The following is a 248,003-nucleotide window of genomic DNA, read 5'->3' on the forward strand; positions in this document are numbered from 1 at the left end:
CTGGGCATTGAGGTGCCTGGGTGGCTCAGTGGTTGAGCCTTGGACTCAGGTCGTGATCCCGGGGTCCTGAGATCAAGTCCCACATCAGGCTCCCTGCAGGGAACTTGTTTCTCTCTGTGCCTATGTCTCTGCCTCTCTCTCAATGTCCCGCACAAATAAGTAAGTAAATAAATAAATAAGATCGATCAATAGAGCATCTTATTCTTTCTTGCCGTCTTTTTAGTATCTTATACTGGTTAAATCATCAGCATTCCATAAATTATACTTTCATCTTTCAGGACATCCATCCATGTCTTGCCTGACCCCATACCTCTGGTGATGGAATTCTAGTGAAGGATCAAGACAGAGGTTTGACAATTGATTGTACTTACTGTCTTGGGTACCATTGAGAAATGTGTGAAAAATATTAAATTTCTAAGAAAGGATTTTTAACAAACAGCCCAACAAGTCCTTAAATTATTCAAAAGTAAATTAAAGAGGAACGAATTCCACACACAAGAATAAAAATAATCCCATAGGCAAGGGATGGTGCAAATGTTTAAAACACCTCTTCAGTGGGCAGCCCAGGTGGCTCAGTGGTTTAGCACCACCTTCAGCCCAGGGTGTGATCCTGGAGACCCAAGATCAAGTCCCACGTTGGGCTCCCTGCATGGGGCCTGCTTCTCCCACTGCTTGTGTCTCTACCTCTTTCTGTGTGTCTCTCATGAATAAATAAATAATATCTATAAAAATAAATAAATAAATAAATAAATAAATAAATAAATAAATAAATAAATAAACTCTTCAAAATACAGAATTATCAGAAGGACCCTTAGACAGTTAGACAACAAATAGCACGTCAAAAGATGATGAAATGTAAAAGATGATGATAATTGAATAGACAGAAAACACCTAAAGGCAGAAGGGTGAATTATCTGGGAACTGGTTATTGGACGTATCAATAATTAGGCAAAGTGGTTTTCAGAGATTTGGTCTGTTACCGTTTCAACCTAGTTGCAATCTGAATATTCATTTCATGTTCTATTTCCTCCTCATTTCACATTATAACTAAAGCATTTTCTTCTTTGTCGCCACCCTTTACAAAATTAATTGCTATTTCAATGACTTTTTTTTTCTGATTATAAAGGTAATATGTGCTCATTATAGAAAAGTCAAAAAATACATAAAAGCATAACGGAGAAACCAAAAATTAACTATAATCCCATCATCAGGAAATAACCATTGCCTTGTTTTAACGAGCATCATCCTGGTCTTCAGGGTGTTGGGGAGGGCGCTATACGAACGCAATCACTATTTTTAACGTCAATTTGTGATTCTGTCGATTGTTCTGTAATTCTATCAGCTACTTCTATCAGCTGATTTTTTTCACTTCTGCCTCTCACCTCTGTAGATAACCCTGTGCTGAACAGTTTTAGACATATATCTTTCTGCGTTGAATTTCTCCCCCCCTTGGGGGCCAGGGGAAGGAATACCGCTAAGTGCTGGATTATCGGATCAAAGGTTCCTATTAGGGATCCCTGGGTGGCGCAGCGGTTTAGCGCCTGCCTTTGGCCCAGGGCGCAATCCTGGAGACCCGGGATCGAATCCCACGTCGGGCTCCCGGTGCATGGGGCCTGCTTCTCCCTCTGCCTGTGTCTCTGCCTCTCTCTCTCTCTCTATCATAAATAAATAAATAAAAATTTTAAAAAAAGGTTCCTATTATATAAAACTTCAACAACCCCCCCGCCCCCAGCCCCCTTTGCTCAAAAGAGATTGAGGCCCAAAGAGGAGTTGGGATTTGTCTAAAGTTATCTAATCTTCGAGTCGCCCAGGACCCAGGTCCTCCAACCCCTGTGGTTTTGAACCACTCCAGCATTTAGAATGGCAAGACATTCCAGATATGGAGACTCCATTGTTGTTGGAGGCCATTCCGTTTGTTATTCTTCTCCCATTAAACTAAAGAGACTATAAAAGTTTTCTAATAACCAAATCCTTCAAAATGAGCTGTTTGAAGGCTCTGAAGTCTCGCCCTGGGGCAAGACATTTACTAGACTAAAATAAATCTCTGCAAAGCCTTTATAGGAGCCTTAAAACCCGAATCTAAAACAAAATGCTTGTTTTTATTATAAATTGAGTTTTTATTATCAGCACGAACGCAAACAGTGCCGCTGACATGGTAAACATACAGCATCTGAGCAGTCATAAATATCCACACACCTTCGGCAGAAGCGGTTGTTACCTGGAGCAACGGCCCTGGCCAGATTCTGACGGGCACTCGTGGAGAAAGGGAGGACTGGAAATGTGAGGCAGGCCCCCCTTCTCTCCCTCCACCCCCACACTCTGCAGGTAAGGGCAGGGGGGAGAAAGAAGGGGTGGCGAGACCCCGGAAGGCCTGAGTGGCTGCTCTGTGGGAAACTCGAAAGGCCGGGACAGAGGAGCCCCATCTCCACAGGGTGCACAGGTGAGGTACAGGATGAGAAGCCGGGCGGCCAGATCCACCTCACTTCTCTTTTGTTTTGATTGTAATAATAAAATTCATGGTTTTAAAGGGTATCGATCAATAACATGTATACATTCACCATGTGGTGCAACCATCACCTCGGTCTACTCCCAAAACATCTTCATCCTCCAGAGGGAAACCCTGTAGTCACTAAGCAGTCACCCCCTATGCCCCCACCCCTCCTCACTCTGCCCTTGGCACCCACTAATCTGCCTTCCATCTCTACCTTGGAAGAGATGGAATGTCTACAATGTCTACAATGTCTACAATGTCTACAATGTCTACAATGTCCACAATGTCTTCCAATGCTCAACATTTCGTGTTCACGGAATCGCGCTCTACGTGACCTTTGGTGTCTGGCTTCATTCACTTGGCATAACGGCTTCAAGGTTCATCCACGCTGCAGCAGGTGTCAGAACTTCACTCGTCTTTATGGCTGAGTGACATCCCGCCACGTGGCTTTACCGCTTCTTGTTCTCCCACGCGCCAGTTGGTAGACATCTGCGTTGATTCTACGTCTCGGCCACTGTGCATAGTGGTGCAGTGAGTGAACCTCGGTACACGTTTTCTTTCACTACGTTTGCCAATTCCTTTGGATATGTTCCCGGGAGGGGACTTGCTGGGTCATGCGGAGGTCTGTGTTCCACTTTTTGAGGCACTGCTCAGCGATTTTCCGCAGAGGTTGCACCATCTTACATTTCAACCGGCCGTGTAACAAGGGTTTCAATTTCTCTACGTGCCCACCAACGCTTGCCATGTCCCATTATTATTATGATTCTCATTCGGTCCCAGTGCAAAGTCGTCTCTCCTCGTGGTTTTGCATTTCCTTACTAATGATGTTGAGCATTTTTCATGTGCTTGTTGGCCACCCGTAGACCTTCTATGGAGAATCATCTCTTCAAGTCCTGTGTCCATTTTTCAATCGGGTCGCTTTGTGGTTGGGTTTTAAGAGTTCCTGATATATTCTAGATACACTTCCCGTATCAGATACATCATTTGTAAATATTTTCTCCCATTCCTCTTGTTGTTTTCTATCTTCTTGATAACATTCTCTGATGCACAAAAGCTTTTAATCTTGACAAAGGTCCATCTTATCTATTTTTTGTTTGTTTCTTCTGCTTTTGATGTCATAGCTAAGATTCATCACCAAATCCAAAGTCATGAAGATTTATACCTATGTTTTCTCCTAAAAGCAGTATAGTTTTAGCTTTTACATTGAGGTTTTTGATTTAGTTCAATTTTTGTATATTGCACAGAAAAGGGGGTCTAACTGGATTCTTTTTTACATTTTGCAACTAATTGTCCCACAACCTTTTGTTGAAGAGACTCTTTTTTTCCTTCTTTACATGGTCTTGCACTTGTGTCAAAATCAACTGACCAGAGATGTGATGGTTTATTTCTGGATTCTCAATTCTATTGCATTGATTTATACATGCATCTGTTTGGCAGCAACACACTGTTTAGGTTCCTGGAGCTTTAAAATAAACTTTGAAATTGGGAAATAGGAGTTCTCTGATTTTTTTTTTTAAAGATTTTGTTTATTTATTCATGAGACACATAGAGAAAGAGACAGAGACATATGCAGAAGGAGCCTGCTGCAGGACTCGATCCTAGGACCCCACCCAAAGGCAGACACTCAACCACTGAGCCACCTAGGTGCCCCATGATTTTGTTCTTTTTCAAAACTATTTCAGAGGGCGGCCCCAGTGGTGCAGCGGTTTGGCGCCGCCTGCAGCCTGGGGTGTGATCCTGGGGACCTGGGATAGAGTCCCACATCAGGCTCCCTGCATGGAGCCTGCCTCTCCCTCTGCCTCTCTCTCTGTCTCAATAAATAAATAAAATCTTTAAAAAAAAAAACTATTTCAGCTATTCAGGATCCCTTGCTATGATATGTAAATTTGAGAATGAGTGTTTCCATTTTTGGAGAAAAAAAAAGGGGGGGGGCCAGTGGGAATTTGACAGGGATTGCACGGAATCAGTAGATTATTTTAAGAAGTGTTGACATCTTAACACTACTAAATCTTCCAATCCGTGAATAAAGGATGCCTTTCCATTTATTTGGATCTTTTACATTTTCTCTCAGCCATGTTTTATAGTCTCCAGGGTACAAGTTCTGCACCTCTTTGGTTAAATTTACTTCTAAATATTTTATTCCTCTTGGGCAGCCCCATTGGCTCAGTGGTTTAACACTGCCTTTGGCCCGGGGTGTGATCCTAGAGACCTGGGGTCAAGTCCCATGTCAGGTTCCCTGCATGGAGCCTGCTTCTCCCTCTGCTTGTGTCTCTGTCTCTGCCTGTCTCTCTCTCTCTGTCATGAATAATATAAAATATTTTTTAAAAATAAATATTTTATTCCTCTTGATGACATTTTACATGGAATTTTTTTTTTTTAAGATTTTATTTATTTATTCATGAGAGACAGAGAGAGAGAGAGGCAGAGACACAGGCGGAGGGAGAAGCAGGCTCCATGCAGGGAGCCCGACGTGGGACTCAATCCCAGGTCTCCAGGATCACACCCTGGGCTGAAGGTGGCACTAAACCACTGGGCCACCAGGGCTGCCCTGGAATTGTTTTCTTAATTTTCTCTTTTTAGGTTATTCACTGCTAGCATGTAGAAGTGAAACTGGTTTTTGGCAGGTTAATCTTTTATCCTATCATGTTGCCGAATTCATTTATTAGCGCTAATAATTTTTTGTGGATTCTTTAAAATTTTAACACCATGTCATCTGTGGATAGAAATAATTGTATTCCTTCCTTTCTAATCTGGATGAGTCTTAATTCATTTAAGAAAGTGCCCCGGTGGCCCTCGCCACAAACTGTTGAATGGAAGTGGCAAGTGTGGGCAGTCTTCTCCTTGTTCCTGATCATCAAAGGCTTTCTGTCCTTTCCCCTCAAGTGTGATGTTAGTCGTGGGTTTTCCACAAATGCTCTTTATCATGTTGAGGACATTCCCTTCTTTCCCCAGCTTGTTGCATGTTTTTATCATGAATGCCCTAGTTCTTATTCATTCATTTCACAGCACCTACTACCTGCTGAGGTGTCCTGCACTTTGCATTGGGAAGGGACAGCCATGGCACCTCTTCTTTCCCGGCTCACACATAGACAATTATAATACGAGTGGTTGACACCTGATTAGTAGAAACATGGAAAGACATCTGTCCCTGTGTGAGTGAGAGCAGGGATGTCTCAGTCTGGGTCCCTTGAAAGCAGAGCCTGAAGCAAGGATTTGGGAGCAGGGAGTTTATTTTGGTGGTGATCCCAGGACACAGGAGTAAGGGCATAGGGTTAATAAACAAGAAAAGAAGGAAAGCCACTGAGGGTGTGGAATTGGGGGTGGGTACATTTGGGGGATAACCAGGGCTCCATTCAAGGGGACTCTCCAAGAAACTGTTCAGAGAATGACTCAGAGCTGTCCTTCCAAAGGATGGGAGAGTGGGGCCAAAAAGGGAGCACCCGCAGGCCCTCGAGGTGGAAGCCTGGCCTGGCGGTGGGGGCAGTGTCCTCAGGAAGTGCCCACCCGGGTCATGCTGCAGGTGGAGGCAGGGCAGTGAGGTGACACCAAGGCCTTTCCTATAAGGAGCCAGAGGAGCTTTCCAGAAGGGTCGTTATGACGGCATCGAGAAAATGGAGAGAATTAGCTGGACAGAGTCGGCAGGGGAGATGGTGCGGGGCTTCGGACGCTTTGCTCTGAGGGCAGTGGGGGAACCACCGGTGAAGGATTTTGAGCCTGGAAGGGCCACGATCAGCTTGAAGCTTTTGGCCGTTGTCTCGGTCGAGGCTCGAGGCGCAGAGAAAGGACGGAAGGGAGGCCGGTGAAAGGCGAGGTGCCGGTTCGGAGGCTGCTGCAGGGCCCAGGCCAGAGGTAAGGGGCCCCCGCGGGGACTGGGGCAGAGAAATCCAGCGGATTTGGCAGCTGTTCCGAGGGGCAGCTCCGCAGGAGGGGCGGGTGGACCACACGTCGTGGGCAGGGAGGGAGAGGAAGTCGCAGCCATCACCCCGGGTGTCCTTAAGGACAGAGCGTCCAGGAGAAGACACACGCCAGGACGTGGGTTTCGGACAAGCAGGAGTGGAGCCGCTGGGGAACATCCGAGGGGGCGGCAGGTGCCCCCCCCGCCGGGGCAGCTCCAGCCTCACTGGGCAGCTGTGGGCCCAGCAGGTGCGCATCGTCCTTGGGAAGGGCTGGCCTCAGGGGGACGCAGGAAACGTTTGCCAACTGAATAAACGAGCTGCGACCCCGGGCCCCCGGAGACACCCACTCCCTTTGTGCTGCTCCTGTCTGCGTTCTCCCCACCCCGTCCCACAAGAGCCACCACCTCTGTGGCCCGTCCGCAGGCTGCCCGGGGACCCCAAGGAGCCCCAAGGGCGTGGGTAGGGCGGGTGACACACGCGTGGCCGCTTCCCCCCAGGCGGCTGTCGGAGCCCGAAGAGCTGGGCCCGGCTGGGCTGCAGGGAAGCCTGGACAGAAAAAGCCAGGCTGGCGGGGACACGGAGCCCTCCTGCTGGGATGGCAGGCACGACGCCAACGGACCCTGCCCAGGTGGCTGGCGTGGAGCACAGTTGCCTGGGACGTGGGTCAGAGACGCAGAAGAGATGCAGGAGGGAGCCAAGAACAAACCAGACGACCGGCTCTCTGGGCTCTGAAGGTGCCGCCCCCAGGGAGGGGGTGCCGACGCCCCCCAGGCTCCCAGGACTAACCTGGGGCCAGTGGGCTCCCTTTCCACTGCAGTATCCAGGGCCCTTGCGCTAAAGTGCCACATCCCTGCCTCCGCTTCTGCAGAGCTGTCATCGTGCTGAGCTGCCTGGTTCTCTCTGCCCACCCCAGCCCCCTCCACACTCATTGCTCAGCGGGTGGCTGCCTTTGATTGGGGGCCACTTCCCCCCAGGAGCCCTCCTTGCCTCTCCCAGACTCCCCTCCTGTGGGCCCCTGCAGTCCTTCATCTCAGACAGCTGGTAATGAACGGACCGGAAGGCCAGACTCTGGGCTCAGACCCTAGCTCCAGCCCTTCAGAGCAGGGAGCCACTGAGCCAATGACGCCCCTCTCTGTGCCTCGGCTTTCTCCCCCGTTAGCTGCCGTGTTAATAGCTTCTACCCCGTGGAGCTGTTGGGGTGTGAGTGGGCCAGGCCTGGGAAGCCTGAGCACAGTGCCTGGCAACTGGAAGGCTTAGCAGCCACTGTTACTTGGAAAGTCCACATCCCCTGGACTTTTCTTTGGGGTGTGTGTGTGTGTATGTGTAGCAGCTTCTCTCTCCAACAGCGGGTTCCTCGAGAAAATGCAAACACTCCAAGCTTCCAATGCAGTTTATGAACAAAATCATCCTGCGTGTTGCCTTCTATGAAGGTCAAGTGACAGCAATCAGCTGAGAACTGGACGAACTGGACGTCTGAGAGGGGCTCGCTCTCCATCTGGCCTGAGGGAGAGCTGGGCTTGTGCACCACCTCGAGGCCCACCCCATCATCGCCCCCTGCCCCCAAGCCAGGAATCTCGGACACATTTCCCAGCTCGTCCTTAGGGTGCTCTTGTCCCTTTGCTTCACTTACTCAATCAGCATGCAACATGAAGCTCCCGAAGGGCAGGGACTGGGTCCCACACATCCCTGCACCCCCGCCCCTGCAGGGACAGGAAGGAGGCCTGCATGGGTTAAGCACTTGCCATGTCCCAGGGGCCATCCTAAGCATCTTTTGCACGTGCTCTCTAATGCTCACAGGGGTCTCTTGAGATAATATTCCCTCCACTTGAACAATCTGAGGCTTGTGAAGTTAAACAACCCGATTAAAAATCATCATGGCACCAGGGGTGGCAGGATGGAGTCCCCAGCCCAAAGCTGTGGGACCTGAAAGCCACAGGGGCAGCGCTGGGCACACAGTAGGTGCTTGTATGTACTTGCCAGGTGAGGGGTGGGCTCTGATATTTCAAGCCAGCGCCTTCTTCAACCGGTCCATTGCCCCATCCCGTGAAACTTAAACACCCTTTGAAAGAGTCTTTAGAAGCTCTCCTTTGGCAGCAGAGCTTGGGCCTGCAGAGGCATTCCTGGAGAGCACCAGCTGGCCCCGAGGGAAAGGACTCACTGCAGATATCTTACATGGGGACCCCGTGGGACAGAGCTGCTGCTGCACCAGGCACCCCAGCCAGCTATTCAGTGCAGAGAGATGAACCTCTCCCCACCTGGGACAGAGAGAAGAAAGGCAAAAAGTGTTGAAATGAGGCTCTAGGGACTGTCCCCTCATTTCCAGTCCCCTATTGGTTTCCTCTTTCTTAGAAGCTGTTTATGTCCCTTAACCCTTCACCACCACCCCCAATCCAACCAGTTACAGTGTATAAAGCCCCCCCACCCCACCCAACGTGATAATCTATGTTAGAAACTCACAGGGCCAAGTGATGAAGACCTTGGACTAATTGAGAGCCTGTCGGGCTTGGATTTTAATCTACCTGCCAGCCCTGTGAGCTTTAGTAAGTTATCCCACTGGCCCAAGCCTCAGTTTCTTCATCTGTAAACTGGGGATACTGGAGCCCACTTTACAGGGTTCCGTGAGGGATGAAAAGAGATCCGGTCTCCCTCCACTTCGGAGTGGAAGTTGTGATGCTTCGCCCAACCTCCTCCTTCCAGTTGGGGGCACTCGTGTCCTCGGGTGCAAGGAGAATTGCTGGCTGAGGGTTCTCGACTCAGATTCTCTCTGGGAACAGGTCCCTCCCCAGGGCAGGTGGTTGGCCTGCGCAGGGTGAAGGCGCAGCGCCCTTGCCTTGACTCAGTTGGAACAAGAATCATCCCAGCGTCAGAGCTGCCAGCAGGAGGGGCTGAGCTTCCGTTGCCCTGACACTCAGCTTCTCTGTCTGCCTCTGCTGTGTTCCTCACCACCCCCCCCCCCCAGGCTGTGTTTCCGAGAACACACCCCAGAGACCACCTGCACGTGCCTCTCCTGCTCAGTCTGTTTGAGCACACTCTGCTCATGACATGACGTGAATCTTTCATGTCAACGTGGCCACGGCGCCCAGGTAGTTGGTCAAACACTAGTCTGGATATATTCATGAGGGTATTTTTGGATGAGATTGAGATCTACCTTGATAGACTTTGAGTAAAGCAGATTACCCTCCATAATGTGGGTGGGCCTCATAAAATCAGTTGAAAGCCTTAAGAGAAAAAAGACTGGGAATCCAGGAAAAAATGGTATTTCGCCCCTAGACTTCAGGCTTGAGCTATAGCATTACCTTCTCCTTGGGGCTGTAGACTGTGACCTGTCCTGCGGATTTTAGGCATGCCAGCCTCCATAGCCTGGCGAGCTAATTCCTTAAAATAAATCTGTCTATATCTATCTCCATCTCTCTCTCTCTCTCTCTCTCACACACACACACACACACACACACCCTACTGGTTGTTTCCCTGGAGAATCCTAGCTGATACCACTGTGAGACTTACAAAATGCCTGTGGGAAGCACTCCCCAGACGGTCATTTATATTAAATCACCGAGGAGTTGAGGGGGTCTCTGTAGTTCTGTCCTCTCATCTGTAAGTGGGGACTCTATCTTCACAGTCTCTATCAGCTCCCACACCCTGTGGATCTATGTGGATGCTCCCGGCAAGGCTGAAACGGGATGCTTGAATAAGACCCAAGATCCTTAACTCAGGCTCCCTGTAATGATACGAACTTTGGGGGAAGACTTTATATATATATATGGAGACTCTAACTCATGTTTTCCCTTTGACTTCCTCTCTGATACTGTATTTTTTTTTTAAGATTTTATTTATTTATTCACAAGACACACACAGAGAGACACAGGCAGAGGGAGAAGCAGGCTCCATGCAGAGAGCCCGACGTGGGACTCGATCCCAGAACTCCAGGATCACGCCCTGGGCCAAAGGCAGGCACTAAACCGCTGAGCCACCCAGGGATCCCCTCTGATACTGTATTTTGACATAAGTCTGTGTCAAATAAAAGTGGTTTCTGACAAATTAAAATTTCTCTCCCAGCAAGTACAGTGTGGCGAGCAGCAGCAGCCTCGCCACTTGGGTAACATCTGATCACCATCACTGGGTTTTGGTGTCTACAATAGTTTCCTATAAATAGACGTTAAGAAAGACATACCCTAAGTCTTACTCGGCAGTTATGATTATGAACATCTGCTCATGTTTACAGAGGACCCAGATTAAGTTAGAAAATGTCAGCGCAAAGAATGTACAAGAAAACACCCACACCCTTCAGGGTTTTTTCTGCTCTCATCCACAAAACGTGTTGGGACACTCAGCGCACAGCGCTCCTCGTGGGGTGAGTTCACCATCACGAAAGCACGAAACCCACGCGCCAAATGCAGGGTCTTTGCAGGAGGAGGCGGCGGCTCACTTGTTTGAAAGGCTGGAACTTCACCTGGACGCACCACCCTGGCCCAGGAGCACGCTCCAAGCCCCAACGTCTTCGCCTCCCCAAGCCCAAGAGGCCGGGCCTGAGTCCAGAGGCCCCGGGGCCCCAGGACTGGCCGAGCTGGCCTGCGGCTTGCAAGCAAATCATTGCCTCTGTCAAATGAGGTCATCTCGTCCCGCAAACTCTGACGCATTTGAAGAATGTGTTGAGGCTCACCTTGACATGCTTGGTCAGCTTCTGGCAAAAGTTTCCCTTCCTATTGATTCATTTAATTTTTATTTTGTCAAGAGGCCGGGAAAGCGGATCCTCTCCCTGAAAGTTGGTTTTGCCTGGGCTTTCCTGGTGGCTGCTGGGCATCCCCGGAGCGAGGTACGTCGTCTCTGGAGGCCCGAGGTAGGGAGTGTTTGCATTTGTCGAAAATGAGCCATTTTCATTAAGATGCTTCTATTGTACGACCTTGAAACCTTGCGGGGTTTCCTTACCTGTGTTAATCTCTTTTATCTGATCGGTTACGCCCCTTTCTCATTTTGTTTGCGTCCTTTCTTCCTTTGATTAGATTTGCCAGAGTTTGTATACTTTATAATTCTTTCTAAAGAGCTAGCTCTCGGCTTTGTTTATCAATTCCCAAGGTTTTTTTTTTTTTTTTTTTTTTTTTTTTTTTTTTTTTTGGTTCTCTCATTTATTTAGCTCTGATCTTTATTGTTCTCCTATTCTTAGTATTTTCCTTTGGGTTGTTTTGGTTCCTTTTCTAGTGAGGCAGGTTGGCTGCTTTTCTCTTTTTGATACTAACATTGTTTAAAGTTGTAGGGCAGCCTGGGTGGCTCAGTGGTTTTAGTGCCGCCTTTGGCCCAGAGCATGATCCTGGAGACCCAGGATCGAGTCCCACATCAGGTTCCCTGCATGGAGCCTGCTTCTCCCTCTGCCTGCATCTCTGCCTCTCTCTGTGTGTCTCTCATGAATAAGTGAATAAAATCTTTCAATAAATGAAAAAATAAAGTTGTGAATTTCCCTATAAATACTGCTGTGTCTGCATCTTGCAAAATCCTCTATTATTTTGATTGGTCTAGATATGTTTTTATAGACATATGAGCTTTTTACAGAAAAAATCATGGGGCACCTGGGTGACTCAGTGGTTGAGCATCTGCCTTTGGCTCAGGTCATGAGCCCGGGGTCCTGGGATCAAGTCCCACATCAGGCTCCCTATAGGGAGCCTACTTCTCCCTCTTGGCTGTGTCTCTGCTTCTCTGTCTCTCATGAATAAATAAATAAAATCTTTTTTAAAAAAAAAAGAAAGAAAAAATATATAAGCAACGAAACAATCAAACAAAAAGGAAAAATCTGAAATCACCAGCAATCTCATTTCCAGACAGATACATTAGTATTTTAGTACACATTCTCTAGATTTTTTTCCTTTGCGAATTTTTACATATCGATTTTAAAATCTTTACAAAATGGCATCACACTTAACACCACATTGGTTGCAGTCTGCTTTATTTATCTCAGTAATAAAATTAGAACATCTTTCTTTGTTATTATACTAGATTTACACTATCGATTTTAAGAGCAGTCAAGGATTTATTCCATGGTGCAGATATTTCATGTTTCACATTACCAATGGCCTATTATTAGACATATAGAGTGTTTTCACTTATTTTATCATCATAAAACACCCATACGCTGCACTGCATATTCTTGTTGGGAATATTTGCAGACCTCCATTATTATTTCCTCCGGATAAAGGAGTAGTGATAGAATCACTAGTTAAAGGGGCAAGTGTGGCTTAAACTTTTTGATGCTTCATCTTTCATGTTTTCCCCCCAGAACAGCTGTTAAATTTCATTTTGGGCTGTTGGTTGGGGAAGAAATGGTCATTTTAATCTGAATTTATCTTATTGTTAGCAAAGATGACTATTTTTATACATTTATTGGCCACTTGTCTTTTTTTTTTTACGCTGCCCTTTCATATCCCTGACCCTTTCTTCTTTATTCTGATTCATCTGCAAAGGCTTTTTGCTCTTCGTTATATTTATTACAAATATCTTGACTACTGTATCGTTACCCATTCAAACGTATTCAGATATTCCTGCCCTATGGAATTTTAAAAGTTCTACTCAGTTAAATATATCAACCTTTTCGCTTTCACGGTTTTCATCTTTGCACCTGTTTAGAAAGATCTTCCACAGTCAGACCACATTGTTTCTCATTTGTTATGAGTTACTGGTTTACATTTAAATGTCATAGGCATGTGGGATTTATTTCAGCATGCAATAGGGAAAACGATTTTGTTTTTTACCCCAGTCGCCAGTCAATCCTAGCCCTGCTCCATCCTTTCCCCTGTGGAAATGCCGTTATCACATAAAAAAAAAAAAATCTATACAGAGATGCACAAAACCACGCCCTTGCATCTGTTCCTGGCTTTCAATTTTTGCAGCATTGCCCCTCAATGCACGGAACCAGCTGCAGTTCACTGTACAGGCAGAAAGGGCCAGCTCAGGGCCTGTTTTGCTAACCGTTGAGCCTGGCCCCGTCACAAACTCACGGGCTCAGCTTTCCTCAAAGGTGGTTGTGAGGATTAAGGAGGAGGATGTCCCCAGAGTTCCTGCCTCAAGAGCTGGCACCTTGCAGGATTCGATCACGTGGCTGTGACTGCTGCTGACACAGACACACCAGTGGAACCCAGATGTCACCTTGTACCCCCGCAGGGTTAACTTGGCTTCGATCCCCAGAGCGGATGGGAGGAGTGAGCCTCGCAAACCCAGAACCCACTCAAGATTCCAGCCCATTCCGAGGCGTCCCTGCTGATCTTCCCCACTGACCCTCATTGTGAAAGTCTGTCCCTGTTGAGAGTTCCAGCCTCACCCCATGAGATCCCAGCCCCCCTCATTCCCATGGCACTGATGACCACGGTAGACTTTCAGAAGCCCAGGAAGTGGAGGCACAGAGGAGGGCCCTATCAAGATGGGCCTATAAAGTGGAGCAGGAGGTCCTCCCACTGGGACTGCTGGTCAGGCTCCCAGGGTGGGAGCCCCTCACCTTCCTTCACTGCCCTCTCTCGCTCTTCCCCCTCCCAACCCCCAGAATCAGAACCACAAATGCCTCTTATGCCTGCAACGGAGCAGCATGTCTGACACCCTGGCTCCAGCCGGGTCTACACCACGGGCTCTCCGCCCTGCTAAGTGGACCTCACGGGGCATGCACCCAGGCAAGACAGCACCCTCCCTAACAGGGGTTCGGTGCCAGCTGCTAAAGATGCTGGGGTAGCCTTCACCTTCTGATACCACTTCTATCACCTAATAACGACAGCATCGCCATTGTCAACGCTTACTGTAAGCCAAGCACATCCCCGTCTTAGGTCTGTCAAGCTTCACGACAAGTCTACAAGGCAGCCGTTGGGTGGGAACGTCATGGGAGGAATGGGATTTGAGCTCAGAGAGCCCACAGGACTTGAGGGAGCCACGGGCAAGCATCGGTGGGGGCTCTGAGTAGAGGTGCCTGACTCCCAAACCTGGGCTCTTACTTAGATCCTGTGCATCTGCCTTTTTAAGGCTCTTGATAAATATTTCTAACCTGCCCATCTGGAAGCTTCTACCAGCCTGCTGGTGTCAGGCAGGGGAACAACAGGATCCAGTGCGCACGACAGAAAGATCCTTCTGGGTAAAGAGGATAGACGGATCGCCTTGCCCACCATTATGCCAGGCCCGGGACTCTGTGCACGGCCTGGATTCAGGCAGCACATGTTCAACAGCACTGTTTATCTCCTGCCTTGAGTTTACATCTCTGTAAAATGGGGACTGGGGTCTCTGCTTTCATGCCACAACCCCTGCTGGAAAATAGAGCTGAGTGCTCCTTTGTGCAGGGCCACCTCTGATCGGTCCAGAGAGGCACTTGGCCTACAGAAGGCCCACTCAGAGTTCACCCACCTATGACGCGGTGGACCTTGCTGCTCCATGCACACACCAGTGCATGCACGCATTCTCCCATTTTTCCTGTACCCATTACAACTACCCCTCCTCCAGGAAGTCCCCATGACCCCCCCCCCCCCTACAGACAGTTCTCTCTCCTTCATCCCATAGCTCCCTCCCCTACCCGGGGTGGTGGGTCCTCTCTGTGACTGGCTCCCTAGCAACAACAGGACAGGACCTGGACGATATTCATGTCTGAGAACCCAGCTCCTGGAGCTTCGCAGTTTACAGACTACCATCAAGTCCCTTCTCTCTGGGTCTGTAACACTGCCCAAGAACAAGCAGAGCAGAGACACCGTCTCATTTCACAAATGAAGGAAGTGAGCCTGCAAGAGGGGTCATGCAAGCCAGGCCCAGGCCACTCTGGCCTTATTTAAAAAGTCCTGTTTCCTGGACTTGGCTTTGCAATGCAGATTTCATGCAAACGCTGGGCAGTGACTCCAAATAAATATTTACAGGTTTCTCAAGTGCTGCAGCAAGCCCACAGATCCCTGCATAAAGAGACCTCATGAACGCCAATGAAGTCACACCTCCCACACCCAGAGTCTCTGCCTGCCAGCATCATTGCCATCCCTCCCAGGGTGAGTTCCCGCTGAATATATTCCCATGCAGCAGGCCAGGTGCCATCCGCGCATGATCCTAGGCAAGGACAAGTTGGAGCCCCCCTCACCCATGTGACCCCTAAGCCAGCAGGAAGAGGGGTGACGGATGTTCCTAGGCCTTGGTAAGCTTGGGGAGACATGGAACTGGGGTTCTGAGCAGGTTGCGATTGGACCCCTCCCATAGTCTTCTGCTATGAATTAGTTAGGATGCAGTAACAATCCCCAAATATCTGTCCCTTAACACTACAAACGTTTACCTCTTGCTCATGAAAATCCACCATGGCCCCAGTGAAGGGACTCTGCGTGCAATACAGGCTGCTTCGGTCTGTGGCTCCTCATCAGCGTGAGGTCCCCTCCCTGATGGCTGTGGCAGAGGAGGACAGAAGCCAGGGAACCACATTAGGAGTTTGGTGGCCTGAAACTGCCTTGTGGCACTTGCCCCTGCTGCGTAAACCAGAAATAGTCACATGGTCCTGACAACTGCCAGAGAGCTGGGGAATTCTCAGTATGCTAAGGGAAGAGGGCATCTGGACATTAGTAATGTCCGTTATTCTCTTTCCAGGGACCCAAACACTGTGGTTCTTTCCATTTCCCCTCCATTCTTAAAGATATTTATTGGGGAAGCATCTGGGTGGCTCAGTTAGTTAAGCATCTGCCTTTGGCTCAGGTCCTGATCTTAGGGTCCTGGGATCGAGCCCCGTGTTGGGCTCCCCTGCTCAGTGGGGAGTCTGCTTCTCCCTCTTTCTCCCTCTCCTCAGCCCATGCGCTTGCATGTGTGCACGCGCTCTCTCTTTCAAATAAATAAATAAAATCTTAAAAAAAAAATACTCATTTGGGGACAGATACTAGTCAGCACCTGCTGAGCTATGTGCTATGTGCTAATGCTGCGTAACAAACCATTCCAAACCCAGTGGTTTATAACAATAAGCATTTACTTCTCTTATTCACAAGTCAGCAGAATAACTGCCATGGCTGTGCCCCAGGTTCCAGGCTGTCGTGCCTTGGCTGCAGCCACTGAGTTGGATTCAATCTGTCCCTTGGAGCAGCAGCTGTTCGGGGTGTATTCTTATCTTGGTGGATCAGAGGAACACAAGAGGCCAAACCATGCGGCACATTTAAGGCCTCTGCACCCATCACATCTGCTAAGAGTCTATTGGCCAAACCAAGTCATATGGCCAAACCCAAAGTCAGGGCTGGGGAGGTGCCCACCATGAAACCATGGCTGGCAGGAGGATGTATAATTCTCCGAAGGCGGAAAAAAAAAAAGATTTGGGAACAAGGATTCAATCACCATGAGAGCTCTTTGGGAAAACCATGGTGGTTTGAATCCCAGCTCTACCCTGACCAAGGCTCTCTACCCTTCTCACTTCAGCAGCCACTTCTATAAATGGGGCCAATACCTTTCCTTCAGATTTCCTGGGCAATAATCACAAATAACAGCTGAGTTCTCACCACATGTCAAGCACCAGGGGAAATGTTCTGTATGTACCATTAGCTCTTCAGCCCTTGAGGGCACCTTTCCCCCCCATCACTCACACATTTGTGTGGATTAGTGTGTGCAGTGGATCCCAACCGGAAAATAGATTTGGGACCTGGGAGCCCAGGGATCTACCATAACAGAGGGAAGGATGCTGAAAGGAAAGAAAAGATCTGAAGGTCAAAGTCACCAACTTCATAGATCCTGTGAATGCTGACCTAAGGGATCTGGAAGGGCTGAGAGTTCAAGGGTGTGGCATTGCCATAGGGGTCCTTCTCACTCTCACTCAGGCATTCTTCCCTTTAACAAATGTTGATTGAATGCCAGCCCTTCACTAGACTCTAAGGATGGGGAAACTGAGGTACAGAGATTTGTTTTTCTCCCTGCTCTTACTAAATTTGCACTGTAGTGTGTATTAGTCAGGGTTCTCCAGAGAAACAGAACTAGTAGGAGATATAAATTGGAGAGACAGAAGAATTGACTCAAGCGATTATATGGAAACGAAGAAATCCCAAGATCGATAGTCACCAAGCTGGAGACCCAGGAGAGCCAATGGTATAAGTCCCATTGCCAAGCCAGCAGGCTCAAGACCTAAGGAAAATCAATGTTTTAGTTCAAGAGCAAAAGCAAAAAAGGGGGAAAAAAATCCTATGTCCCAGCTCAGTCAGTCCTTTACTCAAGGAGAATCAGCCTTCTTATTCTATTTATCCCTTCAACAGATTGGACGAGGCCCACTCAGATTAGGGAGGGCAGTCTGCTCTATTCAGTCTACCAATTCAGATGTTATACTCTTCCAGAAACACTCTCAAAGATACACCAGAACAACGTTTGACCAAATATCTGGGCTCCCCGTGGCCAGTCAGGTTGACACCTAAAACGAACCACGCACAGCCTAACGAAGAAGAGAGAAACTGAAGAAACTGTGCTCAAATGATGGAAAGAGAAGCAGAGACACTCAGGGGGGTTTCTGGTGTCCATGAGCAGATGAAGGGGGCATTTTTGGAGCTGGAGAACTTTCTCTCAGTCCATGTATTACGCAGTGATGATCACAGCCATCCAGCTCTCCACGGTGCGTGGAGGGGAAGGTAGTAATTTTAAGATTTCCCACCAAAATGGAAATTCTCACAAGTAGGGGAATTTGACCTACTGTGGCCGATCTGTGAGAAAATTATCAAGATTCAACAGCAGTAAATCACTACCTCAAGGAAGGGTCATGGAAGTATGGTTTTGCTAGTCCTTGGCTTTATTATATATATATTTCTAAGATTGCCAGGTTTCTTTTAATCCCTTTCTAAAAAATTAGTTTCATCCTCACAATTCTCCAAACTCCAAAGGAGGGATTGTTATTTCTATTCCTTCTTTACAGAGAAGACACCGAGGGGTTAAATAGCCAGTCCAGCTTCCCATAGGCAGGCAGCCCGGCCTCCAGGGCTATGCTCCAACACCAGACCTGGGCCTCACCTGGTTTTGTCCACCCAGAATTCAGTGTCTGTTTCTCAGTAGCTGGATGACCTGTGTCCTCCGAGGATCCCCTGGGGGTGGGGGGTGAGGGGAGACCTTCTGGACCAGATTGGGTTAATGGTGAGTTTGCAATAATCCACATTCATTCGGCCACCCATCCCCTTCTGTGAACAGCCCAGTGTGCTGAACACATAAACGTGTGAGGGAGATACCTGCCTTCCAGGACTCCCCAGATTCCTGAAATGTCATACCTCCTCCCTTTAGGTAAAGGACTCTCTGCTGAAACAAGCCACTTTAACTGGAGTGTGTGCAGTTAGGCAAGTCTAACTAGCGGTGGCAACATGACCCCAAATCAGAGGCTCGGCCATGGCTCCGTTTTGCATCTCGAGCAAGAATGAGCTTGAGGTCATCTTGGTTAAGGGTAAACCAATATTTGCTCTTGATTTTGAAAGAGGGAGGGGATCCAATCTGCCTGTCCCAGTCGTGCCAGGCAGAGGTTAAGAGAAGGTGACTTTTCCACTAAAAGCCCAGCTCATGTTTTATGTATTTCTAAAGAGCCACAATTTGAACTTAATTCCTCCTCCTTTTAAGAAAAGAACCCCAAAGTTGGTATTTAAAATGTCACACGCAGCCAGCGGCCTCAGTGGGTCATGGAGGGCTGGACAATTTATACTGGGAAGTAATAAAATTGACGCCGGATGACTTCAGGACCCCGAGAGTTGCCGAAGAGGTCGGGCAGAGAAAATGTGAAACCAAACCGTGAATAAATCTTAGGAAAGCTGATAGCAGAGCTTTAAAGAAAGGAAGCCGGTAAATAGGCTGAATTTTAACTTTGAATCCACGTTACGACGGTTCGCAACAGTGACCTTTAGGCTGGCAGTGAATTGTGGGGGCCACTGTGCGCCCGAAGTAGGCCCCTCACCAAGGTCACCTCACCTGGAGCAGTGTCCTTATGTGCCAACAAGACCACTGGGACCCTGGGGCACAGAGCTGGCAAGTGGCAAAGCTAGCATCCGAGCCCAAGTCTGCCCGGATTAACTCATACGAGGGACTTGGAGCAGCGCTGGGCACTCGGAAAGCACTAGATCCACGCTGGCTATTACTATTATTACTATTCATCACTATCAGTTATTATTACTTTGAAGCCCAAGGCCATAAGCTTTCAGGGCCTAATGGGTCTCATGGTGCGATTCCTTAAAAAAAAAAAAAAAACAAAAACAAAAACAAAAACTCTCTTCCAAGTGTGACTTATTCTGGAAACTCAGATTGGTGTGTTGCTATGAGTGGAACATGGCAAAAGCTCTTAACCATCGCAGGCTGATGCCCCCCGCGTAGTCAGAGCTTTTATTGCCCTCCTGGTCTTGCAATTGCTTCATTTCCCAACACACCTTCCCATACAGGTACCCAGAGCTGGTGCTCGGGACACCCCAGGGCCGTGGCTGGCTGCAGGTTGCCAACTTGGGTAACGCTGGGACCAGGAAAGGCGACCCAAGCGGTGATGGATTTTGTGCAGCTTATCATCTCTCCCCACAACCAAACCTAATTATTACTATCCTTCAATTTAATTCCCTCTGGGAGGGAGCAATCTGGCCGTGAAGTTTGAGGGTTTCTGCGAACTGACTCCGCGCTCTCGCACACACCAGGGCATGGAGGGCAGGGTCACTCTGTTGTGTTGGTTCTGTTTAAGCACCTACACCCCCAGAGCAAAATTTTGCAGTTTCTGGCTACATGAGTCCTTCACCTCGACCCTGCTCAGCCCACCGTGGCCCTCCCCAGCCTTTCACAGCCAGCGGAATCGGAGTCCTCCCTCAAAGCCTGCTGCTCCCAACCTGGGCTACACACATGAACCACCTGGGGAGCTTTTTAAAGCTCCCTGAGGCCTAGCAGAGCTCTGGTCCAATTAAACCAACTTTCTGGGGGCAGGGCCTGGGCATCTGGGTTCTGAAGCTCTGCAGGTGACCCCAACGTGCAACCGATGGGAAACACCCAATTCTAAAGCAGCCCTAATGCTTCTGTCCCGCGCGCTACCTCTAATTTCACCTGCTCCCACCCTAACGCACACACACCCCACAATTATTTTTTCTTTTTAATAAAAACGTGGCTTCCATTTGTTCATTTTGGAGGAGGTAATGTGGGCAACAGTGTAAGAGTACAAAAGAGTACAGGAAAAAAGTCTTCCTCCCACTTGGTCACACCCCTGCCACCCCGCTCCCCTCCCAGAGGGAAAGGCCCCGTCCTCTGCTGAGGACACCGTAACTGAGGGAACGGCAAGTCTTTGGGTCACAGAGGCCTAGATTTGAGTCCTGCTTCTACCGCCGACCTCCTCTATGACCTTGGATCAGTCACCTCAGCTCCTGTCCATGATGGGGAGGCAATAACCCCCACTGTTCAAAGATGGGAAGGAGGGTTAAGGAGGCATTTGAGTTCTGTTGCAGCTTAGCAAATAATCCCAGTGCCTAAGAGGCTGTGCAAATGAGCGTTTTCCTTGCTCATGATTCTGTGGGTCAGGAAATCAGGCCTGGTTGGTCCTGATCCCCAAGGTGTCCCCTGGGGTCATTCTCCTGCCTGGTGGCTGGGCTGGATTGGATGGTCCGAGGCAGCTCCCCTCACATGACCGAGCATCGGGGCCCCTGTACACCGCCCCTCCCCTGGTGACCAGCTTGGGCTTCCCCACAGCATGGCCTCTGGTGGCCGGACCCGAATGGCCCTCAACAAAAGCATAAAGCAGGAAAGGGGATGTGCTGCTAATCTCTTAAAGCCTCGTCTCAAAACAACTCATGCGGCCCACCCCGATCCGAGGGGAGGAGAAATCCACACCAGTTCTTGATGGGCAAGTGGTTATAGTCACACCGCAAAAGAGCACATGGGACAGGACATTGTCGTGGTATCTTTGGAAACACGATGCCCCCCAGGAGTGGCTGCAGAGTGCCCAGCACGTGGCAGGTGCCAACAAATGTTAGTTCCCATTTTTCTCAGCACACAACTCTTCTGCCTTTTACTGTAGTTCTTTGTTTGGATCTGTCCTTTCTGTTGCATCCCCAGTGCCTGGCCAAGAACCTGGCACAGAACAGATGACCAGTGAACGTTCCTACGAAATCTCAGAGGTGGCCATGAGGCCACCTTTCCCCCAGTCCGGTGGGGAATCATGGGGTGGATTCCTAAAACGCGAAGTCATGAGATTCCCCCTCTCTGACCCTCTTACCTGCCGGGCCCCCTGGTCTGCTGTGTCCGTGACGTGACACGTCCTCCTTGTCTCTTATCATTGCAGCGTCTTCCTGTCCAGACTCCCCACATTGACCACCAGGAAACAACGTAAACGTCACCTTGTGCCCCAGGACTCCTAGGAAGACAAAGCACACCTATGTTTGAGAACCGGGTGTGGCGTGGGCTCTTCGCCAGGCACTCAGTAGGGGTGAGGCTGAGAGGGGGTTTGGCCACCAGGCCGAGCAAGGTCTCCAATGCCCGGTAAGGGGTTGGAGCTTCATTCTCCAGGCAAAAGAGAACCATGGTGGGCATCTCTGGGAGAGGAGAGACATAACTAGACACGCCGGTATTTGGGTTGCACCAGACGCACATAGGGCAAAGACATGAGGTCTCACCGTGGACTGAATTGGCGCCCTGAGCTCTGAAACCCAGACAGTCAGAGCAAGACTATCCACTCCAAACCCCCCTCCCTGCAGACGGGAAACTGAGTCCTGGGAGGGTGGAGGGACCTGCCCATGGTGGGGACCATGGGCCTTTGGCCACGCAGCTGCATTCCAGAGGATATGTCTGCAAGGCGTGTGTGTGACATTGAGAAATGTCTTCCCAGCGTAGGGGGTAATGATTGATAGGTCTGATGAATGCATCCCTATTATTATTGAAATTTATACACAGTCTACCAATCGAAGACTCTCTCAGTGCGTGCATCTCATTTAGCATTCACAGCTGTTGTTTTTCAGCTGGGAACCTGGGAGTCTGGCCCCTGGATCGACAAAGCTGAGATCTGGGGGCACCTTCCGGAAAAGCAAATTCTGGACATAAAGGCCCTGTTTGGGAACTGCCCTCTGTCAGTAATTCACATGTGATCCAGGCAAGGCGGCAACTGAACAGGAGTCGTATTCTAGGAAGATGAAGCCGGTCACACATGGGATGATCCAGCCCAGACCCTCACGTAGCCAAGAAGGCTCTGCTCCCCTCTGATGACTCATCCAGTCATTCACTAACAGACACTTTGAATATCCACTATATGCCAGGTGCTACAGTAGGTGCTAAGGACACAGGAAAATCACCATAGGCAAGGATTCTGCTCTCCTGTGCCTTATCATCACGTGGGGCAGAGAGACTATAAAGCACACAAATCAACAAAGCAAAATAAAAATAAATGCAGCTCGTGAGAAGAGCCCGAAGGAAATGAGCGGAGTGCTGTGAGAGGCATGAGCTGTGAAAAGCGATTCGATTTGGGGGTGTCATTGCATGAGCCCTCTGGAGCCCTAAGACACGCCGGGCCCTGGGCTCAGCCTTCACATGCTGCTTGATAGAACTGGTCCAAGATTGCAAAGGACAAGTAACATCTGGAGCCAGATGTGGCACAGAGGCAGGCAGTGGCATTAACCAATCTGCACTTTCACCCAGGTTTTGTCCCCATAGACTCAGATGTTCTCTGCTCAGGGCTCTAATCTCACTACATGTCAGGACCTGAGACATGCCGCTTAGCCCTTTGGAGCCTCAGTGTCCTCACCTGTATGACGACAGTAACCATAGGACCACCCTCACGGGGTTGTCATTGTAAGGATTGGAAATTCAGTAAAGTGCTTAGAACGGTGTCTGGTCTTAGCTGCTATTACCCCTCACATCCTTGGATGGGGCTGTCACCGGCTTTGAGGGTCTTTTGTGTGGCTGAGGGCAAAGGGTGCCAGGCAGAGGCCCGACTTAGATTGGGGTCCCCCAGAAGCACACCCTGAGGCAAGGATTTGCACGAAAGTAGCTTATCGGGGAGATGAAGGGGGAGACTGGTAGGAAGTGGAGGAGGGAGGCCGCCAGGGAAGGGTGAGTTATCACTCCCATGTTCACTGTAGGTACCTGGAGCTTCGTCACCGTGGGGAACTCCAGAGCCGGCGAAGCCCACAGCATTGAATTCATCCCACGAAAGGGCAAGGGAGTTGGGGTATTTATACACCAGCTCTTCCTCACTGCCTGAAGGTGGTGGTACCAGGAGCGGTGGGGTGAGGGGGAGAGAGCATGAATTTTCAGGGAGCCTGCTGTCCATCCTGGCATGCAAAGTTGGCCCTGGCTGCCTCAGAAACCCCACCTCCCCGAGAAGCCGTGGCCGTCTCAGAAGTTGGGACACAAGCCCCACTGTGGTCCGGATGCGGAGGTGTGGATGGGCTCCAACAGAGCCCAGTGCAGAGAGACAGCAGGATAGAGACGCAGTCAAGCAAGTGCGTGGACAGCAGGTCAGTATCTTCCAGGGGCTGAAGAAGAGCAGTGGGAGACAGGTCATGCTGACCCCAGGGCAGAGGGAATGCCAGGCTAAGGACGTGGGACTCCAGCCTGGGGGCAGCAGGCAGCCCCTCGAGGGGTTTGAGAAAGGGAGTGAGGTAGAGCAATAAGCCTACCCCACCCCTACATGTTCCCAGAAGCTGCGCACCTGTTCCTGCCACGCTCCTTCACACCCCAGAAAGATGAGCCAACCAGGAGGTTGCCTAAAGACACAAACCCTAGAGGTGGCTTGGAAGGAATACTTAGCCAAACCACCAGGGTGGGGGGAGACGCCCCCAGGGACATTCTCCAGTTAGAGCAAGGTCAATCACCACCTCCCAAGGGTGGGATTGGCGACTCAGATATGCCAGTTTGGGCCAGAGCTGGGCTTCTGGACACAACAGTCCAAGGGCTTCTCCTTGGTCACCCCAGCCCTCCTCTGAACAAATGTCCATTACTAGAGACTGCTGTTTGATTTTTTTTAAGATTTTATTGATTTGAGATAAAGAGACAGAGCATGAGGGGCGGAGGGACAGAGGAAGAGGGAGCAGCAGACTCCCCACTGAGCAGGGAGCTGATGACGCAAGGGTCAATCCTGGGACCCTGAGATCGTGACCTGAGTGGAAGGCGGCTTAACCGGCCGAGCCACCCAGGGGCCCTGGACTGTGGCTTGAAAGCCGCACCGCTAGTGTTCTCAGGACATTTCAGTCTCAGCCTGACCTTGGCACCGCCAGAGGGGAACCGAAGAGGATGAGCACCACGATCCCTCTGAGCACCTACAGGCACCACGTCGGGCACGTGCCCTGCGTGAGACCTCCGCTCAATTCTCTCCACCACCAGGCAGGAAAGAGGGGGTCACCTCCATTACCCAGAGCTGAAAATGCAGACTAGAAGAGGCCACTTGGAAGTCTGTCCTGAGAGCAGAGCTGGGATTATAACCGGAGGGCTTCGAATACTCTGGGTTAGGGGGGCCAGACCCATAAAAGTCCTGTGGTCAAGTACAGGAAGGCGGTTCTCTCAGAGTGGGAATCGCTGCACAGGAGCCCTTGCCATGGGATGGACTCGAGATGGGGGGGGGGTGCCCCGAAGTTCCCAAACTCCTTGATCTTTACGTTGCCACGGTTTACACACAAGACACCAAGTTGGGAGCACAGAAGCAAAGGACAGGCTGTGCGAAAGGGGGGTCTGCGGCAACACCGAGGAGAAAACGCAGAAAGCCGCCGCTGCTGAAGGAGACCTTCTGCCAACATGAGTACATCAGAGCCCGGGAAGAATGGAGGGAGGGAAGGCCAGGCCCTGCTCCCCAGCTCCCCGAGGCAGCAAAAGGGATCCTTGCCCCATTCTGGGGCATTCTGGGGCATCTGTGTGTATGCATATAGGTGCGTGCACATGTCAACTCACACGTGTCTGTGTGTGTGCTTAAGCACATATAGATGCCTGTGTGTTTGGGTCTGTGTGCACAAGTATGTGCTTGCACTAATATGTCGTGATGTGTGCACACACAAGTGTGAGCACACGTGTATATTCAGAAGCACGTGTGTTCACACACGCTTGTGCATTTTCGGGGAGGTTGCTATCGTGGTGTGCTTCCCCACCCTCTGCCAACGCAAGCGGCAAATTGGCGTGCAGAGGCAGGGCACTCATCGCAGAGCCTCGGAATTTGGGCTACTAGGGCACGCGTAGGTGCTGACATTTTAAGTCAAGCCTAAAAACTTGGGTTCTCGCCCTGAGCACTCACCGTCTGAACCCCCAGAGAAATGAAGAGTTTAGGAGCAGGAGTTCAGGGCAAGGTTCCACTCTCTGCCGACAGAATGGGAAATTATTTCGTTCCCTTATCTTCCCCGGTCGGTCGTGATTCCTGGTCTCACCCCAGTCCTGCCTCCCTGACTTTGCTTCAGCCACACTGTCCTTCCTTCTGCTCCAGGATTCATCCTTCCTCCTCAGGACCTTTGCCAGGTGCTCTGAGTCTAAAGCACTCACTCTCCATACACCCTTCTCCCTGACCCCCACCCTCTACCCAAACTTCACCTCCTTCCCTTCCACTCATACCACTGGTCTCGGCTTCCACATCACCTTTTCCTGGAAGTCTTCACTGTCGCATGGTTTCTTTTGTTTTTACTTTTTTTTTTTTTTTTAAATAGCAGCTCTGTTGATATATCCCATATACACAATCCATTCATTTAAAGTGTAGGATTCACTGGACTCCTTGTAGCCACACGGCAGTACTACCATTACCACAATCTAACTTTAGGACATTTTTGTCCCCCACAGTGAAATCCCAAAACCATTAATGATCACTCTTCTTTCCCATCCCCTCTTCCACCAACCACACACTGACTTCCTGCCTCATAGATTTGCCTATTCCGGACATTTCACATCAGTGGAGTCATACATGTGGTCTTTTGTGACCAGCTTCTTTCACTTAGCCTAATGTTTTCAGAGTTCATCCATTTCGTAAGATGTATCAATACTTTATCCCTTTCTGTTGCCAAATAATATTGGCATTTGGATGTACCACATTTTATTCAGCCATTCATCAGTTGAGAGACACTTGGGTTGCTTCCAGCCACTTTTTGGTGATATGAATGATGCTGCATTTTTCTATGAACGTAGGTCTTCAGTTCTGTTGGGTCTATACTTAAGAGTGGAACGGCTAGGTCCTACGGTAACGCTTGGTTTATCTTTCTGAGGAACTGCCAAACTGCTTCCTATTATTTATTTATTTATTTATTTTTTCCAAACTGCTTCCCATAGTGGCTGCACCAGGTTACATTCCCACCAGCAAGCCATGATGAATGCAGCCGGTCCACATCCCTGTTGTCACTTGCATGAGGGCCTGACTTTGAGCTTAGCCATCCTAGGAGGTGCGGGGTAGCATCCCAGTGTGGTTTTGATTTGCATTCTCTGCCCACAAATGATGTTGAGCATCTTGTGCTTTTTGCCATTTGTAGGTCTTCTCTGGAGAAACATCTGTTCAAATTCTTCGCTCACTTTTTATTTTTCAATTGTTTGTCTTTTCATTGTAAGAGCTCTTTCCATCCTTCTGAATACTCTGCCCCTATCAGACACGACTTGCTAACATTTTCTCCCTCTCCGTGGGTTGTCTTCTCGCTTTCTTGATGGCGGCCTTTGAAGCACAAAAATTTTTAATCTTGGTATTACCCAATGGACCTATCTTGTTGTTGTGGCTTATGCTTTTGGTGTCATTTCTAGGAAAACCACCGCCTAACCCATGATCGTGAAAATTCACTTTGTTTTCTTCTAAAAGGTTTATAGTTTTAGTTCTTACATTTAGGTCAATGATCCCCATTCTGAGCATTCAACAGATATTTACTGAGCAGCTACTATGTGCCAGCTACTGATCTAGGGCTGGGGACACCTCAATGCATCAGTGAGCAAAGCAGGCAACCTCCCATCCCCCAAGAGCTGACATCCAGGAGGGAAACAGATGATAACCAAGAAAACAAATTAGATCGTTTGAGCTGCTATTGAGCCTTAAGTAATGGAACCACATGGCGAATTCAGGAAAGTGGGTAGTTCCACGAGCCAGGAGCTGGTGTTAGGGGCCTCGGTGGGAGGGGAGATCATGGGTGGTGGACAAAAGGGCCTTCCTAAGTCTCATCTTATTTACAAATGGCAGACTGAGGCCCCAGGAGGCAAGAAAAGGGGTCCAGCTCTGCACAGTGAGGCAGTGGCAGCACCCAAACAAGCCTTCTGGTTCCTAGGTCTGACTTCTACCACTCCTCGGTGGTTGGGAGTCAGGCTGTTGCTGGAGGAAAATGGCACATTTTCTACACAGCAAGATTTGTGCTTCTCTCCTATCATAATGGGTAGAAAGTAGAAATGCTCTGATAATACCTGAGCAGGGTCTTGCACTAAGTACTAAGCCCCTCTCAGATTAGATAATCCACGAGGTGCTTTTTATGGGCAATCCCCTCACTGTGAATGGGTCTGCTTTAAGACGGGCTATTCCATCCTTGGTTTTGATAAGATAGCATCTCGGTTAATCCATTTCTCTGTTGGGCTCTGCTGAAACGTCTCCCTTAATCTTCATTATCTCCTACCATGTGCTTTTGTTGGGACTTTAGTGGCCCAGATTCACCCCAAGGCCTCTGTGCAGTTCAAAAAGGTGGAGATAAAATTCAGAGCTGTGCCTCTCTGGGGCCAGGTTGGCTGTCACTCACCCGCATTTTCATCATGTGGACTCTCAGGTTCCCAGGTCCAGAGAAAAATCCTATACACTGACACATCTTCCCTTTTGGGGTGGGGAGATCTGTGGCTGCTTTGTGAGACCCTCCTGGCAACGGGAAAGAACAAAAGTCCAACGGATAGTCTGTCTCAGGGGCTCTGTGCCAGGAATCAGCATTTTGAAATGTTAAGAGGAATGAAAGTGGGCTCCATTGGAGACCATCTTGCAGGTCACCTCTGCTGCTATCCCCAGGGAGAGGGAGAATCAGCCAACCATGGTTGGGGGGAACCCCACCCCTGCTGGTGGAGACATCACTCCATCAGGAATCAGGAGACCTGGGCCATGCGTCATTAGATAAGTCATGCCACCCTCTCTGGGTCTTGGTTTTTCCATATAAAACATTGCAGATTTGGCTCGGCTGTTCCGTAAGGCTCCTGGTAACTAAGCTGACTTCTGAACTCATGCACAGTGACTGCCTGGGGCTGGCAGGTGACTTTGCTGGAGGTGGAGAAGAGATTTACTTCCTAGCTGAGACCATCCCTGTACATTTAGATCTGGCAAGTCCACCCCGGTTGCCACGAGCCACACGCAGCTTTGTAAATTTAAATGGATTTAAATGTAGTGAAGTTTAAAATACAGGATTTCGGTACATTAGCAATATTTCAAGCGCTCGATGGCCACATGAGGCAACAACGGTGCTGGACAGCTGATTCAGTTCCACTCTGCTTCCCGGATTCTGCTTTCTCAGACACATGCGTGTCATTCGCTCGTCTTGACAAAGAAGATGCCCTTGTTCCCCTCTTCTCAATGAGAAAACTGGCCTGAGAAGCAAAGCAATTTCCCCCAAGTTACTGAGCTGGCACAGTGGCAGCCAGAGCCGGGCACTTGTACTCTCCAGATGCAGAGACCGGGGCCGGGGAGGTGACACAGGGCGGGCGTCAGGCCTTCCCACTCTGCGGTGGCCCAGCAAGGCATCTCCCGCCTGAGCCCACAGGGACCTGCGAGGTAGGCGCTCCCCGCACTGGTCCTGGGCTCTAGGAGGAAGACTTTCTGTCCGGGAGATGACAAAACTAGAGAAAAATTCATGCTTTTGCAGTGATGCAAATGAAAATTTCCAATTTGCTAGTCAAAAGCATGTCCCTGTTTAGAGATAACGGTAAATTTGAGTCTTTGTTATGAGTGATTAATTCATTACAATGTAGAGCCTCCTTGCAGCCTCCAGCCCCACCGCTTTGTTTAGGGAGCTGGGGTACCTGGCGGGAGTAACTGGCCGATCCCCAAACTGTGTGCGGGTCCCCGTCACTGTGTCTGGGGCCGTCTCATTAGGTCAGAGAAATGAGGGAAGCTTTCAAAGAAGCAGCCTTCTAACCAACATCTTAACACAAAGCACTGGACTGGGTGGGTGTCAGGAGACGCAGGCCTTGAGCCTCATTTGCCTCTTGCTCCTTGAGCCTTTCAATTTAATTTAATAAGAATTTATTGTTGTTAGGCAAGTTGCTAGCCAGGGGAGCAAAATGGGTTTCAGCTTTCATGCTGGCTGTGATTGATCGGTAGTTAAGGCCTATGGTACCCTCTCAGGAAGGCTTCTGAGGACACCAAGAGGCTCTGTGGGCAAGAACACCCTGATTGATTATTGATGACTGCTGGGGCCCCAAGGTGGGGAGGGGCCACATCCCACAGTAAACTGAGCTAAATAAGAAAGAGGACATAAATAGTAATATAGGGGCACCTAGATAGATAGATAGATAGATAGATAGATAGATAGATAGATAGAAAGATAATCATAGTAATTATAATAAAACCTTCCCGGTTGGGTCATTGGGAATATCAAGATTATGGGCAGCCCGGGTGGCTCAGCGATTTAGTGCCACCTTCAGCCCAGGGCGTGATCCTGGAGACCCAGGGAGGATCCAGTCCCCCATCGTTGGGCCTGTGGGCCTGTGTCTCTGCCCCTCTCTCCCCCCTCATGAATAAATAAAATCTTGAAAAAAAAAAAAAAAAACAGAATTTAAAACCAGGTCCATACCCTAGGATCTCTTTACCCTCTGCCAGAGCCAGCAAAGATAGTTTGGAGCCCAGAGTCCTGCCTGTCACCCCACACAGTCAACACAGGGGGCACCCTCTAGGTCAAGGGCCTCAAAGTGATTTTTAAATACCATCAAGAGCTCAGAGCTAGCCACCCGCCCCCCCAACTGGGGGCACTCCGACTTCCCCTGCCAGCTATGCCTCATCCTCAGAGGCCTGGAGGGAAGGCGGGAGTGGGCTGGGAGCCAAGGCCAACAGGAGAGCAAAATGGGGAATCCCAGGGAGCTTGACACCAGGAAGGAGCTGCCGGGGAACCAGTCACCCACCTGCTAATGAGAAGATGCTAACAGCAGGAGAGGGTTAAGGGGCACTTTGCGTCCCTGCCAATCTTCTAAACACTTCGAGTCTATTCTGAATTCCCAGACTAACCACAGTGGGTATTGACACCATCCCCACTTCACCTGGGGGGAAACAGAGGCACAGAAAAAAAGAGAGTGACTAGCCCCAAGTCATGGGGCCCTGGGATTAGAATCCAGGTGGCCCATTCCAGATCTGTCTTTTTAACCCCTCTAGGCAGAAAAAGATCACTGTGAGTCCCCCGCCCCACTACGTGGCTCCAGAAGCTGCGCTCCCCAAGAGGCTTAGGCAAGCGCTCACTCCTCTCAGGGTTAAGGGCCATCACTGGCTCCCTAGTTTCAAGAGGACACAGACCCGACAGGGGCCAAGGTCAACAGTGTCCCGGTGCAGACCGAGTGAGGGCCCCAGTCGCATGCTCTCTGGTTGGGGGGTGCTGCTCCGAGCGCAGGGGGGGCGGGGAGGGGACACAGGCTGCAGGGTGGGCCTCCCCCTCTGGGCTCCGAGCCGCCCCCACCAGGCCTGCGGTTGGCGAGCAGAGCGCTGGCAGCCCGGGATGTCCCCAGGGGCACCTGCCTGCAGCAGTGAGGGCCCTGGGGAACGTTCCTAGGGGAGCCCCGGGGCAGGAGGAATAATTGTAGAGGGTCCCCCAGGGCAGGGGGGATGGAGAGGAGCGGGGGGGAAGAGGGAGGAGGCACAGAGAGGGGGGTGCACGGAAAGCTGGGCGGCTCCAGAACCCAGCCTGAACCCCACTCCTGTCTGTACACCGAATTTCTCACTCTACCTAACTCCCCCACAACACGCTAAGAGCAAGAAAGCCCCCAGACCAGGAAGCAGGGGGAGGAGGAGATAGAAAACCAACAGAAAGCACTCCTGAGGCCTCCTGGTGCAATCCCACCCTGCTCAGAAGGGGCAGCTGAGACCCCAAGACCAGCTGAGACCCCAGGAGCGGGCCCAGGGACCTGCAAGGCCTGGCTAGGGGGTCAGTCCTTCCCAGGATGGATGTGCAGGGGGCCAAGTCCCAAGGTCCCCTCTCCCTCCTCCTTCACCTCTGGGCTCTTCGTGCTCTCTTCCTTCTCCTTCCCCCCCCCAATCCCCAGCAGCAGAGGTTCCCCACTTTTCCCACTACCCTCAAGAACCCTCCTTTTCAACACCTGCCTCAGCCCCTGTAGGAGGGGTTGGCCTCGGAAGCCCCCATGGGTGTATCATCCCCCAGCCCACTGGTGGGACGGGTTGGGGAACAGAAAGGAGCCTGCTGGGGGGCCTGGGGTGGGTGGGGGTGCTCCCCAGGCACGTGGAGACCTGCCTCCTGGCCTCAGCACCCCCAAGTTCCCAAGGACTCTCAGCTCTCTCACCTGTGTGACAACCACCACCAGCACCACCAAGCCCAGGTTCCCAGAAGAATCTGGAAGATCTCAAGTCCTACCTCCCTGGCCTTTCCGCCCTTCTTTCCCACTGCCGGGCTCCAGACACATCACTCCTTCGGGCCCTCTAATTTCCTCATTGCCTCCTGCCTGCAGGCATTTGCACCTGCCATACCCTCCACCTGGTATGCCTCCCACAGTGATTGCAAATTAAAGCTGTTCTAGGGCGCCCCACCCCACCCCACCCTGCTGCGGAGGGCAGAGTAGTGCCCAGGTGTGCTGCTTTCACCGTGGGGCCTCTCCAGCCAGGACCCTGCCCTGTGGGGGCGCAGCGGGGAGGGGAAGGGTCCATGGAATCAGAGCCACCTGTGTTCTCTTAAGCAACCCAGTTCCCAGGCCCAAGGGCTGGAGCCTTCTGTGAGCCCCTCTGCAGGGCTGGGGAGGCAGAGAGGAGATAGTGAGGAAATCAGTGCATCTTTGGGCCACCGTCTTCATGGCAAGGGTTTTTCCTTTTGAGTTTATTAGGATGTGTTATTCCACAAGAAATCCATGTTTAATACAGAATACAAAAGCATGAAAACACCAAAAGGAAGAGGAAAAAAAAAAACCCCACACCCTCAGCACCCAGAGCTAAAGAACACTAAGATTTTGGTGTGGAGCCTTCCAGAGTGTTTCATGCATGCGTGTATGTCTGGTGGGTGTGACTCTTACTCCAGAAACTCCAGGGGCAAGAAGTATCACAGCACCTTGTTTTTCTAGAATGGAAATGAAAGCTTACTCCAGGCCCTGTCTCACGTGGAGCCCGGTGCGCATCGGGTTCGAGGCCCCAGGCTTCCTTCTCGGTGTCTCCACAGCCACCTCCAGTCCGGCCCACTCAGCAGCCAGAGTCCCAGGTGCTCCTCTGCTCAAGCCCTGCAGGTGGCTCCCGTTGCCCTGGATCAACACTGGCCCTTCCATGTGTGCGTGGGGTGGCCCAGCCTCCTCCAAGAGGCCCACGGTCCTGTGCCCTCCCCTCTGGCCAGAGAGCCTCCCTGCAGACACCTCCCCACATCCCCTTCCCCTGAAGCACCTCCCCTGCCCTGGTTAAAGTCGCCCCATTGTTTAGATGCTAGTGGAGTGGCTTTCTCTCAAGACAGCCCCCCTGACCGCCACCCCCAGACCTTCCGGCCTGCCTGCACCCCCCATCTGTCACTTCATGCCTGTCCTGTCACCTGTGTTACATCACATCTGGGGGCAGGGACCACAGCTCACTGCTCCAACCCCAGGGCCCAGCAGGTCTGCACTCTGCTGAACAAGTGATGAGAGTGGTGTGAGTGTGCATGTGTGAGTGTGATTCCCACAGGACACACCCCTAACCGGATGTCCCTTCACTCCTCTGTTTGTCACCTCCACACTCTGTCCATCGGCGAATCCCATAGGCCTTAGCTCTGCAACAGGCACCTGCCGCCCGTCCCCGCCCTGTCGAGGCCCTGTCATTCCTCCTGCCAACAGCCCCCCACTGGCCTCCCCTCTTCTCTCTTGGCCTCCCCCGTACAGGTGAGTCTCCGCACAGATGAAAAGCGCAGCCAGGGCTCCTTTTAAAATATGTAAGTCCGATTCTACTGTGACCCTGCTGAGCGCCCCCCTAGTGGGCTTCCCACTAGGCTTCAAGTAACATCAGCCTTCTGGTAGCTTCCCCAGCCCTGCGGGGTCTGCCCCCTCCTGCTCGCCGGCTCCTGCCCCACACCGCCCGCACGGCTCTGCTGCAGCCACGCTGGCCTTGGGCCTTCTCAAAACACCGAAACCTCGTTCCCACCCTGGAGCCTTGGCACCTGCCCGCCCTCCAGCTGGGCGCTTCTCCCCAGATCTCAACTCGCATGTCACCGCCAGGGAAAGGCTGATCCAGCCATGCGTCACCAGGTCTTACTGTCTTCGTAGCACTTACCATTTGCTGACACCGTTGCCGGTCCGCGTCCCCACCGTCCATCTGTCGCCCCTCACCCTTCGGCCAGGGACCTTGCCCCATCAGCTCGCCGCCCGACCCCAGCACCTCAGCCCCCAGCCGGCACATAGTAGGGGCTCAGGACCCAGTCGGCAAGTAACCTAAGGGACCTGCGTGTGCCCGCGCGCCTTGCACATCTGTTTGGAGTTGCCGCGGAGACCCAGATGTGTTATTTTCCCTTGTTAATTACTGCAGAGTAATTATGGTAAGAAGTGTAAGTACAGAACGCATTAATGGGGGGAAACGTGAGAGATTCCAGGCACCAGCTCACCGAGCACTTGAACCAGAGACGAGCCGCCCTGCGGCCCTTGGAGCTCTCACCCGGGTACTTTCCTCCTGAGTCTGGAGCCTGGGCCCTCACGCGCCCCGGCTCCCCCCTTCTCTGGAAGGTCACCTCCAAGCCTGTCTGTGACTCAGTACAAATAGCGGTGAGCCCCCGTGCAGCCTCGGCCCTTCTGGGGTTAAAATCTAGCTCCTGTGGCTGGCTCAGTGGTTTAGCGCCTCCCTATGGCCCAGCGTGTGATCCTGGGGTCCCTGGATCCAGTCCCACGTTGGGCTCCCCACAGGGAGCCTGCATCTCCGTCTGCCTGTGTCTGTCTCTCTCTGTCTCTCTCATGAATAAATAAATACAATCTTTAAAAAAATCTAGCCCCTATGTGTCCCCAAAGAGCTGGAGAGGAGGAGAGGTAATGTTGGGCAGATGAATGAATGTCTCTGAGCCTCGGCATTTCCATCTGTAAAATGGGGATAGTGATACCCCCCTCCCTCCCCGATGGTTGAGGGCTCTGAGAGACATCCATGAAGTGTTTCAGCCAGTGGGCTCCCTCCACAGCCCCCCCTCCTCAGGGTCAGAGAGAGGACGTGCTCCCCCACTTCCCCCCAACCTCCTGTGACTCTCTTCTTGGGGAGAAATGGTGCATTGCTTTTCCCTCCCCTACTCGGAAAAACCAGGCTGGCTTCGCCAAGGTTGGCTCAAAAAAAAAAAAAAGTCTTTAATCTGGTCGTGGCAGACCCAGAGTTTTGCAAAAGGGGTGGTGGGAGTGCAGCATCTTCCTGAAGGAGCTCCCAGGTGCACAGCCAGCTGTACAGCTTACAGCAGCCTGTGTGGGTCTCTGCTCACCCCCAAACACGCTCACACACACTCACGTGCAGGCAGAGAACCACAAAGGCCCCCAGGAGTGGAAATGGCCGGGAGGATGAGATTCGGGAGGCTCCAATAACAAGGGGGAGAGAAAGAGGCTCCCATCCAATGCAGGCTCCTGCGGCCTCAGGCCTCACAGCACCTGCGGGGGGTGGGGGGGGCCCTCGCGGGCCCCCGCGGGCCCCTGCGGTAGCAGCAGCCCAGCAGGGCTTCCTCTCCTTGCTAAAACTGGCTCTAATTCGGTGCCTACAATTCTTGTGACTTTGCTCCCCCCAACCCAACACTTTGCTGTTTTCCAGAGCACTGAACAGTGAAGATCCAATCTCGTTATTGATCCTACCTTTAAAAGAGATAAACATTTATTTTGCTTTTTAAAAATCCTCATAGGGGGACACCTGGGTGGCTCAGTCCTGTGAAGCCTCGGCCTTTGGCTCAGGTCCTGACCTCCAGGTTCTGGGATGGAGCCAGTGGGGGGTGGGGGTGGTCCCTGTGCAGCGGGGAGTCTACTTCTCCCTCTCCAGCTCCCCCCCTCCATGTGTGTGCATGCTCTCTCTCCAATAATAGATACAATCTTTATAGAAATAAAAAAATAAAAGGGCAGCCTGGGTGGCTCAGTGGTTTAGCATCTGCCTTCAGCCCAGGGTGTGATCCTGGGGACCCGGGATCGAGTCCCACGTCAGGCCCCCTGCATGGAGCCTGCTTCTCCCTCTGCCTGTGTCTCTGCCTCTCTCTCTCTCTCTCTCTCTCTCTCTCATGAATGAATAAAATCTTAAAAAAAAGAAAAGGGGGGCACCTGGGTGGCCCTGTCAGTTAAGCGTCTGCCTTTGGCTCAGGTCATGATCTCAGGGTCCCCACGTCAGGCTCCATGCTCAGCGGGGAGCCTGCTTTTCCCTCTCCCTCTGCCCTCTACCCCCACCCCTGCTTGTGCTCTTTCTCTTGTGTGCTCTCTGATAAATAAAATAAAAATCTTTATATAAAATTTTCAACATACAGAAAAGCACAAAAAAAAAAAAAGAAAAGAAAAACACAAAGGAAAAGGTAAAATTCAAAAGTAAGCTTTTCTGGGACGCCTGGGTGGCTCTGTGGTTGACCATCTGCTTCGGCTCAGGTCGTGATCCCAGGGTCCTAGGGATCCCACATCCAGCTCCTTGCAGGGAGCCTGCTTCTCCTTCCTCTGCCTATGTCTCTGGCTCTCTCTGGCTCTCATGAATAAATAAATAAAATCTTAAAAAAAAAAAAAAAAAGTAAGCTTTTCTCACTACAACATAGTCAGCAGGAGCAAGGAATGAGGGCCCTGTCCTGGTTCAGCGGGGTTTTACCGAGAGCGTTTTGATGAGACATTTTGCACCTTCGAGCTCAGTTCCCAGCTCGTGAAGGAGGGTGGGTGGGGAGGCGACTCAGTTCAAGCTGTTGACCCCATAACTGAAGTCTCTTTCGGAGCCCCTCTCCCCAGACCCACTCTCTTGCTTCCCCCAGAGATCCCTGTGCAGTTAGCTCCCCGGAGAAATGCGCTCTGCAGTATTGGGCTGGTTCACTCATCCCATCCTGTTTACTGACCATCTATTTAGGGCAACACTGTTTATGGACCATCTATTTTGGACCAGACCCTTTGTTGGCTCCTACAGATATAGAGAACATGGTCCCTGACACTCAGAACTCATGGTCTAGACTGGACACAAATAATCCCGCCATCACAAAGGCACACTTGGGGGCAGCCCGGGTGGCTCAGTGGTTTAGCGCCGCCTGCATCAGGGTGTGATCCTGGAGACCCGGGATCGAGTCCCAGGTCAGAGTCCCTGCAGGCTGTCTGCATGGGGCCTGCTTCTCCCTCTGCCTGTGTCTCTGCCTCTCTCTCACCTCTTTGTGTCTCTTCTCTCTCTCTCTCATAAATAAATAAATAAATAATCTTAAAAAAAAAAAAAGCAAAGGCGCACTTGGATTGGGGGGGGGGTGAGGAGCAAGGTACCACAAGGAAACTGGGGGGTAATCCTGGTTCCACCAGCCCCAGTGGTGTGACCCCATCCCCTCTCTGAACCTCAGTTGCCACATCTGTAAAATGGGGATGACAATAGCACCTACCTCATTAAATCATGGTGCAGACTGAACGAAGAAAAAGTACATGACACCCTTGCTACTTCTTGCTACTTCTCTTCGTCTATACGGTTGTCATTCTTTACACGGGGGAGTGGGGGGGTTGGGGGGGTTGTGCCCAAGATTGCGAATCCGAGAAACCACCAATGACCCGACACCGATGCAAGCGCACGAGGGTTTATTAGCAAGCTCGAGCTTGGGTCCAAGTATACCTGACACAGCGGAGCAGGGACTTGGACCTCGAAGTGGGTTACAGCTGGGTTTTTTATAGGCTGGTCTAGGGGATTTTCAGAAGGGGTGGAAGAGTTTCTCCAAGTTCTGTTTACATTTTGATGTGGGGCTTTCAAGGGCATTGAGCTCTGTTCTCATTCTGAGACTTTCTACCATGGGCGTGGGCTCTGTTGTCTCTCTGATATGGGATTACCTGCCGAGGACATTGAGGACATTCTGCAGTTTTTCCCATAAAGTTCAGCTCTTATTCACAGGGGCCTAAGATGGCTGTACTTGTGCTAATGCTAAACTTTAGGTGGGATGGCCTTAATTTTTCTCAGCCTCCCAGGGGGGAGGTGGAGGCAACTCGACCACACTTCCTGGATGCCTGCTGGACTTTTGGGAGCATCACAACATTTTATCTGTGGTTGGTGTTGGAAAGGATTCTAGGCATCCTTAAATTAAGCCCCCTTATTTCTGAGAAGAGGACTAGAGAGGGAGGGACTAGACCAAGGTGACACAGCAGATCTGGAGGTGCACTGTGCTTGGTCCTCAAGATCCCAGACCTTGGGAGGGGAGGAACCTGTGCCTGAAACCGGGGCGCCACTGCTTGCTGGCTTGGGCAATCAGGTCCACTCTCCGTGCCTCCATACCTTTGTCTGTAAAATGGGCATAACAACAACCTCCATCCCAGGGCCTGTGGGAGAACTACATTAATTGACACACACACACCCCCGCCCCCATCCAGTGCTCTGTCTCCTATTCCTAGAATGTACGTAGCTCAGAATTTTAAGAAAGCAAATTTTTAGCCTGACTTTGCACATCTTGCATCCAGAATTCATGGACCAGGGTCAGGACTTGGCTCAAAATCTTCCCTAAACTTAAAGGCCTCTGGGTGGGAGCCTTGGGAGAGGGGAAATAAGCTGCTATTCCAGGCGGCCTAGGGGGGGAATTCTGATCACAGAGTTCAGATCAAAGCAGCACCACCTCCCCACCCCCACCCCAGTTGACCTCACTCCATCAACCTCATGGGCCTGGGTCATCATTTAAGAAAATAGGCAGCACCTTGGTCACTGATGGGCCATTGGCTTTCTCAGCATGCCCCGAATAAATCATACCGGTTTAAGGTCAAAAGCAAAATGCCAACAATTGCATCAAAACGTCAGATTAAGTAAAAATAAACGCAAGCAAACATTAGAATAAGTTAGCATCTGGGGGAACTATTGTTAATGGTGGTCAGCCCTCAGCCTTACCTCTTTTCTTTCAAAAATAGCTACGTGCCCAAAAGCCTTTCAGGGGTCACCCAAATAGAAAAGAAATCCCCGGAGATTGGTTGCAAATTCCAGTTTATCCATTTCTCCTTCTATATCACAATGGAAAATCACTGAGGCCGCATGGAGATCTGTAATGATTTTCCGTACACTCGTGTAAACAAAAGAACATACAATTTTCCTTTTCTTCCCAGTAGAGTGTTTTATTTCTTATTTTTCTAGTTCAGGTAAAATGTTAAGATCATTGAGGGGGGCTGTTGAAATGTCTTGAAAGCAAACACACAATATTAAAGAAATATTTGTTGAAGAAAGAAGCAAGTTGAAGGGGCTGTTATTTGTCATGAGGCCAGTTGTTTTATTTCATTATGAGCTTTTAGTGTTTTTGCCAAGCGAGGGCAAGAGGGAAGGGAAAGGTGGAAAATGCTAGAAAGGGAAGGATACTGGGCTCTGGTGGATGGCTGGTGTGGTGAAGTTTTGGAACACAGGTGAGGTTTGGTGGGGTGAGGTCTGGAGCCAACGACCAGGAAGGAATTCTCGAGGTGTCTTGGGTGCAAATTGGTGGTTTTATTAAAGCCCGGGGCCAGGACCCCTGGGCAGGGAGAGCTGCTGCCCCGGGCCTGTGACAGGAGGCTGATTACGTGCCTGGGAGTCGGGAGGGGTTTGGGGATAGCTGCTCTCTAAGGGATTCTGGAAGCAAGGTTTCCAGGACTTTCTAGAAGGTTTCCCCCTTGTAGGGGGCTGGCTATTGTTGGGAAAAGGTCACTTCCTACCGTCTAATAAAGCCTGAGTCATGAGCCCCTCAGATGTGTATCCGTGGGCCACGTGCTTGGGGGATGATCGCCCACACATGTCTTGGGGGTTTAGAGATAAAGGAAATTTCTAAAGGAATTTTTACATGTTAAAGTAGACTCACGGGGTCCTGAGGGTCGGGCTGAGATTGCCTTTTGTCCTGAGCAAAGTATGACCCTCGAGGCAGCTGAGTCTGTGGAGGAAGTTCCCTCTGCCTGTTTCAAGGGCTTGTCAACGTGTCGCCCCAGGCTCAGGCTTTGTCCTCAGCCCTCTGTTCCCTCATCAGGTGCACCCACTTTAGGTTGGTAAGGTGGTTTATATTCTTTTTTTTTTAAGATTTTTATTTATTTATTCTTGAGAGAGAGATATTGAGAGAGAGAGAGGCAGAGGGAGAAGCAGGCTTCCTGCAGGGAACCTGAGGTGGGCCTCGATCCCAGGACCCCGGGATCACACCCTGGGCTGAAGGCAGGTGCTCAACCACTGAGCCACCCACCCAGGGGCCCCCAATGCCGTGTATATTCTTAAACGGTTAGCTGATAGACTTTTCTAGAACAGGGATTGCCCACACCCCAATCACTCTATGCGGCGTGGCAGGTCACAGGTAGAAAGACTCAGCCTCTCAGCTCAAGCTGAGGTCCCGCTCCAGCTCTGCCATTACTGGCAGGGGACCCCGTGCCAGTGCTCTTTCCCCCACAAGCCTCGGTTCCCTTGCCAGCCAAGTGTGATGTTTATAGGTTTATTATCATAATAATGTTTGAGAAGCACCTAAAACCAGGCCTGAGACAAGCTACCGCTGCACCTCCTCACTTGATTGCTGTCAACACCCTCTTACTCGCTCCTCCTAACCATCAAGGCCCTCAGGGCTGGAATCCTCGGTCCTACCTTCGATCCCGGAAGACAGTGAGCTTCTTAAAGAGCGTGGGTGGGTGTTTTGAGGGGCGCTGGGGTGGCTCAGTTGGTTGTGCGTCCTGCTCTTGATTTCAGCTCGGGTCATGATCTCAGTGTCGTGGGATCGACCCCGCTGAGCACGTTGCTGAGCACGCCGTTGGGCTCTGTGCTCAGCGAAGTCTGCTTGAGGATTCTCCTTCTCTCCCTCTCCCTCTGCTCCTCCCCCCAATCATGAGCTCTAAATAAAGAAATTAAATTTAAAAAACAACAACAACAACAAGAGCATGGGTATCTTGAAAGGCAGGGAGACCTGGGTTCTAGTCCCAAGTCCACCAAGGGTATCCCTCACTTGCTGACATCCTGTGTGTGATTTTATGTCTGTGCACCTCAGTTTCCCCCGCTGTGCTCACCCAACTCCCGTGGTCACTGCATGAGCAACATCCTGGACACTGAAAGAACTGACCAGATTCTCCACACTAAGCATGGTCCCCGTCCTTCAAGGACCAGGTTGGGGGCCATAAGGGCAGCCAAGGATGTCCACAGAGGGCCTTCTGCCCAGGGAAGCAGGTAGCTTCCCCAAGGTCCAAGCAGTGGGCCATACGTTTGTAAGGTGGCTTTCCCTCTCATCCCCCTCATAGTCTTATTTGTCTTCCCAGGGCTCAGTTTGCCTCTTTCCCCAGGGGACAGGTCCAGCTGCTCACATCAGCAGGGCTGAGCTCAGGGAGAGGTCACACAACGTGACTGATGTGGCCGGAGGTGTGACGTCTGTGTGCGACTCGGGCCAGGAGGCCCCGTGGAGAGCATGGGAGCGCCCTGCTCCCTCCATCTCAGGCATCTGAGTTCAACTCAGCCTCCCAGATCTTGGGCTCAGCAGCCAGGGGTGCAAGAAAGAAAGAGAAGGAAGGAGGGAGGGACAGAGGGGCAAGGGAGGAGGGAAGGAGGGAGGGAAGAAGGGAAGGAAGGAGGGAGGGAAGGAAGGAGTGAGCAAGAGAGGAAGGAAGGAGGAAGGGAGAGAAGAAAGAAGGGAAGGAAGGAAGGAAGGAAGGAAGGAAGGAAGGAGGCAAGAAATTGGAGATCGGGGACAGGCTAGAGGCTGTGCCCTGAGCAAGGTGACCATGGCTCGGTGCCCGCTCTGGCTGGGCGACCCTGACTGTGGCCTCGACGTCCCCATCTGTACAACAGGAGGTTGAGCCGAGTTGGCGTTTCTCAAAGTCTACTCCAAAGACCATCAGTTCTTCTGCGGGAGGCCCGCCGCCTCCAGGGAAACACTGCAAACCTTACCCCCTCGGGTGACGCCTATTAGCGTATTAAAGGCTCTGAGAAATCCTGCAGAACAGAAAACTCTCCGCCCTCCTTGCTGGACTGGACGCCCCAAGCAGGGTTTCTGTCTGTTTGGGGGTTGGCTTTGGATGGGCCCCAGGCTCTGGAGCACTAACCTATTTGCTCACGGCATCTTATTTGCTTTCTCAGCAAGCCCCTGCACCCCTGGAAGGTGGCCCTCCGAGGACCACGTGACTGGAGTCTTGGCCGGTGACTGTGCCCAGAACTTCCCGAGCCGCCCCGAGATTCACAAGCGGATGCGTGGTTGCTACTTTCAGCCGCTGCATGTTGGGGTGATTTGCCACAGAGCGAGAGGTAACAGGGGGATACAACCAGAGCTCTGCTGGTGGGCCTGCTTCCTTCCTCCCTCCCTTGCCCCTTCCTTCCCTCCTTCCTTCCTTCCTTCCTTCCTTCCTTCCTTCCTTCCTTCTTTCCCATTTCTGGTTTATCACCCCATGTGGGTGCGGCTGGGGGTCTCCAGCCACCTCACAGTCCCAAGGCAGCGCCCAGGGATGGGGGGCCCAGTGGGGGGCAGCGCTGACGCTCTCCCTGGCCTGTCCACCTCCCAGCATTCCATGTGACAAATGACACCCCTTCCTTATTCCAGCCTGAGACAGAGTTCGTCGTCTTTGTCAGCCACGTACATTCCCCAGACTTCGGATCAATAAATTACCTTGCCTGCTTAAGCGAGGTCGAGTTGGATTTCTGATCTTAACCAAAACAACCCCCTTCTGGGTTCCTGTTCATTGATTCCTTTTTTGGTTTTGTAGCTTTATAAACATAGTTCTTATAAAATGGCAGGTTTATAAAAGGCATTTTTAATTTTTTTTTTTTATGATAGACATACAGAGAGAGAGAGAGAGAGAGAGAGGCAGAGACACAGGCAGAGGGAGAAGCAGGCTCCATGCATCGGGAGCCGGACGTGGGATTCGATCCCGGGTCTCCAGGATCGCGCCCTGGGCCAAAGCCAGGCGCCAAACCACTGTGCCACCCAGGGATCCCCATAAAAGACATTTTTTTAAAATATATATTTTATTTATTCATTTAAGAGAGCAGGAGCAAGGAGAGGGGCAGAGGGAGAAGCAGGTTCCCTTCGGGGAGCCAGATGTGGGGCCCGATCCCAGGACCCCGGGATCAGGACCTGAGCCAAAGGCAGACGCTTAACCACCCCCCCCCCCAGCCACCCAGGTGCACCTAAAATGCCATCTTTCATGGCTGCTCCTGGTGACCACTCAGGCCACAGACATAAAGGGCCCCACCGGTTTGGGCCATGGGGAGACAAGGCTGTGGTGTTTGCCATCCGGTAGCTGCACACTGTGGAATATTCTCAGGGAAGAGAAGGAACACATCGTCGCAGAGACCGTGGAAGTGTCAGGAGGCAAGTCTAGGTCCCCTATTTCTGGAGTCTAAGGCGGGGCCTCCTTGGGACCAGGCAGTGGAGCAGCCCTGCCCCGCAGAACAGAGCACTTCCCGCAAAGCCTGGGCTCTGCGAATCCCCTACCGTTGCTTCCAAAAGGCCAGGTTTTATTTTAAATTTCTGCTCTTTAGTTTAACTCTGGGAAATTTTCTCTGTATGCCCCTGAGTAGGGGCTGAGAGAATGAGAGAACATCTGTCCGGTGAAGGAAGGAACAGAAGAGCCAGAAGAGCCCAGAAGGACTGTCCCCTCCACTCCCCCTCTCCTTCCCCTTTCTCTCCCCCACCCTCCCACTTCCTCCCCATCCCCTCTCTTCCCCCCCTCTCCCTTCTCCCTCCACCACTCCTCCCCATCCCTCTCTCCCCCCACTATTTTGGACCCCAACACCTGACACCACTCTCCATACCATTCCCACCCTCCCCTCCCTCTCAGGAACACTGAGAAACAGGATGAGCCCCAGCCCGGGCTAGGTGATTGCCCACTGCCTCTCAGGGCTAAATCTGACTCACTTACCACAGACTCATCAGACCCTACCCTGTGCTAGGGGGTGAGTGAAGCCTGGTGGGGGGGGGGGGCGTGGATTGGAGCAGGACGGCAGGAACGGAGTGTGGACAGCCCGTGACAGCCCAGAGGTGAGGTCCTCAGTGAGCACACAGGACCCTGGCAGCCAGAGAGAGCAGCAGAGAGCAGCGCCAGACCCCGTCCCCAGGGGGGAGCCAGGAGGGCCCCCCAGAATAGATCATGAGTACCTGGTTCTTTTGGGGTAAGAAGGACTTCGTGAGAAAGAAGCCCTTCCCGGAGGAAGAGACCACCTGCAGGGGTGCATGTCCAGCTTGCAGCCCAGGGATGCGGAGAGCTACCTGTGGAGAGCCTGGAGAGCGTAGGGGGAGAGGGGGAGAGGAGGAGCCACGGAGGGTGGCTAGGGGCGAGGGTGGCTAGGGGCGCAGAGCAGACAGGCTGGCACCGTGCTAACGCCTTTGAAGAGAGACCTTCTTATATCTACAGTGCAATCCCAGGAAGGGATGCTGATCGGCCCACTTTGGTCCATCTGCCCACCCCAGGTCAGGGGAGGAAGCAGTGGTTTTCAAACTTGGATGCCTTCTAGAACCACCTGGAGCATCCTTCAAAATCCTGATGCTCAAGCCATACCCCAGACCCATTAATTAAACCCTGGGGATGCCCCATCTGAACCAGGCCGAGCCAGGAAGAGACAACTCCCTGAGGACAAGGACCACAGGCACCAGGGGAGGAAAGTGGGGTGGACCAGACGGCCCCTGTCACAAGGCCAGCTGGGGACACAGCAGTAGGACTGGGGCTGCGCAGCCCAGCGGGACTGGCTGCTCCTGGGCGGAGAGGGAACTGGCCTCTTTCCCATCCTGCCCTGCGGGCGTCTGCCCTTCTCCTCCCACCCCCTGGGATGGCTGCGATGCAGTGTGGAGCCCTGGAGGCGCAGGGAGTAACCACAGGCCCAGACCTGGCTCTACCCCAAGGCAGTGCCATGCTGCCCCTCCCTTGGCCTCAGTTTCCCTAAGACCCCTGCAGGTTGGACCTGCTGCCCAGGGTCTGGAAGAAGGACACGCACACATCTCCCTGCAGCCCGCAGCCCCCAGCCCCCAGGCCAGACAGGGACCCAGCTGAAATCACAGACGATGGATAGAGACGATGGGTAAGGACAGGAGGAAAATAATCTAGCAAATGCTTTGGGGAGAAACTCAAATTCAGTGTCATTGGAAAGTAATCCTTATGCCAATCACGATCTGAACAGCAGTGATAGGTCAGGGCACACACGACCTGGGGTGTGCCAGGGGGACGAAACCAGTAAACCGGTGGACCTGGGGGGTCTGGGGCTGGCACTGCGGGCCTGTGTTAGATACTGAAGCGCTGAGACGTTTAATCCAAAGGCCGAAGGCCAGTCCTCGCCCAACCGCGCTGGCATTTTGGGGAGTCCTGGTGGCGGGGCTGGGGGGTTGTTCTTGGCCCGGCCTTTTATAACCTTACTAGGCTGAGGGAACAGACCCCTTTGCTGAGGGGTCGGATTGCAGCTGACCCGGCTGCCACTATTTGTTATTCCAATGAACGCTCAGGCCTCTGGGTTCACTGCACCTGGCTCACCCCTTAATTACCCACAGGGAACCCACAGGGCACCCGGGCGCCCGAAGCCCGAGCTGCTGGAGCCTTCGTCCTATTTCTACCTAACAGGACCTAACAAGGTCATCTTCCGTGGAAATCAAGAAACACAAATGGGCGCTTCAAGGGAAATTGCGGAGAAAACAATTGCCATGGAGATGAGTTTGTGTGTATGAAAAGGGCCACGGCTTTGCAGATTCACTCCGGAAAGCCACAGACCTTGTGCCGTCACCCAGTGCATCAGAAGACAACTCTGTCGTTCCTTTGAGAGACGTTCCTTCCGAGAAATACTCGAGTCTCCCCAGAATGATGCATGTCACGTCCCCTCCAACAGTGCAAGCCCATTGGCGCCCCTCATGATTCGTTCATCGATGGGTCGATGCATCCGCTGCACATCTGTGCAGGAGGACTGCCAGTGAGGCAGGGCCAGCGTTGGGCGCTGTGGGGATCCCGCGAGAAGCCCGGCAGGCTGGGTCCTTCGGCTGGGATGGACGTTCAGGTGGGGAGACTCAGCATGAGCAAGGAATCACAACCAGGATTAGAAGGCGGCTGTGAACGAAAAGCAAGCACATGGATAGAGAGAAGGGGGTGGTCGGGATGCCCAGAACCCCAGGGGAAAGTGGTGTCTGCCAAGACACCCCCGCTGAGAAGGAAGGGATGGAAGGGGATGCTGGCCCAGCAAGCAGTGTGCGTAAAGGCTCTGAGTTTGGGGCGCTCCCTAAAACGTGGGGAGAATAAACCAGGGCCAGTTTGGGCCTTGCAGGCATGAGCTCTCTGGCTTCTTTCTGAAAGCAACAGGGGACGATGAAAGCCTTTTTGAGGAAGAGACACCCGCAGTCTTGCTCTTTCTGAGCCATCCCTTTGGTTCTAGCATATGTGGATCGTAGGCAGGAGATGCAGGGAGGACTCTGAATCTTTTGGGATACTCAGCTGCTATTTCAGCTCTATTTAGCTACTTTTGAGTAGGATAAAGGAGTCAGATCACAAAACATCAATTGGAAAAATGAAGAAGCATTTTTCCACAAATTAAGGAATTCTCTGGTGACATCTGTCTTGAGTCAAAAGGAAATGGATCAGTCAGGAGGATGTGTGGTATAACAAATAGCCCCAATGTGTCAATGGCAAAAACACAATAAAAGCTTAATTTGGGGCATCTGGGTGGCTCAGGCAGTTAAGTGTCTGCCTTCAGCTCAGGTCATGATCCTGAGGTCCTGAGATCAAGCTCTACGTCGGGCTCCCTGCTCAGTGGGGAGTCTGCTTCTCCCTCTCCCTCTGTTCTTCCCCCTGCTTGTCCTTGCTCTCTCTCTCTCTCTCATGCTTTCTGGGTCTCTCTCAAATAAATAAAACCTTTTTTAAAATTATTTAAAAATGTTTAATTTTGCTCATTCAACTGTCCAACAGGGGTTGGTTCTGGTTATAAAACTTTCCTGGGTGCCTCTCCTCCTAGAGGTGACCTGGGGGACCCGATCTCCTCAACTGGGCTCTGTGGGATGCCCTGCAACCTGCCAGCAGATAGTGTAAAAATACGGGAAATCGCACAGGGAGGTCTTCATGGACCAGGCCTGGGAGTGAAAGATATCGCTTCCATCCACATTCTATTGGCCAGGATTCAACAGCTTGGCACCGCTCACCTTTAAGGAAATGTGAGCCAGCAGGAAAAGGAAATCGTTTGAGGGAAATCCAACCCACATCTACTACTTAGGAGCCACCCTTGGGTAACCGAGACCCCAAAAGGAAAACGCATCTGCATATGGTCAGCCATCAGGTTGGTGATGGGAAGGAGACCAGAATCCAAAAATTCTGAGGTCACACCACCGGCCCCCTCGTGGCAGTTAACACATTTATCAGTGTAGGGTGGTGTCTTGCCACTCTGAAGTGCAAGGTAATAGAAAATCAATCCAGCAGCTTTTCTTGGGGCCTGCTGTTTGCGATCGGTAGAAAGATAGATGACAAATCAGTGATTTCCCACCTTCCAGCCAAGTGGAGCGTGTGCCAGGAGCACTCGGAGGAGACAAGAAATGGTGCCCAGTTCCTTGAAGGAGACAAGTGTGCGCTCAGCCGCAGAGGACAGGGAGGGTTTTCCTTCTGCTTCTGTTTTCTTGTCTTTTCACGTTTACCAGCCTTGGGTGCGGACAGCAGGTACAGGCACCCACCTCCTCAGCTCCGACGCGTTCTGGCCACAGACAACTCACTTGCCATGGGTTTGTGTTGAGTTTTTTTAATTTTTTTTTCTTCCTCATCCCTGCTTTCCCACCCCCCACCTTTCCCCTTCTCCCATACGCATCCTCGCTGATGTAGCTGATATATGTTCTTAAGTGTTCCCGAGTCCTTAAAAACGTGTCGTGCTGTTCTGTGTTTGTATACGCTTTTAATTAACATGACTAAATAATAATAATAATAATTAACCTGACTAATTCTGTGCTATAGCTCTCAGTCTGGTTCTTTTATTTCCCCCCCGCCCCCCCACCCTGCCCAGCTCAGCACCAAGGTGCATTTAGTGACGTGTAACAGTTGCCCCAGCTGCGCACAACATTCCACGGTGAGAACACACCACGTTTTTCTCCTCTGTTTCCCCAAGGATGGACACCTGGGTGGCCTCCAAGCCCCTGGCCCTCCGAACCCTGCTGCGGTGGCAGCTTCATGAGGGTTCCCTTTGTCCTCTGAGTAGTCTCTGAGATAGACAGCCGGGAGTGGTCTTAGGGGTCGTGGGGAATTACCGAATTGCGTTGACTCAGGTCAAAAGGCTTCTCAAAGGCCAGGGCTCCAGAGCCCAAATGGGGCCTCCGTGTGAACTAGCAAAGGCGCCCCCTCCAGGTGCATGCAGCTCCACGCACCCCTGGCCGGTGGGCAGGTGGGGAGGTGTGTGAATGTGGGGGCTGGGGGGCTCCCCTTCTTTCTGGCCCAATCAGCCCTAGGCCAGAGGCTTGACATTGGGGAGAGCCTGGCTTTCAGGATTCCCTCGGCCCCTGCACTCAGAGCCACTGTGCTTCATGCTCAGCGTTCCTGGGAACGGCCCCCAACGTCAGGGCACCAGCCAGCCTTCCTCTCTCTTGTCTGCCCAAGTGCCACCATTCTGAGGCGGAGGAGGGGGCTCCCATGTGAAGTTTCCAGCTGCATATCTTGGACTTTAGTGCCTGTGTGCATCTCCTCATGAGCTGTTGGCCATTTGACCCTCTCCCTCTGGGAGCCCCCTGGTCTTAGCCTTCAGCATCCACCTGCCCCCTTTGTCTCTGCCCCCCCACCCCCACGCTGGACAGAAATCCCTCATTTGATGGAGTCCAAACTAGCTGTGTTTTGGCCCATGATTTGTGAGTTTTGGGTCTTGGTTAGGAAGGCTCTTCCCACGCTGCCTCCCAAACAGAAACCTAAGCTCCCCGATTTTCCCCCATTCCCTGTAGGATATTAACTTTCCATTCCAGTACCCTGTAGGGCATTAACTTGATGTCTTTAACCCATTCACGGAGTGGGAATGGCAGATGAGCTTTAGTCGCCTCTCGCCTCTGAGAGGAGGCTAGCTTTCTGACCCCTAAGGACCTGCCCCTCCCCACCGTCCCGTGCACCTCCTTACTGTCAACTCCTATCGAGACCGTGCCACTGTCTAGCGACTTTCCTATATCCTTCATCATCGTGGCCCTAAAGTTTGCCTCAACAGCTAACAGCAACAGGGAAGGGGATGACCCCGTGGAGTGTGGCACGCAAGCTATACCCACGAGACCCACAACATTCTCCCCCCCGCTCTTGATGTCACCAGCTCCTTCTCACCCTTCACCTCTTGAGCGAAATGTCACCTCCTCAGAGAAGTAGCCCGGCCGCCCTCACCAAAGAAGCCCCATCGCTCTGTATCCAATACCGTACTCAGGTCCATATGTAACCCCCCAGTTTGTACCTTGGAGGGAGCTGGCTTATTTAGAGTGTTTCCCTCACCAGTCAGCCAACTCTTTCAGGGACAGAAGCTTGGTCCTGCTTCCGTGACGCCCAGCACACCAGACCCACAGCTAGAGTTCTCATTTAGTGAGTGCTTAGGCGCTATGCTGAGTACTTCATCCGTATTGGCTTGCTCACCCCTCCCCATCCATACCAACCCTATCGATAGGTACTGTTATTACCTCCGTTTTATAGATAGGAAAACTGGGACACAGAGAGGTTAAGTGATTTGCCTAAGACCACACAGCTCCAAAGTAGATGAGTTTGACTTTGAACTCAATGTGGCCCTAGAGGTCACATTCGCTTCTCCCTGTAGCCACCTCTCCATACACCAGAGAGACAGTGAATGGATGGAAGACTTAATAAATGCACAGGAGAGAGGGGAGGGGTGGGCCAAATGATTACAACAGCATTAGCAAACACACTTGGGTACAGCTTCTTTTTTCCAAGTTATTATGCTCCTAATGAGAGTTATTTTTCCTCTAAGATGATGATTTTCATAAATTATGGAAAATTCTTTGGCCATTGCTTTTTATGTTATGGCCTGGGGTGGAGCACAGGGGGGGGTGATGAATGACTTTTTCAATTCCTTCACATTGAATTCTCTAAGACAAGACCGCATGTAGAATCTATAATTAATTATTATTCACACTTAATATAGTTAGATAATGTGAACACATACTTCCCATTAATTTATGGGGCTGATTCCTCATCATTCTCCCATAGGTATAGTTCCCTGATTTCTCAAGTTATTAAAAATTAAAATTTATATTAGGGAATTAGAGGAGCCTGGTGTCCCTATACCTATTTTTAGTCTAAAATCACAAGCTGGGTGGGGGGTTTATAGCAACTTCTTCCTTTGGACAATTTTACACTAAAATGGGTAGATGCATTTCTTCTTTGACTTGTTAATTCCTTAAATGTTAATTTTCCACTACTTTGGCAGTCCTGGGATGTGTACCTGGGCGGGGGTGGGGGGGGTTGTATCTCTGTCCCCAGTAACGATGACAAGAATCCAACTCACAAGCACTATCAAGAAAGCTGGGCATTGAGGGTGAGGGTGCCTGGGCTTGCCTGGGGTTGGAGGCAGGAGTAGGTAACATCTAAGCTGGCCTGGGAGAGGAGAGGAGTTAGACAGAAGAGAGAGAAAAGGTGGCCGGGGCACAGAAACAGCAGGTGCAAAATATGGGAAGCAAGAAAAGACAGGCAAACACCCTCCTGGTCGGGGGATGACAAACAAGGGGTGGTGGGAGTGAGTGCTGGATAGGGGTAGAGGCCACGGTCATCATAAGCAGAGTATTAGAGAAAAAGAGGATGGTGTGTTCCAGAACCTGAATATAGGATTCTGAAGACTCAGGTCATCAGTGGGCCTTAAGCTCATTCACTTATTTTTTTAATTTAAATTTAAAATCAATTTATTATTATTTTTATAATATTTTGTTTATTTATTTGACAGTGAGAGCATGGTAGCAAGCACAAGCAGGGAGAAGGGGCAGAGGCAGACAGAGATGCAGGCTCCCCACTGAGCAGGGAGCAGACTTGGGGCTCAATCCCAGGACCCCAGGATCATGACCTGAGCTGAAGGCAGACACTTGACTGCCTGAGCCACCCAGGCACCCCTATTTTATTATTATTTTTTAAGGAAGCTCTACACCCAATGTGGGGCTCAAACTCACAACCCCAAGATCAAGAGTCACATGCTCGACTGAGCCCTCATTCGCCCATTTCAAAGATGAGAAAATGAAGCTCACCTATTTAAAAACAAACACAAAAGCTTTTCAAAGCAACCAAATTCATCTCCACCCAGATACCTGGCACTCAGACTGTCCTATGGCGGGTGTGTTTACATTGCACTTCCTGGACATACTTGGAGGGCACTTGCAAGCATGACTTGACTTTGTGCAAAGCCGCCCAGTACCCTTCCCACTGCCCAAGCCACCAGGAAGCTCTGCAGGTAGAACTCTTCAGATCAGAGAAACACAGGTGCTGTACTGGTTACAGCCCAACCAGAGCCACCCCTGATTTGCATATTCTGCATAACTTTGCATAAAGCATTGACAAGTCTCTGAGCCTGTAAAATAAAACTAATTAGAGCGACATCTTGCCCTGGTATCCAGACTTCACATCTGGGGGAGGGGCGGGGGCATCTTTTTTCCCCAGCTGCTCACTCTTGCATAGTTCTGGGGGCTGGTTTAGGATATTAGAGCAAGAAGCTGGGTTCAAATTCTAACTCTGCTACTTACTATCTGGATAGCCTTGGGCAAATCATCTCACCCTCTGAAACTCAGTAATTGGTGGCCACCAATCCTAAATACACAAAGTAGTGGGCAGAGTCATAAGCGTGTGTCCAACGTGCCTGCCACAATGTCCAACACATATTCAACACTCAACAGATAGTTACAAACGTGGGTCTGACCCAGCTGCCACAAAATTTTCCACTAACATTCATTGCCAAAAATAATCTGATCTCACTTCTGAACTGATTCCTTTATACCTCCCAGCACCGAAAAACCTATCCCTAAAAGAGAAGGGAAACCCCAGGTCTCCAAGACATGACCTTCCACTGATGAGGTCGTGGTATCAGAACCTTTGCACTGAAAATCAAATCCAACCTGGTGAGAAAACGGAAGTCCAGAAGAGGGTAGTAAAAATCAGGGGCTAGAACCCCAATTTCCCAATTTCCGGCTGGAGTTCCCACAACTGCCCCACGTGCACCTGGATTTAGGACATTTTTTTTTCCCTCGTCTGTCTGTCCTCAGGATTCCAGCCCCGTAGGGATAAATCTGGCTGGAGTTTCCAAAGATCAATGCTGCTTCCGATACTCTCTCCCTGCGGCAAGCTCACGACATATTTTTTCACAAGTAATAATTAGCGACAGAAATATCTGACCTACTTACAACTCCACAAATACACACATTTGGCGGCTTCCACATCAGCTCCGAGGCCGTCAGAAGGAGCCTGTTTGGGAATAGCTTTTTTTAACCTGGTTAAATGACAATTCCACAGCGGGCAGTTCAGGATGCTAATTTCTGCCCACCTTCACTTGTGAGGCTGGCACTGCCCCCTGCACCCCACCTCCTCCCCGTCAAGGCGACATTCAGACCCTAAAGCTGGTGATTATTTTTACATTCTGTTCCCAAGAGCAAAAGAGGATTGAGTTTCTGTCTTTGGAAAGACAGATTATGCGTAAGTCTTTTCAGATTCCTAAAGCAATTTAGGCAACGTGGTGGTTTTCTTTTTTTAAATGCTAAACAAAAAAGGATAGTTTAGTAAATGTCCGGTTATATGATGTTGGTTCTGCCCTTGTATTTTCTAAACACAGACTTTGAGGCTTCAGGCAGAGCCTTCTACTTGTTACCACTGTTTGCATGTGGCTCAGCCAAGAAGTCCCCTCTTTCCTTTGCCCTCTCATGCTTTCCTGGATTCTAAAATATTCTTAATAAAATTAGACTACACAGGATGTGTGGTCCTGGGGCAGGCCAAGGGCTCAGCTGAAGGATTTTGTTCAGAAGACTGGGATATTCTAGAGCTGCTCTGCTGGAGGCAGTGGGCCCTTTGACCGTGCTGCCCCGGAGCCTGGCACGTCCAGCCGTCAGGACCGGGGCTCAAGGGGACACGTGTATGGTGCTGCCCTCTAGCAGAATCTCAGCTCAGGTAGTGTGCAGCCCATCGTTCAGTTATCCCAGCGTTAACTGAATGACCTGCTACTGGGCCCTGGAGACGGTGAATAAGACCTGCCCCTCAGAGTCCAGGGCAAGAAGGGGAAGCCAGAGTGTCTGAAATGAAACTGGATCCAGGAGACACGTAGGGAATGAATGGATGAATGAATGCAACACGGGGTCGGGGTGGAGGACCTCATCAGTCAGGGACATGGGAGATGGTTCCCGGAAGAGATGCACCTAGGCCTCTGCCACCTTCGTCCCCTCCAGATAGAGATGGGGTGGGAAGGGCAAGGCCATTGAGCCCAAGGGAGCAGCTTGCGTGAAGGCACAGAGGTCTGCGGAGAGCGTGGCACATTCAGGAAGGCACACCAAGGCCAAGGGCAGCATGAGAAACTGAGTCTCAGAGGAGGCATGATGGGGTCAGAGAGAACTTTGGGAAGCATATGCAGGGACTCAGACCCAAACTTGAGGGCAATGGGGAGGGCATAAGTTGCTTTGAGAAGAGAGTCCCATGAATCAGCTTGGGGTTTTCTTTTTTTTTTTTTTAAGACTATTTTTAAGAATCTTGACACTCAACATGTGGCTCAGTCTTACAACCCCAAGATCAAGTGTTGCTGTCCTACGGGCTGAGGGCTTTTTTCTTTAAGATTTTATTTATTTATTCATGAGAAACACACGGAGAGAGGCAGAGACACAGGCAGAGGGAGAAGCAGGCTCCCTGCGGGAAGGCTGATGCAGGACTCGATCCCAGGACCCGGGGTCAGGCCCTGAGCCGAAGGCAGATGCTCAATTGCTGAGCCCCCCGTTGTCCCACAGCTTGAGTTTTTAAAAGAACACTTCATAGGTTCCCAATACAAAGAACCATCTGGAAGAGAAAAAAAAAAAAAACAGGAAGATGCTTCACACTCAGCCTCCCTCACCATTTTCCCTGACCAGGACCTGTGCCACCAAGGACATGAGGAGCTGTCCTCTCTAACCTTAGCTGCAAGGAAGCAGCTCTTCTGAGACATTGAGTCCCATGTGGGGCGACAGGGGGAAGCATGAGAAAGTGTCCATGGCAGTGCCCTTAAAGGGACCCTTATGCCATCCACCATCACCCAAGCGACAGAGAAGCAGATGATGGAGGTGACAGGCAAGTCACAAACAAACTACATGAAAATCTGCTAGAAACGGGAAATTGGACTGCTATGTGCAAACATCAACTTGCCCTCCTGCTGGAGAACCAGAGGTGCCGGTCACCAGCCCGGCAAAGAGAGAGCAGATCTGCAATCCCGCCGCACTCAAGGATGAGGAAGGATGGAAAAGCCAACATGGAAGTTATGAAAAAAGTTATGAAGACTGGGGCACCTCGGTGGTGCAGCGGGTTAAGCATCGGACTCCTGGTTTCAGCTCAGGTGACGATCTCAGTGTCCGGGGATTAAGCCCCGAGCTGGGCTCCGCACTCAGCAGAGAGTCTGCTTAAGATTCTCTCTCTCTCTCTGCCCACCCCCTTGCTCATGCTCTTTCTCTCTCTCTAAAATAAATAAATCTTTAAAAAAGAAAAAAAAAAGCAACTATACTTTCTCTTATGAGAAACAGAGTCATGTCCAGGAGGTGAGCAAACCTTGTCACCAGGAGGTGACCAAAACAATGGCCCGCCAAAGGTCCTGTTGGGCATCATCATGGAGCCCCAGAAGGCAGGGAGGCCCTGAAAAGTGACAAGATGAGATGCAAAAACAGGGGGTGCATGGGATGTGGGTGGTCAAGGAAGCCAAGAGCACCATGGCAGGACCCAGGCCACACTGGTGGCAGGAAACAGCAGCACTGATGCTGCAGATCATTGAACTGGTGGTTTGGAGGAAGAATGCAGAAGAAAAAGATAAATAAATAAAAATCGCATTTGAGGGGATCTCTGGGTGGCTCAGCAGCTTAGTGCTGCCTTTGGCCCAGGGCGTGATCCTGGGGTCCCGGGATCAAGTCCCATGTCGGGCTCCCTGCGTGCAGCCTGCTTCTTACCCCACCTGTGTCTCTGTCTCTCTCTGTGTGTGTCTCTAATGAATAAATAAATAAAATCTTTTTTAAAAGTCGCAATTGATAACATGATCGGTTCAGGAAAACGGGGATGGAGAGACAAGCAATGAATTAAAAAAATGATGTTCGTGTACGAGAACCCACAAACGAAACAAACTCTATAATTAAAGAGGCAACGTAAAGAACCTCTTGTGAGCTGCAAAGGCCACTGTGCGTACAGAGCCAAAGGCCCCGGGACGTTCTAGGCGATGTCGTGGCAACATTTTCAAAGCAGAAAGAAAAGAGCAAGTCCTAAGGAGTACCCCGGGAGCAAGGCAGCTGCACCCCGCGGGAGGGGCGCGGAGCCCAAACGGGATGGTCTACGCAGTTCCAAATGCCGACCACAGGAGCTGACGCTGGCGCAGGTGGTGCTGCGGTATAGACTTAACCCCGCTCTCAAGATCGGTTCCGAGGTGCCATCGGTACGTACCGGGGAGCTGCTATTTACCAAGTGGCGTCCCTCGTGGATGTGTCCTCCTGTCCTCCTCTGGGCTCACTGAGTCATCCCCCTGGTGGACACGCCTGGGGTGCCTCCCATTTCCCGTTCACCCCAAACACTCCTCTAGGTGAGAATCTCTCCAGGTTGTCAGCGAAGGAGTGGGTTTGCTGGTTCTAGCTTGTTCTCCAGAATGGCCATACTGTTTGTGTGGGTATCTATAGCTGCCCCCCACCCCACCCCCACCAAGGGGTGGTGCGTAATGGCTGTTTCCCACAATCGCTCCTACATTTAATACCATCCAACTTGCTACTTTGCTAATCTGCTGGGTGGTTTTTTGTTTTGTTTTGTTTTTAGGATTTTTTTATTTATTTGAGAGAGAGAGAGAGAGAGAGAGAGAGCCCAAACAGGAGGGGCAGAGGGAGAAGGAGGATCTCAAGCAGACTGCGCTAAGCACGGAGCCCGACGTGGGGCTCGATCTCACGACCCTGAGAGCATAACCTGAGCCAAAACCGAAAGTCAGATGCTCAACCACCCGAGCCACCCAGGTGCCCCTGGAGGGTGTTGTTTTAATGTTTTAATGCACTTCCTGAACATCACTTGAGCCCAAACACTGTCACGTATCTGCAAGGGACCCAGTTCCCATATCGGGAAACCGCCTGGTCATCTTTGGGTGATGATTCAAGCAGCCTCAACGCAGCCACTGCTTACATTTGGCGGGAATACAGGCCCATGGCCTGTGCCTGCTGCGGCCCTTACGCCCACTTCTAGTGGAGAGGCCTGCACCCTCCCGGGGTAGCAAACTGGGCATCCCAAGCTGCCAGGCAACATGACCGTGGGCGACAGGGCCCCCAGGGTATGGCAGTCCCTGGGTTCAAAGACGACAATCATATGGTAGTTCCAGAGTATGTTTCTCACAGTTGGTCGGGGGGAGGGGGGGCCTCAGTCTTCAATCAGGTCACGTGTGAACACACCACGAGGAGCCCGGCCTCCATCCGGACCCTGTGGGCACCTGCGCAAGAGGGATTGTGGGCACCTTTTTTTGTTTACTTGTACTCTCAAAATTGTCCACACTAACCCTACATTACTTGGGTGATTTTTAAGGATTAGACCAATGGGGACACCTGGGTGGCTCCGGTGGCTGAGCATCTCCCTTTGGCTCAGGGTGTGATCCTGGGGTCCTGGGATCGAGTCTCACATCGGGCTCCCCACAGGGAGCCTGCTTCTCCTTCTGCCTGTGTCTCTGCCTCTCTCTGTGTGTCTCTCATGAATAAATAAATAAAATCTTAATAAATAAATAGATAGATAAATAAATAAATAAATAAATGTTTCAGCTGCAGAGATGGCCCCTCCCCTGCTACAGGTTAGGCAGCCCCGAAGCGGGGAGGGATGCGCTCAGCCCTGGCCCGGCTCCCCCACTACACATCCTGAGGAATAGGGGGACCTGTCCCCTCTTACACGGAGGTGACAACACACCGGCTCATAACTTTTGCCTTTCTAGAACATTAGAGAGGAGGACTCCCTCTGTCTCCTGATAAAAATATTAGAAAGCAAGCAATGATTTAGAGCCAGATTAAAAGATTGTGAAAAAATCTCATGCTTTTGTTTTCTCTCTCCTGGTTAAACCTTTGATCTCTGGGGGTGCAGGCAGGGCCCTGGCCCCCTGGTGACAGCTTACGAAGCCATCTTCCGCAGGACTCCTGCGCCTGCCTTCTCCCCCTCCCCTCCCCCCTCCCCTTCCCCTCCCCCTCTCTCCTCCTCCCTTCCTCTCCCTCACTCCTCTACTCACTGAAGGCCAGTCTGTGCCAGAAGCCACATGGGGGCCCCGGATCCTGAGCTGAGCACAGTGAAGTTTCCCCCAAAGGGCTCACAGAGAAGGAGGTGGCAGGTGCTCCAAGCGGAAGAAAGAGCGCATGAAAGCCCAGAGGTGAGAGGGGATAAGGAGTCAGGAGGTACTGGGGAGACTGGGGCCCTCCCCCTGCTCCAGGCCCCACTAATCACCCACCCAGCATTTGGCAAAACCCAGCACTTGGGGGCGGGCAAGTCTCTCAAGGCTTTCCCAGAACCGGAACCAGGGAAAGACCTGGCCCCTACATGCTGCCATCTGGGAAGTGGCCACAAGGTGGCAGCAGAGGCTCAGTGGGGTCACCGACCAGGCCCGGGGTCCCCAGATGCCCAAGGAGCCTGGTGATGAGGCAGTGGCTGCACCTGTGCCAGCCCCCCCTCCCCAGCAACGCAGTCCCTGCCCCAGCAGGGGGTAGGGGCAGAGTCGAGGTGTCAGAAGTGCCTGTGCGAGCGCGTATGTGTGGACACTGGTGTGCGTGTGGCGTCGGTATTTGTATCGTATGCACACGGACACGTCCAGGTCCCTGCATGTACACGTGTGCACGAGTGCGTGGGGGGTGTGCATATGTAGGCGTGTGTGCATGCATGTACCCCTGCACCCATAGCTGGTCATGCACATGTGCATGTTTTATTTTATTTTATTCTTAAACGATTTTATATATTTATTTGTGAGAGACACAGAGAGAGGCAGAGACACAGGCAGAGGGAGAAGCAGGCTTCCTGCGGGGATCCCTATGCGGGACTCGATCCCGGGACTCCGGGGTCACGCCCTGAGCCAGAGGCAGATGCCCAACCGCTGAGCCCCCAGGCGCCCCTGTGCCTCCGTTTTATCAAAGAATAGTGCTCAGCCCAGCAAGCTCCCCTCCCCCTGACACTACTAGGGCGTCCTGCCAGCGAGCACTCCCTGCCCTTCCTCCGCCGCCTCCTTTCCCATCCGCTCCTCGCTCCTCCAGATAAATCCCCGCTGTCTTCGCTGTATTCAGAGTTAAGCTCAGCCTCTCTCCTCCGTTGCTCTAGTCTTAAATAAACTCTTTACTATTCTAGCAAGTGTCAGAAAAATTTGTTTAAAAAAGCAAGAGCAGAGAGGAGGGACTGAGGGGAAACTGGAGGAAAGGAAGGGGTGAGGCGGGGGAGGCAGACACGCGATTCCAAAATTCGCCCTTGGCTTCAGCCTCTGAGCCTTCATCCCTGGCCCCTGGCTGTCCCCGCCCCTCTCACCCTGTGGCCTGCAACAGCCCCCAACTCGTCCCCCTTCCCGCCCCCTCGCCCCCCTCCCCTCTGCAGCCCCGGCCTCTTCCAAATCCCCAACCTGACTTGGTCCTACCCCCGCAAGGCCCCAGCCCACAGGCAGCGCAGCTCCTCAGCCTGTGGGGCAAGCCCTGAACCTCGGAGCCCGCGATGAGCTTTACTCCCCCACCCTGCAGCAGCCGCGCACCCCGTCCCTCTGCTTCTGCCCCCCACCCACCCACGATTGCGCATCCGAGTCCTACTCATTCCTCTCGGCCGGCCCAGCCCTCACCTCCTCCGAGAAGCCTTCTGGGCATCCTCAGCCCTCCCCGGCCTCCCTAGCCGGGTTGGCGCTCTCCGTCTCCTCCCGTCTCTTCCTCCGCGGGCCTGGATGCTGCTCTGCCAACTCGGAAGGTTTGGAGGCGGGGGACTGGCCAGGATGGGCTCCTCTGCTCTTTCGTGGCTGGGGAGGGAACGGGGAGGTGGCCCTGGGTTTGCGGCCACCGTCACTGACGCTGTGGCTCTCCAAACTTCTAGTCTGTGTAGCACCGTGCTAAGGAGGTTCTAGAGCCAAACACCTTGGCTTCGAGTCCTGGTTCCACCATTTGGCAGCTAAAGGGGCTCGGGGCGAGTTTCCTAGCCCCTCTGCGTCCCGTTTCCCCCTCTGCAATGTGGGATGACACTAGGGTTGGGGTCAGGACAAAACAAGTGGACACACACGTAAGAAACACTGGGTTTGGTGCTTCTATCGCTCTCAGCTGGGATCATGACAGCAGGACTCAAATCTAGCGGCATCCTGGTGATCTTGGCCAGGTGGGTTAACATCTGGCCCATCCAGGTGCTGGCCACACGTGCACACACGTGTTCATGGCATTTACTGGCTCCCCACGTCCTTGGAAGACCTGAATGTCGCAGGCTCCACGGTCCTCTAGGGAAGCCCCAGCTCCCAGCAAAGTGCTTGGCAATTAATAGATACGCGATGAATATTTTCTAGAAAGATGAACGGATGTGGGCTTTCTTCCTCGAGAGAATGGGCGATAACAGCCCCCATGTGGGGGCGGGTGGCTGCTGTCTGGGGTGAGCCCCACAGCTCGGGAGGCGCCCAGGGTGTCCTCCACGGGGCGCGGCCCCGGGCTGTTGTCTTCGGCGTGGGCAGCAGGGGGCAGCACAGGACCAGGTCACTTAGGCCCCAGGGAGCCCTGGCCCGGGAAGCTGGAAGACCAGAGGGGTGGGGGCAGCCAGGCACCTCTCAACTCCGCCCCGGACACCCAGGCTGTCAGGGAGCCTCTCCCGGGTCTGTTCACCCACATCCTCCTTCCTTCACCCAGCCTGGGTTGGGTCTCAGAAAGGTGCACAGACGGTCACTTCCAAGCTGCTCACAGCCTAAGAGGAGACGCTCCCTGAACAAGTAGTCATTTAAGCAATGGCTTTAATTAAAGTAATGAAAGCAAACAAACGTGTGCTCTGAAGGCGGCAAGTGCGGGGGGCGCTTTGAACACAATGACCCTGTGCTTCCGGCTGAGATGTGCAGGCTGAGCAAGAGTTAAGCAGCCAAGGAGGGAAGATGGCAGCAAGCGCTGGTGGGCAGGGATAGCCTGTGCAAAGGCCCTGGGGCAGGAAAAGCAGAGCTCTTCAATTTTCAGTGGCAGAGAAAGGAAGAGACTCCCTGAGGTCGCACAGTGAGAGGCAGAGCCAGGCCCCAAGCCCAGGCTTCCTGGCTCCCAGTCCAGGGCTCCTTCCCTCGCCCCTGGTTTCCCCTCCAACAAGCTTCATCTCTGATGCAGCAGCAACAGCTGTGCTGACGGCAGAGGAATTTTGGCCTTGATACGGCCCAACCCGACTTCCCTAGTATATGAGCTGATAAGAGATTTTCATTCTGATGTCTAGACTCAGACAAGGACCAAACGTCCTGCAGCAGATCGGCTGATACGAGCCTGGATTTGGGGAAAGAGGCGGCCCTCTCTGTGATCACGGTCAGGGGCCCTTGGGCCAGGGCCAGGGGACCGCTGGGGACTGGGGGCACAATGCTCAGAGGCTCCTAACAGGGCTCAGGGCATCGGCTCAGGGTCAGAGGCGCTTGGGAGGTGCCCGTGAAGCTGACCCTCCTGGAGATGAGCATTCCGGGGAGTCTCGGCCGGGGACAGGGCCCCCCTGGATAGGGAAGGTTGTGCTGGAAACAAAACGATTCCTAAAGCCAAGAGCTTACGGCCACAACGAAGTGTTTCTCACTCACACAGAGCCCAGCTCCGGGGGCGGCAGGATGCTGGAGGCCCAGGTGGGGCCGGGCCCGGGCGCCCACCTGCCGTGGACAGGCACCTGCTTTATCGAGCACCTACTGCAGCGCAACGCCCCACGGGCATCGCGACATGTCCTCCCCACAGCCACTGATACCGTTCAAATGGGGAAACTGAGGTGCTGAGCGCTGTAAGCACCGCCGAGGGCAGGGGTACAAGCACGAAACGCCGCCCCGAGGCATCGGGCCTGGCTTCTAGAAGGTTCAGTTTCCATCATCAGTGAGACTCTGAGGGGAAGAGGGGTGAAGGGCAGATTTAAATTCTTGTCTGTCTGTCTCTCTCAGATTTCGGTCAGGATTTACGGCTCCGCAGCACCTACACGTGGAGGGAGGGGTTGAGGCAATGGCCTGCACCGAGGGCACCAACTGCCCACAGCCGCTCCCGCCCTGGGCGTGCTCTTGCGTCTGTCTGTCTCTCCCTCTCCTCTCGCCAAACCACCCAACAGGAAGGTGGGCCGTCATGGGGACATCATGACACCCCATCCCCAAACGCCTCAGGGTGTGTGTCCCCCCTCCCTGGAAGGAGGGCATCCCCTTCCGTGACCCCAGAGCAGCACTACCCCAGCGATAAGGGGCATGAACCAGGCAACGTCACCCAACGCAACGTCCACGCTCACGTTTCCCCGGTGGCCTCCCAGACGTGCTTGGTGGCTGGCTACGTTTCCTGGCCCAGGGTCCCATCAAGCACAGTGTATGGCGCCGGGCAGTTAGGCGTCCTCAACTCTGTTCCTCATGACACCAGGTCCTTGGAAGAACCCAGGCCAGGCGGCCTGCACAATGTCCCACGGGATCCCCACGCTACCCTGGACCAAAGGTCTCTAGCAAGGGTGGCATCTCAGCAGGGCCAAGGGCCGGCCCGACGGCCCATGTAGGTGGTCACTGCCAGGCCTCCGGGCACCAAAGTAACCTTTGGGGTGACACTTCAAGACTGGCGGTATCCCGTCACCCAACACCCCCACCCAGGGGTCCACTGATGATCCCTGCCTGAGTCACTCATCGAGCCAGAGGTTACAATATGTTAATCTTCTAATTCCTCAGATGGATGGAGAAGCCCTGGTTTCTTGGGGACACAGCACCCCTGAGCCTGGTCGCAGGCTCTCAGTGCCTTCCAGGTCACAATGACGGCAGGTGCACGGAAGCTACGTAGGCTGTGGCAGCAGCCCCAGGTCCATCATTAGATGGCTGTGGGGCCCAAGGGTGACCTAGAACCAGCGGCATCGGCTCGCCTGGGAGATGACTGGAAATGCAGGAACTGGGGTCCAGCAAGGTCCCCCCGGGAACCCGCGTGCCCGGGACTGTCTCAGCAGCGGCCCCAAGAACCCCCGAGCCTCTCTGAGCCCCAGCGCTCCCAGGTGAGACCATGGGTCTGGCTTTGTCAGAAAAGCAGTTCCGAAGCCCGGCCCGTGGGAGACAAGGTGGTGACGGCGGCGAGGACTACGGCTTCTAGGGATGGGAAGCGAGCTCAGACACTTCCCCAAGGTTTCTGTGGAGGGCGTGTTTGTAGTAAATAAGAGTGGAGTTTGCCGAAGGAAGGGTCTGGGGGCGGGCGCCTTAATCAGAAATGTGATTTTATTGGGTGGACCTGTGCAGTCAAGGGGGCCGTGCCGGACAGGGCGAAGGCTGCCCTCGGCCTGGGGTCTCTCCAGCCTGGTGTTTTACCTTCCGTGTGTTTGCCACACTGTCCTTCTGTTCCAGAACACATCCACGTTCACTCCAGTATGTTCAAAAATGTTCTGAGTTGCCATCAGAAGACAATAAGCTTCCTACCCTATCGGCCCCGTGTCCCTTGTCCCACGGCACAGGCCCAGGACCCAGTGGTTTGTGGAGCGTCTGTGAAGCAGGTGCCCTGGGATCACCTGCACACCTTCCTGAGGACCCGCCCACAGTCCTGGGGGTGGGTGGGGCAGCTCAGATGCAACCTGAGTCACACCTGGAGGTGACTCCTCTCTGCACAATCCTCACCTGTGTCCAGTGCTTGACTTTGCAAAGGTCTCACTTCCAACCGCCCCTCCCAGCAGGTTTTATACAAGCCACACGGGCCCTGCAGGGGTTATGAACATCCCCATCCTGCAGATGAGAAAACTAAAGCCAGGAGAAGCAAAACAACTCACCCAAGGTTCCGTAGCACGTCACTGGCAGACCCGATGTGGCTCGGACTCAGGTGTTCTCATTCCCAGACCAACAAGTCTTCTGCTGGCCTGTTCCAGAACTCTTGTCCCTTCCCTCGTGCCAGGTCCAGGCAAAGGGCTCCAGGCTCCTCTCATGCCTCCAGGGGCCAGAGAGGCTGGTTCCCTGCTGCCTGCTGAGGGGAAGTCCCAGCCTCAGGGGCGGAGGCTCTGCGGCAGGGGGGCCAGGTGAGGGGGCCCTGGGAGACCTGTCAGCTCTCCGAGCAGATGGGCCCATTGTCAGGAGGGATCTGGATAAGAAGTCAGGGACGAAGTTACCTTCTCATAGTCCGAGCTAACCTGCCCCAGGAGGTAGTGAGGTTCCTATCCGGGGGTGATCCAAGCAGAGGCTGGCTCATCTCCCTCTCCAGCAGGGATGCTGAAAAGGGTCTAGGGCCAAGCACTGTGTCGAACCTCTGAAGCCCCTTCTGTCAGGAAGACGAAGCAAGCCTCATGCTTTGTCCTTGCCGTCATGTCATTCTCAGCTCCCCCAAGGGGGGTGCTGGAGGACCTCAGAGCTGAAGGCCGTACCTGTTGTCCCCACATGGTCGGGCTGAGAAAGCAGTGGTCTCCTGGGGAGGAGATGCTCACAGAGCTAGAAATCAAGAAACCTCCATCCAATCCCACAGCTCTGTGGATTCTGTGTGTCATCGAGCAGGACACTGCACCTCTCTGTGCTGCTAATCCCTCCCCGGTTGTGATAATACTGCTCTTCCTGTCTCAGGGGCCTGGCTTTGGAAGCTCTCAAGAAATGGACAAGGGACCAGGTCTTTAAAATACACTCTCTGCTGTCCAGAAGACCTTAGCATGCTATTACCCCATGTTTCAGATGGAAAAACTAAGGCCCAGAGAAAAGAAGCAGCTTGCCAAGCTCACACAGCACGTCAGAGACAGACTCAGGACTCGAACCCAGGGTTCCCAGTTGTAGTGCAGAGCTTTTCTGTGTCCAAAGACCAAGAGCAGGGTCACTGAAGAAAGGCAAGCTCTCGTCTCCCCTGGGGACGTGTCCCTCTGCCAGCGAATGGTTTAGGAGCCCACTGTGGCCTCGGAGCAGGAGATAACCTCACTGAACAGGTGGGCACTGGCTATCTTTCCCCTTCCTAGAACGGCGGGGGTCTCTTCTGCACAACCTCGTGGCTCTGAGGCCCACACGCAGGCCAGACGAGAAAGGTGTCCCCAAGTACGGAGGCAGAGGAAGGCTGGGGACGCCAGTCCTCACCCCGATTTGTGTAGCGTGTCGTGGTTCACAGAGCGCCGGGTGACCCTGGGCCAGTCCCTGCCCCCGTAGGTTCTCCCCGTCTGTAAGTTGAACCAGACGCTGGGGTCCGTCTCTAACTACCTCTGGCTCAGAACCAACTGTGGTGTATACAACAAAAATGAAGACTTGATTTCTCTCTTAAACCGGACAGATTAAAATATTTGGCTCTGAGGCGGCTTTGTTCTGGGTTCGGCCCCCTCTTGGCTCTAAGAGCCGAGCATCCTCCCAGGCCCGAGGGCTCCTCTGGCTCTCCCGGCACCCGGCCAGATACGGCCCCGGGCACATCTGCTTCCACTCAGCTCCTCCGCCGCCGCTCTGCCAAGGACTTGGCCCACAGCCGCCTCGGGTCTCAGGGGCCTGGAGAGACGGCTGGGTCCCAATTATGGAAGAGACAAAGGCCCCTGACAGGGCCGCGCTTGCAGCTCTCCACAGCTCTCCACACCCTGAACAGCAGCCAGGCCTGCCCTCGGCTCAGGCCCAGGCGGTCGCTGGGGGCTGGGGGGCAGGTGGTGGGGACAAGCAGATGCTAAGGTAGGCCTTGAGGGGTTTCCTCAGACCCTGACCCCCCGGGGCCAAAGGGTCAGGGAAGGAGGGCAGGGCCCGGAGTCTGCTCCAGGCCCTGGGCGCCGTGGGGAGGACCGAGGGGCACCCAGGCCTGCGGTGGATGAAGCCGTCGGCGTCAGCATTACACAGACCTGAGTTCAAATCTCTGAAACCTCGGGTCTCAAATCTGAGATCTCAGCCACACCCCTCACCCTGCCTGGCTCCTCATCTGTAACCTGGGGATGGTGATGTCACCAAGTCACGCAGCCACCGTGAGCCATGAATAGGCCAAGATACATAAAATACATGGTACGTGCCAAGTACATGGCAGTTGCCGTCGTTATTGCTAGTACTAGTGTCGACATTAATGTTGTAGAGGATGAAGAAGGTCCCGGTTCAACATCTCACTTCTGGGGGACTCAGTGGTTGAGTATCTGCCTTTGGCCCAGGTTGTGATCCTGGGGTCCTGGGATCGAGTCCCGCATCGGGCTCCCCACAGGGAGCCTGCTTCTCCCTCTGCCTGTGTCTCTGCCTCTCTCTGTGTCTCTCATGAATCAATAAATTAAAAAATCTTTAGAAAAATAGAAACAAAAAACATCTTGCTTCTAATACGCTGCCACCCATGGTGAGCTGGGCAGGCTGGGCCCGTGGCCGCAACACAGGACTCGGTGGGGAGAACCCGCTTATTCCCCTGATGCCCCCCAAGCAGCCTCCACCCACTTCCACCCCACAGGGATTCAGGACCGGCAGGCTCTGATCTTTCACTTCTGAAACTCCAGAGGTCCAACCTCACGCGGTGGCCTTAAATCTATTTTAAGAGTGGAGGACAGTGGAGCAAGGCCTGTGAGTCCCCTGGGGCCCAATGGCCTGACCCTCTGTGCCGGGCGGTGTGACTCCCAGTGGGGGCGTGGCCACTGGGGCCGCAGGGGTCCAGCCTGTCCCCCGGAACCTCATTCCTAACAGCAAGGGCAGCTCTGGGGCTGCAGCTACGTGGGGGAGCTGCCTCCTGTAAGGCCCCCCGTCTTCTGCGGTGGGGCAGCTCAGGGAAGAGGCCCGACCTCCCAGGGGCACAGCGTAAGGTGTTCTCCTTTCTCCAAGAACGCAGCCCTGGTGGGTCGTCAGTCGATGCACAAATACCTCTTGAGCAGTTTCCATGTGCCAAGCCCTGAGCTGAGCCTAGAGGCACGCAGGACGCAGAGAAGTGGTCCCTGCCTCCCGCCCAGCCACGGGACCACACACACAAATAGGAGGATTTCAGGTTGCACCAGGGGCTGTGAAGAAAGCAGCCCAGGGTGTCCCCGAAAAGGACTGGGGGAGGACCGTTGCCCCCAGGACGGTCAGGGGAAGGTGTCCAAGAACCTAGGAAAGTATGAGGCAGAAAGAAGGAGTAGGGATGAAGATGGACCCATTTTTTTCTCCTTTCCCGTGTCTAGACTTTGCCCTGAGACCTTACAGCTCTTCTCACCACAGAGACCGAGTCTATTTCCCCACCCTTGAATCTGGGCTCGGCCATGGACTTGCTTTAGCAATAGGCCATTAGGAGTCTTGACCGGAGCAGAACCTTGAAAACACGCTCGCAGGAATCTACCTTCCTTTGGGCTTCTGCCTTCACCCCCAGCAAGCCTGCTGGAGAGGTGGGAGAGGCGCGTGGAAGAGAGCCGAGGTGTCTCAGCCACCCGCCCCCCCACACCAGCGCCAGCCTAGACCAGCCCACAGCCCTTGGGTCACCAGTGTGAGGGAGCCCGACCAAGATCAGCAGAGCCACCTGCTGACCCACAGCTCCCCAGACGGCCTGCTCACCCAAGGTGCATGAGTGAGCCCAACCAGGATCAACCAAATCCCGCCCAGGTCAGCAGAACCGCCTGGCTGGCCCACCGACTCCCAAGAGATCGTGAATGGTGGTTGTTTGCAGACACTGGGTTTGGGGGTGGTTTGTTACCCAGCAATAGTTCACTGATATGGGGGAGAGCGTTCTTGGCAGTGGAAACAGCATTTGCAAAGGCTCAGAGGCGAGAGAGAGCTTTGCGGGTTGAGAGGAGCAGAAAGGGTCGGCGTGGCTGGAATGCACTGAGAAACCAGGAGGGAGAGAGAAACTGAGACCCAGGAGGTGGACAGGCAGGGCTTTAAGGCGATGGTAGGTGCTTGCATGGTTTCTAAGCCCGGTGGGAGCCAGGGAAAGGTTTTCAGAACATGGGGGAGCAACAGCCAGGCAGGCATCTGAGGCATTTACTATAAAAACTCCCTCTGGCCATCCTGGGGAAATGATTCAGAAGGAGCATTTAAGGAAGTAGAGGGGCCATTTACATATACCTGTGTCGGGGATCCCTGGGGGGCTCAGCGGTTTAGCCCCTGCCTTTGGCCCAGGGTGAGATCCGCAGGATCGAGATCCCGCGTCGGGCTCCCAGCATGGAGCCTGCTTCTCCCTCCTCCTGTGTCTCTGCCTCTCTCTCTCTCTCTCTCTATGTCTATCATGAATAAATAAGTAAATAAGTCTATACATGTGTCAAAACACACATTTAAGTGGATACTGGTTTTTTTTTTTTTTTGGATACTGTTTTATTGCAATGGAAGCTATATTTCAATACATTTGCCTTTGAAAAGCATTATTTTTTTAAGATTTTATTTTATTTATTAGTGAGAGACACAAAGAGAGAGGCAGAGACACAGGCAGAGGGAGAAGCAGGCTCCCTGCGGGGAGGACTGGATCCCTGAGCCCAAGGCAGATGCCCTGAGCCAAAGGCAGACGCTCCACTGCTGAGCCACCCAGATACCCCAAAAAGCATTCTTTAGACAAAATATTTGTAGAAGCTGGTAGAACAGAAGAATCAACAGCATTTACTAGTCATAACTCCAGCATTTACTGAGGACCCTCAATGTGCCAAGTCCTGTGGGAAGAACTTTGGGGAGAAGGCACTCTCAAGGAGCTTGCAAAACTGTTACCAGGGAGGTTGGAAAACACTGGGCATCGTCAAAATGTGCCTTCAAAACCCGTTACAGAGGTGCCAGGTTGGAGAACGGTATTCTAGAATCTCTCAGTATATCCAACACAGCCAGCTTCTCTCCAGCGTGGATCTGACTGCAGTTTCGTGGGTTGAACGGGGAATTTCATGGGGAATGCAAGATAAGATAACTGGCTCACTGGGGCTGTCTTGCACACATGTCTTTAAACACATGTCACACGCAGCCTGGAAAGATGCTCAAGCTTGTGCGACCTGATGCCTTCAGGGAGCACCAGGGACCAGGGCTGGGGAAGGGCGGGGGCATGGGCAGACACGCAAACATCAATTTGCTAAGTGCCTGTGAAGGATGAGTGCAGAGCTTCAGGTGTGTGTGTGTGTGTGTGTGTGTGGATGAGTGTGTTAGCAGAACTTGGAAGGCTATTTCTAAAATGAGTATGGAAATTCAAAGGGACAAGATTTTTTTTTAAGATTTTATTTATTTTTACGTAATATCTACACCCAACAAAGGGCTTAAACTCACGATCCCAATGTCAAGGGACACACGCTCTTCCGACTGGTGCCCCAAGACATTCTCAGAGAAGAGTAACAAGATGGAAGACTTGCTCTACCAGTTGTCAAGACTTTGTCTAAAACTATGGCATAGGGATACCTGGGTGGTACAGTTGGCTAAGCATCTGACTCTTGGTTTCAGCCCAGGTAGTGATCTCAGGGTCATGAGATCAGGCCCCCCCCATAGGACTCCCCTTTCAGTGCAGTGTCTGCTTGAGACTCTCTGCCCCTCCCCTGAGCACTCTCTTTCTCTCTCTCTCGCAAATAAACAAATAAATCTTTTAAAAAGGAAAAAAAAAAAGCTACAGCACAGTAAAGTAAAGCTACAGGAAGGTGTGATATTGGTACAAGAATGGACACACAGTCCAACAAAACAGAATCTAAAAACAGACGCAGGCCCAGGTGGACTCCTGATTTATGATAAAGCTGATGTAGTCGAGAAAGAACATTGTTTTCAACAAGGGATGCTGAGTCAACTGGATGTGTGGAAGGAAAAAAAAAATGAACCTTGATCTCTACCTCACACCATGCTGAAAAAATGCAAAAGGCAAAAAAAAAACCAAACCTGTGTAGATTGCAGATCTGAACATGAAAAGCAACTACAGAGTTGTTGTTGTTGTTGTTTTTTTAAGATGTCACCAACCCAAGGTAGGGAAGGATTTCTTAAAAGGCACTAAACATAAAGGAAAAGTTTGATACATCTTATTACATTAAAATTTCCAATGTCCGGTCACCAAAGTGTGCAGTTAAGGGAGTGAAAGGACAAAACTCAGGGTGGGAGAGGATATTCACAACACATATCTGACAAAGAACTTGCATCCAGAATAAATTCTGATAATCAATAAGAAAAAGAAACAACGAAAGTCTTGGAAAGACACTTCCCGAAAAGGAAATCCAAATGGCTAATAGCAATACGAAATGGTGCTAAAGCTTACTGGTCAGGAGGGAAATGCAAATTAAGATCGTGAGATCCAATAACATATCCACCAGATGGGCCAAAATTTTAAATCTGGCAATAGCAAGTGTTGGCAAGACTGTGGAACAATGGAACTCGCGTTCACAGCTAAGGGAGTGTAAATTGCTACAAACACTTTATAGGGATCCCTGGGTGGCGCAGCGGTTTGGCGCCTGCCTTTGGCCCAGGGCGCGATCCTGGAGACCCGGGATCAAATCCCTCGTCGGGCTCCCAGTGCATGGAGCCTGCTTCTCCCTCTGCCTATGTCCCTGCCTCTCTATCTCTCTCTCTGTGACTATCATAAGTAAATAAATAAAAATAAAAAAAGATTTAAAAAAAAAAACAAACACTTTAGAAAACGGTTTGGCATTACTTAATGAAATCGGGGCAGTGTATATCCTCTGACTTAATGGTTCTACTCCTAAGTACGTCCCGCAAAATGTTGAAGGCCTATGTGCTTCAGGAGACATAAGAGAACGTTTATAGCAGCACAGTTGAACTCTAATGAATAAATATATGGTGCACACAATAGAATATTCCTTCTTTAGCAAAGAAAACGCTATAGAATGAACTACAGTTATACGCCCCACAGGCACGAGCCTCACAAACATAATGTTGAGCCGAAGAAGCCAAACACATATAAAAAAAATATGGGCCATATGATTCTGTGCACATAAATCTCCAAAAACGGGCAACATTAAACTCTGTGGTTTAGGAATGCCTATGCAGATAACAAGAACAATAAAATAAAGCAAGAAAATGATCAATAAAAGCAAGATCATAGCTAACTCTCATGGGTAGAAAAAGGCACACTGGGGGTTCTAGTGGCAGAAACATTCTTTATCTTGACCTGGGTGGTAGATAAGTGGATGTTTGCTTGAAAATTATTTTTTAGGGACGCCTGGGTGGCTCAGTGATTGAGCGTCTGCCTTCGGCTCAGGGTGTGATCCGGGGTCCTGGGATCGAGGTCCTCATCAGGCTCCCCACAGGGAGCCTGCTTCTCCCTCTGCCTGTGTCTCTGCCCCTCTCTGTGTCTCTCATGAGTAAATAAATAAAATCTTTTTTAAAGAAAAGGAAAACTATTTATTAAACTGTACACATACTTTATGCACTTTTCTATATGCATAAAATATTCCAGAATAAAAACTCATAAACAAAATCAGATACGAAAGAAAGCAGTAAGAGATGTGCAGACGAAAGAGAAACTGTGCCTGAGGAAATCAGAGGAGACTTCGTGGAAGAGGGGGTTCATCCATTTTTTTCCTTACTAGACCCTGCGATGACAAAAGTGATCAACCACACAGGCCCTCCATCCTTTGTAGAGTTTACCCTCCAGGGAGGGGGGCGGGTAGGAATCATGCAAACCTCTATAAATGCTTAACTTACACACTCTGGTAATGACCTTGAGGGTGAAGCCCTCACTCTGTGAGGTGCCATCTGAGCTGAGGCCTGAAGGGTGAGTATGGGTTGTTCAGGGACGGCGAGTGGGAGAATTTGTAGGGAAGCAGTTCCACGGAAGGTTCTCACGAGGCACGTTGGCCCCGAAGAGCTCCTGAAAAGCTCATGTGGCCACAATGCAGAGAACCAGTGAGGAAGAGGCATGAGATGAGTAGCCTGGAGAGGATCCTTGAGGCGGGCTGGGAAGGCTGAATAGGAGTTCATCGGGCAGAAACGAAAATCCTCGAGGGCTGGGATCCTATGTCTGGCTTACCTATGCCTGGCCCACCGTTGCACCCGGTAAATGCAGGATTTCTCTCGGAGAGCCAAAAGCCAGAGGACAGAAGAATTTTTTTTTTTAAGATTTTATTTATTTATTCATGAGAGACCCAGAGAGAGAGAGAGAGGTAGAGACACAGGCAGAGGGAGAAGCAGGCTCCACGCAGGGAGCCCGACGTGGGACTCGATCCCGGGTCTCCGGGGTCACACCCTGGGCCTAAGGCAGGCGCTGAACTGTTGAGCCACCCCAGCTGCCCAGGAGAAAAATTTAGAGGGGCTGACACTGAGGCCATGGAGAATTGGGGGTGCGGCCCACTGGGGGGCCGGGGGAGGGGGTTGCCTTAGCATCCCGGCTCCATCTCACCCTGCAGCAGCAGCCTTCCCGGGCCAGTGACGGAGGGAGGACGGAGCTGGAAAGTAAAACTGCAAGAGAAAAGCCATCTGGTCCTGGAGGCGGCCCACGCCCCGCCCGCCCCAAACCCCAGGGTCTCCGGAGAGCGACAGCAGCGCCCGGGACCCTGGAGCCAGACGCTCGGGGTGAGGGCCCGGCTGCGGCGGGCGGCCGGGAATCTGGTTGTTAGCGGGCAGCTGAGGGAGCCGGGCTGTCTCCCCCGTGTTTACTTGGCTTCGCTGAGGGCCTGGAAATCCGATCTCCGAGGGCTCAGCCTGGTCGGCCCCTGCCCCGCGCCTCCCACCGGAGCCCTGGTCTCACGGGGAGGACACGTCCTGGCGGCCTGTCCTGTCGCCTGCAGACAGCGAGACCCGAGACCCGAGAGCGAGCGGAGGCAGGACTCGCGCCACGAACGGCGACAGCAGGCCCCTTCGGTGGGCGCCGGGGCCCAGCCCTGGGCCCGATGCTCTCCGGGCAGCACCCCTGCACAGAAAGTGTGCCTGAGGAAGACATGGCCCACTTGGGGGGCCGGGGGAGGGAGTTGCCTTAGCATCCCGGCTCCATCTCATCCTGCAGCAGCAGCCTTCCCTGGAGGGAAGCCTCCCGAGAGGGCGAGTAGCCTGTCCGAGGTCACACAGGGCTGGAGCTGGGTTCAAGTCCAGACACGCCCCATTCCAAAGCCAGTGCTCCTGCCCTGCTACCCCCTGCTTCCAAGGGGCCGTCACTACAGCACCGGGATGGGGTTGCAGAAACACAGGCACTCGGGCAAGGGGCCTTCGAGAACGTCTCCGTCCCCTGCCACCCTCCCCCTGTGACTGATCCTGGAGCTAGGGGCCATCTGTCCTCACCGAGCCTGCCCACTGTCCCACCTGAGGGGCCCCTCCCTCCTCCCACCCTTCTCAAGCACCTGCATCCCTACGGAGGCTGCCGGCTGCCCTGAATGTCTCTGGGATGGGCCTGTAGGCTCCACCTCTGGACCGGCCACAGAGGGCACACCCGGGAGGACGGGGTCTGGCCTGCTGTCCCTGGAACCCCCGCCGTGTGGCTCAGGGACTGGCAGAGGAGGGATGAGAAAGGCCGCAGTCTGGGCACCCGGCGCGGGTACCCATGGCGCGCTGGGGGAAAGCCGGGTGCACCCCTGACGGCTGGGCGGCCCTGCACGTGGGAAGCAGGCCCTCTGACCCCCCGCCTCTCCACGGATCGGGGACCCCCGACACTGTTTCCTCCCCGTATTCCCTGATCTCTTGCATACCAAGTGCCTAAGCGCCCAGCGAACATCGTGTCCTGGGTTTGCACTTCGATTTTACTGGTTTCCAGGCCCCTTCCCGCGACGTGCTACAGGTTGCTGAGAAACAGACCGTGTACCTGTTGCCGAGACACCAGCACGGTCCCAGGAGCGTGGCCCAGCCCAGGAACCCCACTGTCGGTTGGGAAGCTGCTCTTCCCCGTCCTTTCCCGTCCCTGCCCCTGCTCGGTTCCTGTGGGTTTCTGTAAGCCGCGCTGCACCTGTTTGCAACCTCCTCTGGATCCCCAGTGGGGTGAGATTCCAGCAAACGCCCTATTCCGTGGAAACGAGAGTCTGACCTGAATCCCTCTTGCTGTAACCCCAGGCCATATTCTCACCCTCAGCCTCGAGGGGATGGGAACAGCTGTTCTTTTTCCTCTGTGAGGTCACCGTCCTCAGCAGGAAGACAGCACCCCCCCGCCCCCAGCCCACCTCAAGAATGTCCCCGGCTACCTTTCCTACCGGAAATTTCTGCACCACACTGCTTTCCTTTTCTTTGATGCAATACTGTTTCTTCGGGCCAGTCATTGACCCACCAGGCCTTTTAGGGGAATACTCCTGCGCTTTCCCAGCTTGGGGATTTCCGAGGAATTCCAGTCAGGCGTCCAGGACCCTGCCCACCCCCCAGGAGCCGAGCCCAGGCCACTTCCAGATGGAAAGGAAAGAAAAGATGACAGAGGAGAAGGTCACTCAATGAGGGAGTGGCATGGCAGGTTCCTGACTCACTGTGTCCTCCTCCCAGGCCACTGGACCCACCTGCGGGGCCCTCAGTGCCCGTCTCCGGAGGCCGGGTACCCCCCACCCCCTGGCGGCCCCAGGGAGCAGAAGTCAGGCTTGCCGCATAAAGAATGGCAGGGACACAGTGGTCACCAAGCCTCCGGCCCTCCCCTGGCAACTTCCTCCTGGAATTTCGTGCCCGTATCCGGTGTCAGCACCTGTGACCTTGAGTGCAGACTATTCCTTGTAAGGTGACCTCACCAGTAAGGCTGCGGCCCTCGGTGAGGGGAGTAAAGCAATGTTGATTCAGCCCACGGATGTGCACTTACGTGAGCATACACCTGTGTGTGTGTTAAGGGCCACGTGGCCCCCTGGGTCTGCAGACTCTCTCTCGGAGCACCCCCGTGGCCCTCAGACCTCACAACCCAGGCCTGGAACCTCACCACACTCCCACCCCACTTCCCAAGGCCTGAAACTCCTCACAGAAAGGGATCCCAGAGCTGGGACCCATCGGCCCCCTGCCCAGCGCAGCAATCCCCTACCAGCCGGCCTAGGGATGGGGAGCTAGCTCATGACCTGCCCACGGCCACACAGCCCTGGAGGGCTGCCTGGAGGAGCAGCGGGAGCTGGGCTATGGGATCAGAGAGACCCGAGTCTGAACCCTGGCTCCAGGGCTTGCTGGCTGTGCGGCCTCCGGTGGGGTAGCTTTACCTCTCTGCGCTGCCCTTTCTCATCCGTACAGCAGGGAACTGGCGTGAGGATGAAATGAGAGAACATACGGGAACCCAAATGTCAGCTGCAGTCTCCCGTCCCCGAGGGTGGTGACTGTCATCATGACAACCAGGGATACCTACTGAGAAATGTTTGCCGTGAACTGCACTCGGTGCCTTATGTGGACCGTCCGGTCTAACCTTCCCTCCGAGCTGTAAGGGGAGCACTGACATTGCTCCCATTTTACAGATGCACAAGCCAGCACTTAGGGAAGGGTGCGTGACCTGCCAGGGCCACACAGGGAGAGGGGGCAGGGCTGGGATCCCCACCCAGCTCACCCGATCCTGTCTGACGACCGACTTGGTTGAACCCTGTTACATCCGACTCCCCAGACCCGCCCTGGGTAAGCGGTCAGGAAATGCTAGTCATCCTTGAGATTAGGATTACTGGATGGCCATGAGCCCCTCGCCCCCAGTCCGAAGCCCTCTCCAAGATTTCGACGTGAGGGGATTTCTTTCTCATGGTTCTCGTCTCCAACCTGCTCAGAGTCAAGTCAGGGGGGATGACTCAGCAGCCCCGGGGAGCACTGTCTCAGTTCCTTGGTGCATCTGCTGAGAGCAACACCCAGCCCCTTCCTCCATTACCAGGAAAAACCCATTCCCCCAGGGCATCTGTGGGTGTGCTCTAGATTTAGCAGAAGAAGGAATGTGGAAAAATGTTTACGCTGCACAATTCTGTATCGAATATTTGACATCCCTGTTTTAAAGCATCCTTTTCTCCCCAGCTCCACACTCTAAGAATTTTTTCTTGCTCAGTTTGCCTCTTGGGGCCCCCCACCTCCCAAGGACCCAGCATCCTGCCCCCAGGGCCTCCACTCCCCTCCTCCCCATCCTATCTCTCCTCCAATGCCCCCACCCCCGCCCCCGTCTCTAGCCCGTTAGGGACCAGAATCCTGCTGCCTCCAGCCCTTAATCCCAAAATTTCCCACAGCGACACCCACCAAGGGACCTTCCAATTAACGAGAGCCACCCTCTTAGAGGGCAGTGCAGCCTTTGAGGGCCTCTTCATCACCTGGCACAGTGCCTGACGCCCGGTGGGCTCAGTGATGATAGCTACAGTAACACGAGAAAATTCTTCCTCAGATTAAGCAGCAATCCAGTTGGTTTTTTTTCCCTTTAATGATCCTAAAATATCAAAAGTCTCAAACCTTGAAAAGTTATCTTACCCAGAATTCCTCAATGAGACGTGACGGGCCAGCCCTCACTGTGGGGGACTGTCCTGTGCGTTGCAGGGCATCCAGAATGCCTGGCTGTCCCCCACTGCACCCCCACAGGACGCCGCCTCCATCTCTGTGACAACCTCAAATGCAACCCCACTTCCCAAGCTCCCATCTCTCCCTCACACACACCTGTACATACAAGCACGTGTGCGCACACACACACACACGCACACACACAGGGTGGAGAACTGTCCATCTCATTTCACGTGAAGGGTAGCAGAGAGGCCACCCCACCATAGGCCGCTTTGGTCTATCGATTATTTTGGACTGTAGGCACTTGAAAAGCTGCAGATGCAGGAAACAGGATTTCTCTGAACTTCCCTCTTAGCCTAAAGACAGGTCCTCCTAAAGGACCTCAACTGTCGTAGATGGGGGGTGTGGGGGTGTTGACTCTGGACTCAGGAGAGGATCCTAGAAAGTGGATGCCACACGCAGACCCACAGAAAGAGCCTGTTCATCTTTCCTAAGAACCACTGCCTCCCCCCAGAGGCCTCCATCCCCCTCTATCCCTATTAAAATGGTGCTCAAGCCTGAATTCTAAGATGGGGGGGTTACTCTTTCTGGAAATCTCCCCCATATCCACGAGGTATACGTGTTAATGAACTGCTGCTTGGTTTTCTCTTGTTACTCTTTCATCGCGGGGTCTCAGCTAATAGCTCAGAAGGGAAGAGGGAAAATTCTTTGTCCTCCCTGCCCCACAGGGGCTCGGGAGGTCCAGAGAGGCTGCGGCTATGTCGAGGTCACAGGGAAACTGAGGCAGGGACGCAGGGGTCGGGGGTGGGGGGCGGCCCAGGAGAACGACCCCCCTTACTCAGGCCTCGTTTCCTCGTGCTCCGGTCTCTGGGCACCCAATCCCTTGGCCCTCCCTGGAAGGGCTTGGGGGTGGGGGTGGGGGTGCCAGGCGGACAGCAGCAGAAAACAAACCTCAGCATCTCATATTTTGAGGACTCACGGGTTCTGCCCGGATCCCAGTAAACCAGAAACATCTACGTCAAGTGAGGTTAGCATGGAGCTCTGCCTGAAAAAGGCTGAGCCAGCCAGACCTCACCCTGGCAGCTGTCCGGAGAGGCAGCGCCTTCCCAGACCCTGGCCCCCTCCACCCGGCAGCGGGGTCCCGTCTGCTCCGGGACGGACGGTGGGGGACAGAACGGGGGATTTCCAGAATCTAAAAGCAGAACATGCCAGCAAGCTGTGGTTTCCAGACGCGAGGACCCACAGGCCAAGCACACAGCTCCAGTCCCGGCCAGAGACAGTGTTGGGGGGGGCGGGGTGGCGAGGGCAGGCCCAAGGAGAACCACGGGACCTTGATGCACCCCTCACTGTGCACAGAGCACCTCTACTCACACTCTGAGTGCTCCGAATGAATCCTGATGGCGACCCTGCCAGGTAACCCCCCGCATCCCCATTCCCCAGATGGGGGGATGGAGACTCGAAGGCAGGCCTGTCCCTCTCAGAGGCCCACAGATCTGCCGCTTGCTGTCTGTGTGACCCACGACGACATGCACCCGAATGGCTCTGGGCTTCAGTTTCTCCTTCTGGATCATCGGGAGGACGATGCCTGCCTCCAGGAGCTCCGTGAGGCCAACTGAGGCACACGTTGTTTGCAGTAGGCCTGGCTCACAGCAGCTGCTGGAAAAAGAAAACCTAAAGCTATTGGAACCAGCAGGCTGAACAGGCTGGGCAGTGATGGAATCAAAAACACAACTCGAATTTTTGCGTCTCCCTCCCTCTTTAAGATGCTGTCCACGCGGCGACGCCGGGTCAGAACAGCTTCTCCACTGGGCCCGAGGCAAGGGCCGCCCTTCCCAGATAATCATGAGAAATGAGAATGCCCAGACCAAAGGAGAATTTTCTGGGCCAGGAAGAGAGGCAGTAGTTAGCTTCTTCTCTCCCAACAGCCACATCCCAGGTCCAGGCTACAGTTTCAACCCAGCCAGGGTCTGAGCTGCTGGGAAGGAAGAGTCAGAGGAAGGGACGGGCACTTGTCACCAGGCCGCTTCTGTGGGACGCTGTCCCCGGCCACAGCTGCCCTTCTGGGAATCTTACCTGTTCTTCTGAGGCTCCCACTCGGGCCAGCATTCTCCCTCTGCCTTCCCACCCCCACCCCATGAAGGCTCCTCCCCATAAACTCTCCCCTACCCCCAAGACCCCTCCCCTTTCCAGAAGATTCTCCGGGGCAGGTAGTGGAAGGGCTGCAGGTCGGCTCTCCAGGCCCACAGAGGCTTCAGGAAACACCTTCTGGGAGGAGGGTCACTCATCCCTGACTCAGTGCCCCCTTCTCTGACAGAGGCTCCTTTCTCCAGTTCCTGTGACCCCCAGCTTCAGGGACTGCATGCCAAGCCCTCCTCAGCCGGTTCACTAAGGTACAGGAGGTGGAGGCCCCCCGCTTATACCCCAGACCCCATAACGACAAAACCTTTCTTCCAAGACGTTTCTCACAAATCTCCTCTCCCTTTCTCTTTTCTCAATGTTTAATATTTAAGGGTCAGGGTGTTCTCTGCTAGTCTTTCTTTCTTTCTTTCTTTCTTTCTTTCTTTCTTTCTTTCACATTTTATTTATTTGAGAGAGAGAGAGGGCACAAGCAGGGGGGAAGGACAGAGGAAGAGAGAGAAGCAGACTCCCCACTGAGCAGGGAGGCCGATGCGATGCGAGACTCGAACCCAGGACCCCGGGATCATGACCTGAGCCCAAGGCAGACACTTAACCGACTGAGCCACCCGGGCGCCCCTCTCTGCCAGTTCCGTGCAAATTCCATATTGAGTGACCTCGCGCAGGCCTCCTGGGCTCCGATAGCTATTGTGGAAAGAGGCACGAGCAGTGCCACTCGAGCACCATTCGCTTCCACTCTGGCCGGGGAAGGCGCAGGACTGAAGGGAACCCAGCACTGTGGGAGGGAAAGTTTATCTTTTTTTTTTTTTTTTTGTAGTAGCAGGTGGTAAGATTTTTAAATCCTATTTTATATGGATACAGGAATATAATACATGTTCATAGCAGAAAATTCAAACAAACGTAAAGAAAGATAATGAGAACCACCTACGAGTCCAGCCACAGGGACAAATGCTATAAAAATATCAAGTCTTGTGCTAAAGGTCCCAGAGGGAGAGGGGGAGAGGGCTGGGGCTGTAGGACCAGAGAGAAAGGAAGACAGGGAGGGGTGAGGAGGGGAAGGGAAGCTGAACCCCAAACACACTCCACTCCCCCATCGCCCCCACCCCTCAGGGAAGCATCGGAGAGGCCACACTGAAGAGAACCTGAAAGGCCCACGTCCCCCGCCGGTGTGGACAGAGAGGAGAGGAGGGAGCCCCAGAATGACTGTTCCTGAATTTCCCACTGGTCCCAGTGGACCAGGGTCTGAGTCAGACCTAAGGTCATTGTAAACACTGAGACAGATGTGACATTTCTTACATGTCTGAGTTTGTGGTTGCCTATCTGAACCTCCGGCTCTCTCTCTCTCTCTCTCTAATAATTTTTGGAAATTGTGGTCTGTGTGGATTATAGCACATACGGCAGCTAGACCATGTACCCGGTGTTATCCCAGTAATGGATCATGAGCAGGCTCTTCTGTCGCTGAAGACGCAATTAATTAATTTTCTGAGATATAATTTACATAACAAAAAGATCAACATTTAACATAAAATTCAAGGGGCACCTGGCTGGCTCAGCAGGTAGGGCTTGTGACTCTTGATGTCAGGGTTGTGAGTTCAAGTCCCACATCGCGGGTAGAATTTACTTTAAAACATTTTTTCTTTAAATAATAAAGGGTACAGGGATGCCTGGGTGGCTCAGCGGTTGAGCATCTGCCTTTGGCCCAGGGCGTGATCCTGGAGACCCGGGGATCGAGTCCCGCATCGGGCTCCCTGCATGGAGCCTGCTTCTCCCTCTGCCTGTGTCTCTGCCTCTCTCTCTGTGTCTCTCATGAATAAATAAATAAAATCTTTAATAATAATAATAATAAAGGGTACAATTCAGTGGCTTTTGGTATATTCACTAAGTTGGACAGCCAGCACTACCATCTAATTCCAAAAAGATGGCCATCTTCCCCCCAAAAAACCAGAAACTATAGCAGTCAGCCCCAATTCTTCGCTCTCCCTCCGTCCTGACCACCACCCATCTACTTTCCATCTGTGGATTGGCCATTCCGCTTAGGTCACATCAGTGGAGTCCTGCCTGGCTTCTTTCCCTTAGCATGTTCGCAAGGCTCGGCCACGTCACCGCATGTCTGTTGGCGGAGTATCGTTCCACTGTGTGGATTTACCATGTTCTGCTTTTTTTTTTTTTAAAGATTTTATTTATTTATTTATTCATGAGAGACACACACATAGAGAGAGAGAGGCAGAGACACAGGCAGAGGGAGAAGCAGGCTCCATGCACGAAGCCTGATGTGGGACTTGATCCCAGGGCTCTGGGATCACGCCCTGAGCCAAAGGCAGATGCTCAACCGCTGAGCCCCCCAGGCGTCCCACCATGTGCTGCTTATGGCCTCGTTAGCTGATCGACATTTGGGCTGGTCCCCCCTTTCGGGATACTGTGAAGGATGCTGCTACGAATGTTCGCCTGTGAGTGTTGGTGTGGACAAATGTTTTCATTTCTCTTCGCCATATACCTAGGGGTTGAACTGCTGGGTCACATGGTTATTCTATGTTTAGCTCTTTGAGAAGCTGCCACACTGGTTTCCACAAGCGGCCACACCAGGTTACGTTCCCATCAGCAATGTTTGAGAATTCCAATTTCTCCACATCCTCACCAACACTGCTTATTTCCCCTCACCACCCCCCCCCTTTTTTTTAAATTATAGCCATTCTAGTTGAGTGCGAAGTAGTATCTCATTATGGTTTTGATCTGTATTTCCCTAATGACTAACGATGTTGGGTACGAATATGCTTTAAAACAGTGATTTCAGCGACCATGTCGATGCCGTGGAAGATTCCTAAATGTATTTTTCACTGACTGTGCTTGAATATTCGTGAATATTTCATTTTCCTAATTCACTCATACATATAAGCCTTTGTATGCTGTAATGATCTCTGCTCAACTTCATTCATTCATCATTCATTCCTTCATTCCTTCAGCAGCTGTTACTAGGCCAGGCCTACTGCAGGTGCTCCTGCAGGACGCCGAACTCAACAGGACCGATCCCTGCCTTCCTGGAGCTTAGGTCTAGTGATTTAGTAAACAGCCCTGCAGGAAGTCTATCATTAGGAAGCCTGAGGAGTATGATTAAGGAAAAAAACAGGGGGGCACATGCAAGAGGAGAGACAGGCCAGGCCAGGCCTGAGGAGGATTTAGCCAGTGGCAGGGTGCAGGCAGAGAAGAGCATTCCACTTTTTAAAAGATTTATATATGTATGTTTTTTTGGTGGGGGGGAGAGAGAGAGGGAGAGAGAGAGAGAGAGAGAGAGAGAGAGAGAGAAAGAAAGCATGCACAGCAGGGGGAGGGGCAGAGAGAGGGGGAAGCAGGCTCCCCGCTGTTGGGATCATGACCCCAGCTGAAGGCAGATGGCCAAACAACTGAGCCACCAGGTGCCCCAGGGTTTTATTTTTTTAGAGATTTTATTCCTAAGTAATCTCCCCGCCCAACACGGGGCTCGAACTCATGACCCTGAGATCAAGATTCGGGCGCCCCACCAACTGAGCCAGCCGGGTGCCCCAAGAAGAGCATTCTAGATAGAAAAGGCTCTGCTTATTTCAGGAACTAACAGAAGACCCGAGTGACCGGGTGGGCGTGAGGAGAGGGGGCTGGGGGGGCAGGTGGAGCCTGGAAGTGGAGGGAGAATGGGCCTCTGATGCACAGGCAGCTGCAGGATGGCTAGATCTGCAGACGATTGTTTCCTTTTGAATGTGTCATTTAAAAGAGCAAAGGCGAGGGGCACCTAGCTGGCTTGGTCAGGAGAGCATGCGGCTCCTGATCTCGGGATTGTGAGGCTGAACCCCATGTGGGGTGTGGGGATCACTTTAAAATAAAACCTTTAAATCTTTTTTGAAAATAAACTACCGGGGGGCGCCTGGGTGGCTCAGTCAGTTAAGCATCTGACTCTTGATTTGGGCTCAGGTCGTGATCTCAGGGTCATGAGATCGAGCCCCGTGTCAGGCTCTCCTCTGGGCGAGGAGCTTGCTTAAAATTCTCTCTCTGCCTCTGCTCCTTCCATTCATGCACACGCTCTCTCTCTCTCAAATAAAAAAAAAAAAAAAAAGGAGAGGTGACAAGAAGGAAGGAGTAGGGGAGAAAGGATGATTTCGGAAGACCGCAGGGATTCTTGCGTGTGCGTGAGCAGCCACCAGGTACGCAGCCCCTTCCATCACCTGCCGGGTCCCATCTGAGGCCAACACATGCCCCCGGCCCTACACGGTTTGATCCTCCCACAGTGGCCAGAGCTGCCCGGACCAAAGTGGGTGCTTGAAGTTGGCTGGTGGCCTGAGAAGTGGCCTGTATGATTTAATAAGAAAGTAAACATTTGCTCTTTGTTCCTGGTTCCTGGCAGGGAGGTCTGAAATCCCTTGGAGTTTATTGTCTTTTGTATGCTAATGCGGTGACTTGGAGGGGCGGGGGCCCTGGGTAGGTTCAGGATGGGGCTGGCTGTTCCCACGGCCACTCCAACCCCCTGGGAGGGGACGGAGGCTGGAGGTGGAATTCAATCACCCATGGCCAGGGATTAAATCTGTTCTGCCTACATAACGAAACTCCTATAACCGCCCCTAGCAGGGTTTGGAGATGTCTGGGTGGGTGAGTGTGAGCTCACTGGGAGAGTGACGGGCCTGGAGAGGGCAGGAAACCAAGCCACCCCACCACCAACCCCCATATTCCATCCTATGCATCTCTTCCCACTGCCCTGTGAGTTGCATCCTGTCTCATAAACCCCAATAATAAGTAGAGCATATTCCTGAGTTTTGTGAGTCATTTCGGCAAACAATGGAAACTGAAGGGGGGATAGTGGGAACCCCCGAATTCATAGCCAGTTGGTCAGGAGTACAGGTGGCTCGTGGGACTGGGGACTGTGGGGTCTGCACTATCTCCTGGGGTTAGCGTCACAACTGACTGAGGTGTCGGACACCCCGATGGTGACCCCGATGGTGTCAAAGATTCAGAGCCCATGGACAGGAGTTCATTCAGTCCATCCAATCCCGTCCTGGTCGGGGGCCTTCCAAGCCTCCCAAGCCCTCTCTTTGGGGAGCACTGAGTGTAAGTTGAGAGTGACTACGGAGCTGAGAGATCTGGGAAGGGAGGCAGAGGGCTTGAGCTCACAGGAGCCCTGGGCTGCAGAAACCAGGGGGCCGGGGGTGCAGAGGCCACAAAGGAAGAGAAGCCCTGAGACAGACAGGCCAGACCAGGGGGCTGGGGCGCCAGTGGCAGGTGGAGGATGCCGTAGACGGACTGAGTAGCCTTCACGGGCTGATGCTCAGAAGGATCCTGGAGAAGACCAGTACTCGGCTCTCCAGTTCTCCAAGGGCCCAGCTGCAGGGGAGCGTCTGTTTTCCTGATTTCCCCACGAATCCCACTTGCTGGAAGTGACCTGGCTGTGTCTCTGCTCCTCACACGCATCTCGTGTTCCAGGCACAGGGGCCTGGGCCCAGCTCAAGAATCCGAGGGCCCATTTTGCAGAGGAGGAGCTTGGAAGTGGGAGAGAGCTCCGTAGAAAGGCACTGGAAATCCTCAGCCTGAATGGTGGGGCAGCTATTGAGAACAGGGGTGCTGGGGGTGGGGGGGAGGGGGGATGCATGGGGAAGGTAATGAGAGCCGCTCAGATCCAGCCAGAAAGCCCAGATCTGACTCTGAATCCCCGTAGGACCCTGAGCAGATCCTGCGCCCTCTCCGTACAGTTTTCCACCTGTGAAAGTTGCTGACTTCTACATCCCGTCCCAGCGAGAATATACGGCGAATCCAGAATATGAGAGGTGAAAATCATTTTTCAAATAAAAACAACCCTGAGGGCACCTGGTGGCTCAGTCGGTTGAACATTCTCCTTCAGCTCAGATCATGATCCCAGGGTCCTGGGATCAAGCCCCACATGTAGCCCCCAGCTCAGCGGGGAGCCTGCTTCTCCCTCTCTCTGCCTGCCACTCCCACTCCCTTTGCTTGTGCTCAGTCAAATAAATAAATAAAATCTTTAAAACAAAAAAAAAGCCCTGGAATCTTAAAAATCCAATAAGCCAACAAATATTGTCATGAATTATTTAAGGAACACAGCATCAAAATTGTAAGACGATCACTACAATTTTATTTTTACAGCCTGAAAAAATTCTGCAACGAAAACCTGTGTAAGACCAGGATATTTGAAAGCCGGGCTCCAAGCGCTGGTGGGAGGAGAGAGGCCATGTGTGCTGGTGAATGTCCGTGTCTACACCGAGAGGGTACTTCCACCCTAAGATGGCAAGAGCCCTCGGTTTAAATCCCTCAACAGCCCAGGATGTCAGAAGGCTCCAAGATCCTAAAAGCGCTCCAGATTTCAACATTCCAAAGATTAGAATGGTTCCAAGATTTCAAGATTTCTGAAGATCCTGATCCACGTTTCCAAGATGCTCAAAGTTCCAAAGTCTCAACTTCCCAAATTCTAAAAGCTCCCCCCGAATGCACTTTGGGCCCATATGGGATCTGGCCTGAGGACCTGGAGAGGAGTAGGGCCACCACCTTCACCTCCTGCTCCTTTTGCAGCCAGTGGCTGTGGCCACACCGTCTGGGCATGGGTATCCCTGAGGGTCAGAGGAGGGGCCGCGTTTTCCGGGCTCAGAGTGGTCTCCATCGTAAGTTGGACCTTGGTCCTTCCCCATGTCCCTCTGAGCCCTTGCTGGTCTTCATGCCTCTCGGAGTCCCTGATCCTTCCCTAGGAAAGGACAACGTTGGTTGGGGCCCCCGGGTCCCCAAGTCCCCTGCTCTCAGCTGCTCAAGCAGTAGGAACCCAAAACAAGGATTTTAGCAGGGCAGTGGCATGGCCTGGCCTGACTCCCTTTGGGGGTCTGAGGTCCCAGCCTAGCACTTACTGTCTCCCACCCTGCCAGCTGCACCCAGGTCACACCCCCAAGGATGTCAGTGCTTGGCTCCTGCCCTAGAAGGAAGATGCTTGGAGGGTCTCGTTGGCGGCAGGCTGGTGGGCACCCCAAGATTGTCACCCACCAGGCTTCCTGGTGGCTTGGACCTGCTGCCCTGCCTCTGCCTCGTGCCCTATTGGGGCGTCTCTGACCCAACTTCACCTCTGGTTCTGCTGCTCCCTGAACTGGACCCTCATTTCTGTCCCTGATCTTCAGGACATGCCCACACGTGTGGGTCTCAGGGAGAGAAGAAAAGCTCAGGCCAGCCTCTGGCCCCAGCCAGGACCCCTCCCCAGGGGGCTGTCACTTGGCCACAGCAGCCCTCCCCAAGGGAAGAGCTTGGGGAGAGGACACAGATCCAGAGCCCTGAGCTGATGATATCCCCCCTTACCCCCTTACCCCTCCCCCCCCACCACCCCCCATGTCTGGAAACTTAGATTTTCTCCACATAAAAGGGGGTTTTCAATCTTGCCTCACCTCACCAAGGGGTAGGGGAATTGGGCTCCGGGCCCGTTAAAGGACCCCTCCACGCACTGCACCCCTCCCCTCCAGCACCCAATCCACCCCCACCCCGGGGTGAGTCTCCCCTGAGACTCCGAGCACAGAAGGGCGGGCGCTGAGGCCCAGGGGTGCAGAGCCAGCGGCTCGGGTTTACACAAACACTAATTGTGAGTCCTGAATGGCCCTCCCTGGCTCCATTCATGAAAGTGATTATTTTTAGCTCCGGACTGGCCTCCTGCTGTCCCAGTGGGGGCGGCCAGGCCGTGTGTCATGTCTGAGTGATCCCGGACTCACTCTGCCCAGGAAACGGGCCCAGGGGCCCAGCTGCCGGGTGTCAGGGCAGCCACGGCACGGGCCGCAGGACTGGGCGCGGGTGTGCAGGAGGGAAGCCGCTCGGAGCCGCGCTGGGGATTTGCTAGTGTCAGGCCCGTTCTGACCGCACGTGCATCGGCTTATTGAATCCTCCCGACAAGAGAAGACGGGGTCATTATTTGTCCCCATTTTATAGGTGAGGAAATGAAGGCCGGAGCCGTTAATGTAACAGACTTGAGCCCACGCGGTGCAGCAGGTGGAGCAGGGGGGCCGAAGCCGGGGAGTCAGCTCCGGAGTCCCTGCTCTCTCTGCTCACTGAGACTCTGGACCCTGGGGGGGGGTGGGGGGTGGGGGGACAGTCAGCTGGGCCCTCCCCTTCTGGCTCCAGAGCCCGGGCCCACTGTCAGCCCACAGAGTTCTCTGGGATCCGGGCCAACCTTCCTTTGGGCGTGAGGAAGTGGAGTCCAAGGTCATGGAGCCAGGTGGCCAGGATCCTCAGGCCGGGACTCTTCCCTCTGGATGATTCCGTGGGACCTGTTCATCTTGCAGCTGCAACCTCCTCGGCCTCTCCCTGGCTCCAGAGCTCAGCACTCACCGCTCCTGAGAGCAAGGAGCCTGGGTTCTGGAAGCAGATCCGAAGCCCTGCTCCTGCCTTGCTGTGTGACCTTGGGCAAGTCACCTCACCCCGTGAGCCTGTTTCCTCCCGTAAAATGGGAGTGACTGGGCTACCTCTGTAAGACTTCGTGGAGGGTATAAATTGCCTGGGGAGTCAATAAAGGTGGATTTTCTGATCTTGGGCTTTTCAAACCATTATTTAATCCTCTCTGTGAATGAGACGCAGAGTGTTCCCCTGCCCAGGGCTACTTCTAGAAATGGAAGACGGTGGAATTGTAGACACCGTGACCAGCTTCTGGGGGGACATTTGGAGCCAATTACGCCGTGCTGGCGTCTGCTCTGTCCTCAGATTCCCAGCTGATGAGAATGTGTCCGAAGAGAGAGGAAGCCCGGCCTGCCAGGCTCTCAGCAGAACCCCCCAGAGTTCAGGTGCAGTTTAGCCACGTCCCCTCCGGGTGACCTTGGGTCAGCCTCGCCACCTCCGGGGGTCTCAGTCTGCCAAACGTAGAGAGAGGCCAGGGCTCTTCCAGGGCTTTCATTGCCCCGATTTTCTGTGACTTGACTAGGGTAAGCCCCTTCCTCCGGGACTCGGGACACTTGTGTCACCACCCCCACCCCCACCACCATCAGCACCACACACCCTGCCCTGCATCTCTGCTCAGGAGGCTCCCCGGCCTAGTTTCCAGGCTCGCTCTGGGCTTGCCCATGACCCCCTGAGGGCAGCAACTCATGGCAATCTCAGCCTTTGAGTCACACGGCCTGCAAGTTAGCTCCCCACGGGTGACTTTTTCCAGTTCGGAGTCCCAGTTGCAAATTTCCTGGCCAGAAAAATCCAATTGGCCCACGTGAGAGCTGGGTCCTGTGTCAGGGGCTGGAGGTGGAGCGGTTTCTGCAAGAACAGGGTGGGGAGGGGAGGAAATGAAAGCATCTCTAATTCAGAAGCAAAACGAATCCACCTGGGATGTAAATTAGTTATGTGGAAAATTGTATCTGCAAGAATTTCTCACTTATCCAGAAAATTATCAGGGGCCTTGGGGACTGGGCTTCAAATGAGACCAAAGCTACCCTCTATTCCTGGCTGCCAAGAGAAAAGCCAGAAGTCTATGCCCTTAACTCACGGGAGGATCTTCTCCTCTGTTGCTTATTAACTCCCAAGAGACAGATAATTCTACCACGCCTGGGCGACCGGTTTTCCACGAGAGGGCGTCGTCGTGAGAGCGGTAAGAAGTCATTGCCCGTGTGCTGTGAGGCAGAAATAGTTCAAAACAAAATCATTAAAGCAAAACAAACCTTTTAAAAGCAAACACAGGGATGGAGCATCTTGGAGGGCATTCAGTGCCCGGGCACGGTGACCACGCAGCGTACGCGTCCCTGAAAGCATTGTGCCTACAGGAGGCGAAGCTCCCAGGGAGTAAAATTATGTTCCCTGACCCCCGTTTCAGGTGGTATAAATAGGTAGCACATAGTGAAAGACTTCCATTTCATATAAAAAGACTTTTTTTTTTTTTTTTTTTTTTTTTTAGTTTTTCACAGAAGGAATCGACCTCATCTGGAAAATGCATTCTTGCGGAATAAAGCAGTTATAAATGATGTATGACTATACAAGGGTTTACAAGCCAATCCAACAAAAATAATAAATGGCACAATTTTGAAACCAAACTCTATAACTAGCAGCTAGAGTTTCATCGCTGTAGGACTCAAGTGCTTTACCAGTGACTTCAGCGGGATTGAGGACCATGGGGACCCTGCCAGGAGCTTGAAAGCAGATAATTTTCAGGAGCCGTGCCCAGTCCCGACCCACCGCCTAATCGGACCCCTCCCCTCCGCTGAGACCCTCACGCTTGGGGGTGGGGGCGGGTAGGGAGACCCCGCAGAACCCTAGTGTGTTCAAACTTGAGACCAGGAGGGGAAACGTGGGCTTCCGAAGGCAGGGGGTCCCCAAAGCTAAGTACACTGAAATCACTGGGAAGCTCGTTCAGGAGTCGGGGACATGCGTTTCCAGCACTTTCCTGCAGGGATTCTGATCGTGCGGTCCGTGGGCCGCGTGTGCAGACACGCTGCTCCTCCCGCTTCGCTTCGCGGGTGGGGAAATCGAGGCTCAGAAAGGCTGAGGGCCGTGGCTCCAAGTCACACAGCAAGTCAGGAGCTGAGCTGGCCTCTGGCCTGTCCAGGGCTTCTTGCCACCAAATTCCGCCTGCCCACGGACTGCCTCCCGGGGCCGCTGACATTCCAAGAAACCTTGTAACAGGAAAGGAAATGTCAGCCGTGCCTGTTCCGATGTTCGGGCTCCCATCGTGACTCCAGGTTCCGCCAGACACAGCCCTCGAGCCGGGCCGCCAAGCTCTGTGAGCCTGGTTTTTCCAGATGGGCTCGGGGATGGGATTACAAAAACCAGCATTTATTTTTATTTCCCCAAGAAAATAAAACAGCAGTTTTGCTCCAAGAAAAGTGGTCAGAGGAAGCAGTGTTCCCAGCCAGGAGGAGGTCCTGGCCCCCGGCCAGCCCCTCGCAGCCCCTCCAGGGCCGCCTCGGCAGCCCAGGGTTGGGGGGTGCTGACACGGAGTCGGGTCTCAGACCAAGCACCGTCGGGCTTCGGGTTCAGGAACCTTCTGCTGCCCGCTGCGGTGGCTCCAGGGCTCGGGGGCTGGGGGGATACTTTCTTCCTGGGGACCTGAGGCTTATTTTCCAGGCTCTCCTATGCAAACCCCCCCCCCCCAGAAAAAAAAGTCTAAAAATTATAGAGGGTGGTGGGTAATGCAAGTGCTGCCGGGGTCCAACCATGACACTGGTTCTGCAGAGAGGGGGGGTTTTGCTCTCTCCTGGGGCAGGAGGGGACATCTGGCAATAGCTGGGTATGTTTTTTGGTTGTCACAAATCAAGGGAAGTGTTACTGTCACCTAGTGGGTAGAGGCCAGGGCCCTGCTGAACATTCCCCATGGCGCAGGACAGCCCCACAACAAAGCCCTCTCGCCCCAAATGTCAATAGCACTGAGGTTGGGAGACCCTGAACTATGGGCTGTGGGCCCGGGATGTTAGCAGTCGGGGTGTCGAGTCCAGCGTTTTTCCTCTAAATCCTGTGCAAGCCTGGGGCAGGCCCTGCCCTCTCTGGGCCTCAGACTCCCATCTGCCCCAAGAGGAGGAGGGGCTCCTCTCTGGGGCCCCCTCTGCACCTTAGATGTGTCTGTCAGAGCATTTGGGGGGGCGGTGCCTACCCAGTCCCCCACGTCTAAGGAGGGATGGTCAGCTCTCGAGAACCCCTCCCCCACAGCGCAATATCTGGGACTCCTGCTCCACCAGGAACGGAAAAACCATTATCTGCAGATGACATCACTTTGCAAAAATGCAAGCTGGTGGTTGCTGAGCAGAACTCAGGGAAGGGGCGGGAAGGAAGGGCTCAGGGCGCACCAGGCAGGACGGTGGCGTCCAGCACCTGTGGGCGCCTCAGGACAGCCCAGGACAAGCCACCCCGCTTCTCTGCGCTGCAGTGAGAGCCCAAGGCCACGGGACTCTTCCGGGTCACGTCTCAGAGGGTCCGGGCTGCAGATGCACACAGGGAGGCCCTCCAGGCACAGGGGGTGCGGGGGTGGGGGTGGGGGCTGGAAGGGGGGGCGGCCACTCCACCCAACTGAGCCACACTGAGACCACTGGTGCCACCAAAGAGCCTGAAGACAGAGTCTCCTCCCAGAAGGCTGGTCCCATGTCTCAGCCCCCAACCCAGGGTTTTTCTTGGTCTGGAGTCTGGAGGAGCATCCTGAACCTGCAGAGACCGGGCGCCTGCTGTAATGGGTGCGTGAGAATGATCCCCGCCCTAGCATCTTTGGGCCTGTGCTGTGCGCTCCTGGGAAGCAGGGGTCCGGTGAGTGACAGCTCAGGCTCAGTGACCGTGGGGTCCCCAGCCACCTGGGAGACGGGCCTCCATTTCTCCTTCTGAACAGTGAGAAGCTTGGGTCACAGGGCCTGCGGGGTCCCTCTCAGCTCTAGAGTCTGGTGGCCCCAGGAGCAGGTGACAATCAGCCAAGGAAGGTTGGAGCCTCAGGTAGGGGCAGAGCTCAGCAGAGCCAAGGGCCAGTTCCCTCCCCTGCCCCGAACCCCACTAAGAACAAAATCACCAGCGAACCTGGTTGCTTCCTCAGCCCAACAGGAAGGGGGAGAAGGAGGCAGATCAGCCTGGCCAAGTTCAAGGGAGGGCCCGGCATGGTGGCTGCAGGACCCTTCCTGGGCTGCTCGAGCACTGCCCACCGCCAGGAGACGGTGCGGCCCGTGGTTAGAATATTCGGGCTGGCATCACCTAGGCCAGGGTTCAGATCGCAGTCCGGTGATCTTCAAGCTGTGTGGAATTTGACTCAGTTTCCTCAACTACAATATGGAGTTGGGGACAGACACCTCTCTTGGGGGATCCGTTTGCCCTGCACCTTCCCCCCCCCACCACCTGCCGATTCACCTCTCCCTGCCCCGCTGCCCAGGAGGCTGACCCCACCCAGGCTGAAGGTCCGAGGGTGCCAGGAGGAGAGAGAGGTGAGGAGGCTCCCACACGCCCTCAGCCTGGCCATAGGTCTGGGGGTGGCGGGGTCACCACCCCTGTCAGGCAGCCCCTAGGCCACAGCTCCTGCTCCGGCGGGTTCTGGTAGCACGGTGCCCACCTTTCGCCCCCTTCCAGCTGACAAGTGCTTACAGCTGCCTGCTGTCACTCGCTGCAGAGTCATCACCCCCTATTGGGTCCTTAACCCCTCACCATGCTGGAGTGAAAAGTCCTCTCCGCAATCTGCCAAGATGATACAGAGACGCCCAGCAAGAGCACAAAAAGGTGTTTCACGTCACTTCTCGTGAGAGAATGTGCATCGAAGCCACAGTCAGGTGCAGTTCATACCCGTTAGGAAGGCCAGGATCCAAAAAACAAAAACAAAAAAAAAAACAAAAACAACAAAAAGCCCAGGAAATACCAAGTGCCGGTGAGGATGCAGAGAAACTGGAAGCCTTGTGCCCCGTCAGTGGGAGTGCAAGCTGGTGCAGCCCTTATGGGAAACAGTTCGGAGGGTCCTCAGAAAATTAAAAATAGAGCTACCCTGTGACCCAGCAGTCCCACCCCTGGGTACTGAAGGCAGGGTATCCAGGGGATATTCGGGCACCCCCGTTCACAGCAGCATTATTTGCAAAAGCCAGGACGATGTGGGAGCAGCCCGAGCATCCGTAAATGGAGGAACCAATAGGCACCATGCGGTGCCCGCATACAGGGCATATTATCCAGTCTTAAAAAGGAAGGACGTTCCGACGCCTGCTATGTGAATCTCGAAATAAGCCAATCACAAGAAGACAGACGGGGTCTGGACTCCACTTACCCGAGGCACCTGGGGTGGGCAAAGTCCTAGAGACGGAGCGACGGCTGCTGGGGAGGGAGGAGGGGGGACGGGGACTCTTTGCTTAATGGGCACACAGTTTCAATTTTGCAAGATAGAAAGTTCTGGGTATCCATTGCACAACAGTGTGAATACACTTAACACTACTGAGCCATACACTTAAAAACTGATTACCAGGATGAGAAAAAAAGCCTCATCGAATTTAAGTAATTTAAGCCTCATCAAGTTTAAGTAAATGCAGTTGACTGTATGTTAACAATACCTCAGAAGAGCTATTTTTTAAAATCTCTTTATTACACTTTTCACAAAACCCTGTGGTGCCCAGACTTGTCAATACGCTAGGATCTTCTGGGATCTTTTAAAAATTTCAAAGCCCGGGACACCTGGGTGGCTCAGTGGGTCAAGCGTCTGCCTTCGGCTCAGGTTATGATCCCGGGGCCCTGGGATCGAGGCCTGCATCGGGCTCCCTGCTCTGCGGGGAACCTGCTCCTCCCTCTCCCTCTGATGCTCCCCCTCCTTGCGCTCTCTCTCAAATAAATTAAATCTTTAAATCAAAATTAAAAATTTCAGACGTCCAAGCCAACATCCCAGACCAATGAAATCACAAACACCAGAGTTGGGTGCCCCCAGGCACTCCTCGTGTCTGACACCCTCTGAATCCTTTGATTAGGCCCTGTGCTCGTCAGGAGTCTGCATCATTAACTATTTCCCAGGTTTTTCGTGAAGACAGAAAGCGAGAATGAACACAAAGCATTTAGCACAGCTACCAGTCCTTACTGCTTGATAAAATGCACCGAAAGCATCACATCATCGGCTTTATTATTATTAGATTATTCTTTACATCATCATCATTACTCCTCTGATTGCCATGGATCTCCGAGAAGCTCCAGAGGAGGTGAGAGGGGTATCAGGCCGAACTCTAAACACAGGAAGGCTCTCGGCAGGTAGGAGGGGTCCAGGCAGAGGCAGAGAAAAGTGGGGATTTCAGGGTGGCTGGGAGGTTTGGGAACAAGACTATGTGGACCCCAGAGTCAAGAAGAGGGTATTGTCACAATGCCAGGAGGCACCTGCCTCTAGGGGCTGCTGCCGCCGGCAGCTGGCATCACTCAGGGGCTCCAAAAAATACTAGGGACATGTAGGGCCAATGGGAGAGTTGGCCCAGGAAGCAACATCGCCTGCAGCGTGTGCACGCACGCACACACACCCCATAAGGACTTTCAGCTTGTCTGCCACCGTGGGGCCCCTTCTAATTTTTCAGGGGTCCCAAACCACTCTTGGCAACCCCAACAGCCGTAAGGTACCTCCTGACCATCACCTCATTGAGCTCCAGGAGTCCGCCCTGGTGTCCAATCACCTTGCTGGGCTGGGCAGGGGATGGGGAGCAGCCTGCAGGCAGCCAGGCCTCCCTCGGTGGCTGCATTGATCCTGGAGAGGGTCGGCGGTCCACGGCGCTGGCGTGGCCTGAAGAGGAGGCATCTCTCCAGGACAGGGAAGGACTTGGGCTGGGGAGGCTCTGGCCCAGCCTGGATTTTTCTCCACCGCCCGCCCCCCCAGCCAGCCAGCCCACGGACACTTCCTGGTCCCCCGCTGTGTGGCCCTCAGGACCTCAGATCCCATGATGGTTGGAGGGAGCAGGGGGTGACAGGAGGGAGAGGATCCTGTGGCACAGCGGCCCCAGGCAGGCAGACAAGGCTCAGACCCCAGCTCTCCCCTGTACCTGCTGTAGGTGTTGGGGAAAGTCGACTCCCCCCTCGGGCCTCGGTTTTGTCTTCTGTGAACGGGTGACAAACCCATCCTCACGGGTTCCTCGGGGGAATGAGACAGGACGACATGAGGGTCCCCATTAGCCATCCTGAAGACCCTTCCCCAGGAGGGAGGAACAGGCCTCACCTGCTTCTCACCTGCAGCAGGGCTGAGGGCGGCGGCGGCTTGCTGGGGACAGAGCTGTGTCCGGAGGCCAGTCCCAGCGGGCTCTCCAAACCACAAATCCACACCGGGAAGCCCTCCTCCAGAGCCTGGGTGCCCACCCGACTGGCTGTTGGCGTGCTGGGTGACGGAGGGCGGTCCCTTCCCCATCTGTCATCGGGGCCTCACGAGTCAGCCAGAACTGGACTAACAGAGAAAGGGAAAAACCTCATGGCTCCATTTTGCAGGTGGGAAAGTAGAGGCCTGGGAAGGCCAGTGATCCATTCGAGGACCCAGGGTTCCAGAGCAGGATCAGAACTAGAAGCCAGATCTTTGGACTCCAAATCCCTCCCTCTTCTCCACTCCCCTCCAGAGGGGCCTGTGCCATGGGGTGAGGTCAGGATGCCAGAAGTCCAGTTAGAAGACGAGCCTCCTCGTTAAGGGCCTCCCTCAAAAAAACCTAAGCTCCACCCAGACAACTAGACTTTCCTCCAAATACCCTCCAAGCAGCCCGCCTCTAGGCAAGTGGCCCCTCTGCTCAAGCCCCTCCCACGGCTCCCTGTCACGCAGAACATCACACCCGGCCTCCAGGGTCCCAGTCTACCTCCCCAAGCTGCTCTCTCTGCGTCCCCACACCTTGGCCTTGCATCCTGGTCATCACACAGCAACCACTGTCCCCATCCCCAGGCCTCTGCTGCAGCCGGTCCCTCCTCCTGGATAGAACACCCTTCCCTGTCTCCTTCCTTTAAAGCAATCCAAAGGTCCCCTGCTCCGGGAAGCCCTCGCGTTCCCCACGTCGGACGGACGTGGCCTGTCCCTCCTCTGGGCCACCAGAGGACTCCCTCCTTTTGGCTCTGGGTACCTCGGGTGCCCGTCTGTGTCCCCCAGGGGGTGAGGAGCACCTGGGAGCAGGATCCAAGTCACAGACAACACCCGCCTCTGGTCACCTTGTCATCCTCTCACCAAGAATTGAATGGAGGGCTAAGTGACGCCCAGCCCGAGCCCACGCGGGGGGCGAATGGACCGGGGACTCCTCGGCACCCATCTGGGACACGGACGGCCCCAGGGCGGAGGCGGCGGGAGGCTGGGCCCCGCGCCCGGACACAGGGCTCACCCGCCCCCCGCGGCTGTTTCTGTTTTCCTTCTCTCCGGGCGCACGCTGCGGGGGCCTTCGGAGCCACAGCTGGTTTTTATTGCATCAAGGCTCAAAAAAGGTCCAGGCATATTTTTAGAGAGAAGGGGGAAAAAGAATATTTTCTTCCCTGACCCAACACGAGGGCTCGCTCCAATTTTCCATCTGCTCTGCCTTCTGGGTGGGGCTGACCGGGAAGTTTCTCTGCGGGGGGATCCTCGGGCCGTGGGCTCGGAGATAGGGCAGAGCGGAGGCTGCCCGGCCCGACGCCCGCGTCCCCTGACACGCGCCCCAACACAATTACACACGCGCACGCACGCACTCTCGGACCTGGGGAGTGAAGACGGGGGAGCCCACCCAGGCCCCCAGAGCTCTGGCGCGGGCAGCGTGCCCACTGGGGTGCCCACATCCACGCGACCCAGCCGCTCTCTGGGACCGGAATAAAGAAGGTGGTGGGTGGTGGGTGGTCTTTGATTATCCCAAGACACCGTGGGGCTGAATGAGAGGCCAAACCATTTCTGAGCATCATTGAACCCAGAGAGCTTTTGTTGAAATGGATTTTCTCAATCAAAAGATGCTACATGGGGGCACCTGGGTGGCTCAGGTCGTGATCTCAGGGTCCTGGGATCGAGTCCCACATCGGGCTCCCTGCTCAGCAAGGAGTCTGCATCTCCTTCTCCCTCTGCCCTCCCCACCATCACGCTCGCTCGCTCACTCTCAAATAAATAATTTCTAAAAAATATGCTAAATATACTAGAGTTCTGCAGGTATGTGTATGAATCTGTGATATGTACGACTACGGCCTGTGCGCGTGACGGGCGCGGTGCGGTATGTGTATCTAGACTGTGTGTGTGCGCTGTGCGTGCTCGTAGGATGTGTTGTGGTGCGTCTGTGTGATATGCTTGATGCGTGCTCTGAATAGGGTGCGGGGGTGTGTGCGTGTGTGTGCGTTGTGTGTTTGATACACGTGTGTGTGTAGTGTGGGTATTTGACGTGTGCTGTGTGTGGATGCTGTAATCAGGCCAGAAGCATATCTGCAAGGGGACCTATGTTGGGGAGAGGGTCCCTGTTTCTCCCCCACCCGGCACACGATCCAAAACGACACCTTTAGAGACATTTCCAGGGCAGTTTGTTGGGGGGAAAACACAACAGGGGAGAGAGCCAGCTGCAGGGAAGGAGACCATTCAACAGAGCAGCACCCCACCAGACCCTGCTCTGAGCGTCAGAACTGGGCTTTGCCTCTGGTGACCCCCAGTCTTAAAATCCCCCACCCAAAGGGTCACAGGCAGTGAAGCTGAAGTTCAGAGAAGCATGTGGCCCAGTGTTACCCGCAGAGCAGGAGCCAGAGCCTAGCCCCGGCCCCTCCCCACAGTGGACGGGCCTTCAGTGCCGTGGAGCCAGCAAGCAAATCCCAGGGATGGCGCCCGGAGCTGGCACCCAGGGGCCTGCACTCTCCACAAACGTGGCTTCGCTCCTCTCTCACACCCACCCAGTGCTGGGGCATCACTGCCCCCCATTTTATCAGAGGAGAAACAGGTTCAGAGGGGAGATGGAGGTGAAGGCAGGCGCCTGGCAGCCACAAGGAGAGGAGAAGTCTCTGGAGCCAGGAGGACAGCCCCTTGGCTTTTGGGGATCAGGCCTGCAGGGTTTAGCTCCATGACGGGCCCTGGCTCCTCTTCTCCATTAGAGACACAGGCCCTGCCCAGAGGCAGCCAGCGGGGCAGGCGTGGACAGAGTTGACCTAGCACGTGGGCCTTCCTCCTGCCCAGCTCTCCATCCGTCCCCACGTCCCCACCCGGAGCCTCCGGCAGGCCGGGCGCCCTCTCACCCATGTTCCCCTCTATCCTCAGGCACAGAGGTGCTAGAGGCTCATCCCTACTTGCCCTACCCGGCGAGGGCAGGGCCGCAGGGATCTTCTTGGGAGCCAGGCTCTTGAGATAGAAGGACCCGGAGTCAAGGCCTTTCTAGTCCAGGGGCCTCGGGCAAGTCCTCCTCCCTCCCTGAGCCCTGGTTTCCTCGTGCGGTAAATGGGGTGCTTGGGGGACCGCGGGTGGGTGTGGAGGCACCTGACCCAGGCAGGCGCGGGGCAGGCGCGGATGGCCGCGTGTCCTGGTCGCGTCCCCGGCTGCACTGGTCAGCGTGGGCTACCGGCGGGGCCAGGCTGGCTCACAGGGCCCTCATGGCCCAGCGGAAGCTGCAGGGGAGAAAGAAACAGCAGCTCGTGGAAAGCCACCGTCAAACCCTCCTTGGAGTACGCGGGCCATCCATCAAGATGCCAGCCCGGAACCACACTGACCGTCCAGGCTGGAGTGGCCCTGGGGGGGGGTCCCCGCGACCTCTCGGCTGCCTTTCGCTGGTCCTGTTCACCACTCCACGTCCACCCCTCTCCAGGCCTCAGGGCCTCGTCAAAGCCATTGGGCCCGTCCCTCCCTGGGTCATGTCACTTGACCACCACCGCTCCAAGCCTCTCCTGTCTCCCCGCCGTCGTGACGTCTGTAGTCACACCTTGGGCAGGCCAGCACCCCCTCTGCTCTCTCCTGCACCTTTTTGCCTGTCACACCAGCCAGTCCCACGTGGCCATCTACGGGAAGAACTTAGCTGGGGGCCTGGCAGCTGGGAGACAGCTCAGCAAGGGGGGTTCAGAGTCTGCAACCCCCAGACTTAGGTCCTCGCAGGCTCCTTTGCCTGGAACGCCTTTGCCCCCCGCTGGCATCTCCGATGCACACCTAAAAGATGCGCCTTAGTCCTGGGGTGCCTGGGTGGCACAGTCGGTTAAGTGTCCAACTTTTGGTTTAGGCTGGAGCCGTGATCTCAGGGTTGTGAGATCAAGCCCCGTGCCAAGCTCCACACTCAGCACAGAGTCTGCTTGGGATTCTCTGTCCCCTCTTTCGCTGCCCCCTCACTGTGCTTGCGTGCTCGCTCTCTCTCCAATAAATAAATAAATCTTAAAAAAAAAAAAGACCCACCTTAGTTTTCACTTCCTCCAGGAAGCCTTCCCTGATGCTCGCCCTGAGAGGCCAACGCACGTGCCTCCTTCCCAAGCACAGCGGTCTGGCGTCCCCACAGCCTCCTGTTATTTCTGTCCTGTGTGGTAAGATAGGACAGCCTGGCACGTCCTCCCCGAGCGCAGGTGCACTTGGGCAGAGCTTCCGTCCTCAGGGGTCCTCCTTGCTCTCTGCCCTCACAGCCGCCCTCCTCCCCTGCGGCCCACCGGGCTCCAGCCCTGCAACACCCCGCCCCACCGCCCCCTTATCCCAAAGGCCTGGTGCTGCGGGGTTCTTTGAAGAGCGGGGTATACTAGCGTCACGGAGATGGCCCGTGCGCCGAGGCCAGTGCACAGGACAAGTGGCCATTCGGAGGCAGCGCAACTCCTGCGAATTTGTCAACCATCCCTGACCCCAGAGCATCCCTAACCCGCTGGGATGGGAGAGGGCCCTGACCGCTGAGAGCCTTCTGGAAACTCCTCCCTCTCTGAGCCCCTCCCCTTTCTCCTGCTCCTTGGAGACGTCCATCTGGCCATCTGTCTGGCCAGCTCCTTGGAGACTCCTGGAGGGGCCTCACCTGAGCCAGATTCACTCTGTGCTGTTACGCAAAGCAGCTGCTGTCAGTTGTTTTAAAGAGCCATTGTTCTGGGCTGAATTGTGTCTCCACCCACAGATGCTTTTTCTTTTCTTTTCTTTTCTTTTCTTTTCTTTTCTTTTCTTTTCTTTTCTTTTCTTTTCTTTTCTTTTCTTTTCTTCTCTTTTTTTAAGATTTTATTTATTTATTTTAGAGAAAGCGTGCACAAGCATGCAAGCATGTGGCAGGGAGTATGGAGGGAGGAGCAGGCTCCCTGCCCTGCAGGATGGGGATCCCAGGACCCCAGGACCACAACCCAAGCTGAAGGCAGATGCTTACCAGGCTGAGCCACCCAGGTGTCCCCCACACCCCCAAATTCTTATATTGAAATCCTAACCCCCAGGTCCCAGAATGCGAGTGTATGTGAGACAGGGCCTCTGAGGAGGCTATTAAGTTAAAACGAAGTCTTTAGGGTCATCCTAATCCAATGGGACCGGTGTCCCTATAGGACGGGGAGACACGCACAGGAGGACGATGACACGGGCCCCCAGGAGAAGGTGGCGCCTGCAATCAGGGAGAGGGGGCTCAGGAGAAACCACGGAGCCACATCTCGGACTTGCAGCCTCGTCACCAGCGCGGACGAGGTTTCCGGGTCTGCGGTGCTCAGGTCCCGCGGCCCGGGGAGGCAGCCCCGCTGCTGTCCTGCGTGTCCCTCGTTGCGCTGCCATCACCCATTCATGGGCCTGCAGCTCCTTTCACACTGAACTCCCTGGAGGCGCTGAGCACCCTTCAGAGCTGCAAACCCACCGCACCCCGAGAAGTTCGGAGAGCATTTCCTGGGTGAACAGCTTGTGGGGTGAACAGAACTTGGGTTCATGGCTCTCTAAATCATCCAAGGCTAGAAAGGAGGGAGGCCTGACCACGCATGACCCCTCTCCACCTGCGGAGCACCACCCCGCTTGGCCTCTGGTCCTACCCGGAGAGAAAGGCCGTCCCCATTGTACAGATGAGTAAATCGAGGCCCAGAGAAGGCAAGTGATGTGCCCGAGGTGGTTCACGGAGTCAGAGACATCAGGAAGCAGAGCGCAAAGCCCACGAGTCCCAGGGAGGACCTGCGAGGGGCTAGCGGGGGACCCGAAAGCTCTGCAGGGTCCTGCCCACTGGACGGAGACAGAGAGGACCTGGGTCCAAGTCCTGACTGCGCCTCTTGCTTGCCGTGTGAGCCGGGGCCTCAGTTTCCACATCTGTACAATGAGGCTGATAAATATGAGGCAGCACCTGTGGTGCTTAGCCCGGGGTCTGGCCCTGCAGAAGGGCCTGAGACGTGTTGAGCTGTGGCCGCTGAGAACAGTCTTCTGGAGCAGCTCAGCTGGCCCAGCACCTGGCCCCACAGGAAGTCTGACAAAGGCCTCTCAATAGAATCCCTTCCTGCCTGGGGATCGTCAGCATGGGGGACGGGGAGGGGGGTGGGCAGGCAACTTCTGTTCTCCCAGCCTGGAGCACTGCTCCTGGTCCCCAACACACACACACACACACACACACACACACACACACACACACACACGCTGTCACTTGCCCTCCACGGGGCCTCACAGGGCTCAGGGCTGGATAAGGCTCAATGGCCCATTGTTCTCCCTCCAGGCCCAAAGCAGGCCCAGCCTGCCGGGAACCAGCGGCTGAAAATAGTCCCACCGGAGTGTTGGGGTCCAGCTGCTTATCTCAGCCCAGGGCTCAGGAGCTGCCCCCCTCTTCCTGGCCACTACTCTGGGCCAAGTCCAGCTTGGCCAGCTCCCAGATACCCTCAGGGGAGAGTCCAAACTCACACCCGCAAACTATTTAGTGGAAAATTCGAGGCCAGTTATAATCCCCTGAGGGCAGGCCCTCGGTGCAGATTTTCAGACTTAGCCTGTGGTTGGTCCAGAGGAAAAATCCTGGAAGAACAGGCCATGACTGGCAAAGCAAGAAGAGACAGGGAAATGTAGTCTAGGTCGCAGGAACCACAAGAAGCAGAGGGATGAGGGATGAGGGATGAGGGATGAGGGATGGATGAGGGATGAAGCTGAGCAAAACAATGAGAGGCTGGAGGAAGCGAGCCTTCAAGGGAAGCAGGGTCGGGAATGCCAGGGCAGTTTTCCTGACCTTCAGGGCGACTGTTGCCTGGGGCAGGTCCATGGTTGCCCTCACTTCCAGGGCTTCCTCTGAGATCCCCCGAAGGAGTTGGAGCAGTCCTGAAGGAGGAGCCGGGGGCGTTTGGCACTCCCCTCCAGACCTGAGAAGGGGGCTGCTCATCAGAGACCCGCGAGGCAGACCCCAGGGGCTCTGGCCCCAGGGGCTCTGGCCATGGGCTGTGTTGGCCACAGGCAGCCTACAGACATTCAGCTGTTGGCCTTCAAGTTGCTCCTCTGCATTGGACCCTGGGCTGGATGCTGGGGACCCAGACAGCTGCTCGGTTCCAGCCTTTGAGGGTCTCACAGTCCAGAAGAGACAAAGGGCAACTCCAGGACTGAGTCGCCTGAGCAATGTGTGGGGACAGCTCAGAGGAGGGTTCTCCTCCCAGCTTGGGACATCAGCAAAGGGTGCCTGGAGGACGTACCCTCCCTCTGAGCTGAGTCTTGAAGGTTAAGGAGCTGGCCAGGTGAAGAGGTAGCAGGAAAGCCATGAGAACAACCTGTACAAAGGCTCTGGGGTGCACCTGGGTGGGGGCGGGGGACACAGGGCAGAGGCAGGCTGTGGGGACCAGAGTTCATCCTTCTCTGAATTCCCCGTGACACAGACGCAGTTCACACCAACAGAAAGGCTGGCGAAGGAAACATTTGGAAAAACGGGAATAAACCAAATTGAGTAGATTAAGTTCCATTTTTGGAGCTCACTTCTACAGTCTGGGAGTTTGATCACTGGTTATTCTGTAAGGAAGGTCTTCTATCATTTCCACATTGAGGGTTTGATTTATAAGTTGTGCTTAAGGTGAGTGTACCCATATCTCACGGACAGCATCGGAAAGCACCTGCTGGGAGGGTCCAGTCAGGCAGACGTGGATTCCAGAAAGGCCCCGCCTGCCCGGGCCTGTGGGTACTGACAGCCCAGAGTGAAGAACTTAGTTGGGTGAAATAGACCCCAAAGGTGAGCTCCCAAGGCCTCTGTGATGGCCCCACCGGTCCCCATTCTTCACCTTTCCCAGCACCCACTCCCTTTGCCATCTGAGTTTGCAGCTCTGCCTGCTGGAGGTAGACCATCCTTCCACGTGGGGCGCAGCCATGTGACTTATCTTGGCCAATGCGCTGTCATCACTTGTCCCTCGTTTCAAACGGAGGCTTAAAATACACTTACATCTAAAAGAAAAACACCAGGGGCGCCTGGGTGGCTCAGGTCATGATCCTGGGGTCCTGGGATGGAGCCCTGCTCTACTGGGAGCCTGCTTCTCCCTCCCCCTCTGTCTGCTGCTCTCCATGCTTGTGCTTGCATGCTCATGTGCATGTTCTCTCTCTCTCTGTCAAATAAACAAAATCTTTTTAAAAATAAAGGAAAAAAATAAAAGAAAAACACCAATTCTGGGGCACCTGGATAGCTCAGGGGTTGAGCGTCTGCCTTTGACTCAGGTCGTGATCCCGGGGTCCTGGGATCAAGTTCACATGGGGCTCTCTGCGAGGAGCCTGCTTCTCCCTCTGCCTGTGTCTGCCTCTCTCTGTGTGTTTCTCATGAATAAATAAATAAAGTCTGTAAAAAAATAAAAAAAGAAAGAAAGAAAGAAAGAAAGAAAGAAAAGAAAAACACCAATTCTATACAATCTGTCTCAGAAAATAGAAGAGGAGGGGGCACTTCCCAATTCATTTTAGCAAACCAGTATGACCTTGATAACAAAACCAAAGACAGTAGAAGAAAGAAAAAACACAGATAGTACTCATGTATATGAAACACAAATCCTTAACAGAATATTAGCAAAGAGAATTCAGCAACATGTTAAAAAATTATATACCATTTTCAGATAAAGTTTATTTCAGGGATGCAAGGTGGGTTTGATACTTGAAAATCAGTCCATGTAATCCACCATATTCACAGGCTAATCAAGAAAATTTGTATGGTCATACCCATTGAAGCAAACAAGTTTTTTTTTTTAAGATTTTTAATTTTTTCATTCATGAGAGACACAGAGACATAGGCAGAGGAAGAAACAGGGAGCCTCCTTCCTCATAGAGAACCTGATGTGGACTTGATCCCAGGACCCCGGGATCACACCCTGACCAAAGGCAGATGCCCAACCACTGAGCCACCCAGGCATCACTGAAGCAAAAAAAAGTTTTTAACAAAATTCAACACCCACCCATGGGAAAAATTTTCAGAAGATTAGGAATAGAGAGCAATTTGTGTGTAAATAAGCAAACTTCCTCTATAAACGTATGTAAATATATATATATATATATACACATGCTATGTAAATAAAATAGCTTAGTAAATAGCATTTACAAAACACTGACAGCTAATAACATTCTTTAGTTTTGTCTTTTTTTTTAAGATTTTATTTATTTATTCATGAGAGACACTGAGAGAGAGAGAGAGAGAGACAGAGACAGAGACACAGGTAGAGGGAGAAGCAGGCTCCATGCAGGAAGCCCGATGTGGGACTCGATCCTGGGACTCCAGGATCACACCCCGGGCCGAAGGCAGCACTAGACCGCTGAGCCACCCGGGCTGCCCTCATCCTTTAGTTTTTAGTGAAAGTCTTGCCCAGCAGCAAGACAAGAATGGTAAATAAATGACATTACAGATGAGAAAAAAAAACACAAAACAAAACCTGTACCTATTTGCGGATGACATGATTGTGCAGAAAAATCCAAGGCATCTACAAAAAACCTCTCTGAACTATTGACTTCAACAAGGTCATGAGCTACAAGATCAACGTACAAGAATCCACTGCATTCCAATGTGCATGCAATGAACATGGAAACTGAAACTTTTATTATTTACAATCACTAAAAGAAGAATGAAATGCTTGGGTTTAAATCTAATGAAATGGGATTTATATGCTGGAAACTACAATGTGCTAACGAAAGAAATCAAAGCAGATCTAAATAAATGGAGAGACACGGCAGGCTTGTGAACGGGAATATTCCATGTTGTAAAGATCCCAGTTCCCCACAAATTAAAATATAGGCTTAATGCAATTACTATCAAGATCTCAGGAAGACTTTTTGTAGACAAGGCAAGATTATCCTAGAATGTATATAGAAAGGCAAAGGAACTCAAAGAGGTATAACAATTTTGAATAAATAAATAAATAAAATGAGAAAATAGCTCCACTTATTTCAAGACTTGTTATATAGCTACAGTAATCAAGACCGTGTGGCATTGGTGGAGGGACAGGGACACAGATGAATGGAACAGAATAGAGAATTGAGAAATGGACCCATAGGGATGCCTGGGTGGCTCAGAGGTTGAGCATCTGCCTTCGGCTCAGGGTGTGATCCCGGAGTCCTGGAACCAAGTCCTATGTCGGGCTCCTTGCATGGAGCCTGCTTCTCCCTCTGCCTGTGTCTCTGCCTCTCTCTGTCTGTCTCTAATGAATTAAGTAAATAAACTCTTTAAAAGAAAAAAAAAAAAAGGACCCATAGAAGTATAGCCAACCTATTTTTTTTTTAAGATTTTATTTATTTATTCATGAGAGACACAGAGAGAGAGAGAGAGAGAGAGAGGCAGAGACACAGGCAGAGGAAGAAGCAGGCTCCATGCAGGGAGCCCGACGTGGGACTCAATCCCAGGTCTCCAGGATCACGCCCTGGGCCGAAGGCGGTGCTAAACCGCTAAGCCACCTGGGCTGCCCTAGCCAACCTATTTTTGCAAAAGCACGAAAGCAATCCAATGATAACACTTTACACCCATGGCTGAAATAAAAAAAGGCATTATAACAAGCATTCAGTAAAAATGTGCAGAGATTAGAGCCCTCACTGCTGGTGGGAAAGTCAACGGTGCAGCTTGAAACGCAGTTCCTGAAAAGGTTAAGCATATAGGGTTTGTTTATGACTTGGCAATTTGTTTGCAACTCTACACCTAGGTGTACACCCAGGAGGACTGAAAACATATGTCCACACAAAAACTTGCACGTGGATGTTCATAGCAGCCCTATTCATAATCACCAAAAAGCAGAAACGACTCAAAGGCCCATCAACTGCTGAATGGATAAAGACCATGTGGTCTATTACATGGTACACGGGATGGATACGATGGACTACTAGCAGGCAGGACAAAGAAAGGAAGGACCGAGCCTTCGCTCTCACATGATGAACCTTGAAAATGTTATGCTAAGTGAAACAAGCCACTTTTCTGTCTTTTCCAGACAGAAAAGATCACATGTTGTATGATTTCATTTACATGAAATGTCCAGAATACGCAAATTGTAGAGACAGAAAGTAGATTAGTGGTTGCCCGAAGCTGGGAAGGTAGGGATAGAGAGGGGGGCGGGTGACCACTAATAGGTAGGGAGACTTTTGAGGGGGTGATGAAAACGTTCTAAAATTGATTGTGGTGATGGTTGTACAGCTCCATGAAAATACTAAAAAAACCATTGGGCTGTGCACTTTAAATAGGTAGATTAAACCACGTGTGGTTACATGTCAATAAAGCTGGGGTTTTTCAAAAACAATTCAGTAGATGAAGGATCGTCTTTTCGACAAATGGTGCTAAAGCAATGGACATCCTTGTGCCCAAACAAAAACAAAGACAAATAAACAAACAAACAAAAGAGAAACCCAAGAATCTCAATTTCAACCTCACATCTTCCACAAGAATTTAATGGGAGGAAAAGAAAAGAATTTAATGGGGGGATTAAGATATAAGATGCTATCTATAAAATGTGTAGGAGAAAATCTTTAGACCTAGGGATTGGTGAGAAGTTCTGAGACATAACACCCAAAGCACCATCTAAAAGCAAAAAGAGGGAAACCACCACCCAAACAACAAAACGAAATAAAGAAAATGGGAAAAGGGGGTACTCGGAGGAGCATGCGATGCTTGATCTCGGGGTTGTGAATTCAAGCCCCACAACAGGTGTAGAGATTATTTAAAAATTAAAAAACTCTAAGGCAGCCTGGGTGGCTCAGCGGTTTAGCACCTCTTGCAGCCCAGGGCCTGATCCTGGAGACCCGGGATCGAGTCCCATGTCGGGTTCCCTGCATGAAGCCTGCTTCTCCCTCTGCCTGTGTCTCTGCCTCTCTCTCTCTGTGCCTCTCATAAATAAATAAATAAAATCTTTAAAAATAAAAATAGAAAACTTAAAACAAATCTTAAAAAGTGATACATTGATCTTGATCAACATTTAAAAAAAAAAAAAAAGCCTTTGCTTTGCAAAAGATGCATTAGGAGCATGAAAAGACAAGTTGCAGCCGCAGAGAAATGATCTGCAAACCACCTACGTGACCAAGGATGTCTTCATAGGGTGCATCAAGTGCTCTTGAACTCAAAACAGTAAAAAAGCAAATGCTCTAAGGAGAAAGTGAGCCAAAGGCAGGAGGCCACATTTCACCAGAGGGGGTATACAGACGGAGGACGAGTACACGAGAGGATGCCCAATATCCCTACTCATTAGGGAGGTAGCACATGAAAACCTGGAGAGATCTCACCTCGCACCTAGTGGAACAGCCACAGTGAACAACGTGGGGGCGGCATTCAATGCTCCCAAGAGGCAGAGAAACTGGCTCTCTCACCGGGTGGCAGTTCCTTACAAACGACACCTGCATTTACCGTACACCCAGCACTTGCACTCCTGAACGCTTATCCCGGAGAAGTGAAAACTTGTGTCCACGCAAAACTCTCTACATGACGCCTGTAGCAGCTCTACAGGGAACTGGAAACAACCGAAACGCCCGTCAACAAGTGAATGGGTAAACCAGCCGCGGCCCATCTACACCGCGGAACACCACTCCGCAAGAAACACGATCGAACTCTTGGCACACGCAGCAACTTGGATGGATCTCAAGGGCATTACGATGAGCAAAGAAAGACAATCTCGAAAGGTCACATAGTGCATGCTTCCATTTATACGACATTCTTAAAATGACAAAATTATAGAGCCGGAGAGCAGATTAGTGGTTGCTGGGGGTGAAGGTTGGGGGGGCGGGGGGGATGGGCGTGACGGTAGAAGAGGATCCGGGGAGATCTTTGTGGTGACACAGTTCTGTTGCCAGTTCCATAGCGGTTCCACCATCTACACACGCGACAAAATAGCGCAGGAACGCACAGTGTCCCAGTGTCACGTCCTGGCTTTGAGGCTGTACTCTCGACTGGGGAAGGTACAGCCACTGACGGAAGTCCATGAAGGCTACGTGGGGGGCACCTCTTGGCAGTTTCCTGTGAACACCTAATTTTTGCAAAATGAAAAATTATTAAAAAGAAAACCCAAACCACTTGCATCTCAGTGAGACGCCTGCCCCGGAGGTACTGACCCTTCCGGCCGGGCCGGCGGATGTGGGCCCAGGCAGGGAGCTCGGGCAGGGAGGGCCTGGGCAGCTCGCACGACCCCGGTCGCGGGCCCCGTTATGACCCTTTCTTTCTGGCTGAGGACCTGGTGGCTCCGAGACACGGACTCGTCCACGGTCGCACAGCGAGTCAGCGTCGGAGCCAGAGCCCAGGCCTGCCAGCATCCTCGTCACCGTCCTCCACGGCCTTGCGGTACAGATTCTGCTCCTCCTGCGGCAGGAGCACTTCAGAGGGAGCAGCGAATACAACCTAAGGTGCGGGGCCCCTGGGGGCTCAGTGGTCCAGCGTCTGCCTTGGGCTCAGGGCGTGACCCTGGGGTCCTGGGATCAAGTCCCCCATCGGGCTCCTGCGTGGAGCCTGCTTCTCCCTCTGCCTGTGTCTCTGCTTCTCTCTGTGTCTCTTATGAATAAATAATTAAAATCTTAAAAAAAAAAAAGGTATCAGAGTCAGATGGCTCCTCTGACTTGGAATACCCTCCACCCATTTTTCAGATGGGCCAGCGAGGGCCAGTGAGGGAAGGGTCTTGCCACAAAGTAGCAGCAGAAACAGACCCTGGGGGTGAATTTCCTTCCCCGCAAGTGCAGGGACCCTCAGCTCCGCCTTTGACGCAGAGCTCGGTGCCTAGAGGGGCTGCTCTGGCCTGTGTGTGTGTGTGTGTGTGTGTGTGTGTGTGTGTGGCAGGGGTGCGGACCTCAGGGGAACGAGTATGTGAATAGCCAGCACATCCTTCTGCACTTGGGCCTGGCAGGGGGACACGGGGTGCTGTGTCTGAGGGTCATGAACCCACGGGGACCCCAAGGCAGGTGGCAAGTAGACGGCTCCCTCCAGGCATCTGGGGAAGTTGTTAAACCCTTTTTTTAGTCCTAACAACACACACACACACACACACACACACACACACACACACACACACCCTATGCAGACACACCTGGCCTGGATCCAGCCCCTCACATCACACCAGGCACCATGCGCCCCTTCGGAAGGTCCTCAGACAGAAAGCAAGCTCGGTTCCCCTTGTTTCCCAGAAGAAACCAGCAAGAGAGCGGAGGGTCTCGTACCAAGTCACGCGCAGGTTTGGGACCATCTGAGGGAAGGCAGCTGCCTGACAGCGCGGGTGCTATTCAGTTGCCCCAAAACAGCAAGCAGGCCTCTGCGGAGCCCACTGAGGCCCAGGGCCCAATCCCACCCTCTTGGGGCCCCACCCCCCACCCTTATCCTTGGGGCACTGGTGGCCTTGTCCTAGAGACTGGCCAAGCGGCCGATGCGGGGGCAGCTTCCTCCTGCGCAGCTGCTTGCTTGGCCTGACCTCACCTCTTGGATGCTCAGTGGTAGCCCCGGGCCTCCCTCCGCCTGCGCCTCCGTGGGGCGCCCCCTCCGTGGCTGGCCCTGTGCTGAGGGTTACACAGATTCGTTATCTCACCAAGTCCCCGTGAGACCGGCAGGTGGGATTGTTATACCCATTGTATAGACAACACCACCGAGGCTCGGAAAAGTAAGGCAATTTATCCACAGCTCCACGGAGAACTGTGATTCAGCCCAGGGCCAGGTATCTCCACACGTGAGGCCCACGACCTTCGTGAGAAAAGTCCTATCCTGGGGCACCTGGGTGGCTCAGGTCGTCGTGGTCCTGGGTCCGGGTGAAGGAGCCTGCTTCTCCCTCTGCCTGTGTCTCTGCCTCTCTCTCTCTGTGTCTCTCATGGATCAATAAATAAAATCTTTAAAAAAAAAAAAAGAAAAGAAAAGCTGTGTCCTGGAGACAAGGAGAACCTGTGCTCCCCACTAACTCCCTCCGACTGGCTGGAGGTGATGCTGCCCGGATGTTAGGGATTCGGGACCCAGTCTGGGCTCAGCCACAACATACTCTCCCACTTTCCCTGACCGTGAACTTTCTCACTTATAAAAGGAAAACAGCACTGAGCACTGCCCAGGCCGGCCGCGGGGACGGGGAGCTAAGGCTCGGATGCCCCTGGCGTGGGCCCCCCAAGCCGCGGGCCCCCCAAGCCCCACTCTCCTCCATGCTGAGCAGGCCTGGACCCGCCCTGAAGCTCTTCCTCACCCCCTCTCTCCTGCGACCCAAGGATCCCAAGGACGGGGCTACCCTGGCCGCAGGGGGCCCAGGTACCCCCTTCCCTCCTGCCTGGCCCTGCCAGGGAGAGGCGAGGCAGAGCCAGATGTTTCACAGATGTCAGCAACACAACAGCTCCAGAGCACTTGTCGGAGGCCCAGGGTGTGTTGCCTGAGGGCCGGGGAGCTAAGGGAGCGGCTGGGGCAGAGGGGTGAACCAGGGAGCCTGTCTAGAGTAGGATGGCAGCGAGAGGGACCTGGGGGGGACAGGAGGGTAAGGACCAGAGGAGCAAAGCAGAGACATGGGGGTGGGGAGTGCCCAGGAGTTTGGGGAGGGTGGGGGGAGCAGAGAGGAGTGAAACTGGAGAACCAGGGAGCCTGTAGGGGGCCTATCTGGGCAGGGGGCCTGCTGACCTGCCCCCTCATGCCACCCCACCCCGGGATCCTGACTTCACAGGGCTCAAGAACTCTAGAACCCTCGGAAACTCCCAGGCCCTGCTGGGCTGCCGTGGGAGATCTCGAGCTGCAAGAGATCTTGCAAGAGATGCAAGCAGGGGGATCCCTGGGTGGTGCAGGGGTTTAGCGCCTGCCTTTGGACCAGGGCGCGATCCTGGAGACCCGGGATCGAATCCCACGTCGGGCTCCCGGTGCATGGAGCCTGCTTCTCCCTCTGCCTGTGTCTCTGCCTCTCTCTCTCTCTCTCTGTGTGACTATCATAAATAAATTAAAAAAAAAAAAAAAAAAAAAAAGATGCAAGCAGGAATCCAAGCACGCGAGTCAGCAGCTTAGACCCCGTGGTCTCTTCCAGGCTGGAGGGTCCGGGGGGCCGTGTCCGCCCCAGGCCGGGCCAAGAGGCCGAGAGCGTGAGGGACCCACGCGACCGGCCCACAACGAGGCGGATGAAGCTCGGCCGGGCAGGCCAAGGCCCAGCGCCCTCCCACTGGCATCCACCCGGGAGCCGCGGCCGTGCCCTCTCCCCTTCCCACCCTTCACTCCGTGTCTGCAGGCTGACCCAGCTGCTCCGAGCCAGGCTGACCGGCAGCCGTGCGGCGCGGGCTGTGGCTGACGCTCCCCGGAACAGGCCGGCTTTGCCCTCCAGCTCAACGTTCCTGGAAGGACAGCGATCCGGGGTCTGAGCCTGAAGGCTCCCTGGCCGCCCTGATCAGGGCAGGGCCCGGGCCTGACAACGCCGGAGGAGCTCTCACCTCCCTGTGACCCTCAATAACGATGTCACCAGCAGCAGCTTGCGAAGAAGGAGCACATCCCTGCACCAGGCACTGGGCTGACCTCACTTGGTCCCGCAAGCTCTTGGATAGGTGCCAATGTGCATGACTTACAGATGGTAAAACTGAGGCAAAGATGATTTTTTTTTCAAAGACTGAGAGCTGGTAGTTAGCCATGGAGCCGGGGCCTGGGCCTTTCACCTCCCCGAAGGGCTGCTTGCCTCCCTATGCCTCAGTCTTCCCATCTGTAGGCTGGGAAGGGGCCTGGACACAACGACCTCGCAGCCCTCACATCCCACACTGACCAGCCTGGGACTGCCAGACAGACAGCAAGGGGTCTGGTCCCTCCAAGCATGTTGAAAAAAAAAAAAGTCGGGAGCAGCCCAGACGCGGTATAGGTGACAGTAGTGAGGCCTGAGCGGGGAGGGCACTACGCAAGGTCCCGGGGGAGCCCAGGCAGGGCCCAGGGCGAGGAGGATGCAGGCACCTTTCCAGTCTGCTCTCCAGCTGCTCGGCGTCGCCAAAGCTGCTCGGGGCCAAGGGACCCAGTGTGAGTAATGGAAACCAGGCAGTGGGGCCTTCCGAAATGGGAATTCCATCTGCCTGACTTTGCTCTGCGGGACTTTGGTTTCCGTGGCAACCGGGGGTGGGAAGGCCGAGGGCTTGGCCCCAGGCTATGTCCCTGGAACCTGAAGGGGAAGGTGAGCCTCTGGGGCCCGGTGTCTCCTCCAAGTGGAAGACACCTCAGGGAGGCCGGGCCTCCAGTCCTGACCTCCCTCCGGCCCTGCCACTAGCCCTGTTTTGGGAGGAACAGGAGGGCTATTGTGCTCCCCTCGGGGTCTGTTTTCCCAGCTGTCAGGTTCCCAATCGCAGGCCTGGATGACACCCTTGCTCTGAATGGATGACCCCACTCCAGGCCATGCTCGAGCCCCAGCCCCCAGGCCGCAGCAGGCTGCAGGAGGGGGCACCGGGGGCCCCCACTCCAGGCCGTGCCCGAGCCCCAGCCCCCAGCAGGCTGTAGGAGGGGGCGCCAGGGGCCAGCCTTGGCATCAGCTTGGCCTGGGTTCCAGGCTCTTCTCTCATCGCCTCCGAGCAAGTGGTGCAAGGCCTCCAGTGAAATGCGGCTTTGGGACACACCTTGCCTAAATTTGCACCTCTTGTTAGGTGCAGAGTGGGAAGCCTTCCAGGGAGACGTAGGGATTCTCTGTAAGCCCCACGCCTTGCCACCTGCCCACATCTCCCTTCTGCCCTAAAGGTGTCCACGGACCTGTCCATCTGCAGCCGTTGCCCTGCCTGAGACACTGGCCTCCTCCACCTCAGCCAACCAGCCTTAGTTCCACTAGAATCCCAGGGTATGGTGGCCAAGCTAGGCCTCCATCCTGTGGCAAGCAGAGGACAGCAATCCGGAGTACAGGCGCTATGGCTGGGCTTTGGCAGAACCCGGTCTTTGCCACTCACCAGCCGTATGACCTTGGACAAGTCACCTTACCTGCCCATGCTTCACTGTCCCCATCTGTGAAAAGGGCCTAACCCCCACCTCCCAGGCTGTGGAGAAGGCGAGACGGTAGATGGACAAGGATGCCTAGCCCGGGGAAGCGGTCAGTGAGCTGCAAGCCCCAGGGCACTGTGTCTGTGGCTCTGGGGTGGGAGGCGGGTGATGGCGAGAGAGGAGAAGCCAGACTGACCCCAGCCCCCCGAGTCCCAGTCACCCTGGGAAAGCTCAAGACCCAGGAACACACGAACGAGAAATAACACAGGCCTTTTATTTGCTCCAGAACTTGGCTGCTGTGTGGTCCAAGGGTGCCATGCTTTCCCAGAGCCCCTGAGGGGCACTTCCCTCGGTGGGGGGGGGGGGGGGTGCTGGATCTCTGTGCGAGCTCCCACGGAAGCACCCACCCCCCGCCAGGCCGCATGAGTCCAGAAGGCCCAGCTGCCCACCGCTGGTGCCTGGGACCAGCAACTCCCCTGAAACTGGAAAGTGGTGTCCACCTTCTCGGCGAGGTGGGTTTTCACAAGGCGTTGGTTAAAATATTGCACTTGTAAATTAGGAAAACCGATGAGGCAAAAATTTCCTATAACAGGACGACGTGCCAAGCATCCGACTACTATTTAAATAAATAAAACTCAAGGCGGGGTCAGAGTGGCGAGCCCCAGTGGCCTCCCCCGGGAGATCCCTGGAGCCCACAGCCAGGCCCCCTGCCCCATCAGCCAGTTCTTTAAGGAACTTGGTCAATGCTGAGTCTACGCAGCACAGAGCAGCAGCTCCAGGTCTGGCTCAGCCAGGGCCCCTGACCTGCCGGGGCCCTCGGGCCCCCTCGTACCGGGGCAGTGGGGACCCAACGGGGCCAGTCCTTCTGCTCCTCCGGTGGCCTGGGCCTCTCTCGGTCCAGGCCTCTCATCCGAATGTCCGTCTGTCCATCCGGAGACACAGCCTCCGGGGGCTTGCTTGCCCCCTCCGTCGCAGAGGGAGAGAGGCAGGTGGGAAGGGGGCCCAGCCCGCCTGGTGTGAACACGGGGCTTGACCCTGGCAGCCCCTAAAGTGGGGGACTCATCTTCTTCTGGTTAATGAGGTCCAGGTAGAGGTCAGAGCGGAGGAAGCGTGGATACGAGTCTTTTTCCATGAGCCCGAAGATGCGCTTCTGCGCCAGATCGAAGCAGCCCCGGGTGACACTCTGCAGGTTGTCCTTGGTGTGCTCTCGGGTGTAGGAGTCCAGGTTTACCTGTGGAGGGGAGGGCAGCACAGTGAGGTCCACCTGCAGGGGGCCGACCCCGGGGCGGGGGCCCAGGAACGGGCCGTCCCCAGCCTGTCACCTCCGAGCCCCTCTGCTCCACGTCTTAAGTCTCAGAGTGGAGGCCCTCGGGTCAGTGGCCCAAGTCCTGGCCGGGTCGCTCACTGTAGGGCTGGTAGCTTATAGGGCCTGAAAAAACCTCTAAGGTCACACTGCCTGGTTGGAATCCCGGCGGCGCCGTGCCTAGGCCCAGGACCCTGAGCACATCGCGCGAGTGCTCCGAGGCCCACCTGTCCTGTCCGCGGGCTAGGAGGAGTGGTGTACCCCTCAAAGAGTGGCAGAGACGAAGCAAGGTCATCCACGGGAAACACAGACCGAGCAGATCAACAGATCACCCGCTGCGACTTTGCCCACAGTACCCGACACTCAGTAAGCACTCGATGGATGTTAGTTCCTCTGACCTCAGCAGACACTGTCGCCTCTTTTTTTTTTTTTAAGATTTTATTTATTTATGCATGAGACACACAGAGAGAGAGAGAGAGAGAGAGAGAGAGAGAGAGGCAGAGACACAGGCAGAGGGAGGGAGCCTGACATGGGACTCGATCCCGGGTCTCCAGGATCACGCCCTGGGCCGAAGGCAGGTGCTAAACCGCTGAGCCACCCGGAGATCCTCCTGTCGCCTTGTTTTTAAAGTGAAGATAATATTGAACCCATTTTACAGGTTGTCATGAGGATCAAATAAAAGAGTTCACACATAAAGGGCTCAGCAGGCGCCTGGCACGAGCGCCCGACAGCGGCCTTTCTGATTTGTTACCAATGGAGATCTGCCCTTCCCAGGCCCCAGGCTTGCTTCCTCTCCACCCTGGCCACACCACGGTCCCCGAGCGTCCCTCTCGCCTCTCCCCTTCCTGAGCTCCTCGAGGCCACTGAGAAGCCACCGGGTGTGGGCTGAGGGGCCTGAGGCCTTACCTCCTTGCACGCCTGGATGGCGATATACTCAGCAAAGATCTTCTTGGCCTTGGCCGCCATCTTGGACTGTGACTTGACCTTCTTGAAGTCCTCACATGCCAGCCAGAATTCCAGGTTCTCCTCACTAAACTCGGTGCGAAGGAAGGCCTGGAACACGGCTAACCCATCTGCGGTGAGAAGCCCAGGCCCCGGGTGAGGAGCAGAACCAGCCCCTCCTGCCCTCTGGGCCCCCCTGGCCTCCCCTCGGGGGTCTCTTAGGGTGCAGATGCTGGGAGCTCGGTAGGGTAACCACTTCCAAGAGCCAGGAGCCCCGGCATGCGGCCCCGGCCCTGCCGCTGCCTCGTGGGCCTTGGCCACGTCTCTCCCCGGTCTGTGCCTCAGTTCCCCCATCTGTAAAGTGGGGCTCACGAGCCAGTTCCTGGAGCCCTGCGAGGATCAGAGGGGGCCCTGCCCATGAGCTGCGGGCACCCTTGGCCCGTGTAAGGCCTCGGTCCCTGGAAATGTTTATCGTTCTTCTGGGAATCCGGGCCTGAGCGCACAGGTCGCGGCGGCCTCCTGCAGGCTGGGCCAGCTCCCGTGGACGGGGAGGGGCTGGCAGGAGCCGGCTCCAAGGCCAGCCCAAGGGCCCGGCCTCTCCCCACAGCGGGGCCCCCGGACTGGCACCCAGGAAAGAGGGAAGGCCACTGTCGGGAGAGGCGGAAGGGGGAGAGGGAGGGAGATGACACCCGGAGGGGAGCGGGGAGCAGGCCGGCTGGCCCCCACTTACATTTGTGAAGCAGCAGCTTCTCCAAGGACTCACCCCACTTGAGGGCTTCCTCTGAGGTGGGCCTGGGGGACGAGGGAAGGGGCGCAGTGAGGCACGGGGAGGGGGTGACTGGGGCTGGGGGGCCTGTTAGCTGCCCCTGGCCCTGGGCGGTGGCTGAGCCCAGCTGGGGAGCCCATCCCCCTTCCCTGGGCCCGCATCACTTCGGGCTCCCACCTCTGCCCCTGCCTGGCCGGCCTCCCCCGCAGCCGGTCCCCGTCCCCACCGCCTGCAGGGTACCAGGCTCCAGGGTACCAGGCTCCGTCAGAGACAGAGGAGCTGGACCCAGCCCAACCCCCCTCTCCACTTAGCGCCCCACCAGCCCCGCCCCCCTGGGGACCCCGGGGTGCAGACCCGACCTACTTGAATGACTTGACCATTTTGTCAGCCTTGCCCGCCGGCTGGGCCCCGGGAGACTCGTTCCTCCGCCTGAAGATGCCCAGCTTGTTCTTCATGTCCTTGGCCCTGGGGGCGGAAGCAGAGAAGGGGGTCAGCGGGCGGCCGGCGCGGACCAGGGTGGCACCTACTGGGTGCCCGGGCCGGCGCCGGGCGGGAGGCACCTACTCCTTCATCGTGTGCCGCCGCTGCAGGTTCCCGTTGCGGGTGAGGTACATGCCTCGGAGCATCTCCGCGGGGCCCCGCCTCGGCCCGGGCGGCCTGCAGGGAGCACCCCCAAGGCTCGGGCTCCCCACCCGCAGGCACGACGGTGCAAGCGCTCGCTCGCGGGGATCCCAGCCGCCGACTGGGCTCCGGGGCCGGGCTGGGACTCAGACAGGAGGAGCCAGGAAATGGGAGGGCCCAGGACGGGAGCGGAAAAAAAAATATCCCTCCTGGCCAACCCTGGGAGGGAGCCCGTGAAAGGGGCATGTGTCTGCAAGGGGCGGCCTCTGGGGCCCCCGGCAAAGAGCCAGACCCAGTTATTTGTGACCGGCCTCCCCGTTGCCATGGCAGCGCCGGGGGAAGGAGGAGAAAACAAGTCAGCAAATTGCTGGGAGGGAGGGAGGGAGTGGGGGGGGACCCTGCCCACCAGGGTGGCAGGACTGGCTATTTTTAGCCAGGAATCATTTTTAGCCTTGCCACGCCCCCCAGGAGGCCCGATTCAGCCCCGGGCAAAGCTGCTGGCAAGGAAGGGGTTAAACGCCCCAGGCTCAAGTTTGGGGGGGGGGCCCTCCTCCTCCTCCTCCTCCTCCTCGGTCGCTAGACCCCCCACCCTGGGCACCCTCCAGGGGAACAGCCCAGGCTCCCGGGCCTCAGCCTCGGCCGCTGGCTTTCGGTACAAGCATCCGCGAAGACGCAGGGTGTCCCCAAAGTCTGAGTACGGTTTCAAAGCTCAGACAACTTCAGAAGTACAAATCCTACAAACTTTCAAAAAACGTCGTTTGGAATTTTAATTATGGAAATTTCTTTTTAAATGCACATGTAGTTTTGTGATTTTTGAACCATCATTTTTTTTTTAATTTTGATTTTTGGTTTCTGTTCTGATGAAAGATAAAAAATGCTGACCGGAACCAAGTCACGATAAAAAATGTATTGGCAAAATCATTTTTTGTGGGTTTTTTTTTAAGATTTATTTATTTATGATAGACACAGAGAGAGAGAGAGAGAGAGAGAGAGAGAGGCAGAGACACAGGAGGAGGGAGAAGCAGGCTCCATGCCGGAGCCTGACTCGGGACTCAATCCTGGGAATCCAGGATTGTGCCCTGGGCCAAAGGCAGGCGCTAAACCGCTGAGCCATCCAGGGATTCCCCCGCAACCCCGTTTTTTTGTTTTTTGTTTTTTGCCAATTCGCAAAGCTAAGTAAGTGTAAAAGAAACGTAAATAATGCAACTGCAAGCGGGTGTTTGTAAGTTTGTGGTATTTGCACTTCTGAAGTCATTGAAGCTGAAAGTGGCATTAAGACCTATAGGACACCCTGGGTAAGTAGGTAAGGGAGGTGGTGCCCTGTGGAGGTTAAGTGTGGGCTCCGGAGCCTCAGAGCCTCAGGGACAAATCCCAACCCCAGCAGGTACCAACTGTGTGCTCTTTGTCAAGTTACCTAACCTCTCAGCACGTCAGGTTTTCTCATCCATCAGTGATGGGGGACCCTGCTCTTGCAAGTCCAAGCCAATGAGCTAAGGCCAAGGAGTCCAGGGCCTGGCAGTCCTCTCGGTGAGGATGGGGGCCCTTAGAGCGCCCCGGGGTGACTAGAATGCCAGCATTCGACTTCCTGGAGCATAGTGGTCTGACTGGAAGGCAGAGCGCAGAGCCCCCCCCACACCCCCCCCAACCCGTGTTCCCACATGGGTCCAGAAGCCAGAACAGGGAGCCACAAGCAGAAGCTAAAGGAGCACTTTCCTCCAACCAGAGCCATGAAGAGATGGAATGAGTGGCCTCTGGGGAACAGACTCTCATCACTCAGAGGCTACCTGGCCGGGCTGCTGTGAACCTCCCTCAGAGTGCTTTGCACTGAACTTCAAATATAACGGCTCTGGGGAAAAATATATACACATGTATATCGATATTTCTAGAGCCAGCACGCCAGGTCTCAGATCCCCACTCTGCCATGTACTTGCTGTATGACCCTCGGACAAGTAACTTCTTTTTGCTTCAATTTGCTCATTGGTCAAACAGAGTAAGTGAGAAAAAAAGGAAATATGAAATAGAAATAATGGTAAAGATTAAGTTAGATCATATAACAGTGCCTGGCACAATAAATATTAGTTATTTTTGTTACCCTAGAGCCTAAGAGTCCTTGACAAAGCTTTTAAGAATGTGAGCCTCAGGGTGCCTGGGTGGCTCAGTAGGTTAAGTGTCTGCCTTCTGCTCAGGTCATGATCACGGGGTCCTGGGATGGAGCCCCGGCATCAGGCTCCCTGCTCAGTGGGGAGTCTGCTTCTCCCTCTCCTGCTTCCCCTGCTTGTGTTCTCTCTCTCTCCCTGTCAAATAAATAAAATCTTTAAAAACATTTAAAAAAAAAAAAAAAAAGGTGAGCTTCAGGCCTTCAAAAGGCAGCACCCACCAGGAAGAGAGGCTAGAGTCTGTGGACCGGGCCGGGACAGCCTGGCACGGCAGATGCTGGCCCTCCACGGCCCTCCACCGCCCCACCCCTGGAAGCGGCACCCCCAGTGGCTTTGGTGACACCGGGACCCAACGGTTGGTACACAGAGCTATTTTTGGTGCATTTCACCTTCCCTAGAAGGGCGTGATTGCTCCTGGCTGCAGAGTGAGAGAAGCCTACCGTTGCCACAGGAAGCTGGAGAGGGCAGAGGAGCCGGGAAGAAAGTTTCTAGGGTAGTGGACGCCAGCCAAAGTAGAGGCCTGGGAAGTGGCTGCAGGAGGCATCTGGAAAGATGCCTGTCCTCCTCCCCCAGGCCCAACTGGTAGGTGATGATGAGCACTAGGGGACCCAGGGGGCACACCACCACGTGCCCCAGGGCCTCCTCTCCATCCCCCCCACCTCCACCACCCAGTCTCCAGGGCCTTGGGCCTCGGTGTCCAAGGAGACCCAAGGAGAAGCCCCACACACACCCTGTTGATTTAATGGGTACGGCTCACAAACCTCCAAAACGGCAGTGTAAAGCCCGGGAATGCGGCCTGCAGGCTGGGGAGCGAGGGCCAGGCTACCTGGACCAGCAGCGCCACCTCCTGGCAGTGCCCCGGCGGGGAGAAGGGGGAATCCCGAGGACTGCTGTCTGTCCTCTCTCAGAGGGAGCAAAAAGCACTTGTCAGGGTCACTCAGCCACTGCCCAGCTGGGCCGGGGCCAGGACGACCTGGCTGCCTGCCTCCTCGTGGTTCCCTGGGGCTTCCAGGTACTGAGTCAGCAGGCGGCCTCACTCTGCGTGTGTGCTGAGGCCAGTGCCGGACGCTCAGGACCCCGGTGACCCCCTTCCCCGGGGCCGCTGGCCAGTCTTAAGGTCTTGCTGTGGACTGGCGTCTCTCTAGGGCAGGACTGGGCACGGCCCCTTCTCCCCACCTGTACCCCCAGAGGAGAGACAAGCCCAGGGATGGAGGAGGGAGAGAGGCTTGGGAAGAAGTCTCCCTGACTGCAAGGTTGAGGATCATGGATCTTTGCAACGTACAGGTTTTTGCTCTTTCTCTTCCGAGAGGCTTCATCATCATCCCCAACTGTGTCAGCCCCGCTCATCTGTGGAAGGAAGATAGACACGTTATGGTCTGGGCAGCCGACGGCTGCTGGCTGAGCAGAGAGGCTCAGGGAGCCAAGGGCTCCTCCAACCGCCCCACTCCTCTCCTGCCAAGCTCCTACCCTCAGGTGAGGGACAGGGAGACCCATTTCTGGGAACAGTCTGTCCACCAAGTGTGGCTGACAGATGCTCCAGCTAGAGGGGTCTCCTCCTGATGCAACTCGGAGCCCAGTTTGCAAGGGAGAAGCCAGAGACACAATCCTGATGGCAGGCCCGGAGTCACAGCCCTGATGGCAGGGCCAGAGTCACAGCCCTTAATCGTTGCAGGCAGTAGGGCAGACGGGAGAGCGGGGCTACAGGACGGGTTCCGCAGCGTGACTCGGCCAATCACTGTCCCTCTGTGAGCCTCCATTTCTTAATTTCAAAATCGAGATCATAATGGCCAACTCAGGCTTGTGAGGTTTGGCAGAGGCCTGGGATCGGTCAGCAGCTGGGCTTTCTGCCCAGTGCCCCCAGGGTAATATCTAAACCCCGTGACACGATACACAGGGTCTGCCATCAGATCTGGGCAGAAAGTTGCTTTTTTTTTAAGATTTTATTTACTTATTCATGAGAGAGAGAGAGACACACACACACACACATACACACACACACACACACACAGAGACAGGCAGAGGGAGAAGCAGGCTCCATGCAGGGAGCCCGACGTGGGACTCGTTCCTGGGACGCCAGGATCACGCCCTGGGCTGAAGGCAGCGCTAAACCACTGAGCCACCCTGGGCTGCCCAGAAAGTTGCATTTTAACACCAGTTACAACTCCTTTCGTTACCTCTCCAGCCTGACCCCTGCTCCAGCACCCTCCTGCCCTCCAGCCAAATGGGACGTCTTTGCCTGACCTCCCCCCTCACCTCAGGCCTTTCCACAGGCTACACCTTCCACCAGGGATGCTTTTGTTACCCTCCCATCTCCCTGGACTCCCAAGACCCAGCCTCAGGAAAGACCTCGCCCTTGGGTATGCCACCGAAATGCCTCATGGCCTAGGGAGCACTCCCAGAGCCCTAGGCCAAGGCTGTGCCCCTTCACCCCTCGTCCTTTGAAAAGGCTTTTCCTCAGTCTCTCCCCTGGGCTTGACTGTGAGTTCTCAAGAGCAAGGCCTCTGTCTGCCTGGGTCACCTTCATGGGGCCTGGCACATGTTAGAAGCTCAACAAACACTTGTCAAATGAAGAATGAATCAAAGAGGGAAAGCAGGGGACACCTGGGTGGCTCAGTGGTTGAGTGTCTGCCTTTGGCTTGGGTGGTGATCCCAGGGTCCTGAGATCGAATCCTGTGTCAGGCTCCCCGCAGGAGAAGCAGGGAGCCTGCTTCTCCCTCTGCCTGTGTCTCTGCCTCTCTCTTTGTGTCTCTCATGAATGAATAAATAAAATCTTAAAAAAAAAAAAAAAAAAAGAGGGAAAGCAGATGGGGAACAAGGCTTGAGGTCCTCACTGTCTGAATCTAGGCTTCAGCTCTATCCCCCTTGCTCTCCTGCAGCCACAGACTGCACCTCCCCACCTCCTTGGCCCTCCCCTTTGCCTGTGCCTCCTCCCCTTCCCTGGATGCCCTCTCTCCTCCTCCCCCCAGCCTGCCACACCTCTCCTCCAGGCGGCTCCAGATTCCCACCATCTCTACCAGAGCTGTCTGCGGTTTCCCTGCCCAGCTGGTGCTTGTCCATCTTTCTCCAGCCCAAACCCAAGGCCCCGCCAGGGCCACCCTAGAACAGGGGCCCAGGAAATGCCCCGAGATGGGGGAGGAACTAGAGCTCAGAGCAGGCCGGGCATGGACACTATGTCCCCAGACAAGACAAAATACCACCCCGTGTGGATCTCAGCTCAGACTCCCCATGAGCCCCACCCTGGGCCGTGGATTCCTCATTCGTAAAATAAAAATGGGCTCGTTCTTAAAGTGTTCCGAATTTGGGGAGAGAAGTGGCCTTACTGCAGTGATAGCCAGCAGGGGGAGCGACTAGCCAACGTGGAATGCCCATCGTGGAAGGGTGGATGGATGGAGGGAGGGAGGGGGGAATCATACTTTCCTTTATGGAGCTCATACTATAGCCCAGACCCCGGAATGGGCACTATCCAGAGACTGTCTCATTCATCTTCAGAATAAGTCCACAAAGCAAACAGAGGTTCAGAGAAGTCAAGTCACCTGCCCAAAGATACCCAGCGCTGAAGTGGCAGGTCGGTGTGCATTTAAGACCCGAGTTTCTCCACCAGAGGATGCTGCTACTCAAAGGTAAGGATGGCGCACACTTTGAATGTTTTCAGTAAAAGACTCGGGGGAAGTGCCACCTCCTTCCTGAGAGGACTGCCCCGCCGGGGTTGTAAACACGCGTGTGTACGTGCACACACAGGCATACACCCATCCATGGTGTGTGATTCCAGAGCTCGGCTTTGCAGGAAGCAGGTACTGATCCTAGTTCCACTGGCTCTGGAGGGGCTTCTTGGCCTCTCAGCATCAGCTTCTTTAGCTACAGCAGAGCCGGGGTGACAGTCCCCTGGCTGTTGGAGGAGTCACCGCGCCCTCCGGAGCAGGGCTGTTCACTGCCCCGGAGTCTTACTGCTGTGGCCTCCCGGTGCACACTGGCTGCAGTCACGCTGGCCTGGCGAGGCCGTGCCCGGAGCCCCCACCCGTGGGAAAGGGCCACGGGCGCTGGGCTTCCTCCCATTCTAACCTCGGCTTCCGTACTTTATCGAGCCCACACAATGGGCCTGGGGGCCACTCCCGCCCCGCCCGCACCCCCAGCCTCTGCACTGCTCTGCTGGGAAATGGGCTCTTCCTTCCACTGCTGGGGCAGGGGTGGGGGGGTGGGGGGGAGGGGGGGTGTCATCTTCAGCAGGGACCAGCCCACAGCCACCAGCCTGCTAGCTCAGGCCCTGGGAGTTGACCCCCAGAGCAGCTGGGGGGACCCAGACACTGGGGGGGGCGGCGCTGCGGGCCAGACAGAGAGGAAACTGAGCCAGAGAGTCAGGGTCTCATTCCCAGCCCCGCAGTGGGCCCCAAGGCTCCCCTCTCTGGGAGCCATGGCAAGGCCTGCCCCGGACCCAGCACACAAAAGGCCGCTCCTTCCCAGCTGCTCCCCGCTGCCTTGCTACTCTACAGGGCCCTCCCTGCTGAAAGGGGAATCGAGGGGAGCCTGGAGCCACCAGCCCTCCCGTGGTCACTCCGCGCAGGAATCCCTGGGGCCTGCCCAGCCCCCACCTGGCCGCTCCAGGCCTGGGAGCTCCCCGCCTCCTGGAATAATAACTATAATTCTTACTGCAATTATAACTATAATGATAGTTGTGGTTAAGAGTGGCAATTCCTCACTGCCCGGATTTGAATCCTACCTCGGTGACTTATTAGCTGATTGACTTCAGCCGGGTCACAACCTCTCCCTCTCTCTCTGCCTCGGTCTCTGTATCTGTAAAACTGGCATAATAACTGGACCGGCCTCACAGGGGCGGGGTGCGAATTAACAAAGCGAACACACGGGAAGTGCCTAGCACGGTGCCCGGTACGTGCAAGCGCCACGGTGCATGGTGCCAGTGTTTACTGAGCTCTCGCTACGTGAAGGGCCTTAACCTACTTTACCTTGTTTATCTTTGCGACAGCCCTGAGAACGGCGTGTTGTCATTTGCCCCATTTTACAGTGGGGGAAACCGAGGCCCAGAGCGGTTCCGTAGCTTGCCGGGGCTCCACAAGCTGGCAAGTGGCAGAGACTTTCAGGCCTGGCCCACCCATGACTGGACGGTCTCAGGAGCAGGAGCCTCGCCTGGCTGCTCTCGCTGACCTGGCCCAGCCTGGTGGACCCCACAGAACCTGGTGGTGGTGTCACATCTTGGGGCCGGAAGGCATCTTTGGGGTGCTCTTGTCTGGACCTCCGGCCCGGCGGGCAGCTTGGTGTGTGGCACCCAGTCCCTGCCCACGCCGGTCCCCGCAGGAGGCGGGGAGAAGGAAGCATGGCCAGGGAGGGCCCCAGCCTCTGTCTCCTCGCTGTCAAAGAACGACCTACGACCCTGGGCCAGGCCAGGCCGGGCTGAGGTGGAACCAAGTGGCAGCAAGCTAGGCCCAGACCCAAATTCGCTGGGGGGAGCCCCCCAGGAAAAGAGCAGATGCAGGGCTGCGGGGCCGCCAGGGGGCAGCCAGCGAGGCAGGGGTCGGGCAGCAGGGGGCACTGTGAGACAACGCAACTCGCAGGGAGCCCGGCCCAGGGGACGCCCCAGCTTCACCTTGGGTGGGGGAGAAGGTCTTCTCTCTGGACCTCAGGCAGCCCATTTGTAAAAGGACCATGGCAAGTGGACCATCTCCCCGATCTGTCTGGCTCAGACACTCCTACTCCCAGGAGAACTCACTCTGCACACAGGAGAGCAGGGTAACAGGTTGCAGCCTGGTAACGTAGGGACAGTGGCCCCTGGGACTGTCTCAGCTTAGCCACGCAGCAGCACAGAGACCAGCCCAGGACCTCACCAGCTCTGTCCCGCCCTCCTGGGTTTCACCCCTGCCACCGACACAGAGCTTTCCCCACACTGCCACCTTCTCGAAATCCTGGGGCAACTCCAGGAAGACCTAGCACTCCCCCTTTGTAAGAGAAAATGAAAGTTCAAAGAAAGACATAACGTGGCCAAGGTCTCAGGACCAGGAAGGAGGAGGCAAAGCTGAGATTTGAACCCAGGTCCGCCTGACTCCACCTGAAGACTTGGTCCCTCTCCTCTTCACCTCCTGCCTGGCACAGCCTGGAAACAGTAGCCGGTGGGTGGGCCCATGTTAGGTGTTAGAAAGCCAGGCCCATGCCAGGCCCCGGGCAGGTAGATGGAAGTCACGGGGGAACCCGCTGCCTCCCCGCCAGCTGCCAGCCCCCCAGACCCTGTCCCTCACCAGTCTGCAGTTGCAGGGTCTGGGCCAGAGCCAGGGAGGACTGGGCAGGGTGAGGCCAGGCCTGGCTCCAGCATCACTTGCTGTGTGCAGAGGCTCAGGCTCCCCGCTGGAGGCCAAGGTGTCCCCACCCTGCCCCAGTGCCGCATGGTCCAGAAAAGGGAGCTGGAGGCGCTGTGAATGTTGGCCTGCTACCACTCTGCTGCTCTCCTCGTCGTCAGCAACACGATTCCCATTTACGGAGCACCCACCGAGTGCTGAGTACCAGGCACTGCCCGAAACACCCCACCGGCGTCAGGCTATTTGGTTTTCCCCTACAGAGGATACCCCTTTCGCTGATGAAAAACTGAGGCTCAAGAAAGAGCAAGGACTTGCCCGAGGCCCCCTGCCAGGGAGGGATGGCACGCGACCAGGGGCTCACCCAGCCTTGACCTCAAGGGCAGGGTTCTTAGTGAAGCCGGCTGGCTGGAGCGAGCAGGATATACACGATGATGGACTGGAAGCCGGGTAAGTGGAAACCGTGGACGCACAGCCTCTGAGGCCCCTGCCAACTCTGTCGCTCAAGCCCAAGAAAGGAAACAAGAGGCCAAACAGGGAGGGGGGGGATGCCAGCAAAAACCTCGGGCTCCCAGAGGAGGAGGCTGAAACAGGACAGAGCTGGTCCAGGCCTGCTGGACTCCGAAACAGAAGTATCTGCCCCCAAATGGAAGCTCAGATCAGCTGGTCTGGGGGAACTGAAGGGCTTGCGTGAATGTGCGTGAATCTATCTGTAAATAAATATTTGTATTTTTATTGGGGGGGTGGGGTGTGGAATCGAGAGCAGGAGGCCCGGAGGGTGGTGAGGCCTGGGACCTGGGTGCCCTCCAGAGATGAGTGGCCAGGCCTGGTCTGAGTGAGCCTGAGGCCTCACCTGGGTAGAACAGAGTTCTGGACTCTCGCCTGTGGAAGCTGCATCAAGAAATGGCCCAAGACGGAGATAATCAAACTATGGGGAACAGCACAGCCCCCAGGGGGCTTGTTTAAGATGCAGGATCTGGGTACCACCTGCTGGCAATTCTGATTCTGGGAGTCTGGAGTTGGAGACTTAGAAATCTATATATTAGGGTCCCCTGGGTGGCTCAGTGGTTGAGCGTCTGCCTTGGGCTCAGGGAGGGACCCCAGGGTCCTGGGATGGAGTCTCGCGTCGGGCTCCCTGCATGGAGCCTGCTTCTCCCTCTGCCTGTGCCTCTGCCTCTCTCTCTGTCTGTGTCTCTCATGAATGAATAAAAAAGATCTTTAAAAGAAAAAGGAAATCTATATATATAACAACCTCCTCCTGGTGATTGTGGAGCACATCAAAGTTAGAACCACACGTGTTTGTGGACGAGGAAATGGAGAGCCAGTCCTGGTTCCTTTGGGATTCAGTTCTGATTTCTGGGGCTGCAGTTTAAGACCCTTTCCTGGGGCTCCCGGCCTGGCCTTCCAGTCCAAACACCTTGCAGCAGCGTCCTCCCAAGTGCTAAGTCAGCCCCATTGCTAGTGGCCGAGGCTTAGAAGGCTTCTGTAGCCACGGCCCAGCTCAGTGGGGAGATGTGTTGGGATCCGCTGGTCATGTCTGCCGGGGGCGCTGCCGGGATGGCAGCATGAGTGCCATGTGTCTGCCACCCTCGTGTCTCAGGAATCCCCTGCTCTAGCCAAAGTGGCTTCTACGGAGAGTCGGTCCAGGCCACTTTCACAGAATGCCCGTCTCATCCTCTCTCTAGTCTAAACCTGCTCAACCATCAAGGCCGAGCCAAGGGGCATCTTGCTCTGGAAGCTTTCCCCAATGGCCCTAGGCCCTGACATCCTTCCTCCCTGAACTCCCAGGTCTCTGCCCTCCGTGGAGCCCCCCACCCCCACCCCCACCCCCACCTGCCTAGCCTCACAGCATTGTCGTGACGCCCTGTGCCGTGCTGGCTGCTAGCACCTCAAAAGCATCCACCAGCACCTGCGTCAACATCACTGGGCAATGGGCTCTTCTGACTCATCCTCAACCACCCTGGGACCTAAGTTTAATGAATCTCTGCTTTTCACAGGACACTCAGGCTCAGGAGGTGAGTGACTCACCCAAGGCCACACAGTACGTGGGGGACAAGAGCCCAGGCTCAAGCTGGCTAATGGGCTTCAGGGCCAGCGTGCACTCTTTCCACTGTGGGGCCACCCTCCCGACCCAGGCAGATAACTCATCCCTCACAAGCTGAGGTCGGCCTCACACATTCCTGCAGCCCTGCAGACGCAGAGCACAGGGCCTGGCACACGGCAGGAAATCAATAAACACTTATTCATCTATTTATAAATATTTGTTAGAGGCAAATAGCATGGTGGTGAAGAGCCCCAGCCCTGGAGCCAGAACCTAACTCTGGTGCAGACATTTATAAACTATGCGGCCTGGTGTAAGTGAGATAACCCTGGAGTGCCTCAGTTTCCTCATCTGTAGGGAGCAGCAACAGCATCCGCTCTGTAGAGCTGTTGTAAGCATTAGTGAGGTCGGTGAAATTGCTTAGAATTGGGGCACCTGGGTGGTGCTGTCGGTTGAGCGTCTGACTCTTTTGATGTAGGCTCAGGTCAGGATCTCGGGGTCCTGAGATCGAGCTTTGTGCGGGGCATGGTGCCTGCTAACAACTCTGCTCCCTCTCCCTCTGCTCCTCCTCCCCACCATTTGTGCACTCTTTCAAAAAATAATAAAATAAAATAAAATAAATTGCTTAGCATAAAGCCAGCACAGGGTAAATGTGTGCTGTCATTGTTGGCTGACGGACTTCTGGTCTGACTAGGCCTGGGCCTAGTCTAATTGTTCTACTACGGGACACAGCTCTCCAGCCCACATCTCAGGCCGTTTGGATCCAAGCACATGACGTCCTGGGCGAGGCCACACCTGCTCTATTTTCGGTGGGGACCCCCCCCCCCCCGCCCCCGAGTCCCAAGGAGCTGTAAGAACACAGCACAGGGAGTCACGGAGTCATGGGTGTAGGTGCAGGTGCGGCCTCCTCGGTCCCTCTGTGCCTCAGTGGTATCCTCTGTCAAATGGGTAGAAGGCTCCGGGGAAGGCTAAGAGGCGCGCGGGGTGGGACGGTGGTGCGCCTCCCCCGCAGCTCCCTCCTCCCCACCTCCTCACTCAGGACCCCCTCCCACCCACCCTCGGCCTTCTTACCTTCCTGTGTCCTGTGAAAAAGAGGGAGAGGTGGTGCATGGAGCCACCGTTGCGGCCCAGTTCCTTCTTGAGGGTGCGGGGCGAAGGCATGGCCCAGGTGGACGCGGCGCCCTCCCCGTCCGAGCAGTGCAGGGTGGTGTCGGAGGCGAAGCAGGGCCCGCGGGCTTCCTGCAGCAGGCTGCCCTCGCTGTGCGTCCGGCGCCGCAGGGAGTTCTGCACCCGCAGGGAGAGGCCGCCCTCGGCCTGGCCCCCCTCGATCATGCTGCTGCGCTTCGCCTCGCGGCGCTCTCCGTAGTTGTCATCACTCGTGTCGTCCTCCTCCTCCTCCTCCTCGTCCCCCTCGTCCTCCTCAGCCTCCTCGGCGTCCTCCTCCTCCTCGGCCGGGCTGCCCCCCTCCGCCCCGGCCTTCTGGCTGTAGGCGCTGTCCAGCCGGACCTCGGGGATCACGAAGGTTGGCCTGGGGGCCACAGGCGGGTCCCCGGAGGCTGCTGGTGGGTCCCCAGAGCTTGCGGTCTCCTCAGCCGGTGGGGGGACCTGGCTGGGGGGCACGTCTTGACTGGGTGCAAGCTCCTGAGCAGAGGCATCCTGGGTGACAGGGAGGTCTTGGCTGGGAGGGGGCTCTTGCCCAGCGGGAAGGTCCTGGCAGGGAGGGAGGGCCAGGGCTGCGGGGGATTCCTGGCATGGTGGGGAGTCCTTGCTTGGCGAGGGCTCCTGGCCTGGAGGAGGTTCCTTGAAGGAAGGTGAGTCTTTGCTGGACAGTGATTCTTGGCCAGGAGAAGGCTCTTCACCGGAAGAGGAGTCCTTGTTGGGGGGTACGTCTTGTCCTGAAGGAGGCTCCTGGCCAGGAGAGGGGTCCTTGCTGGGCGGGGGGTCCTCGGCACCCAGCCCCTTCCCCTCCTCCAAGGGCATCTCTCGCTTCTCATCTGCCTCTGGCTCAAACATCTGGGAAACAAGAGGCAAACAAGAAAGCTTCAGAACAGGAGGCTGCGAGATGCTAGGCACGGTGCATGAGCCGGCAGCACAGAGGCTGAACCCCACACCTGACTCCCCGCGGTCTGAAAGCTGAAGCACCGGACAGAAACAGAAAGCCCCTCTGGCTTAGCTGTCCACGGGTTCCCACCCTTATCTTCTCCCTTGAATTTTATGTCCGCTCCATCAAAAGCGTGGTTGGTCATTTAGGGGAAGAAGAAGTAACCGCTATTATCTGGCTCCTATTGCACGCCGGGGCCACGCCAAGTTAAACACTCCTCTTGTGTGATCTTCCCAGCAGCCCTCCAAGGGAGGTGTCGTGGTGTCTCTGCGAGTAAAAGGGGAGCCCGGCAGTCTCTGCCCTCATGAACCAGAACCAAACCAAGTCCCAAGCCAGAGCAGTCACAAAGTGATAGGACTTTGGACCTGGCCAAAAAAAAAAAAATCATATTCAAACAAGAACTTGCTCTGAATATTTAAGTCTCTCTTTGAAGCTAGCAAAATGGAATGAAACCAGAACTTCGAAATATTGGCCACAACTTAGACTACGCAGATGTCACAGGCACATGAGGGGACCTCACGGAGGGATCATCCACCCGGTGGTTCCTCTAAACTGAGTTTGGAGGAAACTCAGGAGTTCCACACAGTAAAGAAAGCATTTCCTGCCTGACACACAGCCCTCAGGACCCCTGGCGTTATTGCTGGATTCCTACGGGCCTCATTTGCAAAGGGGAAGATGGTGCTCTTGGTGGAGCCTGAAGGGCAGCTCGCTCAGAGAGAGTCGGGAGCAATCAGCAGTGTTGGGCCGCATGGGGGGACTAGGGGGGACGTGAGGGGGATGTGGGAGAGATGTGGGGGACATAGGTCTCACCCCTGGGCTGGGCCCCTCATCGCACCCAAGGTCTTGGAATGCTGGAGTGGAAACTATCTGGAGTCTGGGCTTTGCCCATCAAGAGGCCGTGGCCATCTAGAACTAATGAAGGGGAAAGTGGCCACACATCCCTGGGGACCGTACAGATCGATGGGAACGTGCACGTGCACAGGGACAGCCACGGACCCTGGCTGAGAATCTGAGAGGTAAGCAGTCCCAGAACATAGGTTACGAGCCCTTGTTGTAGAGACCATTAAGTCCGTTTGATGGATGACAGCTGAGCGCAGAGCAGTGACTCTTCCACTACTGCCCGCTGCCCGGCGCCGAAAGGCTAGGCCCAGAGCCGAGGGGTCTTTTCAGTGCTGGGGAGGCTGTGACGGTGAAGCCCCAGCCAGGCTCCTGTCTGGGGGTCAGGGCCCAGCCAGGGCTCCAGGCAGCCCGTGCATCAGGTCTGTCCCATCAGGTCTGTCCCACGTGCATCAGGGGCCCCCTGGCATCTGTGCGGTGTGGGGAAGAGCCACCGCCTGGGAGCATGAGAGTGAAAGGGGAGCTCCCTCCCTGCACCGCCCCCCCACCCCAGGATGGCTGAGCCAGGCCAGGGGAGGGCCTCTGAGGACTCTGGGATGATCTCTGGCCAGTGCTTGGTTCTCAGGCACAGCCGAAGACAGGTGATCACCCACAGGGACTCCCTGCCCTGTAGGTCATACCCACAGGTGGGAGACGGCTCCACCCTGGGGACCCCTCACACCTCACAGCCTCAGCCCTTGAAATGTCCATGATCCCAAATCAGAGAGGGAGGCTGAGGCCCAGAGAGGGACAGGAGCCAAGGGCAATTCACACAGCAGGGGGCCGGGGCAAGCCAGTCACTGAACCCTCGGGGTCTCAAGGTCCCCACCCATTACATGAGACAACATGCACAAGTGACAGACCAGGAGAACACAGCATTGAAGTATAAGGCTCTTTTTTTTTTTTTTTTAAGTCGGCTCTACGCCCAAAGTGGGGCTTGGACCCATGATCCCAGGAGGAAGAATCCCACGGTCTACCGACCAGACCGAGCCAGCCAGGCTCCCCGAAGATCCAAAGCTCTTGAATGGGCTGGCGATGGTGGTGGTGGCCGCTGTGGCGACTGGAACAATGGGTCCAGAGGGCACTGCTGAAGTCACAAGCCTCCAACCGCGGCACATCTTTCCCAGGGGCCCCTGGAGGCCAGCTGGGCCAAACACCCAGAGCCAAAGTTGGTGACTGGGATGGGGGCCTCTCAATCCACAAATCCCATGTCGAAACTAAGGGCTGAGTCTTAGCCCCATTAGACTATTCCCAGGGACAGAGAAAGCTCTCTCCAGAGAGGACCACAGGGCCCAGCCCGGACAGTGACCCAGTGACCGGGACACGCGCCCCAGAGCACCAGCACCAATCCGGGCTGGGCTGGGGAGAGACTGGGGTGAGCGGGGCCTCTGGCTCCTTCCTCCCAGGCCTGCTTCTGATCTCATTCCGGAGCAGGAGCAGCGCAGGCCCAGACCTCCGCTGCTCACCCCACCCGCCAGGGAGCACCTCCTCTAGGAAAACAAACAGCCAGCTCCCCGCTGCCCCACATTCAGTGCCCTCCCCCGGGGCCACCCCCTCCCCAACCTGGAAGGACGGGGAGAAGGAAGCAGCAGAGAGAAGGAAGCAGCAGCGGTGCCCTCAGGGCCTGGCACCACCCACTGCGTGGCCCTGAGTGGGGGGAGCAGGCCTCAGTTCCCCTTTCCTAGGGGTTGGGGGTGGGGCCCGCCTGTCCCAGCGGTGACTGAGCCTGAGCCTGCCACCCCCCTCGCGAAAGCGCAGCCACAGACCCAAAACCAGAAATGCAAGTCAGTCAGCCTCCGCCAATCCTGCCCCAAACTGAGGCCAAACCAAACAAAGCCAGGAGGGGAAGTGCGCTGTCCCCAGAGGCCTTCCCCCCACCCCCTCCCAGGCAGCAGGGAAACCACCCAGGACCCAAGGGCTCCCAGGGTGCCCAGGGATCAGGGGTGTCACTTTCCAGCTGTGCAACCCTGGCCAGCCTCCCAGCCTCTCGGTCCCCGTATCTCCTCACCTGGAGCGGGGCCATGATAGCACACCGATTCCCAGGACTCCCAGGACTATCCTGGGGGGTGGGGGTGGGGGGTCCATGGGCCCTGGCCATGGGAGAAGCATTTACTAACGTGGTAGCTATCAGTAGTCCAGTCTTATTTTACAGATGGGGAAACTGAGGTACTGGAAGCAAAGGGAATCACCTACAAAAAGAGGCTGATTCAGTATCCGCACTCATGCCTCCTGGCCAAGGGTGTCCCCTTGGCTTCACTGGGCCCTGGCACGCAAGTCGGGTGGGCCCAGGAGCTTAGAGGGAAGGGCGGAGGCCACGCACGACCTGGGGCCCCTCACCTGGGCCCCATACATACCTGGGCAGATACTGGCAAAGAAGGACCAGCCAGCGCTCTTTGGCTCTTCCCCACGGGGTGGGGTTTGTGTGGGTGCCCAGATGGGTTCCAAGGGGCCCTGCTCCTGGGAGAGCTGGGGTTGGGAGCACCTTGGGGGGAGGGGGCTTCTGGAGCAAATCAGGGAACCTCAGAAATCTGGGGGGGAGCAGTGGCAAGGGAAGGAATGAGGACAGGAAAAGAGATAAAGATGAGAGTATGTCACAATGGATGCCAGGCGTGGGATTGTCCTGTGAGGAACAGTGTAACAGGAGCAGGGCCCTTCTGGGTCAAAGCTGCTCTGGGCAGTGTGAGCAGGATGTGGGGGTGGGGAAGGACCACAGCGACACGCACGCACACTGACATACACGCATTCGTTCGGTCTCCGGGTACCGAGTGAAACCCTGAACCTGTCACACACAATCCCTGCCCCTCTATTGAGCAGAATAAAACCCAGTCTGGACCACTGGTCTTAACACATGAGGTCTTAATGCTCTGACGGAGGAGGAGGTACAGGTGGCTGGTAACACTCAGTTAGCTTTGCAACAGGTTGGGGTGATAAGAATCCAGCCCCAGTGCCCTGGAGAGATGAGCCTGCTGGCCCAGGGCCTTGGGTCCGGAGTGCTCGGGCAGCTGCCCCCTTCCTGTGGGGAGTCTGTCTCTCTCCCATCCATCATTTCTTTGGCTTGGCTGGCGCAGTGTTAATTCTGTCCATGTCTTGCCTGCTAGAAGCACAGAGGAAATGAGCCAGGCCCTCTAAATGAAGCTGCTGTTTCAGATCTAATCAAATTCTGCCCCCAGTCCAATCCAGGGCTCAGACTAGGCCGGGAAGGGGTGGCAGGAAGGACTCCCAGATCATCTTCTGGGTCCCAGACTCCTCCCTCACTCCTACCAACCTGCTATTGGAGTTTGGGGTGGCAGTGGGCTGCTGGAAGTGACTGGCCCAATGTCACACAGCTACTAAATGTGGAACCAGGTCTCCTGACCCCCGAGTCAACCTGCAGCTCTCACCCTGAGATGACTCATCACATCCACCACAGATGCTGGGCTCTGCATCTGCCCTCAAAAACCACTTCCTGCATGGGGGGAGGGGGTGTGAACTGGGATTTGCCTTTGTCTCTGGGTGGCCCTCACACAGCTAGCATTTTACAGATGGAGCACGGGACCTAAAGCCAGAAGCCTGCGCTGGAATCCGCGCTCCATCATTTGCTTGCTAGCTGTGTGTCAGGCTATCACTTCTGGTTTCCTCTGCCATGAAGTGAGGACACTTCCTACTTCCTGTTGCTGCTGCCGCCACCACCCCCCTGCTTCCAGAGGGCCGAGGGGACCAAGCCTGAGGAAGGGCAGGAAAGCGCTCTGCAAACTGGAAAGTGGCTGGAGAAAGGGAGAGGCTGTTAGAATCCCTGCCCAGCGCCCGACCTCCAGGCTTGACTTCTGAGATGGGGTCACCCCTTCCAGTCTGGTGTGCTCTGGGTTCCCGAGCAGCTCCCTGGCCTCTGGGTCCCCAGGGTGATGCTCCTGGCCCCAGGTTCCCCAGGAACCTCAGCTGCCTGGCCAACACTTAGCTCCCCCGGCACAGCTTGGTCCAGCTCCTGGGCCTGATTTCTTGACCCCCCAGGCCACTCCCTGCCTCTGCCCGCCAGCTCAGAGCCTCCGAGCCTCCAGGCTGTTGTCCTCCTCCCCTGCCCCCAATAGGACAGGTCTGACCCAGAACACGGGCGGGGACAGCACTTTACAGGGGGAGAGCTCTGGAGGCCGCCCCCCACCAACTGGCTGGGTGACCTCAGGTAGAGCCTTTATGAGCCTCTGTTCCATCAGCCATAACACGGGGTTCAGACCAGCCCCCCAGGGCGATGGCAGGGTGCTGAGCTGACATGCACCCAGAGCTGGGCACCACGTGGGCACTCCAACGGCAGCCGGCACCACCACAGCATGGCCCACCTGGACCTCTCCCTCCCTGGATCTCCTCCCACCGAAAAGGTGACCCCTCTTCCAGCAGGTCACGGGCCTCCGGGCCTGTCCCCGGCCCCCGCCTGTCTCGGTCCTCTGCACTCCTTGGGCACCTGTCCACTCCCGGGGCTACAGTCACCATCTGCGCCGTCTGGCCACTGCCCAGTCCACACTGCCAGCCCTGACCTGGCTCCTGAGTCTAGACCCCAGAGGCAAGTGTTCACCAAGTACTCAGGAGACAGCGCTGCCCCCCCAAACACTGTCCTTGGTTCTGTGGGTAAAACAGGAAACACGAAAGACACGATCCCTGTCCCGGCGGAGCTTCGAGGCCAGCGAGGAAGGATGGACACAAGCCACGACGTTGCCCACAGAAACACGTAGTGGATACAAAGCTCGGCTGGTGATGGGCAGGAAAACCATAAGTTGCGGCGGGAGAGAACGCAGTGGCATGTGGGAAAGGCCACTCTGAGATGACACTGAGCCCCAGATCTGCTCGGTGGGCAGGGCAGCCAGCACACTGGTGGGACAGGGGGCATAGACAGGGACCCCGTTCTGCACATCCCGCCAGTGCCCTCAGCTCAACGTGCCCCAAGCTGAAAGCGAGCCCATCCATGATGCCACCACCAGCTGCCAAGCCAGGCAGCCGGGTATCATCTTCTCTCACTGTCTCTTCACTGCCACCAAGCCCCCCAACTCCAGCCGGTCACCAAAGCCTCCTGATTGTCCCTTGGAAAATCTGCAAAATCATTCCACTGGGGCAGGTGATGCCAAGTGTGGGGACTGGGGAACTCTACATACTTTCCTCTCGATCCCTAAAACTGCTCTAAAAACAAGGTTGATTAACTTAGAAACAAAACAATCTCTCCACTCCTTCCATCTCCACTCCTGCACCACCTCCCTCCAGACGCGGCCGTCATCTCCCATCAGTCGTCACCTCCCATCGGAATTGCCCCAGACTTCCCGGAGGCAGCTCAGGCCCCTCTGATGCCTTTTAGGCACATCTGACCCTGCCACTCCTCTGCCTCAAGCCCTGTCAAGACTCCCCAGTGCCCTCTCGGTGAAATCCAAATTCTGTAGCCCTGAGAGGGTCTGGGTTCTGTCTCCCTTTGGCCTCACCTCTCAGCACTCCCCATCTTAAGTGTTTGATCTGGGATGAATGAATGAATGAATGAATGAATGGGCAATCCAGTGACCACAGGACCACCTAGGCGCTCAGTACCTAAAGGGTGGCCCCCGAACCAGCAGGCGCAGCAGCATCTGGAAGCCCACACGAAATATAAAATCTTAGCCTGCAATCCACAGCTTCTGGATCAGAGTCTGTACTTTACCAAGATTCCAAGAGATTAATTTGCACGTTAAAAATAGCACCGATCCAGACTATTGGTTCTCAAAAGAGAGGTACACTTTAGAATCACCGGTGGAGCATTTTAAAAATATCACTATCTGGGCCCAGCTCCAGATCTTACTGGATAAGTTGCCCCAAGAGTAGGGCTAGCATCTCGGCTTTTTTCTGACTCCCCAGATAATTCTGGGGGGACAGCCCCAGTTAACGGATAAGGTGAGCGAGGCCCGGGGAGGGGAGGTGATGTGCCCAAGGTCATACAACAGAATCAGCACATGAATGCAGACCAGAACCTAGGGCAGCATGGACTGCAACACCCGGCACTCCCTCTCTAACGGGAAGCCCGTGCAGAAGAGGCATGGCCTCAGCAGCCCCTGGTCCCCCACATAAGATGCTGGCAGGCTCCCGGGACTCCGCTACCCACACAGGCTTCCCATACACAGAGGCCCGAGGGCAGGAGAGACAGCAAGGAGCGATTTGAATGCAGATGGAAATTCTTGTCCCTAAAGAATTCCACAACTACTCCGGGTCCATGGGGGACTCAGGAGGGCAACACATCACAGTGGGGAGCGTACCGTACCCATTGCCTGGAAGCAAAACTGAGGTGCAGAGGAGAGCAGCAGCTCTCCCAGTTCGCAAACCGTGGGCACAAAGCCAAGACACGGGGAAGAAGAACCCACGAGGACTGAGAAGTGAGGAGATCCCTCTTCGAAGCTTCCCTACTCTTGGCACTGCCACCTGGGACAGCCAGAAGGACACGTCCTCAGGCCTGGCCTTGGGAGCTTCCCGGGCTGCCCCCCAACACCGTCCTGGATGCCCAACTTCTCGCCGGGCAGGGAAAGCAGCTCCCAAGGTGTGAGTTTCCAGGACCAAGCTCCCCTGTGACCGTCTTGCTAAGCCACTCCTCTTGGGTCCCAGACACCCCTGCTCCAATGCACATGGGGGCCTGGACGGGGAGCCCCCACAACCCAAAGACCCCTTCCACTCCTCAGCTCTCTTCTCTTCTGAAAGGCATGGAGGTGGAGGACAGGGCTGTCCCGGCTGCTTGCTGTCCCCGTTGGGACTGGAGCCTCAGTCAGGAGAGCACCAGGCCCCAGGGGCCTCTTCGGCCCGAACTCTGGGCTCTCTGCTCTCCTGCCAATGTCCCGCCTGGCCTGCTCTCATGGCCCTGGGCAGGCCCTGCTTTGGCTCATCAGGATGGTGTCCCTGGCTCACTTACTGCCCCCGCCAGCCCCCAGAGTTACTCAGCAAATATCTACAGAGCCCCAGCCACGCACCGGGGCCTGTGCAGGGCAAACAGTGACAAGACACCTTCCCTTCCCTGAAGGTGCTGGGCTATGGGACAGAGAACCAGGTGAAGGGCCCATGGCACCCTCCCACTACGCTCCCCCCTCTCAGGCGCCTGCGGAAGCACAGAGGCAGCAGGAAAGACAGGGATGGCTCCTGGAGGAGCTAATGGGGACAGGGATGGGCGAGGACACCCAGCCCAAAGCCAGAGACCGCACAGAACATTCAAGGAAGTACAGGTGGTTCCATGGAGCAGAAGCACGGGTGTGCTAAGGAATGTGGACTTCCCCCTGAGAGCAGTGTTTACGTGATGCTGTAGAGATAGGGAAGGTGGAGCCAGAGACGATGGAAACAGAAAACACTGATAAAGATGGTGGGGGGAGAGGAAGAGAGAAACGTGGATTGAGCGTCTCCCAGACACCAGGCACCGGGACAGATGGCCTCCACACACTCTCTCACCCCCAGTGACCCTGTACGGCCGGTACCACTGGCCCCCAGACTGGGACTAGGACTCAGAGGTAGAGCGACGTGCAAGAGCGACGTGCAAGATCACCAAGCAAGTGAGCTGAGGAGTCAAACTGAAACCACGGTTCAGCCTCAGCCGGTCTAAAGCCCTGCTCTTCCTGCGACCCTGTGGCCTCCTTTGCTGCCGCTGCAAGGCCTTTCCTCACCCCCTCCCTCCCTCCCTTCAAAAGACCTCACCTGGCACCCCTCTGGGCGTGGTGAGCTGGACCAGACATGGGGGCCCCCTGGCTCAGACCCCAAACTGGTGGAGACGGAGGGGCAGGTGTCTGACTCACCCGGCGGGGGGTGGGACAGTACGGAGTTGCATCCGGCTGGTGCCCTTCCCAAACCGACTGCCTCCAGGGACCCCTTCTGGTGCGGGAGAGCCAGAAGCGCGTGCCTTCTCTGTGACATTCAATGCTAGGTTGATCAAACAAACAAACAAAGAACCTCGGCCAAGCCCGGAGGAATCCCAGGCAAGGGCACAAATAGTACTGCGGTCATGAGACCAGGATTCGGAATCAGGCAGGCCTGGGGTTCAATCCCCCTTCCTAACCCTGTGGCTGAGTCAGTGTGACGCCTCCTGTGGGCAGGAGGCAGGGCCTGGTGCACAGCAGTGCTCGGCCCACTGGGCTGCCCACCCCCCACACACACCACCACCTCTTGGCGCTCTCTCCCAGCAGGACCCAGGGACGAACCCAAAATCGAAGGCCTCACTCCAAGCAACAGTTCGGGGAACAGAGAGAGCCTGTGGGGTCGGGGGTGGTGGAGGGAAGCCTTATGCTGGGGAAGAACAGAGGTCTGGAGATAGACAAACCCGGGTTCGAATCCTGCCTGGGCCACTTCCTAGCTGGGTGCCCTTAACCTCTGGGCAGGCCGCTTACCCTGCCGAAGGTTCAATTTTTCTCATCTGTAAATGGCGGCGTCGGCAGGTAGCACGGACATCACAGCACTGCGGGGAGGCACCCCCCTGAAGACGCCCGGCACATAGTAAGTGCTCAGTAAACATTTCCAGCTCCTGTAACCATGCTTACTACTGTCATCCGCGTCAACACCATCTGTCCCCTCCCCTGCATCGCACTCTGGGAGAGGACACTTGGCACATTCTGACAACAGCCCTCAGACAGGGGCTCCGCTATCTGTACATTTCAGGGGAAGACACTGAGGCCCGTACCAAAGGCCCTGGACGCAGGAGAGGCTGCTGAGCCTGCGCTCGGTCTCCCCCAGGCTGGGTCAGTCTGGCTCCCTGGGCCTAATTACTCCTCTCTCTAGGCCACGTCTTCCGGAGGACGACTGTCTAGCTCTGAATCTCAGCCAGCCTGGAGGAATCAGAGCCCACGGTACGGCCAGGTCTCCTTGTGGATACATCGAGGGCAGGAAAAACAGAAAGCACTCCCTCTCCAGGGAGGGATCCCAGCCTTTGTCTGGGTGCCCCGGTTCCTAAAATATTCTTCCTTCAGGGCCTGCAGTGCTGGGAACTGGGTGGGGAGTCAAGGTGGGAAGGCTCTTCCATCCAGGACACTAGACTGGATATCTGGCCATTGGGCTCGGCCATCACCTTGAGGCCACAGGTCACCTCCGAGGCCCCAGGCACGCTGCTACCTGCACCGCTGCCTCCCTGAAGCAGGCGCGCTCTCTGCTAAGGGGGTGATGTTGAGGCTGGGGTCGGCTGGGTTTGCAGTCAGTTCCACAACCATCCTCCTGTCATGGGACTTCCTCTCATCCTTTCTTCCTTTCTCACAAGAACCTGGTTATGTTCTTCTCCCACTGAAAACCCTCCTATCCCTCTGGGGTAGTCCCAGCTCGTTACCTTGTGTGTTTTGCCCCCACCCACTGACCCCTTCACCCTCTACCCCCAACATGCCATTTCTCTCCCTTCCCCATTCCCACCCTCAGCCAGTCTAAACTATTTGTAGTTCCCCAAACACACTCTACCCTCAGGCACCCCTAAACCTCCGCTCGCTGTACTTCCTACCTAGAACACCCTCCCCTCTCTCGTCCACCGGCGAACTCCTACTCATCCTTCCAAATTCAACTCACCCCCACGTGCATGGCCAGGTGATTTCTAACAAAGACGATGACCCCCTACAGTGAGAAAGGATGGTTTTCTAATTAATTGGGTAACCACCCCCGAGGAAAAGGAGTCTTGACTTCTACATCTGCCGTCCGTAAGAGTCTAGTTCAAGTGGATTTCTGACCTAAATATGAAATGTAAAAGAATGGACCTTCTGGGGAAAAAAAAAAAAAAAAAAGAATGGACCTTCTGGAAGATGACGTAGGCACGCCCACAACTTTGTAAGAGGCAGGATTCCACCAGCACTCTCTGACAGGCTGGACTGTATCAAGAACTTGCACTCTTCAGAGGATAACCCTCCCCAAAAGGGTAGAAAGGCCAGACCCAGAGTGGGAGGAGATGTTTGCAATGTGTATACCCCACAGTGGAAACATACTCGGAATATTTTTTAAGCTCCCACAAACCCATAAGAAAAAGGCAGACAACCCCAGGGGAAAACTGGAGGGAGACGCTTGAACAGGCCCTTCACTGCGAGGCGGGAAACAGTCAACACAGGGGAAAGGTCTCGAACCTCCTTAGTCACCAAGGGAATGCAAATGAAACCCACATTTAGTTATCACAATATCTAACACCAGCAGCGCTGGTGAGGAGAGGGAGTAACAGAAGCTCCCATACGCAGCTCGCAGGGAGGGTAGTGGTGTCAGACTTGGGAAAATTAGATGATAGTATCTACTAAGGCTAATTATATACCACCTTATGACTCAGCAATTGTAAACCTTACGTATTTACCCACCAGCAAAGTACGTACAGCCCATCAAGAGACATCTACGAGACTATTCATAGCGGCGTGCTTCATTATAACCTCCAACTGGCAACAGCCCAAATGTTCAACAGCGGGATGGATGAATTGCACCATATTCACACGACGAACCACCCCGGTGAGAACAAGCAAAACAAAACTTCCTACAATAACGTTGACAAATCTCATCATCAAAATGTGGGCCGGAAGAAGTCGGTGTGAAATGAGTACACGCTCAGTGATCCTGGGTATACCAAGTTCAAAATCAGGCAAGGCCGCAGATCAAGGAGAGGGGTCAGGACGGGGCGGTGGTGACTAAGAGGGTGTGCGGGGGTATTTCCGGGGGTAGGAGCATGTTCTACATCTTGACCTGGGGAGTTTGTCCACCTAGTGAAAACCCATCAGCCGTATGGTTCTAATCTTTCTCTAAGTATGTTGCATTTCACTGAGAAGTTTATGTAAAAGACAAACAAAACCCCTCATCCCAGGGCCCACCCCTGCCTCCTTCCATCATGAGCCCCTCCCTGCGTGGCACACCTGCACATCTCCGATGGCACATGCCAACCCCCCCACCCCCCAAAAGCCGCTGCATCACCTCCCATTTCCAGGACGACAACACTGTGTCAGACCCCGTGCTGAGCACTTGGCCTACATCGCCTCGTTCGGTAGCCACCGAGAGGTGAGGTGCTAGTTGGCACTCAGCGGCTGCCATGACTCAACGTCAATGCACCTGGAGCACTTCATGCACACACATCTCACTGAACCCGGTGAGGCTGGGCCATTGCTTCAAGAGAGGGAGGCAAGGGGAGGTTCAGTTCTTGCCCAAGGGCACACAGCTGTAAAGCGGGAGAGCCCGTTCTCCAGTCCAGAGCCCACGCACTCACCCAAAACACACCAGGGAGCCTTGCCTGGGATTAGAAAGAACAGTACCTGGACACACACAGGTGCTTTCTATGGCCGGGCAGGAATCATGTCTACACTACAGAAGGGTGGGCAGACAGGGTGGGACAGTGGCTCCTTTGATGGACAGGCATCTGTGCACCCAGACTCGGCCTCACCTCTTGCAGGAAGCTTTGCTGAGGCTCCCAGGCTGGGTTGGAAACTTCCCCAGGGATCCCCCTCCCTGGGTCTCCCCATCAGAGCTGTGCTGTTACCAACCATCACACGCCCATCTTTACCCCTGGATTAAAGATCGGGCCCTTTGCGTCTATCTGTACCTCCAGGGCCTGGCCAGTGCATGGGACATGGCAGGTAGTTAACACCTGTGGAAGGAAGGGAGGGAGGCAGGGAGCAGACAGAGAGGGCAAGTTTAGGGCCACTACTGAGATCAACTGGGAACTCCGTCAGTCAAGGTCTGAGCAGTGAAGACGTCAGTGTCCCAGATGGGCTGCGGGTGCGACCCCTACCTAGGGAGCCACACGGCCACGTGCCCGCTTCCATTGCACGGCCCGCCCCCTGGCTGCCCTAGCCTTGGCCCTAGGTGGTGGCTAGCTGTTTGGCTCACAGCAGCTCTGCCCGGCTTCTTCCGGGACACGTGACCCCCAGGCCTCCGCAAACCCCAGGCCTCCGGCGCCCTGCCCTGAGTGCCTGAGTTCTGCTAGTAGCCCGAGCAGGCGAACCCCACCAAGAGGTAATTGAGGACACCACAGAAAGCCCTGGCTACGTGGGGAAAAGACTGCCCAATTCCAAATGACTTACTACCCCCCCGGCCTTTCTAAGTTGGGAGCCACTGACAGTCCTCCGGCAGCAGCCAGATCTGTGCAGTGCCAGGTGCAAGCAGGCCGGCCCATGGCAGGCAGGGAGAGGGGACAAGCCCTCGGCCATCTGGAACAGTGAGCAAACCTGGCAGTTCTCCATACATCTGGAGCGATGACCGAGCCCCACTGCCAGAGAAAGAGAATATCCTGGGACCACCCCCCTGCTCTCTCCTCTGTGCCTAGAGGCCCTGATCTCCCAAGTGGGTCATGGCCCCAGCACCCCTGTCCCCAGTCCTGCCCTACTGCCACCTTGATCTCAGGTGCCTGGGCGCAGCTGGTTGAGCCGGGGAAGGTGGCAGCTCCCTGGGGCTGAGCCCAGCTGGCCTGCTGTGAGTGGCTCCAGCCTCTCTGGGCTTAGCAGCCTGAGCCATAAGCAGCCTTGTTTATCCCTGGGAGGAATGACGGTTTTCCCTGAGCAATGACATCTTGGAAACAGCCTAGCTCCACAAACACCAACAAACCTCCCAGCCCTGGCCTGGGCCCCAGCGTGCAGAAGGCCTCTGACCAAAAGTCCCTGAATAACAGGTTAGGGGCTGCTTCCCCGCTGGGCCAGCCTGGCCTTGGCTAGTGACTCGCAGAACCCAGGATGAGAAAAGGGTCTACAAAGAACTGGATCCCTGCAAGGGACCTGGTCCAGTTCCTGGTTGCGCCAAAGGGGAAACTGAGCCAGAAAAAGAGAAAAAAAAAAAAAAAAGCACATTTGCCTGAGATGATCCAGTGAGTAGGAGCTAGAACGTGCCTCAGTCTCTGGCCTGTTGGCCAAGCAAGCAAGGGCTTTCTCTACTGCACACGGCTTTTTAGAGGAGAGCCAGGCTCTAGCTGGTAAGCCAGGGGGCTCTAGAAAGCAATGTGTCACTGGGGAGTCCAATAAAGGGGGAACACCAGAACGAAAGCCAGGTTCTCTGAGTCATCCAGTTGGTGCGACAAAGAGAGATTTGGGCTGGGAAACTGGAGAGCTGGGTTCTCATCCCCACTTGGCTGCTGAGTTGAATGTAACTTCAGGCAAGGCCTTCCTCGCCTATCTGTCCAGAAGGCAAATGGACTCAGCCATCTCCAGGGCCTTGGGTAGATAAACGGGAAGAAGCTCTACGGGCCTCCAGGACCCCAGCTGAGCATAGGTACTCCCTCCTTGACCATGCCTCTTATGGGCAAGCGAGGCAGAGGAGAAGCGAGGGGCTGAGGAGCAGCCCCACACCAAAGCCCAGATCTACCTCTGTGGTTGGCAGCATCCAAGGGGACCCCAGCTGGGCCCCAGGCCACTGTGGTCTGTGCAAAGGACCGTAGACATCACATTCAAAGCAGCCAGGGCTGCCCCTTCCGCCCTCCATGGCCCAGGCCATGGCGTGAACACCACCCAGCCCAGCATGACCCTCGACGAGGCCCTCCCGTGACCTCAGACAGGTTGAGGCCAAGTTTCTCCCTGCTTCACCTCCTGTCAAATCCCACCCCCAACTTCTTGGCCCTACAGGAGCAAAATAGTCCCATGGCCCCACACAGAAACTAGGGCTCCTCCAAAGGGACACCTAACCAGGCCCTCGTGTTGATAGAGCCCACTCTCTGCCACGCAGAGCTAGGACATGGGCAGAAAGAGCTTACTTGGACATCAGTGCGTGTGCTCAAGGAGAGCCCATCCTTGCCCTTTCCCATCATGTCCTGGGTCCCAGGTGAGGCCTCTGTGACCCAGAGACAAATAAGGCCTGGATCCCACGTAAATAAGACAGGAAGCAACCGCCCTGGGTGCCGCCTCCAATGGACAGACAGGTTCCTGCAGGAGTATTTGCTCTAGTTGTCGAAGTCCGGGTTCTCCAGGATTAAGACCTGCAAAGAAATGGGCTTTCCAGGCAGCGGGAACATGTGCAAAGGCCAGCAAGCTGGGGCGGGGGCAGGGTGGTTTCATTGATACCAAGAACCATCTGCAGCCCCATCAAGGATTTCTGGTTCAAGACCCTGGAGGCTTCCCAGCAGGGGGTCCCTTGCCTCAGCTGCCTCCATCTTCCCCATCCCCCCCCACCGGCCGCCACAGATGCCAGGCTGGGCCTGAAGCACGCCCTGTTGTGGAACTTGGCTCCCTGTAGGGCCCGCCCTGGGCTAAGCCATGCCACATGGTAGGGCTGGGGAAGAAGGGAGGTGCCCCTTGGCTGGGCATAAAGGACTCAAGGGGCCCTGGTGGAAACTTTGACGATGGCCTCAGGGCCCTGGCTGGGCTCTCCAGGCGCTGGTGGGCAGGCACTGCAGCTCCTTCCTTCCAAGAGATATGCCCCCTCCAGCCACCTCCACAGAGAAGCCAGATAGGCCCCGGCCATACCCCTGAGGGCAGCAGGGTGTGGAAAGTTTTCAGTGAGGGGCCTGGTGGCCCTGTACTTAAGTAGGCATCTCAAGCCAGGAGCACCAGATTCAGAGCCGAACTACGTTAGCTCAGGGCCCGTAATGGCACCCATGGGTCCCGTGCTCCCTGCTCCGGGAAGCAGAAGTCTTCCATCCTGGTCCTGGTCAGACACCTGGTCTGTGGACACGGCCCCTCCCAATCTGGACCACGGCTCTTCCCCAGCCCTGAGGTCCCTCGGACACCTTGGGACAAGAGTAGAGGCGTGGGGCTTCCTGATAAAGGGATTGACCTCTGTCCCCTCACAGTGGTTAGCTCTGCGGGGGTGAGCAGGTCCCTAACAATTACCCCCCTCCCTCCAGTTCTCAACCGGAGACAAGGGAGCAGGTGCAGGACTTTTCTCAAGGGGCTCAGGATGCTCCTGAGGCAGAGCATCCCTCTTGCACTTCCTGTGGACGTTTCAGCAGAAATCTCTCAAATTGGAGGCAGCCCCCCCACACTGAGGGCTGCCCCCCACCCTGTCCCGCCCCAGACCACCTCCTTCCCTGGCACAGAACCAGGCAAGATCGGCCAATCCCTGGTGCCTGGGCACAGTCAGCATCCCTGACGTGGTCACCAACGCGGCTGGCTGAAGGCTCCCTTCCCGTGCAGTGTCCCAACTTAGGGTCACCGAGCATTCCCTTCTCCCAGAAGGAAGACCTGGCGGACCAGCCTAGGAGCGGGGGAAGCGGCACACAGCGGTGGCGTGCCCCTAGCCCCGCGGGGTCCCCCACCTTGAGACGGCCGGACCAACAGACAGACAGACAGACAAAGATGCACACACGCGGAGCTGCCTCAGAGCAGCACACACGCGGCCGAGCTGCTACATGCCTGTCCATGGCCGCCCTGGGGAAGGAACAATAGCAACGGGGCACTGGCCTGGCCAAGAGCACCCCCTCCTGCCGCACCGTCCCGGCCCCGGCCCGGCACCTACCCGCGCTCCTGCAGGGACCCGAGCCCACGGCCACCGCGCGGCTCCCGCCGCTCCCGCCGCTCCCGCCGCTCCCGCCGCTCCCGCCGCTCCCGCCGCCCGGGCTGCACCGGCTCCTGCACCGGCTCCTCCCGCGGGCGGCGGGCATGGGGCGGGCGGTGGCAGCTCCTGGCCGCCGGGCGAGGCAAGCGGCTCCTTCCCCAGACAGAGCTCCTTTGTGTCCGCAGAGCTATTTATGGACTTACCCAAGTTCCCCCGGGGAGCGGGACCTGCTGGGAGAAGCAGAACCAAATGACCAGGTTCCACCTCCCACATCTAGGTAGCGTTTTCAAAACCCTTGCATCACTCGCTCCTCCTCCTCCTCCTCCTCCTCCTCCCTCTCCTCCTCCTCCTCCTCCTCCTCTCCAAACACACACCCTGTCCAGCAGGCTGCTGCCGCAGCTTGGGATTTCTTTCTTCCATTAAAGAAAACTCGGATTCCCCAAGCCACTTTCCACCCCCCCACACACCCCGAGGAGGAAGAGTGGGGTGTCTCAGGAAGTGTCCTGTCCTTGGGCAGCCGGTCCTTCAGCCTGCGACGAGCCCGGGCTCCGGGGCCGCACGCTCACACTCACACTCACACTCACACTCACACTCACACGCACGGGCCCTGGCTCCCCTGGACCCGCCCCCTGGGGCCTGGGCTGGCCCCTCGAGTGCCGCTTCTGGAGGGGAGAGGCACCCATCGCTGACGGTGGCAGCCGCTGACACTGGGATCCCCCAGGCAGAGCACCCCACGGGCATGCTGAGGGGTCCCCGCCCCTCCCGCCGCTGGGGCGGTGCAAGGCCACTCCCAGCAGGATGGAGCCAATCGCCCGGGCTTCCCGGCACACCCCCACCCCCAGCCGCTCACACCCCAGTAGGCGGCTGCAATTTAACGGAGGGTCCTGGAGCCAATGTGCTGCTGACTCGGAGAATGTCACCGCCTCGGGATGGGGGAGCAGCTGGCTGCTTCAGATCAGCGCCCAGCAGCACCATCCAGCGTGGCCGGAGCTTAGCTTTGTGTGTCAAACTCTGGAGAGAAGGCATGGGACTTCCTCCCCCACAATGTGACCACTGGGAGGAGCACATTACAACAGCTCAAGAGTTAGGGCGACATGTGAAGGAGACATCCATGCCTCACAGAGGGACCATGGGGAGCAGAGGAGAGAGCCCCGAGCTAGGAGGCAAGAGCCCCCAGATCCCATTCCAGCCCCAGCACTGATGGGCTGGGTATCACTGGTCAAGTCCCTGCCCACCCCTGAGCCTTGGTTCTCTCATCTATAGAATAGGGCTGACAACTCTTGACCTGCCCACCTGTGGGATCCAGAGAGAATTCAAGGATCCCATGCCAGGCATTATTCCCAGGACTTGGCCTTCGGTAACTCGCGTGATCCTCACCAGCACCTTGTGAGACAGGGGCTGTTCTTACCCTACTCGTAGATGGAGAATCTCAGGTACAGGATGATAGTGGAAGTTGCCCAAAGGCACACAGCTAGTTGGCTGTGAAGCCAGGAGTGGAGACCAGTCGGGCCAACTCTAGGGTGCCCGCCCCTAAGCCCTACGAAGCCCACTGCTGCAGGAAGCTGCTTGGCCAGCACCAAGCTGTCTGATGTCGTGGCCAACCGCAGTTGGTTGTCTGATGTCAACAAATGCACTCGTGTTGTGCCTGGGGCCCACGCTAGGGGTGCCCCCCCCAAGGCAGTTCCAACCTGAAACTGCTTATGACCAGAATGGCAGGCACACACGGGCTCCGTCTGCCTCTTTCCCACCTCACCCTGCAATGGCCCCCGGGACTGAAGTGCTGTCCTGTGCCTCTTACTCTCCCTGTGTTAGTCTCAGTGTCTCTGAATGTCTATCTCCGCCCATCTCCTTGCCCGTGTCTGGCTCTATTCCTGTCTTATCTCACACATACAAGCACACGCACACTTGCAGGTAGAAGAAAACATCCCATAGCAGGGTCGACTTGGAACAGCCCTCATCTGAGCAGGTCATTTACAAATTCCAATCAATACTTTGTCTTGTCACTGGGGGCAGAGCCAAGGCAGTCCTGGCAGGGCCCAGGAATCTTCCAGATTGGAAGATTGTTATCCTGCAGGCTCCTGGGAAGCAGGACCCACCTCATCCTGGGAAGCTAAGAAGGTGAGTCTCAAGGGAGTCCAGTATCAATGGGGCTGCCCAATTTCCACTAGGGCTGAATTCCCGGTGCTTGGGATAAGACTGCTTAGGGTGAAGAGCTTGAATGGGGGGTTCCTTAACACAGAAGGAGCCCCCGAGTTTCAGCTGGGTCTTCACCTCTCAATCAACAAATAGTTCTGGAGCACCAACCACACGCCAGGCTGTGTGCTGGGCCCTCGGGATGCAGTAGAGAATTGGCAGCCCCGAGCCCTGTACGCACAAAGCTTCGGAGGGACACACACCAGCCACACAGCCAGACTCGTGAGTGAGTCCGTAATTAGACACTGTGTGCCGTGATGGGCAGAGCCGCTCCGCCAACCCAGGGAGCGGGGTCCAGGACAGACGCAGAATGCGCTCGTCAATGCTCTGGACCACGAGAGTAATGAGGAAAGGGCCCAGCAGTCCCATGCCCAGAGACCCAGGAGCCTGCCAGACCAGGTAAGGGGACCCACGCAGCCACTGCCCTCTGCCTCCCCGTAGCCGCAGACACAATCAGCCAAGCCGGCGGGCCTCCCCGTGGGTAGCCTGGGGCAGGAGGGGGATTCACGGAGACTCAGGCTACCTCAGCCAGAAGGGCCCTGGGAGGCCTTCCACGGCTGTTTCCCATTTATAGACAGTAAAACTGAGGCTCAGAGACGGAAAGTGACTTTCCCAATGAAACAGAGCAACAGAGTGGCAGGGCTGGGACCAGGGATTGCTCACTCCCGGTCCAGTGCTCCTTCCACTACACCTCAGTGCTCCTCAGACCTACCTACACGATGGTGCTGTTCAGCACAGGAGGACCTGGGATCCAGAGAACGGGGAGGTCTCGGTGGCCCACAGGCCATGGGGATCGGCACGTAGGCACTCAAGTCCTGCGCCCCATTTACTGATCCCCATATTTCATTTAAGAGACATTCATTTGACACTTCCTGTCAGAGCACTTCCCAATTATTGACTCATTAAACCCTCACAGCCCTATTGGATATGATGTCTAATGTCCCCACTTGACAAATGAATAAACAGAAGCAGAGGGATTAGGATACTTCCTCAAGGTCACACACCAGTAAGTGCTGAGCTATGGGCCAAGCCCAGTCCACCCTGCACTGTGCCCTGCACCCCTGCGCAGGGCAGCCCCGTGCAACAGACGAGCCCCCCAGCTAGGTGCGAAGCTGGCTGGCTTTACTGCCCAATCAGGCAGGCAAACTTCTCACTGTTCGGATAGGCTGGCAGCCGCTCCCAGGGCTGGGACCTGTGAGGGTCAGCAGGAAGCCAGTGTGTATATGTACCTGCCGTTTCCGGGGGGCAGCACCCCTAACCAAAGCCCAAGGCTCCAGAAAGGCCCTTAGGGCAATTCGGCAGCAGCAGGATACAGGCCAGGCAGCTGGGCAGGCCAGTGCCCTGAAGCTGTAGCATGGCAACGCATCCTCAAGGAAAAGAGGGCACTTGCCAAAGGCTACTTAATAAGTTTCCCCGTCCTGCCTTCCGATCCAAAGTCCACTGGGATTTTGTTCTGGGTTGGGGAGGAGGGAGATGCCGCTATGGCAGAAACTGGGCACAAGCCAGGAAGAGGTGTGGTCCCAGGCATTCCAGAGCATATGACAGACTAAGACCACCGCAGTCCCCACTAAGAGCTGCTCCGGCTTTCATTCTCCCTGGAACATTCCCCCTGGAGAATGAAAGAGTCAGGTCTGTGCTTGGGTGTCAGGGCAGTGAGAGCCTGGGCCAGGGTACGCTGGCTCGATCCTCTACAGAGCCCTGCTCCTGCCCCATCCTGCTAGAAGAGAATGACAAGCCTGGGCGGCCTCAGGAGACTATAGAATTATCTGCACACCCTCACCCCAGCCCGAGCTTTAAATCTGCTAACCCACTTAGGAATTTCTGGGCCTTTACTCAGTGAGTCTCACATCCCTGGTTTAGAGGTCTATGGGTTGCGTTCAGAAAGGCCTCGCCACAGAAGAGTCAGCCAAGACACATTTATCTGTTATTTCGATAAACACTGAACCCCTACATGTGCTGGAGCCTGTGCTTGGGGCTATGGACACAGGCAGGCAGGGAAGCAGCCCCCTCCCAGAGATCTGAGCTGGAGAGTGAGCATTGCTGACCCTGGCGCTGACGCTGCAGGCAGGAACTGTCCTGCCGTGTTCAGGCCTCTGTGACCCTGATGCCAGGGTAAGGGACTTGCTCTCCCACTGCTTGCTAAGAGCACGTACCTGGCTCTTCCTGGTGGCACTAGCCTTGTTCTTGGGGCACGTGCTACAAGTGGTAAGGTGGGGCAGGTCACAGCAGGTATTCCTCAAGTTCCAGTTCATGGGGGATTCTGCAGAACCCAGGTGAGTTCCTTCCTCCTTAGTGGCCTCAGCTTTCCATCCCTAAAACGAGGCCAGAGAGGGGTGTGCAGGGGGCCCAGCCCAGCTCCCCTGCCCTTTTCAGAGACCAGTCCCAGGACCCTCCGGGCTCTCTCACGAAAGGAATGAGTTCAGCCCGTGGAATTCAGAAAGAGCACAGGCTTGGGAGTCAAAAAAAAAAAAAAAAAACCTGAATGTGAGTTACCTTGGGCAAGTTTTTAGTATCTCTGAGTCTCAGCTTCCTCATCTGTAAAATAGGGCTATTACCATGTGCCTCACTGCGCCCAGTGGAGGACCAAATGAGGTGGTGCAGGCAAAGTACCCAGCACACAGCCAAGTGTGTGAGGACAAGTAAGTAGCAGCACCATGGCTACTGTGTCATTGCTGTGGCCATCCTCTGAAAAGGACAGAATTCACCTGGAGAGGGCTGATGTGAAGAGTCAAATGTGAAATATCTGCTGAGCACAACAGAGGAGCAGGGCCTAACATGGTACCTGGCATGTACTCAGAGCTGACAGTCATTCCCATTTATTGAGCAACAGGTCCACCTTACAGAGGGGGAGACTAAGGTACGGAAAGGTCCCATGGCAGAAACAATGGCCCCAAGGCCGATGCTCTTCACCTGTGCGCTCTGCCCCCAAGTCCTTCTTGCCATCTTCCTCTGCCTCAGCAGCTTCAGGCATCAAGGGCAATTCCCAATCTGCTCCCGGGAGCTTGATCTCCTCTCCCAACCATAACAAGGAGAAGCCCACATGTGGTGAAAGCCAGACCAGATGTCCACCTGCAGAGCTGAGCCCGAGAACTCTCCCTGGCTGGCTTCTGCCTCCAACCTGGGCAGGCACACATCGCTGACGCCTCGGTAGCAGCAGCCTGACCTGAAGCAGCTGCAGAGGTATGGGGTGGCCAAGGGCCAAGACCATCTGCCTTCCTGGCTGCAGTTCACCCAGCCACACGCAGGCCAAAGATTTCAGGCTTTGGAGAGCAATCCTCAATTCATAGCGCTTGTGCCAGCTCTGGGGTCAGGCAGGGTCCCGACTTACCGAGTTCCTGGCTGGCATTCAGCACAGAGCCACCAACCCAGATATGTGGAGGCTGGCCCTGTGACCTTGGCTGCTAGATACAGCACCTCCTGAGTCTACTCACTGCTCGGACTGCTGGGCTTGGGCCCACCACAAAAGAGGGTCAGCGGAGGAAAGACGGGACTGAGATGCTGGCTTTGCTGCTGTCTTCTGTGAGATCTAGGGCGAGGCCAATCTGCTCTCTGGGCCTCAACTTCCCTGTTTCTAAAATGGGCCCTGGGATCTGACTAGGTCAGTGCTATTCAATGTGGTCTGCAGAATCGCGCAGATCCGCAAACTTCTTGTTGCTGCTTTGCCATGCAGTGAGCAGCAAAATCAAAAGTTTGGAAAGTTTTGTAGCCATTTGACATCTCCATGATACCCAAGCGCAAGACCAGTGGACTGCTCTTACTGAATAGGGCACAAGGCTGGTTCAGGTGTTAGCACTCCAGATGAGAAATCACGGTAGTGTGAGTTTTATGAAAGCATAAGGCCCTTTACCACAGGTGGTTTAAGAAGCCCTGATCTGAAGGTTCTTGTTTCCATGAGAACCCACTACGGAGGCCTCCATCACAGGACCTGCACCTGCAGTGAGATTCATGAACCTGTCACCCAAACTGTCCCCTCTCCACTGCTGCTGCCTTAGAAAATGTCACCACCATTCACCTGTTTGCCTGAGCCAATAGAAGCTGAAAGAGCTTATCTGGTCAGTACCAGGAAAAACCACCAAGGAGAACAAACAGCTAGAAATGATCTGGTGACATTTCTAAATTCCAAAGAATGGAAAGAGAAATCCTGCTTGTTTCCATAAAGAAACTTTAAAGGACCAACTGAGTACGGCACTTCTTACAACACTAAATGCTGGAATGCCAAAGCGTCGCTCTCAAGTTTCTGGAGAAGAAGGAGTGCTAGCCTAGAGTTCTCTACTTAGAGAAAGGATGACTCAAACAAGAGGGCAAATATTTTCAGACTTAGAAAGACTAACTGTGCCACCCACAGACCCTTTCTGGAAAAATTACTCAAGAGAGCTCTCCAGAAAAAAAATGAATCCAAGTCAAGGAGTCAAGAACGAGATGGTGTGGTGTCTGAGAGACGGGAAAGCAATGAAATCAGAAACATTTTTACACTTAACCACTGATACCATAATTGAGGAGTTAAATGCAATTTAAATAAATGACTCTTAAAACATAACAGGACTAATGTCTGAAAACGATAATAATCAGAAACTAAAATTCTAGGTGATTTCAACCATCCCTGGGAGGCACAGAGGAAAGCAAAGAGAAGTATAGGTTAGCTGACACATTCACTAATGGGTAGTCGGAGGTGAGGATAAACTATTCTAGATCTGGTGTCATGCCTGATATTGAAATATGTTTATGGAAAAGGTAAGGGTAAAACCTCTGGCAGACTAGAATTCCGGGGTAGAATTTCAGAGGAAATTTTGCGGAATAATGGGAAGGCAGCCTGGGGATGTGTACTACTACTGCTACCATATAGCTGTAATTAATTAAGTCTTAACCTGCTGTAGGAATAGACATATTAATGAGGAGGAGGGGTTAAAACTTAAAAAATAAACCATACTGTTTTGGGGGGGGGTGAATATTATATAATCCTGTGGCAAATACCACAACCCCAAAGGCAAAAAAAAAAAAAAACTTTAAAAATTTATAGATACCATTAGTCATCAGAAAAATGCAATTCAAAACCACAGCAAGATACTACTTCAAACCCACTAGGATGGTGTTGGGTTTTAAAACGGGAAAATAACAGCGTTATCCGAGAGGATGCGGAGAAATTGGAACCCTCATACACTGATGCTGGGGACATAAAACCATGTAGTCCCTTTGGGTAATAGTCTAGCGGGTCCTCCGAAGGTTAAACATAAAGCTGCCATTTGATCCAGGGGTTCTAGTGCTAGGTGTATGTTCAAGAGAAGTGAATACATATGTCCACACAAAAACTTGCACGCAAGCATTTATGGCAGCATTATTCAAAGTAGCTAAAAGGTAGAAAGAACTCAAACGTTCATCAACAGGTGACCAGACAAATAAAATGTGGTATATCCAGGGATCCATCCATGCATCCATGAAATATGATTCAGCCACAGAGAGAAATGAAGTATTGGCACATTCTATAACTTGGATGGACCCTGAAAACATGACGCTGAGTGAAAGAAACAGCCACAAAGGCCAAATATTATAGGATTCCATCTATAGGAATTGTCCACAATAGGCAAACCTATAGAAGCAGAAAATGTCTCAGTGGTTGCCTTGGGTTGAAGGAGATGGGGGGTGGGGGTGACCGCTACAGGGTATGGTTTCTTTTGCAGATTCTAATATTGATTGTGGTGATTATTGCACAAGTCTGTGAATATATCACATTGAATTATGTATTTTGAATAAAGGCATTCTATGACACAAAAATAATATCTCAACAAGCTGCTACCAAAACAACTTATAGACAAGACTATCTATCAATCTGAGACATCTGTAGTTTTAAGCAATAATAAAAAATAAAATATCCTTATTAGGGGATACCTGGGTGGCTGAGCAGTTTAGTGCCTGCCTTTAGCCCGGGGTGTGGTCCTGGAGTCCCAGGGTCAAGTCCCGCATCGGGCTCCCTGTGTGGAGCCTACTCCTCCCTCTGCTTGTGTCTCTGCCTCTCTCTCTGTATCTTTCATGAATATATAAGTGAATAAAATCATTTTAAAAAATCCTTATTATATAAAGAGCTCTTGTCAACTAACAATTAAACTGTAAGTAGCCCAATTTAAAAAATGTACAAAAGACTGGAACAAACGACTCACAAAATAGGCAACATAAGTGACTAAAAGGCAAATAAGTAAATATTTAACATCTCTAGTAATCAGAGATGCCCGGGTGGCTCAGCGGTTGAGCGTCTGCCTTCAGTCCAGGGCGTGATCCTGGAGTCCCGGGATCGAGTCCCACATTGGGCTCCCTCCAGCGAGGCTGCTTCTCCCTCTGCCTGTGTCTCTGCCTCACTCTCTGTGTCTCTCATGAATAAATAAATAAAATCTTAAAAAGAAAAAAAGATCCTCTCTCTCCCTGCCTGTCCCTTTCCCTGCTCCTCTCTAAAAAAATTTAAAAATAATAAATGGCTCAGTTGGTTAAATGTCTGCCTTCAGCTCAAGTCATGGTCTCATGGGTCCTGGAATGGAGCCCCATGTTGGGCTCCCTGCTCAGTGGGGAGTCTGCTTCTCCCCATGCTCATGTTCTCTTTCTCAAATAAATAAATCTTTTTTAAAATATAAATAAATAAATAAACAAACAAACCTTGGTTTCAGCTCAGGTCATGATCTCAGGGTCTGGAGATCAAGCTGTGCATCGGGCTCCATGCTTAGTGCAGAGCCTACTTGAGACTCTCTCTCTCCCTCTGCCCCTCCCCCTGCTTGTGCATGCATGTGCACTCTCTGTCTCTCTCTCTCTCTCTCTCTCTCTCTCTCTCTCTCTCTCTCAAATAAATAAATAAATAAAATCTTTAAAGTACTGACCATAAATCAGTACAACCATTCCAGGGAGTCATTTAACAATAGGTATCAGGAAACTTTTTTACAAATACACCTTCTGCTTGGAAATGCTACTACCTGGAATTTATTCTTTTTTTTTTTTTTAAAGATTTTATTTATTTATTCATGAGAGACAGAGGCAGAGACACAGGCAGAGGGAGAAGCAGGCTCCATGCAGGAAGCCCAACACGGGACTTGATCCTGGGTCTCCAGGATCACACCCTGGGCTGAAGGCAGTGCCAAACCACTGAGCTACCGGGGCTGCCCCCTTGGAATTTATTCTAAAAAAAAAAAAATATTCATTTATTCAACAAATATTTGTGGAGGGTCAAACATGTACACTGGATGATGCTGGGGATACCAAGATATGCCTATAACAATTTTTATCATAGGTTTTTGTAACAGTGAAAAATTGGAGAGGCACCTGGGTGGCTCAGTTGGGTGAGCCCCTGTCTCTTTGTTTCAGCTCAGGTCGTGATCTTATGGGTCATGAGATTGAGCCTGTATAGGACCCCTTGCTCAGTGGGGAGTCTGCTTGAGATTCCCTCCCTGTGCTCCTCCCATTCATGCACACACGTTCTTTCTCTGTCTCTATCTGTCTCTCTCTCTCAAATAAATAAAATCTTTAAGAAAAGGAAAAGAAAAATTGGCAACTACGCAAATGTCGAACTACTGGAGATTATTTAGATAAAACTATTTCGCCTACACAATGAAATACTCCCCAGGTGCTGTAGAAGAATATTTATTGACATGGAAACATGAATACACTACATTGCTGAATGGAAAAAAACAAGTGAGAAAGTTGTGTGCACCAGTAACCCCAATTTGCAAAGTAGATATATGTGTGTATAAACAAATGCCTGACAGGATCACCCCAAAATGTTAACAGTGGTTATCTCTGGGTGTTGGGATTAAGAGTGAACTTCATGTCCTTCTTCTGGTTCAACCGTATTCAATGTTTTCTTCATAATAAAATACAAATCACTTTTGCAACAACATGACAAAAGTCACCCGCATTTAAAAAACAAACCGACAAACGTCTGCCACGCCTCCACTGGTAGAAGCCCCAAGAAGGAGGGTTGCAGGAAGTCAAGCCTGTGTTCATGCTTGATCTAGCGATGACAGCTAGCAGTGCTGAGTACCTCCTACATTCCAGGCACTTTGCACAGCCCAAGAATCCGGTGGGATAGGGGTCCTCATCTCATTTGACAGATGCTAGGTGGCCCACTACTAACAGCCCAGCTAGGGAGAAGCAGAGCTGAGGTTTGAACCCAGGCCCCTGCCTCTACCTTAGCTGGGTCTCCTTGTTCCTGAGAAGGGTAGAGAAAGGTCCTGAGCTAGTAGGCCCTCTGTCCTGTAGGCCTTTGTCCTCCGTCCCTGCAGACAGTCCAGAAGGCGACAGAAGAGCAAGTTAGCAAGGGTGGGGACGCCGGCAAAGGGAAGGCGTGGCGCTGGAAGGCCCACTGGCAGAGGTCAGGGCTTGGGGCAGACTAGCCGGTGCTCCTCGCCTGCTGGGCGACTCTCAGGAAGCCCAACCACATCCGGCCCCAGGAGTTCCCAGGCTCTGTGCACGCCCAGAGGCAGTGAGAGAAAACCTCACAGACTACAGCTGCCCTGCTGAGCAGCAGGGGGAAAAGAGTCTGCCAGCGGGGACCTCCTCCCTGGGCTCGTTGACTGCTCGCCAGTCCTTTCCCCTCCTGGGGCCTAGTAGGGCCTCCTCTTCTGTGTGAGGACGGGGTGTAAGGGTTGATGGCTCCAGGACCCTCCCAGATCTCAATCCTCTCAACCTGCGGCTCTTCCTCACATAGGGCCTGGCAGGAAGAGGAAGGGGGTGAGGCGCCCCACCCAGCTCCCAAAGGAGCCCCCTCCTCTTCCCCTCAGCTCCATTCCCACCACTATTTTTAGAACAGAGCACAGGGAGCATCTCCACCATGCTCGGAGCTCCAGGTAAAACAGCAGCCCCATTCATTCTGCTCGGGCAGGAACACGGCAGGAATTTATAGACCAGCCAGCCGACTAGACGACCTCCCCCTACGCCATTAGCCAGGCCATTTCTCACTAGTTCCATTACAGCCCCAAGTGGTGACTTAATTTTTCCTAATGACAACACAGTGAGCTGAGTGAGACAAGGAGAGCATCTCTAGGACATCTGTGCCCCTCCCCACCCCCAACCTGGTCGACTCTTCAAAAGTCACTGAGGAGGAACACTGGCCTAGAAACGAAAGGCTTGGGCCCCACTTCCAGTTCTAGCACCAACTGCTTGGCTCTTGGCCAACTTCTTGCCTCTCTTTTGGTCTTGGTTTCTATAAATCAGCTTGTTCGTCAACTGATCTTGGTGTGGGAAGAGGGAGGCTTTTCAGCTCCACGTTCAAAGGTTCAATGGTTCTATCAAAATTCTAGTCATTCATAAAATATTCATCGGCTTTGGGGTATGTGTTGAGCTGTGTTCTCAAAGTCCATCTGAGAGTTGATTATGGATCTCAGAACGCATTCTCCCACTGAAAACTGTGTTATAAGTGGTGGTCGGCTTCTTAGGCTAGCCTACTTAACCCTTAGTGTTCTTCCACAAGGAGCAACAGCCAAACACTATCAGAGGAAGCCACGCACATTTAAAAGACACTGTTGGTAGAAAATTTACCTGGAGCAGTGCTTGTATGAAAGAAGATACACATTAAAGGCAATAAGAAGAAGTCAGTGGTGACTTCTGGGGCCGAATCTAAAAGAGATTTCTGATCACACGAGAAATGAAAGGCCCCGCATTTTGGTTACCATAAATTCCACTTGAAAGTTAGCCTCAGGCCATGGGCCCTTTCCCAGTTGGAAAGGTTGAAAGAACATAAGTGCCCACATATATATGTGAAGTTCAAACAAAACAGTCGGTGAGTAGAAAGGAGGAAAGAAGAGGGGAGGATTTGGGCTTGGAAAGTTCCTTGTACTGGCTTCCCAGGGCCCAGTCCGGAAGGAGGCACCTTGGGGTGGGGAGGAGTCAGGAGTGTGCTTATAATTTGGGTACCCATGACAGGGATCCCTTCCTGTACAAGATCCGTAAGTATCCTTATGTGTCTCGAGTACATGGTGAATACTAACCACATACAGCATTTGCATATATTCACAGCACGTACATCTTGTTTCAAAGTGAAGACCAGAACGTCTGTTTTCTTTCTTCCTTTAACCTGCTCGCTATCAGGGTCCCGAGGCTTTGAAGATGATTCCTGGAGCTCATCTAGACTCAACTGCCTCATTTTTCTTGGTAAAGAAACCGATGATCAGAGAGATAAAGTAATTTGCCCAAAGTCACACAGTACGTTACCAATAACATCAGGATTCAAACCAAGATCCTCAGAATCCTACTCTGGTTTTCTCCGAGGGCAAGGGGTTCAGTGAGAGGGGAGCTCCACACACCTGGGGAAGTGAACCATGGGAGCAGCTCTGGTCAGTTCTCCTTTGCCTCTGAGGATGCCAGGAGTCAGCACGGAACACGGTAGTACCCATGACCCTGAAATCAGCCTGGCCAGATTGCTCACTAAACCAGGTGGGGTTCCGGGCTCTGGTCTCACCAAGTGGAGCGCAAGAGACAAAGCTCTCAGCCAAGACAGTCAGGAGACTTAACTTGGCCACTAACAGTGTCCCATGACCATGGCCAGCTCACGTCCCTTGAGACTCAGTCTCCTCATTTAAGTTCTAGAACACAAGAGGCTTGAACTGTATGACCCAAATCAATTCCACGATATCCCCTGAGCATGTACGAAGGACAGGGCAGTAACAGAATAAGAAATCGATAAGATATGACTGCCACTGGCTCCCAAAGAACTCACAGTCTTGCAGATGAGACATATCTGCTTAACACACTGTGCTAAAGATGAACAAAATACCACGGGAACACAGAGAAGGAAGCGATGACTTCTGAGACATGCCCGAGATCGGTGTCTCAGGAGAGGGGCCAGGCTTTAAAGGTTGAGGATTGTGCCGACAGGGACAGCAGAGGAGGGCAGGCCACCTCTGGGAGGACGGCTAAAACATGAATGTGCACAGGGAGTTTGGAGAAGGGTTGAAATAATCCAGTGCGGCTGGGCTGCAGCCCCAAAGCAGGAGCATGGTGCACCCAGGGAGAGGCTTGAGAACCAAGAGGAGACCTGGGCTTTATTCTCACAATAGCCTCCCACGTGGTCTGGAAACAGCTTGGACGATCTGTGATTGCCAGAAGGCAGCAGTACAGAGCAATCCAAAGCAGGTGCTCGGCAGCTGGGCCGCCAGGTTCCGATCCTAGTTACCCCAGCTGTGTGACCTTGGGCAAGTTTCTTAATTTCTCTAAGATGCAGTATCTTTGTCTAAGTTGACTGTAAGGAGAGTAGGTGTGTAATGGGGATAATGAACCTCATGAGGGCCGGAGTGAGGATTAAAGAGACAATAGATAGAGGTCACGGTGTAAGGGCTCATCGAACCACCTAGAGTTATTATTCTACCCTTTTAAGGTACCAAGGACCTGGGAACAACTGCAGGGTGGTGGCCTGGTTCAGAGAAAGGCTTGAGGGAAGATAAGGTCAAGACAGGACGGAGGGTAAGGTTGCCCTGTCTTCGTTAAGAGCTAAAACAAAAACAGCACCATGGCTCAGGTGAAGAGCGAGGTGGCGACGTGGGCAGTCTGTCCAGAGGCAGACGGGCAGCAAGCAGGGCTGGGGAGAAGGCTGGAGACACAGGAAGACAGGTGAGCCTCTTCGGGAAAAGCCTGCTTTCCGGGGGGATATCTGAAATCCAGCCCAGTTGACTCCCAGTTACTTGGGGTTGAGAGTTGGAACTAGTCAATTAACAAAATCTGGGCCCAGAATGCAGTGCGGACTCTCTCCCTGCCCTTGATGGGGCTCGGGTCAAGGGCTCAGGTCCTAAACCTATAGCTGTCCCTTTCTGCCTCTGGCCACAGCCCCATTGCTGCTGGGTACCCAACTCTGTGTCTGCGGGCCAGTCCTCTGGAAGGCCAGACTCGAGAGGGGAAGGGGCATCAGCCCACCACCCTGGTGCCCCCTGAGAGCCAGTCTCCCTTGCCCTTCACATCAAATCTGGTGTGAAGCTCTTGAGCTATTCTGGGCTACCCCTCAGACATATGAACTCTGGAAGCTTTCTTCACTATGTGGAAAATTAGACATCTCATTCATTTGTCCTAACGCATCTCCTCTAGAGCTTAAAGGGCCACGGCTTCTACATGCAGGATATCATCCACCTGCTTCTTCCAGAAGGAGATTACTGACTTCTCGGCTTCCATCCCATTTGCATCTGGGGAGAGCAGTGGGTTAGGTGGAAAGGCTTCGGCTTGAAGATTAGTTCAGCCTCTTACTAGCTGTGTGACCTTGGATAGGTCATTTCATTTCTCTGAGTCTCAGTCCCTTTCACCTGTACCCAGAGGCTGCTGGAGGCCTGGGGATCCCGGCTGCCATCCCCGGAAGGCTCTGCTGTCCCTGTGGGGAACCCTTGCCCAGACTGCCTCCGCCCTCACTCTGCAGACCCCACTGGGTGCCGTGTGTGAGAAGTGAGGGCTTTGGTCTCAGAACTTATGAAAACATTTTAAATAAAGAATTTAAATAAGCAAACGAACAAGACCTACATAAAGAAATGTCATTATTTCCAGCAGGTCCCAGCTCGCCAGCAGAGACCGGGCATGGCTACTTAAAGGAGAGAGAGAGTTTCAAAAGACCCAGCGCCTGAGACCTAAGAAAACACGGGATCAGAGGGTGTGAGGGGAACTGAAAGGATCACTTTGTATTCAAATCACACAGATGGCCTTTTCAACAATCAGTGGTGTGCTCCCGTCCTCCTGGCTCCCAGGCCCCAGACACCAAACCAAGACAATTGGGCCATCAGGAAAGAGACCATTGTGTAAGGCTTCTTAGCATGATTTATGTGGAGGGCGGGGCCCAGCATGTTTCCCGTGATTATGACTCTCAGATGCAGCTTCCAGAGCGTGTCCATCATCCTGGAGGCACTGGGACCTGCAGAGCAGCGGCCACCCCGTCATATTTCATCTCCTCGGGCCCGTGGAGCCAAATTAATTGTTTCATCGATTTGAGAGGCAGAGATGCAGCGGCACTGTGGCTCGCCACGGTCCCCAGTGAGATGGGCTCCCGGCGAGGAGATGCCCCAGAAGCCGATGTCCGCTCCTCCCGGCAGCCAGCCCAGGACCCCAGCAAGGAGCACCACTCGAGTGGGCAGCTTGTCAGGACGAGCTGGGAGGAAAGCCCTGTCCCCGGGGCCCGATGTCGTGTTCTGATGCTCTATTTCCCTGTGGCCAGAGCTCCTGTCCTCCGCACCTGGCTGGTGGGCGGATGTGGGTCACCGCGTCCTGCAGAATCAAGCTTGCTGCCTCCCCAGACAGGCGATTGTCCTGGGCCCCACATCCCCCTTAATGTCATTTCATAAGGGAGTCCAATGAAATCAAAGTGCAGCTTCCTGTCTGGGCAGACACGGCTGCTCCACCCCTCGGAATGATCCCTGCAGGCTGAGTCCGGGCCCGCGGACACCATGTAGCCCTCGCCCCCCGCCGCAAGCGAGCTGCAGGCCGAGCCTGTCCCCCTGCTGGGCTGGGGCATCAGCTTGGTCACCGGCAGATACATTCCGTCCCCTGTTCTGATCCTGCCTAAATGGGAGGTGAGGGACGTATTCTCTTCTGGGCCATCCTTCTTGGAGTTCAAGTGACCACAGCAGGTGAGCAACCTCCTCAGACATAAGAGCCCTCCCTAATGACATTGAGAAGGTTTTACAGGACATGATGCAGAGACCATCCAAGGTCCAGGGGCTCCTCGGGCCTGAGCCATCATCTGTCTAGCCTCTTGGAGCCCCTTTTTCTACACAAGTGACCATGGTCCTACACATATCTTTTGTGTTCGAGCTCTATTACTCAGACCTGTGACCTCTGGCTTCCCTCCTTCTAGGTCTTGGCAGTTAGAGAAGGGTATGAGAGCTGTCCAACCCCGGGTTCCAGGTGGTGAGCAGGCTGGGCTCTCATCACTGTCCCCCAATAGGTCTTCCTTTAGCTGAGCCACACCTAGCCCCCGCCCCTGAACCATGGGAGCTCGGAAGCAAGCAGACCTAATCAGCTTCCAGAGAGCTGTGTCGCAGCTTCCTGTCCAGCCATTCAGCACAGGATGGAGACAGCACGGCCACCCCTGCCAAGGCCTGGGGGCTGTGAACTTTCCCACCTGGGCCAGGTGAAGGCCCCGTGGCTCCCAATTTCTAGGGTCCTTCCTAGAACTCAGCCCTCGTGCCTAGCCAGGCCTGGCTGGGAGGAGGCTCTGTAAGGAAGGCTCCAGTGCTCATATGCATCACTGAGAGAACAAGACAGAGTGGAAGAGACACTGGGGCCGGGAGCTGCGGGGCAGGGGGGGGGGGGTGTCAGGGAACTCTCTCTTCTCATCCCAGAGCCTCCACCGTATCCCAGGATCTGGAAATCCACATGTTTACCTCTCCAACCACTATCTGGGACAGGCCATCACTGGCCCTCACCTGGAAGACTGGAGGGACCCCCTCACTGATCTCTTCACACCCACTTGGGTGCCACCTTGGGCTCTCTGATCTTCTAGAAATGTACCTGAGACTGACTCCCTTTCTCAAAAGCCTTCAGTGGCTTCCCACTGTATCTAGAATGACACCAGCGAAACATTAACCACCGCGGTCCTGCATGATCTGGCCCCAACCCAGCTGGTTGGCCTCCACGCTCAGCACTGGCCACACCGGCCTGGCTTCTGTCGGCCCCAGCATGGCAAGCTCTTTCCCATCTCAAGTTCTCTCCACAGGATGTCCTATTTGCCTGGAACGCTCCTTCCAAAATCCCTGACTGGCTCCTTTCTGGCCTGCAGGTCTTGACTTCAAAGGGATGATATTCCCTGCCCAACCCCCTAGCCCGGCTCCCCACAGCAACCTAAATCATATTCTCTCTTAAAGGAATCCTTTTCTTCATCAGCTTGTAATCATGTGTGTGTACGTGTACGTGTTGCGTGTGTGTTGGTGTTGAGCTATTTAACGCTCACTCTCCTACTAGAACTGAAATCATGACAAGAGTGGAGGCCATGTCCACCTCATTCTCCACAGAATCCCTAGCTCCTAGCCCAGAGCCTGGCACAAAGTAGATGCCCCCCCGCCCCACCCCTTCAAAATATCTGCTGCATGAAGGAAGGAAGGAATGAGAACAGATGAAGAAGTGATTGAGTGGGGACATCCTCTGGCAGTGGAGGCCGAGGCCATGGTTCTCCGTCAGGGCTGACCTCTGCCAACCTCTCCCGCTGCCCCCAAGGCAGGCACTGGAGTCATGGGAAGCCCAGATACTATTTCTTCTCCTTTTTCCTTGTAGGGAGAAAGTTTGAGTCTTCTCCATGTGGGACTTTCTGATGCCAGTCTGCACGTGCCCACAGGGCCGCTCATACCACTGTGGTCCTTCTGATGCCAGTCCACACACACCCGTGGGGCCACTGCCTTCAGGTGACCCTAGGCCCACCATCTTGGTCCTCCGCTTTGGGTCCAGTTGAGGTGAGGTTACTGTGTGGTAGGGGATGCCCGACAAAGGGTTAAGTTGCCAGAAGCAGAGTCCCGCCCTTGGGTTTGCTCAGCCAATCAGAGTCTGTCCTGATGAGGTAAAGCTTCTATCCTGGGTAGCATTGGTTGAGTTGGCCGGCCCCATCTCCTGCTGGAGAGAGCCATAAGGGTGGAGTTTCTGTGGAACCAGACAGAACTGGAATTAGCTCGCTGTCTACTCTGGCCGGGGCTGCCTGACTCCAGGACCTGTCCCTGTTCCTTTCTACGGAGCTCGGACAGACCCTGGCACCTCCGGGGCCCCGCCTCTAGCTGACCAGTGGAGATGACAAGGCGTCACTTGTGGGAGAAGTCTCAGAGCCAGAGCAGACACAGGAGGCCTCAGTTTCCCTGCCTGGGCCCCGGAATACAGCAGGTGGTTACCAGGCAGTGACATGGAGCGGTCATCCCATGTGCTCAGAGCAGCAGCATTCAGCTTCAACAAGCAAGGCCACTAGATGAATCTTCCTATATAAACATAGCTTTGAAACGGTAACAAGAGCAGCTAGTTCATGGAGTTCTTCTTGTGCACACATGACCTGAGTTCAATCGTCAGGAGAACCCTGTCAATCCAGCCACTTTACTGATGAAAACACCTGAGTCTCAGCCAGGCTCGCTGCCTCACCTGAGCTCACAGAGTGCCAAGACTTTACACCTCCCATACCACTCGCCGTATTACTTGTGAGCAATGTGTTGGCATATCTGTCTCACCACTGGACTGCGATCTCGCAAGGGAAGAGTGTGGCGGATCCATCTGTGCATTCCCACCGTGGAGTCCAGGGTGCACCCAGAGAACAGAGCAGTTACCTGCTGCCCTGCGTTTCCTCTCATACGCCTGGTGGCTGTCGGAAGCCTACTCTCCTCAGGCTTCCCGTGGCCCAGGCCAGTGCTGTGCGTGTAGTGGGGGCTCGGGGGGAGGTTCAGAGAGTGGACGATGAATGTGCAGCCCAGACCACTCTGGACCTCACTGGACCGCTCTTAGGACCCAACAGGCACAGCCTTTAAAGCATGGAGTGCCATTCCTAGTCACCTCTGCCCAATTAAGAGAGTTCCGGGAAGCCTGGGTGGCTCAGCAGTTGAGCATCTGCCTTCAGCTCAGGGCGTGATCCCGGGGGTCCTGGGATCAAGTCCCACATCCACCTCCCTGCGAGGAGCCTGCTTCTCCATCTGCCTGTGTCTCTCATGAATAAATTAAATAAATAAATAAATAAATAAATAAATAAATAAATAAATAAATAAGAGTTCCATAGGACAGGTCTCATCCAGCTCTGCGACCCCAAAGAACCTAATCTAGTGTCTGGCACAGAGCAGGCATTTATTATGTATATTTGAATAACCAAAATAACATGCAACCTTTTGTCCCTACTGGCTTAGAATCTCAGCAGCCACAGGCGGGACTACCCGTGAGTTATTATTCGACAGTAGAAGCATGCCAGCACACCCCGTGGCCGGGAGTCGAGTAAAAGCTATCCCAGGCAGAAGAAAGGTAGGTTCCCTCCAGGAATAGATGCTGAAGCAATGGGCAGAGTTCTGATGAGAAAGAAGGGTGTGGTGAGTGGAAGGAAGCTGGGTCATTCACTCCTACAGAGAGAGGGAGAGCTTACACAGGCTGACTCAGGGCAGCTCAAAGTGAGCTGAGAAAGGCAACGGAGCTCCCACAGAAGGGGTGTGGGCTGGACGCTGCCTGCCTCGTTGTGTCTGCACTACCACAGCTGGAGCCAGCCCACCCCACCAGCAACCCCCAAGCACCTCAAGACAGCACCGAAAGCCTGTGACTGCCCCACCCCTGAGAGGGGACCCAAGGACCTGGCCCCTACAGGCTGTAGAGTTCACAGGCAACCAAGTCATGCGGAAATCATCCAGAGACTGCATGACCCAAGGCCCTCCATGATAATCTTCCATGGTGAACTTTCAGGAAGATCTCAAAGTTCAAAGAGCAAGAAAGGGCCAGCTGACCTATGCACGAGTGGGACTGCTGAGGAAGCAGCTGCCAGAGGTCACACGGCAGGTAGCGGCACACCTGCCTCTCTTGTTCTTCGAATCCATCTTCTCCGACCTCCCTCTACCTTTTCCAACAAGCATTTCATGTTCCCATTTATGTTTTGCAAATTTGGAAAGAACTTTGCAACCCTTGAGAGGTGTGAGGGTCCCCCATTCCAAGGTTATCGGCAGACGCTACTGAACAGGGTTGAGAAAGGGCGGCATGGGACTTTGGGGAGTAGCCTTGCAAGCCCCTCTTTCCCCAGAGAGGCATCTGAGTTAGGGCAGGGAACAGCCTGGGCAAAGGTTTCCCTCATGCAGCAGAAGGCGGAGCATTCTCAGAAAGAACAAAGAAAAGGCATTAAAAAAAAAAAAAAAGGCATGCTACTCAGTCTGGACAAATCAATCAAGTGAGACTTTCTGCTCACTTGAACAAGACGCTGGGGCCTGAGCTTTGCCTGGCCTTCCCTCTTCTCTCTCCCTGGAAGTCAGCAACCTTAGCAGAATGGCTGTGGCCCCACCCTCGGCAAGGTCCTTCATGGTCACCTCTGAGGCTGCCAGGACCCGGAGGAGCTGCGTGCAGGTGTGGGTTGGCTGGATGGCCACCAGGCCAAGTTACTAAGGATGCGAAAGCCCTCCTGGAGCTCCATGGGACTGGAGAAAATCATAGTTACCAGAAAGTCTCTCGGGGAGTTTTTTGTAAATGACCAGGAGGACTAAGCCACTAAGACTCCTTAAGTGGGTACGGTGAGGGTTAGGGGTGGGGGAGATTGGGCTTGAGACCCCAAGGGGCCTCCGGGCCGAACAAAAGATGGTTACGTAACTGCCTTCTAAGGAAGGTGGGCCAGTGGGGTGTGCAGGACGGCAGCAGGGTCGGGTTCTCAGGCAAGGAGGCAGTTCTGAAGTTGTCCCCATGCTTTAACCTCCTCCCACCCAACACACAGCTGCTCCATTAAAAACACATGTGTAAAGCGTTTTGATTTGAAGAGGTGTCTGTGGCCAGCCCAGGGTGCCCATGGGTCTTGGCATGGCCCTGAAGCCAGGCCCCAGCCGCTAGGGCCCTTCCGGTGTCAGCCAGCCACATCCACAGCCTGCAGGGCCCAGAGCCTGTCTCAGAAACTCAGACTCTGTTCAGTCGCTCAAAGTGTCCTCCCAACTGAAGATGGAGAGATCGCCCGAGGCGCTGAGAGGATGTTGGCAGCACACTTCAGAGCCTGCAAACTCTGAAGTTGAAGCAGAAAGAATTCTCCCCCCCCAGACTAGAAGGAGCTAAGGCCAATAACATAAGAAAGCTGGGGTGGGGGTGGGGCATGAGTTCAGCCATGGATCCTCCCAGGGACTGCCCCAGCGAAGGGAACGGCCTGGTTTCTGACTGTGACCAAGCCAAGCAGCCTACAGCCTCCGCCACCGGTCTGTGTTCATAAAAGAACCTGGAGATAGGAAGGTAGTGACAAGGAGCCGGGGCAGAGGTGGGGCAGTGCACTCCCCACCACTGTGGTTGAGCGCCTGCTGCATACCAGGCACTGTGCCGTGAGCTGTGTATGCACCATCTCATTTGACTCTCCCGGCAGCCCTTTGGAGGAGGAACTGTTGTTCCCAGATGAGGACACCAAAGCACTGAGTAGTAGAGCGACTTGCCCAAGGTCACACCGCCAGTCAGCAGTAGACTGTGATTCGAAGTCCATGCTCTTCCCACTATCCTCCCTCCACAAAGTTACTCTTGCCCCCTGCCAAGTATAAAACAAAATAATTTCCACATCTGAGATTCCAGAATTCTCAGACCATCATTCCCTTCCTTAGGGGATAGCTGGGGAGCTGCTGTCCCCCATGGCCGCTCCAGAGACTGCCAGAAATCTCCTGCCTTAGCAGGCCTGTCCCCACAACCCCCATATGCCCGCTGAACGCACAAGGGAGAAGAAATAGGGCAGCCAGTCTACCGGCTGCCACGCACTTTCATTCATCCTCTCCCCCTGAGCCAGCAGACCAACCACTCAGATCCTTACGCAGCCAACCAGACCAAATCCCCAAATGGCCAACACTCTCACCAAAGAGAAGTCACCTGCGTGACTCACAAATGGGAACTACAACTGTGCCTTGTGGTTGGCATGGAGCCGACAAAGGGCAAGGCTATGATCTGGCTCCCATCCCCTCCACGGGCACCAGGCCAGCTGAGGGGCGCCTATCCCAGGTCAGCCTCTGCTGGGAGGCCCTAATCTTCCCTGATGCTCTGCTGGCCAGCACCCAGTCCCCAGCAAACTCCACTTGGGTCCACTTGGCCGTGGCCTGCATCAAACTAGACAGCTTCTGACGCAGATACCTCCTCCCAAAGATGCCTGCCCTCGGCCAGTGTTAAACACCAGTGTGCTCCCCCTGGGCACGACATGCCAGGCAGCAGCAGGCCAACCCAAATGAGACCTGGCCATAGGCAAGCCATCGAACAGAGCTGAGAACAGATGGCCATGCCCCATCAGGCTCTGTCACTCCACCTGAGCAACGCAAAACCGACTCTGTAGACCCAGTGAGATGCCAAAGGGGAGAGACATTCAAGCACAGGCGTCCCTGCCGAGAGCTTGCTGCTCAGATCCAAGTCCTAAGCTGAAGCTGGTCCCAAGCTCAAATCGGAGCCTTGAGGGTCGAGGCTGGCCGAGGGGAAGCCAGGCAGCCAGGGCTGCGGCCACCGGTGAGGCCCTTACCTTGCTCTCCAGGGGCGAAGCGGCCAGCTGTTGCTGCTTGGCGATGTTCTCCGACAGGCACCAGCACACTCTCTTCTTCTGCTCCTGCGAGTGCGCTTCCAAAGTGAATAAGCACTCTGCCTTCTGACGTCAGGGAAAACAGAGAAAAGGATGGTCAGGGCTGCTCCCTGGTTCAGGGGGCTCCCAGGCCCCAGCCCATCCCTGGGCTCCAGAGGGTGAGGCTGCAGCAGGGAGGGGAGGGCCCACTAAAAGCCACAAATGCACACTAATCCCCAGTGACATCGAGGCAGCCAGAGGAGCAGGGAAGCTGGTTCGGGGGCCAGCTGGAGAGGGAGCGGTGTGCCCGCGGGATGGGGGGAAGGGCGGGAGGCGTTGGTTCCCAACACAGTGGAGGCCTGTGGAGAGCCACAGGACAGAAATGGTGAGGTCACCCCCGGGGACAGGCAGCACAAGGCAGCAGCTGGGGGAGCACAGGGGAACCCAGAGGGCCAAGGTCTCCAGGCCTCTGACGCTCTGTGGAGCCCGGACCCCCCTCCCGCTCACACAGCACCCCCTCCCCCACCTCGGTGCAAGATCTGATCACAAGGGCAAGGTTAGATGGGCAGGTGGACAGACGTACCAACAGAACTCAGACAGAAACTCAGGTCCCTTGAGAAAGTCTTTGGCAGGTGCAGTCATGTGGCCCCTACGGCCGTACTAATGCCTGGCATGGGAGCCGGGGGCGCCCCAGGGCTCCTCAGCTCCGACAAGTGCAATGACAGACTCCAGCTGTCATTCCAATCTCATCTTGCCATGTAACCTTGTTAAGTGCAGGCTCGTCCCCCTAACTAGACTAGAAAGTCCTTCCAGAAAGGCCTTTTCCATCTGGGCCCAGTACGGTGCGTGGCCAGTGATGGCCTCGGTAAGCTCTGGCTCCCGGAGGGACTTCGGGATGAGGTCAAAGGCAGGCCGGCTTTGGTACAAGCACCAGGGTGCTGCCTGCTGAGACCCAGGGAGGGGGGCCCCCCTGGGGCAGGGGTGGGGATGGGGGTAGCTGGACCATGCTGGGGGGAGGGGGGGGCAGTCCAGCACGCCCAGAGCGATCATCCACTCTAGAACACTCTGGTCAGGGGACTGCAGGCTCTTTCTGACTCCACTGGAATTTGATTATAACCTCACAGGGCTGCGATTACATGAGCTCTGCCGGGGAGCTGAGAGCATGGGCTGGATGGCTTGGAACAGAGAAAAGGGCAGTGTTTCTATGCAGTCCTTGTTCCTTGGACTTCTACTGCAGTCGTTCTCGGAGGTCCACAGCTAGGAGGAAGTGGCAAGGATTGAATGAATCCCAGCCTTGCCACTTCCTAGCTGTGGACCTCAGGAAAGCCTGTCAGATGCCAATGGTAATGACATCACCCCCTCTCGGTGCTCATGAGCGAGCAGGGAAGTCATGAGAACAGTCCGAGGCCTCGACAGAGAGCAGCTACTGTTGTTATTACTCAGTCCTTTGCTCACTTAATAAATATTTACTGAGAGCCTGCTACATGTCAGAGGCTGTACTAGGTCGTGGGGGGGTAAGAAGCAAGTAAGAGACACGGAGCCCTGGCCCTCAGGTTGGGGCAGAGACCATAAACCATTGAACAATGGAATAATATCATTACCAATTGTGAAAAGGCCAAAAGGGAGAGGTTCTGCTTGAGCCTGGTGGTCAGAGAAGGCCTCTCTGCAGGGGTGGCATTCGGGTGAAGGCCTGAACTATATAGGCCGGCAAGGCAACTGCTTGGGAGAAACTGTTCCAGGCAGAAGGAACAGCGCATGCAATGGCTCTGAGCTGGGATGGCTACCAGCATCTTCGACTAGCATGCAGGGACGTTCACCCAACCCTTCAGGGTGGGGTCGGCTCCCATGCTAAGTGTTCCCAGCATGCCAGCCGTTCCTTCCTGCCCCAAAGTGCTCAGGCGCTGGTCTTCCTAAAAGCATCAGAGAGGGAAGAAATCGCCACCCCTTGGCTTCAGAGAACTGGGCAGATGTGGTGAGGCAATTGTCCCACTTAACAACATATCCCCTCCACTTCTCAGAACTGCCCCCCCAACCCCCAGTCTGCTGCAGGGAAAGGACAAGCCCAGCAAAGAAGACCCCAGGATTCCCCAGAGGCAAGCCAGCTAGGGCAGGACGTGTCTCACCATATTCCCCGGCCAGGTGAGGGGTGAGGCAAGGACCATGGACCCTTCCAGCCTAGACAGGCCATCTCTCCACAAAGCTGGCCCTGCCTCGACCTAGCGTTTTGGGCTTCAGCACATCCCTTAACCTCCCAGAGCCAAACCTCTTCTTCTCTTTCTGTTCCAAAGCAGGAACTCTGCCTTAATAACAATTCATTTTCTCTAATTATCAGTTTTAAAGAGCGCTTTCCTTTTTTTTTTTTTTTTTTTAAAAGATTTATTTATTTATGATAGACATAGAGAGAGAGAGAGAGGCAGAGACACAGAAGGAGGGAGAAGCAGGCTCCACGCCTGACGCGGGACTTGATCCCGGGACTTCAGGATCGCGCCCTGGGCCAAAGGCAGGCGCTAAACCACTGAGCCACCCAGGGATCCCCCTCCTTTTTTTTTTTTTAAAGAGCACTTTCCTATCCATGCTCTCATTTTGATCTCGACAATCTCATGAAGAGGTAGGAAGGGCTTAGACGGTTGCTCCCAAAAGCAAGGAAGGGGAAAACCATGGCTCAGAGTGGCTAAGGGCCTCCTCCAACTCTTATTGCCAGCAAGTCCCAGAAGCAAGACTCAAAGCCTTGGAGAAACACCCGCTGAGTTTTCATCCCCCAAACCTGAGAGGCCCCTAGGAGGCCTGCTGAGTCACTGCCCCCTGGCAGGAATGCTCCCCCTTGCAGACTGGGCCCAGAAGCAACCAGAGCACGAAAGCCTTCAAAGAGCCCTGCCAGCCAGTGGGTCTCAGAGCAGCTGCAGAGCTCACTGGTAACTTTTTGTACTACTCTACACTGCTCTGAGCTCCAGGATCCTGTGCCTTTTTACAGAAGTGCAGGAAAGCCTCCCCTCAAAGTGAGAGGGCTCCTGGCAAACTCATCTTGAGTCACCGCCCCCCCACATGCCGTACCCCACACAGTGCTAAGTACTTCACCAGGGGGGTCTCAGTACTTCCAATAGCCTTGCAAGGTAAAGGCTGTGATTATCTCCATTTTACTGACAACCACAAGAACCACTTCCTCTTCCTTGCCCTGTAGATAATCTCTTTTTAGAAAATCGTGTTTCTCCCTGCCTGGGATGGTGACCATATGACCTATCTCAGCGTAGAGTTCAGGGCTGAGTCTCTGGCTCTGAGAGCTTGAAGCTGAAAGCCCCATAATGCTAGAGAATCCAGAAGCCTTCTGAGGCACCAAAGACCTAAACCCAGGCCTGGCCCCAGGGGCCAGGGGTTGGCTGTCTTAGATGGGCAAACATGTTGAGGAGGCCCTTGCTCCCAAGGCTCCTTTCTAGGAGCTTTAGAGGTTGATCTGGTCAAGAGAGAAAGCCTAGAACCAACTTCCTCCAGGGTAGCTGAATTCCCATCTGTATACATCTGTCAAATCAAGGACCTATTGCCTGCCTGGCTGCCCTGCATATGAACAGTCTCTCTTAATCCCGAGTGATCTAACTCATTGGTTTCAATGCCGTTGCACACCATGCCCTCACATACCAGGACCCAGGGTCGAGGCCATAAGCATCCTTAAAGGCATCCTCATGTAACTCACTCAGAGAAGGGGCCTCCTGATGGAGCACTGGGCCTGGATTTCTGCATTCAAACATGAGCATCCTCAAATCCAGCCAGAAACCTGGGTGCTCCCGGCCTCTGTAAAACCCCTGTCTTGGGCAACCCGGGTGGCTCAGTGGTTTAGTGCCACCTTCGGCCCAGGGCCTGATCCTGGAGACCCGGGATCGAGTCCCATGTCAGGCTCCCTGCATGGAGCCTGCTTCTCCCTCTGCCTGTGTCTCTGCCTCTCTCTCTCTCTCTCTCTCTCTCTCTCTCTCTCTCTGTGTGTGTGTGTGTGTGCGCGCGCGCATGTATCTCTCATGAATGAATAAATAAAATCTTAAAAAAAAAACCTGTCTTGCCATATCTCCTTGTTCTTGAATTAGTATTATCTTTGTAGGAACTAAAACCCCTCCTGCTACTGTTTGTTCACTTGCCTTGACAAACATCCTCTCATTTAAGTCTAATGACTTTATGACACAGGTAGGAAGGAAAGGCACAGCCTTTCATTTTTCAGATGAGAATACTGAGGCTTGGAGAGGGTAAGTCAGCGGCCCCGGGAGACCTCAGGAAAGGAGATTCAGAGTCTGTCCCCTGCCTCCCCTAGAGCCTGCAGTCTTACCGCGTTTGTGTAACTCTGTATGTACATTACAAGGAACATGAGATATTCCTCTTAGCTTTCTTTTTAAAAGGTCAATAAATCACTGGTGATGTCTCTAATGGAGAATAAATGAATATGAAAAGCTCTCCCCCTGTTATGAAGCTGACAATAACAATAACTACCATTTATGGAGCACTCACCCTGTGCCAGGCTCTGTGCTAAGTGCCTTGACCAGGGTATCTTATTGAATCTCATTTAATCATTACAACAGCCCTGCCAGGTAGGCCCCATCAGCCTTGTTTCAGAGAGGAGTACGTGACTGGCCCAGATCACTCAGTTAGGAAATGGCAGAGCCATGATTCAAGTCTAGGTCTTCCTAACCCCAAAGCTCAGACTCTCAAATTAATGGAGCCAGGATCAGATCCCAAGAGAATGGTTCTTGACCGACATGCCATTTGTCCCAGTGACCTTGGTGTTCCCAAGTCAGTAGGAGGCTGTGTCTGTCCCACAGGTTTGCAGGGGCTGAGGGATACCTGTCCAGGAAAATAGAGACTCCAGGGCCGAGGACTACTTAGGACAATCCCACCCAGCACCTACTGCTAGGAAACAACCAAAGCTGCTGCCCACCCACCCCCTCCCCAGGCAATGGAGGCTTTTGGAATGCAGTAGAAAACCTCTGAAACTCCTGACTCTCTTGCCCCAGTTTCTTTTCTGGGTGCTTCCTGAATGTTAGACAATGAAGATAAACCACTTGTCAGAAGGTCCAGTGACAATGTGAGTTTGGGGTTCCCTGTGGGATCCAAAAGCATCGTGTCGAGCCTATGTGGGGCTACAGAGCAAGCAGGCATCCTGTCTTCCCGTTACAGACGTGCCTCTCACAACAGCCTCCTAGGAGAAAAGAGGCTTCTGGCTGCCTGTGAGCTCCGATCTCCAGCCCCTCTGGATCAGAACTCCTGGCACTTTAACTGAAATAAAAGGCCCTGAATCAATATCCCTTCATCAATCTTTGGAGAGCTAGGCGGTCACAGTTCCCTGGAAGCCAATAAGCAGAAGTGCTTTTCTCTGGACAAAACAAACCAGCCTGGCAGGAAGCTCTCCTAGCATTAAAGAACCTGGAGCTTCATTTCAGGCCCTGCCAGGGAGAGCTGGAATCCAGAGGGGTGAGACTGAGGGGCCAGTGCTCTGACTTTTCCCAGCCTCGTTCACAGCTGCTAGGCTGGTGGCTGGGCTCTGTGGAACCGACTACCCATGGGCTCTGAAGCACCTCTGCCAGCTACTTCCTGTGCCTGGTGGAATGTGCCGACCAGGGGAAGACATCCAATGCCTTCCTGGGCCTTGGGTTGCCATTCTAGGCAGTCAAGGTCCTCAGTTCAGCTCCGACAATGTCCACTGCCCTTTAAAATGCTCTGCCCTCCCATGAAGCTAACTGGCCAACTCCGCCTTCTCCCCCAGGCATCTGTTCAGCCAAGGGGACTCTCTCGAAGGCCTGAACCCCTTTTCATAGCCAGGAACTAAAGGGATGATTTTTAATCGTAAGCGACATACACACTCCTTCTCCAAAGGGTACCTTCCTCTTGGCCAGCGAGTATAGACCATGCCCTGCCCACAGCATCTTGTCCCACCAGACGGGCTGGTGTGTCCAGGACTTTTAGATGGAACAGACTTAAGTAGAAGCAGAGGCTGGGAACGGGTCTAACGAATCCTTGCTTAAAATGGATACTGCCCCTGCTCCTATTAGCAGAGACATGAGACTGGGAATAGAAATTTGGCTGAAAATTCAAGAGTTTCTATGGCTCCGTAGCAATCAACGTTTTCATCACCACGGACTTCTGTGATTAAAGCCCTGGTCTGATGATATTTTATCTCCCAAAGTATATCAAGCAGTAAGTTGTCTGCCTGCTTTTGTTCAGCAAAGGCATAGCACCGCCCATACGTGCTTCTGAGCAGACTGAGATAACCAGGAATACCAATCACACGGAGTGGGCATCATTCCAGCCCCAAAGCGCAGACACTCAATGTTTCCTTTAGCCTGCATTAGCTGGCCCAGGTAAACGTGCAATTACATCCGTGCCCTTTAAAACGCTGACAAGATTCTGCGAGAGGGGTCATGGGTGGTACTTCCTGGAAAAAGAGGGAGAAAGAGGCAGGCACAAGAACCAGGGCAAATCTCCAGAAGCAAGGCTACCAACCAAGTAAAGAAAATGATGCATAGCTGTCAGGCCACAGCCTCACTCTGACCCCTGCAGGTGCTGGAGACCAGAGGGTCCTAAGTGGGGGATCACAATGTCCTTCTGTCCCCTCGGGGCATTTCTTTTTTTTTTTTTTTTTTTTAAGATTTTCTATATTTATTTGACAGAGCGAGAGAGCACCAGCAGGGGGAACGGCAGAGGGAGAGGGAGAAGCAGGCTCCTCGCTAAGCAGGGAGCCTGATGTGGGGCTCGATCCCAGGACCCTGGGATCACGACTAGCAGAAGAAAGATGCTTCACCGACTAAGCCACCCAGGTACCCCCCTTCTAGGCACTTCTGTGCCCACTGCTCTTCCACGCAGAGGTGAGAGACACTGAGGTAGGGACTCCTGTCCCCATTCTAGGGCAGGAAACCCCCCAGGACCACGGTATGAGATGACAAGGAGCCTGGCACTAGAACCCAGGACTAGACACAGACCAATGTCTTCCCACTAGCACCAGGCCACAGAGCTCTCTCTTCAGATCCAGAGGCAAGGACTCACCTCTGCTAGGTACAGCACACAGAATTTCAGGTCTTCTGAAGAACCTTGGAGGAAAGAAAATATAAGACTTGCATTAGAGTCGGCAACACAGTCTAAGCAGCTATAGTACTGCCAGCTGCCTCGCCCAGAAGCCCGTGTGCAGTACCTTCCAGAAAAAGAGGAAGAAGGAGGCAGGCACAGGGGACAGGGAAATCTCTGGAGGGAAACCCACTTAGGAACTAAGCAGATGGAGGCACAGCAGTAAGGGCTTTACCCACAGGTCTGCATCACCCCAGGGATGCTGCAGTCCCACTCCCTTGACAGGTAGCCAGGAACACCTCTGGGCACAGGTCCAGGGAGCTGTCACCTGCCTCAGAAGGCTTCCGTCTTTCCATGCTCCCTGCCATGAGGGACACGGAGGGACACAGAGGCAGCACACATTTGGGTTTTCCTTGAAATGCTCCCAATTGCCTTCGCCATTTCAAGGTTCAACAAGGGGCCACTTACTTGCTGGATGGACCTAGGAATGTTTGGGCTGTGCAGCGAGATCCCCAGTCATGGGCTGGATGTTGCCCGCAGATGGCCTCCCAGCCTGGGCCCAGCCCCTCAGTGTGTTTTCCTAGAGCCCCAATTTCCAATCCCAAATTGCCCACCCTCCACTTCTCCACCTGGGAGGCAGCTGGGAGGAACCGTCGGGCTCCCCACGCCTCCAGCAGAGGGGCTAAGGCAGAGAACCTACAGACGACCCATTTGGTCCCAGTGCTTCAGAAACACTAAGACCAAGAGGTGACCCCTGGCTGCTGGGGAAGGCTCCTTGGAGGAGGATCCTCTTGAACTTCAATGCAAGATGGGAAGAAGGACACTCTGGGAGGTGGGAACAGCACTGGTAAAGGCACGGACGTGCAGAAGCACAAGCTGTGGTTCAAGGGATAGCAAGTGTGAGGAAGAAGCCCTGCCCCTTCCCTGACCATTGCGGGCTGCTCCTCGGAACCTGGCATCACTCCCCACTGGGGCATTCTTTGGGGCACAGACCAGGGATGGTTAGCAATTTCCTGAATTTCAAGCAATTGACCTCACTGGGCAGGTAGTCATTTTTGAGAGAAACAACCATACCACATGTATAACAACACACACTTACAGTGCCATGTGCCGACCGCTGTGCCACCTGCTGTCCATGCAGAAGCTCGACCCTTGCAACAACCCCCAGGACGCAGGGGCCACTAGCATCCATGATTCGTGTGGGGAAAACTGAGGCTCAACACACATTTGAATCGAAGAAGTTGTCCGATAAACCAAAGTGGGTTGCAAAGCAAAGCTGATCAGGTAACAGAGATAGTGGGGCAAGCCAACTCCTAAGAAAAGCAGTGAGTGAAGGCCCTCGTGTGGGTGAAGACCAGGCCCCCCTGCAGCAAGCATATGGGCAATTCCCTAGGTCCAGGGGTGCCAGCAAGAGCCAGAGAAAAATAGTCCAATAGTCCAATGGGGGGGGGGGGGCAGGGGAGTTCACTCTGGACTCAGAAGAAATCCTGCTACTTCTCCTCACCTAAAGGAGGGTCGGGACGGAGAGGGCCCCCCTAGGAAGCTCATCATGTTTAAGAAACCTCCCATTTGGAAACTTCCATCAACTATTTGCCTTGCTGAGGGTGGAGACAAGGGGAGGTGGTTTCTTTTGTTTAAGAAAACATTCTGGATGCCTCCTTGGCTTTCCAGAAGCAGATCTTAGTGCCAAGGGAGAAACAAAAAGATCTATGTAAGAAAATAACAGAAATGTGGGTTTTAGAAGCTGGCAGTGAGAGATAAGAAGGCTCCAGATGGGAGGGGAAAGCCAAGGAGATGGGAGCCTCGGGGAGACAGGAGGCCAAGAGATTGGGGGAGGCTCAGCCTACGACATATTCCCAATGGCAGGGGGTGGTTGACGGCTGCTTGACAACTTCCTGGGCTGTGACACCCCCTGCCACCACCCTCCTACATTACCCCAAACCTTCCCTGAAGTCTGTTCCACATCACAGCCTTGTGCTGGCAGCGCTTTGAGAGAAGGATGGAATGGGGGCAGCGCTCAGCATGGCTCAGAGCCTCAACAAGGGACAGCAAGCCCCCGGAGCCCAGGGTGCCAGGAAGGAGGCGTAGCCGCAGAAAAGTGGTGGCTGACCCAGGAGAGCCACCTCACCCCGTCAGAAACCCTTCTGGGACATTAGACCGGGCCCTGGGCTTTCCAGAGTGTGGAGAAGTACAAAGAAAAGAGACCTGGAGGCAGCACACATTTGGGTTTTCCATCCAATACTCCAGCTACCTTCATCATTTTGAAATTCCACCGCAAGTCACTGGCTCCTGGGTGAACCCTGCTTCCCACCAAGGACTGTGGGCCGTGCAGAGAGAGGTCCAGAGGCCCAGAGATGGCTTCGTCACTCGAGTCTGATCCCTGTCATGTTCCCAGAGCCCTCTCAAGCCTGGTCTGAGATCCCAAACTCAGCCATTCGCCCAGCACTCCCTATGCTTGCGTGACAAAGCCAAGAGGGGTGCTGTTTCCATTTTCCAGTTGCAGAAACTGAGACCCAGGGAGAGAAAACAATTTGTATAGGCATGCAGTAAGTGAGGGGTGGAGCTGAGATTCGAACCCAGGCCGGCTGCCTCTGAAGCCCAAGTTCCAACCAGTGCGTCTCATTTCTGCTCCCCCTGCCCCGCACCCCTTTACTTCTCTGCATCCCACCAGACTCTGCACTCCTACTCCAGAGGTGGGAATGTGTCTCTCCCCCTGCTATGGCCTTGGAGGCAGCTGGCACTGAGGTGAGCTTGGAGGATGTGCTCAGCAAATGTCAGCTGACTAAATTTAACTCCAAGTGTTCCAGCAGCTGGAACCCTAAGCAGCTGAGTTCCCGAGACTGGGTACCTGGCTCCCTCGTGGTGGATGGAGAGCCCAAGAATCAGCTGGACATTTCCAGGCCATCCTAAGAGAACAGAGCAGGCCAGGAAGACACACTGTGGGCGGGATGCTGGCCCCTGGGAGAGAGAAATATAAAGACCAGCAAAGCCAGTGGGTGGCAGAGACAGGAAGAGGCCACAATGGGCCCTGGATGACCAGAGATGTCCCAATTGTTAGCACCAACTCTCCGCCTGTTCCCATTATGCTGCCATTCAGACCTGCTGTAGTTTGGGGATGCTGGGGAGGAGGGCAGGCGAGGTTTACGTGGCCACCACCAGCTGGGAGCCCTGGAGAAGTGTGCCCCAGCCCCTGAGCTGCACAGCACTTCTAGTCTCCTAGTCGCTCATGCATTCATTCAGCCAACAGACATTCACTGGGCACTCACAATGCTCTGTACCTCGTGCTAGGCCCTAGGAGGATGCTTGGCCAGCAGAGCTAAGCTCCATTCGGGCAAGTCACACACAGCAGTCATTGCTCCCTGGGTGGCATAGGGTCCCCCCTGCTGGGAAAAGCCCTTGTCAGCCCCAGCCCGCAGGAAAGGCAGGGTGTGCTCCTTATTACCATCTTCTTTGCCCCAAACTGAACTTTCTATGCATGTTGACACACCTGGGAGGCACGAGCAACATTAATCAGAGGCCATTCTGTCAATAGAAGCTCCCGCCGAGGCCCCAGATGGATCTCTTAAAAGCCTCACTCAGGCCCTCGCTGCTGCAGTGGGAGATGGGCTGGAGGCCAGGTGCCGGGACTCAGGACCCTGGGTCCCACAGCCCCAACTCCAACTGCAGGAGAAGGGGACACTGGATTTCTGTGAGCCCCGGGAACCACAAGCCTGTCTCAGGGGAGTGGAGGCAGGGGGAGGCGGGAGGGGCTCCACTAACGTCTGGAGGAAAATCTAAGAGATGAGACATGCACCTGTATGCTCAGTGTCACCGAGCCTTGTCCCTGGAGAGCCATGTTCACTGTTTGCTGGAGAAGGGGCTGGAGAAGGGCAAGACAACACGTCTGCACCAAACCACCTGCACCAAACCGTCGCAGCAAGTCCAGAATACGTGCACACTCACACACACACACACACACCTCGACACCCATGCCAAGCCAGCAGGCTCTCCTGGCCGTGGTCCTCTCTCCTGAGGGGTGCCAGCCTTGGCCACCCTCAGCCTACCACCTATCTGCAGGGAGAGGATGTGGTCTCTAGCTCAAGGAAGCCATGTCTGCACAAGGCTATAGCTCACAAGAGCTCAGCATCTGGAAGGTCTCTCTGCAACACCTGAGGCCCCACACCACCCACTCGGACCAGCCACCACCCAGTAGAAGACGGAGCTCACCCAGACTCTAACTTCAAGGCTTGGGTCTGAGGGCTCCAGCAGGGGAAGAGCCAACCAATCCCCAGCCGAGCACCCCCAGCCCACCCCAAGGGGTGGAGGCAGGATGTTTAGGCACCATCTACCATCTCACAGCAACCTCGTGTCAGGGCACGTCAGGGCTGGGAAAAACAATCAAGGATGGGTCCAACCCATCCTTCACAGTCTGAGACACCAGAGTCCAGAAAAGGGAGCCGGCCAGCTGAAGTCACAGAACACGTTAGCAGCGAAGCAGAGCCCAGACCCCAAACTCCCAGCTCTGACCCTCCGCTCTTCCACGGCCTCTTCTCTCCCACTCCAGTCCCATCACAAAGCATGGCCAGTTTGAGCCTCTCTTCTTTCCCCTCCCCTCTTCTAGCAGGAGGCTGAGCAGATGAGCATCCTGGGCTCATGGCCCCAGACCTGGGTGATGAGCATGATGAGCACAACTGAGTAAAGGTCTGGGTCTTATAATCAGTCTGTCGGACTGTGCATCTTATCGGGCACCCCATCCCTGACTGGGTCCTGATTGTCTGAGGCGGGGTATGCGTGCAGGGGGGTGGTAGGGATGGGAGAAGGGGGTGGAGGGGTGAGCAGGGGAAGCTGGGTCTGAGGGAAACAGGGAGGGGCAGGGAAGCCCTGGGCAGAGTCTGCTGGAGCTCTCACCTGCTCCCCCCGCCCGCCCCCTCCCCCCCACAGGCCCTGGGGAGCCAGGGTGGGAGCTGCAGCAGAGCTTACTCAGAAGGCTGCCTGCGGCCACCCTGCAGGAAGGGCTGGCCCAGAGACAGGTGACCTGCTTCTCCCCACTCAGGGGCGGCCCTGCTCAGTGGGCAGGAGAAAGCTAGAGGCAGAGAAGGAGAAGTTGTAAGTGACTTCCTGTGGGGCGGCCCAAGGGGAGGTTCTCACACTCCCTGGGTTCCTGAGGAGGAGGAGGAACCGTGCACAGGAACACAGGACGGCTCTGCAAACAGCCAGGAAGTTCTCCTGGAGCAAAACCCGTCAAAACAGAATTCTTTCGCAGGGTAATATTTTCCTCTCTGCCCCTGTCGCCTGTGCTCAAACAGGTCTGTTGTTGTTTTCATAATCTGGGAGAGGAAATCAAGCCCCTTTCAGCAGGGACTTTAGGCGCCAAACCAAACCGCTCAACAGATACTCCCAGCTGGCTTCCCGTTCCCGAGTGGAGGAGGCCCGATGGAAAGTTTGCGGGGGACCTTGGCTCCACGGTCCCCCGGGACCCCTGCTCCCCGGGCCCCAGCCTGGGCCATGCGGCTGGGTGCAGAAGAAGCAGTGCTCTCCTGTCCGGGATGTGCGTGGCGAGCGGGGCAGCAGGCAGCGAGCACCGGGCGCCTGGTGTGGGCCGGGCCCCTGCATATGACCTACTAAATCTGCACAACAACCTACCGGCAGCCCCACTTACACGTGAGCCCCCAGGCTCAAAGAGGTTGGAGTAGAACGTGCCCAAGATCACAGGCAGTGAGCGGCAGGGCCGAGATCTAAGCACAGGTCTGTGTGAGCCCAAAGCTCTTCCCACTCCACGGCCTCCCTGAAACGTGTCTGGACCAGAAACCTCCCAGCAGAGCTCAGGGCGTACGGCCTAGGATGAAACGCCAGTGTCGCGGAGCCTAGCGGTCCAGGGGCAGGACTGGCCCCAACCCCACGTGCTCAGATGCCCCACTGATGGCTGGCAGCCCGCCTGGCAGACGGGTCAAATCCAAACTGTGCATCCGTACCGCCCAGAGTAGCGGGACTCAGGGCAAGCAGGAGGGAGTCCAGGGCACCTGGGGCACGCACTTACCTTCCTGCAGCTTCACGCTCTGGAGGTAGAGGGGGTTCCTCAGGACGTTGCAGCGTCCCGGCTCATCTTCCTTGGTGAAGAGCAGCAGGTCCGAGTAGGCAAACAGCGTCACCTGCATCCCAAGAGAGCAAACAGAACTGGCTGCTCTGCTGCCCCAGAGCTCGGGAGCCATAGTCTCCCTGGGAGGCCTGGGTAAGGAGTCTTGGTCATCTCGGGCAGAACTAGGATCAGACTCTCAGTGTGGCCTTGGCCAAGGACAGTGTGATCTACAATCAGGACTTCCTTTTGGTCTAGAGTTTTCTACACCTCTCTTTATCATGGGAAGGGTGTAGGGAAATAGGATAAAATACGACCCTCACCTTCCACGGCAGGTGACCCCTGCAGGCCTCTCCACCTCCACAGCCCAACCCCCGCCAGGCCATCTTTCTGACTACAGGCCCCTGGAATCTTCAGCCCAGCGCTGCTGGCTTGGCGCCACTCGGGAGCTGCGGGATGTTGGCACATTTGCTTGTATTCTCCTCTAAATGTCTGGCTAAAAGGGCACTGCACTTGGAGTCAGAAGTCACAAGGCTCTCCACTAAGGAGCCATGAAAACCTGGTTAGGGTCCCCAGAGCTGATGCTTCAGTTTTCTCATCTGTACAGACAGGGGAGTGTCCCTGCCCAGGTCCCTCACAGGCTTCTTTCACGAGCCCTGTGTAGACTGAATTGAAGCATCATGCAGTGTGAGGTCTTATGATCACATTCCTCAAGGATAATTTTAACTACATTAACACATAATCAGTTCAAGAGAAAGCCAGCTACTTACGCTCTAATACAGACATGTATGTGACTTTTATCTCTTTTATGCGCTAGCTGTTCCAAAAATAAAAGGAGAAAGCTATTTTTAGACATTATAGGTAAACCAACAGGCATGCTCAGCATAGTTTCGTGCTAAAAAAAAAACTACTTGATCCCCTAATGCCACTAAAGATTACACTGTTCTTTGCTTTGTAAGCCTTGCAGCAGCTCTTAGTTAAAAGCAATAAAATCCAATTTTAGATTCTCCAAAGAAAACAAAATGTTATTAATTATGTGAACTTCCCTTTGAGGTATCAAAACCTTGACACCTTATCTCTTCTGAGGTAGGAGGAGTTACCCAGAAGGCTTGGCGTGCACCCTCAAAGGCCACAGCGAGTTATGCTCGGGGTGATTGCTGAAGTTTAAGAAAGTCAACATGTTGACATTTAGCTATCAGACTGTTAAAGATGACAGAATAACTCTACCTCTGATGCTCTAGCCTACAGAAATACCTACAAGGATATATTAATATGAAACTATAAGGATGTTCTCAACGGTATCTTCATAATAAAAAAAAAAGAACACAGATACCCAACAAGAGAGGATGGATAAAATAAATTATTCTAGGGGCACCTGGGTGGCTCAGGGGTCGAGCATCTGCTTTTGGCTCAGGTCGTGATCCCAGGGTCCTGAGATCGAGTCCCACATTGGGTTCCCTGCAGAGAGCCTGCTTCTCCCTCTGCCTATGTCTCTGCCTCTCTCTCTGTGTCTCTCATGAATAAATTAGTAAAAATCTTAAAAAAATAATTCTGCCTTCATATGGGAGAATTTTATGCAACTATCAAAAGAATGAAGTAAGGCTATGTGGACAGAAATGCAGGTAAAAATCTGTCCACGTGGTGCCCACGTTGCCCTAAAAAGCCAAGTAGCTCAATGTGCAAAAATGCCTAGATTTTAATCCAATTTTGTAACACAAAATTGTAGATTTATACATTTTTTAAATGTCTAAGATATCACACTCTTCCCTTTGGGAGCAGAATTTCACTTTATACATTTCTGTTTAATTTGCATTGTATGACAAGAGAGCCTATTACTTTCGTGATTTAAAAATACATAAATATTTTTCAAAGGACCACTTGACTCCTTGAGCACAGCACAGGCACAGAGGTTTGGAGGAATCTGGGCCACAGGGGCAATGCGGGTGTCCTTGAGCAGGAGGCTCTCAGGGGCTCTAGCTTCTCCAATGGGCACCCAACACGAGAGCTCTGAAAATGTGGGCTGGGAGAGATTCTGGTATGCCTCTCCAGACTTCTCCCAAACCACAGTCCTGACCCAACACAGCCCAAAAGAAGGCCCATCTGTTAAGTTCTTTCTTTCTGCTCAGTGGATTCTTACTTGTAAATAGCATCACTGCCTTCCTTCAAAGATGGGGACCATGCAGCTCAGAGAGCTGAAGTGACCTGTCCAAGGCCACACAGCCATGGACCATTGCCCAGATCTGTCTGACTCCAAAGCTCTTATAACATGGAGAGGTATCCATATGCTACATCCATCCTCCCCCTGAATGCAAAAGGATCCAAGCACGGACCAAAAGAGAAAAGCAAAGGAGACCAAAAATGAAGTTAAAGAAGGGGGAAAAAATGATCTAGGACCTGAGGGGTTGATTCTCTGAGCAAACTTGCAGGTTTTCCCACTAAAAAGAAATCTGGCAGTCATACCTCCGGACCCGTAGGGAAGCTGGGAGGGGAAGGGTCCGAGGGGGGGGGGGGGGCAGTCTGTCAGGAACCTAAAATGTAAAAAAAAAAAAAAAAAAAAAAGTCCCAGGCTCTAAGAGAGCTAGGTGGATGGCAACTTGGGAAGAACCATGGGCAAGGTGAGAGGAGCTCCAGGCCACTACTCTGGCCCCAATTCCCAGTGCTGAGAATGTGGTCTAGACAGGAAGTGATTAAGGCATGAATGAAAAATTTCCCCAAAGGTCGGGTCAGGGAAAGGACAGAGCTGGCACACAGCTGGACGCAGGGCAGAGGGGCAGGGGGATCCCTCTCCTGTGCCACCAGCACCCTGCCAGCCTTCCTCCAGAAGGAGCCGTAGCGGCCCACAGTGGAGTGATGCCATCTCCACCGCCCAATTACCTGCTGCCTTCCACAACAGGCCATGGGGCCGCGGGGTGCCTTCCCCACATTTGCTCCAAAGACACATCAGCTTTCCCAAAGGGTCAAAGGTTGAGAGATCGCTTGGTTAGGAAATCCTTGCAACTTGGAGGTTCACTTCTCCCAAGGAGCCCTAAGCAAGCTCTCCCCAGAGATCTTGCCTAAAGGCAGAGTTTGCAGAAAAGACCTTGGTGCCTTGGTTAATGGTAAACTCAGTGAGTCAGTGCATGAAGTGAGGGTGTGTCTGTCTTGGGCCTCATAATTCCCCTGTGACCCTGAGCACAGGGCCTGGTAGATGCTCAACAGCTATTGTTTGAACGTGTAAGCGAGGCTACACCATAGTGCTGATTTGATCTCAGGGCACGTTACTCAAGCGTGTGACTTCTGGGAGGGCGCATGATGTGGGGCAGCCCAATGTGAGACTCATCAGCTCCTAGACGTTAGCGACCTGGAGCACGCTGGGAGAAGAGACGGGAAGAGGAACAAGCGGGAACATTCCAGGAAGAAAGATTTCTGTTATGGGTAAAAGGGAACTTTCTACAATTTAGCATTCTCCCGTAACAAAACCTGTGTGTGCCTGGAGGGGCTGCCTCTCCCGATCCAAAGCCATCTGGAAAACCATCAGCTGGAAAGTTACAGAGAAGCAGTCAGAATGGATGACTTCTGAGGGCCCAACCAACGCTGCAATTCTACAAACTTATCCAAGCCCCTCTTGAATTGGTTTGCATTTTTGACCTAAATGTACCAAGATCCACGTATTGGCTGCCAAGCATGTTTCATGAAAAAGAAAGATATTTATTTGTCTTCAAGTCGTTTCTTTCAGTCTTCAAAAGGGATCTCTTAGTTCTAAGACTCTAAAGATCCACTAGACAAAGCTTTTTTGGACAGACTGTAAACATAATCAGGCTATGGCTCCAGCCTGTGCTTGTCAGTCTGTTTTTCAACAAACATGCCAGAGGCAGCATGGGATCGTGAAAGCACTGCTGAGCCAGAGATCCAACTGCTAATCCTGGCTCTATCCGTAATGGGCCTTGAGACCCCTGGGTTCCAGTTGATCTCACTGGGAGCCTCACCTTCTTCATCTGTAAAGTGGGAACAACTGGCCTCTCTCTCAAGGATGCTGTGGGAGCTAATTTAAGGTCTACTGTGTTAAATGCATGTGCAGTGAGAAGTGTTTGAGCGCCCAGTGGTGAGAAGACAAACAAAAGAGCAGATTTAGACCTAGGTATGTGTTTCAGGATGGCTGTCATTTCTGCCTTCATCTGAGTCTTGTGAATTTGTAGCCACACCTCACTTTCTGACCCTTGGCCACCTGACTTGGCTCCACCACACACTTACTCATCAAGCACAGCTCCAAGCGACTTCTTGTTCCTAAAACTCAAATCCCCCTCAGCAAGGTGAAGTTTTACTCTCTCAGAGGTAACTCAGAAGGTATGCCAAGGTTTTTAAGAAAGCTCCTCAAGAGGAAGTCCAGAAGTGTAGTGAGCTTGGCACCTGGGGGGCTCAGTCAGTTAAGGATCTGCCTTCAGCTCTGGTCATGATCTCAGGGTCCTGGGATCGAGCCACACGTCAGGCTCCCTGCTCAGCAGAGAGTCTGCTTCTCCCTTTCCCTCTGCCCCTACTCCTGCTCTCTTGCTTGCTTGTTTGCTTGCTCTCTCTCTGTCTCAAATAAATAAATATTTTTTAAAAGAATAAGGGCAGCCCGGGTGGCTCAGAGGTTTAGCGCCGCCTTCAGCCCAGGGCGTTATCCTAGAGACCCGGGATCGAGTCCCGCATTGGGCTCCCTGCATGGAGCCTGCTTCTCCCTCTGCCTGTGTCTCTGCCTCTCTCTCTCTGTGTGTCTCATGAATAAATAAATAAAATATTTTAAAAAATAAAAAATAAAATAAAAAGAAGAAGTGTAGTGAGCAATGCCAGTGGGGTAGAAATAAGCAGGGAGTTCCCTAGAAAAAGAAAATGCTCATTTGGAATAAACAAGTTCTGGTTCCCTAGCTGAGAAAAAACAAAAGCAGCCTCCTACTTAGCCACAATTACACATAATGTCCCAGAATGCTGAGGCTGAACGGGCCCTTAGAGATCAGCTAACCTCAGCTGCCTCAAATACACACACCACCACCACTGTTCAGAAGAGAACACTAAGGAAAGGACGGGGAAGTCAGGAGTGAGCCAGCCGCAGAGCAGGAGCTGGCTATAAGCTTCCAGCCTCCAGGCTTCCTGAACATTCCACTACCCCACGCTGCTGCTCAGCTCCGCTGAGCCCCATTGCCGGCCCAATCGGCAGCAAGCCCCGCAGAGGGTTCAGTCAGATCCCAGGGCTCCAACTTCAGCGCCAAGTAGATTTCACAGGCCTGAGATGGCTCTGGGGACTGTGTGGGTAAGGGAAACTCCCCAGTTAGAGATAAGAGATAAGAAACTCCCGGGCAGAACTGTGTGATCTCCACACCCAGGCCTCCATCGGCAGAGCTAGGGCCCAGAAGAAATCACAGATGTATCCTTCAGAAGAGGAGCTGGGATTTGGGGTAATACAGACCCAGAAAACCTGAGCAACTGATGCTCCTTCAAAAATTCTCTTTGGCTAATAGCTCCAATCTTCTCACCTACAAAGCCATTCATCACAGCCAGGGTGAAGGAAGCTGAGACAGACAATGGGAGGACTTCGGGGGCTGGGAAAGCTTTCTAACCATCAAAGATGGACTACACAGCTTTGAGAGGTAGTGAGTTCCCCATCATTGGAAAGGTACAAGAGCAAGCTAGGCAGCCATTTGATAAGGAGGGGGATGGGAAGGGGGCGGGGTGGAAGCTTTCAGGATTTTCCTGCCCTGAGACTATACAATTCTAAGACCATCAGGAAGAGAAAAGTTAGGGGCCTGGAGGATGCTGGTGAAACCCTACCTGGGAAGCACACGTGTCAGCCTTACCTCCACAGCCTTGTTCCTCCCCTCGTACAGCAGCAGCTCCTCAGACAACAGGAGTGTCCGGGCAGGGTTACAGAGATCTAAAGGCTGAAAACAATGTGGGCAATTCAGAGAAGCCCAATGGAGACGGGGTGGGTGGAGGGGGAGGCAGCTTGCCAGAACCAGCCACAGAGAACCCTGTCGGCCGCCGACCGAGAGAAGGCTCCAGGCTCCCCCCACCCCGTGAGCCCACACGCCCCCTCACACACAGGTGGAAACAGAAAGACAGATACTCTTGTCCTGGGCGGAACTGTTGCCACCACCTTCCCCACCGAGCTCCACTGTAAAAGCCATGCTCTGGCAGGAAGTCCAACCACATGTTTAGGTGCTCACCATTCTCCCCGGAGCTCCCCGACTAGATGGGCTGTGGGGGGCCCTCCCCGCCCTCCCTCCATCTGACCCATGCAGGCCTCATGGAAAAGTCCCTCCTGCCAGGCCCAGGCTCTCAGAGATACCCTGAGAGCCTCATGCCAGATTTGGTCACTTAAGTCCCTTCAGAGCCAGCCCAGTCCCCACTCTACATTCATAACACCCTTGAGTAGAGGGCCTCCTGCTCAGCCATCAGTCCCCAGGGACCAGTTCTCACCCAAACTCCTCAGCCACCCCATCATCCTGCCCCTTTCCCACTCAGGAGCCCCTGCCCCCTGCCCAGCCCAGAGAAAGCTCCCTAAGTTCTGGATTACCCAGCAGGACTAATCCTCGGTGAATGTGTATTTATAACATGGCTTCAGGTACCCAACACCAAGCAAGGTGCTAGAAGAGAGATAATGCAGCAGATGTCAACTGCACACAACCACCTGGATGGATCTCACAAAGACTGTGAGGCAAAAGAAGCAAGGTCCCAGAAGAGGCCAAACAAAATATGTTATCCAGGAAAGCACAGAGAGATGGTAAAAATAAAGGAAAGCAAGGAAATGACTCTTAAGGAGTCAGGCTCATGGGTAGGCCTGGCAGGGCAGAGGGTATGAGGATCTGGAGGAAACATACGGCCTTTGGAAAGGCAGCAATGGCCTACGGCTTTATCTTAGGGGACACCTGCTTTGTGATTATTCATTAAACTACACACTTGTTATGCCATTTTTGGTTTAAAAACTTTACAATTTAAAAGTTGCTATAACTCTCTGAAACAAATTGTCATTTTTTGTAAAGATTTTAAAAGGAAAGGGGAAAATAATCTCAGTGGATGTACAGACCTCTGTGGTCTCGTCCTGAGAAAGAAAAGAGACCAAAAGAAAGGCAGGAGCCATCCGGGGAGAGGTGTGTCACCTGCCAGAGGTGCATGGAGAAGGAAGGCATGGTCAGAAATGAAGCCCCTGACTGTGTCACCTCTATGCTGCTGATGAGAGGACCAACGAACACAGTCTTTCTGGAAAGCCATTTGTAAATATATATAAAGAGCCTTTGACGTGTTTCTGGCCCATGACCCCGTCATTTCACTTCCAGGGCTCTCTTCCAAGGAAAATAATCAGAGGGGGCAATTCATGCGCAAGGATTTTCATCACAGTTGTTTGCAATAGCTAAGGAGGAGATAGAAGTATATCTGAACAGAGAGCTGGTTAAATAAATACATGTCCGTAAACTAGAGTAGTATGCAAGCACTGTAAAACAAAGGCTTGGAGAGTATTTAGTGACGCAGAAAATGTTCATGCTGCAACTTTCATTTAAAAAAGGCAAAATGATGGGGGTGCCTGGGTGGCCAGTCGGTGAAGCATCTGCCTTTGGCTCAGGTCATGATCCCGGGGTCCTGGGATGGAGCCCCACATCAAGGCTCCTTGCTCAACAAAAGGCAAAGGGATAGAAAATATACAATAAAAGTTGTTCGGTTTTCTTTCTGGAATGTGTACACACACGCAGAAAAGACACCCGAATGTTCATGCTGATTTTGTCTGGGTGGTGGAAGACATAAAGGGAGGAAGGGATGGAAGAAGCAGAGGGAGCAGGAGGAGAGGGAGATGGGAGATGAATCTCAGGTCACCAGCTCATACTGGCCAGACACGTTTGCTAAGACCAAGGAGGCCAGACGCCAGAGCTCAAGGCTCACTTCCAAACAGCAAAGCACCTGATGAGCCAGAAAAGCAGAAGCCTCAGCAAGCCAGCCCCGCGGCAATGCCAACAAGTAGCTGTAGTGTGTCTGCCTGTCCCCAGAGAAAGGGAAAATTGGGAAAGGGGGCAGGGACAAGAGGCTTTCCTTGCTCAGCTTCCCTGCCCCCACTCTCCTGTTCCTCCTCCTGGAGACCTCTGCTCCCTCAGTATAACCCCCAGAATCCTGAGCACCTGAAGCCATTTCTTTCCCCAGAGGGATCCCTTCTGGAACAAGGCACCATCCCCGATACTGGGGTGAAGGATCCTCCTCTTTCTCATCTCCCAAGGGAGCACCTGGGGCCAGCCACTAGCTTACCTGAACAAAGACTGGAAACACGAGGACTTTGGGGGCCAGGGTGACGTAGGTGCCATAGCTTGAGTGTGGGGCATGCGGCCTCATGACCGGGCAGTTCTGGTAGTTCCCGTGGCCCTTCATGGTCTGCACTGTTTTCATCAGCCGGGACTTCTTCCCCAGGCCCGTGTAGGACTTCCCTTTACTGGGACTACCTGATTCTGTGGAACAGAAATGGGGGGACCATGAGGCATGTCCAGGCAAAGGCATCCCCTCTGCAGAAAACAGGGAACACAGACTGGGCGGGCCAGTCACCACTTCCTGAGTATATGCTACCTGCTGGGCCCTGTGCAAGGTACTGAAAACACAGGGAGGCCCCTGAAGGGTCTTGAGCCTCAGGGATTCCCTCGCACTCTTCTCATGGGAGCTGGCGACACATAAATAAGCGGCTCCGGGGCTCAGAGGGAGGCAGCAATCCCCATCCAGTGTCCAAAGCTCGAATCAGACCCACCTATCATTTTGGCCTTGTGCTTTACAAAATCAGGAAATCTCTCATATTTGAGAAATCAGAAGATCTGACCTCCCAGGGCCCACAGTCCCACACAGAACAATGGGTCAGTTGGGCCGCCCTGGGTGTCAGTCACGCCCTCTCTCCGCCTCCCCGTCTCCCCCAGCCCTGCGGCTCCCTCTATGCGCCCAGTGCAGTTCACATTGTTCCATCGCCTCCCAGTCCCATGGACAAAGGGACAGAAAGTCCAGTGGGCTTTGCTAGGCTGTATTGGAGCCTTCCCTCTGTGAACCATGGGAGCTGGGGCAGCCTGGCTCGCCTACGTCAGTCTAAAATAAGGAGTGGCACCTGCTGGCCCAGTTCTTGGGGAAAGAATACCAGCTCTGAGGCCCTGTGGTTGTGCCCAAATCCTACTCCTCTGCTTACTAGCTTGGTGGGTAGGTCAAGGGCAGAGCAAGCATTAGGGCTCGGCATATACCTGGGCCCCCTCCTGTATGGGCAACTGACCTGGATGTCTGGCCCATGTCCGAGGACCTAGGAGTCCTTTCGCACCCAACCCCAGTTCTGGCAGCCAAGGGGTGAAAAGGTGGTCTGAGCTAAGTCTCGGGGAAGCTCCCCGCCAACGCAAGGTCCGCAGCCTCAAAGGAAAGACTCAGCTCAGAATATCTCACACTTACTTCCTCCGCCCACCACATGCCCCTTCTCACTAATCAGGGTGAGAAAAACAAGTCAGATCCCCATGACAAGTGACCACCGATCACAGCCATATCTTGGGGCAGGACTCAAACCATAATAACTTAAACCACTTCCTGACTCTTCAAGGAGTCAAGAGAGTAGAAAGAGTGTGCGCCCAGGCTGGGGAGGGCGTGGGGACCGAGGGCGGGATGGGGGGCTCTCACAACAGGCCTGAAGGGAAACAGCTTAGTGATCGGTATAGGAGTGGAGCGCACGAGGGATTAGCATAAACCCAAGCTGACAGACAGTGCATCCACCAGGGCTGGTGTTAGGACAGGCCTGCCAGGCCCCAAACCATACTGTGAATGAGATATCACAGGGTCGACCTGAAACTAGACAGTCTAACAGAACATGACCAAGCCTAGACCAGAGAAGGCAAAACCACATGGGACTGACAAGTGGGGGACAGAGGCAAAACAGACCAAAATTAGAGGGTACCACTTGCAGAGGCCAAAACCTGGGCCCTGTGCGTCCCGTCTCAGGCTTGGAAAAGAATCTGTCTCTTCCCTTACTTAGCCCAGCTGCACAGGGCTGTCACAGCATCTTCGCCTTGGGGCCTACAGAGCCAGAAGTAAGCCGGGTGCCACACCTGTGCCTTTGGGTGGGGAAGGTGTGCTGAGCCCCACTGTATAGACCAGGCAACTGAGTGAGGCTTAGAGTAGCTGGGAGACCTGCCCAAGGACACTTGACCAGTATAGGGTATAAAGCAACATCAACCCAACCTATCCAGCAGTCATGCCTGAGAGCCCCATCTCTACACACCCCTGGATAACATGTGGCAAGGGGGCATGGCTCCCCAAAAAGGATTTTCTGAACTATCTTTTTAAAAAAACAATCCAGGTTGCAACCCAGCTGCTCAGCTCTGTGAAGCCAAACTCCATGATTTCCCACCTGCTACCTCTTAACATCCTCTGGTCTGAACCCCATGTCACCCCTTTTTGCTAGAACACCTGCTTCACTGACCAAACACAGTAATTACTCGGCTTTCCTCTGGCTTCTGAGGCGAGCCCTGGCAGCCATCCCACTCTGGCAGTGGGGAATCTGAGGCTGGGCCCCTTTGCAGGGCAGGGGACAATGCTGAGGGCACCAGGGCCCCAGGGAATATGCCAACTACAAGCAGCAAGCGCCCTAGGCCTCAGAAGAGCACCAGATCCCATTCAGCTCTGGATGACTCAACCCTCCCCCCCCCAAAGGCCAGGTGGCCCAGCCAGAGAAGGAGGCAGAGGTCGGCACCCTGCTGACAGCCCCGGCCTCTGGAGAACTCCAAAGTGTGTTTAAGGGAAGGTTCAGTGCCTGAGCTCCAGGACGGGAAGCTATGAAGACTCGATTGCTGATAAAGAGCCAAGATGTCCTTGCATATCGAAAAACACTATTACCATGAAGAAAAAATGAAGGAAGGAAGATCAAAGTTCTCAATACAATGCCTTCAAAAAGCTACCACTGTTGGGGCGCCAGGGTGGCTCAGCCTCCCCCTGCTCATGCTCACTCTCTAATAAAATAAATAAAAATATATATTTTTTAAAAAAGCTACCACTGTTATTAACACTGTCATCATCTCTGTACTTGTCCCTCTCTCCTCACAGCTTAGATGATTTCTTCTTGAGTCACTAAATACCATATTCTCAGAGGGGAATCAAAACGTGGACCCAGGGTAGGAGGACTCCGTCCCACACGACTCGCCCACCACGGCAGCACACCTCTCCGGCTCCCGGGCTCCGTGGCCGGCCTTCCAACCCTGGCAGCCACCAGCCATTCGCCTTCACTCAGTCCCTCGGCTGAAACTCTACTGAGCACCAGCTGTCTGCCACACCCCGGGTCCAGCACCGGATCCGGATCCGCAGAAAGGAGCCGGCCAGGCCCTGCCTTAATGAAGTCATCATTTAGCAGTGACACCCTGCTCTAACCTAATGCGCTGACTAAAAGCTTTTTAAGAACTCAAGGTTGAATAACCATCAGACTCCTCCCCAGAAGGAACACAGATGCATTTCCAACAGACCAGGCTCATCCATCCAAATGGCCTGCCCTGGAGAGAATGAAGATGCCTTCCGTCAGCAGCTCAGAGCCTGATGGGAGCCCTCCCCTCCCGGCCCCCGCCCCGAGGCACAGGCGCTCTTCCAAGTCCCTGCTATAAGCCAGCATCGAGTTCACACTACCGACGGGGAGGCTGCGAGGAAGTGAGTCCGCAAGGAGCTAGGAAAAGGCCCCTCTCCGGGAAGGAAGTCACCAGGCGTTCTGTAGGCACTAGAGAAAGGGCTGGAGCACAGGGCCACCAGGTAAGGCTGGCCACTGCCTTCCAGACACCAGACAGACTCGAGGGGGCTGGACCCCAGCAAGCACGTGGAGGACCGTCAGGAACACTACGCCAGCTCCAGCACCAAGACTGGTATCTCAGGCTTCCTGGGAGAAGGCCGGGTCTTGAGCTCAGCTTCTCTCCCTGGCTCTTAAAACATAAGGCCTGGATTCAGAGGCCGGCGGAGAAGAACCAGGACAGAGATACCCTTGCAGCTCAAAGACAACTGTCCTGGGTGTCACCTCCCTCAGGGGCAGACCCTCACAGCCAGTCTCTCCTCTACCCCTCCCAACAACTCTCTGATGTGGGAAGTGTCAGCCCCATTTTATAGAAAAAGAAACTGGATTCCCTGAACTCACTGGACCGAGGCTCAGGGAGGGGACATGGGTCTGTTCAGTCACGCAACTCCAATTCGAGCCCTCCATGCCCCCCTCCTGGGCGGCCCCAGCATGTTGCTGGCGGCATCTAATTTATATTAGTTGCTCAGTAAAATGGAATGAATCCCAGTCAGATGCCCGGAATCCCAAACACCATCTCTTAGACTGCTGTGGGAAGACCCCTTCTTCCTTCTCAGTTCAGGTTCCAAGGAGGAAAGACACTGGTTCAGCGAGGGAGAACAGGTATGGTGGGAAGAGAGTCTGGGTCAACACGCTGGGGATCCTGACAGCTGACCTCACAGCTATCTGGGATGGGGAGGCCATAGCCGCCGGGGAAAGACCCACCTTCGGGGATGGCATCCTCCTGGTACACAGGTCGCAGCAGCTGCAAAAGAAGATAGAAGGATCACCTCCACCCCAGGAATGGGGAAGGACAACCAGGTGAGCAGCCTGCAGAAAGGAAGGGAGCACCTCAGGGCACCAATGCCCAGCAGCCCGGCTAAGGAGCAGTGGAGGCACTTGGAGGGATTACAGAATCCAGAATCCTCTAGAATGTTAGAGTTGAACAAAGCTTTATCTTTCATCCAGTGTAACCCGTTGGCTGAGTCCCCAGCTTTCCTGATGGCAGCTTGCTCCAGTGTGTTCCCGGGAACACTGGCACTGTAGGACACTAATGACCCTGCCACAGGGGGGACACCATCAGGGGAATTGGGGAAAGCCTGGGTCAAACCAGCCTTGACTGCAGGATACCCTCAGAGCCTCAAGCAGGCTATTACACATTGGGAATCTCCCAGAAGAGGAGGAGAGTTTGGGGTATTTCTCAAACGTATTTGACCTCAGGACACTTTTTTTCCCAGAGTGTGCCCCAGGACTAACATTTTGGTGCACCTACTCCTCGTCCCACCGTGCCATCATGCAGGGTCTGCTTTCCCACCTGTTACAGGGGGCTCACCCCTCTCACGGCAGCCCGTTCCCCACTGTAGGAAAGCACAGACTGGCAGCAAGCTCCTCCTTCCTCTGAGGTGAAATCTTCCTCCCTGTGACGTTCCTCGGGCCTGGATCTGTGCCCGGGGACACAGAGATCCATCTGCTCCCTCTCTACCCAGAACAGCCCCGTGGTGGTGGAAGTGAACACGTACCCCCACCTCCTGACCGAACACCTCCAGCCCCTTGCAGCTCCTCCCTACACAGTTTTGGGTGAGGCCAGGGACCCATACTCTTCACCTTAGCCGGACCAGCTGTCCATACCTGGCTCCCGGGGTTCAATGGGGCCAAGATGATGTAGTTGGGGTCCGTGGAGGCCGTGGCCCGGGACAGCGCAGGCAGGGTATGCTGGCCCCCACGCTTGGCCACCTCGGTGTAGCGTTCCCAGCCGCCGAGCAGCAGCCCATCTGAGCTGTCACACACCAGGTGGCAGCTGTGGCGCTGCTCGGGCCGTGCCTGGGCCCCGTGGGTGCAATTCTTCTCCCGCTTATTGGGGGGTGACTGGAGGTCATGTGTCGACTTGCAGGAGGCCCGCCGCAGGACCCCGCCGTCCGGCCCCGGCTTGACCTGGGGGACCATGCGCCACACAAGCAGGATGATCTCACTGGGGCAGCTCCTACAGTTGGGTGGGGAGGGGAGGTTCACACAAAGAGGTTGAGTTTGGGGAAAGTCAGCCAGGGCGGGGCCTACAACAGAACAGGGCAGAGGAGCAGGGTGGGGGTGGGGGTGGGGGAGAGAAAACCCCCAAACCCCAGGGGTAAGAGACCATCTCGAGCTGAGACAGCAAAAGTGTCCCTTCCACCAGTCAACTCTGGTTGACCTGCGGTGGCTGAGAAGGACCCTGAGGTCAAGGCCAGGTTAAACAAGAATACCCAACTCCGCTAAGTGATGTGGGTCACGGGTAAAGTGTAAGCAAGGAGGAGCAAGCGAGCCACCTCCCTGCAACTTCTCTATTCTAGAAGTATACCTAAAATGATCATGAGAGTTTCACCCTAGCGGGTCGAAACTAAGGGGGACCCCAATATCCTAAAGAATAATGTCTTAAGCATGCATTCGAAAAATTTGCGACATCTACACATTCCTTTAAAAACAACAGGCTTAGCTCCAAGGTCACAGCAATTAATGAGCTCAGAGTAGAAAGTGACACCCTGGAGCAGTGACAGGAACCGCAGGGTCCGTTTGAGAGCTTCTTCCCTGCTATTTGCTGTGGGGAGGGGGCGGAGGGATTCAAAATTCCTCGAGCCTGAACCTTCCATTTTCAGGCCAAGAAGCTGATTCCCTGAGGGGCAAAGTGAATTGCTCACAGCTGCACAGAGGAGGGGAGGAGGGCAGGCCTGGTTCCCTGGGGGCTGGGGGGGGATGCCATTAGCCCGAGGCCCAAAGCCCCCCGCTGGCCCAGTCACCGGATCTCATGGGCCAGCTCCACGCATTTCCAGTGCTCCACGGGCCTCTCGTTCAGCTGCAGCACGGTGTCCAGCTGCTGCAGCCCTGCCCGCTCCGCTGGACCTCCTGCAGGGACAAAGAAAAGCCACCCAAGGGCTCCTGTGAAGCTCCTGACACTTCAAAGGACCTCGAGTCACGGCTTCCACAGTGATTCTCATTTTCCTATGCGGCCCTTACTGAAAATAGAGGTTTCATTCCTGTTTGACATGATTGGGAAGCAAAATACAAAAATCTATTTTCATTTTGATAAAAACAACCCAAAGAAAATGATGAATATATTTTCATAAACCTCAGCCTTCGACTGTGGTCATTTAAAAATATTATTCTTTTGTTTTGAAAAAATGGGACACTGTTGTGGGCCCCCCGCCCCTTTCAGATCCCACATCTTGTGGGCGAAGCCAGGCACGTGGCCGGCAAGCGAGGCTGGCATCACCCGAGAAGCGCGCTCACTTACCAGAATCCACTGCCTGGACTCGAACCGGAGAGTCACAGCAGATGGTGAAGCCAAAGCCGTCCTTCCCCCTCGGGATGGTGATCTAGGACACAGCCCTGCATGGTTACTCCCAGGAGCCACAAGGCTGCTGCCTCTGCTCCAAGGTCGGAAGCCCACAGACCCTGCCCCAGAACCACCCTCCTCTCCAAGGGAGCTGGGGCCAAGAAGGAGGCTGGCCAGCCCTTGCTGTCCCTACCTTGGCCCAGGCATCTTTAGTACTGGGTTGTGGGCCAAGCAGGAAGGCTGGGAGCTCAGGAGGTAAGTCCAGGCTGATGGGGAAGGGCCCAGGGTGGACAGAGTCGTGGAAGAGCAAGCCTTGCCTTCCTCAGACCCCACAGACACATGGTCCAGTCCAGAGAGCCCACCAGACTTACACGCCTCCACTGCCTCCTTGGACCCCTCTTCCTTTCCCTCAGGGGCTCACAGAGTGTCTGCCCAGGGACAAAGCCCACCCACCCAGGTGGCCCAGAGTACAGAGGAAGGAAGATAGGGACATACACACTCACAACCTCAGGACAAGGGCCAGGGAACAAGGGCTAGGGGCTCAGGGAAGGCCATTGCTGGGGCTTGGGGCATCCAGTGAGGGCTCCCAGGTGAGGGGGCAGGTAAGGGCACAGACAGGCCTCCTGGTGAAACCTAAACCAGCCACTGACCTCGTAGTGCCTGCTGCATGGCAGGTCCACAACCCTCCTTCAGAAGTCCCCTGAAAAGGCCCTGCGCACTCTCTTTGCAAAGCAACACACAATTATGGAGCTCCTACTGCATGCATGCCAGGTTCTGCCGAGGTCTTGAGGGCTGAAGTCTTTTTTTTTTTTTTTTAGGATTTTTATTTATTTATTCATAGACACAAAGAGAGAGAGGCAGAGACACAGGGAGAGGGAGAAGCAGGCTCCATGCAGGGAGCCCGATATGGGACTTGATCCCGGGTCTCCAGGATCACACCCCAGGCTGCAGGCAGCGCCAAACCACTGCACCACCAGGGCTGCCCCGAGGGCTGAAGTCTTGACCTCTGGTTCCTCAAGGGCCCCAAGAATATGCAGATCTCTCCAAAGCAAAGGACTCAACAGGCCAAGGAGCAAAGTACGAGAACCGAGAACCGAGTTGGGAACAATTCCTTGTGTTTGACTTTGGATGGCGGGCTGGTGCAAGGCAGGCTTGGTGCATGGCAGGAACTCGGCAACCGCTTAGTGAGGACAGCCCAGAGCGGTCCCAGGGGCAGCAGGAACTGTCAGGGTACACTGCTATCTGCTGGCTCAGTTCAGTTCAGCCTTGCTACACTTCCCCTCCGTGCACTGCCAACGAGGCTGTGGGTGGGGTACAGCAGGCCCGGGCCCTGCTCACCCAAGGAGTGAGTCCAGGCTGCTCAGAGCAGGTGTGAGAAAGTGACAGACCTAAGGGAGGAGAAGCCAGGAAAGGGGTTCCCTGGGGTCCCAAGAAACTTCCAAGGAGAAGTGGACATGGAGAGGTCCCTGGTGAGGCACGAGGGAGGCTGTCCCAGACAGGTTGAGGGAGAAGCCACCTCAGCAAGCTAGAAAAGGTCAAGGGCCAGCAGCCTTGTCAGGGGACTCCTGTCCCCTTCCTCTAGGGGTTGTCTCCTTGAGGTTTGCTGCTTGGCATTCACCTACCAGCTGTCCCACAGGCCAGGTGTGAGGAAGGGGAGGGTCGGGGGACCCAGGGTGACCAGGGGCCTTGGAGGCTGTCGGGGAGGCCCCGGAGGCTCTGCTTCCCACCAGCCCTGGGCCTGGATTCAAAGCGAGTTTGTAAAACAGGAAATCTGACAGACAAGGGGAAGGGGGAGGGGGGCAGGAAAATACTCTGTTCCCATAAGAATTCTGGGAAAACACGCAGCTAAGACAGGAAGAGGAAAAAAATGGAAAGAAAGAAAGAAAAACAAACTGTGGAGTGAGTGTGCAAAGCCCAGGCTGAGGCTAAGGAAAGATGTCAGGAGCCTGGTCCACTCCCTGCGAGCAGCAAGGACTTCACGGGGCCTCTCATCCTACCCTCAGCCCAGGCAGGAGCTGGCATTCCAGAGTCTTTCTAGACCTTTCCCCTTCCGACCCCAGTAAGGGCCACAACCCCTCCTGCCTGGGGTCCTGGCTCTACAAACAGGTAAACAGGTCCTGGCACCCATGGGCTCAGTGCTAGCAGTTTGGGGACTGGCCCCAGGGTTGAATCTGGAGAGAAGTATACTCCTGCAAAAGAGCCTCCCCCTTCCACACCCCGGTCCCCTCGTCCAGGCGGGACTGTAGGCCTAGTCCCCTCTGCCTCCCAAGGCACCAGCCTAAGAAGAACCAGCCCAGACAACCATCCAAGCCAGCTGGGGGCTGGGAAGGAAGGGAAGAGGAAGGGGTGCCAGGAAGCAAGCTCCCCTCCTGGCCCCGAGTGAGGGGTGGACTGCATAAAGGAAGCAGAATTATGCTCTGTCCATCATGAGCACTCACTACGGTGAGAGGACAGTCCCCAAAGAACTGGATTGTCGCTGCAGCCCCAGGGAGAATGCAGGACTGGTTTTCCTATGCCCACTTCACAGAAGAGGAAGCTGAGGCCTGAAGACAGCAAGTGGCAGCCCCCAGCGCTCAGCCCTCCTCTGGGACCTGGGGTTGCAGGGTCAGGAGATGCGGGGAGCAGGCCTGCCCAGTCTCAGGGACGTTGGCAGCTGGGAGTTTCCTGCGCCTTCCGGTCACTGTCCCAGGTCTCACCCAGGCCGGCACCTCACCTCGGCCCTCCTGCCTGCTTTCTGATTCTCTGCCGCACCTGGGCTTCCATCCCAATCCCTAACTGCCACTGTTTATTTCCTATATGTACTTCCCAGGCCCTGCCCCAGGCACTTTGCACACGACATTCCATCTACCCCACGGCACCATCACTGGATATTACCAACCCTCCTCCACTGGCGAGGATGGATACTGAGGCTCAGAGAGGTCTAGAGACATGCTCTTGAGCCTCGGGTAAAGAGGGTAAGAGCTGGGGATCCCTGGGTGGCTCAGCGGTTTAGCGCCTGCCTTTGGCCCAGGGCATGATCCTGGAGTCCCAGGATCGAGTCCTACATCGGGCTCCCTGCATGGAGCCTGCTTCTCCCTCTGCCTGTGTCTCTGTTTCTCTCTCTCTGTCTCTCTCATGAATAAATAAATAAAATCTTAAAAAAAGAAAAAGAGGGTAAGAGCTGGTGCTGGTTCCTAGCATAGGATCTATCTTGGACGTCAGCGCCAGGCCCTGTCCGTACTCGTGCCTCACTCCGCTATGACAGCCAGCGTGCCTGTCTTCTGGCCCACCGGCCCAGGTGGCAACAAACCTCCACTTCCCAAACAGCGTCCTCTGCCCCGCCACCCTGCACCCAGCTACTGGGGTCGCTGGGGCTGTTCTGCGGGGCTCTAGCAGGGCCAGGGGTACAGGCAGGGCCCTGAGAGCTGGGGAGGGTGCTAGGGAGAACAGGTGGGTGGCAGCAAGCCGGGCACAGGAGGCCCCTCCTAGGACCGAAGGCTGTCTGTCTGCAGGAGTCGGGACCCACACTCCACTCTGGTCATTACAATACACAGAGGAGCTTTTTTTTTTTTAATATTTTATTTATTTATTCATGATAGATACACACAGAGAGACAGAGACACAGGCAGAGGGAGAAGCAGGCTCCATCATGGGACTCGATCCCAGGTCTCTAGGATCACACCCCGGGCTGAAGGCGGTGCTAAACCGCTGGGCCACCGGGGCTGCCCCAGAGGAGCTTTTCTATACTTCTAAAATCAGAACCATTCCTGGGACACCCGAGTGGCTCAGCCGTTGGGCTTTTGCCTTTTTTGTGTGATCCTGGGGTCCTAGAATCAAGTCCCACATTGGGCTCCCTGCGTGGAGCCTGCTTCTCCCCCTGCCTGTGTCTCTCCCCCTCTCTGTGTCTCTCATGAATAAATAAATAAAACTTAAAAAAAAAAATCAGAACCACTCCTGAGCTTCCATCAGCTTGGCCATTCCCAAAATCTGGACGTCCCTTCCTTCACCTGCCCTGACCCCAGTCCTGGCTGTTAAAAAAAAAAAGTGTCCAACACGGTCCCAGAAAAGCCCTGAGGCCAAGAGATCATCACCCCCACTCTGCCCCACCTCCCAGAAGCGGCAGCTGAGAGGCCAAGCCCCGTCTGTGAGGGCTCTGGAGCCTGAGCACTCGGAGCCACCCCAAGGCATCCCAGCGACCAGGGGCACGTCGTGTGTACACACATACGCACGGCAACATCCCAGCTCACGTGTAAGCGCACACCAACACACGTGAAAACACATGATCACACACATACAGTGGGGGATCCTGTCCCGTCAGAGACGCAGGGCAAGTTCGAGGAAGTATAAAGTTAGGAAAAGCACAAAACCCAGCTGCTCGGCCATTTCCGATCTCAGGCTTGCGGTGCCTTTTTTAAACCCACACTGCCCCCAGGTAAAAACCGCAGAAAATCAACTGGATAATCTCGCCGAGGACACCACCGTGTCGGGGTTAGGATGATGCAGAGCTGGGCCCGGTCTGCCCCCAGAGAGGGGCCTTGGGTAAAGGGGGGACGTCGGGGCCCCTCCGGCCTCCGGCCTGCCCCCGGATTGGAGCCAACCTACAGGGGCAGGCAGAAGCAAGGAAGGCCCCGGGGGAGGAGAAGTCCCGCTCAGGTGGGCCCCCGCCCCGGCCCCCGGCCACAGCCCGGCCCCCCCGAGGGCCAAGCACCCACCTGGCGGTAGCGGCGCTCCGAGCACACCTTGCAGAGCCCATTGAAGCGGTTCATGGCTGCGGGTCCCGTCTCGGCTGCCGCCCCATGAAATCCCAGCTCTCCCCCCAGCAGTGGGAGCCCGCACTGCGCCCCGTCAGCCTGGCATGACCGCCCTGGGAAGCCCGCCCCGCAGAAGAATGGCAGGAAATCACCTCTCACCTCCCCAAGCCCTGTCGGTGCTGTGTGCCTCGGCACGATAAGCCCGAAGGCTTCCTGAAACCTCCGAGTGACAAGGAAGAGGGAGAGTTTTATATTAAAATTCCTGTCAACTAGTTAGTATTCCCCGGGCCCCGGCGGGGAGAGGGCGCCTTTGTTCTGGCTGCATTCTCCGCCGTGGGCCACTTTGTGATTCCAACGTTCTCACAAACACCCCTGGCTGGAGGAGAACCCAGGCAGAAAACACGGCCCCTCTATAACAAGGCCACCTCCCCCTGCAAGCCCCAGCTGTCCCGGGAGCAAGTCCAGAGGACTAACACAATCGAAAGAATCCAAGGACGCCTTAGGGGGTTGCACTCAGACATCCCAGCGCTAGACCGAGAACCTGAAACGTGGGGAGTCCCGGGAACAGGCTGCCGTTCACCAGCTACTTAAAAGTCAGTTTCCTTGGCCAACCAAGCGGGCGGCTCTAAGCATCTGATGACACCCTAGGCCCATGAAGGCAAATCAGGAAGGGAGTTCCAATCACCAAATGATCCGGCCTCCTCCTTTACCCACCAAGAAGCTGGGGATGACAGTGGTCAAGGTCACAGAACCCCAGTCTTGTTCTCCGCCTCGTAGAGCTGTACCTGGTGAGTGCAGGGCCCCTTACACCCTCCTCACCGTCCCTAAGGAAACCCACCCGGCCACTCATGTCCTTGAGGCCAGGGAGTGTCCCTTGGTACAGCCCAGCTCTGGTGGCCACGACAGTGGGCAGGTCACGCAGGTTTCTGGGTCTCCATCTCATCATGTGCACAATGGGAGACTAGAGCGGGTGACCTCTGGGAGCCCTCCCCCAGCCCAACCAGGCCTCTAACAACCACCCCCTCGGTGCTGGGTCCCATGGGCCCCTCTGGGTGTGCAAGCCCAGGAAAATCAAGCGGGCTTCAAAACAATGTCCCCCTGGGTCAGGGCCTGTGTGCAGATCCAGAATGAAGCCACCTGGAAACGTGCAGCATTGCCGTCCATGTCACATCATTCCCACAAACCACCAGTAGGGCTCCCTGGTCACTAATCTCTCTGTGCTTGGCAAGTACAGAGAGAGGAAGAAAGGTATTTGCAGCTCCGCCAGTGAAGCTAGGGTTTTTTGTTTTTTGTTTTTTTTAAAGATTTATGTATTTATTTAAAAGAGAGAGAGAAAGAGAAAGAGAGAATCTCAACCAGGCTCCATGCTGAGGGGGGACCCTGATGCAGGGCTTGATCCTATGACCCTGAGATCATGACCTGAGCCGAAATCAAGAGTTCCACACATAACCGATCGATCGGGCCACCCAGGTGCCTCTGAGGCTGGAAGGTTTTAAATTCTTAATGAAGCCACAAAATACAGTAGCCAGGAAGTTATTTGAATAACTTAATAACTGTGCTGTCCAATATGGTAGTGACAAGACACATGTACAAGGTAAACCTGACTTAATTAAAGTTAAATAAAATGAAAAACTCCAGTCCCCAGTCATACTAACCGTGTTTCAACCGCTCGACAGCCTCAGGGGCTAGTGGCTACCATATTATTGCACAGGGCAGCTCTAAACTATACGCTGCATGAGGGCAGGCAGCTTTGACTTGCTCACAGCTCTGCCCCAGCACCCAGCACCCAGCACCCAGCACAGGGTCTGGCCCGTGGGAATGCTTAAACAATGAGTGAATGAGTGAGTGAATGGATGAACCGAGTAAATGAAAGGGAAAACGTTTTGTAGAATATAATACACCTCTGTGTAAGCTGTGATCAAGGGGAACCACGCCATCGTATCTTCCCAAGTAGGCCACGCACAGGAGGCAGTGTGCACAGTGTACTCAGGTGGCCAGACCTTGCTTGGGGTCCCGCCTCCATCGCTTGCTGGCTGCGTGATCGCAGAGAGTGACCTAACATCTCTGAACCTGGGTATCTGCGAGATGGGGAAGTCACCCTGCCACAGAGGTGGCAGTGAGGGTTAAAGCAGGGAACAACAACATCTGGCACAGAGGGGCTTCTCAGTCACAGGGAGTTTGTTCTCCCTCTCCCAGTTGTTAGAGAAGACCATGTCCCGCGGAGAGATGGAATGAACTTGGGGGAAGACCCTAAAATCCTGATGTGAAGGTTCCTCTCTCTCCATTCAAAACCCTAGTGGAATAAGAAGTCTTGGTCTCAGGTTTAGACTCACAGCTGCTCCCTGACAACAAGCCTAAGCTGAGGGTGATTCAGTCACAGTGCTGGGGAAAACCAGCCATCCGAGGGGACCTGGGGGATAGGGGAGACTCGGATTCAAGAGCTCGAAAGTCAGGAAGATCCAGACTCCTCCATCTCCAGAGCGTGGGCCTGGCTCTCTCCCCACTGCTGCCCTAACCATGAGTAACTGGAGAAAAGCACAAGAAATAATCCCTTAAAAATGCATAACTTGGGATGCCTGGGTGGTTCAGTGGTTGAGCATCTGTCTTCAGCCCAGGGTGTGATCCCGGGGTCCTGGGATCAAGTCCCGCATCGGGCTCCCTGCAGGAAGCCTGCTTCTCCCTCTGCCTGCGTCTCTGCCTCTGTGTGTCTCTCATGAATAAATAAATAAAATCTTTAGAAAAAAGTGCATAACTTGCTGAGTTTCCAAGCTTGAAATGAACCTGAGTCCCGGGCACCAAATGCAGTCCTGCTTAGGGGTCTCCTGGGCCAAGGGACAGACCAGGACCAAGTAAGAGCCCAGGGAGGGGCCCAGGCCCTGCCAGTCTTGCCCTGGCCTGTCCCCACCTACCTTGAGTTTCTCCCAGTTCTCAGCATCCCCACATCCTGGCGTTCTCAGCAGTGGGTCTGGAAGATGACAGAGCAGAGTCAGAATGCTTCTGTTGGCACAGAAAATCCATTCCAGAGACCACTCCGAGGGCGAGGCCAGGGTGCCAGGCCCAGGTGGCTATCCAGATCACTGCCTGCCTCCAGGACATGGGGGTGCCTGGGCTCAGGCTAAGCAGAGAATCAGAGCGAGCCATGCCTGCATGTGAGAAGGACAGAACATAAGGAACACAAAAGCTGGATCCTGAGCCTCAGAACTCACAGCAGGGCCCACTTGCCCTGCCTATCGAGGTGGCCAGCCCTAAGGCCAGTAAGGCAACCTGGGAAGGATCCTTGCACCAAAGCCTGGGAAGGAGCATAGCAGGAAGCTCCCAAAATCCAGCTCTCTATAAGGCAGAATGGAGGGAGCTGAACCACAGAGGGTCAGGCCTATAATCCTCTCCCGGGGATGTCCAGCCCCACAAATAAGGTGTTGTGGGCAAGTGCTACCTGCAGCCTGCATTCCAGCAGGTGCTCGTGAGAAGCCCTGGACCCCTGACTTGATCGCAGCCAGGGGTGACAGATGCCACAAAACACAGGGGCAGGGAGGGAAGGGAGAAGCCCCGGGGACAGGCAGAGCCGCGTGTCTGGGCAGAAGCTGAAGCTGGTGTGCACGCACCTCTCAGGGGCCGCAGCCGCCGCCTGGCCACCTTCAGGTGTTTGGTCCGGCCCAGGTCTTCCCCCAGAAGGTAGTACCAGCCACTGATTTCCTATCACGAGAGAAGGCATGACACACTCAGGCAGAGGAGGCAGAGGACACAGGTCGGGCAGCCACCAATTCCCCCTCAAACAGCAGCAGCTAGAGAGTCTCCCTCAGGAGCATCATTGCTGCAGAGACAGACACTCCAGCCGTCCTGCCCCGGAGGGCGCTGCGACGCCTACGCCTCCAGGAAGCTTTCCCTGATGCTCCGGGCAGAGCTGGTCTTCCTCTCTGCTGAATTCCCACAGCCTGTTGTCCCTGGAGAACAGCGGTCTACTCGCATGCCTGCCTCCCCACAGGGTGGTGCCTAGGCTCTTTGATGTGCCTAGCACTGTGCCTGGTATACAGTAGGAGCCCAATGAATGCTGACAGAACAGAAGGGAGGGAATGAGAGAGGGATGGAGAGGCCAGAAAGTAGGCATCCTGAGGCTCCTGAGCAGTCCCCATGGAGCATCTCCCCGGAGGGAATAAAGCCAGTGCTGCGGTCAGAAGACATTTGGGACCTACACACAGGATAAGGGTCCTCAGCCACCTACCCCAGACTTCACTTCCAGGACACAAAGTGGCAGGGCTACCTGGCAACAACATGCAGAGGCCACCAAGACATCTCCAGGGGGTGGGGGGTGGAGGGTGGGCGTGTAAAAAGAGCCCGCGTCTCCATTTCCCCTGCTCAAAAGCCTCCGGTTTAGGGGGTGGGGGTAGGATACAGTGCAGAGGTGGATAGGGACTGGCTACCCAGAGGGAGGGGTCTCTGGGTTCCAGAGAGTTCTCACTCAGCCTAAAGGAAAGCTCCACAGAGGCTAGTGTTGCTCACTCCACCCCACAAGCACTTGCTAGACCAACAACACGACACCTAGTAGATAATGTCAGGAGGATGAGAACCACCTAGCCGTCCTCCTCCGGGGCAAGCCTAGGAGTGCTGGGAACTCCGAGGGACCTGCCAGGGTCCTGATGTGGCAGACGGCAGACCCAGAGCCCCCCCAGAGCCAGGCCTTGGGGCTGCCTGACAACCGATCTGTGACAAGAACCAACCAAGGAGATGACCCAAAGCCCTGGCCACTCAGATGATAAACCGTGGTGTGATTCAGGCCACAAAGCACTCAAGACAGAAGCCCCACCCAAGGGCTTCCAGACAAAGGCCTCTCGGCCTGCGCTAGCCCTGGCCTTGGTGGGATGACCCTGCTGGACACTCCCCTGGGACCCACCTTGTCCGGAGTCAGGAGGGACTTCACCCCAAAGCTCATGCAGCCAATGAGTCCACTCTGCCTGGGGGAACAACAGAGGCTTGAGTCAGCACCCTCTCGCCGGGCTCTACGGGGTGCACCCTAGGTCTGCCCGATATGCTGTGGTTTACAAAGCACTGGTACACATGTCATCTCATTTGATCTTTCCAACTTTGTGAATTAGGGTGGAAAGGGCTTATTTTCTCCATTTCACAGAGGAAAAGGCAGAGACTCAGAGCTGGTCCCCTTCCCAAGGTCCCAAAACTAGTCCCATGGGAAAGCCGTGCCCCCTACATCAGAAAGCAGGACTCTTCCACCAACCATAGAAGCTCAGAGCCAACCATAGGCTTTGGGGATTTTTTTTCTTTTCTTATTTTAGTATAACTAACATACAGTTATATTAGTTTCAGGTGTACAGTATAATGATGCAACAATTCTATATTTCTCAGTGCTCATCCAGGTAGGGCACCACCTCCCCTCCCCCCGCTCCCCCCCCCCCCCCCCCCCCCCCCCCGGCCTACCTCTCTTCTGGCAACCAGTTTGTTCTATTTAAGAGTCTGGTTTTTCTGTTTGTCTTTTTTCTTTATTTGCTCATTTATATTGTCTCTTAATTCTACATAGGAGTGAAATCATACAGTATTTGTCTTTCTCTGCCTGACTTACTTCACTTAGCATTAACTGTTCTGGTACTGGAAGGATCAGAAGTCAGTCCCCACCGGGAATTTCAGCAACCACATCAGTGGGTTGATGCTCAACTGAAAAGTTACGGGACCTCAAGTTCAAGAAGCGTTTCTCAGGTACAGGTAGGACCTTAGCAGTTCCTGGACAGTTTCAGATCAAGGTCCAAATCAACACAAAAATTGTTGAGACACAGACCTGACCCAGCTGCCAGCTGGACAAATAGGCATGAGCCAGAGTCAGGCCTTGTGGGAGTGTCACACTGTGGCAAGGGGCTGAGTTCAGTCACGTCCTCCTTGGTTAAGAGTAATTTAAAGTCTGGGACCCCTGGGTGGCTCAGTGGTTGACCATCTGCCTTCGGCTCAAGCTGCATCCTGGGGTCCTGGGATCGAGTCCCACTTGGGGAACCCTGCAAGGAGCCTGCTTCTCCCTCTGCCTGTGTCTCTGCCTCTTTCTCTGTGTCTCTCATAAATAAAATCTTAAAAAAAAAAAAAAAGTTCCGGGAGACTAATCACTAATCATTGAGTCCCAACATCCAATTAGGGACCGAATGATACCTGGAAGCTTTCAGTAATGATGGCAAAGGTTAATATTAACGAAATTCAAAAAATCATCTTGTCACTGGGAGAGAAAAGGAAGTTTACAAATCAGTAATTTAATGAGAAAGATGCTCACAAAAATATTAAAAATGGTTGTACCCGGTAAATGGGATTAGAGGGGTTTTGATTTTCTTCTTTGGGTTTTCAGTGTTTTCAAATTTTCACAGGGAAAAAAAGTGTTACTCTTGTAATCAGAAAAGAAAAACAGTATATAAGTATTTGAAAATACTTCCATTCTAACATATCTTTCTCTATCCTAACAATAGAGCTGCTTTTTCATTTTTCTGTTCCCCTTTCTTAGAGCATCCTCAACTCAGACTGCCCCAGAGACCGGTTTAATAGCTATTGATTGAGAAACAATATGAGTATTTAGATGGAAGCATTAATCCTTCAATATCTGAGGGACCCACATACAGGAGGGATTGAGCAAACACTGTGGAAGACACAAGCGAAAAGCCAAAGATGGACTGAGCCTCCCAGATGGGAGTGAACTCCCTAGAGATGTGCCTCCCCAGAACCTGGCCTACAGCAGCCCGAGTGAGGCCAGTGGCTCTAACTAGGCGTGGACCACAGAACCCTCTGAAGAGCCCATTCAAGGTCTGTGCCCCAGAGCCAGCTTCCGGGGACCAGACACCGTGAGTCCAAGGTGGGATCCAGACTGCAAGTCTAGAGAAAGCTGCCCTGAGAATCCTGCAGGGCGCCGCCTGAGCCTGCCCCAGTCAAGGACCAGTGGACCAGGTCTCTATAAATACATACTGTTTGCATTCTCCGGAAAGGGTGGCAGCTTACCACCTGACAGTCCCAAGCAAAACAAAACGGCTTCTCACAGGCAGCTAAGTCAAGGGAGGGGTAGGGCTGCAGAACGCTAGGGACTGATCCTCAGAACTGGTCGCCTGCCCCACAGTTGCACACTCTGCACCTGGCTGTGCCTCCCCAGCTCCTGTCACTGTGCTACTTCCCCGGCTCCCTCTCCCCGCCCTCACTTCCTGCAGCCTGGGCGCCACTGCCCCCCCCTTCCTTGCCCCCTCCCATCATTCAAGGCCATGCTAATAACCTACCCAAGGAGGACAGTGTGCTCACCCCAGGAAAGCAACCCTTCCCACATCCATCTTCCCAGCCCAGCACCAGAAACAAGAACTCCTCCCTCCTGGGAAGAGGCCAAGTCAGCAACAACAGCCACAGTGGCCATCATGGGCGAGCGACAGACGCTGATCGGAGTTGCCATTCCAGAAAAGCCTTGTCAAGACCTTGCCAAAGTCCTCACCATTGATTTAATTTTGTCAACACGGTCAAGAGCAGGTATCTAGGTGCTCACACTTCCTCGTTGCACACTTCCCTTTCACACCGGCTATGGCTGTAACTTTCTAAATCTTCAAGCATGACGCTTTAGCTGTAATAAAGGCTGCCTCTGCCCGTTGCTCTTCAATAAGTGGAATTTTCATTCCCTGGTGCTTGGAGAATGCTAAATGGTTAATAGCCTCCCATGAGCTTTGCTTCCCTGCTAAGGGGCCTCCAATGATTTCATGCTAATTCAGGCCAAGTAAATTGTCACAATTAATGTCCATAAGCAGGAAACTCTAAGTGTTCTTCAATTAGCTACTCCTGAAGCCTGCTTTTGAAAAATCTTGGGAGGAAGAAAGACTTCTTTTACGTGTAATCTGAGTACACGGCTTTGTACTGGTCAGTTTATAATCTTGGGAACCAGTGCTTACCCTGGAGACTGCCTGAAAAGTGTATGGGCATACAGTACAGGGGCTGAGCCTTGGTTACTTCTGAATGCTAAGCCCTGAGCTCAGGGCTCGGTGCACTCAGTGAAGTCTTGACAAATGGACAAATCCATCATGCCTGTGGTTGGTTGGCAGGCACTGGGCAAAGAGCCGCGGCATTAAGGAAAGAAGACAAACATGCAGGAATTTAAATAGCAATTCAAGGCAGCAATACAAGGAATATCACTCAACAGGGCAAGATTGACAGATGGACAGTGTGGGCAACAAACGCTGAAAGCTCTGGGAGACTGGAGATGCTGGAGGAGGCCTGAAGAGCTAAGTCAGGGACAGGAAGAGGAAGGGCATGTCAGGCAGAGGGAACAGCCAGTACAAAGGCTCAGAGGGAAGGCTTCATGGAACACTCATGAGGAATAGTACTTGGCTCAGTTACCTTTTGAGTAAAGGGTAAGAGACCAACTACAAAACGAAAATGCAGGGGCACCTGGGGGGCTCAGTGGTTGAGCATCTGCCTTTGTCTCAGGTTGTGATCCCGGGGTCCTGGGATCAAGTCCTGCATGGGGCTCTCCACAGGGAGCCTACTTCTCCCTCTGCCTATGCCTCTGCCTCTCCCTCTGTGTCTCTCATGCATAGATAAATCTTTAAAAAAGAAACACACACACACAATGAAAATGCATTGTTTTCAGGGAATGAATTTTAATTCTCTCTCTCTCTCTCTCAGGGGCCTTAAACTATTTCTGTTGCAGGAGTACCGCATTTAATCTCAATTTATTTTTAATTTGATGGCTTAAATTGAACACATATTTTTCCATTCATTTCTCTTCTTTCCTTTTTTTTCCCTATGTCAGGTCACAACCTAACGTTATGACACTGTGCTTGGCACTGAGGTCCCACTTGGAAAGTAGATTAAAAGAGAGAAAAGACTTAGAATGCCCAGGACAAGGGATCCCTGGGTGGAGCAGCGGTTTAGCGCCTGCCTTTGGCCCAGGGCGCGATCCTGGAGTCCTGGGATCGAGTCCCACATCAGCTCCCTGCAGGGGAACCCTGCTTCTCCCTCTGTCTGTGTCTCTGCCTCTGTGTGTGTGAGTTTCTCATGAATAAATAAACAAAATCTTTAGAAAAAGAAAAAAGGGGATCCCTGGGTGGCTCAGCAATTTAGCGCCTGCCTTTGGCCCAGGGCGCGATCCTGGAGCCCCGGGATCGAGTTCCACGTCAGGCTCCCTGCCTCTCCCTCTGCCTGTGTCTCTGCCTGCGTCTCTGCCTCTCTCTCTCTCTCTCTCTCTCTCTATCATAAATAAATAAAATCTTTAAAAAAAAAAAAAGAAAAAGAAAAAAGAAAACTCACACAACCTAAAAGCTTAAAGAAATCTTTGAAAAGAAAAAAAATGAAACCTTTGTATCTTTCACTGCATTTCACAGTTGAAACTGAGGCTCGGAGTGGGGAAGGGACTTACCCAACGTCTCACAGTGGAGATACTGGAGTTAAGCCAAATCTCCTGCCCTGAGCACCCACTGTGCCACCATGACGAGGGGATACCACCCAGCACTTCCCCAAGAATGCCTCTGTAGACCATCTTGTTCCCCTAATCCAAGTTTACAGCCATCACTGGAAGGATGGTGAGAAGTCATGAAACAGACACTTCCCTTTTATCTCCTATCAGTTTCAAAATGTAGCCGCCACATGTTCAGCTGGATGATTTCTGTAAAACCACATTATAAATGCCATGGGAAGGGACGCCTGGGTGGCCTAGTGGTTGAGGGTCTGTGTTTGGCTCAGGGTGTGATCCCTGGATCGAGTCCCACATCAGGCTCCCCTCAGGGAGCCTACTTCTCCCTCTGCCTATGTCTCTGCCTCTCTCTCTCTCATGAATAAATTAAATAGATAGATAGATAGATAGATAGATAGATAGATAGATAGATGATAGATAGATAGATAGATGATAGATAGATGATAGATAAATGCCACAGGAAGCAGCCCAGGCCCCGAGGAACAAGTGTACTGACACAGAAAGAGCACAGCTTTAGAGTCATTTATCGCCTGCGTGAGACGGTCAAGCGAGCTATAGGTTTAGCGCCAGGCTGCCTGGGTTTGAATTGTTTCCACCACCTCCTAGATGCATTAGCTTAGGCAAGTTAGTTAACCTCTCTGCACCTCTGTGTCCTCACCTGTAAGAGGGCGACAGTAACATTACCTTATTTATAGACCATTGTGAGACTTGCATTAGACGATACATGGAATCTGCTACGCCATGTCCACACACAGTGGACACGGTAAGCGCTTAACCTCACGCAAGTGCCTTAACCTTAAGAAGCCTCGGTTTCTTCTTCTCTGAAGAGAGGGACAGTAATAGTTGCTCGCTCTCGGGGTTGCTAGGAGGATTAGATGAGATAATGTAGGTAAGGTGCCTGGCGCAGAGAAGCGCTCGGTAAATGGTCTTAGATGGTGCTAAGTTGCATGCCCGCGCTTTGGAGAAGCACAATGTGATCTGAGAGCGTTCCGCAGGGCAGAAGTTTCCTGCAATTGCTGGGTCGGCCTCCTGGCTCAGAGGCGGATCAACACTCTGCCTCCCTGCAGCTGAGTGGGCCTCCGTGGTGCTGGCAGCTTCGGAGGGGCCATCTGTTCTGAAGTGGGCCTGCCTGGGCCTGCTCTGTCCTTCTCAAGCTTTGGGTTGGGACTGTGACCACGAGTTCCACGGTGTTTGGTTTAATAAGGAATCTCACTTTCCCAAAATAGGCAACAAGTGGAGACACTGCCTCTGTCACACTCCCCGCTGGGCGCTGACTCACTTTCCCCGCCGGCCTCACTTTATTTTCCAAAAAACATGAACTGCACCCTGCCTGGCTCGCTCTGGTCTCACAGGAGGGCAGACCTCCGTGGTGGATCCCAGTGTGGCGCCTGCCTCCAGCACCTGCTCCCCAACTTGTCTCCATCCCGTGGGCTCCTCAGACGTCCTCCAACTCTCTGACAACCCTTCCTCTGTCTTCTTCGGGCTTTCCTGCCAAGACGGGATTCTGACCCTTGAGCCTTGTCACTCACTGTCATCCTGAGCAGTCCCACCAACTCACCACTTCAGCCACCGCCTTGGTGGGCACAGCCCCCACATCCGTACCTTGGCACGGACCTCTCTCTCCCTCTGGGCTGTGTCAGCAAGCCTCCCCCCTACACAGCTCTCACCGGGCTGCTCTCTGGCCCCTCCATCTCAGGGTACCCAAAGCTGGTTCCCTGCCTTTTCAGGGCATGCTGGTTTGGCTGGGGACCCCACCTGATGCTCAGGAATGATCCCTGACTTCACCTGCTGCTCTCACAGCCAAACCATCACTAAGTACCATTAATCTCACCTCCTAAGTCTGTCTCCCCTCCCCCACCCCTAAAGCATCTCTTTCACAGATCACGGCAAGGATCTCCTAGCTCCTCCTCAGCCTGCCAAAGCCCTACACACATCTGCCTCTCCCCTGCTCACACCCCTCAGTATCTCTCTACTGCCAGCTTCCCAAACACCAAGCCCACGGCACAAGGTTCTCCCAGAACTTGGGTAAATGTAGATCCCTCAGCCCTGCCCATGAAGACCAGACTGAATCCATGTGATGTGGCACCTGGGAAGCTGTGTTCCTTGCAAGTATCCCAGGGGACTCTGATGCAAATCCAGGGGTGGGAACCACCAACCTTAGGAGGAAGCCCACTCCAAAGAACACCTATGGATGCATCTGGTTTGGCTTACACCAACCTCTTTATCTCATCTCTCCAGCTGGTCCCTACGTTGTACTTGACCCTCCGGCAACACCAGGGAGTTTTGAGATCGCTCCCCCACTCCTGCCCTGCCCTGCCCTCTATATCCCGCCAGTTTTTCTTCCATCCTTTTGCTTGTACCCCGGGAGGCAATATAATATTGAGAGTGAGACTCTGGGGTCTAACTCCCTGGGTCCCCATGCTGGCTCCACCAACTACTGGCCATGTGACCTTGGGCTCAGTCGGTTGGGCATCTGCCTTCAGCTCAGGTCCTGATCCCCCACATGGGGCTCCCTGGTCAGCGAGGAGTCTGCCTCTCTCTCTGCCTCTGCTTCTCCCTCTCTCTCTGCTGCTCCCCCTCCTTGTGTTCTCTCTCTCTCTTTCTCTGTCAAATGAATAAATAAAATCTTTAAAAAAAAAAAAAGGCATACCAGCTATAACATTTAAGATACTAAAAAACATTTAACTGCAAGTGGAGCAGAGCTGATCTGGTCACTACTTGGTTCTATGATTGCTCAACAAATGCATGGCCTCAGGGTCCCCCAGATTCTTTGGGCTGCACCAGGTGAATGAACCCTGGCTGCTCACAGTGGGGCCACGGTACTCAGTCCAGGTGCTCTTACCACCTCTGCTGGGCAGCTGATTCTCCCTCTCACCTAGCACCCCTCCCCTATGCTGCACTAAACCCCCAGCTAATGACCACATCCGGCCTCCTATGTCCCACGCAGCATGCAACATAGCTTGTTTGGCTTCTCCCACGTAAAACCTCTGTACCTCCTACACCACCTCCTCATGGCAGCCCAAGCCTGGCATGCATGTTCCTGCCTCTTGCTTTGCTCATGCAAAACCTTCTCTCCTTGTCCTATTCTTTTTTTTTTTTTTAGGATTTTATTTATTTATTCATTCATGAGAGACAGAGAGAGAGAGGCAGAGACACAGGCAGAGGGAGAAGCAGGCTCCATGCAGGGAGCCCAATGTGGGACTCGATCCTAGGTCCCTAGGATCACACCCTGGGCTGAAGGCGGTGCTAAACCGCTGAGCCACCCACCTGGACTGCCCCTCCTTGTCCTATTCTTGATCTCTACCCCATGTTCACAATCCCATTTCTTCCATGAAGTCTTCCTTGATCACCTTGGCCCACAATGAATTTCCTTCCCTCTTCCCATACTTACTTACTTACATACTTCTTTCCTTCCCATACTTACTGTCCTTATTACTCATTCAATCTTTTATTCATTCAAATAATATTTACAAAACATCTATGTGCTAGGCACCAGGTACAGTGATGACTAAGAAAGAAATGGGCTTTTTTTTTTTTTTCCCTTTGGAGCTTCTACTCCTGTGGAACTGAGCCTGTGTATATTGTTACTGTAATCTGTGTCTACACAGCACCTGGTGTCCCTTCCTGCACATAGACACCTGAGAGCAGAATCCACGGGCAGGCTGGCTGGCATCCCCGGAGGCCAACATGGTGCCTTGTTGATACCAAGGGCGCAGCAGACACTCCTTGATAACTCAGTCCTTGCGACGGGGTGGCAGCATCTCAGATTTAATGTTGCCACTGCGACGTTCATCCAATAAGCGTTAACTGAGTCCCTGCTGTCTACTGGCCACCTGGCTGCCACCAGGGGCCTAGAGCAGGCCTTCCCCTCCAGCTCTGCACTTCCCCTCACCTGGAGTCACCTGCCCTATTCCACACAGTGACCAGAAGGCGCTTCTGTTCATCTTCCTCTTGGACAGGACTGCAAAGCAAACCAGACGGTTGGGGGGTTAGCAGGGCCGCACCCCAGTCCATCACAATCAACAAAATTTAGAAATGACCTAAACAACCATAAGGAACTGGTTAGAGAGACTCAAGTACCAATAGGGCGGGGACAGGGGGGTGAGTATTCACATACACAAAAGTCTGTATTACCTCATTTGAGACAAAAGGGAGGTTCCTGCACAATACTATAGAACAATTCCATTTTTGTAAACACCTGCACGTACACAGACAGGCATACACACCCACACAAATCCAAAAACCTGAGAAGAAATAAGCTGAGGCATGTCATAAGTAATACAGCTTGGGGGGTGCAGGGGGAGGTCTCCTTTCTTCTCTTTGCTGATCTATTTTTCTACAATAAGCAAAATTACCTTGTGCAGTTTGAAAAAAAGCCAAAGTGTTCTTAATTTTCACTAAAATTAGTGAATTTTAGTTCCCATCAGCCTCAGAGTTCAGGAAGGGGTGAAAAATCATCATCATCATCATCATCATCAATAGTGCATTACACTGTCTCATTACACATCAGCTCTCTGAGGCTACTACTCTCCTAAGCCCATTTTACAACTACGGAAGCTGAGGCTCAGGGAGGGTAGCAAGTTTTATAAGGGGGAGGGATCTCACAGCTTGGAAAATCTCTTCTACTGACAGAGAAGGCTTGGCCCGAGGCACAGTGGGAAAATCCCTACTGGTCAGGGGCCATCAGCCTCAGGCTGGGCACTTTGGTTGGGAGAACCAGCCAAGCGGTATCTTATCACCACGGACCTCGCTGATGGGCCCGGTGCCAGGGATGCAAGGACCCCAGTGAACGAGAAAACACAGACATCCTTTAGAAGTCACTGTTTTTCTGCTTAGATCTACTTCTAGATTTGGCAAACAGAGTTGTTTCCAGATAAACATTCCTTCCCTCTCCCCTGGAGGGCCTGGCTGCCCCAGACTCTTACAAGAAGAAGTGCTCGTGGAAGACTGGCTCTCTGCAGTCTGGGACCGTCTGCGTCTTCTGGCGACGTAGTCGATTATCTTCTGGGATCAAAGAAATCTTGAATTGGAGAAAAGTAAGCAGGAGATGATGACTCTCAGCTGCGGAATCCCCCAAGCCCAACAGCTGATGCTGCCCATCCCCCAGGTCAAAGGCTTCCCGGGTGGCCCTCACACCGGCCTCCGCAGAGGACAGAGTGCAGTCCTCAGACGCCGGAAACAAACAGAAGCCCGGGCCGAGGCACCGGAGTCAGATGCCCAGACAGGGCCCCGCAGCAGGCGACACCACCAAGGCAGCCACAGGCCCAGCTGTAGATGGGGTGCAGCTAAGCCACCTCTGCTCTTCCTCTCCCCTCAGTTCCCCACCACTGCTGGGAGCTTCCTTCACCAGAGGCTCAGGTCAGCCTCTGCTAAGGCCCCAAATCTGTGTTCTGGCCTGCAAGCTGCTCTTCCCAGGCCTCTGCTCCCACCCTGCTCCTAACCAAGTCCTCGCCCACAGTGGCCTCTGACCAGCCTGAGGACTTTGGGGAGGGTAGAGAGGGGTGCATCAGGGCCTGCACCTGGCATCCCAGCTGCCACACTCTGGGAGGTGCCAGGCCTTTGGTCCTGGCCAGAAGTAGGCCCTCTGCCCTGTGGGGCCTCTGTCTTCATAGCAGGAGCCCCCCACTCTGATGGATCTTGCAGTCCTCAGAGACAGTCCCTCCCCTCTACCATCCAAAACTGGCCACCTTGCTTCTGGTTTTGCCAGGGAGAGGGGTGAAAATATTGCTTTTCAAGAGAGGGCTTGGGATTATCTGTGGATTTCCATCACCCACACATTCGCTATGCTCACCCATAAGATTCCAGCTCTTGCAAGAAGCCTTAGGGACCAAGCTGGGCTAAGGGAGGGGCCTGTCCTAGCTCAGCACCTCATCACTGGACCTAAAAAATGCCTACTGACCAAATAATGAGGCAGTCCTTGCCACTTTAAATGGCCCCAGGCCCACAGATGTGCTGAGACCCTGGGGCACAGTCTTGTACCATGGCCCCTCACTCCCCCCGATCCCAAGCATCCCCATCCCCACCTCCAGCTCATCATATACCTTCACGTAGGGATCACAGATGCCAGGCTCTCTGCTCATCAGGCCTTTGCCTTCTATGACTAAACAAAGAATGAAAATGTTGGGGTGGGTAGATGGGTGGGAAGGATTATCACTAGTCCCTAATGTGTCTAACAGCCATTGGCTTTTAACCCCTCCCTGATCTAGTTCATTCCCACCATTTCCCACATGCAGGCAGCACCCTCACTGAGCCATTCTAGGGTACATTCGATTCCTTGAAACTTACAACTGAAAGAGAACATCAAATTTATTAAGTTTAACCCCTCATTTAATGGGGAAGATGAGACTAATGGGGGACCCAGAGATAGTAAGAAATTTGCCCAAAGCCACAGAGCAATCAGACCAATGGGGATGACAGAGCTGGGTTTGGATCCCTATCTCCTGACTCCTAGTCCACTGTTCCTTCCTCCACATGAGGCTGCCTCCTGGGATGGAGAAGCCAGGCTAGAGAACTTACCCTGCCCTGTCAGCTGCGCTGTGGCTGGTGGACAGCAGAGCACAGCAGGTAAAAGCCTGGGTCCAGAGATGGCCTGGGGCCCCGGGTTCACAGACCAGCACACATGCCAGCTCCATCACTTACTAGACGTGAGAGCTTGAGCAAGTGGTTTTGCCTCTCTGCAACTGAATTTGCTATTTTTTCAATGGAGAAGTGATAATAATGGGTTAGTGACCACAACATTCACTTCGCATTGTAGTTGTGCCGGTTAAATGAGATAGATAATGTGTCTACAGTGCTGAGCAGAGTGCCTGGCAAGCAAGTAACTAACCGCTCAAGGAAGGCTGGCTAGAGAAAAAATAATAATAAAAAAAAAAAAAAGCAAGGGGTGGGTGGGAGGTGAGGTGCAGGCCTGCTCCTGAACGTGAGCACAGCCGTTTGCCTGAGGTCTGCAGGAATCAGACAGCAGGCCTGACAGAAGCAGAGCCTCTTTGCTATTTTCTTTTCTGTCCAGTTTGGATTGAGCCCTAGGGTTTGGCTTGGACCTGGCTTGGACGGGGCTCCCGTAGTCTGAGGCGTGAAGCCTATGAAAGCCAAAGGAGAGAGAGAACAGGCTGGAAGGGATGAAGAGCCCTAAGACTGGGGTGAAGCCAAAGCAAACTGTGCAGGACAAATGAAGTGGTGGAGGCCAAGATGCATTTTGCAAAATCTGTTTGCACAGCTGGAGTCAGGCTCTGGCTGGCAAAGAACCCCCCTCTGCTGGTCCTTGGGAACTTCACCTTGGGCCCCCCCAAGGCCAGGACCGGAGGACCCCAGGCGCCTGCTGGTCTACTCTGCCTGGTGTCCTAGCTACTGTTCCTGTGTGCATCCTTCCTCTCGAGGGCGTGGTCATGGGGGGCAGACTCCTGGCCTGAGGAAACCCTGGGTCTCCCTGGCCCCAGTGCAGGTGGAGCAGACATGGCTGCTGCCCCACTGCACTCCCTGTAAAGACCAGAATGACACTGTGTAGTCAGGGCTGTGATAAGAACACAGAAAAGGACACAACGCACTTAGGTAGGTCAGGGGGTGATTCTTGGAGGGGAAAAAAATGAAGCCAAATGAGCCTTCCTTCCTGAGTCTTAATGATGATGAAGGCAGGCATGTTTCTTACAAAATCAGAGGGAGGGAGGGTTATTTTTCAAAAGGAATTCAGAAAGAAGACAGGTGACTCCAGACACAAGAAATAGCACGTGCAAAGGCACAGAGGCATGAGCAAGCATGATGCTCTCAAGGGGGTCCACATAACAGGACAGGAAAGAGGGCACAGGGAGGCTCCAACAGCAAGAACCACTCAGGCTGGAAAGCTGGGCAGGGCCTACAGGGCCAAACAGAAGAGTCCAGGCAGCGAAGGCCAAGGCAGGAGCTCAGTAACTACTTGTGTGCTGGGTGAAAGGACAGACAAATGCATAAATGGACAGGTAAAGTGTAAAATCCTCTGAACGGCACAGAGGACCTTCCTCGCCTGGCCTCATACTCACTGTGGAGCAGCAGAACCCGGTCCCGGGCATCGATCGACAGCTTCAGCTGACCTAAGGAAACAACAGAAATAACATCACCAGGCAGCCTGGGTGGCTTAGCAGTTTAGCACCGCCTTCAGCCCAGGGCCTGATCCTGGAGACCCGGGATCGAGTCCTGCATGGACCCTGCTTCTCCCTCTGCCTGTGTCTCTGCCTCTCTCTCTCTCTCTCTGTGTCTCTCATGAATAAATAAATAAAATCTTAAAAAAAAAAAAAAGAAACGTCAACTCATCTTGTTGTTGGGTGAAAGATGGGGTAGCAGTGATGAGAATGCTCTTCTGTTCATGTAAAGTGATTCAAAGATCCATCCAGTCTCTGGGCTGCAAGGGAGCTCAGAAGCCACTTAGCCTCGTCACAACATCGAGAGTCCCTTCTGCAATACCTCCAGCAGTGGTTCTCCACCCTGGGCTTACACCCTCTCTGGTGATGGGGAGCTCATTACTTTATAAGTTAGGTTAACGCTGGAGAGCTCTCTCTGTGGGACATCTGGAAAAGTTGTTGCAACCACATCACAACGAGCCCAGATGGGAGAGTCAAGGATCCTGGGCCTTGGTTGGGAGTCCACGGGGGCCCAGGGGGAGGTCAGGACAAGCCCTCCACTGTGACTGACAGCTAGCTGTGTTCTGGAAAGGCAGTCACAACACAAGGACAAAAACGACAGATGATTTGGGGGAAAACCAAAGGCAAAGAGATCAGGTGTGGCCAGAGAGCTCCTTCAGAGTCCGTGCTACCACCGTCAACCATCCCGCAGAATCCCAATGTCCCGAAAGAGAAACCAACCATTGGCATAGAGCCACACTACCCGAAGTGTGGTCCGAGAACCACCAGCATCAGAAGCATCTGGGTGATGCTCAGAAATGCAGAATCACAGGCCCCACCCCAGGCATACTGAACCAGAATCTGCAATTTGACTGGATCCCCAGGGAGGCACAGGTCCATTAAAGGTTGAGGAGCCCTGGACTAGAGCACGCTGAAAAGCCTCTGAGCATGTTTATAAGCTTGGAAAAAGGCCTTCTTAGCAAGACACAAAATGCAGAAGCACCAAGGGAAAAGATTGACAACTCTGACTCCATATGATTTTTAAATGTCCATTACAATGAAAGATACCATAAAGTTATGAGACAACAAAATAGAAAAATAGACAAAGGTCATACACTGGAAATTCAGAGAAGCCAAAACAGCCAATAAATGTACAAGAAGAAGCTCGCCCTCAAAGAGATCTGGGACATGTAAGATAACATAAAATACCATTTTCTGGGATGCCTGGATGGCTCAGTGGTTGAGGTCTGCCTTTGGCTCAAGGGTCCTGGGTTCGAGTCCTACATCGGACTCCTCTCAAGGAGCCTGCTTCTCCCTCTGCCTGTGTCTCTGCCTCTCTCTCTGCGCCTCTCATGAATAAATAAATAAAATCTTTTTTAAAAAAAATACCATTTTCTATCAATGTGCTTGACAGATCATTTAAAAAAACAGATAATGTTGGGCCTCCTGGCTGGCTCAGTTGGTGGAGCAGGCGACTCTTGATCTCAGGGTTGTAAATTCAAGCCCCACGTTGGGTGTAGAGATTACTTAAAAATAAAATCTTTAGGGGCACCTGGATGGCTCAGTCGGTTGGCCTTCTGACTCGTGATCTCAGTTCAGGTCTTGATCTCCAGAGATGGAGTTCAGGTCCTGCACTGGGCTCTACACTGGGCATGTATCCTACTTAAAAAACAATAATAATAATAATAATAAAATAAAATCTTTTTTTAAAAAAAGATAATGTCAAATGTTGGCTAAAAATATAAGAAAACACATACTCTCAAACCCTGTGAGAAGTATAATGGAGGGTAAGTTCTGACAATAACTATTAGATTTTTTTTTAAGATTTTATTTATTTATTCATGAGAGCCAGAGAGAGAGGCAGAGACCCAGGCAAAGGGAAAAGCAGGCTCCCTATGGGGAGCCCTATGTGGGGCTCGATCCCGGGACCCGGGGATCACGACCAGATGCTCAACCACTGAGCCACCCAGGTGCCCTATTACAATTTAATTGTGCATGTCCTTCAACTTGGCAATTCTACTCCTAGGTAACTATTATGGACAAAAACCACATAAGGCTGGTGCTCCAGTGCTGTTTAAAATAAGGACAAATTGGAAACACCTGAAATGTCCATCAATATAAAAATGGTTAAATGAGCCATCTCTGGCTGTGCTTGGAATAACAGGGGCTATTGCAAAAAAAAAAAAAAAAAATGGGGGAGCTCTGTATGTCCTGACAGGGAAAGATTGTTGCAATAAGTTTTTAAGAGAAACAAGCAAATTGCAGAACAATACACATATTATATATTTCTGTGTGCATGTGTGCCCGTGCATGATGCCAAATGAAAAACAAAGATCACCTCTAGAATTGGAGGGAGGGGAGTCAAGAGGACTTTATCACTTGTTTCAACAATACAAATTTTATGAAGTATAGCACTTCTATAATTAAAAATAAGAAGTGGGGGCACCTGGGTGGCTCATTTGGTTAAGCATCTGACTCTGGATTTTGGCTCAGGTCATGACCTCAGGGTCGTAAGATGGAGCCCCAAGTCAGGCTCCACGCTCAGTGGGGAGTCTGCTTGAGATTCTCTCTCCCTCTCCCTCTGCTCTCTCACTCTAGCTCCAAATTAATTAATTAAAAAATCTTTTTAAAAATAAAAATTAAAAATAAGAAGAGGAAATGAAAAAAGAACGGAAGGGCAGTGGGAGAGAGAAGGAAGAGATGAAAGGAGGAGTAAATGTAAACATAATGGAAGGGCCAGGGCTGGAAAGCAGGTGAAGAATGAGGAGTCAATTTTCCCCCTGGGTTTTCTAATTTTTTTAAAGACAATATCAAAACAAAATAAAACATCAAGACTTCCTCACAGATGTCCAGTGGGCCCTTCAGCATGGACAGAAGGATCAGGCTTCTCTCCTTCACTGACATGTTGATAATTTTTCCTCAGTCCACTGGACTCTTCCTGGAACCTCAAGAAGCCAATGAACTCAATCCACCTGGTGAACACGTACTGGGGAGGCAAGGAGGACAGGGCAGGCCCTCTCAGCCTGCAGCAACTCCACACATCAACCGGAAAGCCCTTGCATCCATGACAACCCTGTCTTACAGTCCTCAGCCTCTGCTTGATCACCTCTGGTGATAGGGATCTCACTTCCTGTAATGGGAACGCTTTTTCTTTTGTGATAGCTCTGATTGTTCAATGTTCCATCTTATATTGAGCCAGAAGTGGCCTCTCAGTAACCTGTATTGCCCAGACATGGTTCTACTGTCAATCTCCGGGCTGTGTCCTCTTAGATCACCACTCCTCATGGCAGGCACAGTGAGACATCTCCTCAACATCCCAAATGTTTATCTCTGGACATGCCCCATGAAACTGGGACTGGGGCTGGGGCTTGTGCTTCGCTGCTAGCTGGAGGAAGGCCAGGCAAGGTTTGGAGAACAGAAAGGAAGGAAATTCTGAGCAGTTCCCTAACCTCTGGGGCCTAGAAACCACTTGCCCCTCACATTTTGGGGGTGTTTAAACTGCAAACCCAAATAACCCAGATTCCAGCAAACCCTCGTTCATCAGAAACTCCTACTGCTCTCCTGCCCAGGACACAGATCTCAGAAGCCAAGAGGCCTGTTCTTGTTCCAGTGCCAACTACTCTCCTCTCTCTCAGAGACACCTTGTCCCCAGATGTGAGGTGGAGCTAATAACAGGGGTTTCTGCACTTGCCAGGTTGTGTGTGGATCAGATAACACTGCAGGGTGAGGAGGTCATTGGATGAAAGACACCAAGAGAATCCATGGTATTATTAGCTCAAGATCTGAGCGATTACCACTTTGGGGCTCCCTCAAGCTGAGAAATCTCCTACAAAAACTACGCTGGATCCAGTGTCGAGTAGGAAAAGGCTTTGAAACAGACAGAAGTGGCCAGCAGTCACAGATCCCATCTCATCAACCCAAAGGTCACTGTGTTTAACCCTAAACGTTTCTTCTGAAACTATCACCAGTGCAAAGGCAGCTTTGGCCTGAACATATCTGGCTTTCCAAAGCTGCGGGACCACTGTGCTGAGCAACACCATCACCTACCAACAACCCGTTTACAGAAATCAGGATGGAGAAATCTCCCAGCACAAATGGCCGTTGGTTCCATTCGACAAACATTAGCCAGGCACCTGCACGGGGGGGTGCTGAGTCAGAAAGGACAGATCTGAATGGCCCAGTGCCCACTCACAGGGAACTCACAGCCCAGTGTGACTTGGAGGGCCATGGCCAAGGCCAAAAGTGTAGCTGGAGCACAGGACAGGCCTGGAGTAAAGACTGACTCGGAAGTCAGAGGAGACTGCCCAGCACCCCTTGCAGGCCTCCTCAGGGATGGCCAGCATGCCCTCTATCCTGTTACAGCAGAGAAACCAAGCCCCACAGCCGAGGTTCAGGCCCCCAGTGCAGCACACACCCTCCTCCAGCCCATCCGTGGGCTCACAGATAAGGGCAAAATGAAGAATTTTGCCCCTACTCACCCCCACCCCACTCAGCCACACCTGTTCTTTCTGCCTCCCCCACTTAGCCCCTTCCATCAAATCAATGTGTCTCAAGGGCCCCGAAGATATCTTGCCCAGCCTCCTCGACTGGGAGCCAGAACAGTCATGCCCAGATATGAAAGGTGACTTGCCCTGGACCCAGAATGACCCAGGTAAGTCAGGCTAGAATGGGAGACCAGATGCTGTCCCAACTCCAGCACTCTTGTGTGTACACCGACCCAGTCTTCTAGAGCCATTAATGGACACCACCGTACCTGCCGATGCAACCCTGGGGCTTGGAAGCAGAGGGAGCCATCAGGCACAGGACAAGGTGCCATAGCTTTGCTTCAGAACCCAAAAAGAGGGCAGGCTCAAAGAAACATCCCCAAGTCTCAAGAAATAAACCATGGGGTAGAGGGGAAGTCAGGCTGAAACCCTGGGGCCTTCAGCCAATCTGAAAAACCCATCCCTGGAATCTCTGATCTGGTCACTATCCCTGCTTTCTGCCCAGGTCCAGCGAGTGGCCTATGACAGTACCAGGAATGTCCAGGCCACAGGGCCTGAAGCCATTCTCACCAGGGTATTCAGGGGCCCTGGAGAGGGCATACCCACCCACCCCCCCAAGTCCCACTGAGCTGCAGTTGAGCACGCTGTCTGCACAGGGAGGTGGTGACAGGGACCCAGAGAGGCTGTAGAAGTGCATGGGAGCCAGGGCCCAGAGACAAAGGGAGAACAGACAGGGATGCACGTGACAGGAAAAATCCTGGGTAACAGTGAGCCTCAGAAGGCACAGGGAAGGCACTGAATCCAGACTTTGCTGGCATGGGACCTAGGGGGGTTCAGACTCACTGGGTCCTGTAGATAAAAGGGCATGGAAACCAGCAAAAGAAATTCAAGCTGGCAGACCTTACTCTGTTTGTTATAAGAGGACCACAGGAAGACAAATTCTGACTCTCAGGACACAGCCAGGCAGAGACATACTCAGAAAATGAAGCAAAATGAGGGCCGGGCGGGCCGGGCAGCCCAGGTAGCTCAGCTGTTTAGCATCGCCTTTAGCCCAGGGTGTGTGATCCTGGAGACCCAGGATTGAGTCCTGAATCCCATGTCGGGTTCCCTGCATGGATCCTGCTTCTCCCTCTGCCTATGTCTCTGCCTCTCTCTCTCTCTCTCTCTCTGTGTGTATCAATAAATAAAATATTTTAAAAAATAAAATAACAAAATAAATTTAAAAAAAGAAGATGAGGGCCCACACACCACTGCTGGACTCGGGGATCGGCAGGAACATGTCCTAGAGGGAGCTCATGTCACCCTGGAGTATGCAGAGGATACATCTCTTGAGAGTCTCATGGCCTGGCTGCCATGAAGCAGCAGTCATCCCCAAACCCAGTTCACCTCAAAAGCAATTCCCCATTTAGGAGCTACCATGTGTTGAGAGCCACAGGAAAGGGGATGATGTCAGGACAAACGTACAAAGGAGGCTGGGTCTCCATGTAGCCTCACCAGCCACCAACACTCAACAGATTCCCCCTTGATTTGTAGAGATGGGTCTGTACCTCAAGCTGTGTGTGCAAGAGAGCGGGAGGGAGCCAACCGGCTGTCAGGCACCCCTCCCTCTGTGATCCTGGGCTGCCTGACCCACAGGGCAGCCTGACCGTGGCTCAGAGAGGGGTACACACATTTACCGATTTCACTTTCTGCCCTCTACAGGAGAAAGGGTATGCTGCAGGGGTGCTGGGGAGATGGGAGCCATCCAGCTCTGGGGATGCAGCCCTGTGGAAACTTGCAAGTGTCTGTTCCTTTGAAGAAGGAGAATCTTGAGTTCCATTTGGAGAAACAGCCTGACTTATGCTGGTGCCTGCTGGCAGAAGGAGGCCTGCAGAGCCCAGGGGATCGGGGGCTACAGTGGTGGGAGAGAGATGATGACGGGTCAGTGCGACTCCTCTCTTCTGACTCTCTGCTTCCTGTGAAACTTGATATTAATGTGGTTTCCCAAGCTGTTTTTTAGTTCCAGGAATAGATTGCTCTCGCCAGCTAACATCTTGGCAGCAGAAACCCCATGCAAAACCACCTGGCAAAGCCATTCCCAAATTCCTGACTCACAGAAACTGGGAGATAATGAATGTTTGGGCTTTTTAAGCCAATAGGTATTGGGGTACTTTGCTACGAAGCATCAGATAATGAATATGTCTCCAGATTGCCTCCGTAGTCAGGTAACATAAACCTGATATCAACTCCGAGGCAATTCTTCAATTTTTAAAACTGTTAAGAAAATATAATTCTAAGATAAATCAGTATATTATGACTAAGGAAACAAAAGACTTTCCATTTGTGAGGTCCTTGATTTTCTCCACAAAGAATTCTGATAGATTGAAACTGTACTCATTATCAATTCAACTGCAAAATCTGGAATCGTCTCATGTTAACCCACGAACAGCCCAGCACATTCATGAAAAGGCTTCAACTGCAGAGCAAACGATTTTCTTTTATACCTATTCGTGTACAAACACAACATACAGAAAATTCACATTATTCTGCCTTTCATGATTTTCTTTTAAATTTTACTATAACAACTTGAATTTTAAAATTGTCAGTTTTGCCGCAATTTAGAAATGACTCTTGCCACCTTTACCTATTTTATACTACAAACTTCTCCATAGTCAAATGTTATTTTACAATGATGAACACCTGTTACATCCTTGCTGATGGCTTCAAGCCACACTGTGCAGTCAATGATTTCTTTTCATTATGTTTTACAGTGTGTTATTTTTTCACTATCAAAGTTTTCCAGTAGAACAAGTCTAATTGGGAAAACACCAGGGAGGAAGCACGGAAGGAATTATTAGCAAAGCGAGGGTTTTAGAGTCAGTATGACCTGGCTTGGATCCTGGTTCCACATTGATGATCCTGAATCACTACCCCTTCGTTTCCTCATCTGTACAATGGAAAGAAGAACCATACAGTCCTGGCAGGCCTCTTATAAAACTGAGAATGAATACACGTGGAGCACCCAGCAAATGGAAGGCATTCCCACTGATAGGACAAAAGGAAGGATGGAAGGAAGAAAAAGGAAGGATGGAAGGGTGGAAAGGTGGAGGGAAGGATGGAAGGATGAAAGGGGTAGAAGGAAAGATGGAAGGATGGAGAGAAGAAGGGAGGGGGAAGGGTGGAAGGAAGGATGAAAGGGTGGAAAGAAGGATGGAAGGGTGGAAGAATGGAAGGGTGGAAGGATGGAAGGGAGGGGGGAAGTTTAGAAGGGTGGAAGGAAGGACAGAAGAGTGGAAGGGTAGAAGGAAGGGTGGAAGGGTGAAAAGATAGAAGGGAGGGAAGAAGTTTGGAAGGGTGGAAGGAAGGATGAAAGGGTAGAAGGAAGGATGGAAGGAAGATGGATGGAAGGATGGAAGGGTAGAAGGAAGGGGATCCCTGGATGGCTCAGCAGCTTAGCACCTGCTTTCAGCTCAGGGTGTGATCCTGGAGTCCCAGGATTGAGTCCCACATTGGGCTCCCTGCATGGAGCCTGCTTCTCCCTCTGCCTGTCTGTCTGTCTGTCTCTCTCTCTCATAAATAAATAAAATCTTTAAAAAAAAAAAAAAAGGAAGTATGGATGGGTGGAAGGAAGGATGGAAGGGAGGAAGGACAGGTATAGAAGGGTGAAAGGGAGGAAGGACAGGTAGAAGGGTGGAAGGAAGGGTGGAAGGGTAGAAGGGAGGGAGGAAGTTTGGAAGGATGGAAGGAAAGATGGAAGCGAGGAAGGACAGGTAGAAGGGTGGAAGGGTAGAAGGAAGGATAAAAGGTTGGAAGGGTGGAAGGAAGAATGGAAGGCCAGAAGGGTAGAAGGAAGGATGGAAGAGTGGAAGGGTGGAAGGAAGGATGGAAGGGTGGAAGGGTAGAAGGATGGGTGGAGGGTGGAAGGGTGGAAGGAAGAATGGAAGCATGGAAGAGTGGAAGGGTGAAAGGAAGGATGGAAGGATGAAAAGGTAGAAGGAAGGATGGAAGGGTGGAAGGATGGATGGAAGAATGGAAGGGTGGAAGGGTGTAGGGAAGGATGGAAGGAAGGATGGAATGATGGAAAGGTTGAAGGAAGGGTGGAAGAGCGGAAGGAAGGATGGAATGATGGAGGATTGGAAGGGTGCAAGGTGGGTGGGTGGATGGAAGGATGGAAGGGAAGGAGGAAAGGAGAGGAGATGAAAAGAGAAAAAATGACTCAGAATAATTAGAAAACACCCATAAGGGAACCTCTATTTCTAGGATGACAGGTCCACTGAGGAAATCTAGAAGAGCCAGACAAAACATTTAGAAGTAGTTTCTTGGAGATACAACAGGACAGAGAGGAACTAGGGAGCAGGCTCTGGGAGGAGGGAATTCTGTGGAATGAAGTTTAATGTTTTCTGGACTAATTCTCTCCTTAGGGTGTTTTCAAATTCCAGAGAGATGACGGGGAGGCTGAGAAGCTGGGCGGAGTTTCTGTCTGTCTCACAGGGTGAGAGGAACGGATGTTGGAGACCAGGGCCTGTCAAGAGTGGGGTCCTTTGGGGTTGGAACCCTCCAGGGCTGCTCTGCAGGGAATACGGCCCTCAAGGGACTGCAGCCTAACATCAGATGACCCCAATCCCTAACAGTACCATTATCCCGGATCACTAATGACCTCAAGCCCCTGACAGAAGCAAATATCTTTTCAAAGGAAGGTATCACCCTGGGTCTGCATCAAGCAGCAAAAACACAACTCTGTGCCTGCCACTTGTAAGAGGCACAGCACACCTAGAACAGAAGGAAACAGGAAGACTGATGGAAATAAGACGAAAAAAGGTACACCAGGCAAATTCGTTGTTAACCAAAAGGCTGGGAAGCTATTTTGACATCAGGAAAGGCCGACTTTTCTCCACTAGAAATAAAGAGAAGGCTTCATAGTAATAAAAGTTTCAGTTCTCTACTAAGATAGTAATTCTAAATCTGTACGCTCTATTGTTTCAAAATATATATAAGAAAGACTGACAGCTTGGGACCCCTGGGTGGCTCAGGTCATGATCCCAGGGTTCTGGGATCAAGTCCCACATCGGGTTCCCCGCAGGGAGCCTGCTTCTCCCTCTGCCTGTGTCTCTGCCTCTCTCTATGTCTCTCATGAGAAAATAAATAAAATTCTTAAAAAAGAAAAGAAAATCCCCACTATTTGGAAATTAAGAAACACAATTCCAAATCACCTAAAGACTTGAGAAAGTATGGCTATAAAAATAAGAAACTACTTTGAGCTGAATGATAAAGAAGAAAACTGCAAATATCAAACATGAGGCTTCTGGATATTGGCCATCTTGACCGCCTCCCACTCCCCACCCCCACCCCCGTACAAGTTGCATACGCAGGTATTTACTTTGTGATAAGTCACTGAACTGCATGTTATCTGGGGGGGGGGGGGGGGGGGGACACTTCTCTGAATAAAAAGGATTTTTTAAAAATTGAGCAGAATGGGAAAAGAGAACAAAAGGGCTATTGACAGGCCAGAAACTGAGAATTTCTGAAAGCTCCCACACAAACAGACCCCAAATGACAGGAATGGCAATAAATACCGAGGGCCCCGACCAGCAAGTGATGGGTTCCTGAGAAGTCGCTGGACGGGCTTTCTGGCCAAGCCCGGGGACCAGCCCAGGCTCAGAGCAGCAAGGCCAGTCAGGGGCAGCCAGCAAGGCCAGATCGCAGCCTCCAGTTCAGGGCCCTGCTTCACGCTGCCCAACTTGCACAGCAGCCGGCTGGCATCTGTTCTACAGAAAACACGTTTGTCATCCCTGGAGGAGTTGGGTTCTAGGCCTGGTTTATATACTCCCCTCTCCTGCAGCCAGAACACTTCCTTAGAAGGCAGTGTGTGGGGGAGCCCCGGTGGCCCAGCGGTTTAGCGCCGCCTTCAGCCCAGGGTGTGACCCTGGGGACCCAAGATCAAGTCCCATGTCAGGATCCCTGCACGGAGCCTGCTTCTCCCTCTGCCTGTGTCTCTGCCTCTTTCTCTCTGTGTCTCTCATGAATAAATAAATAAAATCTTTAAAAAAAAAAAAAAAAAACAAAGTTAGTGTGTGGCCAACTAATGTTACTTGAACATGCTTCTTACTAGGGGACAAGGCACTGGACCCCTGTACACACACACACACATGCCCACATACATATATACACACATATATACACATATATACACATAAACCTCAACATATGCCTACAGTACTCTCTCTGGAAGGAAAACAATTTTGTTTCTTTATAATCCCAGAGATCCTGGAAATTTAGCTCCTTTTAAACGTTTGTGCTTGGGGGAGCGCCTGGGTGGCTCAGTGGTTGAGCATCTGCTTTTGGCTCAGGGCGTTCTGGGATCGAGTCCCGCATTGGGCTCCCTGCATGGAGCCAGCTTCTCCCTCTGCCTGTGTCTCTGCCTCTCTCTCTGTGTCTCTCGTGAATAAACAAATAAAATCTTTAAAAATAATACATACATACATACATACATACATACATACATACATACATAAATGTTACTGCTTGGTAAACCATCAGCTTGGCACCACTTTCATCTGGTCCTACCAGGGCAAAGCCAACTCCTAAAAACCAGGGACTACCTTCCGTGCTGGAAAAAAGCCAGCAAAGGGGTAAAGTTAGCAAAGACTTTCATGTTAAGAGAGTTCACACTGGCTACCAAAGCTAACTAAATCCATAGCTTCCAAACTTGGTTGATCATCAAAATACTTCTGTGGCTTCTTACAATTACAGATTCTCAGGCTCCACCCTAGACTTATGAAGATCCTAGGAACCTATGGGACATTTTTTTAAAGATTTATTTATTATTTTGAGAGACAGAGAGTGTGCAAGAGCAGGGGGGCAAGGGGAGAGAGAGTCATAAGCAGACTCCATGCTGAGCTCGGAGCCCCACACGGGGTCTTGATCCCACGACCCTGAGATCACAACCAAGACCAAAACCAAGAGTCGGATGCTCAACTGCTATGTCACCTAGGCACCCCAGGAATCTGTTTTCAATAGACTTGCCAGGTGCTTCTGCAAAGCGACCAGGTCTGGTAACCACCAATACGAATCTTCATTCACGAGCAGACAAGAAAAGGCACTCAGTGTATGAAGAAAACCAACAGCCTCAAAGAAGGGCAGCATTTGTCAAGGAAATTAGAATTTAAGCAGGAAAAACAGGGCAGAACTTTCCGGTGTCGAGCTGTGTCCTCAGAGAGATCTGAGTGGAGACTGCATACATAAGAGCGGGAGGCTCCCCACCCTACCAGGCTCCTGCCTGCCCGCTGCACACTCAGGTCACAGTCACTGGTTCAAGCAGCAACCCTTTCCAGATAACCATCCGACCCAACCCTGAGGCCACGCCAGGGCGGGGAATCCACTCCCTGCTGTTCTGGACACTCCTCAACTTCCCAGATCTGGCAGGATGATTAATTCAATAGAAGACTATGAACTGATGCTAGGAAACAGTCACACTATACCAGTAAGGAAAAGAAATGGATTCTAAAAAGGTATATATAATATGGCCTCGATTCTTTGCAAATTAAACACGCCCTTACACATACGCTCACAAATAAGTCAGGAAGGGTATAAAAATGTTAACTGACAGCGGTCTTTTCTGAGGAGTCAGAATACAGGTGATTCTTCGCTTTCTCCTATCCACTAAGTTTTCAACAAGGAAGCCATCTGACAGTGATAACAAGGAGGAAAAGACAATGAGATATACTTTTACCTTTAAATCAGGACAGAGGGCAGCCCAGGTGACTCAGTGGTTTAGTGCCGCCTTCAGCCCAGGTTGTGATCCTGGAGACCCAGGATCCAGTCCCATGTCAGGCACCCTGCATGGAGCCTGCTTATCCCTCTGCCTGTGTGTGTGTGTGTCTCTGTGTGTGTGTGTGTGTCTCTCATGAGTAAATAAATAAAATATTTTTTAAAAATAAAAATAAAAAATAAATAAATCAGGACAGAGCTAAGGTAATAAGGCCTCACAGCTCCTTGACACTCTTTCCTGACCACCCCAGCCCCACCAACTCAGACCACCCAGAAACCTCCCTTGTCTGGTGGACTCCCGCATCCCGGTGGGGATAACAGAAACTGCTTGCAAGGTTTGGGAGGGAGCAAACAAGAAAAAGCACTTGACACAAGGCATGGCATGTGGTAAGTACTCAACAAATGGTGGCTACTTCATCACTCCCATCGTCAGCGCCCACCAACTAGACGAGTGAATTCCAGGGTGCCAGACCGCAGGCCATTGCTAGGGGCCAAGCCACTGCTTTTCTATCCCTCCCTCTGCTCCTAGAGAAAAAGGCCGTTTGTGAAGAAGAACCAAGCACACTGATAGGGGTAAGCCTGAGACTAGGAGAGCCGGAACCCCAGGGAGGGCCTAACTCCTGGGCCGTTCTGCCTATGAACTCTGGCCAAAGTCCCGTATGTTGGTAACTACCCCAACCTTTATAAAGAAAATTGTATACAATAAAAAAAAAAAAAAAAAAAGTGCTGGACAAGTCATCTCGGAAGGTTTGAGCTCAGGTACGAAGTCTGCCACTGGGTGACCTTCCTCTCTCTGGATCTCAAGTCTCCACAGAGAAAATATTACCCGCTCTCCCCAGGGAGTTGCAGAACCAGTGAGGACACACATGAAGGGCTGTGCTCTGGACAGGGCTCTTATCTCTGTTAGGGCTACTTGAAAGGCTGGATTTGCCCAGACCCTTGGGGAAGCTGCTGCCCCGCTGTTCTTTGGGGGACCCCAGGCGTGCTAGGTCAGGGTTTGGGAGCAGGGGCCTCCTGCCCATTTCTCTCTGCCTCAAGCCCCCAGGGCAGCCCCTGTGACCCTCCTGAGGGTCTGGTCACTCCTGGAGAAGAGAATTCTCCTACACCTGCTGTGGGTCAGATATCCAGCGGGGTCACAGCACAACTTCCAAGGCGAGCCCACAAGGAGCCGCCCCCCCCCCGGGGGGCTGACTTGGCACCTGTTCTGTCCCTGAGCCAAAGGCCAGAGGAGGGAGGAAACCTTGAGATGTAGTAACAAGACCGCGATTTAACCCTGAGCTGCTTGCTCATGGGAAACTAGGGGTGCGCAGCGGGTCTCCCAAAGACCAAGCGGGCGTGATCCCTGCGGCCAAGTGGGGCAGAACCAGTGCACCTGGCACCTGGCACCTGGCACCTGGCACCTGGCGCGACCGGCCGGGCAGCAGGGGTGCCCGCGGGCTGCCCAGCCGGCCGAGGGCCCCGAGCCCCTCCCGGGCACCTGCTCCCGGCACGGGTGCGCGGCGGGCACTCACCGAAGGTGGCGAGGTAGAAGGACAGGCCGGGGCGGGCGCGCCGGCGCCCGAGGGCCGCGCGGTGCAGGGAGCGCTGCATGGCGCCGCGGAACCGAGGCGTCCGTGTTGCTGCCCGTCGCCCTGGCAGCAGGTTCACCGCCCGCCCGGCCCGCGTCGGGAGGCGGAGGCGAGGCGGAGGCGGAGCGGGGCCGCGGCGTTTGAACGGGCGGCGCGCCCAGCCCTCATTGGCCCGCGCCGTGTGGATGGGGAGGCCTCCACCGACGCCGGGGACGGCCGGCAGCGCCCCACCTGCAGGCCGGTGGCCCCTCCTCCGCGCTCCCCGCAGCCCGCAGCCCGCAGCCCGCAGCCCGCAGCCCTCCCCGAGGGCCCCGGAGGACCCGGCGGCCGCACCGGGGCTCCCGGCTCCAGGCTGGAAGTGCCCGCCCCATGCGAGGCCCGTGGCACCTGGCGTGTCCACGCAGGCGGGCCTGGCCTGCTCGCCCAGCTCCCCGAGCCAGCAATTAGCCAGGTTCCTAACATGCTTTGAAGCCCAGACCTGTAATCACCGGACCCAAGCAAGGGCAAAGGAGCATCCTCCCGGCCCAGTGCGGTGGGGTTTGGGAAAGTGTGCTCCGTGCTTGGACCGGCTGCCCCCACCAGGCTGCAGCCCCCTTCCCAAACTCTGCCCTCTCCATCTGCCTCTTGAGCCTCCTCGTGGATGGGAGCAGCCCGCCCCGCACAGGTCCAGACCAGAGCAGCTTGCTCCGCCAACCTCACAGCCCCCTATCTGCAGCCTGCTGCCATGGAAAAGGAGCGCGGACAGAAACACACGGTTGGCAGGCAGGGTAGGCGCTTTGGGTCTCCAGAGCCAGGTGTCAGGAGGCAGAGCTGGAAGGAAGGTCAGTCCCTGCACTGCTTTGTCAGCAAACATTTGTGGGACACCTCCTGGGAACAGTTTCACACCAAGACATCTGCTCTGCAAATCTCTGACTGTTGCTGCTGTGGGAGGGAAAGCTGCTGGTCTTATGTAAATCTAAAAATGGGAGGTGTTGGAAGTTGCCAGATGGATATCTGGCTGAGGGATCCACTCAAGACAAGGTTGGAAGATGCAAGAGAGAAAGTGGGGAGAAAGCTGAATGTTTTGTGTACCAGGTGCCAGGGGCTGAGCTGGGCAATTAACACACATCATCTCATTTAATCCTCATGGTGATCCTGAGAAGTATTAGCCCCAGTTTACCAGGGATAAATCTGAACCTCAGGCAGAGAGGGGAGGTGACTTGTCCAAGGCTGGCAGAGCTAAAATTTGAACCCAGGCCTTCCTGCCTGACATCCTCTGTCCATTCTTCTTTGGCCTCCACACCTGCCTCATGGACAACAGCAAAGCAAGTGCAGGTTGCAGACTTGCCTTCTTGAGGCAGGTAAGGAATCTTGAAGGCTCAGGGCCAGCTGGCTACCACAAGGAACAGACACTAGAGAAGGAGCCCTGGAATCAGCAAACTAATGGTCAAGTGCAAATGAGTCACATAAAGGCCAGCGGACTGTTTGAAACCCGGCACTCTATGAAGCCCTTGCTCTGCCCTTTGCCCAATCCACATACCATGAGGACTGCCCAGAGCAGAGGCAAGCCTACTCCCCTGGCTCCAACCAGTGACAGACGGACTTACCTGCACCCTGGACTTGAATATGCCTGATTCTCCTCCTGGGTGGGGTAGTTTGCGTCCACGCATCCTTTCTCAGCACAGAGGTATGCTGGCCCTGCCACTCCATCCAGCATCGGGCTCAAGCCGCAGGATGCAGAAAGGACACTAAGGCTGGTGGTGTTATAGACCTGCAGGAACAAGATAGGAGCTGGAGTTAGGCATGATGGAGGATGCCCCTGAGAGCAGTGTTTATTCCCAGTATGAATTAGAAAGCATGGCATTGTGGAGCCAAGGCAAAGGAAGGTCCACACAGGAAGGGACAGTGATGTGCCCAAGGTAGCAGTGGCCCCTTCACAGCTCTGCCTGGGGCCACAGTGGAGCCTGTATCGGGGAAGACAATCTTGAGCTCAGGAAGCCATGAGCAAAGTACAGATGCACACTCAGGAGGGTGGGACCCAGAAGAGCAGGATAGAGCTGCATTCAAATAGTGTGGGCTGGTGGGGGTGGGGGGGTGCGGAGACTGAAGCTCACATTGACACTTCACCCCAACTCAGAGTAAAGGGCCACTCTGCAGCTAACCTACTCAGTTGGGAGAACCCAAAGCCACTCTGATTCTGATCTGACCCCTCTAATGCCACCATCTCCACCACTTTAACCAGCAATAGTAAGGCTCCTTTACTTAGTAGAACACTGGACACTCCCTTCTCTTAAAAAGGGAGGTCACTCTTCTCAGGAGAGGGAAGATAGAAATGAGTGGGAACCTGGGCAGAGGCACTGCAGGAGAAACTGGGCCTATTCACACACATTACTGTCCAAAGGGGCCATCCAGAAAAGGTTGCAGTCATGGCCCTGCTTTCCCTAAGGAGGCAGGGGAGTTTGCTAGCCAAGCCTGTCTTTCTGGCATGCCCTAAGCACTCTAGCACCCCCGGGGCTGTGGGCCTCAATGTCTCCCTTACACCTGATTCACACTCCACAGTGCATAGTATACTCCAGACACAACACAAACACATGTTGCACATACTCTACACATATACATATACATACCATATCACCATGTACACACATACACAAATACACCATATACAGGGGCGCCCGGGTGGCTTAGGGGGTAAGCACCTGCCTTCTGCTTGGGTCATGATCCCAGCCAGGGTCCTGAGATTGAGCCTCCCTGCCCTCCAGTGGCAGGCTCCCTGTTCAGCGGGGAGTCTGCTTCTCCCTCTCCCTCTGCCCTTCCCCCCAACCTGCTTGTGTGCACACTCTATCTTCTAAATAAATAAATAAAATCTTTTATAAATAAATAAACTTAATGAATATATAAATAGTGATTTTTGTATCTAGAAGAACCCCAAAGACAGTTTGGGTGGGAGGAAGGGACTAAAGGGTTTATCTGGCTACGTCTTTGCATTAGCTATCAAAGAATCATAGTGCATTTGAGATATCGTCTAGCCTAATATCCAAAACATTTTTGAAAAAAATAATAATAAAGGGGACTAGGACTACCATATACTAAATGAAATTATAATGATGTAGCACCAGACAGAAGACAAACAGATCAATAGAACAGAATAGAAAGTTCAATGAGGGAAAGTGTTTTTTTTTTTTTAGAAAACAATAAATTTTTTAAAAATTTTTAACTAAAGATTCATTTCAAAAAGTTAGAAGAAGCTAATTTGATAAAATCTTTTTAAAGAAACAAGTTAAAGCTTATTTTTTAAAAAACTAGACTTGGGGCAGCCCAGGTGGCTCAGCAGTTTGGCACCTGCCTTCGGCCCAGGGCATAATCCTGGAGTCCCAGGATCGAGTCCCGCGTCAGCCTGCCTGTATTGAGCCTGTTCTCCCTCTGCTTCTCCCTCTGCCTGTGTCTCTGCCTCTCTATGTGTCTCTCATGAATAAATGAATAAAATCTTTAAAAATAAATAAATACATACATACATACATACAAAAAATAAATAAATAAATAACTAGATTTGAAGAATGGAACCAGAACCTGATTCTTTGAAAAAACAAATAAACTAGAACTCTAGCAAAACAGAAAAAAACTACAAATCAACAAGTTTAGGAAAGAGAAAGATAGCCATGCTACAAAGTAAAGGATCAAAGTAATTCTTTAAAGTATAAGAGAAAACCATCGCAACTTTATAATTTTGAAAATCTAGGGGGAAAATAGGTGATTTTCTAGAAAGTATTAATTACTAAAACTGAAACAAGAGATTGAAATTTTTAGTAGATAGATGACTAACCATACATAAAATACAAAAAGAAATCAAAACTCTACCTGACAAAATTATAGAAGACCCCAATAGTTTTAGAGGCCAATTCTATGAGACCTTGAAGAAACCATTAATATCTATGTAATTTAAACTGTTTCAGGACTAGATGAAAAAACTGGAAGATTTCTCAGTGCTAGGTATAAAGTTAGGCAAAGACAAAAACCAGTTAAATTTAGCAACAGAAATTTATAAACCAAAGTTCAAAGAGAAAAATAAGGGGATCCCTGGGTGGCGCAGCGGTTTGGCGCCTGCCTTTGGCCCAGGGCGCGATCCTGGAGACCCGGGATTGAATCCCACGTTGAGCTCCCGGTGCATGGAGCCTGCTTCTCCCTCTGCCTGTGTCTCTGCCTCTCTCTCTCTCTCTCTGTGTGTGTGACTATCATAAATAAATAAGTAAAAATTTAAAAAAAAAAGTTTTAATAAAAAAAATAACAGAGAAAAATAAGGGACGCCTGGGTGGCTTAGCGGTGAGTGTCTGCCTTTGGCTCAGGGTGTGATCCCGGATTCCCAGGATCAAGACCCACATCGGGTTCCCTGCATGGAGCCTGCTTCTCCTCCCTCTGCCTGTGTCTCTGCCTCTCTTTCTGTGTCTCTCATGAGTAAATAAATAAAATCTTAAAAAAAAAAAAGAGTAGAAATTAATGAAATACAAAACATACATAGAGGAGCTCTCATGAATAAATAAATAAGATATTTTTTTTAAAAAGAGAGAGACAAAATTGGGCCCACATTCTCCCAGTCTGGCCACATTCCTTTTTTAAAGGAAAGCCAGAAATCTCAAATTTTTCATTTAATATCTCCCATTTTTTTAATATGGGCAATTCATTCAAAAAATTGTAAAATATTTTATAGGCCAAATAAAATCTATCTTTGCCTTATAACTAATTCGAAATCTCTACGAGACCAATCTGATTTATGAATGTAGACACAGTTCCTAACTAAAATATCAGCAAATCAAAGCCGGCAGGATTCATGATCAAGTGATATTTATTCTAGGAATATAAAGATCATTCAGATTTAATGAGCATATTAGTGCCCAGGTTGGCAAACTATGCTTACAAGCCAAATCTGGCCCACCACCTATTTTTGTATAAGTGGACTAAGAATGGATTTCACGGGGCACCTGGGTGGCTCAGTGGTTGAGCATCTGCCTTTGGCTCAGGGCTTGATCCCAGAGTCCTGGGATCAAATCTCACATCTGGCTCCCTGCAGGGATCCTGCTTCTTCCTTTGCCTGTGTCTCTGCCTCTCTCTGTGTCTCTCATGAATAAACAAAATCTTTTTTAAAAAATGGATTTTACATTTTTAAATGGTTGAAAAAAATTAAAGCTTTTTTATGGCCATAAAAAATTTTTAAATTTTAAATTAAAAAATGAATTTAGGGGCAGCCCAGGTGGCTCAGTGGTTTAGCTCCGCCTTCGGCCCAGGGTGTGATCCTGGAGACCTGGGATTGAGTCCCACGTCAGGCTCCCTGCATGGAGCCTGCTTCTCCCTTTGCCTGTGTCTCTGCCTCTCTGTGTGTGTGTGTCTCATGAATAAATAAATAAAAATCTTTTTTTTAAAAATTTAAAATATATATAAAATATATGTATGTATGAATCAAGAAGACTTACAAATCAGTAAGAAAAATATAAATGTACAAGAAAAAACAGAATAATCATTGCACAGGAGAGGCATAAAATACTGATAAATCAGAGAAATAAATATTTTTGAAAAAGCATCTGCCTCCAGGAAGTTCAAGCATTTCTATTGATGAAGCAACTAAAGGTCAGAGCTGTTAACTGAATGGGGTTGCCAAAGCAGTAAATAAACATTGGAGAAATCAGAATCCAGCCAAAGAATCATTATAGAGTATCTTCCCTACCAGTCCTCCTGCTCAGAATAACTAGGTTACACACAAGGAGACTGAAATCTCTGTGGCTACTGACATGTTAAAATTCAATTCAAGGGGCTCCTGGGTGGCTCAACTGGTTAAGCAGTTAAGCCTCTGACTTTGGTTCTCAGGCTCCCTGCTGCGGGGCGGTGGGGGCGGGGGGAGGAGTCTGCTTCTCCCTCTGCCTCTCCCCTCCCTCCACTCCATCCATTCGTGTTCTCTCTCTCTCTAATAAATAAAATCTTTTTAAAAAATAATAAAATTCAACAGATGTTTATGAAGCTAAACACTATTTTGTGCTGAACCTTACACTTTTCACTGGGGTTCTAGAAGTGAACAAGATGGGGCGTATGATTTAGTAAGAGACTGGACGGGTATTACAACAGAGGAACCATCATGTTGACCTGTGGCAGCACAGATTAACGTCTCATTCAGTCTGAGTCGCAGGCCGGGCTGAGATGGTAAAAGTCAGAGAGGACTTTTCAAAGAAAACCACCTGAAGGTTGATGTAGCCAACAAAGGAAGTGAAGGAAGGGTTACCACAGGCAGAAAGAACAAAACACACAAAGGCCAGCAAAAGGAGAGTGAAGCATTGTTCGTTTGAGGAACTCAATGATGGGAAGCCTGGTATGGCAGGGAAGTTAAAAGTGTGGGGGTGGAAGTAATATGCAAGAAGGTAAGCATCATTAAGAGCTTCATTATTATTAAAAAGAGCTTGGTAGATGGTTCCCCAGATGAAAATCTGAGGTGATCCCCCACCCCAAGAAAAGCAAAAAGGGTGTACGGTGAGCAGAAACTCTAGACATCACCCAGAGGAACTATCAAAAATGTACCTCCTGGAAGTTTCAGAATTCTTATTTCTGTAGAAAGGAAATGGGTTTGTTCTATGTGAGACTGTGAAGCTTCATCCCTGGAGATTTTTAAAGACTGGGTTAAACCCAGGCCCAAAAACATTATAGGTCTCTAGAGGAGTTTTCATCTTTTTCTTTTAACTTTAACCCATATTAGGAAATACATATTTATAATGTGAATCCAATGATGGGCTGGAGCCAATTCATACAGGCCCATGAGAGCAGATAGCGAAATGTGCAGGACTTTGCAAGGTGATTATTATATGCAGCCATTATTAAATTTACATTATGTGGGATCCCTGGGTGGCGCAGCGGTTTGGCGCCTGCCCAGGGCGCGATCCTGGAGACCCGGGATCGAATCCCACATCAGGCTCCCCGTGCATGGAGCCTGCTTCTCCCTCTGCCTATGTCTCTGCCTCTCTCTCTCTCTCTCTCTGTGTGACTATCATAAATAAATAAATAAATAAAATTTAAAAAAATAAATAAATTTACATTATGTAAACTAACACGCTCAAAATAAATTCTCCAAACTCATCATTTCCTAATTACTTTACCATTTTTTATTATTATCTATACTACTGTGCATAGACTCTTCACAACTCCATGTGCAGTGATGTCACACTGGTTGCTTAAAACCAACCATGGTGGGAGTATTTGCACTAAAGAAATTGGCAAGTACTATAAATCAGGGCTTTATTTGGTTTGTTGATTGTCTAGATTAGGATGCAATTCTATTTGTCAAAACACCATTTAATTAAAACTATAGGTTGGCTATGGATATGAGAATTAGGAAAAAAAATCAGTGGAGGCATCCAATGAGAATCAATTCGCTATATGGAATTCACAATAAAGAGTTTTTGTATATTTTAACCCAAAAGAAAGGAGATGGGGCTTCGTCCTAAGAGCACAGGATATTCGTCAAAAGATTTTAAACAACATTCCAAAAAAAGGCTTTAATTCATGGTTTAGAAAGATCACTCTGGCCAGAGTGAGAAAAAAATGGATGGGGGTAAGGGGTGGCCTTAGAAACATGGAAACAGAAAGTACTGTGAGGTGAAGTCTTTTCTAGGAGTCCAGAAGATGATAGTGGCTGGAAGGCATGGAAAGAGGTAGAGTCAACAGTACTTGATGACTGACTGGAAGATAAAATGCAAAAAGGAATCCTGGCTTGAGAAATTCAATGTTTAGAAGTGCCCTTTCAGTGTCTGGCTGGCTCCGTTGGGATAACCTATGACTCTTGATTTCCAGATCATGAGTTTGAGCCCTATGTTGGGTGTAGAGATTACTGAAAAAATAAATAAATAAACTTAAAAAAAAGTGCCCTTTACAGAGATGGAGAACATGAGAGGAGGAGCTGAGTGACCCACATGCCATCCAAGTGGAGATGTCCAATGAACAGCTGAAGATACTAGACAAGAAGTTCAGGAAAAAAAGATTAGGCTAGAAATATGGACGTAGAAATTCCCAGGAAAATCATGAGCATGGATAGGAGAGTCCAAGGAGCATGTTTAATGTGAAAAGAAGGCTCAGGAAAGAACCAAGGAGCGTACCAACTGAAAAGGCAGGCAGGGGAGAAAAGGCATGAGAGGGGGAAGGAAAGCCTGGGAGCGTGTTAAGGAGGAAATAATTGTCAACCCCGTCAAATACTGTTGAGAGGTCAAGTAGGTTAATAACTGAGAAGGGTCCATTGGATTTAGCAACAAGGCAGTCATTGTTGACCTTCCATCCCAGAATAAAATGCTGGGAGGCAACAGCTCCACATGAATGAAAATGTACCAAATTCACTCTAAAAGGAAAAATACCCTGGGCTCAAAGCCAGAGAATATCCTTGGGTCATGTTTTCTTCTCGTCCTAAATTTAACCAACTGGAATGCTTTGTAAAGTGGTATTTTATTCACCCTTGAAATGCAGGATTTGCTCTTTAAAAGTGTGTCTGCAATTCATCTTCAAGGTAGAACACAGTATCTCTGAATTAATGGTTCTCTATAAGAGCAGATGTTGGTTACAGTAAGTACCGCTGAGAAATTGTAATTTGCCTCATGTGGAGAAGCCTTTGGTGACCTAAATGCACAAACAGGGTCTAAATGGAAACCAAGTAAAAAACTCAAGATTCCAAGTGAGCCAAGAGACCAGGACCAATCTGGCTGTGACATCTGTCACCCCACTGATTGCCAAGGTCACTTCAGTTGATCTGGCTAGCCAGGCAGGTGTCCCCCTCCTTCCTCACTGCTCCATGTGCCATGTATGTCCCTCCCAAAGTGGCACACTTGGTCAAAGTGAATCACATTCCTCAATACAGGAGGACCATTATTCAGTCAAGGGTATAAGAGTAGCTGTGCTCCCCTGCTAGAACCTCCAAATAAGTTCTCAACATACAAGAGACCAGTGCACCTCGGTGGCTCAGTGGTTGAGTGTCTGCCTTTGGCTCAGGTCATGATCCTGGGGTCCTGGGATCGAGTCCTGTATCAGGTTCCCTGTAGGGAGCCTGCTTCTCCCTCTACCAACGTCTCTACATCTGTGTCTCTCATGAGTAAATAAATAAAATCTTTAAAAAAAAAAAAAAAGTACGAGACCAAAGCCCTTACCACCAGAGAATTGTAAAATAGTCTGCTGAATTCAAAGATAAAAGCCAGAGACTTGACAAAAGCATAAGAAGAAAAGCAGAGTCCCCAGTCTCTCCTAGAATGGCTCAGTGTCCTTGTAGTTATGTTGAAAGCCTTTTTCAAAAGGTACCATTTTCTTGGCCTGACAACATGCAACTTGGTGTGGCACAGTCAAGAGGTTTCATAGGCCCTCAAAAAGTCTTCTGAACTTATATTTAACCTCTGCCTCCAGCCAAGATGGAGTAACATCTTGGCATTGGATCCAGTTCAAGGACTAGATTTTCCCTCTCACCTGAAACAACTAAAAGATTGGACAAAAATATGAAACAATGATTTTCAAGATATTAGACCTCAAACAAAAAGGTCAGTGATCTCTAAGAAACAGAAAATCAACAAGGTGAGCCCGACAATTGCCCCAGTTTATTGCCCAGAGAGACTTGCTGAAAGGGAGAGGGAACCTGGACAAACTCCAAATCCCTGAATTGAGTTGTTCAGGAGGCCAAGGCAGCTAGAGTTCACAGGACAGAGTGTCAGAGAAAGAAAGTTGCACAAAGAGAGAGCCCAAGAGATCTGCAAAACCCTCAGATAAGTGCTTCTAAGCTGGGGGTTTGATAAATGTATCCCAAGGTTGAGGAAAGAACCATACAAGAGGGTTACAAGGAACTGTCTTTGAGGCTCACACAGGGCCAGAAATAGTTCCTCTATTCATCAGCCAGACTGGGAAGACCCCCTAATTCATGGGGCATGGAGTAGTGACTCAGAAAGGTTTTGCTTCAGCTATGGACTAAATGACACTCTGATGCTATCCAAAAAAGCTTAAAAGACCCCAAAAGATCAAAATGTTTCTAAGTAATTTAACAAGCTGAAGAATATTTAGAGGAATGTGGGGATCTCTGGGTGGCTCAGCAGTTTGGCACCTGCCTTCTGCCCAGGGTGTGATCCTGGAGATCCAGGATCGAGTCCCACATCGGGATCCCTTCATGGTGCCTGCTTCTCCCCCTGCCTGTGCCTCTGCCTCTCTATCTGGGTCTCTCATGAATCAATAAATAAAATCTTTAAAAAAAAAATATTTAGGGATCCCTGGGTGGCGCAGCGGTTCGGCACCTGCCTTTGGCCCAGGGCGCGATCCTGGAGACCCGGGATCGAATCCCACGTCGGGCTCCCGGTGCGTGGAGCCTGCTTCTCCCTCTGCCTATGTCTCTGCCTCTCTCTCTGTGTGTGTGTGACTATCATAAATAATTTTTTTAAAAAAATTAAAAAATAAAATATTTAGAGGAATGCAAAAATACCCAACAACCAACAAGGTCAAATCCACAATGTCTAATATCCAATAAAAAGTTGTGAGGCATGCACAGAAGCAGGAAAATAGGGCCCACAGTACGGAGAAAAATCAAGCAATAGAAACTAATCCAGAAATGACACAGGTGATAGGACTAGTAGACAAGTACATTATAATGGTTATTACAACTATATTTTTATGTTCAAGGAGCACTTTAAAAGCATGTTGAGATGTGGAAACTATAAAAAAGACCAAATCAAACATCTAGAGGTGAAAAATGTAATGTCTGAGATGCAAAAATACACAGGATGGGGTTAATAGCAGATTAGACACCATAGAAAAAAGAAAGATTAGTGAACATGAAAATATAGCAATAGAGGGACACCTGGGCGTCTCAGCAGTTGAGCACCTGCCTTTGGCTCAGGGCATGATGGTCCAGGGATGGAGTCCTGCATTGGGCTTCCTGCAAGGAGCCTGCTCCTCCCTCTGCCTATGTCTCTGCCTCTCTTTCTGTGTCTATCATGAATAAATAAATAAAATCTTTTAAAGGAAATGGAAATATAGCAACAGAAACCATCCAAAATAAAACATAGAAAAAAAGGACCCTCCCCCCCCCCAAAAAAAAAGACCATTAGTGAGCTTCAGGACAACTTCCAGCACCTTAGTACATACATAATTGGAATCCCTAAAGGAAATGAGGGCCAGAAATATATTTGAGGAAATAATGGGTAAAAATTTTCCAAATCTGATGTAAATTTAAAACCCACAAATCCATGAAGCTCAATGAATCACAAGTGAAAGAAATATGAAGAAACCTACACCAAAGCACATCATGATCAAACTGTCTAAAACCAAATATAAAGTGAGTCTTGAGAGCAGTCAGAAAAGAAACCCAGATTACATACAGAAGAACAAAGATGGGATTAGCCAGGCAGCCCAGGTGGCTCAGAGGCTGCCTTCAGCCCAGGGCCTGCCTGATCCTGAATACCTGGGATTGAGTCCCATGTTGGGCTCCCTGCATGGAGCCTGCTTCTCCCTCTGCCTGTGTCTCTGCCTCTCTCTGTGTGTGTCTCTCATGAATAAATAAATTAAAATCTTAAAAAAAAAAGAGAGATGGTATTAGCCTTCTCATCAGAAACACACACCAGAAGACAATGAAGGAGCAACTCCATTGAAAGAAAAAAAAAAACCTGCCAACTGAGAATTCTTTACCCAGCAAAAATACCCTTCAAAAATGACAGTGAAAATAAAGATCTTCTCAGACTTCCAAAAGCTGAATGAATTCATCATTGACAAAACCTGCACCACAAGGAATGTTAAAGTCTTCCAGGCAGCAGGAAAATGATACCATCTAGAAATTTTGATCTGCACAAAGGAATGCAGAGAACTCCAGAAGTGGTAAACTACATGGATACATACATTTCCTACTATTTTAATCTCTTGGAAAGAACAATATAACTAGTAGAAGGAATTGTTGGCTAAAAAAACATCCAGAGCTCCCTGTATCCTCAAGTAAATTATTCTATGTTGCCTTGTCTAAATCCTGACAAAGTAATTGCAAAGAAGCAAACTCCAGGGGACCAATTAGCAAGTTAACATTTGCAGTCATATGGGAGTGTGGATCCTACTTTGGGCGGAGAGTAGTTCAGATATGTTTTAGTTTAAAATGAGGCAAGCACAGCTGAGAGCTATGTCTCAGCTGGACTGCACTCAAGCTGGATCGTGAGGCTTATGTAGAGCAAAGCCTATCTCTAGGTGAGTGTCCTGTGGTGGTGAGTACCCTTTCAGTGGACAGTAGCAGAGCATACTGGGAAGAACCATGGGGATGGAGGTGAGGGCATCCAGAGGACCCAAAGGTTCTCCCTATTCTCATGTGCCTATCCTCATCCCCTTTGCCAAAGTTCTCCTCCCACTTCCTGACAATTCCTCTGTTCTGTGGCTCTTCCTGCCTTCTAGTGAGGTGTGTTCTCCAGTCATGCCCTTAAATCCACCTTCCCACCTCTAGATCCCCTTCCTCTGAGATCTCCTTTCTTGCTGCTACTCTGTGCTGTTCTGAGGAGGACCCAGATCTCTCTCCAACCCCAGGCCCAGGGCCACCTCTGCTTTGATGCACTAACCAATGCTCTTCTTCCTCTCTGCACCCACTGCCTTCCTGACTGCTCACCTAGACTAGCCCTAATTGTCTGCTTCCAGACCTTCCTACCCACCTAGACTGTGTGCAACTCTACTGCAGTGACTGGGGTGTGTCTTCTCAGTAGCTGCCTACTGCCCACCCTGGCATCTGGCACACATTTTAAAAAGGCAAATCTTGCCAGGAAATTCAGATCTAAAGTCAGCATACAAGGCATAAATTGTGAATAACCAAATTACCTTCAAATAAGCCCTTCGTCATCCATTAAATACACACGGTATTGTAAATCAGAAGGGGAACAGCAAATTTGCCTTCTGCATCTCACACTCCCTCTGGGCTGTATTTTCACTGAGTGGCAGAGCTGGAACAGCCCTGCCAAGTGCACTGTACTCCCCATCACTCCTTCCTGCTTGTGCTTCATTTTTTGGCTCTGTACATTGATTGAACTTCCATAAATGAAAAGCATACAAAGCCATAACTCCAGGGATGCCTGGGTGGTTCAGTTGGCTAAGCAGCTGCCTTCAGCTCAGGTCTTGATTACAGGGTCCTGGGATCAAGCCCTGCATCAGGCTCCCTTCTCAGTGGGGTTCTGCTTCTCCCTCTCTCTCTGCTGCTCCCCCTGCCTGTGCTTGCTCTCTCTCTCTCTCTCTCTCTCTCTGTCAAATAACAAATAAAATCTTTTTTAAAAGGATAGTATAAAAAATTAAAATATTTCTTTAAAAGCCATAACTTCACTGTAAAAGTTTGGAGGAATTCTCTTATCTTTCCTTAAACTGGTTTTTCCTTGGGACCTCCTAGTTTCAAACGAATGACAGCACCTCACTGAATCAGTTTGAAAAATCTTTTGGCTCCTCCCTCTCCTTTCTTTGTAGTTTCTAGGTTTCTGTTAATTTTCCCTTTGTGCCAGGCCCCCTTCTTTCCATTCCACTGCCGCCTGCACACTCCAGGCCCTGGGCATATCCCATCTTCAGTTCGGTGATAACCTCCTAACTGATCTTGCTGGGCTTGCTGGTGTCTCTCCAATTCATGTTTTGTTGCCATTGGATTAGCAATTTCTTTTTTTTTCCTTTTTTTAAAAGATATATTTATTTATTTTAGAGAGAGAAAGCATACAAGCAGGAGGGGCAGAGGGAGAGGGAGAGAGAATCTGAAGCAGACTCTGTGCTGAGCATGGAGCATGATGCGGGGCTCCATCCCACAACCTCGAGATCATGACCCAAGCCAAAACCAAGAGTTGGACATCCAACCAACTGCACCACCCAGGTGCCCCAGATTAACAACATGTAAAGCACCACTTTAGTCCTACCACTACCTTAGTTAAAAGCCATCGATGGCTATCACATAGAGCCCACTCTCTCCAGCCCAGCATCTGAGGCCCTGAATGACAGGGACACAGGCTGTCTCCAGCCATGCCTTCCACTTTTTCCAGGCCAGAATATGACACTCCTTGCTTATCCTCCCACTCTTTCTAATCTGCATCACTTCCCTCCACCTGCCTAATGGCCACCTCCATAGACATCTCCATTTGCCAAAACCTAGTAGCCTCAGAAGGTAGCATCTAAAGTGCCCCTCTCTCTTCTTGTTACTAGAGCTCCTTCTCTGTACCACTCAGCTCACACTATTGCCTTATATGAACCCTGAAGGAAAGAGATGTGTCATGCATGTTTTTCACTCATTTGCTCACTTCGCTTATATTACTAAGCATTTCCAATGTGCCAAGCACTCAACTAGGTACTGAAGGTACATGCTGAAGACAAATGCCACTCAGAACTTATGGCCTGGCTGTGGAAGGTGGCATAAGCCATGAACTCCACAGAGGCCAGGAGAGGGAAAGTGAAAGAGGAGGACCTCATCCCTGCCAGTGGTCAGAAAAAGCTTCCCCAAGTACATAACAGGTAAGCTGACATCTAACAAATGAGTAGAGGGACACCTGGGTGGCTCAGTGGTTGAGCGTCTGTCTTCAGCTCAGGGCATGATCCTGGGGTCCTGGGATTGAGTCCTACATCAGGCTTCCACAGAAAACCTGCTTCTCCCTCTGCCTGTGTCTCTGCTTCTCTCTCTCTGTGTCTCATGAATAAATAAAATCTTTTAAATAATAAAGAATGAGTAGAAAGTAGTCAGGCACAGAGGGAAGAAAAGAATTGTACAGGTTGAAGGAAAAGTATAGGAAAAAAAGGTTTTTTTTTAAAGCCCGAAGGTAAGAAAGGACATGACTCATTAGAACCAGATGATGGGCAGCCCAGGTGGCTCTGCGGTTTAGCACCGCCTTCAGCCCAGGGTGTGATCCCGGAGACCCGGGATTGAGTCCCACATCAGGCTCCCTGCATGGAGCCTGCTTCTCCCTTTCCCTGTGTCTCTGTGTCTCTCACGAATAAATAAAATCTTTAAAAAAAAAAAAACAGATGAAAAAAATCATGACTAGAGCACATAGCACCAGGGAGAAGAGGGGGAAATTGGGGCGAGGGAGACAAGCAGGGCCCCGCCAGGCCACAGACCTATCTTACAAGGCTTGTAAGACAAGCAAAGGGGTTGAGTCTGATCCAGAGGCCAAGAGAGAATGTTGTTTTTGGAGATTCCTTCCAAAACCAGGCCATCCTTAGAAATAAAAGAGACTCAAAAAAAAAAAATCTGAATTTATATAAAAGAGACTCAAAAAAAAAATCTGAATTTATTGGTTTCATCCTCCCTGAATTTTTTTTAAAAGATTTTATTTATTAGAGAGAGAGAGCACACAAGCAAGGGGGGCAGCAGAAGGAGGGGACAGAAGCGGAGAGAGAGGGGGAAGCAGACTCTCCACTAGGCAGGGAGCCCAATGTGGGGATTGATCCCAGGACCCGGGGATTGTGACACAGAGCCAAAGGCAGACGCTTTAGCCATCTGAGCCACCCAGGCGCCCCTCCTCCCTGAATTTTTAAACAGGCAAAATCTGATCAAGATAGGGGTGCCTGAGTGGCTCAGTCAGTTAAGTGGCTGCCTTCGGCTCAGGTCATGGTCCTACGGTCCTGGGATAGAGTCCCCATATTGGGCTCCCTGCTCAGTTGGGAATCTGCTTCTCCCTCTCCCTCTGCCCCTCTCCCCAGCACAGGCTTTCTCTCTCTCTCTCTAATAAATAAAATCTTTTCTTAAAAATTCTGATCAAGGCAGTCAAGTCGTTGCCTCGGCCTGACGTGGACATGTGGCCCACTGTGCCCACTCTTCATGCCCCGTTGCTCCCACTGCCTGCAGGATGGCCCACAGGTAGATCTACTACTCGGACAAGTACTTCTATGAGCACTATGAGTACCAGCATGTCATGTTACCCAGAGAACTTTCCAAACAAGTACTGAAAACCTATCTGATGTCTGAAGAGGAGTGGAGGAGACTTGGTGTCCAACAGTCTAGGCTGGGTTCATTACATGATTCATGAGCCAGAACCACATATTCTTCTCTTTAGATGACCTCTTCCAAAAGAGCAACAAAAATGAAGTCTTTCTGGGGATCGTCAATTAAATCTTTTCAAATTTAACGTATATGTGTATGTAAGGTAGTATTTCAGTGAATACTTGAAATATGTACAAATTGTTGATCCATACCTGTGCATGAGCTGTATTCTTCACAGCAACAGAGTGCAGTTAAATGCAACTGCAAGTAGGTTACTATAAGATGTTCAAGATAAATTTCTTCTAGTCAGTTTTTCTCTTAATATAAGTGCCTGTGTGACTTTGTTACTTTTGTTAAAGTTTATATGTTGTATTTTTAAAAAATAAAATAAATTAAAAAAATTAAAAATCTGATCAAGATAAATTTAGGAGCTGCAAATCAGCATAAGAGCCTCCGATAATTTTTGGTATTTCTACCTATCAAATGCTGCCTCCCTCAATTTCTGCCCAACTGATGACAGTCAGGACCATCAATAGTTCCCGATTTCCCCAAATCCTAGGACTCTGGGCACGTCCCAGGATTTATCCAGAACTCTTGAATGAGTTCTTCCAATGACATTCTAAATTATTCAAAGATGAATTCATTCATCAGAGCATTTAAATTGGATCATCTATCTCATTGGTGAAATGTGGAGTTTTTTCTCCATTTACTCACAAGGACATGTCTTTGGCTGTGTAAACTCTGGCCTCAGAAAAGAACCAGAGGCCGCCAGGCTTCAGAGTATCATTTTCACAATGTAATATCACCACCTAGTGGTCCCAAACAGCTTTGTCAAGTGATCAAAAAAAAATTTCTAGCTAGTTTCCAGGGAATGATTCTTCATCTCCCCAGAACTTTTCATATCTCTATCAAGACAAGCTAAGGGTCAATTAACATAGAATAGGTATTCAGTATTGTTATATAAACATATAAACAGAAGGACAAAATAATTTCATACCCTGGTACCTTCTGACAACTGAAAGAGACAATTTAGAAAATCTTCCCCAGACTTCTCTAGATTCCAAAGGACCTCTAATCATTCTTATCTAACAGTAGGAGGTATTTATGTCTTTAATTCAGCAAACAAGGGGCACCTGGGTGGCTCAGTCAATAAGCCTCTGTCTTCAGCTCAAGTCATAATCTTGGGGTCCTGGGATCAAGCCCTATGTCAGGCTCCCTCAGTGGGGAGTCTGCTTCTCCCTCTCCCTCTGCCTGCCACTACCCTCTGCTGGTGCTCTTTCATGCTCTCTCTGTGTCAAATAAATAAAATCTTTTTAAAAAATAATTTAGCAAACAATTCCTTTAGGCATATTTGAATAAACAGATTTTCTTTAAGGGTCACTGCTACCCTGGTTGAAACCCTGACTCTCTCCCATCAAAGGGAGCTTACTGTAACCCACAAACAATGAAGAACAGAGTCTGTTACCCCAGATGTCAGGACCAATACCAAAACAAAGGAAATTGCTGGCCCTGCAAGGAGGAAAGTGTAGACACAGACTGCCTGAAGACTCACTGACTGCTTTTAGGCACAGGTCAAACCAGGCTAGGTGTCATTGGAAATGTGCTCAGAAAACATGGTGACCCAAACAAAGTGGCCCACCACTAGTAGAAATCACAAAGAACACAGAAAAGAAGAAAAGAAGCCAGTGTCTTTTATAAGGATCCTAGACCATATTCCAACTAAGTCTTAAGACCTCTTTTCTGCTTAAATGCATAATCTCCAAGCAGTTCTAGCTAGAGCTTCCTGGGCTGTTGGGCCTTCATTCTCCTGATTCCTATGGCCCAGATAGTGGGGAAGTGGCAGTTAGCAACAGTTACCTGGCTCCTCTTCTTTCAGAACATGGAGAGGCTAACCCAAAGTGCTCGTGAGGGCTCTTTCCTTTCAGTCAATTCTTTTCTACATGATCTCATCCTTCCTTTCTGATAAAGACTGTCCCAGGCTCTGCTGTGCATTAAAGAGAGGGAATTAGAGAAGCATCAGAGTTCAGTGGATGAGAAGAGCAAGGACCCAGATTCTAAGCCCAGCCCCCTTCCCTTGCTGGCCTTGGATTTCTGTTAAATGACTTTCTCTCTCCAGCAAGGCCACCAGGTCCTGGGATGAAGGTTTTGGACCAACTCCAGAGATGCCACTCATATTGTTATCATTGTAGATCTGTATATTCATTGAGAGAATTTTCAACAGATCGTAGCAAAGTGTCTTAAAGGATGCTTTTTTTTTTTTTTTTTTTTTTTTTTTTTTTTTGGTTCTCGAAGCCCCAAATGAGTTCTCATCAGCCCTGGATTCTAGCCTGTTTTCTAATCTATAAAATGGAGACAATCCCCATCTATCTATAGAGTTGGCCAGAGAACCAACCAAAATAGTGGGTATGAACTGCTTGAAAATTGTAATGTGGCGTGCAGATTATATTGCCCTAAATTCTTTTTTTTTTAAGATTTTATTTATTTATTCATAGACACAGAGAGAGGCAGAGACACAGGCAGAGGGAGAGGGAGAAGCAGGCTCCATGCAGGGAGCTCG

At 53.0% G+C, this 248,003-nt stretch overlaps 1 protein-coding gene and 1 pseudogene across 15 annotated transcripts; one reads left to right on the forward strand and one right to left on the reverse strand.

The window, feature by feature from the left end:
* Positions 1 to 110,816: 110,816 nt before the first annotated feature.
* RGS3 (regulator of G protein signaling 3) lies at positions 110,817 to 229,720 on the reverse strand. Of its 15 annotated transcripts, XM_072727574.1 has the most exons (24): positions 229,462 to 229,636; positions 215,643 to 215,693; positions 213,672 to 213,730; positions 212,556 to 212,650; positions 211,523 to 211,591; positions 203,104 to 203,164; positions 201,818 to 201,908; positions 201,125 to 201,180; positions 193,444 to 193,525; positions 192,950 to 193,055; positions 191,811 to 192,162; positions 190,908 to 190,947; positions 186,677 to 186,873; positions 184,243 to 184,326; positions 178,397 to 178,508; positions 172,363 to 172,406; positions 165,313 to 165,435; positions 147,368 to 147,526; positions 125,759 to 126,700; positions 117,633 to 117,697; positions 113,937 to 114,038; positions 113,538 to 113,599; positions 112,772 to 112,938; positions 110,817 to 111,793 (listed from the first exon to the last, which is right to left on the reverse strand). In XM_072727574.1, exons 1-24 carry the CDS (start codon positions 229,538 to 229,540, stop codon positions 111,608 to 111,610), a joined length of 3,384 nt encoding a protein of 1,127 aa, XP_072583675.1. In that variant the 5' UTR covers positions 229,541 to 229,636; the 3' UTR covers positions 110,817 to 111,607. The 15 variants fall into 15 exon arrangements, with proteins under 15 accessions (XP_072583675.1, XP_025858588.2, XP_072583674.1 ...); XM_026002803.2 differs by lacking the exon at positions 147,368 to 147,526 and having other exon boundaries at positions 229,462 to 229,611; XM_072727573.1 differs by lacking the exon at positions 213,672 to 213,730 and having other exon boundaries at positions 229,462 to 229,602.
* Positions 229,721 to 245,312: 15,592 nt separating this feature from the next.
* LOC112923016 (cyclin-dependent kinases regulatory subunit 2 pseudogene) lies at positions 245,313 to 245,550 on the forward strand (annotated as a pseudogene).
* Positions 245,551 to 248,003: the final 2,453 nt, after the last annotated feature.

This window comes from Vulpes vulpes, chromosome 12 (assembly GCF_048418805.1).
Source record: "Vulpes vulpes isolate BD-2025 chromosome 12, VulVul3, whole genome shotgun sequence".
Taxonomy (NCBI): Eukaryota; Metazoa; Chordata; class Mammalia; order Carnivora; family Canidae; genus Vulpes; species Vulpes vulpes.

Excerpts from the sequence above, each read along its gene's own strand:
- RGS3 (XM_072727574.1), bottom strand. The coding sequence starts at position 229,540 with ATGCAGCGCTCCCTGCACCGCGCGGCCCTCGGGCGCCGGCGCGCCCGC. Across the intron at positions 186,874-190,907 it reads GGAGGATGCCATCCCCGAAG|AATCAGGTAGTCCCAGTAAA; the intron begins GTGGGTCTTTCC and ends TCTGTTCCACAG. Across the intron at positions 178,509-184,242 it reads GGAGGAACAAGGCTGTGGAG|GTGACGCTGTTTGCCTACTC; the intron begins GTAAGGCTGACA and ends CTTGGGATGCAG.